The 288,358-nt window shown below is 37.1% G+C and overlaps 1 protein-coding gene and 1 non-coding gene across 4 annotated transcripts; both read left to right on the top strand.

Annotated features, from left to right (window-relative positions):
- The first annotated feature begins 6,018 nt into the window (after positions 1-6,018).
- OLFM3 (olfactomedin 3) lies at positions 6,019-209,589 on the top strand. Of its 3 annotated transcripts, XM_003784104.2 has the most exons (9): positions 6,019-6,512; positions 28,826-28,837; positions 36,018-36,062; positions 69,424-69,427; positions 174,895-175,041; positions 182,314-182,469; positions 186,855-187,074; positions 205,838-205,944; positions 207,229-209,589. In XM_003784104.2, the coding sequence occupies exons 2-9, from the start codon at positions 28,827-28,829 to the stop codon at positions 207,904-207,906; spliced, it is 1,368 nt and encodes a 455-aa protein (XP_003784152.1). In that variant the 5' UTR covers positions 6,019-6,512; position 28,826; the 3' UTR covers positions 207,907-209,589. The 3 variants fall into 3 exon arrangements, with proteins under 3 accessions (XP_003784152.1, XP_003784151.1, XP_003784150.1); XM_003784103.2 differs by lacking the exons at positions 28,826-28,837; positions 36,018-36,062; positions 69,424-69,427; XM_003784102.2 differs by lacking the exons at positions 6,019-6,512; positions 28,826-28,837; positions 36,018-36,062; positions 69,424-69,427 and adding an exon at positions 162,612-162,850.
- Positions 209,590-284,634: 75,045 nt separating this feature from the next.
- Positions 284,635-284,740, top strand: LOC111723377. Its single transcript, XR_002771937.1, has one exon. It is a non-coding gene; the product is annotated as a U6 spliceosomal RNA (small nuclear RNA).
- Positions 284,741-288,358: the final 3,618 nt, after the last annotated feature.

The raw sequence follows: 288,358 nt of genomic DNA on the forward strand, positions 1-288,358 counted from the left end.
ATGCTTTGAGCAGAAGCCAAGTCACAGTGTGACAATGTAAAGAAAGAGAAATGTGAAGGATCTAAAGTGGGAGAAATTATGACAGCAAAGGATGGTTTGATAATTTTTGAAAGAAGTTTGACTTAAAAATGTCAAGGCGATAGGAGAAGCAGCTTATGCCGACCAACAGGCAGAACACAGGTTCCCAGACAGCATTAAGAAAATCATTGAGAAGGGATAGCAACCAATTTTTAGTTCAAGTAAATGTCTGGTAGAGAAAAAAATGGCACATTTCTTAGTAGGCAGGGAAGTGAGTACCAGGATGTAAAGAGAGAAATAATAGGCTAAGTCCACTGTTTTGTGTCGATTCAGTTGGGTTTATGAACAGGATCGCCCTTATCCATCATGCTGCAAACTCTTGACTCTATAGCCTTGAAGAGAAAAGCTAAACCCAAGCTGCCAGTCTTCTGGTTATACAACATAAAGGCCCAGACAATGAGAATCTTTTTCTCAATAGGCTCCATCAATACTTTTCCCCTGAAGTCAGGAAGTATCTTGCCCATAAATGACTGTCTTTTAGAGAATTTTTTGATATATTGACTAATGCCCCTGGTTACATGAAACCTCATGAGTTTAAGATTGTAGGCTTGCCAGTGGTCTACTTGCCCCCAAACACACTGATTAGTTCAGTCCCTCGTTCAAGGGGTCATCCAGCCCTTTAAGGCTCATTATGCACAATACTTTATAGAAAGGATTGTCAACACCATGGAAGAGAATTCTGAAGGAAGAATTTCATGAGGATCTAGAAGGATTACACATTGGAGACGCCATCGTGGATAGAGAAAAATCTTTTAAAACTTCCACGTCCCAAACAATAAATTCCTGCTGGAGAAAACTGTTGGCAGACACTGTTCGTGACCTCACAGGGTTTACAACACAGCCAAGATAGAGGAGCATGAAAAAGATTGTGGGGGAAAGGTCAGTAAACCAGGTAGGAGAGGAAGCATTTAGGTTGTAAATCCTGGAGAAATTCAAGACCTAATGGGCATCACACAGAGAAAGATGCTGAAGATTAAAGCTTCCAAACCAGAAGATGAGGAAAGCAAACTGACATTAGACAAGTCCGGAAATGTATCCAATTATTCAAGATTGATTTTGATTTCTTCTATGACTGAGAACTTTCTATAACTCTAAAACTAAAGCAAACAATGTAAAAGGGTTAGCAGTACGTAGAAATATTTTTAGAGAAATGAAAAAGCAAAGCGTTGGGCATTGCAATGAATTGCAGCCAAGTTACACGGCCAGTTCGGTCGCCCTTTCCAGCTCCACCACTTCCACCTTTGCTACCCACGAGGCATCCTCTTCCTCTTCTTCTCAGCTGCTCAATCTGAAGATGACGAACATGAATACTTTTACAATGACCTGCTATCCCTTGACAAATAGTAAGTATATTTTATTCATTTTTACTTATTTATTTTTTTTGGCAGTTTTTGGCCAGGGCCAGGTTTGAACCCACCACCTCTGGTATATGGGGCCAGTGCCCTACTCCTTGAGCCACAGGCTCTACCCATATTTTATTTTCTTTATGATTTTCTTAATAACATTATCTTTCCTCTGCCTTACTATAAGACTCCAGTATATGGGCGGTGCCTGTGGCTCAAGGAGTGGGGCGCGGCTCCATGTACTGAGGGTGGCGGGTTCAAGCCCAGCCCCAGCCAAAAAAAAAAAAACAAAACTACAGTATATAATACATGTAACATACAAAATACATGCTTTTTTTATTAAATGATAGCTGTGTACATAAATGCAATCATGGGGTACAGTGTGGTGTTTTCATATACAATATGAAATATTTTCATCAAACTGTTAACATAGCCTTTATGTCATTTTCTTAATTATTTTGTTAAGACATTTATATTCTACATTTAGAAAGATTCACTTGTACCCTTGTAAGATAAACCATTGAGGTAATCCTACCAATCACCCTCCCTCCACCCATCCACTCCCCTGCCAAAATACATGTTAATGTACTGTTTATGTTATTTACCAGGCTTCCTGTCAACAGTAGTCTATTAATAGTTAAGTCGGGGGGAGGAAAGGAGTTAAAAGTAATATATGTTTCTTGATTTCTTTTTTGATCAAAAAAAAATGTGGATTTTCACACCCATGGGGCCCTTCACATTGTGTAAGGATCAACGGTATATCACACAATTGTTTATTAAAAGATGACTAAAACACATAAAACATTCAGTTAAGAGTATACTCCACTATATAATTATTTTTTTAAAACTTACTTTAGTAATATTGGAGATAAATGTTTAAATATATTACATTATTCTATGTATTGTACATGTACACAACTTCCCAAAGCTTATTTTTATGCATACTTCTGTAGTAAATATTGGCTGAAATTTTTATAATGCTTTATAAAATTCTGAGTAATAGTCTACCCACTGTAGACATAGAAGGTAACTTTGACAAGACATAACAATGTCACATATTTTTTCATGTATGCATGTAACAATGCAAGATTTCTAAATCTATGCTATGAACCACATTTCATAACTACAGTCAACAATTTGCAGATAGATATACTAAACAAAAGCAGATAGATATACTATTTCTCTCCTTTTTAGTAGAACTCTTTTGCCTAGCTAGTGTAAATGGAAGATACAGAGAACTTTGTGGAGGAATCTTCCTTTTGAGGAGAAATTCTCTCCAGCAGCGTTTTTCAGCACTTTTATTTTTAATCTCACGGCACACTTAAACCTATAGTTGAACTTCCATGCACAATTAAATTATGTTGATTGAAAAAACCAAGTAAAAAGAAAAGAATATACTGACTGTACTTTCAATGTCTTTCAAAAATAATTTAATTCATCATCTTTAAATATTTTCTTTGCACACCTAAGATCCTCTCACAGCACATTGTTTGAAAATCACTGTTCTGGCTCAGCTCCTGTAGCTCAGTGAGTAGAGCACCGGCCACATGCCCAGAAGCTGGCGGGTTCTGGCTCAGCTGGGCCTGCTAAATAATGACAACTACAACCAAAAAATAGCTGAGTGCTGTGGCGGGCACCTGTAGTCCCAGCTACTTGGGAGGCTGAGGCAAGAGAATCACTTAAGCCCAAGAGTTTGAGGTTGCTGTGAGCTGTGATGGCGTAGCACTCTACTGAGGATGACATAATGAGACTCTGTCTCAAAGAAAAAAAAAAAAAAAGAAAAACAATGTTCCATAGGTTGCCATGCACAGTAAGATAGAAGGTTGGACAATTAAGTTTGCAGTCTCGTCCTAGAAAAAGAACTACATCCTTCATTGCTGAATATCACTATGCTTACCTTCCAGGTGCCCTGATAGGGGAGCAATTTTGGAACTCTATCTTTGGAATGGCCATTGGTGCTGTCATTGTACAAGGTCTGACAATTAAGTCTGCAAACTCATTCTAGAAAAAGCGCTGTACACCTTGCTGCTGAATATCACTACGGTCACCAAATGGCCAGGGGGAGTACTCTGAAGGCGACTGTAGTGATACTCAGCAATGAAGTATGTAACACTTTTCTAGGACAAACTCATGAAATTATTTGCCCAATCTCATATAATATGACCCACAATTCTGTCAAAACTGATTGCTTGGAAATATATAAGAGGGCTTTACCACAAAATAAATGACTAACTATAAGCCATAGGCACAATAACATGTAAAAGAAACTATGTAGTTTATTGTTCTATTTTCAAAGAGACATAGAGGAAGCAGTTGAGTTTGGTGGATTTGTACTGTTTAATTTGCGCCTTTTGTTTTTCAGTGGCATGTTTAATACAGCTTTGATTTATTACAGAACTTGATCGTTCCCTACAAATGAGTAAGCTTTTCTTATGACAAGTATTTTGTAAGCATGCAAAGATCATCTATTTTCATTTGTAGCATAATTACCATATATTACTTACTTTGGATCTCTAAATATCATCATCTTCTTCCATCACATTTTTCTGGCAAGTTTTTGTCTTCTTATTAACTTCTTGTTATAAACAAGTGCCATAAAATATAGAAAAATGGAGTTAAAAACGTATGCCACATAGGCGTTTTATTACAATCACTTATACTGTGAAACATGTACAAGACCAGAATAATTCCATTTCCAAAGAAGCCACATAATTTCATTATAACAATATCTGTTGATTTTGAAGTGATAAAATTGATATGATTATGTTTTCATACTACTTTTTGTGTCTGTTAATACAGCTTCCTTCCACTTAAACAAGTATGATGTACAGCCTGCTGGGAGGTGGAGCTATAAACAGGCTGCTAGCAAACACCTTGAGAAGAGAAAAAAGCATATGGGAATACGGATAATAAAACAAGTTGCATTTAGAGAATGGAAAGTAAAATGTACTATTATAATCATTTAGCTGCCCCATCTGTGCAACTTCATTTTCAAACTGTGTAGTCATATGAAAGATTTAAAAATGGGAACTGAATAAAATTTTAAATAATTTTTATGTATGAATCATTGAAAAATTATGCTGATTTTATCCTACTGTGATAGATAAACAGATGTATGTAGAGAGATTTGAAAAGTTTAGGTTAAGGAACAAATGCAAAACAAGGACAAAGAAAGTTACAAATGTCCTCTAGGAAGTCATTGAAAGAGTATCAGGCGTGACTCTCTGGTTTTATCTATCTCTTCAAGAAGAATTTTTATTTTCTATGTCTGTTAGATAATAATGGAATTTCTAAAGGTAACTGTGGTTTCTAGGGAGGTCATTAAATTAACAACATGCTAAGTAACTCCACCTTCTTCCTGTCATCCTACAACCTTGCTTTTATGCATGATCTATCCTTTCAAAAAGAATTTTCAGGTTTAGTTTACTTCATGTCATTTATGTTTTGTAGTAAAAACAAAAAAGACCTGAAGTAGTCATATGCACAGGCATACACATTTATAATGTTAGGATAAAAACATATGCAGTGATATGCAAATTATTGGGAAATATAACTTTCACAAGTATTTAAATCCTAATTGATATTTTCTTAGGTTAAAACTCTGGAATATTTTCAGGGAAAGATTGGTGGAGATGTGATACAACAGTATGTATCTGGTATCTCAAACAAGTCATCATTTTGATGTGAAAATAAAAGAAAGCAATGTCCATAGCTCCGGTTAGTTCATCTTAATCCTTAAGAAACATTATTTCTAGAAAGATGAGTGTATTAAAGGCGCGATTGTATGGGAATGGTATTTTGGAGTTGTTGCCAACGTGTCCCCACCTTTTTGATATTTCAGTAATACCTAGCTTCAGAAAAACGAAGATGCTTAAGTCTAGTTAAACGATGCAGGTGAACCAGACAGTTTGTCTGTCCTTAACCCTTTCTACTTGTGAGGCAGCTGTTCTTTTTTCTGAGCTCTGGAATTCAGAATTTTTTGATAGCTTAGAAATAATCACTTTTTCCACTGGGCTGTCATCTCTCACTGGATTCTTCCTCTGATGTATACACAAGTCAGACTAATAGGAAAACTGCATTTCTGGGTATCGCTGTGTTTGTGAGGGGAGATATTTCATTTGGGGGAGCACTAATGGAATATACCAATTTATAACTAAGGGCAAAAATAAAAGTCTCCATTTACGTGAATTGATGCATTAGTATTTCCAGATGACCCACAGCCTTAGATGGACACATACCCATTAGTGCCTACCCTAAAAATATTATTTCAATAGGCGATTCATAAATGACAATGCACATCTATCAATTACCACGTACATCTATAATGGCTAAAAATCGTGTGTCTTGAATAGAAGCATACACTGATAACGTGTACGGCAAACTTTGTTTAAAACCCTAAATACGATGTCAAGTCCTCTGTCAATGACGGCAGAAGGTTCCAGCGCACTATTTGTTTCATAATCCTGGACCTATCTAGCTGACTCTCCACTTCTCTGCAGCTCAAGTTGCCAGCAAATGCCGAACTGGAGCACGAGCGTCAATCTTTGTTTGCTTAACAGATCCCCCCGCAAAATTTCCCCCGAAACCCCCAGGAGCTGTGGTGATGTCATATCCGTTGTCCAGGTCTCCACACCCCTCTCAGCAGTCTCTCCCTTTATCTTTTTCTTAGGTCAAAACTTTTGAGGTGGGCTGGTTATCTAGCAGCCGGGGAGAGGGCAGACCCGGGCGGCGGGTTGGAGGAACTTCAGCACCTTGGCCAGCGCCCACTGCAGCGCAGCCCTCGCTGCTGAACTCCGGGACTCCAGCTCCGAGGATGCCTGCGGAATGATCGCCCCCCAGGGCGGCTGCCGCTGCTGCCGCCGCTGCTGCTGTTACTGCTGCCGCCGCCGCCGCCGCCGCCTCAGCCTCCACTCTGCTCTGACTGGCAGGCAGAAAGTGCAACTGAGGAGGGAAAGGTCTCTGCAGTGAGAGTGGAGCGGCCACAGCCAAGAGAGTCAAGAGGGAGCGGAAACCCCGATCAGAATGCAGGCGACGTCCAGCCTTCTCAACCTCCTGCTGCTGTCTTTGCTCGCTGGATTAGATCCTTCCAAGGTATGGGCAATGTTTTGACTCTTGTTTGACATAAATGTGCAATATAGAAGAAAACAACCCCAAATGCAAATGCATATGCCCAAAACGGCACTGGAGACAGCTTCTTGGAGCTACCTTGCGGTGCCTGGCGTATCCCTACCGTTTAAAAAAGAACAAGGTGAACTACCGGAGGAACAGCGAGGTCCTCAAGGTAGAGCCCTGCTGTGTGGGGGGAGGGACCAGGAGAAAATGTAACGTGTTCGGGCAGCGGGCAATGCGGCTCCCCGGGGAATTTAGCTAATTCGGTGTCCGACTGCTTCATGCTCTATCCTGAAGTCGGACAAGTAATGCAAAGGAGTTTGCAGTTGAAAGCATGCAATTTAGAAACCTGTATTAGGAGATGGTGAAGCATTTCTTTGTTGAAAGCCGGGAGCGTTTTCCAGCTGATCCTGGTCAATAATACTCCCATCGCAGACGTGCTGCGGTTTGTGTCCAAAACATTTGGGATGCTGCTTGTAACACACGCAGCAGAGAAGCAGAGCTATACTTTCTGCCATGGCTGAGAGGCGTTGGTGAAAAGGGGCTTGTTTTCTTCTTTCTCTTGGTGAAGGAAATTAGGGGGCACTGAGGAAGTTCTCGTTATCAGTGTTAAGAAACAGGAAGTGAGAATCCTGTCAAACCAAACAGGGCATTGGGAAGGGATGAGTTGTCTCATAGCTGTTGAACTCGGAAAATTATCCAGTACTATCAGCTAAAGTGAATGCTAAGCTCCCTTAGTAAAAAGACAGAAAAATATGGAGAAGTGTTTTGAGCAATGTATGGGGAAAGTAGTGATGGCAAGGGGGTAATGTGACAGCTTCATCATTCTAAGAAAATAATAATTATAGGGAGTAAGAGATAAGGCATCGAGGTCAAAAAGATTAAGAGATGCAGTTCATTATTTTACTTATTTAACTTGACAACAGCAATTTGACACTATAGGAAAATGAGACCATGCTATCAAACCAATAAAAAACCATATTTAAAATATTGTGAAGTTATTTTTAAAGCTTATGTCATCTGTGTAGTGTAAAGAAATTAAGATTTTTTTCATAATTAAATAGAACGAAGATGTAACCAAGCATAGTATAATCCTGTGGTTATGGTATTTATGGGCCTAACATAGCATAATAGTGAAAACTTAAAATCATGTCATAGATACTGGTAATTATTTCAATATACTTTCATATGTAGGCAGACCGCAGAAAAATAAAATTATATTATTTTGAAAGCACGGTTGTACTGATGTTGTGATCGTGAGTGCCATTTTAATGATCTTAATAGCACATGTCTGTACTAAGTGGAAGCTTTAAAGCATTTTAAACTTCAGTAAAGGTGTTGATTTTATTTTTTATATCTTTTAAATCATCTTTTAATCTTTTGGCCTCTGCACCCTATAGTGACACATTCTACCTACCACCACTCTCTTTATATGATATTGTCTGAAAGTTTTTAAGCATATTCTATTATATATGTCATTTGAAATATTTTTAGTAAAATACCTTCTAAAAGTGAAGTTAATCATAGAGCTACTGCAGAAAAAGTCACTGACAGGGAGTTTTGTCATTTTTTAAAATGAATTCAGAAATGTAGAGTTTCAGTGACAATTGTGTATAATATGATTAGACTGATATATTTAATGCATGAACATTTTGACTGTTCATAGCCCCTTTTTTCTAAAATTAAACATATAGATGATCTTTTGAGATCAATTTCTCAAATAAACAACCTATGTTTCGCCAATACAAACTTTTTTAGTTGTGATGAGTTTATTTCTCCAAATTCAATGCTATAAAACTTTCAGCTTTCTTCAGAATAAACTGTGGATGGACAATTGAGCTGAAAAATCTAGAAAGGGACTATGTCAACTTTTCAAACTGTCCATGTCAGTTTCTAGATACTGTAGTACAGTATGCAGAGAATAAACGATATTTTGTTCAAAAGATGATACTTTGTTCTATACCACAGGTGATATTACAGAGAAGATTAAATGTTCAGAGTGAGTAGTTTTAACATTGTAAAAAGTTTTTGGACTTGTGGACCAAATATTAATGTATAAAGGTGAATAGAAGCTACTTTTGAATATTTTATCAAACTACTTTGATCACTTGCAGTATTATTATAAATGGCATCATTTTCCTCAAAATAACTGTCAATTAGGTTACCAACTACAAATTTCAGGATTTAAAGTTTGAAAATGAGAAAAAAAATCTGGTGATTTGAAATTAAAATCTTAGGAATATAATATCATTAAAGCCCTAGTTTTTGGAAAAATTAACAATAAAATAAGTGGTGACACTTAAATGAACAGAAATCCTAGCCAATTTTTGCACATGCTAATGTTGTGACCAGTATATGCTATACCGAATAAATTTATTCAAGTATTAAGTTATGTTGTTACTTTATATATATTGCAAATCTATTGTGTATATATGCATATAAATATATATAATCATACATGGATATATAGAAAGTGAGAAAATAGGAGAGCCCTTAAACTGATTGGTTTTCTTAATAGGGAATTTCACATATATTAAACATTGGCTATTTAAATCTTAGAGTGTACTTCTTCTATATTAATTTAACAGAAGACAAAAAGGTTTTTTAACAGTACCAATTCTATTTCATGGGAGACCATTAATGTTTACATTTATAATGGCTTTTTTTTTCTTTCATTGACTGAGGCTTATAGATCATATATGACATTTTATACAGTGTTACGTATCGCCATCTTATGGTAAGATAAGTTACTTGGAAGTCAATTTGGGTTTTAAATTCTTTTAAAAAGTGAAAGCTTCATTGCTCATAGGGGAAACTTACTTTCAGTGTACACTTGCTTTCTTTTCTCTCATTTGATATTTCAGAGAATTGGCAAAATTGGCATTTTCTTTCCACAAAGGAAGGCAATTTGCTGCTAATTAATTATACTTTTTATAGACAGATTGCCAATTTTTTCTCTCAGGAAAATTATTTGAATCATGTGGTCTTAATCAAAGGATAATTAATAAGTTCGAAGTTTCTTTTACAAAAACTCCAGGATGAATCACTTTGCCTATTTTAAGAGACATCAGTTAATTTCATTTGTAATAGAGTGTCTGAATTACAGTCACTATACCAAATAACATGCCATAAGTAAAATCTTAAAAACGGAAAGCTTGTGGGAATATTAGCATTGCTCAGTTTTATAGAGACAGGACTATACGTATGCAGGAAATTCCTGAGGGTGGCTGCTAGATGGCATCTCTGTGCTTTTATACTGAAGGCATTGAGTTCAGTAATGACCTTGATAGTATAAGAGTGGACTTTTTTCTTTTACAAGAAAATTTTTGGCAGATCGTTATTTGAATGTTATACCAGAACGGTAGACTCTGTGAGTCAGAAGCATGAATTTCTTGGCTCTGCAGTGCTGAACTATAAAGATATGAGGATGTAAACATCGCTGTGCAGGCTTCAGGCAGCGTGTTTACACGGGAGCCAGACGCTTGGGGAACAGTAAAAAGAGGTAACATGACCCTATCCACACATCCCACTGCCTAGTCAACTGTAAAGGGGTCACACAGGTAGGATAAATAGATCAACAAAATCTCTAGCAGGAGAGTCCTGCTTGGACTGAGGAAGCATTCACTGTCTTCTTACCTAGGAATATATTAACTTGTCACCATCCTAGCTCACACAACAGACATTAAATATAACAATGATTCAGCAATAATCTCCAACACCGTCCTGGCTTTTTCTGTCCCAAACAATCCAGCTAATTAGAGCTCTTGCTCTAAATGAGACAATTGCTTTAAAGCCAGGAAACCTGATGGGAACTAGGACTATTTCAATAATTATATTGTTGAAGGTTTTGTGATGGGACAGACTATGAGTGCCTTCATGTTTTAGCATTGTTAAAGAAAATAATCAAAGACCTATATTACCTACAATTACCTTTTGTACATAACTCTTGCTAAAGTTCTTGTTGTTACTGTTTTAAACAAGTTTGACAGAAAAGCAAAAACATCAAGCAAAATTGACTGAGGTTATTGTCGGTTTGCTTTAAAACTCACCTTAAAAAATATGTATCTCCTGGGTTGCCTGTGTGCTAGACACATCCTCTATAGCCTACTGAACAAGATCAGCTCAAATTAGAACAGAAAATATGGATCAATGACATTTGGCAAGGACCTGTAATTATGCACTAGTAAACCCCAATATGGTAAAATCTGAAGAGTTCAAGGCAACTTATCTCTGCTTTGAAAGAGCAAACAGCTTCCTGCTCTCAGCTTTTCTCATCCTCCTTAACCTAATTAACTTTTATTCTGGAAAAAGTACATATTCTCTCTCCTGGCAACTTGAAAAGGTTAAAATGACACTGCTTTCCTTCATTTTTTTTCTTTTACAATTCTTATTTCTCATAACTCTGTGAGCTATCTGGTTACTTTCTGTCTGGCTACTGTGATGATCAATACTCTGTTGTGAGGGAAAGCGGAATAGAGTGAGAAACACTGGGGCGAGAATTCAGGGTCCCCCAGTTCTAATTTCTACTTTGGCTACTGCTGATAGCTCTCTATACACCAGATGACTATGGAGAAGCTGTGATTTCAATCCCATACCTGTACAATGAGGGGCCTCAATGTTCTTAAAACTTCTTTGTTAAACCTACAGTGACTCTTTTTAATATATTTGATCACATATCAAAACTAATAAATTCTTTTGTAAGTTCTCATATATAATTTTTTAAACTTCATGAGATTCAAGAATGAGCCTCTCTAGATAATACTATGAAATTTTCATCTACAGCCGTCAGCACCTTTAATTTCCTACCTTCTCTCACACCACTCTTCTTCCTTCCTGTACCAAACACAAGACCCATGTGTGCAGGCATCTGTGCCTTTTCCTGTCAATACTTCGTTTCCCTGAAAAACTCAGATGTCAGCCTAGTAGGACGGAAAGCCAACAGATTTCCTACTTCTGTCATAATTTTATTTTTTGTGTAATGAAAAATTCTCTAGTGAAAAGTAAAAGTGAAAACTTACCTCCCATATAAAAAGAACTGCCAGGAGTACTGAAGAGGTGTGGGAGGCATTCGGAAGAGCTACTTATAAAAGATAGCATGTATTCTGTTGTTGACACTTAAGCAGGCACATCCTTAAAGATTTTATATTTGGCAATTATTTTTAAAACTTCAAATTTTATACTAAGGTGTGTAAAGAAAAAAGAGAGTTGCAACTTTGGAAAAAAAAGTTTGACGTCTGATTCACTTAAGTATTAATTAGCCATCATTTTAATGGAAAAAAAAGTTAATTGTCAGTAGTGAAACAGAGGACAGAGATACAAAATTAGATTGTTCTCTGGGTAGGTTAGGCAAGATTGCAGTGAGTTATTAGGATTATCTGTGCAATTGCGGGTATGTAATTGTGTCATTAAAGCGTTAGAGCAATATCAAAGCTATTTAAACACTGACTACTCTGGTTTAAATCTAAAATCTGATATGGAAATCATGATCCTTGAACATTTTAGTCTACCTAATACTGGTCATCAATCTACTCCATCTATATCACTTATGGATTCAAAATCTTGAATTTTTTGTGAAGCTAACATTATCATGACATTTTAAATACTATTTTTTAAAATTTTGCTTCCTAACTACTACAAAAGCAGAATCTGGACATGAACTTTTAAGAACTGGCTTCAAGTACTAACAGTACAACTTTTCAATAGTCAATTAATCTGCCTGAAGCTCAGTTTTTATAATTATTGAATAATATGACAACAATGGAAGATAAAAATTATTGATGATATTAACATATTTATTCTATTCATACATATTCTATTCTATTTATTCTATTCATATTTATTCTATTCTATACATATTCTATTTTGTTGCAAATTTTTTGTGTGTGTGTGTGTGTGAAAAGTAAATTTATTTCAGGTTAATGTGAACCAGTTCAAAATACTTGATTTTGTTAGGTAGAGTTCCTTTTGTGGTTATGTCCACCACACAAATGGTGTGCCAAACACTCTCACCCCATGCCCATTCAGTGAGAGCTCCCCAACCCCTGCCCCTTCCTCCTCCTGCACTTCCCCTCCCCCCTTTCCCCATCGCCCCCCTCGCCCTGCCCCAGGCTTGAATTGAAATGAGTATTTCTCCAATGTGTGCATGTCTTAGATTGTGCAGATGTGGAGCAAGAGGAACACTTTTATACTGTTTGTAGGACTGCAAACTAACACAACCTCTTTGGAAAAAAGTCTGGAGAATCCTCAAGAAACTCAAACGAGACCTCCCATTTGACCCCACAATCCCACTACTAGGCATCTAGCCAGAAAAAAAAAATCATTTTATCTTAAGGACATTTGCCCTGTATTTGTTTACAGCAGCTTAATTTACAATTGCAAAGACATGGAAATAACTTAAGTGCCTGTCAACTCAGGAATGGATAAACAAATTGTGGCACCTGCACACCATGGAATACTACGCATCCATAAACGTCTATTTTAAAACATAGAATCTATGCAAATATTCCACTGACATCAATCAACCTATAAACAAATCTAAAGTCTATTGTGCACCATATATAGTAAAGATGTATAACAATAAAATGGCCTTCCTCTACTCTTGCTTTTCCCTCTTGTTTGCTTCGCAAAAATGGAAGGTACTGTTTGAAGTTATTGTAGCGTCTGAGAACCAGCCTATCATTTTGGTCAAAACTCCACTTGTCACCTTACAAATTTACACCCTACTTACATTGGAAAAGACACTTCTCCTTAGGAAAAAAGTGTAAGACACAAAGATTGGGTCCATAATTTCAAAGTCAAACCACATCAAGAAAAGAGCTTTTCACTAATCATGAAGGAAAGATCAGAAGGGATGGATATATTTAAACACAGAGTCCACCAAAAAAGAAAACTGGTTTTTCATCCAGCATGCAAAATATGGATTTCTCATGTCTTTGCAAAAAATGCTAATGGGAGAGTAGTTTAAATGCTCTCAAAGATTCAGAAATACTAATAAAGAAGGTAAGAAAAGGTACTTTCTCAGGTTACTCAATCTAAAAATGTTCCAGTCAGAGGGTCATGGAGAAAAGACCACATTTAGGAGCAAAATGTCCCTCTGCCTTTGCTGGTCTTCCTGCTCTTCTCAACAGAAATTTCTACGAAGTCGGTGAAAAGACTCTGACTCTCAATTAGCCACTGTAGTATTTCCACTGGTGTTGCTCATCCAACAAGGTGTTGTCAAGCCTACACTATCTGAGTAACAAACAACTTGATTCTTTCTTTTCTCAATACAATCCGTGTGGGTCATGTAAAAGGTTAAAAAAAAAAGAGGAAAGCAAATGTATAGTATCTAGGATAGACTCTGTTCATGTTCACCTAATATTTAAGAAATGTATTAGTTCTAAAGAAATGCATTATTTCTAAAATGTATAAGTTCTAAGAAATGCATTAGTTCTAAAATATTTGTACACCATACCATAATGAGACCTAATCTATCTTTATTACTTACCACAAGAGGTGGTACATTTGTAGATTGGGGAAATTCAAGATAAAGGAATAGCCTAAGATCATTTCTATCTACAGTGCCAAGTACTGTGAATGACACTAATGCATATAGTAAAAAATGTTACAGTAATGAATAAAAGAGTTCTCTAAGAATATTTAGGTTTTCCGTTGTAAAAACAAGCTATCGTAAAGCGTGTATCACAGAGGGAGCTATGCCTTCTGTTGCTCTTAGACCAAACCTTCGAAGAACATAAATAAATTCAGAGAGAAGATTGTGGGTGCTGTTGAATTCATGGTTTTGCCTCTCCCTGAAAGGTCATTTCCTTTCGTCCATAAGCCAAAATTTTACCTCTATTTCCAGATGTAATTCAAGTATCACTCCTTCCATAAAGTCTTCCTGGAAATTTCTCACACTCTAAAAGGGGGTAATCTTGAAAAACTAAAAACATCTAGAAGAAAAGAATCACATTTTATCTATCTTTCTACATCTTCAGGTGAAGGTACCGTATCTGACACATAGTAGTTGCTCATGAGCCCAGGCTGAATTTGATGTCTTCCCCTCCAGCACACAAATTTGCAAAACACTTAATTTCTAATCGCTCTTTAAAAAAATTGTATTTTCTGTACATTTTCTACTTTCTTAGTTATTGGTGTTTATTTTATTGTATCTCCCTTACTAAATTGGAATGTATTTATTGTATTTGATCTCTTCTAATAAATTTTAGGGTTACATTCTTTGTTTTGGTCATTTTCTTGTTATTTCCTATGTAACAACTAGCACAGTGCCTTATTCAGATAAAATACTTAATAAGTTATTTAATAAGTATTTTTGTGGATTTTTTAAAATTTTCTTTTGTTTTTAAGAGAGCAAAGTTTGAGACTTTTTATCTCAATAGATTTACGGGGTGCAAAATGATGACGTTACATGTATGAATTATATAATGGTGAAGTCAGAGCTTTAGTGCGTCCATTATCCAAATGGTGTACATTGTACCCGATAGGCAAGTTTGGATCCTTCACCTTTCTCATACACTTTCTTCTGATTCTTAAATATCCTTAGTATCACTTTGTATGATCATGTATACCCACTGTTAACTCCCACTCCTAAGTGAGAACATGTCATATTTGTTTACCTGTTACTGAGCTACTTCACTTAGGATAATGGTCTCTAGTTTCATCCAAATTGCTGCAAAAGACGTTACTTCATTCTTTTTTGTGGCTGAGCAGTATTCCATGGTGTATGTGCACGTATATATGGATATATATACATAGATTTATTTATTTCAGTGTGTGTGTGTGTGTGCATGTATATGCAAATCACATTTTCTTTATCTGCACATCAGTTGATGGGCACTCAGGGTGATTCCATATTTTTGCAGCTGTCAGTTGTGCTGCAATAAATACACAAGTGTAGATTTTTTTTGAAGTAATAACTTCTTTTTTCGTTTGAGTAGATACCCAGGGGATTGGGATTGCTCAATTGAATGGTAGGTCTACTTTTAGTTTCTTGAAAAATCACCATATTGTTCACCATATTAGAGGTTGCACTAATTTCCATGCCCATCAACAATGTCTAATCCTTCCTTTTGACCACATCCATGCAACATCTATTGCTTTTTGGTTTTGTAATAATGGCAATTCTGAAAGGAGGAATGTGGTATCCAATTGTGGTTTTAATTTGCATTTCCTTGGTGACTAGCGATTTTGAGCATTTTTCATATGTTTCTTGGCCATTTGTATATTTTATTTTGAAAAAAATTTTATTCATAAATTTTGCTCACTTTTTAATGGATATTTTATTCTTGCTGATTTGTTTGTGTTCCTTACGCATTCTAGATATTAGTCCTTTGTTAGGTGTATGTGAAAAAGTGAGCATATGAAAAATAAGTCAGGACTCACCTATAAACTTTAAATCATTGTTTAAATGAAGTATAAATATAATCTTTGTTTTTGATCCTTTCTTCCGTTCAGGAGGGTCCAAACTTTTTTTCCTCTCTCCTGCACATTGGAAGAATAAGTATTGTCTTGGCCCAATATTAAACATGCAAACACTAACGTAGATGATTAGCAAAAAATGTCCACACATACTTTTCATGATATCTGACAGTATAGATAAACATAATTCCTCACAAAATCAGCTTGTGACCTGCAGACCAGAGTTTGGACACACCTGCTAGGCAATGCATTGGGGCAGGAGAGTAAGACTGATTCTGAAAGCCCTCAAGGGCTGACAATTCAGAAATCAGGTTATTTACCTTGACTAAAGCTGAAAAATTATGTTTCTTTCAATTCTGCAGTAATTCGCTGCCCCACACCACTATCTTTGGTGCTATTTTTGACTTGTCATAGATCTCTGGGATGCTACAACCTTAAGAATCCTGTGATTTACTATCTATGTTTCCTAATGCTTGGTGGCAATGTTAGTGTATCCTCAGATTCCTTATTCCTTACGTAGTTGGTTAATATAACCTCTTGTTCCAAAGTGCCCATTTCATTTGTCTGAACTTATAAGTCTAAACACTATTTATGTGTACATATTATTTTGATTAGTGTGCAATATTTAGTTTTATTTGATAAATTAGTATATCACCTCTATTTCTCCATCTCTTCTAAATGACTGCACTATATTTTAAGAACCAAAAGTATTCTGTTGGAATGGCACCTGTGGCTCAGGGGGTAGGGCACCGGCTCCATATACTGAGGGTGGCGGGTTCAAACCCAGCCCCCACCAAACTGCAACAAAAAAATAGCCAGGCGTTGTGGCCGGCACCTATAGTCCCAGCTACTCAGGAGGCTGAGGCAAGAAAATTGCCTAAGCTCCTGAGCTGGAGGCTGCTGTGAGCTGTGATGCCAGGGCACTTTACTGAGGGTGACAAAGTGAGACTCTGTCTCTTAAAAAAAAAAAGCATTCAGTTGAAATTCTTCTCCTATTAAAGCCATATTGCCTCCATATTTGTACTATGTTGCAATATGAGCATGGTGTCACCATAGAGAGTAATTTTTGATGAAAATATAAGTACAATAGAGTTAGATTTATTTGAATTTTAACCTCTAGATAGTATCAGAAAGAAAATATTTTCCTAATTAACTATTCAGGTTAAAATGATCTAGAAAACTGTCAATAACAAATTTGTTAAACACCACAAATAAATAGCTGTCTAGATAACCCCAAAGGGAGAACATAAATTGAATAGACAATCCTTTTTATTTTTCCAACTAAGTTGAAGGTGATTAAGAAGCATTATCCCATGATGATTTAAATAGCATTACTAGAGGGACCAATTCCAGATGGCAGGATTTCTTCAAACAGAGAATCAGTATTGGAAATGTTGATTCACTGGCACCAAAATGTCACTAGTGAAATATTGGCTTACAAAGATACCATCACTCCTGGTAATGATCTATGTCTACAGCTGCATAGGGAATTGTTTATCTGGAATTAGTACATAGATGAGTATTTTCACACCTACGTAAGTTTTGTGGCATCATGAATATATTTTAGTACATATCATCATAGTACAAAATGAACTGAAATATTATTTGGATCATGAATCACTAAAGACTTTTTATTATAATTTATATAAGGACTCTCTACCCTTTATAAATTGATTCGTACACATAGACAGAGAATAAAATAGATCTTGTTTGATTTCTATATACCTTACACCACTCAAGGAATAAGCAGAAAGAAATGTATAGAGAGTTATGAAGTTGATGCCAAACAGAGAGACAACTGTTGTAATATAATGACCCCAAACGGGGCAGAAGATATTTGAGGGCAAGGAATTAAGTAAATAGAATGAATGTATAATTCATTCATGGTGACCATCATTGGTATCAAAGCATCATGGCTCCCCTGTCAGTCAAAGCAAGAAAAGACTCCCAGTCTAAACAATTGTCCTAAAACAAAAATAGAAATAAAACATCAAGTGATAAAAATAGGACTAAGTTTATAAGTATAGTGGCATAGAGAGGAACACATTCAAATTTAGTTAAAAGAAAAAGAAGAGTTGAGAGGAGGTTTTTGTTTAATAGCAGGGATGGCTGGAAGTGCTTAATGATGATGTGTGCATTTGCCGACATATACTTAAACGGCAGTACAGTTTATCGTTCCCTGCCACTATGACACAACCCCCACATATACGCACACACGCAGAGATTCTATCAATTAATCTGAGACCTGGCTGCTCTTCTATCACTAACTAAAGGCATTCATTTGCAAGACAGGTCTCCTTAGTTGAAATGATTTTTAATATTTCTTAGTAATAAGAAATAGAAAAAAGGAAAAGACATGAAAACATAGTTAAATTTCTTTTCCTTTTCTTATTTACATCTTACCTCTGCAGAGAGAGAAGCAGCAGAATCCTGACTGTGTTTTGTACTTGTACGTAATCACATTGGAAAGGAATTTGTTTGCTTCTCAAGAGACTCAACCTAAGTGACGTTAATTTAGCATATAAGATGGAGATAGAAGCATAGAGAAAGCATACTAAATCAGAGAAAATTATACACTAAGTAAGAAACTGGAAAATTTATTGTGTTGTGGACAGCTTGCTACACTGGGAATTATCACAGAAAAGCTGGAGCCTGACATCAGCTCTGTGACTGTCTCCTTGTATGGACGTGGGCAACTGATTCACGTTTTGTGGTTTCCATTTCTTCATGTACAAGAAGAGCATGTTGAACCACCAGGTGCTCTTTTACTTTGGTAGGTCATCCAAAAATGGAGCACATTAATCTCTCAAAAACGTAGTTCATTATTTTTTTACTCACCTTCCTTCTGCTCTCAAGTTGTTCAAATTAAAATAAAAATCTAAGCTTCCTCTTTTTGATACAAATAAGAATCTATGTCATGGAGACAATCATCCTGATTGAGCTGTGTATGTGTGGTTACAAGCACACTAAACAAATGTGAAAATACATAAGCTGATATACATAAATACACATATAGCATGTGTCTATAGCATTCATTCTGTATCATTCTTTTCATTAGCTTTTATAAATGTAATTGAAATATAAATGAGCAAATGAGATTGGGTTTCTACTATCTTTATCACATGAAATTTAAAAGCAAAGAGACTCTTATAAGGAAATAGGCTTTGTATGAATCTGTATCAAATCTATATAAAAGTCAGGAATCTCCTCTAAAATCTAAAATATAACCAATGTATGTTTATCTAGCCTTTGTCTATTGTTTCTAATACTGAGGAGTTAGATTGTTTTCAAGGGAAAAAATACATATTGACTGTGGTAGACAGAATACTATTCTTCCAAAGATGATTACATTCTAATCCCCAGACCCTGCACATGTATTCCCTTATACAGAGGTTTGAGCTGTGACTGAGTTAAGGAGCTTGAGGTGGAAAGATGTTCCTGGATTTTCTGGGCCTGCCTAATGTAATCAAAATGGTTCTTACAAGGGGAAGACTAGAGGCTCAGAATCAGAAAAAGAGTAATAGATGATAGAAGTAGATATTAGAGAGATATGCCTTTAAGAAAAAAGAAAGAACCTCAGCCAACAGATGCAAGTTGCCTCTTGAAGCTGAAAAACCAAGAAAATTGATTATTTCATGAAGTCTTCAGAAAGGAAAGCAGCCTTGCTAACACTTGATATGCTCGCCAGATTATTTTCAAATCTTTGCCTGCCAGAACTGTAAGTTGATGCCCTTATGTGGTTTTAAATCAAGAGGTTTGTGGTAATTTATTACATAAAAAATAAGGAATTAATACATTGGCTTATATGTATTGATAATTAGTAATTACATCAATAATTGTTTAAAAACAAAAATCTAATTAGCCAAATAATGCTGTAGCCTACGCTTACAAGGATGAAGATTAGAGAGGCTATGGATACGGCATTACAATGTGGTCTAAAAATTATAAAGAAAGATAGAAAATGCGGAAATAAAAATTGCTTGTCAAAGAAAGCTAATTAGATTACACATAGCCCTAACTGAATTGTGTGCTAGTTTTTTGTTTTCCCAGTTGTTGTTTATAAGGTACAAAGTATTTTTGTTGTTCTTCAAATCTCACCCACACTCTAAAAATTTCATCTCTTTGCCATTATAAAACTTTTAAGAGCATTTGATGGCAAATTCTTTTTATTGGTTTGGTAATCTACCTTCTCTGGCAGTGAAAATATAAATAAATAGGCCACCTGGGATTCAGTAAAATGATGGCTCTGATTCTGTCTTCTCCTTCTCCTTGATTTTCGTCGGTCATAATGCTCATCTACCAAAGGTATGGTCGTGTCTTCAGATAAAAACAATTTTGTTTTGAAAACAAATGCATATTACAAAATAAAGAGCTTATGACGACTGCTTAGTGACACTCCATACAATGTAAACAGAATTTCTTCTTTTTAAGGAAAAAAAATTGGTGAGTTTGCTTATTTTATTTTAAATAATGAAGATTTACATTTAGTTTACGGAAAATTAGCAAAGTGAAGAAAATAATTTGTCCAGAAATGAAAGATTCTCAATGAACTGAATCATCACACAAGATAGAGAAGATCATTCATATCCACATTATAATCATTTTTCAACAAGTACTCATGACTGATACTACTCGAGTAGTTAGACATAAGATAATTCTTTTAAAGGCATAGCTGCTATGCTTAAACAGTCCTTGATAATTGCTCCTGGAAGATGCATAGGGGTTTACTAATCATTGCAGTACTGTATAATTTATCCCACAGCAGAGACTCACATAGAACACACGTAGATGGGAACGGGGTTGCCATCTACAGCAGAATTGAGCATGAGAGAAAATTCGCTGGGGTAGGGCATGCTTAAGGAATGATTAACTAGACAATGAAAGGAAGAAAAATATTTTATTAAATGAAGTCACAGAAATGTAAAATAGCAGACAAAGCACTGAAGAGCTTTTTCACGTGACTTGAGTTTTTTAATTCCTAATTATATGGTCATAGCAGGAGAAGCTGGCAGATGAAAAAGAAAGGCAGCAATGGTGGCATTAAAATTATTACCCAAAGGGTCCAAAACTTGACTTATACTAGATTAGAAATGGTTCTGGAATTTAGTTATCCTAACCCCAAACAAAAAAGAGTAAATTAAATAAACAAAACACAATTTAGTTTTATGATTCAATTTTGTCCACAGTAACAAAACCAACATATAAATTATGTATGTCTGTGTATATACACACGAACCCAAGAGAGAGAGAGTGAGTAAGAGAAAGACAGGGAGTGATATTTATTATAAAGAAGTGGCTTATGTGGTTATGGAGGCTGGCAAGTCTCAAGACTTGCACTTGGCCAGCTGGAGACCCAGGAGAGCCACCAGCGCTACTGACATAGGTCTAGTCACTCATGTCTGAACTTCTGCAGGATTGACCCAGAGGAAAAAAGTTTCAATTCAAGTATGAATGTGGAAAAAAACAATAGCCCAGCTCAAAAGCAGTCAGAAAGCAGCAAACTCTCTTTCCTTCAGCCTTTTTGTTCTACTCAGGCCTTCACCAGATTGGATGAGGCCCACCCTCATTAGGGAGGTCAGTTACAGAGATTGACCCACATCAGAGACATCAGTCTGGTTTATTCCCACAACTGACACAAATTTTAATCTCACCCACAAACACCCTCACAGATACCCAGGGTACTTTTTGTCCAAATATCTGGGAACTCCGTGGCCTACAGAAAGTCACACGTAAAATCAACATCACAGTAGCAGTATAAAAATTTTATATGATAGTTATATATCTCAGTATATTATCAGTCTCTCTTAGCTATCTGCATCTAGCTAGGTAGACAGGTTTGTGACCATGTATTTATTTTGATCATGAAAACAAAAATTAATGCAAAGAATCCCAGTATGTATCTTACCTTAAGATTCTATGAATTCATTGCAATTGTTTGTCCCTGTCTTGTTCATGGAGCTCATTGGTTTCAAATAAATGTTGTCTGCATTGTGGATTTTACTACCATCCCATACATAAAAGTTACCATTTTACTGAATTTTTACTGTAAATTCTTCTATAACAAGTCTGTTCCTGGAGTTGTTTCCTCCACCTAAAGAAAGTTCTGCTGTATTTTCATCAGAAAGATAAACATACAGCAAGATAATTCTGCCTGGATTATAATGGCTTTCAATTTGGTATCATTTTTATTATACCATCTCTTGCATAATTTCAGGTTCTATTGACCAGTGTTTCTCTTGATTGAAATTTTATTCATCTTGGGCTAAGAGCAATTTCTTTTTGTCTTTCCTGTTCTTCCATTTCCTCCTTTATTTCCTCTCTTCTTCCCTCCTTACCTCCCTCCCTCCCTTCCTTCTTCACTTTCTTTCTTTCTTCTATTCATTCAAAAAGGTGATAAAATCCCATCATAATGTTAAAATGGAGGTTCAAAGCTTAAATCCTGTAAAATGGATTGGCATGTTACAGAAAAAATTAAATGTCTAGGGTACACCTGCTATAGAAGTTTTTAGCCAATCATCAATTACATGACAAGTGTGTTGTCAGGGACTATGGTCAGAAATTTTTAACATGGTTTTAGAATATCTGCCATGTATAGGGCACTATCTTAAAATACAGTAGTGATAAACAAGGCACAAGTTTCTTCCCTTCTAAAGCTTACAGACTACTTGAAACCCAAACAATAAACAAACGAGCAATATATCATATTTTGCCATATATACTGTATACATTTCTGCCCAAGTTTTTGAGGGATAAATAAAGATAATAGTTCGATTTGTTTAATGGTACATAAAAATTCTTATACCCGCATCTGTTCTTGTGCTTTATAATTATTTGTTACATAAATTTCTTACATCATTATATGTTAAAAATAAATGGCAAAATTCCTTTATAATACAAGGAAACAAGTACCTAAATATAAACAAACCAAAATTTGAAGTAAAAAATTAAAACAAAAGATATTTTGCTGCAAGTGTGGGTCAAAACTGTGGTTGTGCACAATACACAGGAGGACATTATACACAGCAAAATACGACATATAGAAGACAGCCACATGTCACATGGGGGAAACAGGGCAGAGAAGATGGGAGACAGTGCCCTGTGGCAGGGTAGGGACAAAGGTCAGAATAGGCCTCATAGTAAGAATCATACTTGAGCAACGACAGGAAGAAGGTGAGGGAGTGTCACATGGCTATTTTGGAGAAGAAAGTTCCAAGCACAGAAAATTTTACGTATAAATCTAAACAAGAGCATATATGGCATTTTTTGAGAATAGGCAAGGCCACTAGTAACTTGCACTGGAATGCACAAGAAGGAGATTAGTACGACGTGAGATCAGTGACGTAACAGGAGACCGGGTCTTGTGTATTCTTGTCGGTAAGGATTCTGAGTGAGATGGGAGGACACTGCTGGGTTTTGAGCACGATGTGACCTACTCTGATTCATGTCTTAAAAATACCATTTTGCTTGCTGTGTGAAGTATTTATTTTTGGTGGTAAGGGAAGAAATAAAGAAACCAGGAAGTATAAAATAACTAGATGAATGTTGGTGTTAGTTCAAAGAAAGGAGTCATGGATGACTCCAAGATTTTTGGGTGGAGTAACTGAAAGGAAACATGTTTCCCCAGCTGGGAAGCCCTAGGAAAGGAGAGAGCATCAGAAGTTTGAGTTTCGACGTAAGTGTGGCATGTTTATGAGCCTTGCAAGCGTAAGTATAGAGTAGGCAGCTGTTATGTCGAGTTAGGGGGGAGGTCGGAACTGAACATGTTATTTTGGAAATCATCAATACACAGGCAGTCTTGAAGCCCAGGAAACTGGAAAATTCTGAGGAATTCTGCCAAAAAGAGGAAAAACATGGAATATACCCAGAGGAAAACAGGGCATTGGACAAGTTAGTTTTTGTTAACATTTAAAATGGAAGAAATAACACTGTGTCATGTTGCTGACGGGAACGATCTATGAGGGACTGGGTTTAAATGAGAACGCAGACTTCCTCCAGGAGAACAGGTGAAAAGACAAAGTACATGGTGAAAATGGTGTTGGCAGTTGAGAGAAGAGAGGGTAATTGCTCTCCTTCTCTCGGTGAGTGGGAAACCTGGTCAGCAGCGGAGAGGGAGTTTGAGTAACCAGTAGAGAGCAGAAGGGAATAACATCCTGAAAACGGCATCAAGAGCAGGGAGGCCAGGACTCACACTGCCAGGCTCTGTGTAGAGGAGTGTGGCAAAGGGCTGGAAAGGGCCTTAGGGGAAGCTGTGTGATCAGAAGAGAACCACAGCTCAAAGTAGAAAGGTGAGCAAATATGGTTCAGAGAGGTGAGTAGACATGAGGAAATGTCACTGCAAATTGATTGTGAGCTTCTCACATTGCCTTCTGCACTCAATCGATAATGAATCTTTCATATGCAGTAAAAGATACTTTTGCCAGGAACTATTAGTAGTTATTTTTTTATGGCCCCTATGAAAAGGTTTAGCTAGCTCCATTCTCCTTTGTTGTGGAAAGTGTACCAAGCCATAGACTAGCTGGAAGATATCCAACACAAATTATTATTCAAAGCGGGAAGACGTATTACTCTTCCCTCCTTCATCCCAGGGCAAAGACATTGTAGATGGTCGCATTGTACTCAATACCTCCGTCTATTAAGCCTTGTAGGTGAATATGCTATTACTAGGAAAGGATGGCAAAGCTGACATACTAACTACATTCAGTTAAAACTCTACCCCAATAATTCCCTTGAAATAGTAGTTTTTATTTTTTATTTTTAAGATAGAGACTCATTCTGTTGGCCAGGCTAGAGTACTATGACATCATAACTCACAGCAACCTCAGGGTTCCCGTGATCCTCCCACCTCAGCCTCCAGAGTAGCTAGGACTATAGATGCCTGATACAACCCCTGGCTACCTTTTATATTTTTAGTCTTGAGAAGGTCTCACTCTTGCTCAGGCTGGTCTCCAGGTCCTGACATCAAGTGATCCTCTTGGCTCAGCCTCCCAGACTGCTAGGATTATAGGTGTGAGCCACCACACCTAGCCCTTTCATAACATTTTTAAACAATATAAGAATGTTGCGTTGCTGAATGCTGTGGGGGCATCCACTCCAAGTAGCAATTATAGCAAACAGCAATGGAAAATATATTGTTCTAGCCTCAACAAACACATATAAGACAATGGAGTTCACTTTTGTTTCTTCCATAAATCTTGAAACCAAAAAGAAAAAGCCTAATTCCAACATACCATATTAATTCAACGTTTGTTACATTTCGCAATTTATTTCTGCTCTAGCATATGCTTAAGGAGACACGGCTCACATATGGCTCTTAATCTATTATACAATGTCTTTCTAATTATCCAACAAACATAAAAGAAGAAAAATGTTAAGGTTAGTTTTATGTGACTAAGAAAAAAAGAGAGATCTATGTGATGTTCTTTTTATCCTCCTTGCTATGAGATACCATTAGAACTTAGTAAAAGAAGAGCATTGCTAGTGTAATGTTACTGAACTAGGAATCTTGAAATAGGATTAAGGTATGTGCCTGTCTGTGGACTCACCTATATGTTTGGTTAAAAGAATCAGAGTTTGATTAGGAAAGTACTAGAGGGAAAAAACTCAACTATTAAAGTTAATTACATTACTTCTTGGAGTAAGCTAACAGCATGCATCATGAAATATTTTTAAACACAGCTTTATTATTTCCAAATCACATAATAACCTAAGTCAATCCCACAAATTTCATTTGCACTGCCACCTAATAGAGATGTATAGAGCTCATTGTAAAACTAAAAGCAATGGCTTTCAAGTTATCCTATCAATTAAACACAAGGGATTTAAAATTATTTTTTCATATGATTAAAAGTCCCAATGAAAACATTTTTGACACTCAGGCAGCTCAGACCTTTCCTTCTCTGCTTCCTTTTCTCCCTTTATGCAAAGAAAATGTAGCAGTTCTTATGTTTCAAAGAATGGGAAATTGCAGTCAATGACTGTCCTTGCATGAAGTGTGTCCCTTCTCTCCAAATCACACATATCTTAGTCATACAGTAGGGAACATATCAAGGGAGTATGTGACCATTAAAGAAGATGGTGTTTGAAAGCCCTGAGTTCACTGCCCGGCGTTTGGAAAGTGCTGTGTAATTAGCACCTTATTTTTCAGTAAACTAGTGTTCAAAAATGTCACTTTTGCTGTATGTTTTACTTCTTAACTAATGTGCTAAATCTGTAATCCAACATTGCTCGTTTGATCCCTCGTATCCAGATTTACAGATTTCTAGTATGTGTTGTGAGAAAAAAGACAAACACATATTTTCCTTCCAGAAACTCTCTACCTTTTCCTAGTCCCTCCTTCTAAAGTTTAATGTTTTCAGATTATCCCAAGACCAAAAGAGGAAAGAGAAACTATGAACGATTCATCTGAACAGAAAAGGCTGTAACTGCAGGAAGAAATAAATAAATAAAAAGAGGACAACCAATGATTTGCCGTGAGAGTCAACAAACGAGGGGTGGGAGGAAGTCCTATCACAATTTGCATAAAGTAGAAGAGATTTGGACTTAGAAAGGACCCTCCTGGGCCCCCTGATTCTGAAATGCGTTTCAATTCTGCGAATCTTTGTTGAACACATGTTCGATTCAGTTCCTCCAAATGCTACCATTTTAATTCTTCAGTTCTCTGTGCTCTTCTGGCACTCATGCCCATTTGGTATTTATTGAGAATAACAGCAAGTGTTCAAGGAAAAGAGAACTGCAAACAGATCTAAATTCCATTTGACTTGGTCCAGTTCTCTAGCAAAGTTAAACCTCTCAACGAATGCAAAAATTAACTAAAAAATGACCAGAATGGCATGATATCAGTTACTAGATCACCTGAGAATTTTTTCCAGCTGTGACAGTGTAAATATCGAGAATATGAAAAGAGTTGATTATAACCCCAAACTGAATATTATATAATTAGAAGTAGTTTTAGAATCTCCCTCTTTAGTAAAGAACAGTAATTCTACCACTTTACAAATAGTTAAAACTCGTATTTGTATAATTACCATTAAGATCTCCAAAAAGTAAAGTTTCCAGTTTACTATTACCCAATTTTTATTGATCGCACTGTCCAGAGCAAATTATTCAGGGAAGGTTTTGAATACACCAGTATTGCAAGCCAGATTGTCCATGAGCTAGGGGAATGAACAGTGTCACAGCTGTCCCTTCCATATTGTACTGTTCCTACGAAAGCGTACTGTAACTATCATGCCAAGGGAATCTACTAATGAATGTGTAAAAAAATTTTTCAGATCCTCGGTAAGACGGGAAGAATGGAAAAGTTATCTTTCTTAGAGTGCAGCACTCAGTAAAAGTTTCTTTAATGTTTTTTAACTTAGGGAATATTTTGTAGTGGTTAAAAACTAATGATATGCAATTCAGATATAGTTCCTTGTCTACTTATTAGCAGTAGAATCTTGAGAAATTGTTAACTTCTACAAGCCTATATGTAAATTTAGCAAAAAAGTGAAGCCTGCCTCATTATGTGGGAAGTATGCGAGATAATATTTTTCTGACAATTCCTCAAGCACAGCAAGAGGCAGACAACTAAAAACACAAACACTGATTATTACCTAATCGCTAATTCTGTTCTTGGTAGTAGCATTGTGAAATTGTCTCTTTTTAGGTTAACCATTATGTAAGCCCTCTCCATTTGGCAGAAAAGGCATGGGTGCAGCTAAAAATTAGCATTGGTCCGTCCAGGCCCAGGCATTTGTCCAGGGACCAGATGGTCAGTACAGTCCACCTGGATGCATACAATTCTTGTACAAATAATACCGGAAGGATCAAATTTCCTTCGGTGGGACCAAAACACAAAATAGCATAATTTGAAATTATCTAACCAAAATTTATTTTTAAAAATAATGAAAAAACACAAATCCCTAATTACAAACTGACTATAGTGTATCCTCGCCAACTGTATTTTCATCTCACGTTCTCTTCTGTCTTTCCTTGTTAATTTTTCAAAGAGTTCAAAATATCCCATTGTAATTTAATAATGTCCACTTGACTACAGGTAGCCTGTTGGTAGCTAATCCTTTAAAGTTGGCTTCTTCTGCTCCTGCCCTTCCTTTCTTACTTAGTTCTGCTTTTATGCTTTTTCACTCATTTTTACATATTCTTTGTTGTCTTGCTCTTTTCCAGTCTCTGTGCATGTGTATTCTATTGCCCCTGCTCCCCGTGTCTCCTGAGTATTCCTTCCTGAAGATAGTACCCTCTGTGCAAAGAGCCACATTCTGCTGTCTTTCTCTTAATTCCCGATGTCTTTCTGGTAACTTTGAGCTGCAAGAAAACAACAATTTCTTTTGAAACCATTGTGCCAGTTGTTACTTTGCAAAATTAATAATAAGCAATTGACATTTTGTGTGGCAGCGGTCACTTGCAGTTCCCCATGACATTTTGCTGACTGGTATAAGACTATTTTTATCCTCAAGATAACACTGATATTTTGGCAGAAAAAAACTGGCTGTAAGTCAGAAAGCCACCCAAAACCCTGTTGCCTTAGAAAACATAGCAAATTATTTCATCTGTTTTGCAGATTTCTTTACCTACAGCAAAAAAAATGACAGCAAAAAACTTCAAAAGCTGAAAACCTTTGTTTTAATGTTTTTACTGTTAATCCTTTAATGTATACAGGATGTGGCTTATATTTCCATAGAAGTAAAAGCATTAACACAGAGATAATAAGCTTAATTTTGTTTTTAAAACTAAAAGCATGTGTGTAATTTAGCCAGATAATGACTTTCTATCCATAGAATTATGTAGGTATGCTGCTGTGTCACTTTAAGTGTGTTAATCCAAATATTTTCTGACAGTATCCACACCACTGTCCCCAAATGCAATTATTTACTGGGGAGAAGCATGGATGTGAAGTAAATTTCAGATAATTGAAATAATTTGCTTCCTGTGGAGCCTGGAGAATTACATGATTTACTTTCATCTATAAAGTGCATGCCTCCACATGGCACACTTGGATGACTTTATCTTGGCCTCCCACTGATTGAGTTGAAGCCACAGTCAACTCACAAGACCAATTCCATGGAAAAGGAAGACTTTTTTGACATTATCGGCAGTAGCATCAACCATATAAATACAACAAAAAACCATGAAGTTCTGTTGAATCTTCCCTTTTCCGAAAGGTAGAATGAGGAACTCTGAAGAACAAAAGAGGATTTGTTTTACATTTTCTTTTTAACCTAAATTTTGTTCTAGAGAATATGGTTGAAAAGCATGTCAGAACTGTCCTCACTTCACAGATCTTATAATCGAGTTGTGTACTCCGGACCAAATAAAAAGTAGATAGAAAAATCACAAAACAGTATAGTATTTGCAAATTGTCAAAATACTGAGTTAGCATAAGCATCAGTAGGTTTTACGGTTATATACCCTAAGAAGGCCCTGTCAAAATTGGATGATAACATTGTCTTGCATGAAGAAACCCAACAGATTCACTATAACGAATTGGCAGAATATTAGAGGTCATTAGCATTTATATAAAAGGAAATTTGAATTTATAAAATCTTCACAATGACATAAAATTATGAAAGGACAGCCACTGTTGGAATTGCCAACACTAAAGACAGTAAGGGTCGGCTAGTACAATTGAGGTGTCTGAACCCTGGGGACCATATTATAAACTATGAAATTAAAGAGCTGGGGGATGATATCAAGATTTTTACAGTCTAGTTATGGCTAATACAATTAGTTAGCTGTAAGCAGGTTGATTTCCAAAAGAACCCTTTGTATGAAAATACTCAAAACCCTAGAAAAGCAATTTACCTACTCATTAAATCATGCTTTCCTGTGCTGCTTTCTCTCACAAATATGAATGAGTAAAACGCTAGTCATTGGCAAAGAAACATTAAACACAGACATAGCAGTGAGTGAAAATATCTGAGCAATAATTGTTGAATTTGTCAAGTATTCGTGGGGGAACCCACAATGTTCCAGACACTAAACTCTTTGTTAGTGGTAGAGAACCTCTATGAGTTACAGAAATGAGAAGAGCTTACTACTGAAGGATCAAGAGGAACACTGTATAGATGCGACATAAACCAGGTCTTAAAGTTGAGTAAAAAGAAATGTGGCAAGCGAATAAAAACCCTTGGACTATAGTGATCTTTTATTGTTTCCTACTTATTTTTTTAATTTTTTACTTGTAGGAAAGGTCTTTATTGGTGGGGAAGGGAGGCTGCAGAGCAGCACTAAGGAGGAGAGAAAAAGAGGAGAGCGAAGAGGAGAGAGAGGGAGAGAGAGGAGAGAAGAGAAGAGTATTGGTTCTTCCTTTTTAATGTGAAAGGACAGAATTTATTGAAAGATAAAAGCGATAGACAAGAGAAAGGGGGGAACAGAGCCTCTGGAATGGGGGAGGGGGATAGTGATCTTATATTAGGGTGGATAGGCCAAGCTATGTGATTTCAAAATGCCTACGAAAATAGTAAACCAAATAACGTTTATTTTCCATATCCTTAGCTTACCAAAAGAAAATATATGTATTTACATGTATTCATTCCATGTAAAATCCTTTACACGGTGACCTCATCTTTTTAGTCTTTCTTGACACTTTTTACTGTAGCTGTATAAAAAGATGTATTATTCCCACGTGTGTGACTTTGCAATCTCCATTTCTTTACTTTATGATTTTTTTTTTTGACCTGGAAGACTAATTTTTCCCCTCTTAAATTCTCAAAGCCTACTGACCTTTTATGGTTTCTCTCAGCTATTTCTTCCTCCTTCGAGCAGAATTAGCTTTTTCTTCCACAGTCCCTGAGACAGTTAATTTTAAGTGTCACCTTAACTAGACAGAGATACTTAAAATAGGTGGCAAAGCCTTATTTCTAGGTGTTCCTATGAGTGTTTCTGGAAGAGATTAACATTGGAATCAGTGGGACTGAGTAAAGACGATTGGGTGGACCACCAATGTGGGTGGTCCTCATCCAAACTGTTGAAGGTCTCAATGGCACAAAAAGTGGAGGAAGAGTAAATAAATATAGACTGTCTTCTTGAGCTGGGACATCCCTCCAGCCCTTGCACACGGCACATGGAACATCTGAGTTCTGCTTCTCAGGCCTTCAGCTTCAGATGGAATTACATCCCTGGCTTTCCTCGTTCCAATTGCAGATGGCATGTCATGAGGTATCTTTGCTTCCATAATCATGTAGCCAATTCTTATAATAAATCCCCTCTTGTATGTTTAAATACACCTACTGGTTCTGTTTTTCTAAGGAACTCTGATGAATGCAGTCACATAACACTTTATTTCAATTCCTCTTGTCACATTTCAACAACCTAATCTTTTTGAGTCATTTGCATAGACATTCAATTCCCTCCTGAACTCCTCAAGACCAGAAATTCAATCCTTTTTATTTTTGCAATTGCCCCAAGGGAGGCACTCTGTAGCACTCAATAATTGGTTGTTGAAAGGATTGAGATTGATAGATTTGTAAGCTCATATTCTGGGGTATGTACAACCTATATTTAATATGCTATGCGGCTTACTCTACAAATGGGAGGGGTCTAAGCTTTTGACCATACAGATGGTTATAAAAAATAATTGCATTTATAAAGCAGAATGGAGACCTGCCAAGAACAAATAAATAAAGCTTTGTTTCTTATACATGTAGTTGTAAATCTTTTATATGAAGGACTCCACATGAGAAAACTACTACATAGTGTTTCAAAGCACTGAAGTTCTAGCCCTGGGCCCACAATGTTTTCTAAGACATTTATTCTCTCTGAGCTCTCTGGACTTCCATGTCTTCATTTGAAAATTGCAAGAATTGAACATAATTATCTCTAAAATTCTTTCCAGACCAACATCTTAAGGTCTAATCTCAAGAATTAACCAATGAAATATATTAGGCCTTTCACCTTGACAAGATAATCCACTGGAAAATACTATTGATCAAATAGCAAAAACAGATGCACTTTTAATGTCACAATCGATGCACTAATTTTCAGTTTTTGTCACTGAAATGGATGAAGAATAGCAGAGCCCACAGCATTATCATGAAGGCATTCAAAAAATCACAATTACTAACATAAAGTGAGATTTTTCAATGTCCCTTTGGAAATCTCGCAAGGCTGTCCTCTAAAGGGATAGAAACCACCCACCTGCCAAGGAGCAGTAGGTGCCACATCATCATTACTTTCTCAGAGAAAGATGAAAGCACTAAAATCAAACATCAGAGATATGAAACGAATAATACACTTTAGAAACCACGGGTTATGTCACAGTTATGGATCTGCAGAGAGAGAAAAAAACAAATTCGAAAAAAAAATGACTGAAAACTTGTCTTTTAGAAAGTTATCTGAAATTCAAGTTTATATTTCTATAAGGCATATAGTTACATATGATATATATAAATATATAAACACACATATATATCCTACAATGTTGACAACAAAAACCCATGATGTTCTTAACCTATCGTTATATAAACTACACATACACAAAAAAGATACTGAAATTTCTTTTTCTTTGGAATACTTCTCATAATCCTAACAATGTGCTTGATAGCAAATGAATAAATATAAGTAAAAAATTATCTAAATATAAGCAAAAAAATTCTGTCAGTGCTGATGCTTGAACTGTTGTATCAGTTTGGATATGTTTAGGTCTCTCAAGGCTGCCCTGCTTGGGCCTCACAAAATAACTTTAATATTGAAAATAATCCTGTCTACTGCAATTAATTCACTCATTTCAATTCAGCATGCTTTCTGAACTTCATTTAGGGATTATTGAATCTTTATAAATCATTAAAACTTCAGTCTAGCCATCAGAGATCTGTCAACAGGTGGGGCTGTTCTTAAATTTGCAACTAGAAAATTATTTTAACAAAAGTGAAAAATGCAGAAGTCTTCACAAAATTTTCTGTGTAAATTGTAGTTTCACATTTGGCAGGAAAAGATGATGAAATGAGAAGCCGCAGGCCATCCTAAATCCTAATGCAGGCGTTATCCCAAATCCTTCTCTCTCCTTAAACCCACATCCAGGCAATCACCAATCCCTGTGTCTGCACCAGTAATCTCATTTAAATCTCCCCTTCCTGTTCCATTCTTTTCTCACTGCTCTGGCTCAGAACCTCATCTCTCAGAAGACCAGCACAATTGAAGTTTACTGGTGTTCTATTCTATATTTTCATAGTACGTCATCAACAGTGCTTGCTGTCAGCATAATCTTTCCAACGAGGAGTAAAAAATGTACTTATTTCAGAATCCCACTGAAAAGTCTTCAAACCCTTTTCATTACCTCATTACGGACTGTAAACGCCTTCGCATGGCATACGAAAGCCTTCACACACTGGCTGTATGTTGCTCACCCTTTCAGCACTCAGCTGCCCCATACCTCACGCATAGCAGAAATGTGCTTTGAAATTCAAAGCACGATTTTTGTGAGGTCACTTTACATTATGTGTGTGCTGTTCCTCAGGATGAGAATATCCTCCTCCCCATGTTAATCTACCTTGCAGACTCCCACTCATGCTTTAGCTCAAACTGTTCCTCTTTTGTGAAACTTCCTTCAGCAGTAAATGGAGGGGGGTGGTGTTCTTTTTCTCCCTCTGTCCTTGGGGAAATCATTATATAATCATTCGTTATTATTTTCATAATGCTGTTTGTGTTTATCTCTCTACTAGAATGAGAGAATCTTCAAGCCATGAATCAGAACCCAGTCTTTAATGTTTAGATTCCCAAAGCCTAACAGAATGCCTGACAAGCAGAAGGGACTCGGTAGATATTTGTTAAAGGAATAAGGAGGAAAGAGAGAAAAGGAGAGAAGATAAAGGAGAGAAAAGAGGAATAGACGAAAGGCAGAAAGAAAAGATGCAATTCTTTAACAGAGTAGTGTTAAGATAAATCCCTTTGTCTTCACCTTCTCCATACAGTTCCTCAGCTTCTACTCCAAATCTTTTTTTTTATAGATATCTACAGTAGATAAATACCAAGGATAATCTTAAAATAATAAAAAAAAAAGCAAAACACTCTCGTCACAAGATCATGAAAAGGCAACCTACAGCCTGTGGGGGACATGAGGGAACCCAGAGAAAAATTAAAACATACCCATCAGCTGGTTACTTCAGACCACATCTCCCTTTGACTTGTTGGAAGAGATAAATAAGAAGGTCCCACTTTTATTCGAATCTCCATCCAGAAATATCACTTCCCTCACTCGAGTCTGTACCTTCCCATACCTCTGACTCACTTTTTCTCACCAGCATTCTGAGACTGGCAACCCTTTCCTTCACATCTACACAAATACATCCTAGGGATGGTATGGAGAAAAAAAAAAAAAACAGCTCAAAGCAGAAACAAATCAGTAAGAAGGCAAATCCAGAAAAGATTTGTGCTCAAAGATGATATTAAGGATCACTAGACCTAGACCTAGAAATTGAAAGTTCCACTCAACATATGAGAATTGGCTGTAGATTGGTATAGACTGAATAACATGGAAAGGAAATGGATCCTTTTAAGTGAAGAAAAAAATCCTATATACTTTGACCGAGTATTCCCTAAACCTTTATTGAGTACAAATGTAAGATGTGGTTTTAGCTAGCTTGCAGTCCAGCTAAGATGGTAATGTATGTAGTCCTGCTATGCAAAGACTGTTCAATCTGGCTCACTGATGCCTTTGCCAGGAAAGCAATTGAAAAATTCAGTGAATCTGTAAACATTGAGGTAGAAACAGGAAAAGCAGTAAAAATGCCGGAAAAACTCAGTGGTGGCATCTCAAGCAAGAATATTCCCACTCTTAATGTCCGGTATCTTTGTTTCCTTTTTTCCCTTGACTTTTTTTGTCACCCGTCCTATAATTCTGGTCATCAAATTCATAATAAAATCATCACCCTTTAAAAACTATAGTTGTCTCTGAGAATGTTAAGGAGCTAGTGGTTTTTGTTCATCTATTAATGTAGATTATTCAATCACGTAACATTCTTCCTACCAAACTGAAGTCTTTGGGAGATGATGACAGTTTGATATGGTAGATGCAGCTAATTTGAGGGGAATGTGAAAACTCAGTACTGGGGTGGGAATTACTTTTCTTTTCCCTTTTCCATACAAGTGGCCTTGAAACAACAAATATATGGCATACCTCTGGGATATACCTGGAGAGGAAAAAGGGGGACTTCTTTCATCTCAAAGTTCCTTTTACTCAATGACACCCTATTCCTAAAATCCAGGATTGAAATGAGTGCTGGGAGTTATCTTATATTTGGACTAAATATGATTCTGTGGGTTTATGGAAAAACCCAGGCTCTCTATGGAAGATATTTCTATAAAAGCTATATTCCAAGCAACTAACTTGGAAATCTTTTGAAACATAATTCTTTATGATGCAGAGTTTTCCTCTAGATGAGGAAAGAGATTGTAAAAAGAATGTTATGAGACCATTAAAATGAGTGCCAGAGATGTGATGTAGACAGAGAACTCATAGGACTAGGTGGTTTTAAAAATATGTGGAATGACACAGTTATATGTCATCGTTTCCAGTAGGAATGCAGGCTCGAAGTGAGCAGGCAGGTTGGCCAGCCACTTGCTGTTGGCTCCGTCACTTTGTTGAAACCAAGGCACCAGGGAAGTATTGTAACAGGAACAAAAGGAATCAACTGACTTGTTGGCTTTCTGAAAGCTAAACTATGCAAAAGGAGAAGTGAAGGGCTTTATTGATGTGCCTGAACTAAAGGCAACAGACAACCAACCTTTAGTGGGAAGAAACTGTGGCAAAAGGGAAAAAAAAGGAGAGCAGACCCTGAAGACTGAGGAATACTCTGAAGAATGACTTCCACGCAGCCTACCCCCAGCTTTTCTAAAGGAAAAAGAAGTAGACTCTTGTTGTTTTTGTTTTTCAGAATCTATCAGAGTGAAGAAAGGCAGTCTGGGAGTGTGTCTGTACCTTCATTAGTATAACTGCATCCCACAATGCCCAAGCACATTCCTTACTTCTGTGAAGTTAACCCAGTCCCAAACCATTCCCTTAAAATGATTGATGTGCACTCCTCTTGTTCCCTTTCCTGTTTTTTTTTTTTTTTTTTAATTGACTAAGTTGCAGATGAGAAGGCAAGACCTTCCAAAGCCACTTGGGATCCCCAAATGGAAGTGGTGTATGAGGCATTAGCAAAGCCCTGCTGCCAGTCCTGACTAATTAATTTTTGATTGCTACATACTGGAGAAATAAACTCCTCTGTTGCCTAACACAGTGTTCATTTTATTTTATTTGTCTTTATGTTTTTGCTAGAGCCGCTTAGACTGCACCCCAACACGGAAAATCATGTAGTGCCAGCAAGATCATGGTATTTGAGGTTTTTGTTTTGTTTTGTTTGCGGAAATAAAATGAAGAGTTGTCAGAATTTTAAATAGGGAAGTTACTTAGAAGCAGACAACAGTATACAAATGTACTACAACTCAGAGATATCAAAAAGAAATTCAAATTACTGAGTGATTTGAATAGAGACAGTTCTTGAAATCTTGAGTATGAATTAGATCCTGTAAGAGGTTGGTAGGATAGAGGACAAGATGGTGCAGGACAGGGGACGGCCTGGAGGACCTTTGATATGAGTAGCAGGTGGTGGAGGTTAATGAGCAGACACGATGGAGAAGGAACAGCCAGGGAGGTAGAGAAATAAAACGCCATTGAAATAACCACATGTATGCTGATTTTCACAGTAGACACTCAAAATATATCCCTTTGGGGAACTTACGTTTTACTCAATTTTATATATGAATTTTATCCAATTATCCACCATAAGAAATATAGTAAACTGAAACTAAAGAAACATATTAGCCATATACATAGACACCTCAAATTTGAGAAATGGTAACCTCCAAAATTAAGCTTTTGTATGAGAACGTTAACTAGAAATACTAGAAAGTCAAGCCAATGTCTCAGTGAAACTTCTCCAGATGCTTCGGAAAGCATGAAGAAGAATGTCAGCACTTACCCTCCGCTCCCTTGCTCTGACTACTTGAGTTTTTGTCATTTTGTACATTTTCCTGACACAGATCAGCACAATCCATGAAAATATTTCCCCACAATACTAAGCCTTTTACCTTTCAATAAGTGGATCAATCAGTGGACCAAATGGCAAATTCAAACAGGGAACTTCAAGGAAGCATCCATTCCTGAAGTACAGGAAGGTTAAAGAAAATCAACGAGAAAGGGTACAGTACTGTGGAGCAAGTAAACAGATGAGAATTGCTCCTACCCCAAACCTCCAAGGAGGAGGGGAATTAGCAGAAACCTAACCTGGAGAGCCACAAGTCTGTAGGACAGGCTCACCCAAAATCAACTTGGACTTTTGGTGAAGGCAGCGAGTCAACGGAATGAACATACGGACTCACGTTCAGTGTCCTGCCAGGAACTCTCACTGGCCAAATCCAACCAAAGGCCAACCATGAGTCCCCTTCCTCCCAATCACAAAGCAGGAAGTAAAGGCTAAAGAAAGGCTATGGAGATGTATTAGTACATATTCACAAAGTATATAGCCTCTCTAGTTTGGTTATAGTGGAGCAAGTACTTTAAATAAATATATTGTGTTATTTGAATTAATAATAGAGAGTGAATTCAACCTAGGAACGGTATCTTAGCTTTTCCCCAGGATGAGATATTTATGGTTCTTGGTTTGCTATCCAGTGACTCTAAACGGCGCATAAAGACATAGGACATCTGGGCTTGTACGTGTCTGCCAGATGGTGTGGGATGCTCAAAGGTCTGGATAGCTAATTTTACACGATAACTGCTTCTAATAGGAGTTTTATATTGAAACCTCTGACATGCTTTTACCAGCAGTTGCACTGCCAAGACTGGCTATAATAAATGTGCATGATTTAATAGCTAATTCTCCAGAAATTTCTTTTTTTTTCCCTCCCTTCAAAATATTTGCCCTACTCAGCAGCTCACATTTTAATTCTACAACCTTCATGCTTCTTTTGATCCTTTTCTGCTCCCAAACGGTAGTCCCCACTAGCCTGGGTGTTCATGTACTATTGCACATTCATTCAGGGAATTTGAAGATAATTTTTGCCATAAATAACAAAACCACTGTTTCCTAAGTACTGAGGAAATTTCAATTACTACTACTATATTTTTCTAAGGTCCTTCAGTGGCCTTTAAACAATTGCTGCTCTCTCCTGAAGGAGTTACTGTTTGTGCACTTTTTGCAGCTTTTAAACTTCATCACAATTTAAAGGGCTTGGAATGATCATCCCTCTTTGAACCCAGAACAGAGATTTGATTTCCTTGCACTGACTAATTTGCTGTTCCTCTAAGAAATTCTGCTTTATAGCTAACCCACTTGACAGACATACCCTTATAGAAATAAAAGGGATTATGGCAGAATCCCTTGTAGTTTTATCTTTTATCTGACGTCATTCCTTGTAGTTTTATCTTTTATCTGATGCATATTTTACTTTCCTCTCTTGGTTTCCACTAACTTGTTTAAAATAAAAATGAATTTCTCTTTTATACTTGCATGCTGATGCTCCTGTATTGAGTTTCACTTTCTTTCGCTCCATGAGTGGAAAGAATCAGTTTGCAAATGGTAGAGAGAAAAATTCCCACCTCCCTCCCTTCACAGTAGCAAGGTAAAAACAGCAATAACTTCCATGGTTTACGCAATCATTTTTTTCTTCTAAAAATGGAGGTCAGAAAGTAACAACTACTTGATAATGACGTGGGTCCCCTCTGAGTTTTACTTATCTCAACAGAACACGCGGCTTTATTGGTGATTTTCAAAACACATTGTACTTTCAATTAATAAATTTTCTACTTTCAATTTTTTATTTCGGTTCATAAAAATCAAGTTATCTTCTCAGTGAATGTGTTTTCTACTTAGAATTCTTTCAAAGTCCTTCATTATCTGAAAGAGAAAATGCAAACTCTTTAATGTGGTAAATAAAATCCCTGTGCTGTTTCCTAATCTAAATCTCTTGCCTCTCTCCTTCCACCACAGGCTCCAGCCAAATTCAAGGTTTCCCAACATGCTCTTCCTCACACCCCCATGTTTTAGCACTTGCTGTTATTTTGGCCATGCTTCCCACAAACTTTCTTCCACATATATTTACAACCACCACTACCCCCTACAATCTGCTCCAGACTAATTTAGGAATCCCTCCTCTAAAGGCTTTGCTCAATGTTAACTGAACACAGAAGACAGACACTGATCAGACCTGTATTAATGAAAGTGAAAGCCAGGCAAAATCAACATAAATTTTGTCTTTACTACTGTTTATCGCCTCTCCACATGCCTCAGGCACTGTACTAGTTACTGGCAATATAAACATGAGTAAGAAGAGCCCAAACCCTTGAGGACATGGCTCATCTCAGGGAATAAATTCATTTGTAAATCAGTATGGACAACACATTTCATAATTGTTATCACTGATAGTATAAAAGCACATGCAAATGAAACTCTGTTTTCTCACTTTCAATGGCAAAACCAGCCAGACACGTGGCAGGGTGCACATCGAATCTCATATGCAGAATTAACAAAAGGGATGAATTCAAACTTGTTCCCATCTCTTTGGTCCTTATCAAAATCAAAGTAACAAAGGGGTATAGAAGAATTACCAAAGGAGTAAAAAAGCCTCGTCCACATCTCTTAGACCTATCTAAATTCAAGGTTAAAGAAAAGGTCTGAGAGAATTTTTAAAACAGACCAAAAAAAAAAAAAAATAGAAATGAAAATAGAAACTGGTAAAGACATTTTTCCTGAGAGGCAAGCCAGGCTATGAGCCTCTACCTCCCTCTGTCCCCAGATACATGTGGTACAACTTTCTATACTAATCTTAGCAAAGAGGGCTTCAAAAGGACCACTTGCAGAATTGCGAAATGGATTTTTTATATTCAGACACATAAGACGGACTGGACCATGTTGAAATTGACTATGGACTGGGGTTGGCCCTGAAAATAATTTAGAGTATAAGGAAAAAGCTAATTATCTGCTTGGGAAGTAGAATAAGGAGATTCATAACAGAATTTGCCTATACTCCTAAAATTTTTCAGGAAAAGTGACATGTGAGAATTTCCCACATACTATGCGTGGCACTGAGAAAGGCATGCATATGGGTTCTTGGGTCCTGCCCAGTCGGGTGTCCCAGAAACACTGAAGAGAACTCAGCAGAAAGAGTCTGGAAGTGTCCTGCCAGCTGCCTAAGGCTGACAAGCAGCTCCCCTCTCTTTACATGGTGGATCCATAATAGTAACTGAACTGCCAGAAGGAGAGCCACCCAGGCAACCTATGAAGATCCAACAAGTTACACAATGAAATGTCAGCTTCAGTCAATCACAGCTTCACATATAGGGGCCAAACCTAACCGGCTGCCCAACAGCATAATGATACTCAACTAATTAAGCACAGGCTTTTTCTCCTATCTCTGCTCCCCATGCACAAGCCTCAACCTTCCACTTTGGCAGTAAGTTAACTATTGAGGAAGAGTGGAGAGGAACAGTTTGAAAGGCTACCAACATGAACAAAGGCTGCCAACCATGCTACAGAATTCCAGTTGAATGCAGATTGAAATGGTAGACAAAAGAATATTTAACATAGAACAGCTTTTGTTCTTTTTTTATTATTAAATCATAGCTGTGTACATTAATACTATCATGGGGTACAGTGTGTTGTTTCTATATACAGTTTGAAATACTTTCATCCAACTGGTTAACATAGCCTTCATGTCATTTTCTTAGTTATTGTGTTAAGACATTTATATTTTACATTTAGAAAGACTCACATGTACCCCCATAGGATAAACCATAGACGTGATCCCACCAATTGCCCTCCCTCCACCCATTCCCCCCCCTTTTCCCATATTCTTGGGCTAAAATTGAGTTATAACTTTCCTATGAAAGCTATAAATTAGTTTCATAATAGGGTTGAGTACATTGGATATTTTTTCTTCCATTGCCATCAACCCATGAATGGATCATTAAATTATGGTATATGTACACCATGGAATACTATGCAGCCATAAAGAAAGATGGAGACTTTACCTCCTTCATGTTTACATGGGTGGAGCTGGAGAATATTCTTCTCAGCTTTTGTTCTTTGATCATTGCAAGGGTCATGATAATTTCTGAATCAAGACTATGTTACTCAAAGTAATTTAAGAGGTGTTTGTTACTTTTGTCAAAATGTAAAACACCCTGCAAACAGCTAGAGCTTTCATTTGAGGCCAGAGAAACTCACGTGCTGCATAAAGTATCATGGATCAGTAAGAGGCAAGTAGAACGTTGTATTTGGTTATAATGCATGCATCATTTATGCTTAGCAAACCAGTTAAGAGAATAAAACCCAATTTATTCTCAAAAATAATTATGGATGATTTATTTAAAATAATGAAGGAAACAAAAAGCCTACTATATTAATTAGGACTTAGATTAATTTTTCACTGGTCAAAGTCCCTGGGAGAAGGAAGATGTTTTGCTGTATTCCAGATCAAAAGGATTTGGGATATATAATATCCAGTCAAAATTCTATACAGGTTTATGGCACTGAATTAGAGATTCAAACTTCAACTGCACACCGCAACTTCAGCAAACTATAAACTTCATAACTTTGATTGTTCTGATCAGCATTCCTTCCCTTTAAAATACTGAGCCCTGCTAAGAAAAGAATATGCTGATAACTAATGAAACCTGAAGAATAAACTTTTTATTTAGCATCACTAAACATTGCTACACCTGTTACATAGAAAGCAAAAATAGCGCCTTATAAAAAGTTGAGTAATATGATGACCTTGGAGAATACAATGAAAAATATTGGGGGGGGGTTGCTAACCGATGAGGGTGAAGCTGTTGTGTCAGAAAAGAAGCTAAGAGTTGAAGTGTTGACCCACACCACTCAACGTACACATTGCGACCTAGTTCTTTTGTTAGATTTTTTTTTAAAACATGTTAACATTAGAAAACTGGCCTTTTACATGAAATGCATGCCCAGTGTCCAGGATTACTTTATATCTTTCAGTCATGAAAATATATTGGATGTCTTACAGACCATATGGGAATTTTCTTTTTACTAACACATGGTCTCCCCTCACTGTGTGCAGTAAATAATCTCTAGCTCCCCTATTGAGAAACACTGCAAGATTATAAATCACAGCAACAACGCTGACAACTTTTTATTACATTATGCCCTAGTCTGTCAGGGATCATTATCATTAAGAAAAGCATTTGTATACAGATTTTCTTCTATTTCTAATTTCATTTCCAGACTTAAATATTTTTAAAAGATTTCTTTTTCAGCAAAGCTGTTGTCTAATGTTAAGAAAAATGATTTCTTATGAGCTCTGTTCTTTTTGATTAACCAAGAGTGCATGATGCCTGGGTATATAATGAGTTCTAAAAATAAAGCATAATGAAAAAATTAAATAGATTACAAAATACAATATTTATCTTAAATATGTTGCTGGAATTTATAAAAGACTTAAAATGAAAAACTTAAATAGATTACGAAATACAATATTTATCTTAAATATGTTGCTGGAATTAATAAAAACCTTTATCATCAGGTTTAAATTCATCCATTTGCAAATAACTTGCAGAATTATATCTACTTGTAAGTCGCAGAAATGTCATGTGGGTTTACAAATGATTTCTTCTAGGTAAGTGAAGCTGGAATAGTGAGAGTGAAATGATAATCATTGACGTAGATCTCCCTCTCCAGTAAGACTTTCTCCTGGCCTGGCTCCCGGGCAGTGGCATGTTCTACTTACTTCTGTGTCCATCTAAAGAGCAGGCACAACAGCTTGGAGTTCTGTTTGCTTCTGTGTTGTCCCCGAGCCCAAAAGTCAGCATTTCCTCTCAGTTGCTTTCAGCATCTATAATATTCCATGATGCAAACTCCAGCTGTCTTCAGCTGACCCTCGGAATTATTCAAATAATCTCTTGAGATACCAATCATTGTTTTGGTGCTCTAGGGACACAATTACAGAGGTATTGAGCAGTATCCTCCAACCCCATTTCCCCCATAAACCCTATTGTTTTATTTTTAGTATACAGTTTTGCAGAATACAGGGTTTTTCAAAAATTCTGGTATTGTGCTTTCAATAGAAATACTTGTACACTTTGTAGGCAGATGTAAGGGAGAGACTTATATGACTTAGTCAAGACTTATGACTAAGTCCTCATACGCAGATTTTTCTTTCTGATAATTATGGGTTAGCCTAATGAAAATATCCAATCGATATGTCATATTTCTCAGGGGTAATTATACATTTGTATTTTTATTGTGTATGTCAATCTGTCCTGAGTTTGCTTGACACATATCAGCAAACCAGCAAATCAGTGAAGTCTAATCACTAAGAGACTCTGAACATGAAAGAACTAACTAACAGAGATTAATGTCACCCTGTTAGATCTTGACTCAGCAGCTATCTAGCCTCATTCCAGATTGGGCCATCTTTCTGTCTTGCTGTGTAACCTTCTTAAATGTCCAATTTCTGTATGCAACACAATGGGGACAGATGTTGATTCAAACTCCCACTCTGGATAAATCAGTTAACATCTCTAAGACTTATTGTCTGCCTTAAGAAATGTTAATATTGGCTCGGTGCTTGTGACTCAAGCGGCTAAGGCGCCAGCCACATACACCTGAGCTGGCGGGTTTGAATCCAGCCTGGGCCCACCAAAACAACAATGAGGGCTGCAACCAAAAAATAGCTGGGCGTTGTGGTGGGTGCCTGTAGTCCCAGCTGCTTGGGAAGCAAAGGCAGAAGACTCACTTGAGCCCAGGAGTTGGAGGTTGCTGTGAGCTATGATACCACTGTACTCTATCCAGAGCAACAGCTTGAGGCTCTGTCTCTGTCTCAAAAAGAAAAAAATAAAAGGAAAAAGTTAATATTCATGGGCATACTGCATCAGATTGTTAGAAAGTTTCATTAGCCTAGCGCAATGCATGGCATACATAAGTGCTGGATGAAGTACACCCGTTAATATTACTATTATTCATGATAAGCAATGCAGCCGGGTTGTGCCAGTCCTTTTCCACCCTATGCCTCCAGGTTCAAAAGTAAAAGAGGAAAAAAAGAGTAAGAGGAAAAGCACAGAGAGAAGGAAGAACTTCATAGGAGTCTGGAGAAATGTTTCCTTGAGGTCTGAGACCTATCTGGTTCAGCTCTATATTTCTCACGTTTAGAATATTTAACAACATCAACAACCACAGAAATATTCTGTAGTATTGCAAAAGAGGAAAGCAGTAGAAATGTCCTTCTCTGGTGGTGCAGAGCACCTACTGAGCCCATCTTATTGGTAGAAAGGTTCATAATTATTTTATCTCAAATTGCATTTTAACACCAGGGGCTGGGGCAGAGGGGTGGGGGAAATAGGGAGATGGACATCAAAGGGTACCAAGTTTCACTTAGGAGGAGGAATAAGTTTTGGAGACCTTCGGTGTAGTCTGGTGGCTGTAGTTAATCACATCTTATATCCATGAGAATTTCTAAGAAAGAGGATATTAAACGTTCTCACTGCAAAAATGTAATGAATATAGGAGGTGATGGATATGTCAATTACTTTGATTTAATCATGTGCATATATGTATATAGACACACATCACATTCACAGTGCACCCCATAAACACCTACAATTTTTATTTTTCAATTAAAAATAAATACATTTTTAAAAATAAAGTCATTTAAAAGACTATGCCACTTTATTCTACATGCAAAAAAAAAATCACTTTACCTCGTGAATCCACTCTCTTGTTCAGACACTTTTATCCAGGAAATCCTTTCTGTGCCTTCTCCAAATCCCGTCTTTATCACCCGCGTGGACCCTGCAAATAGCCACACTCTAAAATTATGATTTAGAGTGTTACCTGTCCTGAAGAAAACTTACAATGCAGCTTATCTGCATGTTCTGCTAGCCGCCATATCTGCAATGTAGTATTGTAGAAAGAGTTCTCAATTCATGAAAAAAATTGAACTTAAATAAACACTAATAAGTTGTGTGAACCATTAGACGTCTCTGAGCCTGTACTCCCCCAGCAAAATGGGGCCAATAACAACAGCCATGCCCACCACCTCATAGGGAGAAAAGAGCTACAAAGTGACTTAGTTGAAAGATTTAGGATGGCTGCATACATGAAAGGTCTATAATACTCCAAAATTGCAATTATTTTCAAAATGTGAAATTTAGTAAAAACTTCCTGGTTAATAAAAACAGTGAACACAATATATAATTCAAACTGTCTGTATTAAGTAAAACGTACAGGGTTTTGGGGTTTTTTAACCATACTATCATCTATTTATTTATTTATTTGTTTAGAATTAATATGAGGGTACAAATAATTAGGCTACATTGTTTGCACTTGTTAGGCAAAGTTCAAGTTGTAGATGAACCTTTCACCCAGGGAGTGTGCGGTGCACCCTTGCGTTGTGCCCATTGAGGGAGAGCTGACCAATCCCCCTCCCTGCTCCACTTCCCCTCTTCCCCACTTGAATTTAATTTTGTTTAAAATTCAACAACTCTCATGTGGGTGTGTGTTGTTTATCTATTAGCGTTCAGTATATTGGATTCTTATTTTTCCATTTCTATGATACTTTACTAAGAATATTATTCAACTCCATCCAGGTAAATACAAAAGATATAAAATCTCCATCTTTTATGGCTGCATAGAATTCCATGGTATACATATACCACAGTCTATTAATCCATTCATGAGTCAATGGGTACTTGGGTTGATTCCACATCTTGGCAATTGTAAATTAAGCTGAAATGAACATTCTAGTGCAAATGTCTTTATGGTAAAGTGATTTTTTTTCTTCTAGGTTGATGCCTAGTAATGGGATTGCAGGATCAAATGGAAGGTCTACTTTTAGCTCTTTGAGAATTCGCTATACTTTTTCCCATAGGGGTTGTATTAGTTTGTAGTCCCACCAGTAGTTTGAAAGTGTTCCCTTCTCTCCACACTCATGTCAGCATCTGTAGCTTATGTAGGCTGTTCTTACTGGGGTTAGATAATAGCTCTAGGTGGTTTTGATTTGCATTTTTCTGATGACTCAGGATGGTGAAAACTTCTTCATGTGCTTGCTAGCCATTCTTTTTTAATCATACTTTTAAAAACTGTATGTTTCATGGAAATTGGGTTATCTAAGAAAGTAGAAGCAGAATAGGTCATCTAAACCAGAAGTCTCCAAACTTTTTGGCAACTGATTTGATGGAAGATAATTTTTCCATAGAACAAGAGAAGAGGGATGAATTTTATATGAGTCTGCAAGCAGTTGATTTACTATGGTCTCTGTGCAGTCAGCCCTCTCAGTAAATAATAATCTGTATTTGCAGCTGTTCCGCAGCGCTAGCATCACCCCAGGATTACCACCTGAGGTCATCAGGCATTAGATTCTCCTAAGAAGGGCGCAATCTAGATCTCTCAAATGCCCAGTATACAGTAAGGTTTGTGCTCCTAGGAGAATCCAACTGCTATGTGGGGTTCTCATGGGCCACAGATGGATACCAGACCCCAGCTTTGGAATAGTGGACCTCAGATCTAAACCATTCATTTACCTGCCAATACCTTCTTCAGAATGTAACAGCTCCCCTATCATCCATTTAGCTACATAAATCATTGCACAGTCTCATATTGGCTGCATCTCTTCCTGCTGTAGATTTAGATTTTGTTCTAGTTGTCAGTTAAATGCAACGTATGTTACCACTCATCCTCCCCTTGGGATATTTTCTGAATTAAATACACTTAGGAAGAAAATGTAGTCTAAAGTTTCTCTAATTTCCATTCTCCCTTACTATTCCTTGATAAATGATGTTTGGAACTGGCAACTTCTCAATTTTAATAGTCTCTAACCTTTTAAAAATCCACAGTTTTATCCTTTTACTTCCTAATTATTCATTTTTTTCCCCAGAGACAGCTCACTGATGTAACATGTAGTTTTTATATGATCATTTCCCCAAATTTCAAGGAAGAAAAACAAAGTTCATGTAACTTATTGACAATTATTTAATTTCTATTACCATTCTTTGGTGCAATAACCAATCATAAGCATCATTATTTCAGCCATAATATTAGCAATAAAATGAGTTAATGATCAGATTTTGGGGTTACATTTAACAGAACGTTGTGTCGGGCATTTTTTTTTTCATCTGAATCTCTCCAGGTGATTTACTGTGGGAGGTGAAGATCTGTTTCATTTGTATTCAGAGTTTGCTGTGCAGCTTTCGGCCTGTCCCTGTGGTGTTTCTTCATCTACTTGTCTTTTGATCTTCATTGTCTCTGGCACTCTGCTGGAGTGCATTTCCTGAGCATTCAGCCTCAGGATTCTCTAAATATCTTTCATTTTTCCCCAACCAAGACACCACGTAAAAGGTTTTGCTCACTATACTCTGAGTAAAAAGTCGGAGAGAATCCCCAAGTCTGGCACAAAAGCAATAAAGTTACCATGTTCTTATCAGGCAGCAATTAGTCCAGGAACCATCCTTTGAGTGCACACCTACATATTTTATATTATTGGAAGTACGTGGATTCCCTACTGAATATCGTGCTCTATTATAGCAAGCTTCCCAAAGCACTACACGAGCATTTTGCATCGGATGCAATCAAGCTGCCTGAAACCACAGAATATTCAGAAAGAAATAGCGCAGGCATAAAAGGAATAATTGATTCTAGAAGTTTATCTACCTAATTTTGTTATCATGAGAGAATTGGTTGATTTACAAAATCTAAGGTTATGGGAAAAAGAATTTATGAGTAAATTGCTTTGAAAGATTTCTCCTCCCAGAAATAAGAGATGCAGAAAAAGCATCACTCACCGGACTATATTCCTCTCAGAAAGGACCATTTGCTGATCTCAAGTATGCTATGAAGTTTAATGCCTCGGAGAATTAACTCATTCTGTTCAATTATGAATGACATTTCTTAATACTTCTATAAGACCCAGCAAAAATTTCAAAATTTCTACTACAGTTTCTCATTCTTATACTCCAGACTAACTCACTCAAGAGAGTTATTTGCTTCCTTCTCTGTGTTCTCATGACATTTGGTTTATGCCTCTAGTATGGCACTTACGAGATGACAAAGACATGTGTTGTGTAGATAAATACATCATGTGTTACGTGTTTTGCAGATATATACCTATCTCTCTGAGTATACTGTAAGCTCTTTGAAGTAATTGTTTCAGCTATCTTTAAACCTTCAAAACTGGTAAAGTCTCATATATTATCAGTATAACTTATTTATCAATAAATAAATCCAAATGTCATAAGTCTATTTTTAATTAATTAGCTAATTGGTTTTATTTGCTGACCCTGCTCTGAGTTCTCAGCCACTATTTACAACTATTGGCATCTCCTTGTAGATGTCTCAACAGCAGCTCACGTTCATTATGTTCAAAACTGAATTCGTGGACATCCAATCTCTAACATTAATGTATACGTGGCCCAATATTCTCTGTTCAGTGAGTGTTACAATCTATCCAGTTATGCAAAACAAAAGCCTTGAAATCACTCTTGAAACCTTCTCTTGTACCATCTCCCTTTCCATTTCATTTCCATTTTTTCATTTTACCTGCTATATATCTTGAGTATTTCTAGTTTTTCCCCATTTTTACCTACTCATTCTAATCCACAGCACCACCACAAGTGGGTTTAGGGATAGCAAGCTAAAGGTAGTAATTAAAAGGTAAGTGAAACACAAATAGCTCAAGGAATTTTGCTGATGAAAAGAGAAAAAGAAACCTCAGAAAATAGGACAATGTGTTCAACAGTCATAGAGTTTCCATCCATCAGGGTTACCTGATAAGAGACTGGGCTCCAAAGCTGTATCTCTTATCATAGACAGTCCCAAATCATATCTTTAGAATGATAGTTTGCAATTGGTTTTATTTAGCTGCTCGAAGAACACTGGACACCAACTGTGGAATGGACTTTTGTTTAGAGAGGGAGAAAGATGCCTACTGGCTTACGGCAAAAGAAATTTTATGGAACTAAAAGAAAAGTTAAGACATTAGCATTCCTAAGATTTTTTTCTCTGATGATTCTCCTTTAGTATTATCAAGTTCTCTTGCCTGCAATTTGAGCTGTGGCCACATTTTCCACTGTTAGCCAGAGGAACTAGAATGGATTATCTCCATCCCGTGGGGAAGACAGAGATTTAAAGCATCCACTATTATGCCACTTCATAGGAATATGTTTGCACAGGAGCTGAGATAGTCAACAGCAGGCATATCCTTCTCTCTTCCCTCCATTCCTATAAATCATGTTTGGGGAAATCTGTCCATTTGCAGTTACATGTTATTTTCCCTAAGCTATCAAAACTGTCATTTGAAGAACTACTAAGGGCCATTCAGATATCGGGGCTGTGCATTGCATTAGCCAAAGTAGAATAAATAAGCTACTACTTGTTGACTCCAAAATTTCAAAGCCAACTTTGCCTTTAATGCTGAATGCCTTTAATGCTTCTAGTCCATAGAAGGTAGAGGTCTGGAGAAAGTATCCAAAAAATGATATTTAGATATCAAAAGGCAAATAAATGTTTCCTAACAGAGAAGGTAGAGGATTAGCAGCAACAAAACAGAATGGGAGAACTCACGGCTTTTTTAAACACCTGATGTTTGAGGGGCCGACAAAAAGTGTGGCATAGATGGGAATGTGGACAAACACCGTACGAACTGGACTAAATAATGACAGATGAGATTGGACTAACTCAGTAACTCTGGACCAGATGACAATAGAAAGGTCTTCATATTAGAAAGTTTCATTTCATCTTGTAGTCAAAGATCTAAAACAGGGCTTGAAGCAGATTTTGTTTTTAGTAAGATTGCATGGCAGTCCCGTAAACTTTAGACTGGAATGGAAAAAGATTTGTAACAGAAAAGGGAGAAATTTCTAAGAAAATCCTGAAAGGGTATTTTTAAAACTGTGATCATGTTGAATTGAGAGATGGCAGATGTAAGAAAGAAGCATGAAGTCAAATTGACAGACGTGGGTGACGGGTAGTGTGTAAACTGAGAAACAGAAAACAGTTACTAACTCTGCCTGGGAGCTGTAGCTTGATGGGAGGTGGTGAGGCCATTGGCTGTGATAAAAAAATACCAGAATGGGAGTAGACTTGGGAGGTGGCGGTTGTAGAAAATAATGAAATTTTACTTTGGTATGTGTAGTATTCGAGGAACCTGAGCTGCAGTTAAGAAAGCAACTGGATGTAAATATGTACAGAGTTCAAGCCTGGAGATGTAAGTTTGAAAAACAGTGACACATGGGTGGTAGTTGAAGATACCGGGTAAATGAGATTATCTCAAACTATGTATTATTAGAAGGAAAAAATAAAGAACCTGAAACTGTGGAAGGCCATGCCAGCAGGTAAGAAGAGGATTTCAGTAAAAGGGACTGAGTACAAAGAGCTAGAGAAAAAAGAAAAAAGTCAGACGAGAGAATTGTCTCAGAAAACACAAGAAAAAAACAACAACTTTAGGAATAAAGAATGAGCAACAGTAGAAGAAACAGCACATGGATGTTAAGTAGTGCTGAAGCAAGCTAATCCTGAGTTAGTTAGAAAATTTAGTTTTTCCATAAAGTACCAGAGAAAGGTTAAAAAATAGATCTCAAATGGGTACAATAACTTATTAAAATGTTACTTGCATAAGTACTAGAGATATAGTATCATACCTTTAAAAAGAAAGATCCCCGAGTGAAAGGGTTTGGGATATGGGAGGTTTTTTTTTTTTAATATAAATTAGTATCAATCTCATCATGGTATTTGGCAAACCCAGGGATACCTGAATCCTGCCTTAAATCCGACCTCTTCTTTCCCCCTTTGGATTCCTGCAGAGATATAAGTACCACAGCAGAATAACAATTTTACATTTTAATCTTACAAGGTCAGATTGCAATGTAGAATTGTTGCATGCCAAAATAAACCACATGGAGAACTTACTTTATATCATACTTGATCTACTGAAATAGTCTCCTAATGGAAACACTGATATGATCAGCTCTGCTTCCCCTACCCCAGCACTGAAACCATCAAAACTGAGTATTTTGACCCAAAGCACAGCTGGGAAGAAGGCAACTTGCATAAGAGAACAACCTTGAAAACAATAACACTTAGGTGTCTGAGATCCCCTGAACATGCCTGTCCAGAAAGTTCTCATACGTCACTTATCAGCCCAGTAGTGCTTTAAATTTGGTAAAACCATATCTTCTCCTTCATGCTTCACCTCCTCATTGAAAAGAGAATTTATTGATAAAAGTTCACATAACATTAAATAACATTATTATTTAACTTTTAATTCAGTTTATCTTCATGTTTAGGTGACCCATTTGCTTTGAAATCCTGAAAGCAGAGTTTATGCTTTTAGTTAAATTGCCGGTGACATTCAAGGTTAAGAACTCATCTTAGGAAAACCATAAAATTAACAAGGGATGTTTTAATCCTAAATTAAGTCACTTTAGGGTACACATTCATTACAAGTAAGAAATATTTTTAGAGGCATGTCTCTAAAAATAGAATGAAAAATAGAATGGAATTCACCTTGATTTCACAATAGTTATATATATCCATCTGTACTATCAAATTTTGCACATTTACTCATGATATTTCTAAAATAAAACTTAGAGGTAGAAGAAATTATACATTTCTAGATCTAAATTTGAAATAAGTTATTCTTCCAACGAAGCTGACAAGTTAATTTATTTAATTCTGTAATATAAGACAGAAGAGCAATTTGCTTTCAGGCTACAATTCTGTTCAAATGGACGGGCAATTTGGTTAATTTTTAATTATAAAAGAAATGGGGATATCATGAAGATAATTTTAAGTAGATAATATAAAAGGTCATTTTAAATTTATGTTAGAATGCATATTTTAATACCTATGCTCAAATATGGATGTATCCTAGGAATAAATCCCATTTTAAATAAAATATTACTACTATGATTTATGAAGATCGAAGTATGAAGATGTCAGAAAGCTGAGCAATTTCCCTTGCTTGATTTGTCAGCCAATCCTTTTCCTTCCCCCAAACATTTCTATTAAAGACTCCCCAGATTCTCAGCGAGCTGACTTCGGTTATGAGCATCTGTATTTGCCCCTCACTGATCTTTTTTACCCAGGAACTAACATGGGGAGAAATGTGCCAGACACATAAGTCACAGAACCAGCCAGGTGTGGCATTATGTTCTGCCTGCTCACAGATATCTGTAGAGGGTAAAAATAGCAGATTGATTATTATTTTATTATTATTATTATTTTGCTTGGGGATAGCCATATGTTGGAAGGAATTGAGTATTTTGTCTATTGGTTGGATAAAATGGCCTGGCCAAAATTACTCTGGCAAAATAGGATTAGTGGTTATTGGGTAACTCAAAAGATCTGTTCTAGAATGTATAAATCTAGAATTTAGAAGTTATATATTCATAGCAAGAAGAGGAAGAATGAGCACATAAGGGGAAGCAGGGACATCGTGAAAAACTGCCATCCAGAGCAAGGATCCACAAGGGGTGAAGGGGTGGATAGTAAAGATTTTAGGCTTTCTGGGCCACACAGAGTCTGTAGCAATGGCTCAAGCATGCCATTAAAAAAAAATAAATAAAAAGCAGGCATGAACAATAGGTTTAAAAAAATTAGTGTGGCTATATGCCATTAAAATTTTAATTGCAAAAACAAATGGCAGGCCAAATTTAGCTTACAAGCCATAGTTTGCCAATTGTTGTCCCCAGAGTACTATTGTCCAGTAGAAATCTGTGAGACACAGATATAATTTAATATTCTAGTAGCCACATTAAAAAGTTAAGATAAGCAAGTGAAAATGATTTTGTAAGTATATTTTACTTAAGACAACGTGTCCAAATTTCTATCCTTGCAATCTATCAAAATAAAAAAAAAATTATTGAGAAGATTTACATTTTTTTTATTTCAAAATATTACAGGGCTACAAATGTTTTTGGTTAGGTGGATCATTTCGTTATGGTTGAGTCAGGGTATAAGTAGGAACATCACCCAGATACTGTTCATTATAGCCGTTAGGAACAAGCGGCTCCAGTTCAACCCTCTTCAAGGCTGAGTAGTATTCTGCAGTATACATATACCACGTTTTGTTAATCCACTATATGAATTGATAGGCACTTGGGTTGATTCCATATCTATGCAATTGTGAATTCTGATACAGTAAACACTCCAGTGCAGGTGTCTTTTTGACAAAATGACTTCTTTTCCATTGGGAAAGTAACCCAGTAGTGGATTTTTCGGTTCTTTGAGAAAACTCTATACTGTTTTCCAGAGGGATTATACTAATTTGCAGTCCCACCGACAGGGTATGACTGTACTGTCTCTCTGCATCTGTACCAGTATTTGTTGTTTTTGCACTTTTTAATAAAAACCATTTTACCAAGGGCAAAGTGATGTCTCATTGTGGTTTTAATTTGCATTTCCTTGATGGTTAATGACTAGAGCATTTTTTCATATTTATTGGCCATTTGTTTATTTTCTTTTGAAGTTTCTATTTGTGTCTTTTTTCCACTTTTCAATGGGTTGTTTTTTTCTTCCTGTTTTATTTGATTTCTTCATAGATTCTGTTAGCCCTTTATCGGATGTAGTTTGCAAATGTTTTCTTCCATCCTGTCAGTTGTCTATTTGCTCTGTTCATTATTTCCTCAGCTTTGTAGAAGCTTTGTAATTTAATTCAATCAAGTCCCACTTACTTATTTTTGTTTTTGCTATGATTGCCATTGGGGTCTTCTTCATAAATTCTTTCCCTAGGTCAGTATCTAGAAAAGTTTTTCCAATATTTTGTTAGAGCATTCTTATGGTTTCATGGCTTACATTTAGGTCTTTTATCCACCTTGAATTAATTTTTGTGAGTGGTAAGAGAACTCTAGATTCTGTTTTATTCTTCTAAATGTGGCTATCCAATTCTTCTAGCATCATTTATTACATTTAGCTTCTTTTCCGTAGTATATATTGTTGTTTATTTTGTTGAAGATCAGTTGGTTGTATGTGGTTTATATCTATCTCTGTTCTATTTCATTGGTCTATGTCTCTATTTTTTGTGCCAATACCATCCTTTTTTGATTATTATAGTTGTAGTATACTTTCAAGTCTGGCAATGTGTTGCTCCATATTGTTATTTTTGCTTAAGATTGCTTTGATTATTCAGAATCTTTTGTCCTTCCAAACTGAAGTATAGAATTTTTTTTCCAGGTTTATGAAATATATCTAGATCACAGATCTAGAAAAAATAATTCTACATTCGCTTATAATAATAAGTCTTGGAAATCTGGTGTGTGTTTTGTACTTAATAGCACCACTCCATTAAGAGTAGACACATTTCAAATGCTGAAAGGTCACCATGATGAGTGGCTGTATATTGTTCTATGCAGCTCCAGAATATACACAAGATGATGAAAGTAGTATTCAATGTCCAACTTCCTTATGATTTTTAGTTACAATACTTTTTAATAGTACCCTGGGAAGATCTTGTTATTCGAAGCCACCAAGACTTAATCTAAAGTATGAATAAATCAATGAGTGAATTAACAATAAAATGAAAGCTAACTGATAAGCTATTATATCATCTCCTACTATATATTTTAATTTAGCTTAGTACTTTATTTATTGGGACTAATGTTTTTTTAAGAAAAGAGGCTTTGTCTTGCACGTTTGTATTTCTACTTCTCCTTTACACTCTTTCCTTACTTCATTCCATGGAGATATTCAAAAACTATTTATTGAATAGTATTGAATGTATTCTTCATTATATTTACCATATACTCACAAAAAAATGTTTGTGCTGCTTTAAAATAAATGATTCCACTCTAACATAGAACTATATTAAGTACTAGGTAACTAAGATGAGAGATGCAATAACTCAAGAATTCTATAAATTAGCCAAGAAGACCAAAATGTAAATAAGTCAGTCTAGTAATGAAGGAAAGGAGCAATCACATTTTCTTTAGAGAGATAAAGGCTGGATAGGTGTTGCTTAGGCAGATCAATTCCTCATGGTGGTAAGCAACAAAGCCATGGTATTATTGATCAACACTGACTTCTGATCAAAAGGATGAAGGAGAAAGTAAAAGAGACAAAAAAAAAAAAAACTAACTATAAACTAGCTACATACTGGGCATTTAAAGTCTTTTCAGGTCATTTGAAGAACTTCAAAATATTTACAAATTTCCATTTTATTCAAAACAAACAATTGTTCCAAACAATATCTCTCAAATTACAATCTGTTTTCTTTAAGATTGTAAAGGATAGGCAAAAAAAGGAAAATTACTATCTCCACCAAATCTCCGTATCCACTTTAGCAGTGACAACGCTTTTTCCATTTGAGACAAAGAAACTTGAGTTTGAATGGTTTTGCTGATTTGAGCTCAAAACGTGCCCTTATGTTAAAGATTCAAGATCTTATAATTTACAATCCCGAATGAAATCTTTATAGGTGTGAAGTATTTCAACATCTATCAAGAACAGAGCATGTTTGCTGAAGAAATGACACTTTTGAAATCTTGCATTTGGCTGACCTTTCTCTTTTTGTTGGCTTATTCAAGTTAAATGGCTACAGAGAATCACTAAGTGTTGGGAAAAAATAGTAAAGAACCTCAAAATCTTTAGAATTCAGAGGCACTTACAGACAGGAGATCATTTCCTTTTATTGCAGGAACACCTGCCAATGTCTGATCATTCTGATGATTAGTTCAAACTAATCATGAATGATTCATTAAGTCACTCTTTAGTTTATAATGAGGTCTAAGCGTCATATCCCTGGGAGATGGAGATACCAAAAAGACTATTATATTTTACTTAAAATATTTTGCCAAAAATGTAAGTTAATGCCTCATTTTATGTATCCCACAGTATAAACAAAGAAAGTTAAGTGACAGTAAGTTAGAAAGTCTCACAGAGACTTCATAATCACGAATTCAACAATTTTCTACGTGTCCCATTTAATCTGTCAAAATACATCTTTGTGTTGGTCATTATTAATGTTACTTGTGAAACTGATTCATAAGCAAATTAGAATAGGAAAACTCAGCTAAAAAGGTGCTAATCGAAAAAGTTCCTGGCCAGAGTATATATTTATATATAACAATATAAATGATTTGTTAAGACTTAATATATACTAAAGTATCTCCATAGAGTATAGTGTCATTTAACCTTAAATAGACTCTATAACTGGGTGGCACCTGTGGCTCAAAAGAGTAGGGCTCCAACCCCATATATCAGAGGGAGGTGGTGTGTTCAAACCCAGTTCTAGCCAAAAACTGCAAAAGACAAAAAAATAGACTCTATAATTTAGATTTTCTTTCTCTTAGCTAGACACCTACAGAAACCAGGACATGTGGAGTTTACATAACTTGCCCATGTTGACAGTAAGTGGCAGATCTGGAATTCATTTATTTGTTTAATCAATAAATGTTTATTGAGCTCCTTTTCTGAGTTGGCACCAATCTAAGGGATAAAGCAATGAACAAAACAGATGAAGTCCTTGTTCTTATGGCATATACTAGTAGACAAGATAGTAAATTATTGAAAAAATACAAATAAATATATAATTAGCAATATGGGTTTAGTAAGGTGAGAGTCTGTCTACAGGAAGGGAAATGGGGGGAAAGGTTTAGCTGATCTGTGATTTCGTACCTTGAATCATGCCTGGCCTCTCTGTTAAAATAGCATTTGAGCAGACATGTGAAGGAAGCAAGAGAGTGGTACAGAATGGACAGGGGTAAAAGGGTTGGTTTGTTTGTTTTTAAGTGACAGATATTTCTTTTTATTATTATTATCATTATTGCAGTTTGGGGCCAAGGCTGGGTTTGAACCAGCCACCTTCAGCCGGTGTCCTACTCCTTTGAGCCACAGGCACCACCCCAGGGTAAGAGTTTTAAACACGCAGTGTGACTTGACCTAAACTTTTGTTGTCAATTGATTACTCTTATTATGTCATAGAGAACAGAGCATGATGGAGATACAGGAGGTCAAAATGTAGAAATACACTGAGATATGAATGTAGATTTGTCTAAATGAATAGAAATCAATAGTGTAAAAAGGTCTAATTTTGAACGTGGCACCAATATTATGAGATGAGGTACATGAGATAATTTTGGGAAACCGCAGCATGTCCGTGGTATTTACAGGTAACATTGAATGAACTTCTGTAGGGAGCAAATATAGCCAAGTACAAAACATCTGTCTGTCTTTCCTGCCCTAAGGACTAAGAACTGCGATATTCAGAAATCAAGAAAATATGAAAGACACAGCAGTATACCCAGTGCCATAGTTCGGGACTTTGTCTCAAAAGAAATAAAAAGTGAAAAGAACCAGCAAAGAAGGCTGAGGAGGGGGGTCCGTGAAGTAAGCAGGGAACAAAAAGCTTGATGTCTTTGAAACAATGTACTGAAAGTATTCCAGGAAAACTAAATTCTGAGTGTTGGATGTAAAACTCATGATTCAGATGTGATTGCAATAGTGTTAGTACGTAGTATAAAATTAAAAACAGGAAAATATAAGCAACGCCAACTACAAAAACATAGAAAATAATTTTCTTTTGCTATATGTAACATTTAAAGGTGCAATAAGAAATCACATTTTTATATCCTGATTTCCTACATAATTTGTGTTATAAAACGGCAGGCATGCTTTTATTTGTTGTCTTGTTTTATTATATGTACATATTCGCAGAGCTGCTAAGAGAAAAGACTTCTTTTACTAAAGGTAACGAGGGATGAGGAATCACTGTTTATGCACAAGGGGAGAAAAGGAAAACTCTGAGTGTTTTGATGCAAGTTCCTTTAATCCCCAACTTGTCAAAGCAGAGAATAGAGGTGTATGTGTCCAAAGGTATTTCATGGAAACGTACTTAGATGAAACATTTAAATTCTAACGTGAAATGTGAACATTGAAAATTAAGAGGCATCATAAATAACATGAGGAATCAAATAATATGTTTATAGAAAAACTAAGCTGAGAAATAATGGACAAAATTCTACCCCCCAAAATCTGACTCAAGCCTTAACTTTAAAAAAAGAAAAAAAAATACAAAGAAACCTTATATAAGACCTAATACAAGTTTTCAGGATAAAAACAAAGTCACTTCATTCCTGAAGTCTTCCCTGATATTTGATTTAGTAAGAAAAAGAAAGAAGAGAGAATGGGAAGGGAGCTTACTTCATGAAAATCTTTACAGATCTTATCTCCATTTAAGCAGCATAACATAATGGCCTGAAATGATTTAAATCATTTACATCTGTCTCACAGACAATAAAGAGTATAAGTGACACTGCAATCCAGGATAATTTAATTCCAAATTTTTACTTTTTGTTTTTGCATATGCCATGTTTTTAAAATTTTGGTATAATTTTTGTTTTTATTTATTTATTTATTTATTGAGACAGAGTCTCACTATGTCACCCTCGGTAGAGTGCTGTAGCGTCACAGCTCACAGCAACCTCAAACTCTTGGGCTTAAGTGATGCTGTTGCCTCGGCCTCCCCAGTAGCTGTAACTGCGGGCGTCTGCCTCAATGCCCAGCTATTTTCTGTTGCAGTTGTCATTGTTGTTCAGCAAGTCGAGGCCAGGCTTGAACTCACCAGCCTTGGTGTACTTGGCCAGCGCCCTACTCCCTGAGCCACGGGCACCGAGCCTGGTTATAATTTTTAGATAGCAGTTATCATTGGGTTTGCATTTGAATTTTTAGATCCAGCGTGATATCTCCAGTACCTCTGCAATTCTCGAGACACACAGGTGGCAAACCCTGGCTCTGACAGCTTCCTTTCCATCAAATAATACTGAGAGCAGGAAGCACTTACTTGAGCCAGGTGCTGTTCTAAGTAACTTTCATACAGAAATCTATTTAATCCCCCAGACAATGCTATGAACTAGTGACTGTTACTCGACTGTTAAAGAGACATGGAGTGGTTAAATTACTCACCCATGATCACACAACTATTAAGTGACAGCACTGGGATTTGAAAACAGCTATTCACCATGGTGCCACAGCCTCACTTTGAGCAATTACTGGAAATCTCTAAGCAACTTTATACCTTTGCCACCGACATTGAAACTTAATTCTATACCAGATTTTATCTTTACTTTTAGAAACAATTTTATGTGTAAAATGTGACTTTTTATTTTTTAATAAATGTCTCCCCAAATAAATTATGAACTTTTACAAACTGGGCCATAATTCAAACTTTGCGTGCATATAACCTTTGATTGTCCACACAATGAATGTTGTGTTTATAGTGAGGACTTGATACCTACTACAAAACAATCATGGAATTATTGTTATATTTAATTTGGTTCTCTCATGGTAAAGTTGAAATCATGTAATAAAATGTTTAAAATTATATTTTTTGAACCAGTAAAAATGTCTAAGGCAGTGGGATAACTTAAACATTTTTTAACATTATTCATAAAAATTATAATTTTCCACCTTTGAGAATATGCTTATTACTGAACTAGAGATACTCTTAGGAATGTATACCCCAAATCAACAAATCATTTCAAGGAAAAATGAAACCATGCCATTGTGCTGAATATACAATCAGGCATTATTTTCTCACCTAAAATAAGTTATTTAAAATTAAGGAAACCACTTAATTTATCTTCCAGAAGTCATTTTTTTTTTATTTTTCGTTTCACTATGTGCAATAAATGGGGATTGCATTTTTAATTTCATTCTGTAATATGTGCTTATGTTTTACTCATTCAATTATTTTACATAAATGTATGCCACTATTATATGACATAGGAGAGCTTATTGGCTCATTTCCATACTATGGATTCCACTTGACCTACCAAATAAAGTTCATAAGGTTTAAGAAAACCTCTTGCAATCTCCGTTCTTCATAGCAATGCCTGGCACACGATGTAATAGTAAATATCCACTATAATGGTTGTTGAATCAATAAGTAAATGGCTGAAGGACTAAGAATATCTAATTAATTGAGTAAAGGATTGCCACTTATCTTTGTAATTTTGTTTTTCCAATTATAGCTACTATACAAATATAGGTTGGGTGACTCTATCAAGTAATTCTAAAAGAAGTTTTGAATAATGTATTTACTTGCTTGTTTATTTAAACATATGGAAATAGAAGTACTAACATTACTGGCTTGCTTAACAATTTAGCAAACTTCTGTTACGCAAGCTACATTTCTTTGTCCCTGGAGTTTTCAGAAAATGCATGTATTTTCCTATCTCCCTTCTGTTCATCACTTTCACCCAATTCCCTCTCTGTAATACATACGTTATGTGTTATAAAGAGTCACATGCTCATAGCCTCCTCTCCTCTCCTCTCCTCTCCTCACCAATCTCCCTTCCTTTTCCTATACTTTTCTGTTTTTTTTTTAAGACAATTACAACTGGATGCTCAAAGTAATAATACCAACTTGATTAACTTGAATGCACCAGAAAACAAAAACCTTGGTAATTAAGAATGATGAATATGGATGTGGAGTGTCTAAGACCCATCGTCAGTCCTTTGGGACTGGAGACAAGTTACCTAATTTCCGTCCCCCTCTGTTTTCTCATCTGCCAAATTCTATTGAAAGGGTAGTATGTTTTTCACAGTATCCTTGTGAGAATCAAAACATCATGTCCAACACAGAAGTATTATTTGTTTCATGAGCATCTTAACTTTTGCATAGAAAAGTGACTTTTCATGGTAGATATTTGAGAAGAGTTGAACCGAATTGGGTTATGTTTAATTAAAGGAACATCTAAGCAGACACTCAGGCCCTGCTTTTCTCTGTACCCTCCACAGAACTTAATCAGCGTTTAACAATGGTGCTCACCAAGGCATCACGTTGAGAGTTGATGATAGTTCCGGGAATACACTAGCCTCAATTGTTTCCTCAAAGAATAGTATCAGTAATGTCACTCCCATGAGGCAAGATTTTTGACACAGGATTCTATTTCAATAACATTCAGACTGTTGCCATGTCCTGCTTCCACGGTGTCACCAGAAAGTACCTTCCCTCCACTATATTCATGATTAATATTTCTTTGTGCTCTTTTTTTTTATTTGCTGATACTGTATTTATAATTCTTAAAATAACTTTATTAAGATATAATTGACATATAATAACATTTTAAGCATATAGTTTTTCTATTAAATCATAGCCATGTATATTAACGCCATCATGGGCTACGATGTCCTGGATTTATATACAATTTGAAATGTTTTCATCAAACTGGTTAACATAGCCTTCATGGCATTTTCTTAGTTATTGTGTTAAGACATTTATATTCTACACGTAGTAAATTTCACATGTACCTTTCTAAGATGCACTGTAAGTGTGGTCCCACCAGTTACTCTCCCTCCACCCATCCTCTCCCCTCCCCTCCCTCTCCCCTTTCCACTTTGAGATATCATCTAACTCCAGGAAGATTATCCCACATCACAAAATCCCCAAACCAGAGATATTGGCGTGGATGTGGAGGAAAGGGAACACTTCTACATTGCTGGCGGGAATGCGAACTAATTTGTTTCTTTTGGAAAGATGTTTGGAGAACATGTAGTTTTATTATTTGTATACATTTTGACACGCGTATCCATTCCCACAACTAGAAAGATAAAAAAAATACATCTATCATCCCCCCCATATTTTCCTAGAGCCTCTTTGTATGCATAATTCCTCCTTCCACACTTTCCTGACCCTCTATCCACAAAGAAAATGCTGGTCTGCTTCTTGTAAATCTAGATGAGTGTGAATTTTCTAGAATCTCATTTTCTAGTATAAATGGAATCACACTGCATGTACTTTTTTGTCTGCCTCTGTTTACTCCGCATTAGTATTTCGGTCTTCACCCATTGCTGTGTATATCCACGGGTCACTCCTTATTACTGACAGGCGCTCCCTTGCATGGACACACACCTGTTGATCCTTTCATCTCTGATGGGCATCTGTAACGTTTCCGACTGTCAGCCATTACAGAGAAAGCTGCTATGGACATCCATGGAGATACCTTTGTATTGGACTTATGCTTTCCTTTCTGTTAAATGAATACTTAGGAGTGTAAGGGCTAGATAATACCGTACATGTATTTTTCTTTTTTAAAGAAATTGCCACCCTGTTTCCAAAGTTGCACCATTGACACTTTCACCAGCTGTGCATAAAAGTTCCAATGTTTTCATGTTCTTTCAAACATTTTGTATGTCAATCTTTGATTCCATGCTTTCTGCTAGATGTGCAGTGGTATCTCATTGTGGGTTTTATTTTGTCTTCTAATGACAGCTGATACTGAGCATTTTATCTGGCCTCTGGTAATTTCCTCCCATACGTGAGCTGATCCACATCTGCTGAATCCTTCATGGGCACACGCTGCAGATGTCCAGATGTCTCTCTGTACAGCTCTCTCCTTTTTTTACTGTACCCTGTTAATTCTGGTCTTCCATGACTCTCAATTTCCTTTACTCAGCTCAAAAAATCAACTACACTTATCCTAAGTGCCCCTGGCTCTGCAGTGTAGAAACTTTGCAAGGAAATAAGTCTAAATAAGGAAATTTAGACTTCATCTGGATTATTTCTTTTCTCCCTCTGAGATTATGGTGTTTGGCTGCCTGGTGCACATCATCCTAAAACCATTGCCTCACGTATTTTCTTCAATTTTAAAATTCTTCACCAGGGAAAGTTAATCTGTTCTCTAGAACTCCAACTTGATCAGAAGCAGAAGTTTCCTTGCATGGTCCTTGTCTCTATTAGCTACTATATCACAATAGGCCTTGGCTTATTCTGTGTATTTATATCTTTTTGCTATGAGCCGTAGATTTAGATAAAGTTTCAAATTCCAGATAACCTGTCAGCAATATGAATTTAGGTAAGTAATTTATATGAATCTCTATTTTAATTGTGAATTTAAGCTAATAATATTTATCTCATGGTGGAAAGAACTTTAAATTTGATATGTATATACAGTGCTTGCATAGTGACCAGAACATAGTTAATAATTGACCAGCATGCATTTTTTTTTTTTGTCACTTTGTCACTCTTGGTAGCATACTATGGCATCATAGCTCACAGCAACCTCAAACTCCTCGGCTCAAGTGATTCTCTGACCTCAGTCTCCTGAGTAGCTGGGACTATAGGCACCCTTCACAATGCCCGGCTATTTTTGGAGATGAGGTCACACTCTGGCTCAGGCTTGTCTCGAACCTGTGAGCTCAGGCAATCCATCCAAGTAAGCCTTTCAGAGTGCTAGGATTGTAGGTGTGAGCCACCGTGCCCACCCTCAGCATGTATTTTAATACATGGTCATCAACAGTACTATTAATAGTAGGCTGGGAAGTTGCAGGATGAAAAAAAGAAGAAGATGGGCAGATATACATATGGAATCAAAATAAACAGACTTACATTCCTTCATATCTAGGTCAGAAATGATGTTCACATGAGCTAGACTCCTTTACATGGTGTCTGAGCAGACAGGGCTGGAATTTTTCTCAATGGTTTCTGCTATTTCTAAGCAAACCATCAGCACCACCACCTTTCATTTCCACAACTTCCCTTTGGATTTTTAATGCAACAAAAGTCTATTCAAATCTTGCAGGATTTAGAGCCTTTTGTGTGAATTTTTGAGTGTATGTTCTGACACTTGGGAAATTGACCTTAAAGCTACATTTTCATAGCACATTTTTCTAAGTATGGTAACAATTAAATATAATTCATATGCAATAATAAAATGTAAAATAAAAGTAGCCATAGATTACATAAAGGCATGGATATATCAGTAATCTAGTCACTGTCTTTTTTTCTTTTTTTTTTTTTTTTGGTTTATTTCAAAATATGATGCTGGAAAATGTTTTGGTTACATGGATCACTTTTGTTATGCTTACCATGGCACTATAAGCGCATCTCCCAGTCGTGTTCATTGTATGAGGTAGGTACTTGCCCATCTCCTCCTCCTTCCTTCTCCTGCTTGATGTTTAATGAATTTTACTGGCTTCTGTGCCCATGTATGCTCATCAGTTAGTTCCAAGTTAGTAGTGAGTACGTGTGATATTGTTTTCCCAATCTTAGAAACTTCACTTAGGGTAATGGTCTCCAGTTCCATCCAAACTGTTGCCAAAGTCATTCATCCAACTTCGCTGGCTGAATAATATTCCATAATATACTTATAGCACATTTTGTTAAGCCACTCACAAATGGATGAACACTTGGGTTGATTCCACATCATCTCTGTGATTGTGAATTGTGCAGCAATAAGCATTTAAATATTGGTTTTGATTTTCTTCTTTTATGAGAATAGCTACACCTTCTTTCTTTTGGTTTTGCTGAGATCCTGGCTCAATCATCCTCTCTCAGCAGCCACAAGCAGAGGAGAAGAGGATAAGAAGAGTCTGAATGGAGGGCAGCCAGCACCCTTGTCTCTGTTCCTCTCTACAGAAGCAGGATACCTGGAAAGTCCCGGCTCTGAGGTCATGCAGATGCCCCAGGACCCACTGGCCCCTTATGGCTCTGCAATCTGGGCCAGAGTTGAAAATGTTTGTGTGCAATAAATGGGGTGAAAACTAAGGGTCTGAAGCCCCCTGGGGAGGACAAAGGTACACAGTGGGTGGAGATGCAATATGGCATCTGACATCTCAGCTTGAGTCTGGGGTGGGGGGCCGGCAGCCTCGTGCTTTGTCCTCAAGAAGTTCCCAGTTCACTGGTGGCAACAACTTTTGGACTCATGAGAGTAGAAAGGCTGTCCAGGAGCTCCAGAGCCTGCTGACTGTCAGATACGTGAGGGAGGGAGAAACAAACACTTCATCTACCTTCTTCACTGGACTTCAAGCCTCCCAGAGGCTGATCTCCACTAATATGTTGTTCTGCTCTGCCTCTTCTTCCTATGGTAGGTTCTGGCATTTTTCCCTTGGAACTACAATGGGTCTATCTTTGTTTGTTTGTTTTCTTTTCAACTAAAATTTCTTCTTTCTGAAATGACCTGATAGCTGTTGTCTCTGGTTAGCCATCTTGTCCCTCTAGTCACTATCTCTCTTATTAATAAAAGTAGTGGAATCAGACCTTTAATAAGAATATTGTATTAATATTTAAGAAATTATTAAGCAATGTTGTAAGAGAAATATCATGTCAATCAGAAAACTCAGAATAGTAATATGAGGCAAATGAGTTTTATATCTGAGGTTTCATAATTTAACCAGATATGGTGTTATTAAATGCCAATATATGATAATATTAGTGATTATTCTTTGGATATCCCTATGCAAATACATGTTGAAAGCTATAGCAATATGATCAATGATATACAAGTTACAGATACATGCATCTATTTTATTTATTTATTTATTTGTGGTTTTTGGCTGGGGCTGGGTTTGAACCCACCACCTCTGGTATATGGGGCCGGCGCCCTACTCCTTTCAGCCACAGGCTCCGCCCATATCTATTTTATTTTTACTTAAGAAAACATGCCAAGCAAGGCAAAGAATAAGCTTGCAAATTAAATTAGGATAATAGAAGGCAATATGTCTTTTTGAGGATTAAAGAGGTATCTGAAAGTATTGTTTTGCTTCAATTGATATTTGCATATATGCATATGTCAGTGTGTGTTCAACCAGAGAGTGGGAACCAATCAGAAGTATATAAAAGATTGACTGCGAACACTTGCATTACAAAAACGGAAAGCTGGTAAGGCCTGTTTAAAATGTGTAAGACAGGCTGTTAGGAAGGGGAGGCCGAAGCCTACAGCTCAGGCTGAATGTGAGATCCACAGGGGGAATTTTCTCTTCTTTAGGAAACCTTCATCTCTGACTTTAAAGGTTTTCAACCAATTGTTTCAACTTATCCAGATTACCTAGGATAGGATGCCTTATTAAATGTCAATTGATGATGAGCTTTATCAGATCTACCAAATATTTTCATAGCAGCATCTAGATTCTTTGAATGGCTGACTAGGGAAAATGACCCAGTCGCATTGACACATTAAAAGATCAAGACCATCACAGGGCTCGTGTGTTCTCCTACTGGAACTAGAGACTAGAAGGCTGAAAGCCTATCAGTCCTGTGTGTCTGAGCTCAGTCCCACCAGTCATTAAACCCTGAGGCAATAGAAAAGAGTCAGAGTTATAAATAGCTTCTCTCTGCAGTCATATTTCTTCCAAAGAAGAAATTAGGATCTAATTTCTAAAAGGCTAAAGGTCATTCTTGATTATTTTTCCTGTTTTTGTAGGAAGAAAGCAAGAATGGAAATTTGGCTTCTCTGAATGCAATGCTCTTAGTCAAAGATCATTCTCCAGTAACTTATTCATGAACTGTGGGAGGAAAATAATTTAACTGTCCTCCTATTGTACCACATGCATCAAAGATCAGTTCACCCTGTGGCTACTGATTATGGCAGGCAATTGTCTAGTCGTAATTGGAAAACTCCATAGCGGGTACATGAAATAACGAGACTGTGAAGTACAGTTTCATAGAGCAAGGATGTGGATTACTGCCATAGACATAGAGAAATACAAAGAGATGTCTTAGGGACACATAAAATGGAAACGGCTATCATGTACATGTATATATGTATACGGAAAATGCTTTTCCTCAGTGTAAATATACAAATTACATTAGGAGAACATTTAGTAATATCACCGTGGAATTCAAGATATGAGCCTGCTATCACAAAATTAAATGTCTCGAGTTTGTTTTCCTTTTTCACATAACCTCTGACTGATTTAACCTAATTGTTCCAACATCCAAAAATACCACTAGCATTCACCTTGAGGTTTTTGCCATGGGGTCTTCAGGCACGTACGGTATCCCTGAATATGCTGTAAAAGTGTCTCGGAAGGAATATCCCAGTTTTGTATCCGTTCATATCTGTGAAGTTTTCTGTGGAGGTGGTTGTTTACTAATGTCTTTAAATCATCAAATATTCCCTTATCATAAAATGATTCAGGTGCGTTCTGGCTTATATACTCATAGCTAGGCAGTTATAATTGTAATCCAAATAATTAAGTTCAAAGTCTCAGTGTCCTGGGTGTGTTTTTATCTCTTTGAAACACACCTAGATTTTTCATCTACAAAATTGGAATGAAAATGTTTTCTGTAAGGGGCTACTATGAATAACAAATGAGATGATGAATGAAGCTTGTAGATGATGAAATGCTTTACATAAATTAGTTTTACTGGTATATTTTTAAGTGTAAAGGAGCATAGCACCAGTGTTCTATCTGAGAACTCTAACAGCTTGGAAATATTCCTCTGCTTCCTTAGAGAAGCAGTGATACCAACACTTCCTTGGTTGGGGCTGAGGCTGTGTTTCAGTTTTAGCAAATGTTACTTCTGTTGTAACTTCGGCATCTCCTTACTTCTTTGTAGATTATAACTTCTGAAAGTCCATATGTTTTTTAAGATGGCATTTCCTTTTATTGCCTCATCACAGCATAAAGGAGTAAGGGAACAGAAATATCTGAAAATTGTACTGGCCTCAGCAGCCCCTTTCATGGCCATGAATGAGGTCACATTTTTGAAGTTGTTATCATGAAAGGATATAACTACAATCTCTCGGCTCTGTCTTTAAAATTCTCTCCCTGCTGGCAACAGACAGGAATCCTCCCTGTGATTCTTACATTCAGCGTTTCCATTGGAAAAACCAACTGCTCTGTCCTTCCACACTGAGCCACCATCCTCTATTTAGCTGTATCCTGATCCCATGGATGTGAACACGCGTTTAGTGTCCCTGGGATAAAGCTGTGAATATGACCTAGTCTTGACTTCCACAGCCACCTTTCTGCCCACAACTCTGCTATTGCTCTGGCTGATCTTCACGGCTCTGCACTGAGGTAGATACCAGCCAAGCCCTTAGGGCCCTGGGACCTGGGCTCTCAATCTGCCGGTGGCTTTACCCTTCACAATTTTCTGTGAAGCGACATGGGAAACAGTATAATCCTTTCTATTATGATCGTCCACAGAAGGGCTCCGTGACCCTGATACTGCTACAAAATTTAATGAGGCAACTCTCTGCATTTGACTTATAGCCTTATGTTCTCACGGTCAGAAAGTGTCTGCCAGCACAGGTTCAGGAAACAGATACTGGGTTGTAACCCCAAGCACCACTTTTGACTGCCAGTTTCTTAAACTTGGATGGTTTAAGGGCCAGATTTAGATTAGAAAGCAGATTAGGTCTAAAAATGGATAAGGATATGGATACAGCTCTATCCGTATGCATATACATATCAGGGTAGATTCTGGAGTTCGGAGAATGTCAAGGGCTATGTGGCACCTGCTTCCTTCCACCTAACGAACCTGCATTTGTTTCCATTAGTTACGGCTTGCTGTAACAAAAAGTAGATAGAAAGAGTATAGTAGAAAATAGGTGAATGATAGATAAAATAGATTATATAGATAATAGATCGATAGAAATATGTCTACAAGTAGATAAGACATTTTTAAATATCAAGAATATTTTTGAACTTCAAGAAGAGAGGAGTGTGAGACAGACCTGGGTGTAGACACAGAAATTAATGTCCTCACACATATCTGCAGACCATAGAGCCTAAAAATAGTACAGCTCTACTGTTGTTCTGAAAAATGAGTCAAACCGAAGAAAAAAAAGAACATCACAAAGTGAGAAGTTTTGTTTTTCATATGGTCTTTTATTGACCCAGATCTCACTGCTCTATATTTCTGGCTATATCTCTATAACTTCCTTTTTCAGACCAGGAGAGAGAGTGCATGCAAATGTCACAAATGCACTCACACTCCTTTATCCTACTCCTGCGTGCCCATACGATTTCCCGCACCTTTGAGTAAATGCTTATTAAATTTCAATGAAATTAGAATGGAAATAGGAATCAGATTACATATTTTTCACTGATTTTGTTGCTGTTTATTAATGTCATAGACCATGAATGAATACCCTTTTCCTAACTCAATTATAAGCTAAATGAAAATGATGTAACAGAAAGTAAGCACTGTGTGAACAGAGGGTCAGATAACATCCCGTTACCATGAAGACCCATCATCCAGAATACCCTGAAAGAAGAAAGGGTCGATACAATTTAAATACAATCTCCCACCACTACTAAACAAAACACCAACAACCAAAGGCTTGTACTATGGACTTGTTTGACAGTTTCTACCATGGGGAGCTTTCTTCTTGTGGGAGCCCATCTTATTAGTCAGTCTACTTGATACACCACCTTCTTAAGGGTCTTAATCCTGCCTCCTTTTAGTTTTTCTCTGAAGCCACTCACATAGCTCTCACACTCTCTTGTCCACACCACAGCCTTTCAAGTGCATGAAGGCAGATGCCCTGTGCCCCAAGCTTCGTCTTCTGTCTTTCTTGTTCCTCACAGCCTCAGCAGTATCATCCCAGTCAAGAAGATACACTGATAACACTCTAGTTCATCAATAAGCCTCCTAACATGTGTGATTCAGATTTATAATACCAGTTAGGTGAGTTCTTAAGGCAAGGGATTGTGTATATTGGTCTCTGTAGACCCACCATGTCTGACCACTAAGGAACAGTGAACACATTTGTTGGGTCAACACACGAATGGAAAATGCTTCTCCCAAAATTTCCTTCTAATGTAAGTTATGTTTAGCCTTTTACTTCTCCATTTATTGCCATTTCTTTATCTAATTTTAGTTTCCCAAGAAATCTGTAAACCAACAAAGAAGTGACTTTAGTTTCTTGTGAACAGTAATTCGGAGAGGTAACACCCATGTAGATGGGCTGCAATCTATTTCTTTACCTGACTGTAGCCCTGCTCAGTGTTTGTAATAGTTATGAAATGGCATATGTTCTTTTACAAAAAGGACTTTTTGTGTTTATTTTTTAACCTTCTAGAGATTTTACAAAATAAAGCCTACCTTGGTGTTGTAATTTATAGGAGGGACTGAAATTAGGACTATGGAACAAAACAGGGACAGAAAGAGCCACCTTCTCTGTTCAGTACCAGTCTCTCAACACGGATTCCAGGTGGGTGAGAAATTTACCCTCGATAGAGAGAGACAGGCCATCTGGGATTTTTCTTGGCAAATATGTTGATTCCCAGCATGGGAGGATGATTTGGGTGAATACTTGATAAGGACACTCCAATTCTCTCAAGCCTCAGGGGAACTTGTTACAAATACCTTGAGACAGGCAGGTGTACGAAATGCGGAGACTGGGCTTTAAAGAGTGTTTCTCTAATACATGCCAGGGAACAAAGTACAAAATGGAAAGAATGGGAACACTCAGCAGGGAACCCCGTAACCTTTAACACAAATAGGGCAAAGCTTCCCTCAGTCTCTAGCAAAAGCACTCTGGACTGTGAAGCTTGTAAGATTAAGGAGCATTTGTTCTGATGATCTTAAAGGTAATAGCAAAAACTACGTCATCACCTAGTGGCCTGGTAGAGGCTGGGTCACAAGGCAGGCCATCAGAAAGCAACAGGGAGGATATGTTAATGGTCACCTAATGACTCACATTTCAGAGGAATAGGACACCTTGGGGGAGCGTCAATTACTCACCTGGGTAGAGAGTAAGAGGTAAAGGACCGTTCTCCTTTACACTGGTCCTCCTAGGCATGGATTATGCTGGAGGTGCCTCAGTATCAAAGGCTACACAAAAGCATTAGCTCATAGAAGATAGTTCAATGACTAGAAGGCATACTAGTAAGCCACATTTGTTTAATAACTATTTCTACGATAAAGGATGCTATACAAATTTGGGGGAGAGAAAGCATGATTCAGTGAAGTGTGTTGTAGTAATTGGTTAACAAGGTGCAATAAAAAAAATATTCAATTTGTATATTTAATTTTTTACATCTCACAAAGGAAAACCAGAAAAACACTGCAGCGTTCATTTATAGAATAGATATTTATTGATCAAGTACTAAGTACCAAGTAGTGTTCGGAAAGCTCAGGAGGCAGCAGTAAATAGCCCAGCCTTGAGGAGTTTACATTCTAATGGGGAGAAACAGCCAGTAAGGAAGTAAATAAACAAAATCTGTAATATGCAAGGCATTAATAAATGGGTATAAGGAAGGAGATGCAAACAAGAAGAACTAGATACTGTGTCTGTATAAGGGGGTCAGGAGACGCGTTTGATAAGGAAATAATTGAGATCTAAAGGAAGTGTGAAGGGAAGCCTGGCTATCCCTGGGATAGAGCATTTCAGAAAGGGACAACAGAAAAATAAAAACCACCCTACATAGGTGCAATTCTGGATTGTTTGAAGAACAGCAAAGAGGCCATCTCAGTTGGAATGGGTGGATGGATAGGAGGGTACCGCAGTAAAAAAATGTAGTTGACAAGATATGAGTGGGGGCAGTGGAAAGGACGTTGGCTGTCAAGCCCGGTAAGCATCCTGGTATTACACTGAGTGGTACAGGTAGGCACAGAAGTTGTATGACTGAGAAGGCACAGCCGATGAGGAAGAATGAAGGGACGGTGTTGTCTTATACATCAAATAAAGCAAATGCTTCAAGGAGAGACTTAAAGGTATGAAAATAATCAGAGGAAAAATGGACATAAGATAGAAGAAAGTGTTTCTCAACTCTGTGGGAGAAAAGGAGAACTTTCTTCCTTTGAAGTAATAGAATGAATCATATACTCAGTTTTGACCATACAACCATTTGAAACTTCTACAAAGGCCATTAAAATAAAATGTGATAAATGGTTACATTAAATGCAACGAAGGAGTCATAAATGGTAATATACACTTCACTAGTTCAAAATAAAAGAAAAAACACTGAGACCCAGCAACAGATGGGTAACATAGGTTATAAGAAGGTATGTGAACTGAGATAAAATGTGTTGGAAACCTACTCATGATTTCTAAATACTAAAGACTAAAAAGCATTGCATAAAAAGCTCTTGTTCTTGAGAAGGTCACTGTAGAATGATTTAGAGATTTCAGTTTAGGGAACATTTCCTAATGTCTACAATGTGCCATACATTATATTATACAATAGGGATAAGGAAACAAACAAGCAGAAAAGAAAAAGTGTGTGAGAACTACCAAGTGTCAATAACTGTTAAGAAAATATTTTAACTTGGTCAGACACAGTAGCTCACATCTGTAATCCTAGCACCCTGGCAGGCTGAGGCAGCAGGATTGCCAGAATTCAGGCGTTTGAGACTGGCATGAGCAAAAGTAAGACCCTCCCTTTCTCCCACCCCGATCTCTACTAAAAACAGAAAAATTAGCCAGCCCCGGCAGAGCTCACTTGTACTCTCAGCTACTCTGGAGATGAGGTACAAGAATCACTTAAGCCCAGGAGTTTGAGGTTGCTGTGAGCTATACTGCCACTGCAATCTACCCAGGGTGACACAGCAAGACTGGCTCAAAAATTTAAAAAAAAAAAAAAAAGATAAGGAAAAATAATATATTTTAATTAATTAATTAAAAACTATGCCAAATGTCATTTGTATTATAAAATTCATAATTTGAAAAATACTGACTTCTATTTCTGAAATTCAAATAGGTGTCTGAAATAGGTAGGTGGAATTATAAATATGCTTTCTGGAATCAGAATGCTAAGTTCAGATCATCTACTGTGTGCTAGCTAGGTTAACATTGGATACCTTACCATTGGAAAACTTACCTTCTCGTTTTTCATTTCCTTATGTGTAAATGGGGGATCATAGCACCTATTTGAACACATATAAGTCCATTTAACTTGTCTGCCTATAGTGGGCACTCAGTGACAATAATCTATTATTAATAGTACTATCGTAATATGCAATTAAAACCATCCAAATCTTTCGTTACAGACGGTATGTGGAGTAAAAATGGTAAAAAAGAGTATTACAATTCTACATATAATAGAAAATGAATAAATTTCCATGCATGAATTCACTCATCCATACATTCATTTTTTTAATATTTAAGTAGCTATTTTAAGGTTTCCTTAAATCAAAGAAATGTGGATTTTTCTCTTCATCTCTCCTACCTTTCTAGACCAGGCCATGATTTTGTATAGGATGAAAGTAAAACAAACAGAAATCTATTTCTCTATATGGAAACATGATATAAATTTGAATGCCATCACCAGAGTCCGACCAGCATGCGAGAAAGGTTTAAGCAGCAAGGAGGAGAATTACAGGGCTGGTTCACCAGAGAGAGGTCCAAGCAGAAAACAGCAAACTGAAATTAAAAGACCATGGCAAATAAGAATTTCCCTGTGTAGAGAATGAGGCTGATGAAAGTTTAGACAATGGCTAATTGTCTAATATCGTTGTTTAGCATTCTGCCAAGTGCATACTCTGTAACCTTCATGCCTGCCTTTAAACAACACAGAGCAGGGTTACTGTTGCTTCGGAGACAGGAATCATATCTGTGTTTGTGTCAGCGTGACACAGAGAGGAGAATGCAATAACAGAGACAAAGTAAAAAAGGCTTTAGGTTTGATATGAAGTGGGAAATTAGAGTAAATACTAAACGTGCTAGGTAATTTGCAGAACCTGAAGGAAGCTCCTGGAATTATTGTTCCTTGAGAAGTACACTTAAGCCATTTTATTAGTAATAAAAGCATAAGGTCGTCCCATCTGGCTGGAAAACTCAGGGAAAGGTGATCTCCACTGTAACCAAGGGATGTTTTCGTAAATTCCAGTATGAAAATGAGAGTATATGAGAGGAAATCTTCTTAACTTTAGAGGAGGAAATGATTCTCACAAAATGTGTCCAAAGGTACAGTGACATGTGAACTATTTTGGAAGACAGGTAGGTAGTTCTGTGAGGGAAAATGGTGCATTTGTGCCATGTAAATCATATAAACGAAGACCTGGAGCCTTTGAAAGCCAAAGGACTTCATAGGCTGTGCTTTATCTAACCTGCTCATGATAACATGATTCCTATTTTTTAATGGGAAAATTGGAATAAAGTATGTCATTGTAAGAATTTTTTGAATACAAGTTACATGTAAAAAAAGACTTGGAAAAAGTGTTTTGGGAAGCATTGGATTATATTATTTCTATATTGTTCTTATGCAAAGTTGAAAGGCTGTGTCTCTTACGCTGTACTCTCTGGTTTTTCTCAAAAATAAGAAGTAAATTTAAAGGTAAAAATCCCTGGTTTGGGTCTTGGTTTTTACAGTCGTATTTTCATATGCTTCGGGCTACCTCAGTTGTAAAGCAGTGGCGGGCAGCTCATCATTACTCCATGCATGTAAAGTAAATTCAAATTTTACAAGGAAAGATATTTTCAGGCAATCTCTGATTTATGAAATAAGAAGCACCAGGAATAGTAATGCAAGAGGAAAGGAAAGAGTGGGGGAAAAAAGCCTTGTTAAGTACCTTGGGCCCTCTCACTATCTTAGCGCACTGAATACGCATCCAAGTGTGTGTTATCATTTCCATTTCACGCAAGGAAGCAGAACACTTAAGTTTCAAAAATCTTGAGTAATTTTCTTAAGTAACTTTAGAAGCAGTTTTCTTCAGGTGATCTAAATGTACAGCATGGATTTTTTTTTTTTCTACTTTATCATCGTTTTCATCTGTTTAGCCATTATTTGCCATGCACGGTGAAAAACACAGATCCAGCACAGCTCACCAACTTTATAATCTATTCTTTCTAACAAAAAGAACACATAAAAAATACATACTCTATGAATCCACTTATATAGCAAAATCAGGCAAAATTAGTCTTCAGATTTAAGTCAAGATTGTGGTTACCAAGTGTGGTTACCCTTGTGTTATGGGCAATAAATACCACGCTGTTGACAGAAGCTTGGGGAAATTCCTCAAAGATGTACATCTATGAATTGTATATTTCTTCTGTATGTACATTAAACTTAATAAAAACATTTTTAGAATGTCCACAAGTGATGATGACAATTTTCTTCTTCGTACTTGGTTTAGTCTGTTTACTGTTACTATAACAGAATCCCATAGACTCAGTAACTTACAAAGAAAAGAGATTTATTTTGCTCACGGTTATAGATATGGGGAAGACCAAGCATGTGGGTGCTGGTATCTGGCAAGGGTCACGCCATGGCAGAAGGACAGGAGCAAACACACCAGACACGGAGAAAAAGGGGGCTGAACCTATAACTAACCTCCTATCTTGATGAAGGTATTAATCTATTCATGAGGATGAAGACCCTATGATCTAATTACTTGATAAAAGTCCCATCTCTTAATAGTGTTATACTGTCAATGAAATTTAACCATGAACTTTGGAAGGGACATTCAACCCTATAGTAAAACTCTTCTACATTTTTCACATTTTTATACTTCACTGTACTCCCACTTACTTATAACCTTGAAAAATGTTAGAAATGTATATTTTTAAATATTTAAAAACGTTCTTCTAAAATATTTTAAGATATTAACTTCCAAATATCGTTAGGAGCAAACTAGTAGCATACTAGTCTGGAAGGTAGGCTTATGTGATAGATTTCTCTGCTGTTCGTTGCTGAGTTCATCATTGTGGCCAAAACATGAGGTCTGAAGGGATTTGGGAAAGGAAGCATGAGTTTATATGGGTTTTCAATTCCAGAAAAAATTACTGGTTTTGTTCTGAGGCATCTCATTTTAAAGAAATAAATCATACATTTGTGTGTAATTTTACCTATTAACACGAAGAGTCATTTAAACATGAATATTGTGATAGATGTCATAGAATGTTATCTTTTATTACTTTGTTTTCCACCCAAACAAAGCAAATCCGTTTTATTTTTTTAAGTAGTAATCTACTAATAGAGAGTATAGTTGTAATAGCTGTTGTCTCCAAAGATGGCCAAATCAGTATCTTTCTCTTTCTCAGTCCTTTTTCAATCATAAACCCTTAACACTCCTCCACTGAGAGGTGGGGTCTTGAACCTGAGTGGGCATTTGTAATCGCCTTGACCAACAGTATGTTAGAAATACTCTCTGACGTCTAATGCTGAGTCAAAAAGCAAGATGACATCTATCTGGTGCTACCTGTCTTAGAATACGTGACTTCGTAATTTTGTCCCTGTGTTTTAAGGAAGCACAGACCACATGAAAAAACCACCTAAGATTTTTCCAACCAACAGTCCAATTTAATCCGTCCACCAAAAACTTATACCAACTTCCATGTGAATAAAGAAGCCTTCAGATGATTCTGTTACCCATCCTTTGAGCCTTTTAGCTGAGATCTCAGTGATCAGGGAGCAGAATCAATCCGTACAATCTGCCTCAATTCCTAACCATGAAAACTAGTGCATGATACGGTTGTTTAAGTCATTAAGTCCCAAGATACTTTATTAACCAGAGTAACCAGAACAATGTATTTAAATATTTATAATTAGGACTAGCCAACACATCTCGGTTCATGTGGTCACCATATTCACAAAATACATATCATTTTATTATGATATATAGAGCTTGCAGTAGTCACATGTGTTTTCTCATTTAAAGCCATATGTGACAGTAAATGCAAGCTCCAATTCTGGAGTCTGGCTTTGGACCCCAATTTGCCACGTGCGAACCTCCTGACCTGGGAAGAATTAATTAAGCCCTTTGCATTTGTTTCCTCATCTATATCATGGGGTAAATGATCATCCCAGCTTTGTGATGATGATAAGAGAGATGAACATGTACAGTGCTCACAACTTGACTGGAACACAGTCATCGTTTATTATCACACTAAATGTTGGCTGCTATTATGTAATTGTTTGAATTTTCCAGCAATACTGGGAAATTTTGTGTTAATATAATCTAACTTCATAGGTAAGGAACTGAAGCTCTTGGAGACTGCATCTTTTACTCAAGGACATGCAGCCAACAAATAGCAATGCTGGGAGTCAAACCTGAGCCTTCTGACTCAAGATCCCATGGTAAAATGCATACTTCTGGTCTCACCTCAATCTTCCTGAACTAGAATGTCTGGAGGTGAGCCCATCAATCTTCTAGCATGACTCTAGGAGGTTCTCATGCACCGTAAAATTTAACAACCTCTGCAACTAGTCAACAGAGAGAATGTAAGATTTCCACACCTATATACACACACACAAAAATTAAACTCAGGCTGTTTTTACACTACAATAGGTGAAAAAAAATGCTGTCTGTACCTTTCATACTCATCATAAATAAACTAATTCAGAGCCATGCTGATTCTATTCTATTTTAATACCTTCATGCCATATAAAAACAATTGTTCCATGAGGATAAGTCGCCAGTAGTTGACCACGTGAGAACAAGATGAACTTGTCCCAGATCACAGGCCTGCTCTGTTGCTTTTTGGCAAAAATAGATTGCTGTAAGTATTTTAATTCTATTTATCTGTCTGCCCACAAAGCTACAAAGAGATTCTTGTGCCTGCTTTCCAGACCCAGAAAACTCGGGTTATCCACAGCACTGCCAGGTATTACTGAGAGACGCTTCTGGTAAGTTTCCCAGAGCTATATTAGGGAAGTACCTGTGGATTCCAGTGAGCAGGAGCAGACTTCGATCGTTCCCCAGCTCTCATTAAGAAACAGGCAACTGTTCAATAGAGCTGTGGGCACCTTTATCTCATTTTCTCTGTGAACTCTTAGCTTGGAATCTATTGTGCATTCTACTTGTGATTGTTAGTGCAGTAATAGCATGAGCCATTATCGCATCGACAATGGAAGCAAAGGGAGGAAGACAACGACAAAGGCATTTATCAAGGGACGCTTACTGTAAGATCAATCCCAGCCATTCCTCAGCAGCTCTGTGATAGGCTAGGAGCTGCCTCCAGATGGCAGGGGAAAGCGTCACCAGCATTTTCAACACTGTGTGAAAACAATGAGAAAGGGGAGAGGGAGAAGAAGGCACAGGATACTGTCTCCCCACTCAGAGGACTGATTTGTATGAAATTTCTAAGCAATGAGGAAAAACAAAATAAACAACAATTTGTTTTTTGGATTTATGTACCTTTATAAAATCATAGCGTGTTGACATAACATAAAAATCTGAGTTTTATGAAAGCCATGACAGAATACTCTTGAAACACTAGAGAGAGTTTATTTCATTTTCACAGAGATGGTTTGAAGACATAAACTCTTTGAAAAACTAAGACCTTTTAAATACTTCCATATGTGACTTACAAGCTTGATCTGCATGGCAGTTATTTGAATGAGTATGGTTCAACATTAATTATGAAAAGTAATTGCAGAACAAATGATCAATATAGCTGAAATCCTCTGAGATATTACAGTACACACATTCCCATAGATATAAGTTATTCCTTCAGGTCCCATCATTTGAATAATCCTTGTCAAAGCTAACACAGAATTGATTGCTTCATGTAAAAATGCTAGAACCCTGGCTCCTGGCTTAGCCACTTACTAATTGTACACACGGGACAATGAATCAAATATTCTTATCTGTAAATATTGTAACGGCAGTTTTCTCCATAGAAGATTCTGGATCCCCTTGAGTGGTATTGATTATGTTCTTTTTTATAAAGGCCTGTTACAACCTGCACGTCCTTCTCATCAAGGCACCTGCCATAGTTGTGCTGCTCACTCACACTATACACTGTGCAGCTGCACGGCCAGGCACACAGTGGCCACTCAATATAGCCTTCTGTATGGAAGTACTGAATGAATAAATGGAGAATCTGGTGCAAATTTTATAAGAAATGAAGCTTAACCTCTAGCCGTTTAAATATTTTTTGTGAAATATTTTGTTAAATATTTGTGTGGCCTAGGACCCACAATGAAAAGACAGAAGAGCCAGGATTTAAACCCTAGCTGTACATCTTCTCAGTCCACCACAGAGTCCAACATGATGGAGTTTCCCTTCAGAAAATGCACCCGTTTTATGCTTTGCCTGTAGCCACTATTACATTCTTCCTTGAACTGTGAGATGCCAGGACCAGCCTTATATATTAACTAAATTGCTGATTCCTGAAGGACAGGACCACACATTACTGACCTTCATATTTGAATTCATAGTGCCTAGTTTAATAAATGTTTGTGGCAATAAAAATGTTAGCTTCCAAAGAGATTCTAGCAGTCCATCTGATTGATTTAAGTCTAACTCTATTTGTGGCAAAGGAAAGGATTAAATGGTTTCAGCAGAAAGGTTATTATGCCTCTTCTATAGCAAATTCAAGGTCCCTTCCATTCTCTTACAACCATCAGAGAGTTTGTGGTTGCTGCACAAATACCATTCTTTTTCCTATACCCTGCATTCTATATCAAATCATAATTTTCATGGAATTACTAGAAATTATAAAGTAATTTCACATAAGTTCATTATATAATAAAAGGTCTTTTCAACACATACTTTATAATATGTAAGCAATCTTAAGAAAGGTTGTGGAACGCTCAAAACATATCAAATAAGAAAATATGATTAGGATTAATTATTTTGTAAGACTTGAAAAAGATTCCATTGTCTCCACCTTTCTGCTAATTTTTGGACATTTCAAATAAATTTAATTTACTTTGTGTGGCAGAAAGTTTGACCTCTGCATGTAGTATTTTAAATTTGATTTTATAGAGCCCTAAATGGTTTTCTAAGTTATTTTTAATTCATGAGAATTACCTGGGTTGGAGGTCCATTAACTTTCATTACCCCGTCTCAGGAGCTGACTGGGTGGCCAAGTGCCAAACTCCGGAGCCTGAGGGGTGGAGATAGATAAGGGACTGGGGGAGAGGGAGGGGGAGGATATAAAGGTGTACTTCCACCAAGGGCTGAGTCCATTTACTCTTGTGCATTCAAATGAACAAGACTGCAATTCAATTAGCACTCTGGGCTTTAAATAATCAGGAGCCAAGAAAACTTAGTGTAACACACAAGGCGGGTTTCCCAAAACGCTGCTTCTGTGCTTGGCTTAGACTTTTGGTAGACTTGGCATTATTTTAACGCTTCCTGATTTTACTCATCCAAATGTAGCAAAGAAACGAAAAGATGATTACGTTGGGAGCACTTATGACATTTTATGGTGCCAGAATGATTGAATATCTGCTTAGTTAAGAAGTTTTACCTGTGCAGTGGCTGCTGTGAGGAATCCATCAGTAATGAGGCCAGGCCATACATCATAGCCAGAGAGCATGTGACAGTTTGAGTCCAATCCAACTCCTGGCATTTCAGGACTGTACTCCAATTTCCATCTGAATTTTTCAGGGTTTGCGTGTTCTTTCCATAGAGGAGAAAGCTGGCAAGTGAAACCATAAAAACAATGGCTTATAGTAAAGTTTTGAATTAAAACAGCAATACCAGCAGCCATGCATAGACGCTGCCTTTAGAATTTGAATCTCCAGTCACTCATTTCCATACAAGCCACATGTGAGTAAATTTAACATTTCTGAGCCTCAGTTTCACTATCTAAAAATGGCTGTCATGGTATCTACCTTGGGGGGGGGGGGTTAGAAGAATCCAATTAGAAAATGAAGACAGAGCCAAGCATGTAATAGGCCTCCAGAACACGGCAGCTGCTGCTGGGTCTGTGGTTGCTGTGGACACACCCCAGCAAGGTGTCACTGTCATCACCCATTGGAATCCCCGGCCCGGGTGAAACCACCAGGAATGATTGGGAAATTCTAGACTCAATGAATTTGCTCAGGTTCTCTTTGTTAGAAAGTGGAAAGTGCTCATGAATTTAGATAAAAAGAAACATGTGTCCTGCACAAGGGTTCCTGGGTAGAGTTGCCAGTAAAATATTCCCCCAGAGAAGGAAGATGTAAATAAAGGAGGAACCGGGATCCACTTCTGTCATTCAGTAGATCTTGCCAGAGTTAATGTATATTAAATCATGCACGATAAAGCTCTATAATCCTGCGAAAAGAGCCATTCTAGCCTACAGACAGAACATGCTTTTGTTTGTTTGTTTTCTCCCACACTCAATTACTCTAGTTCCAAAGGCATGAACCTGTAAGTATTTCAAAGACATTTATTTCCCATTAAAAATGCGTAATTTTAATCTAACAATGTAAATGTTCCCATATGTAGCAAAGCTTTCGTGTGGTCTCTAAAGACAGCTTCTAGATTAGTTGTAGCAGCTTCTTTAATGTTTTCGTGTATTCATGGGAGAAATATTTAGGAAGTGCCTCTGGCGAGGTGAGCACTGGGAAACACGAGCATGGACTAGACAGAAACAGAGCCCGTCTTTGTGGGGTTCATACCTACCCTTCACATTCCACTCGTTTCTTATGTACACCTACAGGTAATTTTTAGTGACATATTTTCTAAAACATTTATATCCTCACATAAAACTCAGAAGATACAGCACAGATAAAAAGACTTCCCTTGTCATGTCATCTATTTGCTGTGTAACCACCACCGTCACCATCTTTTGTGTGTTTTTCCACATTGATATGTATATAAAAATCATTGCTTTTGCCAAGGTTACATGTATAATGGCCAAGCCATAGAAATGACTCAATATATTTCTTTGTGATCAAGTTGTCAGCCTCTGAATTAACTTAAATTTAAAATAAAGCATGTTGAGAACAAGTCCTTAGGTTTTTAAAAGGCAATATAGCCCTTGTAGACTCATGAAAGAAAACTTACAGTGCTGCTAGCTTTAACCTGATTAACCTCTTACCAGATATTCATTATTCTCCAAATCTTAAAAGACTGACCGACTTTATCAGGCAGGGCTTCTTAAGGAAAATTTTGTGTGACATGACAAGTCTTCTTCCATACGGCCGAGAAGTGTTTGAATGGATTATTTTTCAAAGAAAGATAGAAAAAAATCTAGATTAATAGGAAGCTGGCTCTTTTCTGCTTCATTCAAAAAAAAATTGAAAGATAAGTCAGAATCATTTTAGGAAATAAATGTCATTTTATATCAATCGTTTCAGGAGGTTTTTGCTTCTTTTTTTTTTTTCCCACAATTCCCCTCTAGGCTTTTATAGCATAGGGTTATAGAAAATTGCCATTTTCTGTCCCTTCCATTTTTATAAAAAAAAAATGAAAGTGGTTATATGTAAAAAATAAAAAACTCTCTTCCTTAGAAATAAGGCCAAATAACTTTAAAAAGATTTCAAGCTAAGTGTGGCTCTCAAATCCTTTTCAATTCCAAGGAATGCTGTGTCATACATTTATCAATAGGCAAAAATGATTGCATTATCTTGCCAATTCTCTTATTCTCACTGTTCTTTCTCCGAAGGCAATGCTAAACCACTTCTTTTTAGAAATGCATTAAAAGGAGTAAGGCTTTTTTAAACCCAGAGTTAGAAAACATTTTTTAGTGTTTATAATTTTGGGGGAGACAATTGTCCACCATATCTGAAATGCAAACAAATAGTTTTCTTATCCACATTTGGAGAGATATACATGCATGACAGTGTTAAAAATGATCACACGTAACTCTCCTACTATAATAGGTGAAGAAATTCAGGGAGATGACCAGGGAGGAGCCCAACGACTCCACTGTGCCAGTTACTCTACCTGAGGCTTCATATTCTTTACCTCTTAAGTCAGATTACCAACTTGAAACAAGAGGCATTAGCTCCAGAGGATGAAGACTTGTTCAAATTCACAAGTCATTTTTAATCGCAAGACTGAAACTTTGGTGGGGATTTCCGTATCCGTGCAGGGCTCTTCCTGCTCTACAAGAAGTCTTTGTACCATACCACTGATCTATCAAAGTCTTACACGAATATAATGAGAGCCTGGATGAATAAAAATAACTTAGGCCACTGAGTCCTACAGTCAAATCAAAGGGATTTATGATAAGATACAATAAGCATGATTTCTCTCTGTTAGATAATAAATTTAATATCATGTACATGTTAGTGCCATCTTTGATGCTATAGAAAAAAAAAATTATGACCATGGGTGATGACTGTGGCTCAAAGGAGTAGGGTGCTGGCCCCATATACAGGAGGTGGTGGGTTCAAACCCAGCCCTGGTCCCAGCCCCGGCCAAAAACTGCAAAAAAAAAAAAAAAAAAAAAAATTATGACCAAATAACTGAATGTGGTTAAATATGGTTTAAATGGCTGCAGTCCTATAGGGAGAAAATTTTGTTATTTTAGTGATCTAGTTCTATTATTCACCTGGGGCTTTAAACATGGAGCTATTTATTATGAACAAGAGCAAAGCACATTGTACTTTAGAATTATCTCTCAAGTTTAAATCCAGACTCGGCCACTTTCCTTGACCACGATCTCACCTTACTTTTCTGCATTCTTCACATTGTGTCAGCGTTCTTGCTTTTAAAATGTAAGTAACATACTTACTAAATACAGTATTTGCTAAGCATCTACCATCAGCTGACCCAAGAGCTAGGTGTGGAAAGTGTAACAGAACATGAAGCATATCAAAGTTCTCCAGAAGCTCGTAGTTTAGCATAGACCATAGATATATATACAATTACAAAACTTTTTGACAAGTACCACAGGTAGAATTAAGTACATTATACTGTGGAACATATACATAATTAGCTAACTAATTTAGAGGTGAAGAATATGGTAAGGCTTCTTAAAGAAAGTGATACACATTTTAAAAGGAAATGATATTTAGTTTTAAGTCCTCTAATTTAATGTAGATTGATATCTATTCATTTCCTATAAGGTAAATACAAATATTTAAGAAAAAGTGGAAAGAAATATCTAGGCCCTTTGCAATCTGTCTATCTTCCACTATTCCCCCTCCTATATCCTGTAACTATACACCACTATTCTGCCCTCCTTCCCAAGTAGACTATATTCTGTGATAACCCTGTTTCCTCACCATCATTCATCAGAAATAAATCTATTTTCCCACTGAATCATGAATTGAATGTTTTGTATTCTCTCTAATATCTCTTAACCTACTATCCCAAGATGTTTGTCCGTTTTCCTGTGCTCCGTAGCACTCTGTATACAGTCACACTATGGCGCTTCTCACATTGCAGTATACAAATTGACTTCAAACTTCTCAAGCATCTTATTCATCTTTGAATTCTCAGACTTTTATCACATTCTTTAACCTATACCAGAAACTAAATAAATATTTATTGAATTTTTAATAATTGACTCCTGTTCTGGAAAAGTTTTGATTGGATTGGAGCTATTAGAATTATATTTATAGAGCTATAAAGTTGAAATGAATAAATATAAGAATTTAAAATCAACCGTCATGGGAATTAAATTTAGAGGTTCAACAAGTAGGCTTTGGAGAATAACTTAACAAGAGTGAATGGAAATTTTTTCACTAGACTTACTGTGAATGACAGTATTGCATAGAATTGTCAGATAAATGAGAATTAATAAGAAAAGCAAGTATCCTCTCTAATACGTACATAATATTGTAATATAAAAATAGGATCTGACACAATGTGGTTAATTTTCAAGAATCCAAGCTTCAGTAATGATACATTGAACATGCATAATACAGTGTAGGTTCATATTAAGTTCCGTGTCACTCTCAGCTCATCACGTCTTTGTTAGCGCTAAACAAAAGTCATGTCCTTGATTACTTAGAATCAAGAATCAAAACAAAAGCTATAAGAATTGTTCAATTTCTTTCTGACATTGTTAGTAGGCTTTTTGCTTCCATGAGTTTGTACTGAGAAGGCCACAAAGGTACTCTGTGTTCACTACTGTGAACACAGTAAAGACTTCTCTATACATGTTTTAATAATCAGTGCAAAATTGATAGAGACATGTCTGTCCATGTTTAAATTTAACAAAGCTGGTTGACTTGGCAGTACCTGTGGCTCAAAGTTGACTTGGCAGTACCTGTGGCTCAAAGTGGCCCCATATGCCAGAAGTGGCAGGTTCAAACCCAGCCCCAGCCAAAGACTATAAAAAAAAAAAAAAAAACCCAAAGCTGGTTGACTTTCTAAGCAAATTATACCCAATAAAAGCATTTTCACTGAGGATGTTGATAGAAGGTTTATGATTTACCTTTGGTAATATCTTTTAACTACCAGAAATAATATTTAGTTCTAAACAATGGTTTACTGCACTTAGGCCAATACTCGGGCCTCACACATTGTGTAAACATTAAAGTGACGAAGTGGCAAATTTGGATTTTCAGTATATTAAACACAATTTATTATTTTTTCAAAATTTCTATTATTATGGTTCTATCTCTAAGTGGAGAAAAGGAAAAAAATAAATTTGAGGATTTTAAAAAATATACATAAAAATGTTAAAAGAGAAAATTTTTCAGAACAAAACCATGAGGTACCATAATCCAGCCTACGTTAAAAGGAAACTACTGTAACTCCACCTGCCTAAATTCTGTATTTATGTACATGAATTCAGTTAGAAAAATCAAAGAAACTAACAAGAGAATTATAAGTCAAGAAGATACAGATAAGTAAAGAAATGTAAGAAATGAGTGGCGCCTGTGGTTCAAAGGGTTAGGGCGCTCGCCCCATATGCCAGAGGTGGCAGGTTCAGCCCCAGCCAAAAACTACAAAAAAAAAAAAAAAAAAAAGAGAGAGAGAAGAAAAGAAATGTAAGAAACTTAGATCTTTCTGATAATTGACTCAATTTTTCTTTTCTCTGTTCATAAGTAAAAATATATATATATATACATTTTTTTATTTGCTAGATTGAAATAGGACTTCTCCCCCAAGCTTTGCTAATTACATGAAACTTTAAACAGACTTTATCCATGCTTTAATTACTCCTCTGGCAAGATGAGGCTAAGAATATACTTGAGACATCCCTATTTCCAGGTTGTTCAGAATTCAGAAATGCTGAAGTGTTTTAAAATTTCCCTGTAGAATTTAATACAAAAAATATAAGTTAAAAAATAAGCAATTGGATGGGGATTATAAATATACAGATTTAAAAGGACGTGGCCACAGGAGAATCTTAAAATATTTATAAATTCTACCATATCTCCTGATATTATATTCAGGAGCAAATATTCAAAAGCAAAGGAATAGTCACACAGGAAGGAATATATCCTTGTGTAAATTTTAAAATTAGCATTCACTGGGGCAATGAAGTTTAAGTCAGTCATTCTACAGAAATATGCCTAAGAAATAAAGGGCACTGTCTGTAGCGTAAGACCACCCGGCATCCAAAAAATACATGCACAGAATCCTCAAGGTTCACGGTTAAGTCCTGGATCTCCATAGTAAGACTGACTGAATAATATTCAGACCCCATGAATTTGCTAGTTTGGGCTATATTCTTCACTGCAGTTTCATTCCCTGTAAATTGGGAGACATTACAGCAACTACTTTATGGTGTTTCCATGAAAACCAAATGAATTGTTGAATGCCATGTGCTTAGGCCAGTGCCTCCCTCATCATAAACTTCAAATATGTTAGCTGGTATTTTTATTAAATTTCACAAATTACTCTTCACATTTTTACAAGTATTGATTTGAAAGACTAGCTCACCTATGCATAGGCACCTTTGACACCTCTGAGGGAAAAATAGTCCAGGTAACAGCACATGTATAAGAATTTTAATAAATATGACTCCAGAGAAGACAAATAAGAAATTCAGAGGAACAATTGGTTCTAAATGGCTTTGTCCATAGGGAAAAAAATGAAGAAATGAGGAGGTAAGCCAAGCAGAGGAAAATCCTTCTGAAACAAAAGACTAACCTATGAGGTTCAACCTCAAGCACTCCTGCTTAGCTAGAATCAGGGAGATGCTGTTTCTGAAGGTCAGAAGAGATGGGGACACAGTTGATCTCCTTATTATAAGGATCAGAGAAGAATGAGATAACATTGACCTTCAGAAACAGCACCTCCCTGAGGTTCCTTTCTTTTCAGCCCAGTGAAGCTTAATATTGGGAGGACATGAAGACCCCTGTACCAGCCTCTGCTCTTCCAATGCTCTTGATGTTTCCTTGGCATCTAGTTGAACTTTGGATTTTTATCCCTTAAAATCAAGCATTTGACACTAGGTTCATCTGTAAGAATCTTGCTCTAATCAAAGGATACTGATGTGATAAAAGAAATGTTAGTATGTATGTATGTGTGTGTGTATATATATGTATAATTTTTCATCTTTTTATATACTCTCATATATATAATTCAAGTCAATATATATTGACTTGATCAAAATAGGTTAGCATCATGTGTCTGATAATCTAATGAAAATGTATTTAATTTAAAAGATTATGAGACATTTTACTATATTTCACTATCAACTCTTATTCTGTACTTTCCAGTCACCACTGAGTATCTATAAAATACTGAGTGACTTGGTGAGTGGGAGAAAAGCAGTCAAGACATTTCCATGTGGACACGTGGAGAACCCTTAATGGAGGCAGTAGAAAGTGAATAGTAGGAAATACTGAGCAATGGAGTATTGTACTGATCATCCTACAAGTAAAGAGAACGCAGAGAAGAAAACAAACTTCTGGGAAAAACTCACAAAGAAAATGCGATTGTTTTGAGATGTTTAAGAAATTAAATACATGCATAAAACAAACAAACAAACAAAAATCAGGAGCTGCCTGGCTGCTGTTAGCCAGGGTGTTGTAGTTTACTAAAGTACCAGAAGCACCTCTGAGGGTTGGCTGATGCAAGAGCTCCGGCAGCAGAGGAACACTTAACCTCCATCACTTGTCAAGTGGATTGTGATTGGAAAAATACAGGCAAGTCACTGGCTGCCTACATTGTCCACCTTATGAATTCCTTTGGAATCAGATACTGAACACATCAGGAAAAATAAACTCTCTGCATTTTTGCTGTTATTATATTTTCTAAGTAGAAAAGTGAGTAGTGAATACATTTTATTTGAACTAAGTTTGGGACTGGATATGTCCATTCATTGACCAGAGTCTATTTTTGAAACTGAAAATGTAAGATGGAAAAACCACCCAAGCCCTCATGGGGTGTACCTCCTAGAGATAGGAAGAGGACAATCAAAATATTAGATAATTGCTATAGATAGAATATTGTGTCATGTTAATTGCTTTGAAGAGAATTTTTTTTTTTGAGACAGAGCCTCAAGCTATCCCCCTGGGTAGAGTGCCATGGCATCATGCTCACAGCAACCTTCAACTCCTGGGCTCAAGCGAGTCTCCTGTCTCAGCCTCCCAAGTAGCTGGGACCACAGGCGCCCGCCACAATGCCTGGCCATTTTTTGGTTGCAGTCATCATTGTTGTTTGGCGGGCCCGGGCTGGGGATTCGAACCCACCACCTTAGGTGTATGTGGCTGGTGCCTTAGCCGCCTGAGCCACAGGTGCCGAGCCCTTTGAAGAGAATTAAAGCAAGAAAAATAGGAAATACTGGATTCATGGCAAAAGGTTACTATGATCAGAAAAGGTCTTATCTTGAGAATGAGATTTGGAAAAAGGGATTCAAAAATGTTAGAGATCGAGCCAGGAAAATATCTAGAAGAAAAACATCCCAGAAGAAGAGAAAGCAAGTGAAAAGCTGCAAAGCTGAGCTCAGGTCGGTAACAGAGAGACAAAGAATGGAGGTGTTTATAAGCCACTATAATGACCTTGGGTCTCACTCAGAATAAGTTAGGAACATTTTATAAGATCATGCACAGGCAAATTAAATTATTTGACTTCCTTTTTTTTTTTTTTTGCAGTTTTTGGCTGGGCCTGGGTTTGAAACCACCACCTCCGGCATATGGGGCCAGTGCCCTGCCTCTGAGCCACAGGCGCTGCCCTTGACTTCCATTTTTAAATGCTCCACTCTGCCTGTTGTGTTTGAAGACACACGATGGGGAAGGAATACGAATAGAACAGTTAGGAAGTCATGGAAATAATCAGAGAGAACAATGGGGTAGTGGATGTGGTGAGAAGTGCTCATATTCTGAAAGCAGGGCGAAAATACAGTTAGCAGGATTTGCTGATGAATTGGATGTGAAGTGTGAGGAAAAGGAAAGAGTCAAGATTGATTATGATGCTTTCAGCTCGAGCATCTGCAAGGACGGAGTTACTAGTCACCAAGTGGAGAATATACAAAAAAAAAGTTTGTTTTGGTTTGGAGAGAAAATAAGAAGTAAGGAAAGCAATTCAGTATATGTGGAGTGACAATGAGTGTCTGTTGAGTGTATGTTTAGTACATGTTGAGTGTATGATACCTGTAAAGATCCAACTGGAGGTAGTAAATAGGGTGTTTAGGTAAATGAATTAGAGATCAGGGAACAGGTCCAGACTGAGAATAAAATTTTAGGCATAGACAACCTATAGATAATATTAAAATACCTAAGACAGGATAATCTTACATAGGAATAAGATTAACATTTAAATATTGACAGGGGATAAAAAAAAAGTTAAAATGAAGACAGATTGGAGAGTGTGGTGAGCAATTGTAACTTTACGTAAAATAGTTTCTTTGAAGTAGCAGGGGATGGGTTAAAAATAGAATGGGCAGAGAAAAATTGGAAATACAAACTTCAGAAAATTTAGGGCATTTTTTTAAAAAAAGCAGAGAAATCAGGTAACAGATGTGTAAAATCAAAAGATCCCTATGAAGTTATTTAAAGATTTATCATTAAGTTAATTAAACATTAAAATTTCTTTCAAATCTAGCATTTGATTGTTGTACAAGTCATCACAAGGAATTTCTGAAGGGCCAAATTAAGTTGGCTTTTCTTTATGATGATAAAATTTTGCAAATAAACTTCAGATAAATTTCAGTAGCTGACATGTGACAGTGAACTGAGAATACATCTATAAGTCCATCAACAAACTTGCTCCCCTCTTCTGAAACCTGAGATGAATACCTAACTATGTTGAACTTTTCGACTTATAATCTTCCCTGTTAATATTTAAATATTTTTAATATGAATGCATTAAAACAACCTAAATGATGACTTTTAAAGTACATCAATCTCTGAAATTAAAATATAGGTATAGACGTTCATCTATTCACTACAGTCAAGTGTGATAGACAGAAGTAATGTCCTTTCTGCCCTCAAAAAAAGATTTCCACATCATAAATCTCAGAAACTGTAAATATATTACCTTACATGGGGAAAAAAAGAGTTTGCAGAAGTGATTAAGTGAAAGATTTTTAGATGGTGAGACTATTCTGGAATATCTAAGTTGGCTCAGTGTAATAACAAAGGTCCTTATAAATGAAACAAACAAACAAAAAACAAACCAAGTAATAAGGAAGGTAGAGTTAGAGTCAGGGATTATGTTATAAATGGAGGTTGGGAGGCTGAGGCAAGAGAATAGCTTAAACTCAAGAGTTTGAGGTCGCTGTGAGCTGTGATGCCACAGCACTCTACCCAGGGTGACATAATAAAGCTCTGTCTCAAAAAAAAAAAAAAAAAGGGAAATGGAGGTTGGAATCATGCAACTGCTGGTTTTGAAGGCTATAGGGAGCCACAGACTAAGAAATACAAGCAGCCTTTGGTAACTGGAAAAGATCAGGATTTTTTCCCCTAGAGTTTCTAAATAGAACACAGCCCTGTCAACAACCTTGATTGCAGCCTAAGTCCCATTTTCGACTTCTGACCTATAAACTCTTATAATAAATTTGTGTTGTTTTAAGTCACTAAATGTGTGGTAATTTGTTCCAGTAGCAACAGAAAACTAGCAGACAATAAATCCTTTCCAGTCCCAACATAATTAATAATGATTTTCCTGTTCCAGTCTGATGTCAGAAAATGCCTGACACTTTTTTGGTGCCTCTCATTTCATGACAAGATGTTAGTGACAGAACCTTCATTGGCCTCAAACACAGGTGATCACTGGTTATAGGAAGAAACAGCCTGTTCAAGTTGAAAATCTGACATTTTAGAACACACAAAGTTTATGGGAAGAGTGGCCAGAACTGGTATGGTGGACGTTATGGATTTGTAAGAAGGTCCTACAAGTGGTGGGAAAAATTTCTCCTCTGGCCGATAGAAGTTGCAGTTGTGAATAGCCACGTCCTTTACTCATTCGATAAGAAGGACAGTGTAGAAAAAGGACAGACAGACACAGCTTTCTTACAGAAGAAAGCTTATCAGTCAGCTTGTGAGCAAAGAGGAACAGAACAGAAAGAAGGGAAGACCATCATCTTCTGACACAGAGGAAAGGCTGGACAGGAAGACGCATTTTACAAAGCTAAATGAGAAAAAAAAGGAATCAATAAAAAGATGCATGTTTTGTAGCAGAAGTAATGGGAAGGGTGGAAGGAGAGGAACAATTTTCCATTGAGAAAGAGGAAGCCTGGAGATTGCTTCAAGAAGTATCACACTCAAGAAAATCATAAACAAAAATAAACAAAAACTATTTTATGTAACCTAAAATAGAAAATGAAATCATCAGGTGATTTTATATCTACGCTTTTCTCTCTTAAAACTATAGGATAATTACAAGTAATCCACCAACTTCTTTCCCATCCAAAATAAACAAGAGCTAGGGAATATGTGGGTGGCAGGAAAAAAATGGATTGGAAAGGTTTAAGAAAATTGCTATATTTGTCTAGATCCCTTAGTAAACTGAATTCCTTGAACACAAGTTTTGGTTTTGATCACCTCTTTATTTCCTATAGATCCCCATGGAATCTGCTTATATTAATTGTAAAAAAAATTGGTCATTGGTAAGTCTACTTTTAGTTCCATGAGCAAGCTTCATTTTGTTTGCCATGGAGGTTGCACGAATTTATTTTCCCACAACCAACAAGTAAGCATTCCCTTTTCACCACATCTGCACCAATATGTATTGGTTTGTGACTTTTTAATAATGTGCCTTCTGACAGGGCTAACCTAGGAACTCATTGTGGTTTTAATTTGTATTTCCAACCATTTGTGCCCTTATATCTACTGAAATAAAATTATAAGATGAATAGTTGTTGAATGTCTTTGGATAAATTAATATTTAAATATTATATAAAAACCAGAATAGAAATTATAAAAATATCTGTGCAGATGAAATTCTTTAAAGGAAGATTGATAAATGTGGTAATTATTATCAACATTCTTTCCAGAATAATTATTTTATCAATATAAATAAAAGATTCCTGAGTAATTAGAAAGTTTGTACTCTTTTCCACTCTGGAGAACACTACTGTGATGCTTGAACATTAGAAAAAAGGCATTATTTGATTTCCACAAGTTTGTAACATAATTACATTCTGGGGTTCCTATATTTTAAATCATGGGAGAAATAATGAGGTAATTCATTATATTTTTAAGTTTCAATAATAGTGATTATGACTTTAAAAGCTATTGTTTAGGCCGGTGCCTGTGGCTCAAAGGAGTAGGCCAGAAGTGGTGGTTTCAAACCCAGCCCTAGCCAAAAACCTTAAAAAAAAAGCTGTGGTTTATGTTTTTGTGCTTTATTTTTGGTATTATGTCTAAAACAATAATAATAATAATAATATATCTACTAAAAATAGTTTTTTTCCCTGAAAACAATGTTCTTATTCTGCAAAACAAAATTCATGACTATTTTCAGAAAGCATGCCGTATTCCATTTCAACATTCACTACAACAGATGATATTGCAATTTAGGAATCATATTAAAAATATTAATACTTGATTCAGCTATCCAACTACTAAATATTTACCCAAAGGCAGAGGAAAAAAAAAAGATATTTTATAAAAAAAAAAAACCCTTGCACTCAATTGTTTATTGAAGCATGATTCACAATCTCAAAGACGTGGAAACAACCCAAGTGCCCATCAATACATGAATGGATTAATAAAATGTGGTGTATGTATACCACAGTGTACTACTCAGCCATCAAAAAAAAGTGGTGATCTAGTATCTTCTGTGAACAATCTACAACCTGCATGGAAACAGAGATCATTCTTCTAAGGGAAGTAACACAAGAATGGAAAAACCAACACCATATGCATGCAATACTAAATTCTAACTAGATGAGCAACACTTAAGTGGCATCTGGAAGTAAAACTCAATGGAAATCCAGTAGGGAGGAGGGGGCCGAAAAGGATGAGAAATTCCCACCTAACAGGTACAAGGCATACTTTCTGGTGAAGGGACCACTTATTACTGTGACTTAAACTGTACAAAAGCAAATTGTGTAACCCAAACATGTACTCATGTGATAGTCTGAAATAAAAATTATATATTGACATCTTAACTTTTTATTCAATTCTCCAATACGCTAACTTCTTTACTCAGCACACAAAACAGAATATGATACTCTGAAAAAAATAAATAACACAAATAGCCTAAAATAAAATTGTCTAAATGATTATTTTATATTTAACGAAGAGTGTAAATCTACTGAATTGCTTTCCTTTTTGTGATTCCTTTACCCACATGATTGCATATTTAATTATTTTTAGCTTAGTGCAGCATTTTTCCTTATACTAAGCTTAAAATGAATTAAGGATCTAATTCAATCTTCTTCAGAATTCCAATGTGCCTAATCATAAAATCTAATGTATATATTTTGTTTTCTCATATACCTATGCCCTTTGCTATAGGTATACTCAATATACAGCTTAGTTTCTGGATAGTAAGAGGTGCATAATAATAAACCAAGTATCAACATCTCACAAACTATCATAAAAACTCTTCAACATCAATGATTTATTTTTAAAAGCACTATGCGATCATGTACAACAGTCAGTGCAGATTCAACCTGTTCTACTATCCTAAATATATACAGGCAAACATTTTGCCAAGTAAGCACAAAAATAATAGTCCTTAGGAATTGAGCAATAGCCATCTTCAACAAAAATTTTCATTGGTCTCAATATATTATAATAAGTAAGGCAAGAAATCCAAACATGTCTTTTTAAAATATTGTCAACAATCATGACAATTGAAAATTGAAGCAGCCAGAGTGCCAATTCTCCTGTGAGTCTCTTCTTGTACTATTAACTCTCTGTCATCATTTCCAAGACTATATACAAGGAGAGACATGATACTACCGTAAGGAAGGTGTGAAATGAAATGAAATGATGCATGCATATCTCAGAGGGAAAGCTTGATCTTGGAAGTCAGATAGACATGAATTTAAAATTCACTGTGTCACCTCCCTGAGCTTTGGCGTCCTCATCTAGAAGAGGATGATGATAATACCTGCCTTTGAAAGTTTATTTGGATATTTAAAAATAAATTATGATAAATTATCTGACACAAAGGAAATACACGGTATGCAATAACTATTATTAGAAAATGAGTGTGACTGCCCACAATAAATGTCGGATAAATACTTCCAGGACTTATTTTGATTAGAAAGATTTCCGATCCACAATTCACAGTTTCTGGTCGTGTAACTGGCCACGTCAGTCCAGTCTTACTGACTTAGTTTCCCACGTTTTCCATAAGGCTAATAAATATCAGTCCTCCATACTTTTCAGAGTTGCTAAAAGAATTAAATAAAGCAGAACAAATAAAAGCTCTTTGAAAATTACAAAGTGGTGTTATTAATAGCTGTGTTAATACTCATAATAATTTTAACAGCGCAGATAAATCTGGCATTAATTCAACAATAGGGCTTCTAACAGAGGATATTACAATGATCTATTTTCAGGATAGAAAGTTCCCAATGATTTGGCAAGTATATAGAAATAGACTTCTGAAAAGATGCCAGAGTTGGAATGCCCTCAACTCTGTGAGGTTTCCAGCAATAGAATGTGAAACCATTCTACCTTCCAAAGATTATGACTTTATTTTAACATTCATCAACTTCTCCATAGTTTGAATATTTGCCAAATTATTTTCTAGAAATATTGAACTATTTCAACCAAGAGAAGAAAGTTATTATATTTTTAGCTCTATCAAATGATTGCCATTATCTTCATGATCTTCAAGAGTAGAGAATCAAGCTTTTAAAAATAAGTGTGAATTTTAAGATAAGTGCTTCTTACTTTGATGGCGAGGTTTTCATTTACCTTAAAATAACAGAACCCTCTTCATCAAAGACTTTTACTTGTTTTACTTTTATTTTCATGAAACAAATACAGTCCTAAGAGAATTACAGTATAAATATTATTCATAAAAAATTTTCAAAAAAATGAAAATGACCTGATTTCAAAAATAAGAACTATTTTTAATTCTTATTTTAATTTAATTCCTATTATAAAAATAAGAAGTACAGTCAGTTAAATGAAAGACACCAAAAAAACAAGTATTTTTTGTACTTAGAGGGTTAAATTATACATATAATATTGATATTTGCCTACATATCTTGCCCCTTAATAATCAAACAGACTCTTTGTGTATTTAATGTACACAATGTTCAATGTATATAAACCTAGATTAATGTTAGTACCTGCATAATTTTTGAAGATCATAGAATTGGTAGGGTTTGCTGTCTTTACTTGAAATGTATATACTTTAGTAGGCCAAGTGAATAATGAAATCAAGATAAAAAGAAAAGTAGCCTCATTAAGTACCAAGATATGAATAATGCAAACCTTAGCCAAGCTGTCAAACATGTGAATTACTTTTCTAATGTAGAAATTGTCCAACTTGTTCTTTATGTCAAACATGTTTTCATCATGGATCCATTAAGTATACATGTAGATAACTTCAGTGATGTTGCTTCAAAACACTTAAAACTCTATAGTTTTGATTCCTGCAACAGATTAAAGAATAGAAAGACCTCCATATGGGGTTTTGCCTTGATATCAATACCAACATGTTATTAAATCCTGCCACTTGATCCCCACTTCCTTATGTTCTCACCCCTGAGTGATTTCCAAGATCATAGCGTGATGAGAAGGAAAATCTATGGTGGCATAAAACACTGGACTATTGCCCCAGTACAATGAGCTAATTTCATTCTATTGAAATGGTATTCTAAAAACTGAGTAATTGGGGTGGTGAATCAGTCAGGCTAAATTCTGAACTGTGACTCAGTCCATCTTAATCACTGTGGTTGGCTGCCAGGCACTGCCTTCCACAAAGCAGTACTAGAACGGCTAGTTGTGTACAACACGATCAACACTACCCTCACTTGTGCTCCCAATCTATGCAGGACATTTAAAAAGATGATTTCAAAACCAATGTGGTAAATCCTAAGAAACTGGGTATGAACTGCATGTTATGGCAGCAAAGAGATGAGAGCTCAATTCCAAGGCACCCAGAATGACTTCCAGACAACGTGTCAGCGAGGTTGACTACAGCATAGAAGCACTTTGAGCTTTATTTGATTAATTACGCATTATTCCAATGTATTCTGAAAAGGGAATGTGCACCCTATTTGGAAAATTATGATAAAAATAATTATTTTTTATGAGAGTCTCACTGTAAATATTTAGTTTTATATGTTTGATTTTCAGTTTTCTGCCTCAAGTGTAGCATTAATTAAGTCCAGGTACAGAGGGTAGATGTGGAGTTTCACAACGAGGTCTGTGCGCGAGGTCTAGATTTAGTAATATGTTAATCTTTCCCCGCCCCTTTTATTTCATATTTAGTTATCCAATTCTTCTCCTAAAGCATTTAAATCATCTTATTCTGTCAATTTTCAAGAGATTTCTAATCCTAATGGTAATGGGAGTTGTAGCTTTCTATTGCCACTTAATGGCCTTGGGATATCAGTATTTTTGACAATGGAATAGTGAATATTGCTGTTTTGTTCTATAGGACTTTTAAGGTAAAGAATTAACTTATCTTAATTCTCTTAACTTCTGGATGCCGATAGTTACTACATGATCATCCTGACAGTCTCTTCTTCATCAAATACCCAAATGTCAGTATCAGTGTCAGTGACTGAAAATAATGTCAGATACGAGGTGGCAACAGGGTCTTGTGTAGCCTATAACACAATCAACGAAAATGAATAACGGCAGAACATTCCCATTTATAAGCCAAGGTTATATGAAGTTCATGTCTTTTATTTCAGTCCAGGCTTTAAACATTTCCTGTTGATTTGTAATAGTAATATTCCCTTTCCAAGAACTGAAATATTTCTTATAAAATTCTTGGCCTCTTATCTCTTAAGGGAGTTTAAGTCCCAAATTATTTAATGCAGAATTAGTAACCTCCCAACTTCGCCGATCCAGCTTCCTCTTAACCTTTCAATTAAAATGTCTGATGTGGAAAATCAATAGCTACAGTTACATAATCTGTATGTAGCCTTTCATGAGAGGGAAGATGGTGCAATTATGACTAAGCCAGATATATAATTATTTCTTTATATCCTAACTAAAGTTAGAAAGCTAAACTTGGAGTGCTGCTTTAGAAATCGCTTTGCTCCTTAAACACTTCCAAAACTGCTCAAATAAGAAGGCTTTCCTATTAATTAATCATCTTTGCTTTGAAATTTCATTCTCTTTGTAGTCACTAGTAGACAAACCTTAAGAAAACTAAATAAAAGTGAAATTTGACATCTTAGTTCCATTACCTTTTTAGTTTCCATTTCTGGTAACCTGGTACTCTATTCTACACTTTCAAAGCTCTTGCTATCAGATAGTTGACAACTAAAATTTTAGAATTTAATTTATAATGATTTTCCAAAAGGTACTTGTATTTTAATAGATATTGAACCCTGATAAATATCTAATGGAGAAAATTTTGATTATTGCAGAAGGGGGTGGATGATTGTGGACAGAAAGGATTACACGGATGTTCTTCAAACCATAAGAAATTAGATTTGAAATACAAGCATATGATTCCCTCTCTCTTCTTCTATACATTCTTGAGGCTTACTTAACTTCTGTCTGATAGCCCTTAACCCAGCAAGACAGCCTTACTGCATTTCTGCCATAACTAAAAGTGTAATTCAAACCCCAAGTTCTCCACTAACAAAATGTGTCACTTTGAGTATTTTGTTTTATATCTATAAACTTCAGTTTTCTCATCTTTAGAGATAATAGAACTTATATCCAGGCTTGTCGTAAAGATTCAATGGATGGCAAGTGGGGCTCAATATTCCTAAAGACCATCTGAGAAAAAAATAAACAAAACATCTGAGGAGACACGTCAAGAGCACCTCAGACTGCTTACAGTGGAAATGAAAAGGGAGTATTTATCCTTTGGCTCAGGTCTTCTATTGTAACATTTGCAACATTAAACTCATTGCTGTTCCAGATTTGCAGGTACATGAGTCCCTATGTGTGAGAAGGTGCTCAGAGGCATTCCAAAAGACGGCCATAGAGCCCTGAAGGGAAAGTGAGACAGCTAAGAAAAGATGCCCTCAGGTCATACCTGCATGGATCATTGCAGAGAAATAACTAGAATAAATCCCTGCGCCTGGAGACTGCCAGGCAGAGGCAAGAGCTGCTCTATAAGTCCCCTTCTCCTCTTGGCTGAGGTTTTGTCCTATCACAGTGCCACGGCTTCTTCACTACTTGTGATATTTTTTGAGATGAGTAACTTATGCATGCAATATAAAAATAACACAACTTGAACTTTTAACTAAAACACCTTTTCAAATTATCTAGTTAAGTAAGGTTAGAGAAATGCAATATGGTGAGAGTTCAAAGAGGTAATTTGAAATCTTATTAAGTCTAAGGTAGTGAGAAGAAGGTTCAAATAAATGTCCAGATGCAAAGGAAAAATGATCCCTCTGCAATTCATAAACCAGAGGTTTGGTTTGTGCTTCTTAATCTAACTTAACTAAATCTCCTCTTCTTTAAGAACTGGGAGATTGCATTTTTTTGAGGGTATGCCAGCTCCTTGAAACAGTACCTATGACTGGGTAGCTCATCACTGAGTCTTTACTATAATGGTTCAATTGGCATTTGTTGTCTTGCTGACAACCTTGAAGAACTACTGGGGTTAAAACTGGGTAATTTACAAAAGTGGAAACAAGAGCATATTAGTTTCACCTATTTTTCTTCCACTGTATCCCAGTTGACTAGGTAGCCATATCTCAGAGTCCTTAAAGTAAATTCCCTTTTTATCTACCAAAACCATGTGGAGGGTCCATGCAGACCCTCATTTATCTGTTTTATTACAGAGCCTGAATTTGCCATGGGGCCTCAACTTAGAGTCTAGAGATGAACGATACGAATGTTGCTCTTCTGATATTGTCTTTCCTTTTTACATTCTTACTAATTTTCTCCGTTTAAATTAAAAATCTCATTTTAATATCCTACTATGGTTTCCTTTTCTCTCCTATTGTCCTTTTCTAAATATAACCATATTTATTTTATGTTGCGGGAGATTATGCCTTTGTCCTACCAGATATTTGCTTCCATTTTCTTCGAAGAATGCCCACTGAGTTTCCCAGTAAATCATTGACTAGATTTATGATGCCTTTAATCAGAGGGCAGCTAGGCATGAAATAATAGTGGGATTCATAAAATATCATGCTATGAGTCACTACTCCACTGTGCGGTTTTCCTTTCAAATATTTTAACACTACAATGTTAATGACTCTATTGAGTGACCCTCCTTTCTAGATTGTGACTAAAAAATGCTTGGAATTCTAAGTTTCCCAAAGGCATCACTAAATCTTAGTTTTTGCTAATTGCTCTATTTCAGAAGCTTTAAGTATAGCCATTATGTTATTTGAAAATAGTAGTTATTTCTATCAGGAATTTAGGCATAACTTCACTCCCTCATCAAATAGAATTTTAAAGTACTAATTCTACATTGTGCTATTTTAGGGTCTGTACAAAGAGAATTATTTAAATGTGATCCCAACCCCTCAGGACTTCACAATCTAAGAAAATATTGGCAAGTAAAAACATAAAAAGACATGCAAAAAAAAAAATAAAAAAGACATGCAAAATTCTAAACAGAGAAGAAAGCCAGGAAATTAACCCAGCTCATCATAATCTTAAGTTGATGTGTACATGTTTTATAGTTGATAAACTTTTGAGGACAGAAGACAGAATATATACATTTTGTAGTCCATACAGAATGCGCTTTTGATATATACTCAACAAACATCTGGTGATGATGATGGCCATTGAACTGTAGAGTTGAAGCTTCTTTGAGACAAGAGAGAAGAAGAAAAAAAGAGAAGGAAGTGAGGATGTCAGAGGAAGTGGGGGGGGAACTATCCTATCAAGGACTGTCAAGAAAGAACCTTGATACCACATATTACAAATCAAGGTGAGACGTGGTCTAGCTACACTTACATGGTGCAAAGAACATTACAGATGATTCTATAGTTTACTTGGATATCAAGTATGTTTTAAAAACACCCATCAACTCAGGAAATATTAATATTTTCCAAACCAGGGCAGCGCCTGTGGTTCAAGGAGCAGGGCACCAGCCCCATATGCCAGAGGTGTGGGTTCAAACCCAGCCCCGGCCAAAAAAATATATATATTTTCCAAACCAATACATATATGTAATACAACACACACACACGTGTACACACACACATGCACACACACACGGCCTTTTATTACGAACATATTTACCACCCCCCCAAAGCAATTCTTCAAAATGTAACCTATCAGCTTACACATAAAATAACTTGTCAACGTTAATATGTAAAAATTCAATGTAATTACTTAGCTGCACTGTAACTGAAATACACAAGGCAAGTAATTATGATAAAATAATATGCATTTAAATATTAAAAACACATAATTAAGTAATTAGGCAGGGTACCTATGTACAGAACATAAATGTAAGAGTTACAAATGAAGATTCATCAAGCATGTGGCATGGGCAATGCACATACTGTTGCCAACAAAATACACACGATTAGTTAGGTGGCAGTTCCAGACCAAACAACATACAATCTTCCCTTAATTTATATAGTAAATATATTCCTAGAAAACTAGGGTATATTATAAACATAACAAAATACTTCTCATTTATACAAAATAAATAGTGTTATTTCTTGAATCATTAATTACAAGTAGGACTCTTGCCTGTACGAATGCCTATTAAAGTATTAGAATGTTGTGAGGGATCTGGGAGATTTTAGGGTTTGTTGTTTGTTTCTTTGTTTTTTCTGGGTGTCAGATGTTCCTGTATTGAAATCTTTTCTGTTGTCCTTTGTAACTAGCTGGGCATTCCACTGCACCACTGTTGATGTCACCTGTGAGAGGGTGGTGGCCCTCAGCACTGCACCCCACAGACTAGGCTGTACCCAGGATGTCTTTAATGTTCCCAAAGAGTTCTCTGGGTGAACATCAGTACCACATCTGTCTGGCAATGTTGGCGATCTCATCAAAAGTGGTATTTCCATCATGTTTCATGTTTTTCTGTTTCTTTGTGTCTCTGGTGATTCCTTGAGGGGCAAATGTACCATTTCAATGTGGGGCAGAGGCCAGAAGGTACCATTTCAGTCTGGGCCGGTCTCTTCCTGACAGTTTCACTTTAATCCTCAGACCCTTCTCGCCACTGGTTGCCTTAGCTATGTCATTACCAACCTTTTTTGGAGACAAACCCAGGGGACCAATCTTGAGAGCCAGGGCACCTCAGGTCCAGGACTTTGACGTTGTTGGGGGTGGAACTTAGGCAGCTAGTGTCAGATGACTGAAGCAAGTTTGCACCTTGGCCTTCCCTTGAGCCAAAAGCGAGATTTTATTTTATTTAATTACTCGAGACTGCTCTTAGAGCTGTACGATGTGTGATCTAATAGCCACTCAGAGCTATCAGGGCGCTGGGGTAGTTTCTCCCAGATGTACAAGGGACAGCTGAGAAGCCCTGGAGCAAAGCCAGACAGGTGGGCTCCAGCTGAGGGAGGTGGCAGCCCAAGGCAATAATGGAGGAAAGAAGGGGAGCACGGTGGAAAGGGGGCTCACAGATGGCCTGATCCACTTCTGTGTCAATTTCCCATGGCTGCTGTAACAAATTACTTCAAACTCGGTGACTGAAAATGACGGAAATTTATCCTCTCACAGTTCTAGAGTTCAAACTGCAATCCAGGAGCAAGCAGGGCCTTCGAGGAAACTCCATTTCCTGGCTCTTCCCACTCTGCCTTCCTTAACTTGTGACAGAATCACTCCAGTCTCTACCTCCAATCGCATTGCCTTGTCTTCTCTGTGTGTCTCTCATAAAAACACTGTCATTGGCTTTAGAGAGAATCCCAATACTCCAGGACCCTCTCTTCCAGAAGTCTTTATGTTAATTGCTTCTCCAACTATCTTTTTTTCCAAAATGGTGGGATTAACAGGTTCTGGCATTTAGGGCAAAGACATAACTGTTAGGCTGGGGATCCCCATTCAACCCTCCACAGCTCATTTCCATTCTAGGCTATGGTTTTGTCATGCCTCACTGTGACAATCAAAAACACACCTACAAATATTAAAACTACATGGAGAGCTATATGGACAGTATTGCTGCATTGAGAACCACCTCCTCTGACTTGTTTTTCTGTCTACATCGCCTCCTTCCAACAAACGTGTGAAGCTATTAAACAGCTTTAGCACACATCACTTATTCTCTCTTCCTTTTTACTGATTTAGTCTGGACCATTCATCATAAGGCTTTGCCATCATTGTTTTAGTTCTAGACATTTTTATGGTATTGACACCTGGCATAATCAAAAACAATAAAGCAATTGAGAAAGAATTTAATTCTACCTAATTTTCTGGTCTAATCATTTAAACTTTCCATGATTCATGTCTCACATTTGTAAAATAAGAAGAAAAGTTTTCCCTACAGGCATGTGGTCTGATTAAATGAAATTATGGAGACAAATATATTCATAATATATAGAACATGATGTAAAAATAAATTGTGTGCAAATGTTAGATTTTGAACTTAGTATCTAAATATTTGGTAAAAAAAATAAATTCTAATTAGAATAATTTTTTGAATGTGAATCTCCAGCTCACATTGTTTCACAGTTAGGCATTTGGAGGTTGTATGTAGATAAAACAATAGTATTTGAGTAGAGGTTAATAGGAATATAGACAATTTAATCTGAACTGGGAAAAAAGGCATAAATATTTGAGTATTACTTCTAAAAGATGTATGTTTTTGTTTTTTTAAGGAAAATAGATTGCAAAAATCCTAAGCACCTTTTGCAAAAAGAACCTGTGATCTGAAAGTAGGGAACCACAAAATGATCCAGATGGATCAGGGGCTTTTGCCTCTTTTCATTATGAGTTAGCCTTAGAGCAACATACAAAGGAGCTTTGCACTGCAGTCATTTTCAAGATATGTGCTACAAAAATGCTTCAAAGTTGGCTCAGCACCTGTACCACAGTGGTTACAGCGCCAGCCACATACACCTAAACTAGTAGGTTCAAACACGGCCTGGACCAGCTGAAGAACAATGACAACGGCAACCCAAACCCAAAATAACCAGGTGTTGTGGCGGGCACCAATGCCCCCCCCCAACTACTTGGGAGGCTGAGGTAAGAGACTTGCTTGAGCCCAAGAGTTTGAGGTTGCTGTGAGCTGTGATGCCACAGCACTCTACCGAGGGCAACATAGTGAGACTGTCTCAAAAAAAAAAAAAAAAATGCTTCAGAGTGAACATTTAGAGAAGTGTCATTTGGAATTCATACTAAGTCCTTCCTTCTCTCTCTTTCGCTAACTCTACTCTGGTGCCATGGGTTGCTTCTGTAATTCTGCTAATTAAAACAGAAACAGCTGTCAAAGTCAGAGTGACCTGGGTAATTTTCCTCTCTAGTCTGCACAGATAAGTTCAAGTAAGGTCATCCAGTCAGCAGAGGACGGCAGATTTTTTGAAATGGGCATCCCATTGTCTGCACTAAATACTACCTACGCGGAGAATGGCACTGTTCTCAAGATGATTTCACAGTTAGGAAATATATAAATAGTCCTAATAATTTATAAGACATTCATGTTTGTCTATGTGGATGAGTATATTTTTAACTATGCTCTCTACAGAGATGAAAAACTTAAAATTCACTTTAAGGTATTTAAGTGGTGTTCAAATGTTCGATCAGCATGTGATTTTTTTCTAAATTCCCCAGCAAAATTTAAAAAAAAAAAAAGACATGATAAAGTCTTCAGTGTTAGTGGAATGGGAACCTGACCTAAGATCACATGTCAGATAGTAACATTTCTCACACAACACAATTTAAATCTTTTTTAATTGGTCACAGAAAACTGAACACTTTTATTTCAAAATTAAGGGCTTTAAAATATAAAGATAGGCAATTCTAATATTAAAAATATAAAAACATGAATGATAATGTATACTACTCAAACACTTCTAGTTAAATTGTAAAACACGGTTTTCATATGTACACGCATGTTTGTACACATATATATATGTGCCTGTATGGATACACATATGTCATATTCTAAGCATATGTATGCACATGATTCATACATGTGTATGTGTATTATATTCAAAATCTGATCACTGATGGAGCTTACTGAAGTCAAGGGAATAAGCTTAGCTGCCAGACTTTCAAATGATTGTGGCAGATTTCCATTTCATCTACCAAAATCTTAGCTTTGTCAAGAGGACTATGCAATCTCCACCTGCAAGCCATCATTGCTAAGGATAAGAGATCCCCTCTTGCTTTGTGGACCCTGGAAGTCTGATGTTTGCCCACAGTTCATGATTGTGTTTTTAAATATGACATGTCTCACTTATAATTATGACAAAATTTATTAAGATAGAATCAAAAGAACCTAAGTCTTTGATCCAGCTTTCCATTTACCTTTCTAACCACAGAAATCAGTGGAACTTCATGGGTCCTCAGTTTTCTTGCATGTGTAATGATAAAATTCAAATAAATTATCTTTAGGATGATCTCTTTGGTAATATGAAACACATGAGATTAAATAGGAGAATATTTATGAGACAATGCATAGTTGGAAATATTGAGGCATACCATTGGTATTTCACATAGTTGCATTTTATTGCTGTTGCTAGGCTTTGAATTAAACTTAGGCTCATATCATTTGTCAATAAATGCTTGTTTCTGTTCAATAATGAATGTAGCAATTATATAAGAAATCAGATGTATTTTATAAGTACATTTAACAGCAAGGAATTTAAGGAACTGTGGCCATAAAAGAAATTTTTTTAATAGAGACAAAACCCTGGAATTGATTTACTAGTCAAGGAAATACCTTCAATTTATGAGGAAACAGACAGTGGTTTCTCCCCTGGCTCTTCAAGAAGTTGTTCAAAATTCAGTCTTCTTCTCACTCTAAGAAAATGGAAGACCCTGATGCTCGCTCGTTCCTATGATTTAAGCAGATAAGGAAATGAAAAGATGCCCGTACAAAAAGTTCGTGTGATGAGAGCAGATCATTCTCTAGTTTCACTGCTGAGAATTGTGGTTCTCTGCTCTAAGTCAGAGGTAGGTTATTTCTAGTTCTGAATTATTCTTTCAACCTTCAGGGTAAATTTGGGCCAATCCTTATGTGTTCTCTTAGTTCCTTGCTGCTGCCAGTGACTCTGCCTGGAAAACACTGGCTGCAGCTGATTGTAATGGCCAATCACAATTCTGGAAGCCAGTGATCACAATTTTTATAGTGCCTTCTCCTGGTGATGCCGTCATCTCAGTTCCAGAGGCTTTATTTTACTCCCTGGAAACCGGCTGTTAACTTGATGATCACTCCCCACTGAGAAATTTACTTTACAACTTTCTCCAATCTGCAGGGGAACCTTTACAGAGTAAATTGTAGGCTTCCTCCAAGAAGTAAATAGATCTAAAGTGAAATAACTCTTTTGGCAATCTAACACCAGCATGAGTTAACAGTTTCTCACAACCGCTCTGGCTACAGAGTATTAAATTACATTTGGCCTGAGTCCATCCTTAAGTGTGTCTTAAGTGATATTCTCATTCAATGGCTGCTTTTAATGAGATTTTGATATTTCGGGAAGTTTCATTGAGTCAATTGCAATCCAATGAATGTTTCCTGGCCTTCAGATTACTTTCACTGTTTCCAAACTGGGGGAGGTGTTTTTTTGCACAGTCACATTTGAGTTTTTCTGTATGGAGGAGGAATGGTGTTGAGAGTAGAAGAATGTACACAGGAGTCAGAGTAATTGATTAAAGCCTTACTAGCCTTACGGAAAAACAAACCCTTGGAAATATGCTAAAAGTATCCTGACAAGTGGGTCATCAAATTCCCTATTACCAAAGGGGATGTCTTTGGAAATCTTTAATATGGTTCCTTTTATCTGAACCTACAACAAGAACAAATAATCTCCTCAGGATTTCTGTTGTACCCAAAGATCACAATTCTTCTCCGAAAAAGGGTGTTTGAGAGATTAGCTGGGTGGTGCTGTTGCGGTGGGATTGTGAGGAGTAGCGAGGTGAACAGGTGGGCGGAGAACTGATCTCAGCAAGTTCATTTCTCCTCGATGGCTGCTTTCCATAATTGTAACAGTTATTTTCAGCGATAGGAAGAAAGTTGCCTGCCTTGATTTGTTTCCCATCAATTTTCACCTTCCAGGAAGGAAATCTCTTTGGAAAACAGCCATTTTTCATCATTGAATTGTGTTGCTGGCCACCGGCTTTTTGCAATTCTGTTCACAGGTTGGTGTATCGGAGTTTTCATGTATTTATCAACTATTTATTCAAGCGCTAAAAGCAGATTTAGTTTTCCTCCACATATTAAAGGATAAACAATATATTCCAAGTTACTTAAAAGTGAGATATTGACAAACACATTCCCATCCACTCTTTAGATAGCATTACGGACCATGTGTCAGGCTGGCACCAGCAGCGGCATCATCAGAAATGAAAAATGGAACTTCCCTCTCTTCTTCCACCCTGCTAAATGTTACAGATAACTTCTGACTGGTTTCTAAAATAAAGTCAAGATATTTTTTTTCTCCTGCCTGCCTGACATGATTAGTTTTAAAGTTCTGTTCCAATTTTCTTTGACCATAACCTCTCCCATCTTCAAACCCTCAAGAGCATTTCCTTTTAAACATCTTCCATTTATTTTTTGATGATCTTAAATAGTTTCTTCAAGGAAGTGTGTGATGGTGGGCTATTCAATATAAAGAACTATAACTTGGCGAACTATAATGATGACTCAGTCAACAGAAAAAAAGATAGCCCCACAATTTCCCATGTTCTTCAGCAAATAATAGTTGTTATAGAAAGGGCAAGGCTTGACACAGTTAGATTCTGTTGCAATGAAGAGATACCTTCTTCCTGTATCTGGAGCCCTTTGCATAACAAAATAATTTAATCTGGAAAAATGAAGCAATTGCAGGGATGTCCAGCATCAAATTAATAAATAAAATACAATCATATTTCTTTATTGTAATTAAAGTCACTTCAAAGTAAGAAGTAAAAATAAGTTATTGTAACGAATAAGTATTACTATCATGAGAAAAGCTTTGTATGTGCATTAAAATATATTTTGTTTCAAAGAGTGTTTTGGATATCAAATTTCTTAAGAAGGACATCTATGGAAATATATGAATAAAAACTACACATGCACAATGATTTCAGAATTGTTATTCTTTGATAGCACATCCAAGAATTCATAGATTTCATCAGAACATGTAAGCAAAAATTTCTTATTATCACTAATAATAAAGTATAAAACAAAAACAAAATATATAGTGTATAATCTCTCCAAAGTCAATATTATTAGCCTTACCAACTTACGAGTTAACATTATGCACTAAAATTGTTGCCTCCCTTTGCCCTCACGATCCTTAATTCCATGACTTCATTAACCTCCACTTCCACTTACATATCACAACTTTTCTTTTAGGCAAAACTATGTCTAATTAAACTTGATATATCGGGGCTTACTACCTTGGCTCCTATTTGGCACATAAATATTTCTGAAGGAATGAAATTCCTATCTTCACACAGATTTCCATCTTGTCACATCTAATAACTCTGTCCCTTTTCTTCTTGTAATAGCCAGGTTCATATTTATTCCCTTTGTTTTCAGTTAGCCAGTCTTTGGGCTTCCCTCTTTTCCACCGAGACTGGACTCTAGTGTCAGTCATTTCAAACATGGATCAACTCTCACCTTTAAATTTTTTACCCCTTGTCCTTTTGAAATACTTGTTTGCAATTCCTGAAACTGTCTACTATCTCCTTGTCAAATTCTGCTGGAAGGAGTCAAAGACACACACAATACAGCATATTACAAAGCCATGCTCTCTAGCAGATTACTACTGCTACTACAAATCCCTGATTGCCAAGACATGGAAGCAACTCAAGTGCCCGTCAACCCACGAATGGATTAACAGGCTCTGGCATATCTATACCACAGAGTACTATTCAGCCATAAGAAAAGATGGGGACTTTACATCTTTTGTGTTTACCTAGATAGAGTTGAAACACATTCTTCTTATAAAGTATCACAGAATAGAGAAAAAAAGTATCCAGTATACTCAATACTGATTATGAAACCAATATATAAACAATTATATGATCGCACAGAATTAAAACACAAATATAGTCTAGTGCAGCAGGGGGGAGAGAAGGAGAGGGGAGGAAGGGTGAGTGGTGGGATCTCACCCACTGTGCACAATGTGAGGGTATTCAACATGCCTCCAGAGTGAGGGCTCAACTACAACTTGAATTTTCCCTTACAAATAAAAACCATGTAACCTAAACATTGGCACCCTCATGTTAATCTGAAATATTTTTAAATTCCTTTTTCCTCCATATAGTAGTGACCCCCTACCTCCACCATTCCCTTGTTCTCTACCTAGCAAGACGGTCAAAACTATGGACGTTAGAGTCCTGTGAGGTTTGATTCACTGACCTCCCTCCCACTGAGAGCCTTGAACAAGTTAGACTCTGTAAAGATTCCCTTTCTTGCAGTTAAGATGGGGATATTCACAGTACACACTCCAAAGAACTGTTGGAAAGATTAAATGAGTTAGGGCTTGTAAACAATTAAGCACTATTTCTAGCAAATAGTAACCCCTAAACAAATAGTAACTATTTTCTAATCAGTGACTGCAATTAGAACCAACCAACTGGTGTTTCCTTAGCACACCAATTATTTCTGGAACTTCTTTTTTTGTATACCTGATGACTAAGACCTCCTTTCCTGAAAACATTTCTCTGTAATCTGTACTTTTGGCCCCTACATATTCTAATTTTTGCAGTTCCTTTCAGTTTCATTTCTGTATTCAATCTAACCCTCTCTACTACATAGTTCCTTCTTTTTTGGGTGGAAAACATGTTCAATTTCCTCATTTCCTTTATGTGATGTTACTATTCCAAGCTTCCACACCATCTGTCCCCCTGCCTTGCTGCCAAACTTATAGAAATAGATCTATCTTGACGTCATCACTTTCTCAGAATTACTTACTTCTCAATTTTAATGCTTATAATCGGGATTCAGTGTAGACTTATTCTGTTGAACAGATCTAATTGAATATTGTATTGAAATTATTCTCCCCAGACCCCTGCTGAGCTCCTAATCACCGACCATGCCCTTCTTCTGCTCTTCACTCCTTTGGCTTTCAGGTTGCACCATTGGCCTTTGCCTCTCTTCTTTCCAAGTATACCTTGGCTATTTCCAGCTCTGATGCCCCTTCTTCCTGAATCCTTTCAAAAGAAATCTCACTTGTCAATGATGTCTTCTTCTTTAAGCCCTCTCTGTTCTCCACTAATTGATAGTTTCATTCATTCTGAAGGTTTGGGCTCTCATCTCTGTGCAGATGACTCCTGAATCTGAAATTCTAATCACAGACTCACTTCTGAATTCCTCACTCAATTGACTGTCTCCCACTCTGATTCACCTGTAGCATTTTAAAGTAAATCAGAACATATCAAATTCATATTGCCTGTTACTTGTCCACTGACTTTCCTACTTCTGTTAAAGCACCACTATTCTCCCAGATGAAACCTGGGAGTCACCTTTTTCATCCTTTTGTCCACTTGCTCCCACAGTCAAATCTATCAGCTCTACAAATCATATTTCTCACATCCACCCCCACTCGTGCTTTCATTATTCTTGTTAGTCTTTGCTGGGACTGTTGCAATGTTCCTACTGCTTCCTTACCCATTTTACAGTTTGCTGATAATGTCACTAGACATCTTGAAAACTTTCAGAAACTCCTTAAATCTAAATTTTTATTCCTGTAGCCTCATTCTTTACCTATCCCACCTTTTACCAGCTCTACACATCTATAGCCCATACATCAGGGAATCTAATGCTCCGCATAGACTTAATCTTTCCCACATTCCTGCCTCATTTGATTGTCTCTCCTTTTTCTTGGGTTTTTACGTCTTTCTGAAATTCTACTTCACCCTATGTGATTGGTGAAACACTATGTTTTCTTCAAGAACCCCCCAGATTTATCTTTTTCTGATATCTTCCCTCGTTCTTTCAACTATTGTGACGACTGTTTGTCTTGCATACCCCCAACAACGTATGATACATTTCTTATAATATTGCATGTCTGCCTTACCCAATATTAGTTGTCAGTTTATTAAAAAGGTTTCATCTTTTTATCTTTGTATTTCTTATATATAAAAAATAATGGGAGGCTATAAGGAATAATAATAAATTGGAATGTTGAAATGAACTTATGAATAGAAATATAATTAAGGGAAGTAGAAATAAAGTCATAGAAAATCCAAAACGTCATGACCAAACATTGCATTTCAGTCTTTTTTTTTTTTTTGGATACACCTTTATCAAATTGTTTAAATATAGGCATCGCTTCAGAAAGCGATTCCTGAATTTTCACTAAATTGATAAAATTAATATTTAAGAATGCTCCCAAAATAGATCCAGTTAACTTTATCCCCCAGCTCACTTTAGCCACCCATATTCATAACCCAGTGGCTTAGTCACTGTAAAATCCTCAACATCTCAATCATAATATCCAAAATTCAACACTCTTTGACCTATTTTTTTTTATTTTTTTGAGCTTTCTCATCTACTGACTCTACCATTTTCCTCCATGTTAGCAGCCTCTTCCTGGATTCACCTTTTCACCAGTTAGCTGTGACCCCCTGATTTGCCCGTGCTACTTCCTTGCCTTTGACTCAGTTAGTTTGCCTCATCATCTCTCTCTCTCCAACAGCAAAATCACAAGCCACTGAGTGCTTTCTACATGCCCCTCAGATGATAAGCTGCTACCCAACACCAACTGTATGTACAGAGTGAGATCTCTATACTATCAGGGAAGGCTTCCCTTTCTCTAACTTATTACCAGCTTATTTTAACTCCAGCTTATTTTAAGGCAATCATTACTTCCTTTGGGAAAACTTTCCTAATCAAACATGCCTAGGGCTTGCAGGCTGGTTTTCTACCTTTCCTCTGTGTTTCTTGAGGAACCTGCACATGCATTTCAGTCATTACTTCAGTATTTATGAGAGGTCTGTCCATATACTTGTCTGGGTGAGTGAGAATACACACATAAAGAAAGCAAACAAACTTTCTGCCATCCAAAAACTTATATACAACTGAGGGAAACAAAAAAATGTAAGTAATTCATGGATAGTATGAAGTCAGGCAAATAAGTGATAGAAAATATTAAGTAGAGTAAGAGAATATCCTAAAATTTCTTGCAACGATTCAATTTCTAAGACCTAACCTATGATTCTAGGGTTATGAGATGGTAGAAAAGCATTAAGTAGGCAACAATAGAACAACAATTGGAATAAAGTCAAATAAAATTCTATATTAAATGTTCTGTTTAATTTTATATATATATTACCAAGTTTAAACTGTTTATTTACATATTATAACTATCTACTTATAAATGTATTTATTCAATTCATTTTTATTAAAAATTCAAGTTTTTTGCATTGTTTTGCAATTCAAAATTATTCTTGATTAAGTATGTTTAATTTTTTTTTCATCTTTCTAGTTATTTCCTTTTGGGAGACTCACATAGATTAAATATTTGTAGGAGATTTAATTCATATGTAACATGTTTACCAGCAACTAAAGCGAGGGAATTGCTGTGGTAGACAGATTCTTCATTGAACCCCAAATCTCTACTGCCTGGTATTTATGCCCTAAACATCCTACTTGCTTGAGTATGAGGCCCCATCTAATGAGTCCTTTTTAATGAGTAGAATATGCAAAAGTAATAGGTTTACATTTTCACTATGAGTTACAAAGAGACTTTGACTGCACTCTTGCCCCTCCTGTCTCTCTTTCCCCTACCCTTGTTCTCTTCCTTGTGTGCCAGGAGGGGAACCATCTATTATGTTGTAAGCTGCCCAGGATAGGCCAACATAGCAAGAAACGGATGGCAAGTTTTGGCCAATAACCAGCAAAAAAACGACACCTTCAGTCCAACGACCTGTGAAGAGCTGATCTTGAATTTTTGTTGTTTTCTTTCAGTCTCACTCTGTCACCATGGGTAGAGTCCCAGGATGTCATCATAGCTCACAATAATGACCTCAAATTCCTAGGTTCAAACTCTTCCCATACTTCAGCCTCCCTAGTAGCTTGGACTACAGGTGCCCAGCAGGATGTCTGGCTAAATTATTCTATATTTAGTAGAATACTAAATACTATGCTGTTTAAAGAAAATAAATTTTAGGGTACTTTATTGCATAACAGTAAATAATATAACTAACTGCCTTTTTCAAAATCTGAACACTCTATGGCACTTTATAATGAAGGGATGAATTATTGAATGAGTGAATTAAATACAAGTTCAGGATTTTATACATGGTGACAGAGTGAGACTCGGTCTTAAAAATGATATTATTATTCAAGTCCAGCTTTAATATTTTATTGGAAATGCATATTTTCTGATATAATTAGCTCACTACATTTCTCAGTATTAAATAGAATCACCTAAACATGGACAGGTCAAGTCTGAACTCCACCTAGAGTTACATTTAATCACCCACTGTACTCTCAAATCTTCTAATCATTTTATAAATAATGATGCATGTGTTTGGAATTAGTGAAAAATCAAATCTTGGAGCTCACACCTTACTAGTTATATGATGTTGTTCAACCTACTTAAATTTCCTCTGTTTCTTTATCTGTCAGAAGGAGATTCTATTCCCAACCTCAAAATGTTTTTATGAAGATTCAATATAACAATATGGTTAAGCAACTAGCATCGGGTTTGACCAATAGTAAGTAAAAATGTAGCTATTGTAATTAGGCTCCAACAAGATATCCTGGGAAAAAAAAAAAAAAACCCTTTTTCAATAACCCTGAAAGTAAATTTTCTTATTTATTCTGCACTCTGAAGTGTATTTGAGCCAGGTCATATTAGCTGTATTTGGAAAAAAAAAAAAAAAAAATCACCATCTAAGAATCTGTAACTTAGATTGAACACAGAGGTTAAATTGTCATGAAAAATTTTGTTCTCATTAATTTTAAGTGTATTATTTGTTTGTTTGCTTATGGTTCTTGACGGTTTAAGAAATAGCAAAACAGATCTGTTTTTGTCTAACTTGCAGGAATGCCAAAACTCAGAGAATTGCTATTAATTTTCCCCAACTGGAATGTCCTTATCCATCAAGTTCTTTCTCTAAAAGGTCATTTTGAAATTGTGATACAGTTTGAAAATGCCCAGCAATGATTTTTTTTAAACTCTTCTGTGATTTTCCCAACATCCTGGCATAGTCTAAAAACATATCACATCGTTAAGAAACACTTTGCTCTTGGTATAGTATCCTTTATTTCTAAACTGTAGACCTAAAGGGATAATCCTACTTGTGAAGTAGGGTAGTCTTCAAGTAAAATTATACCAAGGAAGGAAGGAAATGAGATTTTTCACCCAATATGGTATTCTATATTACAGCTTCTCAAAAACGTGAAATATTTTAAAATTATCCTTCTTAAATTAAAAATATTAAACAACTTCTCCTAAACATCTTTTTTTTATTTTTTAGTAAGCTAAGAACATTTCTAATATAGGTAACTATTAGCAAGAGGGGAGGCTGGATTATTTCTTTTGAAAATTTGTTATCCCCAAACAAATAAATAAATGTATAGAGGAAAATGAAAGGAAATTTTACCTTTACAAATATAATAGCTTCTCAAGTTAAGATTCAATATTCAATGGAAACATATTAATTGTTAATATGACATACGAGATTTCAGAAAATCTCCTTAGAAATAAGAGGATTAAAAAAAATTTCCTGTTTTATGATGTTGCAAATTGTACTGTCAATCATAATCATAAAAGTTATATTTGCTTGTAGAAATAATGGCATCACACTTAACATCAGATGAATGGCTTGGATCATGTTAATTGATATCCTCAACTACATATTCCAGGTTTAATCAACAATAGACTAATATTTTAATATATAATAATCTTAGTTCTCTAAAGGCAGGCAGGTAAATATACAACTTTTTCTAATATCATTATATTAAAACTTTTAATGCTATGTTTCCTAATGTATAGTTCACCAACACATGGATTGCTGTGGATGCAAACTGATTTATTAAAAATATACACCCTTCTTCCATGAACTTTCTACTGGCTTTTACTTTCGTGTTCACTTAAGGGATATACTGGTAACTTACTAAAAGAGTAAATAGAGATTATTATAATTCGGCATTCACAAACTATAATTAGAGTTTACATAACATTGTAAGGTAGTGTTCTCCTGCCACTTAATACTTAAGCATTTTACAAAGATCATTATGTACATATGTAAATACAAATTACTGGTATTCCAATAAGCTTTAGAAAGTATGTTATAATTTCTATTTTGTATGAGTAAGGATATCTGCTTTTTAATATTTCATAGTCATTTTTAGGATAATTCATAGTATTAATTTTGAACATGTATCATTAGCATATAAACATTTTATTTATTTCAATATTTTTGTTATCACAGATTATTTTTCAGTAGTTGGTTGGGTGGGTCATGTGAAACACACACACATCTGCCTTAACAAAAGTTAGAGAAATTCTCTAGAGCAGGTTTTCCCCATTGAGGTCTATGGACTCCTGAGCTACATGAATGCATTCTGGAAAGTTCTATGACAGATTTTAAATTTTATATTCTTTCCTTCAAAGACAAGCCAAGAAGTATTAATCCAATCATTTTCTCAATCATTCTATGACTGTCTTTCATCCTAATATTGGCTCAGAATTTCATTTTTTGCATTGAGCTTTGTTACTGTTTTCAGCCACATTTGTTCTCAGCAAGGGCCAAATGAATTCCAGGAATTATATAGAAAAGAGTTTTGCATCATTTCAGTTACAAAAAAGTGACCAGAGAATGGAGACAGAGACGTTGTATGGATGTAGAGTGTGGAAGTGTGCTAAATCATACCCGCAGCTAAGTGGTTATGGCGCCAGCCACGTACACCAGGGCTGATGGGTTCAAGCCCCATCTGGGCCAGCTAAACAATGACAACTACAATTAAAAAAAAAAAATAGCTGGGAAGTGTGGCAGACACCTGTAGTCCCAGCTACTTGGGAAGCTGAGGCAAGAGAATCGCTTAAACCCAAGAGTTGGAGGTTACTGTGAGCTATGATGCCACAGCACTCTACCAAGGGTGTCACAGTGAGACTCTGTCTCAAAAAAAACAAAAAATCCTTGTTCAACTGCAGTATCACATGCAAGTTTTGAGTGCACAAAGTGTGCCCATTCTTACAACATAGCAGCAGTTCTTTAGTTATGAGTGTGATATTAAGTGTGCAAAATAACTACAGTGATTTTGATAGTGATTCAGAGGATGATACAGCATTCTCAACATTAAGAGATAAAATCAATAGCAACAGAACATTAAAAGATGCTAATGTATATTTATGTTATTATACCCAATCTGGTCAATTTAAATTCAGGAAAGCAGTCAAATTTTAAAATGTAACTTGTAATTTTTGGCTTTTTAGCTACACAAAAATGTAAATTTATGGAACTTAATCTGTTCTATTCTATTCCATTTCAATTTCAGAATTTGTTCATGACTCATTGAATTAATTTAAAGGTCTTATAATTGTGAAACCACAAGTTTTAAACCACTGCTTCAGGTACACTTGCCAAACTGTTCAATAGTCAAGATGTATCTTGATATGGATCATAGATCCAGAAATGGACCAAATAGGAGGGGACAAAGATTTCAAGAGAGGAAAAGGAAATCATTACATGCTGTTATTAATGTATGAGATTAATATAAGATTCTTAGAAAATGAAGTATGGAATTTAGGGGTACTTTAATATTATATAAGCTCGCCCCCAAATCTTCTTGAGGCCTATCAACTAACTGTAACACATAAGTCTAAGATCAAAATCCTAGCTGATAATGTAGTCAGAATGTACTTATATGCATAACTTATCTTTACCAACTTAATTGGAGGGTTAAGGCTCTAGAGATTCTAGTAAAATCCTAAAGAAACAAGAAAATAAATTATAAACAAATTAGCAGGGCTATCGGAAAACTGATGAAGAAATAAATTCCACTGAGGTTAAAAGTAAAGGTTATATAGCATGTTCAAGGGTATAATGTTTCTCAGATAAGGGTTTAAAAATAAAGATGTTAAAATCATGAGGACATTTGATCTCTCAATCCTGCTACTAAGTATCTACTCAGAAGAAAAAAAAAAAGATCATTTTATCATAAGGACATTTGTACTAGATATTTTATCACGGCTCAATTTACAATTGCCAAGATACAGAAACAATCTAAGCACCCATCAAACGTGTATGGATTAATAAACTGTGGTATATTGTATATAATGAAATACTATTCAGCCTTACAAGAGATGGAGACTTTGCATCTTTTATATTAACCTGGATGGAGTTGAAATACATTTTTCTCAGTAAAGTATCACAAAAATGGAAAAGCAAGCATCCAATGTGTTCACTACTGTTATGCAGCTAATAGAGTTTCATAACAGTACTGAGTACACACCCACACAAGAGAAGAACTCAGTTCAATTCAAGTTGGGGGAAGGAGGGAGGAGAATTGGTGTGCTCCCACCTGATGGACACAATGTAAGGGTCTATGTCACACCTCCTGGGTGCAAGACACAACTACAACAGGGACTTTACCTAACAAATGCAAATACTGTAACCTAATTGTTTGTACCCTCCTATTTATCTGAAATTTAAAAAAAAAAAAAATCTTGAGTCCATTCATCTTATTTAGTCTTTCCACCCCTCTCTGAACTGAAGGTAAACAGAGCATTTATATCTATTGGGATTAAATTTCTTCTCTCTGTACAAGGTAAACAGTTCAATACTGAGATCCTGACCTCTATCTTCTGATAAAGAATCTCTAAGGTGCTTCAACACTGTATACTGCATAATATTTTCAGCTCCATTCCTTCACAAATTCCAGTGGTATTCTAATGGCAAGACTACAGAAGGCACCTATCTTTTCAATACTTATGATTAGTTCTCTTAGTTAGGCTGGGCAAAGGTCTGTTCATTTTATTTACCCTTTCAAAAAAATATTTTTTCGATCTTCCATATTTTTCATTTCAATTTTATTTATTTCTGCTCTGGTCTTTATTATTTACTTTCTTCTACTAATACTAGGTTTAATTTGCTCTCGTTCTTCTAGTTCTTTAAGATGCACTATTAGTTGACTATTTAAAACTTTTTTATTTTTTTGATATGTGCCCTTAGTGTTATGAACTTTCCTCTTAGTACTATTTTTTACTGTATCCCGTAGTATGTTGTGTTTTCAGTTTCATTTATTCAGAGAGTGTTTTTTAAGTTTCTTTCTTAATCTCTTCCCTGGCAGGCTAGTCATTCAGAAGCGTATTATTAATTTCCATGTATCTTTATAACTGTTCCCAATGTTCCTCGTTATTGATTTTTAGGTTTTTTTTTTCCATCGTGATAAGAGAAAATACTTGCTGTGATTCACTTTTTTTTGAATTTTTTAAGATTTGTTTTATGGCCTAACATGTAGTTTATATTTGAGAATGATCCCTGAACTAAGGAAAAGAACATGTATTCTGCTACTGTTAGATGCAACATTCTGTAAATATCTATTATATACATTAAGACTACAGTATAGATTAAGTCCAATGTTTCCTTGTGAGCTTTATGTCTGGATTACCTGTACAATGCTGAAGATGAGGTATTGAGGTCTCCAACAATTATTGCATTAGGGTATTTCTCTCTCTTTAGCTCTGATAATATTTCCTTTATAGACACATATACACACACACTTATATATGTGTGTGATGTTTTGATACAGGAATGCAATGCGTATTAATGAAATCAGGGTAATTGGCATCATTTCAAGCAGTTATCATTTCTTTGTTTAGGAACATTTTAATTTCACTCTTTTATTTATTTGAAAGTATACCCGAACATATTGCTGATTAAACTCTTTGTTGTGTTACCAAATATTGTTCATTCTATCTAACTATAGTGTTTGCACCCATTAACCATCTCCATTTTATCTCCCATTGCTCCCTACCCTTTCTAGCCTCTGGAAACCATTAGCTAGTGTCTGTTTTCATGATTAATTGTTTTACTATTTAGCTCCTGCATATGAATAAGAAGATGAGAGATGTGTCTTTCTGTGCTTGGCTTATTTCACTTAACATAATGCTTTCCCATTCCATTCAAGTTTTTCAAAGGGCAAGATTTCATTCCTTCTTTTTTATGGCTATGTAATATTCCATTGTACATATGTATCACAATTTCTTTATCTGTTCATCTATTGATGGTAACTTAGGTCAATACCAAATCTTGGCTATTGGGAACAGTGTTATTTTCTTGAGAAGAGAGATATATTTTCACTATATTGAATTCTTTTCTTTTGGACATATGCACATGTACATATACCCAGCAGTTAGTATGGTAGTTCTATTTTTAGTTTTTTGGGGAAACTCCATACTCTTTTCCATAGTGATTTCATTAATTTACATTCCTGCAACAATGGGTGTACAAATTTCAGTGTATGTGCACTGTCAATGGCAATGTAAATTAGTGTGTTTGTGTTTGTGTGTGTGTTAATCTACCTGAAAATTTTTTCTTAAGGTTTAAATTATCTAAACTAAATATCATTAGTGAATTAATAAATGAAATAATTTGCAGGTCTACCACTTTATGGGTCCCAGTATATACTTCAAAAGACAGTATTTTACAAAATATTAAATAATTATTAGGAATAATCATTTCCCAGATGACAGCTCACTAGCAGAGCGCTGGGTTCTTATTGCTGGTTCTCCATGGTGTATCTTTTGTTCACAAGACTTTTATCTCCTCCCAGTCTTTTCTAGGCATTCTGGTACAGAACTGAGGCTAAAATTTGTATCACACATCTCTTGCTTGCCACATAGAGTTTAGGTGGGAAAAGTAAATTCCAGCATCATTTATTATCAGAACAAAGAGAGTCAAACAGAACAGCCTTTCATTTGAGTCCAGCATGGCCATCGAAAAGATAAGACTTGAGTAAACAAAGAACTGCAAACTTTACATGCTTAAAATTACACATTAAAATAATACAAAGTATTGTTTTAAGTATGCTTTATTCTCTGATCTGTAATTCACGTAAAGGCAAATTTAAGATTTCAGGAAAAAAAGTATTAGGTTAGACTATATCAAATTTGCCATATTCAACATTTGTATCTCTTAAAAATGGCAATTTCATATGGTTCTAATGAATAAGTAGTAAAATATAACTGCATTTCATGATTTTCATGGTAAATAATGTCCATGCCAAGCCTGAAATTTTAAACATTAGTAATGATATTAAATGTAGTGGCTTTGCATATATTTATTGGAAGTTTGGCCACTAACATCTATTCTCTTCAATAGCTAAGCACCATGCTTGGCTTTATAAAAATTAAATTGACATTTATCTAGATGATCTAAGGCATAAAACACTAGTTTTATTGTTTATCATATCATGAAACATTGAGTGTGCTTGTGAACCTTAGTGAAAAAGGGATGATTCCATCTAAAATGAAGATACTATACAAGAAACCGGTCCACATATTAAAAAAAAAACAAAAAAACAAAAAACTGCTTCTTATAAATACTAGTGATCAGGGACTCATCAATAATTTTGTTCTTTTCTGTTAGTCCTTACATTTTATTTTTATTGTTTTTATCGTAATATTCATCTAGAAATAAGTAACATTAGTCACATAACATCTCTACTCCTTATATGGAATGCTTGATAAATTATACTGCTATTTCTTTCAAAACTAATAACCCCTTGAAATTTCCTCTTCGAATCTCTGCAAGAGATTTAAATTGCTGTGCTTAAACCAACCCACTGCATATTTTTCATACTAAGTTAGGTCAATGGGGTGGATTAACTAGTATAAACTTAAAATCTCGAGCAAAATCCTTTGAAACTCTGAGGCCTGGGTAGAAGAAATATGGTCTCCCACCAAGAACTACCTGCAGGGTGCTGACATTAGTTCAACCAGAATAATTAGAAAGATAAATGTGTTAAATAAATCACTGGAGAAACTAATGTATTGCTAATAACTTATTGGAAGAGAAGATGATTCATTAAATCAAATTCCAAGATTATCCAAATATTTGGTCACGCTATGTGAGACAAATCCTGAAAGACTCATGAAATTGGCTGGAAAGTAGAAATATTTTCTGATTGAAGATTAATTCAAGGTTAACAAGTATAAACCTGTTATGTTGTCTTGAATCTGATGAACCACTGCCCCATTTCATTACATAGAAATTCAAATCTTCCTATATAATTCTATAATTTTTTGAATTACATTTTATAAAGATTTAAACAACCAAGAAGTACTTTCTTAAATTTTACAGCTCAGAATTTTTCCCATAGTTAGTAAAACATCATGGGATTATTTCTGTTTATTTTTGTTTTCTGCAATAACAAGCTTCACAGATAAATATGTGAAATAATTCAGTCTTTTATATAGATACCAAAACAAAGTGTTACCTTGGTTGTAAGGATAATGAACTACTCCTCATTTAAACAATTCACAAATTCCTGACTCATTCTGCTAGTTTCAGGTTGGCTATAATGTCGTCATTTAGGGAATTTTGAAATCACTAGATGCTTATTATAAAAATTCTAAAAATTATAGAAAATTTTAAAAATTAAAATAAAAATACTATAATTTATAATCATACCAAGATTTCATCATAGTAGGTTTTTTCTAAATTGCTTTTCCTTCTGTTTTCATGTGGGTGTGTCTATGAGCACAGTTGTATGAGGATGTGTAATTTTTTTTTTTGGTCAAGACAGAGTCTCACTTTATCACCCTTGGGTGCTGTCGAGTCACACAGCTCACAGCAACCTCCAACTCCCGGGCTGAGGTGATTCTCTCGCCTCAGCCTCCTGAGTAGCTGGGACCACAGGTGCCTGCCAGAACACCCAACTATTTCTTGTTGCAGTCTGGCCAGGGCTGGGTTTGAACCTGCCACCTTCGGTATATGGGGCCAGTGCCCTACTCACTGAGCCACAGGCACTGCCTTGGATGTGGATGTTTTAAGGTTGTTAAGTTTATTACCTGTGTGCAAGTGTAATCTTCCTTTTTCAACTTTATGCCACATCATAACTATTTCCCAAGATAATTAAAATATCTCTGAAAGATACAACTTTAATATCCCTATCAAATTTAGAACTGCAACACGATTTACTTAATCAGTTTCCCTGTGATCAAATTTTTAGGATGTTTTCAACTTAGTTCTTACATAATATAGATGACAACATTTGCTCTAAACTTTTAACCTGACTTTTCAATTATTTCCTTCAAAGGTTTTCTGAGAGGTGAAATTATAAGTTCAAGTGATATGAAAAAATAAGGTATTTTTTTTTAATTTTTAATGTTTTTTATTTTTTTGAAACAGGGTCTAGCTCACAGCAAATTCAAACTCCTGTGTTCAAGCCATGTCTGTGTCTCTGCCTAACTGCTAATAAGACTGCCATTGACCAAAAGCCTTAACAATAGCATAAAAAAACCATTAACACATATTGTATGCTATCTGTGTGTGTATCATATACTGTATTCCTACAATAACACAGTGACAGAAAAGAAAATATCATCAAGAAAGAAAATCATAAATGGCCAGAACCAGTGGCTCATGCCTGCAATCCTAGCACTCTGGGAGGCAGAGTCAGGTGGAGTGCCTAAGCTCAGGAGTTCGAGACCAGCCTGACCAAGAGTGAGACTCGATCTCTACTGAAAGTAGAGAAAGTGATGCAAGAGGATCCCTTGAGCCTGAGTCTGAGGTTGCTGTGAGCTGTGATGCCACTGCATTCTCCCCAAGATAACACATTGAGACTGTGTCTCAAATAAAAAAAAAAAGAAAGAAAAGAAATAATAAGGAAGAGTAATATATTTATTATTTACTAAGCTGAAATGGATCATCATAAAGTTCCTCACCCTCATCATCTTCGTGTTGAGTAGACTGAGCAGGAAGAGGAGGAAAGGTTGGTCTTGCCCTGTCGGGAGTGGCAGAGGCAGAGGAGGAGGAGGACCTGGAAGAGGTGACAGGAGGGCAACAGTCAGTTTCGCTTTATGGAAATACATTGGCAATTTCTGTCTTCTATTTACTATTTCCTTGCTCTAAAAATGTTTCCATGCAATACCAATCCTTCCTTTACCACTTGCCTAGTTTCATCTCTGGCATCATAGAAGGGCCCATGTCATAAAAAGAGGCAAAAGCAGCCTTGAAAAACCAAAGCCCTTCTCCCAGCTTGTCTAATGTGAATCTGTTTTCTGACTCTGCTTGTGCTACACCTTCTCCCTCATTGTCTGGCACTGGTTTGGAAGCTCTCATCTCCATCAAGTCATCTTCTGCTGATTCCTCTAATGAACTATCTATTAGTTCTTGATTTCTTCAACATCTGTATCTAGAAATTGCTTTCGTAACGTTCTTGATTGGCGCTGTCATAAATCCTGTGAAGTTATGCACAACATCTGGACACAGTTTATTCCAGCAGGAATTTCTTATTTCAGGCTTGATAGCTTTCATGGCTTTTTCCGTCATTATGATGGCATTTTTCAGTGGTGTAATTCATCCAGACTTTCATACTATTCTTCCATCGGGGTTCTCTTCCACGGCATTGACAGTTCTTTATGTAGAGTACTGTGTGTAATGAGCCTTATAGGTCCTTACGAGTTCTTAATCTAGAGATGTGTTTGGGGGCAAGTAGAGACCACTTGCACACCTTTGATGTTGAAATCCGGGGTTCTGGATGGCCAGAGGCATTACCAATATCAATAGGACTTTGAACCCAGCCTTTTACTGACAAGGTATTTCCTGAGTTCAGGGACAAAGCATCAATGGTAACAATCTGATTGAAGGTATCCTAATTGTGCAGGCTTTCTTGTTATGCAATCTGAAGACCAGCAGCTAGCATTTAGCTTTTTCCTTCAAGTCTTGAAGATTAGCAGCTTTATAGAAAGGACAAGTCCAGATGCTAAGCCAACTGCACAAAACAGTAGTTTTAGCCTATTTCTTTCTGCCTTAAATCTTGGTATTTGGTTCTCTTCCTTTCCAATAAATGTCTTCTGTGGCATGATTTTCTAGCAAATGACGCTTTTGTTTACATTAAAAACATTTGCAGGCAGAGATCTTTTCTTCTCAGTGACTTTCTTACTGGTTTCTGGGAACTTCCTTAATGGTGTTGCCTCTTGGTTAGCAGAAGATACTTCTATAATCTTGACATTTTTCAAGTCAAACCTTTCCAAAATTATCAAACTTTCCTTTGCTGGCATAAAGTCCCCAGCTTCAGATCTTTCACAGTCCCTTTCGCTTTGATCTGCCTGTCATAAAATGACTTTACTTTTTCTCAAATCGCATCAGACTCTATAAATCTGCCTTTCTTATAGCAATTGTTACACCCGTATAAAAGCTTCATTTTCAATATGATATATAAAAAGGTATTTCACAAAAAGCACAAGGTTTTCAATCCTGGTGTCATTGTTGCCGTGACAGGTTCACAATTTTTTTTTTTTTTTTACAGCGGTCTTTATACTGGATTCATTTAACTTGAAATGATGGGCAATCACAGCCCTGGACCTCAATCTGTGGTACATACCAAGGAATTCAATCTTCTCTCGTAATACATGATTTTCTCTGTTTCTCGAAACCATTTGCACTAGTGGCATTTCACATGTGTTCCCCGGTGTTATTCAAGGTTTGCGATAGGGCATCAAACGTGATGAAATGTACATGAGACTTGAAAGAGACCAGTTTTTACTGCCACACAAATTTTCTGGAGAGAAGAACTGTTCGCTCGTAGATGATTAGGGTCACGTGACATTTAGAGTGGCTACTCACAACCCTTCAGCTCACCACAGTAGCAACCGGAGGTGGGTATTAATAAAGTACTACAGTATGTACTACCATTACTTTTATGTAATTATGGTTTAACACTGCATTTTTCCATTCATTTACATTTCTCTCAACTGCAAATGGCACTATGCACAGTGTGTAAATGTGCGTGTAAGTTTTCATATAATTTTAATTTTTTTTTTTTTTGTAGTTCTTGGCTGGGACTAAGTTTGAACCCACCACCTCCAGCATATGGTGCTGGCGCCCTACTCCTTTGAGCCACAGGTGCTGCCCCTATAATTTTAACTTTTTGTAATAGATTTGTGTATACTTTACAATAGTAAATTATAAAATAGAATACTAGCTCCATATATTTTATGCATTCCTAACATGGCTAATATTTGTGTTTTTATTTTGATATTTCTAGGCTACATGTTTTGTCTATAAATTTTTTCAAATTTTCTTAAATACCCAAAAATATTTCCCCTACATTTATTTTTAAAAACTGCATATAAATTGACCTGCATGGTTTAAACCTACATTGTTTAACATTGAGACTGTATTGAAGGGCAATTATGTGCTTCAATATAAAGGCCAATTATATGCTTCAATTATGTGCCCAAGAAATAAAGAGCATCAAGAATGTCATTGATAGGGGCAGCACCTGTGGCTCAAAAGGGTGGGGTGCTGGCCCCATATGCAGAGCTGGTGGGTTCAAACCCAGCCCCAGCCAAAAAAAAAAACAGAATATCATTGATACACAAGCTGAAAAAACACAAAAAAGTTAAATAAATAAAAAGGAAAATCCCAAGGGCACCAGAAAAGAAGAAAGGATCTTGGAAGATGTTCAGGAGTCCAGAAAGTCCATGGATGGGTATAAAACCTAAGGCCTAGGAAGTCAAGGAAACTGCAGATTCTTCAAGATGACTGATGGCACCATGAGTTCGCATTGATAAGGAAACTTCAGCTTTCTGCTTCTTTGTGCTCCTAATGATAATGCTTCCAAAGATAGGAGAAGCAATGAGGACTAGGACATGTTAAAAAAAAAAAAAAAAAAAAGATTGCAATTTGGGGGAGGCCAAGTAGAACCTCCTCCCTTTCTCTTACCCTTCTGATGTTTCTTTTCTAAATAATTATTGTCATGGATGTATTTAATTCTGAAGATTTTTGTCTCTCACAGTTATAATCTGTAACTCTAAACGTGTGCATTCTTAAGAATGCAAATGTGCAATTATATATGTAAATGTATTGAAATATATAAGAATCATCATTATTAATTGCCCATCACTCATTCATAGTGCTCTGGCAAGGAAGAACTAAAAATAGAAAGGGTGAATGGTGGGACCACCCCTATGGAGCATATTGCAAGGGTACAAGTCAAATCTATCAAGTGTAGAACATAAATGTCTTCACACAATAATCAAGTAAATGAGGCGAAAGCTATATTCATTAGTTTGATGTAAGCACTCCAACTGTATAAAAAGAAACACATTGTACCCCACATACGCATTGATGTATTCATGATCTATGTGTATATGACTTAATAAAAAAAATTTAAAAAGAAAAAGAAGAAAAGAAGGGTCAACTGCTACACTAATGCTGGTATCATACCTAGGTGGAAAAGCAAAAGCACTAGAACATGCCTCAGAAAAGGGACACTGTGAAAGCACAGTCTGGCATTGTCAAGGATGTTAAGGGTATATCCCTGACACACTCCAGTGAGGGACAAAGAAATTCTAAAATATACGGTAGAAAGAGCACTTAGAAAAAGTACGGTGGAGTAAGGAATGGTTTGAAATGCTTTTGACCACAGTATTGTAACTGGCCATAGAAATCTGAAAGAATTCCTGCTATTCTTATGAAATGTATACAGACTATTTTTTTTCCTAAAGCAGATATAGCATGTAAACATTCAGATTTGATCCCAACTAGGGTCTTTTGGTGTTAAGGTAAAAACATTGATCAGTTTTTACAAACAAAAAATTAATGACAATGCAGTTTATGTCATCTCTTGTTCCACTGGAACGATGACAGCCACCTGGAACAGTTTCTGCAGAGTAGGCCCCGCTCCTAGGAGTAGCCTTCCATCCACCCGGTGGCCATACTTCTTGTCTTAGTTCCTTGGTATCTCCACTCCAGAAATTATTTGGTAAATAAACCACAACCAAAAGTCTTGAACTAAAGAACTAAACCCAGGGCCATTCTGACTGGATGCTTTGAGGAAAGGAGATATAAAAGATGAAGTTCTCAAAATGGGAGAGAATATGGATGAAAGCCTCTCCCGTCTGCCGCTACAGCTTGAGATTCTCACACATCCATGTAGTTAATTGTGATCTGAAAAGGGAGAGGCATGAAAGGATGGGGCAGAGGGTAAGGGAAAAATTTATCAGTGGTCTTCTGATCCCTTTGCTTTGTCCTGAGCACCTACAGCTTCCGTGGCTGTACCCAAAGTCCCTTGGTCCCCCCCCCAGGCAATGCACGGATTTGGTGGATTTCAAGCTTTTGTCCAATTTATGGACAATTGCTATCGCGCTGGGTAAGGTCAGCCCCATGGTGGTTTCTACAGGGAGACATCTAGTTAATTGAGTTTCTTAAAGACTTTTGTCATAGCCTACAATCAGTACCCAGTTCACCTTCTTCACGGTGAACTCTTTAGTCATTCTAAAAGGGTACCATCAGGCATTCGTGCTGTTTAATCATTCACAGAAGGACGGCTGATCTATTCCTCACTTCTGTTGCTATTGAAAGGATAATAGGACTCCTTTACAGAAGATTGAGCTCCACGAAATCACGTGGCCTCCCCATCCTGGCAGCCATCTCTGCCTTAAGGTTAGTCGCACCTTCATAGATCTGACCTCCACCACTCACTACTGGCAACTCTATTTGGTCAGTGTCATTAAACATTTCCCACAGCGTCTAGATTGCTCTCCTCTGTACCAAAACAAAGCACACAGCAAACTCAGGGCCAGCATTGTGCCCTTGGCCTCCTCTTGCCCTGCCGGGTTCACGCCGGTGTAGTGCGTCAGTGCTGTCCTGCAGGTGGCGCCGTTCTCCAGGTCCCAGGAGTTCTGATGGTGCAGCCCAGCTCCGTCTCATAGACAGTCATGGCTGCAGGATTGGGAACCTGCAGGTGGTGGGATTTTCATACACATGGAAGGTCTTCTGATCCCTTTACTTTGGGGGGTTGATTTAAGATTTTCTTGGTACTTTCCAGTTACCCTAATCCAATATATGTATGATTGCATAACAATATCAAAACTGGCTCCTCTGATCTTAAAAGTTCACCAATACTAAAGGTAGAAGTAATTGCTGTTTTTGTCGATTTTAGCAAACACGCATTCTTGGAGATGAAACTTCTGAAAATTGAATTATTATACACTCAGCATCCATGTTTAATAGTTTCCCTGAACATTACTGATCTTAATGTTGTATGCTGCATATTATATTCAATAGTACCTTAAAATAAGAAAAATCATACATTCATGGTATAGTATAAATCATAAATAAATGTTTATGCATTTGAGGTAAAGCTAATTAAACTATATTATGAGGCATCAATTTTGTTGGGTTTTATAACTAAAACTATAATCAGTTAAAAAAAAGAGTTAATTTTTACATGTTTTCTTCAGAAAGCTAGACAGGACATTAAATATTAAGTATAAAAAAATATGAGATTTGTGACAGTAAAAGTTCCGAATGCTCGGTGTATCAGCTGTTTGGGGGGGCAGGGCATTGGAGGAAGAACATTTTATGAGATCTGTTCATCTGCTACATACTAGTTTTGCTTACAATAAAAATATAACTTAGGAGAAACTTGACTTGTAGGAGTTGTTTGCTCCCATAAATTCGTGGAGGAGTGACTCCTGGCTCTAGATATTTAAGAAATTCAGAAAATGGCTTGGCGCCTGTGGCTCAAGTGGCTAAGGCGCCAGCCACATACACCTAAGGTGGTGGGTTTGAATCCAGCCCAGGCCCGCCAAACAACAATGATGGCTGCAACTGAAAAAAAAATAGCCAGGCGTTGTGGCAGGCGCCTGTGGTCCCAGCTACTTGGGAGGAGGAGGCAGGAGACTCGCTTAAGCCCAGGAGTTGGAGGTTGCTGTGAGCTGTGATGTCACAGCACTCTACCCAGGGGGACAGCCTGAGGCTATGTCTCAAAAAAAAAAAAAAAAAAAGAAAGAAAAGAAAAGAAATTCAGAAAATGCATTTGCCATGTAATCTTTATGTCACCCGTCTATAAATTAAAATTTTCTGAGTATAGAAAGATATTTGGCTATTTGCTATTCAGAATTGTATTTATTAAAGTCACATTCAATCAATCCATAACTAAAGTTAAGCTTCTACATAAACCCACTTTTATTATGTGATTCAGGCATAGACTAGCCATGATAAAAAAGGGGAAAATGAATTTTTGGCCCAGATCAATATATTGCATCAAAAAGCAAAACAACTCATTACATCCAAATGAGACATATAAAATAGCTAACAAATACCAAATGAAATCTTTTACAAAGAGAAAGTGAAATGATATAGAACACAGCATCCAATAATATGAGGTGCCACAAAACAGCTAAAATATTGCATTGAGAGAGGATTGTTATTTTAAGGCACAGCTTCTTGTTCATGTAAGATAAAGATATCAAGATAGGAAGAACTATGAGTAAATTGGGAAATTCAGCATTCAAACTATGTTATGTAGGCATAGCAAATTTAAATAATACTGTAAAAACTTATATGGAAAGAAAAACATAGTTATTAATAGACAAACCTCAAGCCGTACTTTCTGTGTTTTCTCATTAGTCCTTGACAAAAGGGTGGTATCACAATCCGCTGAGACCCCATCACATCCCCTGAAGAAGTTTCACAATTCTCCTTTAACTCAAGGCCGAGGTGATAATTTAGCTCATTTCAAATTATCCATGCTCCACACTGACCTCCCTTAGTGATGTTTCTCAGAACTTTCACAAGTGTTGGTGATCAATATGTCAACCAATGTGATTGAGTCGTACATATTTTGCAGCTCATATGATTTCTCTGAGGGACAGTGATTGATTATAGTCCATGATGAGGTCCACCTGAAAACCCTTCTGTTATGATCCAGAAGTACACAAACTAATCGGTGTCAAGGCTAATTTTCAATCAGTTTTAAGGGGCTCTGGTTTCCATTGTTTTCTAAAGCTCTACAGTATGATTTTCACCTCCTGTCATGAACTTGCTTTCTAGAACACTACTACCATAGCTCAAACAATTGACCCAGAAGATATATTGCTAGCAGGGATGCTGCCACCTCACAAGTAATGGCTTTTGGCAGGAGCCCAGGTTTATGCTGGAATCTTGCCCCCATTATTTCCACCTCTGTTGCTATCTATAACCACCAATCTCTACCCTGTGTTAGAAGCTCAGTGCTGTAGATGTCACTATTATTCATCCTTGTAGTTGATGCAGGATCCAAATTTATCAACTTTTTAAGTCTCCTTCTCTTGGTGTAGTTTAATAGATTGACCCAACATACATAAATGTCTATGTGCTTGTGGGTACTTACAAGTAAGCACTGCTGAGGTTCCTGAAGAACAGTTTGGAAAAGTTAGCTCAGGTGCTCTGCACCACCAGTCACACCACCCATATGCTTCACATCATCCCTTTAATTAAAAAATATTACCTTGACTTTCAAGAATGTCTCTTTCCAAAATATAAAGTTCACCTTTAAGTCTTTGCAAAGACTTTTCAACTTCCAGAGTCTCGTGGAATGAAATAAAATTTTTGGTGCCAGTTTCAGTTTCTCTGGGCCATGCAATGCAGCTGGAAGACATTAACTTCCCGCCATAGCTCAAGGGTGAGACCGTCAGTGAAGGCCCCAAGTTCGCCCACAGCACAATATATCAATGTAGCAGAATTGCACTTGTACTTGTATTTTATTTTACAAAAAATAAAAATAAGTGGGGACAATTCAATTCAAGTTTGGGGGACAGGGAAGGAGGGAAGAGGACTGGTGTGCTCCCATCTAATGGACACAAGGTAAGGGTATATGATACACCTCCCGGGTGGGGTCACAACTACTCCAGGACTTTACCTAACAAATGCAAACATTACAAACTAATTGTCTATACCCTCATATTAATCCAAAATTAAAAAATAATAAAAAGTAAAAAAATAAATGGGAAAAATGAGTATGCTCACGATGTCCTCCCACTTATGAGGTTCCTCCACGGTGAGGCCACCTGCTTTCATAACCCAAGCCAGTGTCATCATTCTCAAACAGAGAAAAGTTTTCAGCAAGCTTGTTCGGTAGGAATCGGAACGGCACTAAGATTATATTACAGTGATAGTAAAATTACAACCAATCTTTAATGAAAAATGTTATTGTATAAATAAAATCTGAAAAAAGATATATTCCATTGAAGTCTAGATATTTAAATGCCCAAGTCATCAACTAATTTATTTTAAAATACTTAAATAAACTAAGACTATGTATTAGTAAGATCATACAATTCAAAAATTATTCTTGGCATTTAATTCTTGTTAAGTTGGTATTGAAAGTAGCAACGAACACTAAAAACCTAGCATAGGTTTTAATCTATTTATCCTTCCCTCTTTCTCATAATACAAAACATTTATCAACATTTTTGCACAAACATTAAAATATACAAAGCAGCTTCTAGTGACACTGTTTATTTTATGCAGTACTATTGCTTCAGAAATAAAACTCCTTGAAAAGCTGGGGTTTGGGCCTGGGGACAGGGGGAATAGTTGTTATAATTTTGAGACAGACTCTCGCTCTGTTGCCCTGGGTTGAGTGCAGCTTCATTACAGCCCCCAGCAACCTCCTGGGTTCAAATGATTCTCTTGCCTCAGCCTCCCAGGTAGCTGGGACCACAGGCGCCTGCCACGACACCTGGCTAGTTTTTTTCTATATTTAGTAGAGGCAGGTTTCCAATATGTAATAATGGTATCAAACTTCAGGATGCTGATGTTTCCAAGGCAATATGAACAGAATTTTATAACATTTGTTATATCCTACACTGAAACCGTGGAACAAAACCTGTAGTCCCCTAAAAGATTTTAACATACACGGGTAAGGTAGGATGGTGATTATTAAAAAAATAAAAATTGAAAGATGAAAAAGTTCAATAAACTAGACAAACGATAATATTTAACTCGGAATTTTAAAATTAAGATGATCTTTTACTTTAGCCAGGCTTAAACTTATGTTCATCTTGAAATAAGCAGACAAAACAAGCAGCCCTAAAGCTATTTCATTGACTGCCTTAAACTTCTGCATGTAACATTTATTTTTGCAGCTGCTCTTCATTCCAAAGATATAGAAAATGTTTCAGTAAATGTATGTTTTTGAGGCCAGCAGTATGTAGTGGTCCAGCAGGCCTCGTTTCTCTCAGTGTCCCATTGTCCAGGTGCTCTGGGTCTTGCTATCCGTGGGCAGGAGCCTGAGAAGCCGTCCCACACTTGGCACCGTGGCCTCCTGGCACTTGCCAATTTCCTCTAATACACTTTTCCCTCTAAGGCCTCTCAGAGCAGGTGGCTCCTGCTGTAGGAAGAGAGTTGTGGGAAGATTTTCATGAAATGAATATTTATGAACAATCTCAATCTTCATTTTAAGTATAAGGGAAAAATAAATTTTAAACAGAGAGAGCGTTAGGAATTGCTGATCTAAGCCACCACCTTTTAAATATTTACAGCATCCTCGTGCTGTGAAATCCTTTAATCTGAAGTACAGTAAATAAATGAAGAGTGCAAAACTGAATCTGCCAGGGCATTCTGATAAATTCTCTTTTACCACGAGCAAACCGGTCGTTTATGTAAATAGTTCCTCAGTTTTGTGCAAATTGTTTTTCAAGCAGAGTTAAATCATTTCGTTATTTAACTGAAATCTTTTTTTGTGATGCTCACTTAAATTACGGCATTGAAGTCTTGCCTTTTAGTCGTTTGAAACCTGCCCTGGCCATTCTGGCTGGATACTATAAGATGTGACGTTTTCAAATTCAATTCTATTTCAACATTTTGGGGGAGCTTGTTATGGCGTCAAGATGGGGGAATAGTAGTCTGATGACAGACAAAACAGATTATTTTGAAAATATCATTTTATAAAATTCAGTATAGGGATTATAAATGGCTACTTCTGTGTATCCCCTTTATATTTATTCTTTTGACTTAACTCACCCTGTACCCTATAATAGGCATTTTAACTTTTTAAATCAAGAGACTTTACTTTTTACAGAAAAATTGAACAGAAATTGCAAAGGCCCCATCCACTCCTTCCGGCACCCCACATGCAGACAATTTCACATGTTAATTGGCACCTTGCATTAATGTGGTATATTTGTTGCAATTCATGAGCCAACACTGGTACATTATTATGGACTAACATCCATAGCTTACTTTAGAGTTCATTATTTGTGTTGTATATTCTATGCATTTTGAAAAATGTATAATGACATGTATCCATGATTACAGTATCATATAAAGTAATTTCACTACTCTAATAGAATGTGTATTTGAATTGCTTTTTCTGATTGGTCACTAATTGCCATCTCTGTATTTTTTCTCCCAGTCTAGAGGAGATTATCTATTTTAAAATTCTGGTGTATGCAGAGTCATTCCATTTTTCTTCATTAATGGTGAATTTAATTACTTTTTTCATAAACTAATATCCTTAAATGGATTTTACTCAGGCCTGTAAGGTCAGAAATAAATTTACTTAGTGAAATAGTCATGAGGGGATTTGCAAGCATTGTGCCTCAGAAAGTCTAATCCACAAATAAGATAAGGTGAGCTTTAGAGTTCTGCAACGATTTTCAGTACACATATCATGTCTGTCCGTTGTCCTAAGTCAGCACAGAAAAATTCCAACTGACCAGCTGGAAACTACTTAGGCATCTGGAGAAGATGAAACCACATCCCTATCCCTAATTCATAAAGTTACATTTGCAGAAAACCTGGGCTTTTCTATTCCACATCTCTATGATATAGAATATAATAAGATAACAAACCATTCTATTACTGAAGAAAAAATATTACCATTAAAACTGTGTGATCCTGGGTGAGATATTTAATATACCTCAGCCTCAACTTCCTTACTTGAAAATATCAAGTATCAATAACAAGCTGAGACTCACCTCACTTAATTTCTGCAATGATAAAATTACTTAGTATATGTTAAAATTTTTTAAAGAGTGCCTGGTCTTTGGCAGATGCCCAATAGATACTTGTCACTCTGGTTATTGTTATCTTTATATTATTAGAATTTTTATTATAGAATGTAGATACGAGAAAGAAATTGACCATAGCAAGAGCTGACTACAATTGAGACGAAAATGATCAAGAGACATATCAGATGTTCCACCATCCCAAACACGGATAAACCTAGCTATATAGCCAACGTGAATTAGCAAATTGATAGTGGGAATAGCATGCAATTCAACAAAAATTTAATGAAATTTCTTCTTGTTTCCCTCTGAGGGAAAGTTCCATATCCATTCCAAATAATGTACATGAATATAAAAAAAAACTTACATTGTCCTTTGCATACTTTTCCTTTACTGGCATATATTACTATCTAAGACTTTTTTATATATATAAATAAGGCCCAGGTGAGATTTGAAATTGCCATCCCTAGTGTTCAGGGCTGTAGCACTAACCACTGAACCTTGATGCCCTCTATTTACTATCTAATGGTGGAATCATTCAAAATACAATGTCTTAGGCTCAACACCTGTAGCTCAGTGGTTAGGATGCTACAGAGGCCCGCTCGAACGTGGCTGGGCCTGCTAAACAACAATGACAACTGCAACAAAAAAATAGCCAGACATTGTGGCAGGGACCTGTAATCCCAGTTACTTGGAAGATGGAGGCAAGAGAATCGTTTAAGCCCAAGTGTTTGAGGTTGCTGTGAGCTGTGATGCCACAGCACTCAACTGAGGGCAACATAGTGAGACTCTGTCTCACATTATGTGTAATATCTTAGAGCACCACAAGGTCAACAGGGAAAAAGTAAGACATTTTCAAAAGACGCTGTTAATAGTAAATGTATATTGGTAAAAGTTCCAAATCTATACTTCTAATTCATATAATTAGAGAGGCCTGCAAAGCTATGGTGATTACTCCTGCTCTTAAGCCAGCCTATGCATAATCAATGTAAGAAGAAATAAACTACATATTGGGGAAGGTACATTACATTTAATAGTCAAGATATTCTCTCTGCTACATCATGAAGTTGGAGACAATTTATTTTACCTCATAAAAGGTAAATTATTTGGGAATAATGGTATTTGTTCGTGTTTAATTGGTCTGGTAAAATTTAAATGCGGAACAAGTATTATATATCTTACAGTTCAGACAGTAGCTCTCTAAGTAGCATCATTTTCTTGATTTTACATTAGAGAAAAACTGAAAAACGATCTACTGTTAACCAGACCAGGATGGTAAATGGTGTGAACAATTGAACCCAGTCCATCTGGTTACAAAGATACTGTACTCAGCTATTCTGTCATAGTAGGGAAGGAAAATACACCTCAGGAATAAGAAGTGAATTAAAGACTCAGACCAATCACGGATTATTCATATTCATGGAAAAGTTGCATGCCTCACACCCCCAGCCACTTTTCTTTAAATTAAAATCGTATAGACCCCCTAGGGTTACTCTGAGGATTAAATGAGGGAGCTTGAAAGTTGTAAAAAAAAATGTAAGGTTAAAATTATTGTTTTTTAATCAAGGGATCCCATGTGGTACTATAGAACTTCTCGTTCTCTTCAGGGCTGGTCTTATATGTGTCTGTTTCCCAGCATACAACAGGTTATAAAATGATTGTAAGCAGCAATTGTTCATATGTGTGTTTATGTGTGTACGTACATCTGTGTACATACAATTGACTCCAGAAATTAATCCTTTTGAACATATAAATATATTAAAAGCTTGGAAATTTTCCAATTTCCCATCGATCATTGATCTTCCCATAGTGTAGAATACAAGTTCCCCAAATGATGTACATGATTATAAAAAATATTTACATTTTTCTTTGCATACTTTTCCTTATATACTTTCTTTTACTTATGTGTTTTTATTTGCCTGTTCTTTTATTAGCCTGAACTGCACATAGGAAAGATAGTTTCCCGTATGCAAATTAAATTGTGATGTATAAAGCAACAAAAATACCATGTGAAGTCTCTTGGAGAATTTTCCTGAGGCAACTATTTCCTGCTTGTGTCCTTACAAATTAATACACTTTTGCAAAAGGAAAACTAACTGAAGGGAAACTTTCATGATACATAAAGGGACACAGGGTACCCTTTTCTTTCTTTCTTTCTTTCTTTTTTTTTTTTTGAGACAGAGTGTTACTATGTTGCCCTCGTTTGACTGCCGTGGTATCACAGCTCACAGCAACCTCAAACCCTTGGGCTTAAGCGAGTCTCTTGGCTCAGCCTCCCAAGAAGCTGGGACTACAGCTGCCCACCACAACGCCTGGCTATTGTTTTGTTGCAGTTGTCATTGTTGCTTGGCAAGCCCAGGCCAGGCTCGAACCCACCAGCTTTGGTGTAGGTGGCCGGCCCCAACTCACTGAGCTACGGGCGCCAAGCCAGGGCCCCCTTTTCTTGATCATGTTTTTATTAACATTCTAGGAAGCTACTTCATATTACTCGTAATAAGATAATGACATCTTATAGCAACAGTTTGATAGACTTACTTTTATTTTGGAAAATTTTTTCAGTTATTGAAAATCTACATTTTATATTCTGAATTTTTAAAGTATTCACGGAAGCATAACTTTTCAACTATATCAGCTTAAAGAGTTCTCCAACCATGGAAATCATATGGTCATTTGGCTGAGAAATCGATGGCTCTGTTGTAATTAAAATAAGCCTAATTTTCAAAAAAAATTCTAAAACTCAATACCTTTTATCCTTTTTTCTGAAACATTTAATTTTTTCATTGTTCTCATTAGGATATAAAGTGAGAGAGTCTTCAACGGAGTTGCCACCAAAGCAAAACTGATAGAACAAGGCTTTTGGGTTCTAAAAAGTACAAAAATGTTCATCTTCATTACTCAAACGTAGTAATTAGAGACAACATTTTCATCTCATTCCAAGTTGCCCAGCTTGTTGCTGCCAAGTGGAGGCTTCATTACAGAATCATTATCATTCATCATCATTTGACTTGGAAAGTCCAACTTCTGAGGAAATGAGATTAAACTGGAACAACTGAGGCCTTTCCAGGGAAAAGAGATAAATAGCTTTTATAGACACTATTTTTAAAAGTTGAAAAATAAGCTATAATTTTTATTTAAAAAACCAAATTCCCTCCAAGGAAAAGTCTAACACTTACTTCAGGCAAACATATATGTTTGTGTATAAAAACTCCATGCATCACAGTGACCCACATGAAACCAACAATTTTGTTGAAGAATCTCTCATTTTGCAATCACTCAAAACCCTGCTGTTTATCAAAAGAATATCCCGTATAAAATTTAACATCATCTGACTTTTCCCATGAGTGCCTTCACGGTCAAACTTGGGCAAAAAGAACGTGATGCTATTGTTTTTATTCTAGTGCTCCCCATTAGCTTGTCAATCTGGACAAATTATTGATGACCGGACCAGCAAACCTTCCAAAGGAGATCGAACGAATGCGTGGACCCTGTGGTCTTTGACGGAATAATAATTTCTCTACTCCATTTCTCTCCAACATGTGACGCTGCTGATGCCTTGACACTCTCTCCTGGGAACACAGGATAAGACTTTTCTCTTTTCCTCTCCTAATCATTCCCAGCATTGCTTCTTTTTTGCATTTGTTCACCTATAGTCTCTCCTTATCCATGAAGGAATGCTTCTTCTCAGAGTTCTGTCTGTGATCGTTTTTTTGGTTTGTATTCTGTGTGTTCTTTCTCATCCACTCTCATGAGTGACAATGTTCCAATATGAATCTCCTGCTCTACCAGCTTTCCAGAACTGTGGCTCATGCTTCTGTGTATGAAAAATTCTACATGGAAGCCCCACTGTCAGTCATTTCGTTCAGTCTTTGCAAGTTCAAGACTGCCCTTGTTACTGTCTGCCCGAAGGTGTGCCTTGTATTGATTTTCCTATGTCCGTTAGGAAATCATCCTCAGTCCTTCCATTTTTCTCTTAGTTTTATCCAATCTAATAAGTCCTAAATACCTTTTTAGTATATTATTTCCCTCTAGCCTTTTTTTTCAAGCCTTTAAAAATACTTAAACTCTTGTCACGACCACCTAACTGGTCACTTTGCCAAATCCGCTCATGCATTTGAGTTTTCTGACTCAAACAAACAAAGATGGTTACATTTCTCCTTTGTTACGAATCTTTCTTTCTTTTTTTAATTAAATGATAGTTGAGTACATTGATGCAATCATGGGGTACAGTGTGGTGTTTTCATATACGATTTGAAATATTTTCATAAAATTGGTTAACATAGTTATTATGTCATTTTCTTAGTTATTGTGTTAAGACATTTATATTCTACTTTTAGAAAGATTCACTTGTACCCTTGTAAGATAAACCATAGAGGTGATTGATCCCACCAATCAGCCCCTCTCCACCCACCCATCCCCCCTCCCCTCCCCTCTCCCTATCCCCTCTCCAGATTCTTAGGCTATAATTAGGTTATAGCTTTCATATGAAAGCTATAAATTCGTTTCATAGTAGGTCTGTGTACACTGGATATTTTTTCTTCCATTCTTGTGATACTTTGCTAAGAAGAACATTTTCCAGCTCCATCCATGTAAACACGAAAGAGGTAAAGTCTCCATCTTTCTTTATGGCTGCATAGTATTCCATGGTGTACATATACAGTAACTGTGGTATATATGTACGAATCTTTCTAAATCCGTGTTGCCAATAGTGTCAACTCAGTTATCCTCAAAATGGCTTGTGAGTCTTTCTACCTCCTTTCAACATCTCCCAATTCATCTATAATCCTCACCTGCATGTGCTTCTGGGATACTGAACATCTAACCTTCCTCCAAAACGCTCCAAACTCTATTTATGAGCTTCTGTTTTCATCCTGTTAAACCACTACCCATTCTTTAAGATCCAACTTACTATCTCTCTAATGCATTTGATAAATCTCCAGCTCTAGGCACGTACCTCCCTGTGTGATCCCACAGTAATATTTCATTCTTCTATGGCATTTATCACCTTACGTCATTTCCCACAGGTTTACCTCACTTCTTGGTGTGCTATTCAACTTCTATCACAATGGAACCTGAAACGTAAATGTTTTAAATGATTTTCAACATGAATTCTATTTTCAATATATAGTCAATGCCTACCAATGCCTATGCATGTATTAATATATTCTATTATAATTTTTTAAAATCTTGTAAACAATTTAACCTTGGGATATAACTTAGCATGATTTTGAATATGCTCTTGTCTTTTTTTTGATGTGCCTGAGTGATAAATCTATGCAGATGTTTCCTGTCAAAATTAAAGAATCCTAACATTCTCAACTGTTTTAGGATTTATGACTATTTTAGGGTTGGTGTCTATTGTTAGCCTGTCAGTCTATCAGTTCTTCCTGAGGATTATACATCTTTCTGCATAAGAAGTCAAACCAAACAATGCAATTTGTTTTTACTCAATTTATTGTGAGGATACCAGAAAATTAACCTTATTGTGTACAGTAAAAGTGGATAATGACCTGGGAGCTTTCTCACAGACAAAAATATTTGAACTTTAATGCTTAGACTATACTTTCTCTATTTGGAACTAAAAATAATTAGTATGCATTTTATTATTCTATTTGAGGTTTCTTGTTAAGTGAAGAAAAAATAAGTAATATGGTCTTCAGATATTTTATTCATGTATCAGTATAAAGGAGCACTTGGTGATTTCTAGAAGGTATTTAGCACTGTACATTCTTGGGATTAAAGGGGTGAAGAGTTCCTACACTTGAGTTGTTTTGTGGTGGTGACAAATATAAAAATACACAATTAATTACAAAAAGTGTGACTGCACAGTAACCAGGTATGGGTAACAGGTCAAAAATCAAGAATCAGTGTTTCTCTACAGAGTCATAAGAAAAGAAAGTAGTAGATATTTTATTAAAGATACCTGGGGGGAAATTATATATTCTTGCACTCCTTCCCATAGCATTTGGAGGAAGGAAAGTCTAGAATATGGTTATTTTTTCAAAAATCTCTGTAGGTAATTCTGGACTTTTCTACCTGTACTCCCCAGGGAACCACTGTGGGAAAGAAAAAAAAAGACACACTTTCTCCCCTAAGTTTGCTTGAGACTAGAAGCTAGGGAAACCTTCAGAGAGGAAACAAACTCTGAGTTGAATCTTGATGGTTAGTAGTCTATTGACATTACATAAGGAGGAAATCACACATAAGAGCAGAGAGACATCAGGAGCTTCGTGATTCAAGCAAGCTTCACAGTGGATGTGTGAGGAAGAAATAGAACAAGCAGCTGTAGGTTAGACAGAGATTACAGCGCTTTGTGAAAAACAGGAATCTCACATTCGGTCTGACAATTAAGTTCACAAACTCATCCTAGAAAAGGTGCTCACTGCTGAATGCCTCACTGCTGAATATCACTACCGCCACCTTTGAGGTCATCCCCTTGAGAAGCTACATACTTCATTGGTGAAGACCACAAAGGTCTGCTTTGAAGTATTCCCCTTGACTAGGCACTGACGCCAGTGCCTAGTCCACCTTTCAAAGCAATTTTGAAACTCTTTTTCTGGAATGGCCATCAGAAATGTCCTCTTATAGAGGGGAGAGGGAGGAGAGGGGTGGTGGGAGGGTGATTGGTGGGATCACGCCTATGGTGCATCAGATAAGGGTACATGTGACTCTCTCTAAATATAGAATATAAATGTCTTAACACAATAACTAAGAAAAAGACGTGAAGGCTCTGTTAACCAGTTGGAGAAAGTATTTCAAATTGTATACAGAAACAGTACACTGTACCCCATGATAGTATTAATGTACACTGCTATAATTTAATAAAAATAAATAAAAATATAAAAAAGGAAATGTCCCTCTTATTATCCTTGATGTACTGAATGTCATCAAATTATCTTCCTTTCGATATTTCCCCTAGCTTTGCATAAATAAAAAGTCACTGGGAGGCAGATCAGGTGGGTAGGAAGGGTGTTCCAACCCAGTTATTTGTGGACTGGCTAAAAACTCCCTCACAGACAGTTCTCTGTGAGCTCTTTGCTTTTGTGTCTCAGTGAGCTCCTTCAGGACCATTTTCACACACACCTTTCTCATGCCAAGATTTTCACTTAATATTTTACTTCGTCTCTATTGATACTTACTTGATATTTACTTCTCACAGTGATTTTGACCCACCGTTTGACAAATTTTTGCTATGTTTTCATTAGTTCTGCTCCTTCCTGGCCACCCTGACCTTTCATCAGTGATGCTTTCTCTCCTTCAGAGAAACTTTGTAATCCATTTGTGCACTGCTGCTTTCCTTATGGCATTATCCACATACACTCATCTTAACATGTCCCTGATTTCACTTCCGCTCTTGCCAAGTTTATATAACAAGAAATTTCCTGTTCGTTCATTGCTGTGACTCCAGTTCTGACATTCTCGTGGTGGCACGCAAAACTAGGCGACAGCAATAATATGCACCCTTGCAAGACACTGCCACACCTCAACATGGACACAGCTCTGAGACACTGATACACCAAGATTCTGAAACCTTACTGAGGTGTTTATACAGTGTTGTCAACTTAAGAGCACAGTGGCAGGTTTGTGAACTTAATTGTCAGATCTTGTCTACCCACATGACAAAGCAATTGTGTCTTCTGTAGTTACTTAGAAGGTGAGTATTTTTCTATTCACTATTCTCAGTGATATCAGTGGGGGTAGGGAGAATGTGACACCAGAGTCATTGCCATGCATTGCGGCCAAAACCCTATGCTGAGGAGAATTTTGAGGGACAAAGGTAGGCGTGATGCTGTTGATGAATTGTAAGACTGAAGGAAATGAACAGCATTCCTGGAGCTACAGACGTCTCGGAGATCTTTCCAGATTCAAAGAGATAATATCCATATTACAAGGAAGGTAAAGAAATTATGTGGCAGTTACCAAGCAAATTTTTATTGTTACCCATTGATGACAGGTCATTTAGGGAGAATATTTATCAAAAAATATGATGGAGATGTTAATATTGGTAAAGCTAATATTTTTAAATACTGTATTAATATATTTTAGGCACTCCATTAAGTATTTAGCTGGTCAATTATTTCATAATAACTTTCACAATAACTTTATGAGGCAAGTTCTATTAAAAACATAATGTATCTGGGCAGTGCCTATGGCTCAAAGGAGTAGGGCGCCGGCCCCATATGCAGGAGGTGGCAGGTCCAAACCCAGCCCTGGCCAAGAACTGCAAAAAAAAAACCCCATAATTTATCTAAGATTATTATAGATTAAGTAACTTGCTCAGATTCAAACAGTTGTTAGGCAGTATGGGCGGAATTCACACCCAGGTCTGATAAGTTATACTGATGCGGTGGGTAAATAATTATGAACCTCACACAACTCGTCTCCATGTGGCTGCCACACGGGATAATGATCCTTTGGGAACATTCCCCTTTTTCAGAACATCAGAAACAATTAAGATACAGAGAACCCGACACCTTTATAATGTTGCAATGGTAGTCCATCATTTTGAGGTTCTTTTAGTGAAAACATCTCAGTCCTAGAAGATCACAAAGAATGACATGATCAGTCATGATAATCTCCAAATTTTGTAAATGAAGGACTAAGCTTTTTCTGATACTCTGCTCTGTGACAGTGGTAATTTTTTTTACCTTCATTGGTGATATGGTTTATATGTTTGGCCTCTCCAATCTCCTGCTGAAATTTGATCCCCAGTATTGAAAAGGGGGTGTGTTGGGAGGGGTTTGAGTCATAGGGGTAGACCTTTCATGAATGGCTTGGTGCCTTCCCTGTGATGCTGAGTGTGTTCTCACATTATTATTTTGCACCGGAGCTGGTTATTTAATGAAGCCTGACACCACCTCCTCCCTCTCTGGTTTCCTCTCTTACCACATGACACTCCTGGTCCCCTTCACCTTCCACTTGTACTGGAAGCTCACTCAAGTCCTCACCCAAAGCAGGTGCCAGTAGGATTTTCTTGTACAGTCTGCAGAACCATATGCCAGATAAAACCCTTTCCTTTGTAAGTTACCCAGTCTCGGGTATTCCTTTATAGCAATGCAAAACAGACTAAAACACATGGCCTTCAGTACAATCGTCAAAATAATACAAATAGGCCACAACTCTTGTTTAAAGTATAGGCAACATAACTGCTCATAAAAGATTGTAAAGTGCCATTTAAATGCAATGTCATAATGTCCCCACTAACTGGATGAAAGTACAGAACAATAAGTCACCATTGGGCATGCCAGTAATGAGCAGGATGCTTGAGTTTCAAAGAATAGCTTTATCCTCTGACTCCATTTAAATGTGATATTTCTGCTGTTTTCTCTCAGCACAGCATGTAGTAAAACCAAATAAATATTTTAAATCACATGCACACAAAGCTTGAAATTAGAGAAGCTGGATTCCATTACTGAGCCATGTTTATTATTTATTTAAAAAGTTCAAATATGTGAATGAAGGATAAGTGATCATTACAGATTTCATTTCTATTATTTCCTAACTGGCAAAAATCTTATGTAAAGATGTACACAAAAGCATCAATACAAATAGAGGGATGTTTATTGACATAATTTACTGAGTTTACATTAGTGCTGTTGAATGTTCTTTAATTTTCTATGTTCTTTTATAACCGGTTTTTAAATTATCATTAACTAGATTTTAAAATGTAGATTGCATTCCTAATATAATCTGACATTTAGCAAACCACTTACGATTTTATGAAGGCAAGCATTTAAATTAAGGTACTGATCACAGTGAGCTAAAAACGATACAGCATTATGTATTTTTTATTTTTATCATCTGTTGATTCAACATGTAAGTTACAGTATGTGAGTAATAATCTTGAAAATGTTTTATTTTGGTAAAATGTAAATAGAATGGATATATTTAAAGCAGTTTTATTTGACTCAATACTGGCACAAAAATAGGTTTCAATCAAAAATGATTCAACTAACTAAGATAAAAAGTAGGGCTTTTTCTAATTCCAACAGAGCATTTACATTTTTTTAAAGTGGAAATAATTATATCACATTTATTTAAATTTACCAAATATAGGGTTTCCTTACATACACTTGGCTGGAGAAACAGCTTTCTGGAAGTTAGAGACATTTTATTTCATCTGGCTATACTTTAAATATACAAAATGAATCATCGATCATTAATGCTCAACACTCGATAGATTCCTTCAGTTGATGACATACGATTGCTGTTTTCTCTTTTGTACGCATTTGGAAAGGCAAACAGCTTTGTTACTTATAATGGCAGATCGTTGGACTGACCTTCTCTTCAAGAAAGATTTTGGCCAAATGAAGTAAATATTCAACCAAATAGAAATGTTGTGTGAATTCTTAACGTTGTTAATAAAAACTATTTTATTTTTGTAAAACAAATCCTGTAGGGTTAAATGTTACACAATGTCATTGTTATGTTACTTCAACATAGTAGACCTTGAACTTGCCAACTCTGAGTCAATATGAACATAACCAGGCTGGGAGAATGCCCTGCCGCTGATCTAAAGGAATTAACATGCCTCTATTTACTATACAAATATCCTCTCACGTGCAAAGTAATACCACACACTTGGAAGAGCTACAGGAATATAAAATAACATTTAAAAATCATTACGAATGAAGAAGCAAAGGCCTAGGGTTCTGTAGTGTAGATCGAATTCCACTCTGGGCTTGTGCTAATAGATTGATCGTTTTTGCAGATATAAAGATTGAAAAGGCATAGCTTTATCGGGAGGCAAAGTGCCTTTGAAAGTAAGCCTGCAAAATCAAAAATGCCATTATGTGCTCCCGTGTCAGTCTTACTAAATCAGCTTCATCTGAGGGATTGGCGGGGCTGTTCCGATGAGAGATGCTGCTGAGAAATCAGCCTGGTAGATGGGACTCCACAGAGCTTAGAAGTGGAGCAAGGGAGATGGAGAAAGGAGAAACCACATGGAAATGCCCCGGCACAGATGCCCGGAGAGGGCCAAGTGAATTCCACGTAAAGAGGGGACAGAAAAACCAATCACCTTTGGGGGATCTGAGCCAAGAAATTAGAGACAAGGGGTTAATGGTAAAGCCAAATCATATGGGATGAAAGGGAATGGGTCATTGAAAGGCTACTGGTCATTGAAATAGGAGCAGAAAGGGGAATCCTGAGAAATTTGGGAGTGTGAACCAACCAACCAACCGCAGGTAGCTTAAAAGTCCTGAACTGGGAAATAAAAATGCCATCTATTAATTTTTCACACTGAGTGAGACATAGTAGCACTGATACTGAAGTTGACCACAAATGTTTGCAATAAAGGAGGAACAGGCACTGAGGGGAGCGAGGTTCAGAGGAGCCCAGCTCATGAAGCCTGTCAGTGAAACTGTCTATCAGTCTGTTTGGTTGGAGAGAATCCTGATCGCTCTGCAAATAAAATGCACGGTATACATAGCCTCCTGATGTTTTAGAGTCATGCACTAAAAACAAGAAGGGGCATGGTAGATCATTCAAACTTACAGAATGTGGTCAGAAAATAAACAAAAACAGTAACTGTTTGCTGGCAGAGATTTAGAAAATCTTAGATTTCTGATAAATAATAAAATCCCTCAGTAAATCCTAGGTAGAGCTTTAATTTCCAAGAAAATTTGAAGAGCACTGGATGGAAGGATACGTTGAAGTAGCTGAACTCCAGAGACAGAGCACAGGCCCCATCAGGGAGAACCACGAGCAAAGTAGACAAAGTGCAAACTCAGAACAGGTCAGGAAAAAAACACGGGTAAATCGTTATCATGTAGAGGTATAGACCTCTTCAGCTTGCTGTGTTCAGCTATGATAATGCACTTTGCATCTGCTGGTTTTGGTATAAAATATTAACAATTTGGAAAAAAACATGTGCGAATCAATGTAAATGTACATTATGCTGATGACATTTCCCCATGTATCAATGGCATATGAGCTGATTCAATAGACTTACTTCAAGTGGTTAGCAGAGTAAGAAGTGGGAGAGAGCTGAATTTAAAATTCAAAGCCTTAAGGCAGAAGAGAAGACACAGGTGGCCCTTAAGCTCTTTTGACCCACTTGTGAAGCAGCAAGTTACTCAGAGACCCTAAATCTAGAACACTGAAATTCTTTATGTGTCAACAACTATGAGGGAAACCCTGGCATAGCGACTCTTCAGTGAAATTTAAAATACTATGTACATACCTTAAATCGTCTTGCATAGTGAAGAGAAAATTTTAACCCAGTTTATAGAAATGAAAAATCACCACGTTTTCTGCAGCTAGATCACATTTTAACTGATAGGATCTGTTGGATTTGAGGAGAACTGCTCTCTCTGTGTCGATTAGAATCACAATTCTTTGTGGAAAGAATAATGTGTCCAAATTGTGATAATTAATCCTCTAAAGGAAAACGTATGTTGCCATTTTGATGAATACACCTCTTCACTTCTCTGAGCTTAGATTATCATACCAACTTGGAATGATGTTGGTATGTTTGTTTCAGGGTAATTTATTCTGTTCTGAGCAAAGTTATATTGACCCACAAGAGTGTGTTCGGAAGAGCAAACCAGGAAGGGAAGGCAGAGGCCCTGAAGACATCTCCTAAGGGACGTGGTCAACAGTCTGGACACACAGCAGACAAGTCTAAAGAGCTTAGTATTTGAAGGGCCATTGAGTAGCAGAGAGAAGTAGATTTCTCTGTTGGTACTTAAGGAAGCAGCACTAGAACAGTGGATGGGGCGTATGTGTAACAAAAACTTACTTATGATTAGAAATGTCCTAAATCAAAGCATCTGGTGGCATAGGATTGATGTTTATTAACACAAGAGGTATTTAAATTGAAAAATCAGTGTCTCAGGGATGTTGTAACGGGCGTTCCAACACTAAGTGACATCTTAAGCCACATTCCTCAATGCTCTAGTCTAAACCTTTACTCCTACCCATCTGAGAACAGTATATGTTCTGTGATGCTTCCCCATGCTCATTCTGTTGTATGAGTATCTCTAAAATGTGGTTGCACATCAAAAGAAGAAACTTTAGAAAAGTGCAAACGTGTGTTCCTCCAATCCTATTCATTAAATGGCATTTATGTGAGCAGGGTTTGTGAATGTGTATTATCAAAGACTGTGGGCGATTGTGCTACACCCAGACTACTGCTGTTCAAAGCGTGGGGTGCTTAGGGTCAAGACAATGGATGTCCTCCCTTTGCTGGCTGGTTCAGTTTTCAAAATTGTCCTTTTCAATGATTAATGATTGGGCATGCCAATTTTATTATGGGAGGTTTATTTGTGAAAGGGAAAGCTGAACGATAATGATAGTAACAACAATAACAGTAACTATTGCTTGTAAGACAGACGCTGTGCTCAGCAATTCACATACATTGCCTCATTTTACTTGTCCAAGCTTATAAGGTCAGTCTCTAAATACTGCTTTTGTTACTTTACCAAAGGATAGAACACTGAGACACTTTGTTCTCTAAAATCAGACTATTAGAAACTTTGGCATTTAAAATCAGATCAGTAAAAAAATGAAACAAGCTACTCTTCCCTGGAGGATTTCAGTCACCAAGAAGCAGCCTCAATTTTCAACTCAGGTGCAAAGCTTCAGATAAGGGTTTTTCAGACACAATATTCAATATCTATCTTAACTTTGTAGTTTCCAAGGAAACAGAATCCAGAGTCCACGGCTCACCTCCAGCCTGATGTTAACCTCTTTACACAGTACTTTGCTCTTTTTCTCAGTGCTATCAAGATCCTACTTTATTTAAATATTATCTAAACCGCATCCTTCTCCCATCCTATTTTCAACCTTGTTTCCTCTTTTGTTTGATAAGATGCTTGATGGCTTCCCTGCTATGCAATCTTGCTTGATACAAACTAATAAATCTAACTTTAACTATGAGTGTGTCCTTAGAGTTCCTTGCCAGATGGGCTTCATCAGTAGATCTTCTATTTCCATAATTTAAAGATCAGTAAAAGAAGGTTCAAAGAAATAATATTTAGCTTACTTAGGATCACAAATCTGGGCTTCCAACCCATGATTTCAAAACCCTTGCTCTTAACATTATGCACACAGGCAGAGAAGGTTGAAGTGTCAAAGGAAAATAAGTATGTCAACTGCTAACTTCAAAGGGAGAATTAGGACTAGAATCCCGGTATCCGGATGTCCTGGATCTCCTGCTACAAGGATATAGTTTTATGTTTGTTCAACTGTCAGTCCTGATTTTTCAGGCTTTCCCATTTTCCAGAAACTGCTATGGGTTCACTATGTTCATGAGGCTTTCTGAATATCTGGAGATTTCACTGAGACTCCAGCATTGATAACCTCTTGGCAACACCTGCTGATACAGATACGGATGTTTCCTGATCATCTTCTTCCTGACAGATGGGAGAGTAATTAAATCAAACTCTCTTAATGCATTTCAAATTTCTGCTGTGCTGAGAACATGATGCATTAACCCTTGTACGTACAGTTAATAGAATCCTTCCCTAAAATGAGTGAATTATGTGAAAGCTTCATGCTTGCCTCTCTTTACCATCTCAATGCAAAAATCAAAATATACAGGTTACTGTCTTTTCTGTCTGAACCTTCAGCCCACTCTGTATTAAAGTTATTCAAGTATGTGTTACCCAAGTTCTGCCTTTCTGTGGCTGTGTGAAGCAGCAAAAGCCATCAAAACACAGAAATATTCACTAATTATATGGCCACTTATTTAACTAATCGCTTTAAATTTCACTAAAATAGGTCTCGCTGTTTAACAGTGAAATCTATCTTCAGCCCCTCTTATTTGGATGTTGTAACTATGATATCCAATGATACTCGTTGCAAATATAATGGAAATTATTATGATGTAAAAGGCATGATGATTTTTATGATATTGATGTAAGTTCCATAAGAGAATTGGTCTGACAAAATGTAAGGAAATTACTAACGAGTAATTTATGTCCTTTACCAATTAGAGAACTTATGGAAAGAGCTCTTCAAAAGACAGTGATTTGGTTATCAAAGGAATAAAAGTGGTTCCAAAAAAAAAAAAAATAAGGAAGACTTTGAAGATTTTTGTAAAATTTTATTATTGCTGTGTGAAACAGAATGATTTTTAAAATAATAGTTACATAAACACATACATACAAACAAACACCTCCCTTGTTTATTCATGCTGAGTTAATGCATAGTTGCAAATATTTCCTCATAATTATAATTTATTTTTTCACTCATCTATGTTTCAAGATAAAATGTCAACTACAGTTTTTCTCTATGTCTAAGAAATTTTAGTACCCGTTTAAAATGGATTATTATTAAATGTCTGTTTTCTGTTAACAAATATTTCTGGATGGTAAGAACTCTAGAACCCTCTGCTTGGGAAGAAGCATGTGTGTGTTTAGGCAATACTCGCTCTCCGGTCTCTTTTAGAGCTGATCTCCCCAACCCCTCTACTATCCCTCACACCCCCTTTCACTTAGGTTGTGCCCCCCTCTGACTGTCCTCACATGTTAGCATGTCACTTGATTCACACTCAGCCGACTTCATGGCTCCTTCTACTCAAAGTGTCAACTATTTTCCAGTTCCTTTGATATCAACTTTGATTAAAAATGTTGCATATCAAATTCTATTCCAAAGTTTTCAAACAAACTCTATATATTTAAAATATACTTAGCTGGATCTTGAGGCTAACACCTGTAATCCTAACACTCTGGGAGACCAAGGCAGATGGATTGCTTGAGTTCAGTAATTCAAGACCAGCCTGAGCAAGAGCAAGACCTGGTCTCTACTAAAAATAGAACAACAAGCTAGGTATCATGGTAGGCACCTGTAGTCCCAATTACTTGGAAGGCTGAGTCAAGAAGATCATTTGAGACTAAAATTTTGAGGTTACTGTGAGCTTTGATGCCAGGGTACTCTATACTCTAGCCAGGGTAACAGAGTGAGATGCTGGCAAAAAAAAAGAAAGAAAGAAAAGAAAAGAAATACAATAAAATAAGTTTCAATGAAATAGCCCTCCAGATTGACCAATACAATTAGAACATTAGTAAAGCACACTTAGAACATTAGTAAGCCATAAGGGCTAAATTGATGGCTGTGACAATCAGGATTTGTTCTAACTTCCTGCCCAACTGGCACCACTATGGCAAAAAGCTGGTTGGTTTATGGGGGTGGAGTATGCTAGTGTTTTATCAGCTCTTGACAACAGTACACTGTTGTGTTAGAGGTGGAATTTGTGAATAATTACACTGCTCAATGGTATTTTTTAATTCTCTCTAATAGCCCATCACGTCAAAGAAGATCAAGAGAATGCTGAAGGAAGAAAGCAGATTTTATAATGAGGATTAGGAATTGCAATATTATCTTGTTTCTGCTAAAGATAAAATAATTTTCTTGCTTTAAGGTACTAAAATATCAACATTAAAGAAATTCAGTTTTCATCAGTATATAACACTCAAATATTTTAAGTTAGGAGGAAAGGTTGTATTGCAGAAATTAAAGGATGAAAAGCAAAAACAAAAAAAATTCTTTTAAGCAGCAATAAGACCTGGAAATAATGCCACTGAAGCAACTTATAAAGTAACTTATGCACTCAGGGAGTAAAGGGGAAGCCATTCAGTGATGTAGAAATTGTGAAAGAATGCACTGTAAACTTTGTAGGATGTTTGGACCCTGATAATGTTTCAAAGTACAAACAACTGCCTCTTCCAAGGACAACCATTAATTGATCAGCAGCATGAATTAGCCTTCAATTTAACAGAACTACTTCATGCAATACTTCAAAAAGGAAAATATACATCATTCAGTCACTTTGGGTGAATCAATTGATACTTCAGTGTAGGGTTTATACTTCATTCAGGTCATAACAGAATATTTTCATTCTAAAAGAGTTACTCACTTGGGGCACTTTTGTAAACAGAACATAGACAGTGGATATCTTTCAAAACTTACAAGATAAGTGTCATGAAATTGAAATGAATGTGGGAAATCTAGCGAGTACATGTATAGATGGTGTACCTTCCATGACAGGAAAGCATGAAGGGTTTATTCCACAGATAAAAAAGTATTAACAGATCCAGATGCTCTCATTTTGTTTTAATTTTGTCTATATCTTGCATCTGTGCTAAATCTACTATTTTCAGAGCCATCTTGCAACAAGGTGTAAGTATTTTTAACTGTATTTATACAAATGCAACACTGCATCATCGGCTTCATAACATACAAAAGTTTAATGGTGAGTTATTTGGTGGGCATTTGCCATATTATTCCAAAGTGGAATCTGCTAACACCTACTGCAAAATCTTGCCTATTGCAAGGATAGGTGTTAGCAAAATCTTATCTCTGTAAAAATAGATAGTTAAATTTTATGAAGAACAGAATCAGCAATGTGAAAAATTGAAAGAAGATTTCTATAGAAAAGCAGCATTTCTGTGTGATATCACATCAAATCAAAATGAATTGATATTGCAAAGTATTTCTTTGCAAGATAAACTGAATCTCTATACAATATGTGGCAAAAACCTTAGGCATTTCAAAGTTTGGGATAGACATTTTCCCCAGTTAATGCAGGTCATTGATGGGCAGGGTGATTTGAAGAATACTCAGCTATTGTACAGATCTGTTAATTGAAGAATACAATAACAGGTTCACTGACTTTGAGAATCAGGACACCACACTCCAATTAGCATTTCAGCCTCACCTAGTTGATATCCGCAGGCAACTAAAGAACTACAGGTGGAATTGATTGAGCTCTTAGTAGATGGCATTTTAAAAGTCATTTTTTATGCTAATGGTGATCCAACTGAAATGGGGCGGGGGGAAGCAGTAAAATACCCATACCTTTGGCAACATGCACCCAAAATGCTTTCTTGATTTTCAACCATTTATTGATGTAAATCTTCATTTTCTTACCTAACAACTGACTGACACTGTGGACCTCCATGCTGCAACCAAATATTTAAATACTTTCTAACAAAAAGCAGACACAATAAAGTCATTCAAATTTTAAAGTTAATAAATAAATAAAAATAAAAATAAATAAACAGTTTTCATTTTTGAAATTATTAAGTACGTAATAGTTATATTTTTACAAAATAATGTACATTTTTAGGTACATGTAATTGAAGTACTTGAATGAGGCTTTATTTGATTACAGCTTAATTAATGCGGCCTTCCAAGAAGGAAAATTTTCCCCACTTGTGGGGCAAGAGAAGACAGGGAGGAAGAGATAAGGGGAGGGAAGGGAAAGGAGAACTTGCAGAGGGATGTTTTGCAAAGTCAGTCCACTTTCAGTAATGGCAAATATCTCTACAGGCCTCATGTTGTAAAAACTGTCCCTATATCTTTTTGCAGAGAACCAACAAGAAGCTTCTATACTACAATTAAAGTTTTAGTATTTTACTTTATGACTCGTTATATGTAAATACTAGATTTTAAACTAATACTTGTTGATATCTGCATACAATTTTGAAAATATTTTTGTAGGAACCCAGGTCTCTCCAAGAGCTTCATATTCACATAGATGTCCCCCTGTGCTAGAGAACAGGGTTCTTGCAGGAAGGAATTCAAGCACAGGGGCATGAGTGAGAGAAAAGAGCTCAGACAGAGAGAGCAGCAAAAGCAGAGAGTATACTTTGTTGAAAACAGAGTATAGTCTTTAGAAAAAGAAAAAGAGTGGACTGATCCAGGAAGGAACAGTGCTATCCCAGGGTTAAGGCCTCTTTTCTTAATGCCAATTAATAATATGCTAAACTGGGAATGGAATATTCATGAGTTTTCTAAGAAAGGGGTGGAAAGCTCCTAGAACAGGGAACTCATCCTTGCTTAACCTTACAGGGTAACTTCCTGGAGCTGCTATGGCAATTGTAAACTGTCAGGGCACTGGTGAGTGAGATTTTTACTATGTTGATGAGGGCGGCATTTAGAAACATTGTCACCTCAGCTCAATTAAAGGAACTCCCCCCTTTTACCTTGGATAAAGATGTTATGGCTAAAGTAAAATAACGAAAGGGTCCGCGTGGATTACATTTGTCCTAGCTAAGAACATTCGCATTCCTGTGACTTCCCTATCCTGTTGCCTTTCTGCTTCAGACCCCGCCCTAAGTGCCTGCAGCGCATCTGACTCCTGTCTCCAGCTCAGATATCTCTATTTGCCTGCACACGTCTCAAGGAAAATACTGTTTTAACAGCAATGAACACTCCCTTTTCACAGTTTCTTTACATTCTGCTGTACTACATTATGCCTTTTATTTTATTAGTGAAAAGAGAGGTCAAAATATAAAGTAGTAAGGGTAAAAGATGTCTATTAACAAAAGAAGGAGTAACATACATAAATCTCCACTACTGGTAGCTTAGGACCAAATTCCATATGACTTAACATTTTCTCTTATCAAGGGCTCATAGTAAATTTGACTTTCAGTTTCCCTGAGTGAATTAGAAATTAAGAGCTGAACATTTAAAACTAGCATAAGTGGGCAGCGCCTGTGGCTCAAAGGAGTAGGGCACTGGCCCCATATCCCAGAGGTGGTGGGTTCAAATCCAGCCCTGGCCAAAAACTGCAAAAAAAAAAAAAAAAAAAAACCAAACTAGCATAAGCATTATCTGTTCCCCGGAAGTTTTTCCTTGCCCTGTCACCACATGGTGGTAAACTTCTACCCCCTTTCTCTTACTCCTCTGTTGTTTCCCTGTAGGTACTTAACACATTTGGAAATATTAAGCTCTAACGTGCATAATTCTTTGTTCTATTACATTCTCAGATTGAAAAATTACTCCCCCCCAAAAGAGCCTGTATCATGTAATTTTCAGTGCAGTACAGTTCCTGGCCCAAAGAATGCACTTAATAAATATTTAATGGATTGTAGCCTTGAAAGGTCAATAGCAGAGTAATAACATATTCCTGCTTATATTTGTCTGACAACAGAAAATAATACATAATTAACTTGGAAGACGTGAAAAGAATGGAAAAAATTAAGCAGAAAATAGTCAACTATTCGATTTCAAAAGCAAGAGGTAACGTTTGTCAACCTGTTTTCCTTTTGCTTATCCACTCTTCACTTTCGACTTTTGTATGTCCCTGGACGCCTCTTTTAAGAGATGAGCTGCCCGGGCTGGAGGGGGATGTGAACACCTTTTAGATGAGTGTTCACCAAGGGAGTTGTTTCTACTACAGTCCTCCTTAAACTGTTTTTATAAGGTTAATAGTTCTAATTCTTTTAAAACAAAGCAGGGCAGTTTAATGAGGTAAAAGCTTGGACAGCTTCCTCTGTGTGGTGGCTATTTTAATGCTCCAGTTTTAACTGCTTTTGTGAACCCCTTTTATTTAATAGAAAACTGTACAACTCTCAGGACCCTTTCAATGACAAAGTGTGTTTGACTTCTTGCAAGTCCAAGTCTTTTGATGTTTATATTGAACTGTTTGTCTGCCCAGAGCTTTCAAATCACAGAATGACCTTGACTACTTGATGAGGGGCAGTGATGACAACCAGGGTAGCTTGTGGCTGCTGCAGAAAACCCACTGTTCAGATGTGAATTTGTTAAAAAGCAGGCTACAAATGTAATCTTATTTCATACTTTGATGTTTGGGGTTGTTTACTACCACCACATTTTGGGGGACCTGCTAAACATACATTTCAAATTCTATGAAGGAGATAAGCCTTATGAAACCACTTATAACAACTTTTCAGAAAATTGCACATTTGAAGAGCCAATTTTATTCTTTCACGCTACCACTGAAAGTCTCCTCTCTGATAGCCAGGCAATTTCCCAACCTCCTCGAGATTCCTCTTCCTAAACAATTTCTTCCAGAAAAGCTTTTGGCAATAATTTAACACTTCAGTCTGCCCTGGCGAGTTGGGTGAATTAGAAAAAATCTGAAAATAGATTCCAATGAAAATGAAGCAGAGACCAAATCCTCACCTGAGGGTCAGTGTCTCCCTGATGAGAACTCTGCTCCATGACATTCAAAGATAAGCTCAGCAAGTGATGACATGTTGCTTCTGATTTGTCGTGCTGGGCTTTTAGTATTCATCTAATGAGACCATGTGAATGATTAAATGGTAAAACGTCACTCAAATAATTCCAGTTGTTTAAAAAGACAAAATTTGGGGTGGTGCCTGTGGCTCAGTGAGTAAGGCACCAGCCCCATATACCGAGGGTGTGGGTTCAAACCCGGCCCCGACCAAACTGCAACAAAAAAATACCTGGGTGTTGTGGTGGTGCCTGGAGTCCCAGCTACTCGGGAGGCTCAAGCAAGAGAATCTCCTAAGCCCAAGAGCTGGAGGTTGCTGTGAGCTGTGATGCTACGGCACTCTACAAAGGCTGACAGGGTGAGATTTTTCTCTTAAAAAATAAATAAATAAATAAATAAATAAGACAAAATTTGAAGCTGATATTGGTTGCAGTGCTGTTATTGTATAAGTACAAGTGGGAGTGTGAATGTGTGTGAGAGAGTGAACTAGCACAGCTAAGAACAAACTATCTAGAATGTGATGATGGGGGTTCCTATAGTCACCTCACCATTTGCTAACTGCCATTTCAGCTTGGGTATTTAACCCCTCAATGCCTCAGATCGTTGTCTATAAAGTAGTTTTAATACCAATACCTACCTCACCAGGTTTGTGTGAGGATTAGATAAGTTCATATACGTAAACTTCATAGAATAGTGCCTAGTTGACAGGCTTAAATAAGAAGCTCCAAGGGGAGCCAGTGGGATGAGGATGTTTTACACACTTTGTAGAATACTACCGGAGCTCAATCCTATGAACCATCCATATCAGAAAGATGAGTATGTTGCGCTTTTAAAGCACAAATGATGCAGCTTTATATTATCTCTTTACACCAAAGTTTGATGGCCTTCACGTCTTTATCACGAACAATATCTGTCCCTGGTCTTTGTTCCATGAACATGGGGATGAGATACATAAGTATCTTTGCGAGGACATAATGATGCCAAACACGGACTGAGAGCTCATCAGGGGCCAGAGCCTGTGATGAGTGCATTAGAGGGGGCAGTAGGTTTTATCCTCACAAATGCCAAACGACTGAGCTTCTCTTACCATGCTCGATTTATATATGAGAACACAGAAGCGCTAGGAGGTCACACAGTTAGTCACCTAGTAGTGTCAGACCTGGTGCCGGCTTGCACATGGGACTGCGGGGGTGGAGGCAGAGCTCTTAAGTGAGGCACTGTATCCTGGAAGGGGCATTTAGAATCTTCACGTCCCCCTTGAAGAATCTCAGCCCCAGAGTCAGGCAGCGGCTAAGCTTTGGGTGTCTGTCACACCTGCTCCCTCCTCCTGAATTTTATATTCTCCCACTTTTTCAACTCTGAGATGAAATTCAGGGAAAAGGAATGTTCTCCCTGAATATATTCCTCCCCCACAAATCCATTTTTTCCTCCTTTGAAGTAGCAGCAACAGCTGCCAACGGAGGATCCCCTGGGCTCACGGATCATCAGTCAGCTTCGCACAAGAGGCAAAGATGAGAGCACAGAAATCCCTTCTTTAAAGAACTTTGCTAATGCTTTTCATGCTAAATTCCTTCTTTCACTAGTGAACACTTTCAAGACAATGCTAAAGCCTCAGGCGAGAAGGGGAAACACTGAATTCTAGGAGCTGTGAGGGGTCCCCTGTGGACTGCCGAGGAAAATTGGGTGAGTGGATACCCAGATCTCTCCCTTCTCCAGTCCATTTTTTTAAATGTCCTATTGTACACACTGAATATATACAGCACTGTGTGCATACATATATCTACACATAACGATGTGTGTTGGTCTGTGTTTATATACAACAATGTTGGATATATTTAATGTGTACAATGTGACATTTGATATGCACATGAATAGTGAAATTTTAAAAAATACTTGTTCTTTTCATAACCTACATACAGTCTCTTCCACCTTCCCTATGCTATTAGAAGCAAACTTGATTAGCCAAAGGCAGGAGGAAGAGAAGATGGCTTGCACATTTATTTAGAGCCCTAATGATCCTTTGAAGCTTATCAAGAGAAGACAGAGTCGGAGTTGGAGCTTGCATTTCTCAGCTCGGACCAAGAGTGCTTGCATTCCACATCTGAAAATTAGAAAGGAAACCAATTGTAACCATGACATAAGGTTTCAGTACTTATTCTTTACCCACATGCACACATAAAAACACACATGCAAAATGCAACAGTTCATATTATACTAGCTTGTTTTGCAAGAATGAGATCTATTGTAAATTCACATCATAAGCAGTCTCCTTTTAAAATTAAGGCCAGAGACTCATTAATGAAGTATTCATTTATTCAATCATTTCATAAATGCTTACTGTGAAACTGTTACATTCTAAGCCCTCTTTGGGGCATTGAGAATACCCCGATACCCCAATGAACAGAACAGACAATATTCCATTCTCATGGAACCTGACTTCTGGTGGATAAAACAGGGGATGAATAAGATGAATAAATAAAATACATAACATGCTTACTAGTTTCAAGGAGAAAAAAAAAGTAAAATGGGAAAAGTCAAGATGAAGCCACCAGATGGATGATGTGGTCAGCAAAGACCTTTTTGGAATTCCACCAGAGAAGGGTCAGTGCAAGGCCTCGAGGTGGAAGTTTAGCTGTATCTTGGGGGGAACAACCAGGAGGACAGAAGGGTGAGCAAAGGGGAGAGCTGGAAGAAGGGAGCTCAGAGAGATGAGAGCAGAGAGCAGGTGCAGCCAGATAAAACAAGACTTTACTGAGTAAGCGCAATGACTTTTACCATGAGTGAGATGGGACTCTGAGCATTGAAATAACATTCTGATTTATGGTTTAACAGGATTTTTTTGGTTGGAGGCTTTAAAAAGGACTGAAATAGTTAAAGGTCATTACCTGTTTTGTATATAATAATAATGCAGAGGAGAGATGATGGTGGCTTGAATATAGTCTGGTGGCAATGAAGGTGGTGCAAAATAGATAAAGGCTGGAAGTATTTGAAAAGCAGAGACTAGATGAGTTGCTGATGAGACTGACAGGAGATGTGGAGGTGGGGGAGGAGGAGGGAGCTAAAGGTGAAACCTGCCCACAACGGTCAAGACGGCAGAAATGGCTGCATCTATGTGTGTGTTTTTGTTTATTTGTTTGAGTTTTTGTTTTGCTTCGTTTTCTTTGCTGGGGGTGGAGAAAACCATATCAGGAGCTCATTTTTTTTTTTTTTTTTGAGACAGAGCCTCAAGCTCTCCCCCTGGGTAGCGTGCCGTGGCATTACAGCTCACAGCAACCTCCAACTCCTGGGCTCAAGCGAGTCTCCTGCCTCTGCCTCCCAAGTAGCTGGGACCACAGGTGCCCGCCACAACGCCCGGCTATTTTTTGGTTGCAGCCGTCATTGTTGTTTGGCGGGTCCGGGCTGGGGATTCGACCCCGCCACCTTAGGTGTACGTGGCTGGTGCCTTAGCCGGTTGAGCTATAGGCGCCGAGCCAGGAGCTCATTTTTTAACATGTTCAATTTAGATGTCTATTAAACGTCGAAGTGGAGATGTCAAGTAGATAATTGGATATGTAGGTCTGAATTGATAGGAAGGGTCTGGCAGGAAGAAATGAATTTAGGAGTCATTAGCATATAGATGAAGAAGCATCAGGAGAAGAGACTGAGAAAGAGAGGTCAGAAAGTTGGGGGAAAACTAGATGAGTTTGGCATCCCGCAAGCCAAGTGAAGAAATTATGTCCAAGAGGAGAAAGTAAAACTGATGAATGCTGCTCCTAAGTCACCAAAGTTGAGCGCTGAGAATTGATTGCCAGACTTAGCAGTGCGGGGTCATCGGTAGCCTTGATAAAAGCAGTGTCGGGGACGGGGGGAAGTGTCGGCTAAAACCTAATTAGGAAGACAGAAACGGAAGACGGTGCGCACCAACAACTCGCTCAAGAAGCTGTACAGGGAAGGTGAGGAATAGGGGAGTGACTGGAGAAAAAGTAGGATAGGAAAGTTTTGTTGTTTTGTACTTAAAATGGAGATGTGACGTGATGTCTGTATGCCGCTGCAAACGATCCATGAAGGATAGAAATTTAACTCATAAAAAGAGGAATTAAGCAAAAGAGGTGTGTCTGATTAGATGAGAGAGCTGTGACCCAGGGCACTCTGCTCCCAGGGTGAGCCCAAAGTGACAGTGTCAGTATCATCTGGGAGTTCGTTAGAAATGCAAATTATTTTGTTCTTTTCCTGGAGCTAAATCTGATTCTTTGGTGAGACCTAGGAATCTGGATGGTGATTTTTCTTATATGTGATTCTTACATGAAATAATCTGAACGCTACTGATTTGTGATCTCATGCACAGAGGAGAGACCAGTCTTTCTAGAAAACAGTCGATTTATCTGGGATAATAGGATAAAAGGTCCAGGCACAGGTGAGGAAGTAGGGAGAGATGACAACAGGAAACTATGGACATCTTCATGTGATTGTTCCCGCTTCTCCGTGAACAAGGAAGCAGAGATATAACTCAGGTCCTTTACTCTATTTTGCATTGGACTGTTAGCCCCAGGGCCTCAGAGTGAGGGAGTCATACAGAAAAGCTGCATTATTCTTTTCACACATGGTGGGTGACTACATTGGACTGAATTGCAAACAGCACATACTCCAAGCTCTACCCAGCTACTCTTTTGCAAAGTTGCAAAACTTTCCGCCTCTTCTAGGCCTAATCGTTCTAGACCTAATTGTTCCTTGAGCCATTCTAGCCTGCCTCGATCATGGTATTTCTTACCAAAAATAGGCTTGCCAGTTATCTAATATCTGTTGTGCCATTGGTACTTTCAAATATATTGCTATTTCATTCAGTCTTGCAAATAATCATTCCCCATAGGTTCTTTTATCCCCATTTTACAGATGATAAATGGAGACCCAGGGAGACTAATGTAGTTGACATTACCCCAATAGTAAGTGGGAGACGCTGGAGAACCACCCTCTGACCTGCCTTTAAGGCGCCATAGCAGACGCAGAGGTGTTTATTCATATGAGCCTTCTCACACCACACCCCCATCCAGAGTACCCAGCATCCCAAAGTGATTTCCACACAAGCACTGAGTCTCTCATCTTCTATTTGATGCTATGCTTCCTATTTTTCCCACTTCACTTGCTCACAGGAATCCACTGTTTCTCAAGAGGTCACTCTGGTATGATGGGTTCCCTCACTAAATCGGAACAATTCATCTTTTGGTGTTCCACCCGATGCTAGCCTACCCCCTTCTCATTTTTCTTCTCTTCTTCCTCCTCCTTCTCGTCATCCAATAACTTCTCCCTCCCCTCTATTTGCATCTTTACGACCACGTCTAATAAGTCATTTTTCTCTCTGCCCAAAAGCATCCACAAAGTAAATTTTTTTAATTATAAAAATAAAGTACATGTCAACTGCCCTTCTATAAGTTTTCTGTTGTTTATCTAGTAATCTTAATCCTGACTCTCCTTTTGCCAGAAAGACTTTGAGGCCACAGTGACCTCATCGATTGTGTTATTGTTGTTGTTTTTTAAAGCTATATTTTATTTGACCGTCAGCTTTGTTCTTGCATTTGACTTTTCAAATCTGCCTTGGTTGTGTTCTACACAAACCCACACACATCGAACACAAATGGCCCTGGGAAGTGTATATTGAGCATCGAAGCAACATTTAGCTTTTCTATTTCTAAGTAAAAGAAAATAAAAATAAAATTCTAATGACGGAACATGCCAACATTATATAAAATTGCCTATAAGTCTTTCTCACTCAATATTTATTTGCTTATTAATTATTTATGGTGTGAGTCTATCATGAAATACTCTGGGCAAAAAAAAAAAAAAAAGACAGGCCACCATAAAAAATCTAATGAATAATTATTTTAATCAATAGTTTTCAGCATTCTATGAGTAACAATGCACAATTGCAGATTTTAGACTTGCTGATCTACTATAAGATCCTAAAAAGAAACTGTGCAGTCAGGTCACAATTTCTATAAGATTACTTGATTTTTCTTTTGTATTCGCTGTTTACTAGAGAGGCTTTTGTTTGTTATTTTTACAAAAAAGACTGATAATTAAATCTAAAGATGATCTTGAATTAAAAACTAAATAACATTCTGGTAGTTTTAAGACTATAGTGCTGTTAACTGAGATTTTCTTACAGGGAAGTTACATTACTTTTACGGGGCATTAAGATTTTGTGACCCAGGGAATGTGACTCTTTTCTAAATTCCAGAGGTAGATACATTATCATCCAATGACCCTTTGTACATAGGCCACTTACGTCAAGTATGGGCCAGTAAACTTTCTTTTCTCCCTAAAGTTACACTCCTTATCTGTATTTCTTATCCTGACCAATGACACTTATCACTCAACCCAAGCCCAATCTCGAAGGTCCCCCAGGTAACTTTCTTTCTCTAACCTCTCAGATCTTTTTCGTCACCAAAGGCTGCCAATTCTCCTGCAAACTTTTAGGTGTCACCATTTGTAATCCCATTCACCATTTCTTAATTCAGGACCTGGTCACCTCTTGCCCAAACTATGAGAACATCCCTCTGTGTCACCTTCCTATCTCGGATAAGCTTTATTCTCCCTTCAATTCCCTCTCCCTCTCCTGTATCATAAAACTGCCAGAGGAATAATCCAGGACATAAACTACCTTGCTGCTTTGCTTTAAACCCTTGAACTACCTAAAAGATAAAGTTCAGACACTTCTCAGTGGCCCTGAAGCCCTTGGGCTGGTGGCAGCCAGTATGTCCAGCCTCATCTACTTGCCAGCGCTAATTCTCTTACCATTTACGCTATGCTTATGGAACTTCTGCAACCACTGGGTTTCTTACCCTAAACACAGCCTGCTCCTCTTGGATAGAATAATCCCTTCTCCCATGTGCAAACTAAAACTCAACTTTTTAACTGGAAAGCACTTTAGTAGATTGGGAGAGTATCACAAACTATGTAGCTCTTTGCAACATGTAGTTATTTTTATTTCTCATAACTAATAATCATAATTTGAGCTATTCACTGTTTACTAGTGATAGAGCTCTGTCATTTTAACCTGTTCTAAAGCCAACACATTGAGTTTACGTGTTTCGAAGCACCACCAAATCAAAAACTTTCACCACTATTCCACTCCATCTTCAGTGTAGTAATTTGAATCTCTGAGAAATTGCAAGAAGCATCCCATGTGTAATCTTTTTTTAAAAAAAAATGTTTTCCTTTCCTTTTAATTTGCAAATAAGAGCACTGTTTTCTCCTGACAAGCTCATACTCTTCTAAAGATGTTATTATTTTGTTGACTGATAGTTCATTAATAAATATAATTACCATCTGCCACACTGTTTCTCAAATTATCCAATAATTGCATGTATATTAATTTTTAATTTTGGAAAAGAAGCTCTTGAAAAGACACCACCACCCCCCCTTCTTTCTTAAAGCCAAGTAGGTTTCCAGATGCGTTTTTCAAACACTTAGGTTTGTAAATCCAGTTTTCTTTTTGTCATAACTACACTGCATTGCCAACATAAAATTTCACAGACCTCTCTATGAAAGCTGAGAAGCTCAAGAAATGAGACGTTGGGCTTTTATCCTTATCGTTTTCTTGTGTGACATGATTTCTAGAAACCAAAAACAGTAGTAATATTTGGTTTTCTGAGCACAGTGGTTAAAAAGGAAAGGCTAACTGAAATTCCTTAGATGTATCATCAAATAAAATAACCAGCCCGGATTCCAAGCTAATAGATAACAAAGATTTGAGGAGTCTGTTCTCTCCACTCCAGTTGAAAACTGTTTTTGAGAATGAAGTACACACAAACTGTAAATGTACAACTTTTTCAATTTTATTAAAGACATTTTCTTTATTTCTCCTATCAAAACTACTTAAGAAAAAATATATACCTTTGACTGAAAATTCCAGATACCAAGAATTCCGGAATTCTCCTCGGGAATCAAAACAATACTTTTTCCTTTGTCTCACTAATTCCTGTTCATTTCCTTTTCACTCAGCTCTATCGCTTTTTGTGCCTTCTCTCTGTATTTTTATCTTAAAATACAATATTGAACAAGACAATGTCCTCTGATTTCTTTCATTTGGAACCTGAGATTTGGATGTGGGCAGTTTGTAGTATTTGTAAAAAGAGGATAACAAAATTACCCATGAGCCCTGGGTTCTATATACCACATTGCTGATGGAGGTTTCATAACCAGATCACTGAATTTGAGAGCTGGGAGGGGCTTAGAGAGTATGAGATCCAGCTTCCATACATTATAGAAAAAAACTGAAGATAAGGAATATTCAGTCACTGGCCAGGCACATAGATAAAGAGAAGAGAATGAAGAAAAGACCCTTAAACTTCCTGAGTCCAAGTCCTGCCTGTGCCCTTTGTAATTCTCCTAAGGTACAGACTTTAAATATTCCATCAGTTCTCAGAAAGTGAAAATGGAGTTAACTGAGTTTCCTGTGTGATCAAACACCCACCAAGCAAAGCCTTCATTTTCAAAAGCAAAAGTAGAAAATATAAAATTTCTGTAACTGAAGTTTTTTTCTCCAGGGAATGTTAGCCACAGGCGGTAGTTGTTAATCTTCGACTGTATTTATAAAGCAGTGATGATCATTTTATGCTGCTATTTAAAAGAAATTGTTTCCTAGTCTCACTATCTGATCATCTTGGAAATTATTTGCAGACTTTGCTTTCATGCTTTTCCTGAAAGCACCCTGTGCTTGCCCAGAGAAGTCTGTAGATATTAAGTTTGGTGTATGAAATGTGCACTTTGGCAGACGTCCATTGAAAGGTGCATTTTTTTAATGAAAGCTAAAGAGCAGCTGATTAGACTTAGGCAAGCCCCACGGGAAATGGACTCTGTTGATGGTAACTGACGACAGTGGAGCTGGGAAAGCTCCCATTTCTCCCCTGCCTCCAACCTCTGCTCTGATAATTACCAACCGAGCTCTATCAGGAATATTTTGTTTGATGACCTAGCAAAGTATCTGGGAAAGGAGGAAAAGGAGGGGCCAGACACTTCCCACGGCAGTGGGGAAAGGAGGGTCTGTAAGCCTTCCCGGGTGATTAGAGCTGGGAAGTTGATTTCCTTTCATGCTGTAGATGTGGCGTGCTGCAGTCACGCCTCCCGCTGCCAGCCCGGCACCGGGATCCTAATCAGTCACTATGAAAACTCATTAGCTCCCCAGCAATGAGTCCTCCACTGCTGAGGCTTGGCGCTGTGCTGAGTACCATGGCGATGATCTCCAACTGGATGTCCCAAACTCTCCCATCCTTGGTAGGACTGAACACCACCACGAGGCTGTCCACGCCAGATACCTTAGTAAGTTACGTTCTCCTGTGGCTTTGTCCATCTTGGGAAGTAAGTGCGTTGAACCAGTGGGCTTTGTTTTGTAAATTGCAAAGGCTGAGATTTTGCTTCTTTATTTGCAGGTGGTCTTGAAAGATGTAATATGTATGTGGTAACTTTAGGCACGGTTATTTATTTATGAACACTTTAAAGTTACACAAAGAAAAAAAGACTGCTTGAGAAATTAGCTATGCAAGAGAATACTATACTCATTAAATTCTTAACAACAGAAAGCTTTCATTTACGTATATTAATTTGAGGTTTGGAAGGCTTCCTGAAGAAAGATGTTTTGTTTCTTATTATTTTCACTTCTTTCTATGTCTGTAAAATCACCATAATTTTTTCTCCAGAGTAAGCTACCAGGTATATGGTATCTAATCTAGTTTTACTACAGCAGGCTCTTCTTATGAATACAATGCCTATGACAGTTTGTGACGAATTCAGCCAGAGAAACTAACATCTTTTCAACATAAATGAATAGAAATTTCCCAGAAAATTAAAGGTTGCCAAAAAGACTTTTGAGAAAGCTAAGCCACGTGAACAATGGAAAACTTATTTGATGACAATACCTTCCTGTACTACTTAATATTTCATAAAGAGTATCCTAAATTGGTCTCTTCTAGTCTTCATTAGCCTGAAATTAATGACTTTTTAATTCTCCCTACGTTCTAGCAAAGTCTTTTATGATTTCATCAAAGTTCAGAGAGCAACATGTGACACATTTCATACAAGGAATAAAAATTATTGTTTACTTTAACTAAAAATGTGAACATTCAAATAAAAACAGTTCCCCTTCAATTAAATAAAAGGTGCTGAAACAATTACCTTTACGTGGATCACTCCAGGGGATCAAATGTGAAAAGCAGAGCTGCCTCCATTTTCAGGAGTTGTTTGTTGTTACTATTAATAATAGTAATCTATCAATCAATATGTAATTAACCGAATGGTCTAGCCAAGTTAATTACATAATTTGCCAGATTCTCCCAGTGCTTAAGGCACCAGCAGGGCATGAGGGCAGCACCTTTGACCTCCTTGGACATTGTCATCCCCTGTGGGTCGCTCCCGGTACCTTGGTGCCTCCATTACTGAGGAGATTCTCTTTCCTGTCTGCTTGATGAGGCCTGGCAGCAGGGAGGTAAAGGAGATTTGTAGTTATAAAGAAACCCACACGTGACATCGATAAACAATTACACAACAAGTAAATGGACAGTAGTTTTTATTTACTGAGCCAGTTTTTTCAGTGTTCAAGTACCTGATTGTTTTCAACAATACCGTGATTGAATCAACTCTTTCAAAAAAAATGAATCTAAAGTAAGTAACAAAACGAATGAGTCACATTTCAAGCTTAGTACCTCAGTGCTGAGATGCCTATTTTGGGGGAATGTTTGGTTCTTTTCTACTATGGCTAGAATTTCCAAAATTATGCATTATTCTTTTAAGGCTTCCAGTATGTTTAAAGTGAATCAATTCACTTCACCGTGTAAGTTGAAAGTGAATTAATTCTGTTTACTTTCTGATTGATAATTTGTCGATTGCGAAATGGAAAGCATTGCTATTTGTCTGCACATCTTCTGACTCAGTCAATTCTTACTTTGGAAAGAAGTCAGAATCTCCTTGAAAAAGGAAAACAGAAAATGTAGGAAAGTTTTCACTGTAGCTAATGACAGTAACTCAGTAAGTGATATTCTCTGGAATAAAGAAACCAAGTTGCAAAAGATTCTTTTTTTGGATGCTTTACAGAATAACAATGTCTATGACATTTCCCTAATTATTCAAGATAATTGTTCATGCCTTACCATCCCCATGGTGAAGAATGAATGAATCTCTAGATCCTAATAAGGATCACAAAGCATTAATGCTGGAGAGGTGGAAAAGCTCTTAGGATCTATCTAGCTAGTTATGTTCATGCTATTTTTAGCAGCAAAAACTTTTTTATATCAAGTTAAGACTTGTGTCATATGTGCTGAATAAATACTTTTTAATAAAGTTTGAAATGAAAATCCAGTGTGTGAACAGGCCATGGGTCAAATCATAAAAAGTGAGGGTCCACCCTCTGCTCCCTTCCCCTTCCCACACAATCAGTCTCTTGCCTCAGTCAAACTATCTGTATCCCCACAGAAACCTTCAAGCTCTGGAGGGTTTAGTTGGATCCCTCTTAATTCTGCAAGTGGGAAGACTGACCTGAAAAGTCTGAGTGGCAAAGAATCAGATTGCCCCTATCTGGTTAATTGCAAAGCCAGAACCAGGTAGAACCCAGTCATAGAACTGTAACCCACCTCTGTTCCTGGCCCCCACTCCCCTGGCACCCGGAATCCTAACAGGTTCTGTTCCTTATTCAGACTGCTTCCCTTGTCTCTGGCTGTCTCTCTCCCCTTTCCCTCCTATACACCAACACCTCCGTTCTTGAAGGTATCTTTCCTCCTCTGAACTACATATAATGGTCAGGAACATTCCTAAGGCTTTTGCATTTATAAAGAAGAAAAAAAAACCCTCTGTTGGCATTTCAGGTATTATGGCAAAGCAGTGCAGGAGGCTTTCCTGGCTAGGGGATTCTTAATTCAGAGGAGCCCTTTCTTCTGCCTCCAAGTAGAGGGCTGGCAGGACTGTCCTCAGATGAAAGAGTTAACAGTTCCGGCCCAGGGGATATAGCTGTAAAGTAGGAAGCCAGCTCTTGTCAGTTTTAGTACTCTAGGTTTCACTTTACACAGGATGAATGTCTGTGATTGTGTATGCACACACACAGGTCTTAAAATTTATCTCATGAGTATTCATAGAACGTGCAGATGGCAAAAAAAAAAAAAAAAAAATTACACTAACTGAGCATAATCTTCTTTAGAATGGTAGTTTCCAGTGACCTGAAAAGCCAAGAGTAAAAACAAGAAAGCTAAGACTTAAATCATTAAAAGTCAATTAAATCTGTTTACAGAAGAAGGTGCCTCTGAAATAGGCAGTGTCCATTTTATTGTCTCAAGACCTGAAAGAGGCTTAATAAATTCCCAGGATATTTTCATCAGTGACTAAATACAGCTCCTGATTAGAGGAATAAGCTCTCTCGTCTGTCTTCCAACGTTCCGTTATCCTTGCTGGCCCTGTGTTCTTTCTTTCCTTTTCTTTTCTTCCCCCTCCTAATCTATCCACGGGGCTCAGCTTTGGAAGAAACCGGTGTGTGAGGAGCGGCAGCCTCAACTCTCAGGAGGCTCGGGCTCCCTCCAGCACTTCTCTCAGGATGCGGTGTAACTTCCCCTGGAGGCTGAGCTTCTGAGAAATCCCTCATGCTGTGGACTTCACACTGGCAAGAACCTGGAAAAGAGCAATTAAAAAAAAAGCGGAGGACATTCAGCAGACCCCAGCTGTTCTCAAATAGTCAGCCCACTGCTGTGGTGGGAAGAGCCTCTAAGGGACCCGTGGGCACAAGTCATTTGTCTTGCTACATTTTCAAACTACAAGCTGGCTTCTCCTCATAAATAACTACTTTGATGAGTTAGTCAATTTAAAGTTCTGTAGAATGAAGAGAATACCCTGAAAAGAACTGACAACAACCTCTCAGTTTCTTTTCTTCAACTAACCAATCTGTTGTTAATAGTGGATGAACATACTCAACTTCACTTTGTTATATCTAATGTTTTCTCCCCCAAATCCTTAGGCAAAGTCCATTCTGTGATAGGGCCACTGAACCAATGAAGGAGGGTAGATGAATGAGAATATTGAATGGCAAATCTTGAGAATGACAACGAATATGATATTGAGACAGAGACTCACCCTGTTGCCCAGGCTAGAGTGCCATGGCATCAGCCTAGCTCAGAGGGACTTCAAATTCCTGGGTTCAAAGGACCTTCCTGCCTTAGCCTCCCTAGTAGCTGGGTCTACAGGCACTCACCCCAATGCCAAGCCAGTTCTTCTAGTTTGAGTAGAATCAGGGTCTTGTTCTTGCTCCCTGATCTCAAACTCCTTAGCGTAAGTGATCCTCCCGGCTTGTCCTCCCTGAGTGTTAGGGTTTCAAGTGTGACCTGCACCCCGCCAATATTGCCCTTTTATAAAAGAGCCATCACATGGATAAGAAGTAGATTTATTCTTGCTTAAGTGCCTCAGGCAAAAATAGGGCCAAAGGGGGAAAAGTACAAAGAAAGAAATTCAGAGGATGCCCCAACACTTTTTCTCTAGGGAAGGACCTGCCTACGAAGCGGTGAAATCCCTTCCATCCAAAGGTCAGTGGCAGCCCAAGATAGAGAGAGTATCACTGAATGGAAAGACATGGGACGGCTCGGCACCATGGCTCAAGCGGCTAAGGCGCCAGCCACATACACCTAAGGTGGCGGGTTCAAATCCCCAGCCCGGCCCGCCAAACAACAATGACGGCTGCAACTAAAAAATGGCCGGGTGTTGTGGCGGGCACCTGTGGTCCCAGCTACTTGGGAGGCTGAGGCAGGAGACTCGCTTGAGCCCAGGAGTTGGAGGTTGCTATGAGCTGTGATGCCATGGCACTCTACCCAGGGGGATAGCTTGAGGCTCTGTCTCAAAAAAAAAAAAAAAAAAAAGAAAGAAAGAAAGAAAGAAAGACATGGGACTGAGTGTATGACTTCTAAGGTCCCGCCCAACTTTAAGTCATTGCATTTTCCAAAGGGGATGAGCAGAGGTAACCAACCTAAATTCGATGATGTCTTTGGTCTTCTGTTGGTTGTTTGATTTTGTTTTTACAGTGGTGTTACCTTAAAGCAGTGGTTCTCAACTTTCCTAATGCCACGACCCTTTAATACAGTTCCTTATGTTGTGGTGACCCCCAACCATAAAATGATTTTCATTGCTACTTCATAACTGTAATTTTGCTACTGTTATGAATCAGAATGTAAATATCTGATATTAGGTGACCCCTGTGAAAGGGTCGTTTGACTCCCAAAGGGGACATGACTCAAAGGTTGAGAAACGCTGCCTTAAATAAAGCCCAGTGAGTTCCTTGGATGAAAAATACACATTTCTTATTTCAGTCCCAAAATATTCTTACAAGTAAGGACAAGAAAACGGCTACACAGTGACACTTTATTAACACATCTTCCAGAACACAGATTCTTTAAATGTGGTCTGTCAACATCTCACTAATTCTTGTCCTCACATTTCTCTTCTCTCTACAAAGCCATTAGCATGCTAGAGCATATTTTATTTCCTAGGACCAAACCCAGCCTCAGACAGAAAATTTATAAGGAGTTTTCATCACTTAGGTATCTCCCTTTGAAATCCAATAGGTTTTAATAAATAGATTTCTTTCTGCTTGTGTACCCCATCTTTACACCCCTTTTAGGAGCTACGTTCCTTTGTGCCTCAGTCTGTACTTTTATGAAATATCCAGAACATCAGCATAATACATAAAATCGGATTATGCTCAGCTGGTTGATTTCTTCTACGTATAAGATCAGAATGCTCTTCCTTGACCTGGCCCTGCACCTAGGCCAGTGTTTTCAAAATTTTTTTTAATCTCGCAGTACACTTGAACTTCTGTGGAACACTTACATTATGTTTCTCAAAAAAAAAGAGCGAGAAATATATATATTTACTGCAGTTTTAACTTCTTTTGAAACAATTTAATTAAGGATCTTAAAAATTTTCAGGGCACACCTAAGATTCTCTCACAACACACCAGTGTGTAGTAGGACACTGGTTAAAAATTGCTGATCTTGCCCGATGCAGTGAATCTTAGCACTCTGGGAGACCGAGGCAGGTGGATCACCTGAGGTCACAGATTCGAGACCAGCCTGAGCCAGAGCAAGACCCCATCTCTAAAAATAGCAGGGCTTTGTGATGGGTGCCTTTACTTAGGAGGCTGAGGCAAGAGAATTGCTTGAGCCCAAGAGTTTGAGATTGCTGTGAGTTGTGATGGCACAGAACTCTACCGGGTGACAAAGTGAGATTCTGTCTCAAAAAAACAAAACCATGGGCAACACCTGTGGCTCAAAGAAATAGGGCGCCAGCCCCATATGCCAGAATTGGCGGGTTTAAACCCAGCCCTGGCCAAAAACTGCAAAAAAAAATAAAAAATAAAAAAATAAACCCACTGCTCCAGGCCCTAGTTTAGGCATACTCAAACTTGGGCCCACGGGCCACATGCGGCCCACCTAGGACATGTATCTGGCCTGCCGAGCGTTTTTGCCACCGCTGCCTGTCTTGCTTAGTAGCTGACTTGTCCCAGGGCCCATAGTCCGGCCCTCCAACGGTCTGAGGGACAGTGAACTGGCCCCCTGTTTTAAAAGTTTGAGGACCCCTGCCCTAGTTAATGGCCACAATGCCTTTCATAGGAATATTGGTTGTACATTGCTCAGCTCTCACTGCTAACTGCTCCTCAGGGTGCCGGTGGCTGCTTTCCTCCATGCTGTTTGGATAAGGCTGTCTGCCTCCCTGGTTGCATCCTCCCATCAGCTGCAGCTGGGTCTGCCACCTCTAAAGCACTGTGGCTGGCTACTGTGGAGTGGATGTGAATGATCTATCTCATATTTACCTGAAGACGAACAAAAAGAGCTCTGGGATAAATGTTTGTGGAAAACTAGTATAAGTTCCATATATGACATTAACCAGATATGTGACTTAGAAAAAATTGCTTAAATTCTTTACGTTTCCATTTCTTCCTAAATAGAATGAGATATTGTCAATTTCTAAGGGTACTGGTCAAAAGGAACGACTAATACAAAGGAAGGGATTTGATAAGCAGCACACTTATGGAAATGCACGGTATTCTGATTAATTTTTACTTTTGCTTCTCCGACCCCAGGATCCTTCCTTTTCTGCTAGGAAGCCACAAAGTTTTTAGGAAAGCTCTCTTGCAGCAGCTTTATGTTTATAAAGCATGGCCTGGTAGTTAAATTATAAGCAAAGAACCCAGACTTGAAATGTAATTGTTAAAATTATCACTTTGACTCTCCTATTTAGAACATGCTTAAATATTTCATGAGTTTTGTAATATTAAAAACTGCTAAATACTTCATTTAGTTCCTCTAATTAACACCAAAGGTTCAAAGAGAACTGAATCAGTAATCACTGTGATTAGCAATGCTTCGGATAGTAATAAACTATATACACACTCCAGGTCCCAGCACCAGCCCTCATGGTAGTTCAGAAAATACTATCAGGTCAGCATGTATGGAAGGGCATTAAAATAATTTGCAGTGTAGTGTGGTGGTTAAACTTTGGGCTGTGAAGCCAGACTGTGTGAGTATGAATCCCAAGTCTGCTCACTCCTCGGTGCATGTACCTAAGCCTCAGTTTCCTCGTCTGTATACTGGGCAGAATAACATCACCTAGTCCACCGGGATATTGCAATATTCAAAGGCAACAGCTAGCACGTATGAACTGCCCAATCATAGTCAGAGCTTCATAAATGATTGCTGATACTGTTACGTGACTTTCGTTGACACCTCAATAATCGCTCCTATTAGTAAAAATTGGAGCAGCTCTTTTCTCGTGCATATCCAATAAAGGTCTGTGCCCTTCCCCGTGAGGTCTTCGTTGGTTTTATTTTGATCCTCTTTTCAATGCCAGCATGGGTGCTCTAACAGAGAATGCTGGAATGCTCAGAAATTTCCCTCTGTTTTTCACTGACCCCAAAACAGAGGTCTCTTTCAAAACACCACAGGCCTGTCAGGCGCTCATCTTTTATATTAGATTTTTCCTCTTTCGAGTTACCTTTATTCTTGTCAAAAAGGAGGTGGTGACTTTTCATAGCTTAGATCATTCAAACTAGCTGTGTAGTAAAGAAGGTCATGGCTCTTTTCAATGATTCTTACAAGAAGACGATTGGAAGTACAAACAAGGTGGGAGTCTTTACTTTTATTAACCTGTCACTTCAGGGGGAATGTTAAATGAATGTTAAAAACCCTCCTCACCTTTCCTACTTCTCTCCTTCTGGAGAGCAGCTGACACTTAGCCCTTTACAATAAACCACATATGAGTTAACCAAATACTTGGCAAGGGCACTTCAAGATTAACGCTGTCAGATGTAACAATCCATGTTTGGGCTGCTGTAAAAATATTCTAGTATTATAATTGGGTGACCCCTTGATCTTTATTCAAAAGCTAGATTTATCCTAGTGACAAGCTTTCATTTTCTGACATATCTGAGGTTTCTGTCCAATGTTAGGAGAAGCCTCGCTAAAACCACAGGGCCTATGTCCGGATAAATCAGTCACGTACTGTTACTGAGCTTAGACCTTTAATTATGGCATTGAAACTACTCTTCCCAGCTGCTTCCGTCTCCGTGCTGTAGGTAGTCTCTGCGTTTTTCTCTCTAGTACAGAAAGGATAACTCTACAACCCTCAAAATCTTACCCTGATTTTAATTCGGTATCATTCGAAGTACATCTTTCTATCCTCACTGGATATTCAGGTATAAATGGAAGAAAAGAAGGAGGATGGGGAATAATAATCATTCCAATTCCTCAGAAATAAAAGGCACCCTAGGAGAATTCTATAGACTCTTAAAAAGAAGTTAGAAAAGTGGAAACTCAAAAGATAGGTCTGGCACCATTTGTTTTTTGTAATAGAGCAAGGACAATAGGTATGATATCTTTACCAGTTTCCTGAGTTTATAATATTTAGTTTCCCCAGTGTTTATTCATAATTGTTACTGGAATACTTGTCAGTCCTCCATAGTGATTATCATCAAAGCTTCCAAAAAACAAAAAAAAGACCTGTGGGTTAGTTTGTGGTATGGTAAGAGCCGGGGCCTGGCACAAAACAAATAGGTTTTTGTTTCTGTTCTGCTGTGGATTCTGGAGACAGAAGCATCCACAGACTATGGCAAATCTGTAGGGGGAAAGTTGGCCTGCTGCAGTTCCTTTAAGAATTTTCTCCCAATCTAGCAAAGCACTGCTGTCTACAGGGAAGCAGAGCAGCCAGTTTCACCGAGCGAGCGTTCTGCAAAGTAGCTCTCTGCAGCTTCCATTCACCAACCCGTTACTAGCCCCATCTCAGCTCCCGATGCTCAGACTTTTTCTCATCTCTTGACTTGGTCCCTCCAACCTGTTTGTTAAATGCATGTTAAGCATACCTAATCCAAAAGCTAACATCCAGCGCTTCAAAATCTGAAATTGTGTGAGCGCTGATGTGATGCCACAAGTAGAAAATTTCACACTCCATCTATGATGGGTCACGGTTAAAACACAGTCAAAACCCTGTTTCATGCACTATTTTTTTTTTTTTTTTTTTGAGACACAGTCTCACTCTGTCACCCAGGGAGAGTGTTGTGGCATCAACACAGCTCACAGCAACGTCAAACTCTTGGGCTTCAGCAATCTTCTTGCCTCAATCTCCTATGTAGCCAGGACAATATGCGTCTGCCACTACCTCTAGCTGGGTTTTTTGGTGTGTTTTTTGTTTGTTTGTTTGTTTTTTTGTTTTTTTGTTTTTTTTAGTTTTACTAGAGACAGGATCTCGTTCTTAGTCTAGCTGGTCTTGGAACTCTTGAGCTCAAGCGATCCACTTGTCTTGGCCTCCCTGAGTGTTAGAATTTCAGCCGTAAGCCACTGCCCCCATCCTCATGCACAAAATTATTAAAAATATTCTAATAAAAAATCACTTTCAGGCTATATGTATAAAGTGTATATGAAACAAAATGAATTTCATGTTTACTTGGGTTCCCTCTCCAAGATATCTCATTATATATATGCCAATATTTCAAAATCTGAAAAAAAAATCCAATATACAAAATACTTTTGGTTCCTAACATTTTGAATAAAGAAGACTCAATCTTTGCCTTCTTTTCTAGACTCTGAATGCACATCTCTCTTCTCTTGATCATACATGAATCACTGGAAATTATAGAAAGAAAGATAAGGAGAGACTGAGGAATTCAGATCCTGGCTGTGGAAGTAAGCTCAGAGGCAAGCCAGAGAGAGGCCCATGATTTAATCCTCATATATTTTCATAGGAACAGCAAATTCAGATGTAATATGAATAGTTTGTCTATGTAACATCTACTAGGTAGATTTTTTTAAATATCCATATGATATTTAAAATCATATATATCATATATATGTAATAGCATATATAAATCATATATAATATCATATGGAAATTGTTATGATAGTATGTCAGAAGTGCAAAATGCACACTCGATTTCAAAGATTTAGTACCCAAAAAGCAACCCTCAGAATGTAAAGTATCTCATGAATAATTACTGATTGCATCCTGAAACGACAGCATTTTGGATAAATTCTGTTAAATAAAATATAATATTAAAATTAACTCCACTTAAAATCTGGTTATTAGAAATCCAACATCTGAAACACTGGTGGTGTTTTATTTAATTTCTTAAAATTTAATTTTAAGAAATTAATATTAAAATTAAATTTAAATTAATTTAATTCTTAAAATCTGGTTACTAGAAAATTTAAAATCACACTTCTATTATATACAAGCTGCATCTTCTCAAGCAGGTTAACTAATTTTCTATTCTGGGAAATGGGAATAATAATAGTCATTGCTTCTCAGAGGGTTTTTTTCATACCCTTGAATCAGCAAGTCAATGGTGTGAGCTGTCCTCTGAAAGAGGACCTGACCTTGAACCAGGCAGCATTCTTCAGTAGCTAACAATCCCCAGAGAAACCCAACTGAGAACCAAGCCGCCAATATTTCCAACAGCTGGAGGAGCGATTGCCTAGGAGGCCCACTGTGCCACCCACAGTTTCTGTTTGCACAGTGGAAAAACCCTTTTCTGGAAAATTAAGGGAAGCTAGAAAAAGGAAAGCATTAAATTTCTTAATCCAGACACTTCTAGTTCACACAATTTCAAATATAGCCACGGTCACTTTCTTCCACGGTCATAGAATGAAAATAAGTTTCCCCTGTGTACATTATTGGGCAGTCTAGTGATATTCTTTCTTGAAAATACAGGTAATCAGACAAAACCTAAGGGTGCTTATCTTTGAACTTGATAAAGTGTGTGTGATAGGGCCATTAGGAAATATTCACATGTCTAATAGCTGTAAATAAGCTCACTGTTCAAATAAGACAACAGTGAAAGGCAAAGAACAATACTAGACAATATATATGAAGTACCCAATGCATAGTACAGAGAATTTTTCATATCAGGTAGAAATGACAAGGGCTGAATAAATTGACGGCTTATAAAAGAGGCATGCCAAGCAGAGGTAAAATGAGCAGGACAGAGATATGAATCAACATGGGTGTTTGCATGATGCACACAGACCAATTTGTCTGGAGTGAAGGTTCCTGCTGGTTAGCATGGGAGATAAATCTAGAAGCATGATTGGAGGCAGACTGCAGTGGAACAGGAATACCACCACTTCTAGGAAGGTAGGGTGATACGTGAACAGACGCTGCTTGAGAAGATCAATTTGACAACTCCCAAAAAACTCTAGCTCTTCTGAGATTCTTCATCCTGTGCAAAACGGTGCTGATCTCAAAATTCTTATCCTACATGGTCAGTGAGAGCTTTCTTACTTTACTAAAAATCAGGCCTTCAACATATGAGAGGAGGGTCTCAATGCCTCCTTGAGACAGAGATTTGTTTCATGATACATCACATAACATAATTTAAAAAAAAAAAAAAACATATTAGTATCTGCCATTTCCAGTTGAGGAGGCTGAGCTAACAGATCTCATATAGAAAGACTAGAAGACCAATCTTATGAGATTAAGTGGTTTTTAGATGCTTCTAAAGTTGAATTAAAATGTCAAATGATGACAAAATAATTAGGACATGGTGTGAGATCAACAAACAGTATCTTAGGATACTCAAAGATTCTTAGAAGTTCTTTCCTTGTTTTTATACAAATGGTGTTAGATCAATAATATGACATCTAAAATATAAAAATAATCTGCTTTTGGACACCGATAAAGAAAGTGTGACTGAAGGAAGCTGAGCTGCCTGTATAAGTGGATTAATCTCTTCTGACTTTAATGGAAACACAAACTTTATTTATCAAAACACATGTTTTGCTTAAAGTGCTACAAACCTACATTGTCTTTATCCTGTAATGAGGTCTGTGTCTTGTGTTTGCTGTTGGTTTTCTTAGACTCAGATCAGCCCCAAAGAGGGGTGGCAGGTGTACAGCTCAGCCCAGGACCCTGACGGGCGCTGCATTTGCACGGTGGTTGCTCCGGAACAAAACCTGTGCTCCAGGGATGCCAAAAGCAGGCAGCTTCGCCAGCTGCTGGAGAAGGTAAGTGCTCTGTGGCCCCCGTGCATATGTCTGCTGACATTGAGGAGGGGCCTTCTGATTTTGTGCTTGTTCTCAAATAAGCTTTCTCCTGCTCTGTGAAAAGGGGTACCTCAAGCTTCCAATGATATTTTCATATTTCTATGATTTTTTACTATTCCCAATGTTGCCTTCTTAAGACTGGTTCTCCACCATAGGTCCTTCTTTATATGCAAGTATTAAGGAAAAAAGCAAGTATTATTCCCATGCAAGAAAGCCAGCCTCAACTCTCAGGATCACGCCAGGCTCTTTGAGCTCATCCTTCCGAACCCATTAACAACCTTGCAAGGAAGTTAAAATAATGGCATACAACATGAAAGCAATCTGGACCTATAATGAATAATTTCAAGTATTTATCATCATTCTAAAAGTCATTCCTTTGAACATTAAGATCTTTGATTTCATTCAATAGCGTTCTCTACTTAATTTACATGAGCTGGATTCATAACAATCAAATGCAGAATGCTCTTAATTTATCCTCTTTTGCAGATAAAACTAAGCTCATGAAAGCTTATTTATGTTTCGTTGGGGGTGGTGTAAAGGGGTGGGGAAGAACCGATGGATTGTCCTTTCAATTATCCTCATTCAGACTTTCACTGTGCTGGGTTCTGAATGGAGGAGAACAGCTGGGATGGCCAGATTGATGGAAGGAGGACAGCAGGGTTGAATTTTAAATATCATCAAGGACAATGAGATAAATTAGGAAGTATTTGTTTTAGAAGGCATCATGCTCAACAATTCACTTTGTACAACGTCATTTCCACGATCACCTACACTTTCAGGTATCAAATAGGAAATTGTTAACAGAGAATAAAGAGAAGACAAAACATGGACCATCAAGCTTGTTAATGTAGACACTCCTAGTTTACACATTTCAACTCTGCCATGGTAACTTTCTTCTAGTGCCATATAATGAAAATAAGTTCCCTCCATGAACATTATTCGGAAGTCTTTTGATGCTCAAAGATTCTAAGAAGTTCTTTTCATGTTTTTACACAAAACTTACTCTATTTCTCTTTCCTCTCTCCTTGGAGCAATCATTACCTATGGATCACCTCTGTTCTTTAGTCTCCTTTTAAGATATGATTCCATCCTCCCTGCTCCCCTAATTATCGGTCCCCAGACAAGAGCCTGATATTTTCATTCAAATGCATGAATCAAGTTAATATGCCTCTTACCTACTAGAAATTGTGACATATTGAATGATAATTATTTTAGAGTACTGTTTTCCAATCTTAATTTCCTTTGTTCCCTCAAAAAATTAAATATATCATTTAATTTTATTTGATTACTAGGGAAATTAATTAGGTTAGTAAATGATTTAATATTTTACATCCAGGTAGGCACAGTGGCTCACACATGTAATCCTATCACTTTGGGAGGATCACTTGAGCCCAGAAGTTGAATACAAACCAGAGCAATATGGTGAGATCCCATCTTTACAGAAAATAGAAACATTATTTGGGCATGGTGGTAGAAGCCTGTAGTCCTTGGTGCTAGGAGGCTGAGGCAAGCAGATGGCTTCAGCCTAGGAGTTTGAGGTTGCTGTGATGGTGATGCCATATGCTTAACCCAGGCAACAGAGTGAGACTCTCTAAAAAAAAAAAAAAAAAAAAAAAATTACATCCAATTTTGCTTTTGTATTAAATTGTGTTTTCTCTCAGATTACTGACATTCTGCCTTGATATTCTCCACCCATAATTTTTTTTCTAAATCAGCTATGGTGAGAAACATTTTCTTAGATATCATAACTTTATCTTGTGTGTTACTGTTTTTCAATACAGTATTGCATACACACACACACACACTCCTACATTTTTCAAAAAGTCAGCTGAAAAATATCAAATAACATGTGAATGTCAACAAGGAGGTTAACGCCCTCTACAGTTTAAAAAGGAAATACATGTCATAGCTTTGCGTAAAGTAGGAAGTAGTAAGAGATGAATTAGACAAAAAAAAATATGAATAGATTTATTGAAAGCAATTCTGGAAATCAAGATGACCACTTCATCCACTATGTGATATATATTAATGTTATCTGCATTACTCCAAAAGAATCATACTTTTAAAGTACCTTAATACTTAAATGATGAAACCCAAAATTTGTGAACAAAATTGAGATCACCACAAGTTAGATATATTAAGCTTACCATATGGGAGTTTTGGGATAAGAGAAGAATAGTAAATTGGATACACTATCTCCTGGTGGCCTGAAGGATGTAAGTAGGGCTGATTTGCTACACTGATACAAAGAAAAGACACCTGGAACAAGCTTTCCATTTCAGACTGAGCCAAGCCCTTGCTGAATTCTCTATAGCTCCACATATATCCAAGGTACCTGAGGGCAAGCAGGGGTGTGACCTCTAAACAGGCCATCCACTGTAAACAGCCCATCATTTTTTTGTTAACCAAAAGAATTGATTGATTTATAAGGAAATATTATTAATAAGAATAACATTAATACTAATGAAAATTATTATATTTTCATAAGATATTTTTACCTACTTTATGTATTCCTTATAGAAGAAATAATTATCTGAGTTTACATCACCAGTTTGCATTGGTGCTTTTTGAGGTTAAAAACTTTTTAATGATGCCTAGCTAGTACATTGTGGAGTCTCTGTGTTTTCTTTTTCTTTTTTTTTTTGAGACAGAGCCTCAAGCTGTCCCCCTAGGCAGAGTGCCATGGCATTACAGCTCACAGCAACCTCCAACTCCTGGGCTCAAGCGAGTCTCCTGCCTCAGCCTCCCAAGTAGCTGGGACCACAGGCGCCCGCCACAACGCCCGGCTATTTTTTGGTTGCAGCCATCATTGTTGTTTGGCGGGTCCAGGCTGGGGATTCGAACCCACCACCTTAGGTGTAAGTGGCTGGCACCTTAGCCAGTTGAGCTATAGGTGCCGAGCCGAGTCTCTGTGTTTTCAATAACACACTCATATCATAGAGAATGCCTTTAGAGTTACCCACACTTACTTAAACAACGCTCTGTCCAAAAGTCTTGACAAGTAATGGGTATGATTTCACAGGATTTCACTTCTTAGTATGCTGAAACTAAAATTTTTCGCCTAAAAAGACAATATAGAGAGACACTTGTTAACTACGTACCTTCTCTGTATAGCTGAAGATGTTCTGTACTGTCTAGATGGGTCTTTCCTTAAATACATTTAAAAAACACTGTATATCTGCAGTCCCCAAACTCCAGGCAGCAGACCAGGGCCAGTCTGTGGCCAGGGAGGAACTAGGCTACATGGCGGGAGGTGAGCGGTGGTGAGGAAGAGAAGCTTCCTCTGTATTTACAGCTACTTCCCACTGTTCACGTCCCACCTAAGCTCCATCTCCTGCCAGATCAGCAGAGGCGTTAGATTCTCAGAGCAGCATGAACCTGCTATGAAGGGCGTACAGTGAGGGATCTAGGTTGCACGCTCCTTCTGAAAGTCTAAGGCCTGAGGATCGGGGGTTGGAGCTCAGGACAGAAGCAACACACTTGGGTGTCATTATTTCCGATCTCCCAGACGGGACTGTCTAGCTGCAAATAAACAAGCTCAGGGCTCCCACTGACTCTGCATTATGGTGAGTTGTATAATTATCTCATTCCACTACTAATAATAGAAAAAAAGTGCACGATCAGTGTGATGCACATGAATCATCCCCAAACCATCCCCCTCCTCACGCTGGGTTTAGAAACAAAATGTTCTCCCATGAAACTGATCTCTGGTGCCGAAGAGTTTGAGGACCACTATGGTACATGATACTTCACTCTTGAAAATTTTCAACACACAGTTTAATACTAAAGGTTCTGTGAACTCCCACAATCAAGAAATCTCTGTTTATTTTTGTTAAACCCAAGGCTATCAAAACATAGTGAACCATAGGACTTTTCTCAAGGGTCCCCCGCACTATGAGTGAAAGTGAAATCTAAGTTACTTTGTATTTAAGTTCAGAAAGGCCTCCGATATTTTATTTAAATAAAGAACAAGGATAAAGAGTTCAAAAGAATTACCAATGAAGGGGACAGCCTTGCTAAACCATGTAAAGCAGGTCTAACACAAGGACAGGGACAGAAAGACGAAACAAAGAACAACATCAGAGATGAGCAGACTAGAGAGGGAAGCACAGCCGCAGGTCTCCTACAAGTGTAGTTAGGGATGTCCAGTCTTATGTATCACCAGGAAACTGCTGCTTGGTGGGTCTCTAACCAATGAAGAGTAAACAACCTTGGATACAGCCAACAGGAAAAGCTTAAGAGAGTTTTTTAAAACTCAAGAGAGACTAGAGAGAGAAGCACAGCCGCAGGTCTCCTACAAGTGTAGTTAGGGATGTCCAGTCTTATGTATCACCAGGAAACTGCTGCTCAGTGGGTCTCTAACCAGTGGAGAATAAAGAACCTTGGGTACAGCCAACAGGAAAAGCTTAAGAAAACTCAGAGCCAGATCCTTTCCAATGAAACAGTTCTGTCTCTGGTTGTTACCCCAAATGTCGCTCTGACAGTTAAACCTGATTCTGTGATATGGAAGGTCACAAGCAAATCTCAGCAAAAATTCTCTCAGTGCATTTTCCCACAACACAAACGAATTTGAAAATTAACTTGATAAGGTGAATCAGAGGCAAAAACAAAAGAGGCCACTTTAACTTTATCTAGAATAACTTCTGTCACCCATCATTTTCTGATTCTATGAACTCTTTCTCAGTACATGGAGTTATGTATATTAAGAGGTGATCAGCCATGCCACTGATGGTGTCTTCACAGACAAAGGCCATATGTAAATGAGTAGACAGTTTTCTTTTTTTTTTTTTTTTTTTTTTTGAGACAGAGCCTCAAGCTGTCCCCCTGGGCAGAGTGCCGTGGCATTACAGCTCACAGCAACCTCTAACTCCTGGGCTCAAGCGAGTCTCCTGCCTCCGCCTCCCAAGCAGCTGGGACCACAGGCGCCCGCCACAACGCCTGGCTATTTTTTGGTTGCAGCCGTCATTGTTGTTTGGCGGGTCCAGGCTGGGGATTCGAACCCGCCACCTTAGGTGTATGTGGCTGGCGCCTTAGCCGGTTGAGCTATAGGCGCCGAGCCGACAGTTTTCTTAATGCAAATGGATTTTCTTTATTCATGCTTAACTGTAAATTAAGTTAGAAAATTATTTTGAAAGCACTGCATTTATCCACGATGGAGTTATCATGCTTTCAATGTTGTCTCAGTAATTTGGGTCTGCACTAAAGATTAAAGAAAATGAACCTTTCTCAATATCAGAATGATAGCAAGTTAAAACACATTTGATAGTCATACAATTCTGTAGCCTAACCCGTAACAGGAGGGAAAAATTCTTTGTAAAATATTAAAGTTCTAATTAACACATTGTACTATTAAAAACCCAAGATAATTTTACTCAACAAAAATATTTATTGAACCCTAATTCTGTGCCTGGTTATGTATAAGGTTTTGTAAATAAAAGACAGGAATGAGACACAGCTTCTAACCCCATGGAGCTTACCGCTTCCCTGCTCCTACCTTGAACCCTCATTACACAGTTAGCTTTAAGATAAGCTAGACAGTGACAACGTCCCAATAAGACAGAGTTCATGTAGGGCAGGACTGTGGATCAAAATAGCAGAAGAAAAAGAAAAAAGAAAATTGATTTTGTCTAGCATAAAAAGTAGAACTGAGACAGTCCCCGGCAGTATTTGCTGAATATCCCCGTTCTGAGAATGTTATCAACAACCTTGATCTCTTGACAGCTGCTGATCCACTAACTTCTATGACTTTACCTGGTAACAAAAATTTATGTCTAAGCAAATCGTCCCTTTGTAACTCACAAATTTTTTTCAATGAAAAGAACTTTGAAGTGATTATATGCCTGAGATCTGTTCATTAAAAAATAAATGGAATAATATTAAAATATATGAAACAAAATGAAATTCATCTGAAATTCCACCACTATGTTTTGTGTTCATGCTTTCACATTTTCATTTACGCAAATAAAACATGCAATCCTGCAAGTTGATTTATACATATACTATGTAGATGTACACATACCCAGGGATCTTTTTCTATGATATTTATTTCTTACCCTGGAACTAATATTAACAACTAAACAGACATTCTTCTGATCCTTCTATAGCTTTCTTCGTGATTTTTCGTTTGTACACTCTTTTTCCTTTTATTAGGTGTGTGTCTGTGTATGTATTTGATTGACATAGAGTGAAAGGATCATATTATATAAAAATCTTTACGTTGGCTTTTCTCATGGAAATCTTTCCACAATAAGCAGTGCTTCTCAAACTTTAATACACACGGGAATCACTTGGGGATCTGATAAAATGCAGATTTTGATTCAGTAACTCTGGGTGGGGCCTGAGATTCTGCATTTCTGATAAGCTCCTCTGAGCCAAAGTTGTTGCTTAGAGACCATCCTTTGAGTACCAATGGTCCACACATCCGTCGTCTTCTTTATAACGGTTGATTCACATTCCCTTCCTCAAGATTCAGCAGTTCCCCCATTATTAGAAGATTTCACTTTGTTTTCAGGCTTTTGCTCCTGCAAAATTTAAAGCAGCCTTTATTCACCCTCTCATTTCTGCATGTTTTGTAGGGTAACTAACCTCTTTTCTTCTTCTGAATTGCCCAGGGTTCAATGAACCTGGGATGGTGCCATCAGCTTAACCTGTGTGTATGGCCTGTCTTGGTACAGCTGCCATTCTGCAGGTGATCAGGATGCAGGCTAATTTAGGTGATGCACCACTGCCACCTTGGTCAATTCAGTCTCACCCCCAGGAATACTCAAGACCCATCATGAGGTAACTGTCCTGGAAGGGATTCAGGTCTGTGGGAACTTCACCACTGCCCACAACTGCTGATTATCCCATATCTCTAAGAGGTCAAGTTTAGTACATTAAAAAAAACTCATTTTTTACATTTCATAGCATGGGGTATTCTAAGCTTACAAAACCTTGAAATGAAGATTCTATTTATGAAATTTATTTTTCCAATGTATTAAACTCATCACTCATTTGTATTCGGTCCTTTGCAGAGCTAGAATGCCCATTTAAAAAAATGTCCTGTCTAGGTATAATTTTCTCTTCCTGAATTCATCATGAGGAATTGTTCTTCTGAAAACAGCCCATGTGTGGAAGACAATGACAAATTGGAACTTGCAGCTCTTTATGCGAATGCCATTTTTGCTACTTCTGCACTGATTGCGTGTAGCTGTGTCCAGGCAATAACGTGCAGCTCTGGTTCTTTTTCAACAGGTTCAGAACATGTCCCAGTCTATTGAAGTCTTAAACTTGAGAACGCAGAGAGATTTCCAATATGTTTTAAAAATGGAAACCCAAATGAAAGGGCTGAAGGCCAAGTTTCGACAGATTGAAGATGATCGGAAGACACTCATGACCAAACATTTTCAAGTAGGTTTGACTCCTGCAATCTTGTCAGTCCAGAGACACTGAGTAGGGTGGACAGCCAGCAGGGCACTCAGCTGGAAATAGCTGTGCCCCAGCCATATGTGCAAAGCTAAAGGCTCCGGGGGGTTTCCATCATCTCTCCACTGAAACTGACCATTAGCTGGTGGGAATGCACAGAAGCCGTCCTACAAAATGAAGCTCATTCTCCCATAAGTAGGTGGCATTGGGAGGTAGTTTTACAGATGCTTTAAGACAAAAGGAACTCCCAAGGAAAATTAATAATTAAATCATCAAAGTTTTTCTGATGGTTTTATGCCCTGCTAATATGAGGAGAAATGTAGAGGAGATAAATTTTTAAAAGAGGCAATAATACCATTAATAAGAGCGTATCAAGAGAGTTGCTTCATAATTTTATGCAAATAAAAACTTTTTCTAGAGTATAAGCATTTTATTGGCAATTATCTAGAAACACTGACAATGGAGGGGAAAGAAAGCATGCTACGTTGACTTTTACTAACTATAAATGAAAGAGTTATGAATTTTAAGGAAAAATTCTTGGGCTGATAATGCCATTTGAGTCTCTATTAAAATTTAATTAACTAGGTTTCAAAGGCACAGCACATAGGTTGATAAAACATGTTATGGTTTCCCACTTAGCCTCTGTTTTCCCTGCCAATTAGGGAGTGAGATTCACCGCCGAGGTTGAGGGAGTGGACCTGAATTCCAGGACTCGGTCAAAGGAAGAAGTGCTTTGTACATGTCGTGGTGACAGGGGGTGCAACCCAGGAACAGGCACAGAGTCTCTGCGTCACACATTTTAATGTGGCGGAAAGTTTCCCAGTTTCATAATTTCTTTTTTTTTTTGTGGTGCTCAGGAGAGGAAGAAGTGTAGAAGAAAGTCATGCACTTAACCAGTTTTTAAAGTTTTACTAGAAGGTCACAACAGAAGAGAAAAGGGGCAAGAAAATTGACAGCGTTGACAAGAAAAGGGACAGAAGTGAAGAATCGTGAGGTTTAAGGGGAGAGAGAGGTAACCAAAGCCAGAAGGTTAAAAAATCAGAAACAATTAGAATAAGACTAGAAGATACAATAAATTTAAAGATTATTGGAAATGAGAGAATGAGTGAACAGAATAGGTACAGGGACATGCTAAGCAGAAAAGAATATAAGGCTGAGGAGCAAAAGAATTCATTGTAACCAGTATTCATTGAGCACCTACCGTGCACAGGGAGCGGTGGGTGCATCTCACCTAATCTCCCTCCTGTGAAAGACGACTCACAGGCCAGTGGAATTGATTAATAGAGTCGTAAACTTTAGTTAAGAGCACAAAGGGAAGAGTGATTAATTTTGTTGAAAAAAGACCAAGGGTAGGGTTATGAGATTTGGCAGTACACGTATTTAAGAAAGCAGTTTTGGTTCTACCTGGTACTAATTACGGGGGGGTGGGGGTAGGGGTCGAGATAACCAGAGATTTTCAATGTCAGTTTTCAGTGGGTTGGGTAGACAGTAAAGCAGTAATGTGAACTCGGTGCTGAGTTCATCAGCAAATTAGGATGTGGTAAGCTGGCACTTTCAGAAGGAAGAAGCAGAGGAGGAGAGGACCACAGGCTGCCTGGTGCGGGTGGGCCACACAGGAGAATTCCTGGAAACCAAGGAACAGCTTGAGAGCGCCAGGGTTGGTGGCGGAGGGGACGGGGGGTGTTTGGTGAAGCCTATGCATCTTGGGGAACTCTTGAGAATAGCTCAGGAAACAAACACTCCACAAAGCTCAGAGAAACCCAAAGAAATAATTTGCCTACACTGCAAATTGCCTAGTAGCAACCAAACCACCAATAAGAAAATTTAAATTCTCAGGCCATATCATGCGACATAATAATTTGATTTAGCTAGTTTATGTAATCCAAGTATGTGCTGAGGTTGTAGGTCAACATTCAAATAACAGTAATGATAATAAAAATATTTTTTCTGACCAATCACACATCTATTTCCTAATATCATCCATAAAATAGTGTTGAGGTAGACACTACTTTTCTCCCCATTTGGGGATAAGAAATCTGATGCACACAGTGGGTGAGGAATTTGTCCAGGATTTTGTCTCTAACACATATTAGAACCAACCTTCCAACAAAGTCCAGCTCCGGGCTGACGCCTCCCATTGCCAATGCTACATTGCCCCTCCAAGAAGACATCAGGCCTTTGGATTAAAAATAACAATAATAATTAGAGGCTTAACAAATATTTGGTGAATTCATTTATTTGTTGAGTCCTATGATGAGTCAGATTTTGCTGTAGGTGCTGAGGTTCCACATTTGAGAAGAAAAAAAATCCAACATTCCAAGAGTAAGTTTAACATTGAAGAACACTTCAAAACCTTCTCCTGACACACAATTTTTATCTTATCAGAAACACTAGTTAGGTTTTCTGTTCCATTCTCTTCCAGATAGAAAATTTATGCTAGATATCATATTTGAGGTTATCATGCTTGTAGGAAGAGATTATTCTTGGACAAGATATTCTAGCCACAACTTTTGCTGTAAGAGCAACATAGGAGCAGGCAGAATTACAGAGGGACAACTAACAAATACAGATCTACGCCCTTCTCCTTTAACCTTTCAAGAATTTGATCCGTGCATTGGTTGTCCTTTCTAGGGCTCTCTGACAATTTTTTAAGAGTTTCAAAATTGATTGTCTAATAAATTATGAATTAGAGAACAGATAAAAAATACAGGTACCTAATTTTCAATGGGGGGGACAAATCTATCAACAGACAGTACCTTTTACAATAGTAGAATGTAAAACCTTGCACTGTTACAGTGATTATAAAATGTGGCCAATGATACCCACAGAATGCTTCTCATTAAAACCTTACTGAAACAGTTGTGCCTTTCTTTAGGGAAGCTACAGATGCCCATGTTAATAAATTTATTTCAGAATGAGCCAAAAAGGAGACAAGCTCTGAAATTCTGCCTTTTGAGGGTGATGTTTGTGATGGTTTCTCATTATGAAGACTGTCTTTAGCCTCCCACATGACGTGCGCATGTGGACAAATTCAAAGATGTCTGAACTAACAGAGCAAGTGGAAATTTTCCTGCAAGAAACACAAGCCCATTAATAAGAATAGCAATGGGAGCTCCTGCTATTTTAAGGCATTCATGCTAACAACATTCTCGGAGTATAATTTAAAAATGCAGCTTTTTAGCTTCTTAAATTAGTTAGTGTATAGAATAGTTCTACCAGCACCTATGGACTATTCTCCAATAATCATGAGTGGAACAGTTCTTTCCCCAATTAATATCATCTGCAATAAATAAGCAGTTGAATCAAACTCCTGAAATACTTTTGCTGACCACTATCCCAAGGAAGGGGAAAGAATTAAAAGGGCTGTGTCTCAAAACTGCAGGTGAAACCGCCAGCCTGGCTCAGTGCCATGGTGACTGGGAGGAATACGGACCACTGCTGGACAACATCCACTTCTTGTTCTCTTGACTAAAATGAGCATTTCAGGTTTCAGACCACTGTGCCAGTGTCTCATCTACCTGTTACATAAGCTATGCCCGCTGGCTCCTTAAAGAGTTAACTCACTGCACGAATAAACAATTCTGCCTTCCATAATGACCTCTAAATTATGTGTGCTAAGATAAATGGAGTCAGAGAATAGGTAATAGTTCACAATGGTAAACATCAACATACATTTCTGGGAGCTTTGGGAAGCTTTGCATGATTTATTATGCTTACTGGAGTTACTTCCCTAATGAAGTTGTGCTGAGATGGATATGAAAAAGAGCCGGGTATACCTGAGCACAATGAGAAAACCGGGTAGTGGATGGCCACGATGGGGAGCATTTCGAGTGTTAGGAAAAGGCTGAACCAGACTCCAGAATTTCCCATATGCGCCCCCAAAACATGGATATTTACGAGGTGGGTAACTGGACTTAACTAAATAGTCTTTGGCTATTTAACCTGTTCTCCATCACTTTATTGAAATTATTTAATTCATAATGAGAAGATGAACGCTCTTTATGTATCAAACTAGATAATTTCACTTGATGAAATGCTACCAGAAATGAATTGTGTTGGTTTGTAACCATTATCAACCCATAATTACTAGCATAGAACTTTTTCCTAATTATGATAAAGACCAAATTTGTTTTATTTAAAAAGCCCGTAACCACTTAGAGAGAGTCTGTGTGGAAACGCTGAAATGAGTGGTTTTCCTACTAATGATCATGTGGCCACTTGCATTTTCACAAAACACCTAATTTCAACCAAAAATCAATAGGGAATTCCGAAGCCGTTTTAATAATCTCCTTGAAAATCATAATAAAAAAGAACGTAGCTGCTTAATTTGTGTTAAATGACTCTCAGGAACAATGGGCTGATCTTCACAGGAACTGAGAGGGAAGATGGATGAGCTGCTGCCCCTGATCCCGGTGCTGGAACAGTACAAAACCGACGCCAAGCTAATCACCCAGTTCAAGGAGGAGATCCGGAACCTGTCGGCCGTCCTCACCGGCATTCAGGAGGAGATCGGCGCCTATGACTACGAGGAGCTGCACCAGAGGGTGCTGAGCTTGGAAACCAGACTTCGTGACTGCATGAAAAAGCTCAGTGAGTAGAAAATGTCCATTTGTCCAGGTCGTGTTTTTAAGTAGTTTCAGTGAAAACTCTATTCTTAGGTTTTGCAAACTCGTAAGATGCCTAATTATCAGGAAACCAATGCCTGTTTTCTAAGTGTAGAGCGTTCTTTTAAATGACTTAAGCTCGTCTGAGCACTGAACATTTGATTAACAGTTTCCTGGTTTTGAGAGATCTGTGTTACCATTTGGTGGCTTCAAATAAGTAGTCTGGCAAATATAACCAACCCTACTGCCTATGCTTATGGAAATAAATTTTAATTTTTAAGTATGTGGGGGTCTATTGTGGCTTGGCTTGGGACAAGGGGTGCATTGTGGGTAGTGGAGAAAGTTAAAGGTTTGGAAAAAGGAGGTTACTCTGGGACCAAAGGTGAAACCAACACAATTCATCTGCTATGTAGAATTGCCATCAACTGCTCTGATTTACTCAAGAAAAAAAACGGGTGGTGCTTACTTAGTCCCCACTATGCAAAGGGTCAAGCATGTGATGTGAGTGTGGACTCTAGTTCCTACCTGCTAACACATGTGGTCAAGCTGGTCTGGGTTTACAAACTCTTTCATCGCATCCATGAGCTAATTATTCAATTGAAGGCTATTTCTTACACTCGTGGGGCTACTATGCAACTTACATGCAAAGTAAAGAAGTGGCCGTACATCGGGTAAGGAGGGGTCCTGTGTCCATTCAGAAGTAATCTTTTAGTTGTTGGCAGACATGAATGGGAGGTCAACTCAATACCCATTGACAAATGTGCTCCCAAGGTAAAGAAATGCTTTCCTGGAATGAGAATAAATGGGGAGGAGGGGTCACAGCATTTGAAAGAAAATGATTCACCAATTTCTAGTAAAGAAAACTTCAGTGAATAAATGTAAACATTTAAAATAGACATTTAACGGCTTATGAAAACATCATAAAGGCTATTTTCCAAATGTGCTTCCAATGTTAAAAAGAGACACGTCGCATTCAGTTATCGCAGCCTCAAAACAATGTGAGAAATTGGTCCAGCTGAGGCTCCACTGCCTTGGCCCAGGATTTCCAAGAGAATCCAATGAAATGAAGCAGAAGGGAATCAGCAACCCTGAAGGCAGTGCGTGTGCAGGAATCTCTGCCCCTGACTCCTTCAGGCCAGGTCCACGCCCCTCCGTGGTGACTGGCCTCCTGACCATCAGCCATGTGGAGTCCACGACTTCAGCTTTTGCTTCTCCAGCATCTGGCCCATATTATAGCCAAAGGGACTTTCTGAAATATAAGTCAAATTAGTAGTATTTGAACTGCTTAAAATCCGTGAATTCTGTGTCATAAAATACAGTCCCCAGCTGTTCAGGCCCTCCATGTGTCACCCTCCCTATTCCTCCACTCTTAGATTTTGGCCACTTCTTCCCACACTAAGTCCCTGCCGCCTCTGCTTTGTACTCTCTTACCCTGGAGCTGTTCTGAGAGGCTGTTTGTTCCTGCTCCTGAAACACCCTTTCCCCTAAGATACTTTCTCTTAGACATTTTCAGCTGCCACCTGTGACTGACTCCTATTCACGCTTCAGGTCTCAGCTTAAATGTCGTAACTTGCCGGAATCCTCATGGTCCTCCCAGACTAGCCCATGTGCCCTGCTAGGTACTCCCAACCCCTGACATTTCACTAAGCATTGGATTTTTCATGTTTCATTATCATTGCTTGTGTGAGTGATTGTCTCTTGCTGGGCTTTTCTTCCATGAGGACAAAAATAATGTTTATTGTGTTCACTCTACATTCTGTCTCTCCCAGTGCCTAAAAAAACCACCTGGCAAAGAAAAATTACTCTATAAATATTTGCTGAATGAATTAATTCTGTAAGGACTCATAGACATAATTTCTAAACTTCTCGATAGAATATTAGCTATGTCGAGTGACGTAGAATAATCTGTTGTACTTGTAGAAAAGAAAGATACATCCTTTTAGCCACATACTCTAAGTCAAAAATAACACAGGTACGATTAAGGCTAGACAAGCTAAAAGTAAATGATTTGACATGGCAATAAAATACCTCTTTACAAATCAGGTTTAGGAGTTTATGGTTGGTGTACAAGATAAATATTACTGAGCAAGAAATCCTACTAGTCTATTTTATTCTTTTTGAATCAAGAAATAGCTTTAGTTCAATGCTCATATTAGTTGCATGGCTTGCCAGATGATGTCTCCACCAGTAAGATAAGAAGAACCAAGAATTTCACATTCAAAACAAGAATTACCTCCGGTGCTTCATGTCCAGATTACTTTGGAGGTTACAAAGATGTGTCCAGATGCATATTTTATTAACTAATAAAAATATCCAGTTAAAGGTTTTCTATTGATGAAGCATACAGCACTGGTCTGTATAAAGCTTTGAATTCCTTGGCAGATGTCCATTTGTCATAGAAGAGCCATTCCAGACCTTGAGACTTAACTCTCTTTTATTCCTAGCATGTCCCAATAAACCTGCGCACGTAGGCACTGGAGGCTGAGAGTGGCATCTGCTAAGAATGAGTGAGCTGTATTGAAGCGAGGACAGGATAGTTCTCCCTAGTAAACTTCTTGAACTTTACAGTGTGGGAGTTATGTTCTTGAATGATTAACAGGAAAGCTCTTGGGATTTGCTCAGTTTTAGAAATGAACTTTACTTCTGTCCTGTTCATAACTCTGGTTGTTTATTTCTCTAATCCACCTATAACTCCCCACATATAACCACCTCCAATACAAGAAGTTGAAATGCTATTTTGGATAGTATTTGTCCAAAATACTATTTCAGACAAAGAGGGATAGTTGAAGTAGACACAAATTCATCCTTTTCATTCTTCTTACTGAGCCTTGGGTAATATTTTTAAATGTTAGGCCATGATTCATTGTGTGTGTGTGTGTTTTAAACATCACAGACCCTTTTTATTAACTTTTCCTCATGGACCACAAAGTTTGAAAAAAATGCACCTGTCAAATAAACTGCATTGAAAGGCATTCATTTTTTCTTTTAACTAATCTAAAATACAAATATCTGACCAGAAATATGTACAATCACTATTTGACTTTCTGATTTAATTACCTGGCTGCTCCATGAGCTAACTGAGATGACTGTGTAAACTATGAAAAATTGTCCTCACATTGAACCATCCCTAGATGATTAGCAGTCCTTGGTTCCCAGTTCATTTAGTAGAGAGCCCAGTCCCACAAATAATGAATCAAACTCTTTTATACTGTTTGTCTCAAGAAGTGGGTGGTTTTGTTCATCTCACTAGTTGACATCAATCATCTACTTACCAAGCACCTCCACAGCAGAGAGAATATTTATCAGCTGAACCATTACCCTGAATTATAATTTAAACTGATGTTTGGGCAGAGATATACAATTGTAATTATGTGACATGTAAAGCCACATGGTCCCTTAAATATAAGTAAATAAATCTTCACATTTTCCACTATAAAATAAAACAATATAATTGAAGGAGGGTGTCTGGAACACACTCCAGTTGCAGAACTCACACATAATTCTGACAGCAGCACTAGGGTATAGTACTACACCTAATATTTACATTTCCCAGCAATTGGCACAGGTATTAATCTATACATATTTATTGGCAATTGGTACAGGTTGGATCAATTAATTTCTGAGAATCTTTTAACTCCAAGCCTAACATTTTCTCATAACTAAGCACTTGAATATCAAAATACCAGAACACATGGTCTCGGGGGAGAAAACAGATGTCAGTGAGCATCAGGACCATTAAGGGAAGGAGAGAAAACCACTTCAGAGGTTCAGCGTTCCATGAGGGTCTAGACTCTAGTTGTTATGCCGCTCAGATCTAGAGCGGAACACTGGATAATTACAGGACCAGCAATGCAGAAATGAAAGCAAGAGGACTGCTTCACCAACGGCACGTGCACTCCTCACAAGCTCCTCTCAACCCAACAGCCAAGTAGCAGAGGGTAGAAATGGATTGGGGAGAGACAATGAAACTTCATCCACGACGAATGCATTTCCCCCTCACTTTTTCAGTGGATTTGCTTTTAAGTAAATGGTATAGAATACATCCCATGAATTCTAAAATACTAAAACATAAAGTCGTCTCATTGCCTGTAATGTTTAAGTTACTCCTAAATCATAAGACAGACCCTGAGGGAATCACAAGTCATTGAGACTTCTAGGGTACCACTTAGCATCCTTTTACCAGAGAATTAAGGTTTAGGGAAAATAGAAATTAGGAAAATGCTTCAACAGCAATGCATCTTATTGGCCTGCATGGGGTATGGTAATGCCCTTTCCGAAGTGCTTAATTTTCTCCTATGAGAGATTGAACAGAATAAAATCCCTTATGCCTAATTAAGTCATATCACATTTGTAGTCATGTGGAATATAATGATAAGTGTGTGAGAATTTGACTGTAAAAGCCCGGTTAAAGCTCACACACACCCCTCCCCTGAGATCCCCAACAGATATTTAATGTCGATTGTAATCAGGCTTCCAGCTTTCTAGCTCTCTGCCCCCTACTCCCTCTTGTGACTTCTATTTTAGGGCAATGGCTTTCACCATCTAGTGAAGCAAAGAGCTGGCTGCATCTTTCTGTTAGCATGGATGCTTTTGAGACTTCATTTTTAACAAAAGTACCAGTAGCATTAAAAACAAGGTCAAAAGTGGTTAAGACTTGGGTTACTGTCTTTGCTATATTTATGCCATGTTAATTTTTAAAGTTATCTGTGTACTAAATAATCTTACTTGTAGGTTCAACAAATATTTATTAACTCCCTAATACCTGCTGGCACTGAGCTAGGTATTAGCAGATGCAGAGATGGGTAGGAGACCTTCTCCCCCTGCTGTCCAGGTGCTTACACTGTAGTGAGTACAGCAAGCACACAGGTGGATAACTACAGCAACACTGAGTGCCTGTCACTAGGTGGACACTGTGATGGCTGTTTTACATGTGCTAATTTAAATCTACGCAGAACTCTGCGTTAGGCATTCGTATCAGCAATTTGATTAAAATATGCTCAGAAATGTAAAATTAACTTGCCAAAGATACATGTTAGAGTCAATAACTTGAAATCCATGTCCTGAGTTCAAAGGCTGAGATTTGTTGTGCAGTACATATAATAATAGAGAAATACCGTAAAAGCTCAATAAGTTGAATTTAATGAACAGAACCATCATCTGTCTAATTGTTGTAGAAAGGAAAGTTCCTTCTTGGAGCTCCCCCCCCGCCCCGCGATCCCTGCGTCTTCTCTCTCCCCTTCACAGATCTCTCAGAGCGACCCTCTTCTGCTTCCTGCTTCCACCACCCGAATCCAGAGCATCGTTCATCTTTTTTCAAACGGATTCTGCAACGTCTTCCTAACCATTCATTTTAGATGAAGTCATTCCCTCCCCATCACACTAAATATTGGTTGTTATCCTTCCCAAATGCCAATGTTACCAGGTTAACCCTGCATTTAAGTGGTTTATCTTTAAAATTGAATTCTAACAACTTTGCATGTACCATCCTGATGAAATGGATGAAATGGACTGTCTGATTCTCCAGGTCTTGAGTTCTTCTCTCACGTTCTCCTGATGCACTCACTCTAAGCTTTAGCCGTTTTAATCTTTCAGTTCCTCGACTGTACATGCTTCTCTAAGTCCGGAACATTGTACTTGCTCCCACTTTTCCTGGGACACTTTTTTTGCCCAGCTTACCTGTTTCCTGAATGTCCATTAATGTGGTTGCACCCCTCTAGCATGGTCCCCCACAGCCTTCTCCCCACTCCCACAAGACAGTACATTAACACATGTTACAGATAATTTCCATTTTCCTTTTTTAAAAACAATCCTGGCCCCCTTTTAGATGAGTTGTCGCTGAACCGAGGAGTCAGGAACCATTCATGACCTTCCCAGTTGAATCCCCAGAGACTCTCACGATACACTTGAAAAGGAATGGACAAAAATTAGCATCTGAAGAATGTTTAAGATATTTTTAAAATAAAAATCTTTAAGTTGTTTTCAAGAAATAAATCAGGCTCAGTGCCTGTAGCTCAGCAGCTAGGGCGCCAGCCTCATACACCAGAGCTGGCGGGTTCGAATCCAGCCATGGCCTGCCAAACAACGACAGCTACAACCCAAAAATCGCCAGGTGTTGTGGTGGGCACCTGTAGTCCCAGCTACGTGGGAGGCTGAGGCAAGAGAATTGCTTAAGCCCAAGAGTGGAAGGTTGCTGTGAGCTGTGATGCTACAGCACTCTACCAAGGGCAACATAGTGAGACTGTGTCTCAAAAATAATAATAATATCTATATTTTTTACAAAACTAAAACTTTGGAAGAAGAAAAAAGCATGACCCTTTTCACCCTTGTCTTCGTTGCTGTCTTTGGTGGCAAGGCAGCACTCCATTCCACATCAGTCTGGTATTTTGCTCCACTTAGCTAAGGTGCTAAGTAAGCTTTACGTAAGCAAAAGACACTGACCATCTCAGTGAGCACAGGAATTAACAGAAAAGTCAAACTGTGTGCCTGAGAGAGATTTAACTTAGAACTATAATGGGGAAATTTAGAAGAATATTCCCTCAAATTAAATTCAGATCTTCAAATAAGTCATTACCAAACAGAGTCCTGCTCTCCCCCAAATTCCGGGTGGTAAATAGAACGGCAATTTCTCCCTGGTCTATACACTTGATGATTCATTCTTCCAGCCCCCTGGAACCCTTGTTATATTTCAACTACATTTTGGTGTGATTGGTAAATTTTGTCATAAATGTATTATTATTAATTTTCCTCTTTATGGTCTCCATTTTCAACTAAATTATAAACCTTTTAAAGATATAAAACACGCATTTCCAGAGGCAAGCATGAATTCTCAAATTAATAGGAATTTTGTAACACAGCTCACCATTAAATTTAGATGCTAAGTAGCCTTCTCCTGAAACATACGTTCCAAATACAGCTTTCAGCTGGGTGAGGTGGTGTTCAAGCCTGTAATCCTAGCTCTCTGCAAGGCCGAGGTGAGTGGATGGCTTGAGCTCAGTTGAAACTGGCCTGAGCAAGAGCAAAACAGAAAAGCTAGCTGGAGGTGGTAGGCACCTGTAGTCCCAACCACCAGCAAAGCTGAGGCAAGAGGATTGCTCAAGCCCCACAGTTTGAGGTTGCTGTGAGGTGTGACGCCACGGCACGCTACCCAGGGGGACAGAGTGAGACTCTGTCTCAAAAAAAAAGCACAAGCTTTCTCCCAGAACAGGCAAAAAGCAGAACTGAGGCATTTTAAAAAATAATTAAAAGAGTAAAATTACACTAATTTTGGAAAAGTTGGGTGATTTAGGCAGGATACTATTATTCTTGATCCCATTGGCCAGGTAGCCACTCGAAACTCATTCAGCTGAGGGCCCTTGTCCAGTATGTCCATTTTTATCCTCCCTTCCCCACAGAAGCACAACTGGTAAGACCAGACAGGCAAATACAAGTTTAAATGATATAAATATATTTTACTACCAAATGTGTAATAGAGAAAACCTTCAGTATCTTTAATAGACTCTAAAGTTCAAATCATATGTACTTTTTACTACATGAGTTCTCTGATGCCCTTAAGTAAAAAGAAATAACATTCTTCCCATAAATATATTCTCCACTCCATTTAATTTGCTCATATGGGCATGGCCTCAGGATTAAAATACAGAAGCCGTTAGTCCAGGATGGAACAAATTATGATTATATATTAAAGAAATAAACAAAACAGAGAACAGATGGTTTTTATGCTTCGTTGATTCAAACAACTGATCTTCCTGCTGAATCCCAAATGATTATCTTTTCCTGAGCCACTGATTGATAAATATGAATTGTAACAGATTATGAAAATTGGATCTCTGAAAGTCACTGGGGAAATGAAATGGTCACTTTTTTCAATTACTAGTGATTCAGTGTATTATCTGAATATGAGCAATGTAGATGCACAAAGTTTTATAAATGCTAATATCTTCACGTGTATCACCGTAGACAGAGGGCATAGCAGGAGAAAATCAATGAAGCGAAGCTCTTGACTTCCACTTTCCAGCAATATTTGACTTCCAAGCATTTGGGAAAATTATCCTGTCTGTCTGGCTTCCTTTGTCCTGATAGAAAGTGAGAGTAAAGTGAGGAGGATAGTGATCTATTGGAAGGAGGAAGAGCTAGTTTTGAGAAGTGCAGAAATGAAAAAGTGACTTTTATTATTTGCTTTATTTTACTTCATTTTTAAAACTTCTGTGCTTCATTAGAATCTGAGGGTTACCCATGCTCACTTAACATTACGTCCACGGAATCATAACCAGAAATGCAGCCCGTTTTACAAATTCCTATAATGTTAATTTTGCTAATTGAATTTGGCAAGATGAAATTTGGATTAGAAAGTCAATAACCACTTGTAATGGAAGCTTCTATTGGGAAGAAATCACAATGAGAGCCCTGTGCTTGGCTTCCCAGGAATGAAGGTAGACAAGGATGATGATGCCCATGGTCACACTGACGGTGTCTGTGTGTGTGTCTGTTTAACCACAGCCACAGATACCACCCTCTCCCCATCAGCCTATGAAAGTTTGTTCGCCCACCCATCTATTCTGTGTGCCCTGAGTTAAAAGGACAAAACGTCAGCCTTCAGAACTTTCCTTCTATGGGAGAGAAAACTTCATGCCAGAGAATAAACGTGTTGGCCAACATTATATGATGATTTAAAGCTGTGATCAAGATTGAAACCAGAGTTCCTAACTAACTCCCACCTCGGTGGGAGTATAAAGTATACTACACAAAGAAAATTTCTTGGGAAATTAATGGAAGTTAGAACACACACATAGAGACACACATTATAAAAAGATAGAGGCATGATTACTCATGGTTACTGAATACATGAAACTACCATCTGCTCATGAGCTTCACTGATTTAATTATTGTCTTTCACACTGCCAGTTTCTTTCTCTCTGCTAGATTATTCCTTTGATAACTTTTCTTAATCAGCAGTAACTTCAGTACAACAATAAAAACTTTCCATGATCTCGTATTTTCCTATCTCCTAACTTTTCTCCTTTGAGAAAATCTTCTATAGCTGCTGCTTTGTTTTACAGTCTTTTCAGACCAACTACAGCCGATGTCTAGTCTGACCCCTCTCTTCCTTTGAGTCTTGTCATCACCAAGGACTTGTTGCCAAATTCCATAGACATCTCCTTGATCTTATCATGCAAGACATCTCGGGGATATGAGCCACCCGTCAGCATTGCAATCTTCTTAAAACACATTCTTCTTTTGGATTTCTTAACACCACACTACTTTTTCTATCCCACTTACATACAGCTTATTCTCACGTGCCTGTGTGGAGTCCCATCAGTGCTGTGGTTTGGAAAGCTCTGTTGTAGATGCCTTTCTCTTTTCTGTGTATGTCCTCTCTCTAAGGCAACATGCAGCCCCTGGCTTTCCCTATTATCCTTATACTGAAGAAATCAAAACTGCATAGTGAAGGAGTGTCTGCTCCCTAGATTTATATACTGTTGTCCCTGGTGTAAGAATGTAAAATAACCCATACTGGATTCTTGGATTTTGCCTCCCAAACCCATTCTTCTTTCAGTCCCTCCGTCTGAGAAAATGGCACTGCAACCTACGCAGCTAAACAAGCCAACAATATGCATATTATCCTAGATTACATTTTAATTTGCAATGTTTTTATTCCTTTTCATCCTTGCATCTAATCTAACACTTCATCCTATCAAATTTAGCCTCATACCCCAATTCCATCCACCTTCTTCATCTCCATCACGGTTGCCATCACCTCCCACCTGGACCAGTGTGAAAACCTCTTAATGGTATTTTCTGCCTACCTCTATCCTCTCTACGATTAACTTTCCACCTGGTAACTAGACTAATCTCTTAAAAATATAGCTCATATTCTGTTATCCTCCCCCCTACTTAAAATTGCCCAGTTCCTTTCAATCATACCTAGAAAAACCCCAAATACTGTATTCACTCTGATTTTATAAACTGCATGATTTGGACTATTCAACCCCCTCCCCCCCGCAACTTGATCTGCTTTCCCAAGTGTGTCCTGGACACACAGGTCTTCTTTCTATTTCTGCTTCTCTTAACTCACTAAGCATATTCAGATTTAAGGCCTTTGCAAGAACAATGGTAGCTAATACTTCTTAAGAATTTGACTATTACCAAATGCTATTCTAAACTCTTAGTATGTATTTCTTACTGAATCATTAACATTTGAGACCGATATTATCACTGTTGCTACTCACGAGACACTGAGAGGTGAGAATCCAGACCCAGGAAGACTCTCTAAGCCACACCCAAGTCCTTTAACTTTCTGCTTTCCCTTAAATTGACCCACAAAGTGGCTAAATCCACTAAATGACTGCACCCCCACATAAGCCAACTGCCTACCTGTGTTTTCCTTTAACTTTTGAGTCCTAACTGACCTTTACCAATTAGATCTCATATTAAACATCACAGTCTGAGGGGTCTTGCCTAGTCCCCTGATCTAAAGTAGCTTCCCAGTCACTCTTCATAAAGTGTCCCGACTTAAATATTTGCATTCAATTTATTCCTACCAGACTTACTTAACTGGTTTGCTTATTTGTTTATTTATTCTTTCTCTCTTCTTGACAAAATGTAAGCTTCACCAGAACAAGGTGTCTTGTCTTGTTCTTCATTGTAACTCTGGTGTCTAGAACAACAGTTGGTGCTCAATAATTATAAATGAGTCAGTGAGACACACCTGTTTGAAAGCCGCATCCAATAGCCCTTCTTGTAAGCACCTAAGGACTTGCGTTCTAAGTTCACCCACTATGGACCAACCGTCCACTACTCAGTGAAAAGTGAAGGACATCACCATATGTGATTATTATTTGACTTTTGGGGATTTTAAGCAAGTTTATTGCTAGGAATCAGAAATTTTTAATGTGCTCCCTCTCTCAGATTAAGAAACTGCAGACTCATTTAAGATGTGGGTATTTTTAAATTGTTAATACTTAGTCATTAGCTCTCCAGTTAAAGTATACGTCTCAATTAATACTATAAAAACGGTTTTATTCAAAAATGTGACTCCAGGATGAAAAGCTGTGGTGGGCTGAGATCAAGTACAAGGTGGTGCTAGGAAGACAAATCTGGCATTGCACATGGAGGGTCACGGGGCAGATGGGAGACGGCTAATGGATGATAGACAAGGAGGAGGATGACAGGGAGATGATTGCACACAGGAGAATCAATGAATGCAAAGCACAAACTTCATGCATGTTCATAGGGTCTTCCATGGCCAAGTACTAGGTATCTTTCTTTAGGACCAAAGCTCACATAGTATCACAGGCATATTTTGAAAATGATTTGCATCTGTCTTATTTGCATCTATCTTAAAAGCCATTCACTGAAAACTCACATTTTAAAAAGTTTGTAAAATTATATTAATTTACTAATTGTAGGGATAAATTTTCTTTATATGGACAAAACAATTACCATCGAGACACATGTGTAGGATCAAATCAGTAAGTCTTGATAAGAAATATAACTATTCAACTTGCTTTTTTATAGACCCTCACATTCATTTTTCATAGAAAACGGAACATGACAAATTAGTTGAATTTGCTTGTTTCTGCATTTAACAATTTATGGATATGCTTTTTCGAAGAAGAGAAGAGATAATGTGACTTAAAAAAAGGTATACTTAAATTACTAAAAGAGCTGTTTTCACAGATTCAGTCTTATTATATGTGATAGTCCTTAAGCTGAATTTGTATTTTTTATTTAATATAACAGATATGCAGGGAATTCCTTGCTACATCCTTTTCTTCTCAATACATATTTGTTCTGAAGTAACTTCTTCATTTAATTTTCCTTGCAAATTAATACAAAAAGAAAAAAAGAATAAAAAGGGACACAGAAAGGACAGGCATAGGCATTGGTATTTTGAGAAGCTATAAAATACAGCTTTCCTTCCTGTTTTCCTTTACATCTCCAGCACCTAAAAATAGTTCTGATACAAAATAAGTTCTCAGTAAATGGTTGTTAAATGAATAAATTGATCATTTAATCTTTAAATAGTAACAATTGTTTTTACCTTTTAACATATTTTAGAAAAATGGGGCTACAAGAAAACAGTAAAATCATTTTTAGTTTTATAGTCAGAAGATTTTAGCCCCAGGTATAAATTCTTATCCTAATTTCTGGTCTCAAAAACCTGAGGTCTAAAAACCCTCTGCCATGTAGATGCAATGCTGGATTAGATACAAACACCCTGTGCCTCTGCTATGCTGGGCGCTGGCTGCAAATGTTTAATAGATAAGATTCATAGGATGAATGAGTCCCACGTATAGTTCTTACTGAGGCTTCAACTAATCACATCTGACTGCATACCCTACCATCTAAAACATGAAACCTCTGAGACAGAGATAAGGTTTCTGTCTTCTTGCTTGGCCCATGTCATGCTTCAGTCTGGTGATAAAGGCTGCTTATGCCTAGGTAGTCAGTTTGGCTGGTAAGGCAGGTGAAAACTTCACTTTGGAGTCTAAGTCTATAGTTTGACCATTTGAAATGTTGTCAGACTCCATGACTGCTAGAACTATATTCACTTTCAGAATGGGAACAAAACGGTCTCCATAATTTCTTACTGGTTATGTTTCCATGCGGTTATTTCCTCTGGGTATTAAGTTTTGTGAGGATGAACATTCCTTTAAATTTACATTTCACACTTGGGACATTATATGGATCTATATCCAGAGCAAATGTTGACTCAACTGACTTCAGAAATTCTACATATGTTTTGCTCCAGTGATAATGAAAGATGGTTCATCTTTAAAAGTTACTGTCAAAGACTTGGGAGTAGTTTTCACCCTTTAATTAGTGAGTCTTCCACAGAAACATACTTTTCAAGGTCAATCACTTATCTACTTCGAAATAAAGAATATACAGTTTCTACTTGAATCGTATGTTTATATCTTTCTATATCTCTTAGTACAGCTCCTGCACATGCACTAACTGAGGAATCACTTATTAGCTCTTCTTAACATCTACGTAAAGGAAGTGATAAATGTTATCATTCATACTAAGGATTCTGCTTTTTAAGGTTGAAAGAATTAAAGACAGGGAAATTTCCATGTCAATTGGAAGACAGAGCTAGAAGTTTAAAGAACACAGTTTTTCATCTAGTCCTTACAGGATAAAAACCAAATTAAGATGCAGAATGCTCACAGCTTCCATATCTGCAGACTATTTACATTTTCCGTCTCTACCTCCTTCCACGCTTGAAGGCAGCATGGCACATAAACCTCCAGATGATTTTTCAATAGGAATTTATAAATGTGATTTTACCTTATACAATTAATGGCTACTGAATTTTTGCAGCTATTTTAACTTTTTACATTACAACTTAAATATTGTAGGCATGGGACTAGAAGGTTTTATATATGAATTATGAAAGTTTAGAATAAAAAGTAACATTCTCTCTCTTCAGCTCTGTTTTCCAGAGGCAAACACATTTCACAGTTTCATTTTAGGGCACTAGGTGGTTATATTTCTATTTCTTTTTTTTTTGAGACAGAGCCTCAAGCTGTCCCCCTGGGTAGAGTGCTGTGGCATCACTCACAGCAACCTCCAACTTCTGGGCTCAAGCGAGTCTCCTGCCTCTGCCTCCCAAGTAGCTGGGACCACAGGTGCCTGCTACAACACCTGGCTATTTTTTTGGTTGCCACTGTCATTGTTGTTTGGCGGGCTCAGACTGAATTCGAACCCGCCACCTTAGGTGTATGTGGCTGGCGCCTTAGCCACTTGAGCCACAAGCGCCGAGCCTTATATTTCTATTTCTAATAATATACTTTTTTCCCACTTTTTTGATTTTCAATTCTAGACATTGTTCCTTGAATTTCTAGTCTGCAAGATGAGGATTCAGTTCACCCAGCCTCTACCACTGACTCTCATATCTCCTCCTCATATGCTTTTATGACTACTCATAGTTTGACCCTTATCAATTTTGTAACTTCAAGTCTTAAATTTAAATTTTTATCATTTTTTTCGAGTGTAAGAAAAACCTCTTACCATCATATTTTTGAATATGAGGACAGTTATAGCCCCATCTTTCTATTTCTTCCCTCAACTTTTAATTCTTTAACAATGGGAACGTTATCTGTTCTTCTATATTATCATGGCTGGAAACATTTGTCTTTTCTTTAACAATGGGAATGTTACCTCTTCTTCCATATTATCACGGCTGGAAACTTTTGTCTTTTCTGTAATTATAGAGTGCATACAATGTGTGTCAAGTATTCTATAATTAGTTTATGGACTGATTTTACAATGTAGCCAAGTGTGTTTACATTATTATAACCATGCTTATATTGTTCCTAGAGAGCTAAGTGGTGAACTCAGATACGTTCCCTTCTTCTCCAAGCACAATATCATGTTCCATATAAAGCAGAATATTAGCGTGGCTAGGCACCAGGTTTCATGGTGTAATCGTAGCACTCTGGGAGGCCAACGCAGGTGGACTACCTGAGCTAACAAGTTTGAGACCAGCCTGAGCAAGAGTGAGTCCCAATCTGTACTAAAAATAGACCAAAAAAGGAAAAATAGCTGGACTTTGTGGCAGTTGCCTATAGCCCAGCTACTTGAGACCAAGGCAAGAGGATCTCAAGCCCAAGAGTTTGAGGTTGTTATGAGCTATGATGTCACAGCATTCCACCCAGGGCAACAGAGTGAGACTGTTAAAAAAAAAAAAAAAAGACTATTCTTAGAGTTAATTTTAAGTGAATACTTTCATATACATCAATAATCAATAATTGTCTTCACCAGGTGGCACCTGTGGCTCAGAGGGTAGGCACCGTCCTCATATACCAAGGGTGGCAGGTTCAAACTAGGCCCTGGCCAAACTGCAGCAACAACAAAAAATAGCCGGGCATTGGGGTGAGCACCTATAGTCCCAGCTACTTGGGAGTCTGAGGCAAGAGAATAGCCCAAGCCTAGGAGTTGGAGGTTGCTGTGAGCTGTGACACCATGGCACTCTACCGAGGGCGATCAAGTGAGACTCTATCTCTTAAAAAAATAATAATAATAATAATTGTCTTCACCATGCCCATTTTTTTCTAGAGGGTCTCATGCAATCTATCTCCATATCAATTCCACTTATTTCTGAGACCTCCCCTTTGGAGCTGGGTTTTCTTCCATTCTGGACTAACTGTACTTAGGCTTACTGCACCGCTGTCCTTCTGGAATTGGATGTCCTGCTGTTTTTCTTGTCTCATGTCTTTGCTTATCTTGGTTTACTCTCTTATTTTGCTGCCATAAATCCTTAAGTAACTTCTCAGGAAATAGTGCATTTTGTAGGTAAAGTTTCTGGCAAGTTTGCATATAGAAAAGTTTGCAAAAAAGTTTCCTTTGATTTTTCTTCCTAAATATAAAGCCTCTGATCGTTATCTTCTGATATCTAGTATTGGTGATGATAAGTCCGGTCATATTCTAATTCTTACCCTTTTTCATGTGATTAGCTCATGCTCTTTCTTAGAAAAGTTTCCATTTCAATTGATTCTTAATCTTCTAACATTTCACAGTAAGTTTTTTAGAAGTAGATCTTTTTCGTTAAAGATGGTGTGTGTGCCCTTTTCATCAGAATATTTAGGTTTTAGAAATGGGGAGAGGTCGTTTTCTTTGATAACTTTCTTCCACTTTTTTTCCTCTCTCCTCTCCTTCTAGAAACCTCTCTCTTTGGATGTTGGAGTTTCTGGATTGACCTTACGTGTCTCCATATATTTCCTTTTATTTTCATCTTTTTTGTTTGTTTGTTTGTTTTAACTTTAGGGATACCGCTCTTTAATTTCCAATTTACTTGGTTTTATTTAAATTATATGTTTAATTTCCAGTACTCCTGTCATGGTTTCCCTTCACAGTGCTCACTGCTCTCTGAATTATCTCTTTATTATTGGGGCCCTAGTTTTTAAGTATGTTTATCATTCTTATTGCAAACTTTAAAAAAAGTCTGATCATTCTTGGTTATCCGTTCATTTTTAAAGGTTTGAACCACAAATCTTCGTGGAAACTGTATCTTTAATTGGGGCTCAACACTTCTTTCTCTGGAGAGTAAGCAGGCAGACTACCAAGGTCATTAAGCAGAGGTCTTGTTCTGGACCTCCATGACCTAACTTAGTGTCCTAACACTTTTCAGGTAAGTTTTATGTTGTTTGGTTTAACCTGCCCTCTGGGGTCCTACATCGACAGACAAGATGGAATCAGTGGCTAGGAAGGCGTGCTTTAAGTGGTGTCCCTGTTTTCAGAGCCCTGTCTCACTCTCAATGTCCTTTCTCCCTACGTTTCTCAGTCCTTTGTGTCTCTTCTTCCAGGCAGATCATCTTCCTCCTTAGCTCTCATCTACTCTGCAAAGACACTGATGCATCTTTCTCCTTCCTTCCTCCATCTTTGACAGCCACTCTCCATCACCTCTGAGTTCCAGAAATTTGTTAAAACTTCTTCCTGTTTTAAAAAAATACAAGAATACCTCTCGTACCATTCTCTTTGCTTGGGGTTCTTGGTTTTGGTTTTTTTGTCCACACGTTTTACTCCTTTCTTATCATTTTAACAAGACCATGGAAAAGAAAGGAGATGAAATCATGTGTTAGTTCATTATCTAGAGTCACAATTACTTTCCTATGCTTAAGAAAATAATCACATATTTGTTTTGTGGTGTTTTTTCAGGGAGGAGGATGTCTCTCTTTCACTCTATGAACACTTGAAATTTTCATGACAATTGTCATCTATTTATTTTTAAATATTTGTGTGGGACTTCATTAAAGATCATATTACTTGGGTGGTGCCTGTGGCTCAAAGGAATAGGGGCCTGGCCCCATATACTGGAGGTGGCGGGTTCAAAGCCAGCCCTGACCAAAAACTGCAAAAAAAAAAAAAAAAAAAAAAAAAGATCATATTACTTTCACTTATTATATATTCAAAGGATATACTCAACTAGGTCCTATCAGAACACAATAAGCTTTTTATAGTTCAAATTGATACTACTTTACTTCTATATTGTTCATCTGTTTATAGCAAGTAGAGCTGATATATTCCAAACAGGTTTTAACCCAGGGTCTTGCTCTTCAATACAGATAAAGCCATAAAGTCTTCTGAATTATTGGCCTGGTTGTTCAGGTTGGAGGAAATCACAAAGGAATTCACTATACAGGTTTAACGATCCCATCACATTTTGCTTCCTTCACAAAAGAGCAAAAATATATTCAATTCAGGTTTAGTGAAATGCAAGAAGAGATTACTCAATTCATAGCTATCACTAAAGGAATAATGCAAAGTATAATGTTACCAGCCGCCTTCTTCCTAATGGCAATGCTAAGTATCTGCCAATTTCCATATACAAGGAAAAGAAGACCAAAAATAATCTGTAAACTAGAATTAGTTTTGTCCTTGGTTTGCTTTGCCTTTCCATTCTTTTCCTTCCAAATCCATAGGAACCAACAGGAACTAACTGGAAATGCATCAATTCTAAAGCTAAGCAGAGGAGGATAGAAGGGATGGGAAACAAATAGGACCATGAAAAAGTGAGAAAATAGCAGAAAGAAAAAGATGGTGCCAATGGATAGGAAAGAGGATTCCCTAAACCTCACCGTTTCTGGGCAGTTACAATGCTTTTCACAATGTGGATAGTAAATCACTTATAATCTTACTGTTTAAAACGTTCACAAAAAAAAATGCCTAGGTTTCTATTTGGTTTGGTTTAGGAATTTATGGAGTCCATACTATGCCTAAGCTCTTATTCACAGGTAGGTTAATAAAAAGAAGAGACAATTCTTTCATGAAGGCCATTGATTTTTCAGGATGTCTTCCATGTCTTCATCTTTCATAGCGTGTAAGTTCAGGGTTGGACAGCTTGTGTTTTGGACATCTTGTTCTTCTGTGGTCATGACTGCCCTGCCAGGCCCCATTGTCATCTGTTTAAGACATTTACTCATCAGGCTCAGCGCCTATAGCTCAGTAGCTAGGGCATCAGCCACATACACCAGAGCTAGTGGGTTCGAACCCAGCCCGAGCCTGCCAAACAACAATGACAACTACAACCAAAAAATAGCCAGGCATTGTGGCATGCACCTCTAGTCCCAGTTGGGAGGCTGAGACAAGATAATCACTTAAACCCAAGAGTTGGAGGTTGCTGTGAGCTGTGACACCAGGGCACTCTACTGAGGGCAACATAATGAGACTCTGTCTCAAAAAAAAAAAGAAAAAGACATTTACTCTTCAAGGTTCCACCTCTTTCAGGTACATGGTGATTGATTTTTTCTAATTGTCTATAAAGGTGTCTTACTCAGAACCTACTCATTCACCAATACAAAGTGAAAATTGGTGCAGTTCTTTCTGGGTGTTACAAGCTATAGTCCCAAAGCCTGGCTAGGAAGATGGGGAGGTTTGCTGTTGATCAGGTGTTCAGGTTCATGAGCAATTTGTTTAATTTGTCTGACTTCTTCACTCAGAAGAAGCAACCACTGAATCTGTATGACGATAATGACTTTCCTCATTTATTTATTTCCAAATGATACAAATAGTTTCCCACTTTAAAATTTTACACTTTAGATTTAGAACTTCAAAAAAGCGACTACTCAAGGTTCAAACTGTGGTTAAATCCATAGCACCTCATATGAACAATCATTTATTCAGCATATGTAACATTAAGCCCATGAACGTGCTTTGTTTTATGATTCCTTTCTTTGCTCTTGGTATGAACACGTGTGTAGGAATTACTGGCCAGGCTCACCTAACATGTTTATGTTGTTCTATTTCAGCATGTGGCAAACTGATGAAAATCACAGGCCCAATTACTGTCAAGACATCTGGAACCCGGTTTGGTGCTTGGATGACAGATCCGTTAGCATCTGAAAAAAATAACAGAGTATGTTGCTTCTACAAACAACTTTGTTTAGAATTATATTTTATTTACACACTTTCTCTACTGGGTCATTTATATTTTCTTCAGGGGTATTGGTATCAACTTGAAAAATGTTGCACTTGTTTGCAAATATTTTCTGTTTGCTAATATTAATATATGTAAATGTATGGAAAACCTATTTCAGTAAAATGTCCCATCCTATAATTCAGCCATTTAGTGCATCTAATCTTGATTGGTTTTAGTCTTGTTTTATGCTTGTAAAGGTCTAATTATAAGCTGACAAAGTTCTTTGTATGTAGTGTATTCTTTCTACTACCTGTTTTGCGTGGACAAAAAGTAGCACTAAATGAGTTAAAAACCTCAAGGACTGACTAAATTCATTAAATAAACTGAACTAACTATCCCTAGAGTCCAGAGATAATTTTAAAAGAAATAGCACTGAAACCTTTTTTGGGTGCATTTTTGTAAGTTTCCAATGACTATATTATGTAAATAAATATAGTGGAAATTTGTCACAGCTCTGATGATGGTCTATTACAGAACTCAATATAAATTAAGATGCTCAAAGTTTCCATCCAAACAGGATTAGTTATTAATTTAGTAAAATTGTTTCATTAAAAGGTGGTTGTACCTACAAGCTGATCCAATAAACAAGTGTTACTAGAAGATTTTATAGAATCTGTCAAGGAGAAATAATTTGAATACGCAAAATTAGACCTTTTTTTTTTTCAGAGAAAAAAACGAAATAAATATAACTTCCTGAAGGTTATAGTTTTTGCAGTTATTCGTGATTGTATTGATCTATCAGATGATGTAGTTTACATTAACATATGTTTGGTTCACTCAGTGATATGCCCCAAATGGTAAAAACTAAGAAACACATGTGTAGTCCCAGCTATTCAGGAGGCTGAGGCAAGGGGATTACTTGAGCGCAAGAGTTTGAGGTGCTGTGAGCCAGGATGCCATGGTACTCTACTCAGGTTGACAGAGTGAGACTTTGTCTAAACAAACAAACAAACAAACAAAGCCACTAAAAAACAGAGAAGGAAAAAGCAAATTAACATCAAATAAGGAAATATTCAGTGATTTCTTTTCCACATAGATGATGGCAATGTTTTTATAAAAGCCTGACAAGCTATCACCCTGCAGCAGGTCAACAGTTAAATAATGTGGCTTCTGGAGCCTGAGAATTGGGACATTGGTGTGTGTTGATGCTCGCTGTCTTTATTTTGGAATTCTCAGAAAAATACAGAACTCAGTCACTTCATTCTTTTTTCTCCTTCTCAGGTCTGGTACATGGACAGTTACACTAACAATAAAATTGTCCGTGAGTACAAGTCAATGGCAGACTTTGTCAGTGGGGCTGAATCAAGGACATACAATCTCCCTTTCAAGTGGGCAGGAACTAACCACGTTGTCTACAACGGCTCACTCTATTTTAATAAGTATCAAAGTAATATCATCATCAAATACAGCTTTGATCTGGGGAGAGTCCTTGCCCAGCGCAGCCTGGAGTACGCCGGCTTTCACAACGTCTACCCCTACACGTGGGGTGGATTCTCTGACATCGACCTGATGGCTGACGAAATCGGGCTGTGGGCTGTGTACGCCACTAACCAGAATGCAGGCAATATTGTCATCAGCCAACTTAACCAAGACACCTTGGAGGTGACGAAGAGCTGGAGCACTGGCTACCCCAAGAGAAGTGCAGGGGAATCTTTCATGATCTGTGGGACCCTGTATGTCACCAACTCCCACTTAACTGGAGCCAAGGTGTATTATTCCTATTCCACCAAAACGTCCACATATGAGTACACAGACATTCCCTTCCATAACCAATATTTTCACATCTCCATGCTTGACTACAATGCAAGAGATAGAGCTCTTTATGCCTGGAACAACGGCCACCAGGTCCTGTTCAATGTAACCCTCTTCCACATCATTAAGACTGAGGATGACACATAAGCAAATGGGGTTTGTTTTCATTGATTTCAACAGTGTCATTTGTAATAAACTCCGTAGGACCTCTTCTGTTTTTTTTTTTCTGTATTATTACTTTTCATCATTTCTCCAGAGCAAGCATTTTTTTTTTAATAGTAAAATTGGTGTTTCAAAGAACAGCTGAGCTTGTCTAGGTTAACGTGTTGGAAACACATCTTAACTCCTAAATTTACACGGCCTATCTCATCCTTGTCATGAAAAGCACTAAAAAGAGTTTAAGTGGCTAAAGTCATAGCTTTGCAAAAGATTAATGATCTGCCTTGTATTAGAGTCAGAGACTAATGGCGGCTTAAATGCATGAATGTCTTTTTTTTAAGACTCCATCATTTTTTACCGTCTTTTGCTCCACATCAGGAAATATTTTGGTAGGATTTAGAAGGAAATAAAAAAGCACTTTCCTCCCATTTATTTATCTAAAAAGACTTAAAGATTTTATTTATGTGTAAAAATAATAATTATTACTTTGCAGTTAACACAATTCTCTGATGCGGTGCTGTACAGTCATTTTTAAATCTCTTGCTAACATTTTATTGGCAATATGTATTTCTACCATTGTAACCACCATTGTGCAATTGTATCTCTTCACATCTGTGAAAGTAAGTCATATTTTTTATAAAACACCCTGAAAACTAATCTTAGTAATTACTCGAGTCAAATCTCAAGTGTGGTCAGGAAGAATCTTCTTGGCTTACCCCTCTGCATAGGCATTACAAATTAAATAGAAAATCAAACCAGATACACTACATAGAGTCTTTGTTTTACCCAAGTCTATTGGAACACTAACATTGAATATAATAATTGATTCAGTGCCCCTGAGTTACTCTGTTTACCCCACTGAATGCAACCCAACAGTTGCTTGCAAACGATTCTGCTGAGTCAACAAATTGGATTTGCATTGACTCCACCTATTCGTGATATGGCAAAGTTTGATCTTCATAATTAAATATATTCGTATTTTAACATAATATTTTACACACAACTTGCAATTGTGGAATTTCTTGTATCAGAACTCTAAAAGCATGTGAAGCACACAGGAGAATCTTAAAAAAAGAAAATTTTTGTAATGTCCTCTGTGTTAAGATTATGACCCCTGGAGAGTTTCTTGGTAAACTTTGTGCAAAAGAAAATGTTGGAACAACGTGAGAGTTATATGTGAGGTTTAAAAGTGTAAATAACCCATTCAGAAAACGAGATGGAAAAGTGATTCTTTGTTACTCTGATTTGATGTATGTGCAGAGATATTGTAACCAAAAAAAGAAGAGTTTTAATAATATTTATGTTAATAACTCCACAAAACATATAAACAATCTATATATCAAACACGTCCTTGAGTTTAAATGTAATTTCCATATATCAAAGGTAGTGCCCTAAAGCAACCTTACGGAAACTAATATGGGTTTATGGGTTTAAAATTTTAAAAATATATTGCATAATAAATACTGTATAACAAATTGTTGTAAATGTTTAGTTTCACAAATATATAGTGCCACAATTTTTTCTGAATGATGAAGATATAATAATTGAGATAATTCATTGTGTAGAGAAATGAGAAGATTTAAGGGTCATTCATTTTAAATGCCACAAGTAAAACGTCATCCTCACACATCTCACTGTCAAAATTGTTAAAGAATACAATCTTGAAACTGTTAAGATTTTAGAAAATTTTCTCTTGGTTGTTTTGTTTTGGTTTTTTGCCTACAAAAAGTTAGCATGACTAATGACCATTCTGGATCCTTTTGCGACAGTGTCTTGTCTTTTGGAAAGTTTACATAAGTTCTCCTCTGCTATTAAGAGTTGGAAAATTTAGGAGATTCACTAGTCATTGCACATATACCACAAAAATAATCAGTTACTATTTTGTATTTCAACAATCTGTATGAGGAAAGAAAGTCACATCAATTTCAGAAATGAATGAATTTTTAAATAGATGGCCTGTAATAGATATCTAGATCGTCATTACTTTTTCAAAATGATGTCATATGGTATCACATACATTCAAAATTTGGGTGATCACAGCTTCTTTGTGAGGTGCGCAGCTTGTAAAGCATTTTACTGTTTTCTGTGTCAGATTTCACCACCATATCCAATTTACAGTGTACTTGCTGCTCGAGCAAGCACAGATTTTATTACTGTCACTAGAAGTGGGGGTAACACAAGTTTAAAATGTGATTTGCATTAAAGATTCCAGTTGAAAAGCATTTTTCTTAATAAATCATCAGTTTTGTGCCTGAAATAAAGAAGAACTTACTCTAATCAATGTTTTTTTTTAATCTCTAACAAATAAATTTTGTGAGGGAAATGAACATTTTTAAATCATCTGCTTAATTCAAACAGTAAAGAATTCCAAGCTCAGAAAGTCTTTCTTCTCAGTGAACAATGGAACTGGTACTTTTTAAATCAGCCGGATTAACAAACTTTTACATCACACTTATAATAATAGGTTCACGTTCTCATTGTGTTTGTGTGTTATTTGTCTATGAGACGCTTGAATCACGATACTTAATACTTGCACCTAAACTTAACATTTGCACGTTTGGAAATGGTAGTATCGCACTGCAGATGAACTTATGAGCAATTCGTTTAGAGTTCTCATAAACTCAGAATCTCTGATTCCTCCCATCATTTACCCTCAGTACTATTCCCTCTGATACAGACTTATCTTCACAAAATAAGGTAAACTTATTATTTTTCCTAATAAGATTTTCATATCCGAAAATCACTAACGAACTTATAAGTACAAATTTTTCACCTAGAAGAACAGTTTTAAAAATATGACTATATAAAATCATGCTGATTTTCATTTCAAAATAAACCAGTTATATCCCTGCTAAGGTAAGTTTTATGTATAATAGTCTTTTAATACGAATATCCTTAAAAAATAATCTTTTTTCAAACCATACTTTATCTGGTGAGTTTAGCCAGTGCAGAGTTTCTAAAAGATAAACGTTTTCTAATAGTGTACTTTTGAAAACAGAATCAAAATTGTCATCTTGCTCACTTGATGGGATATATATGATCACATTCTTTATCATACTCCATGTGACGAAGGTCCTATGACATGATCGAAGACGGGACATTTAGAGACAAAGTGTACGTGCTTTCTCCACCAGCATAGGGTAAATGGTCTGTGGGAAAGCTGTAATCAAGTGGTCTACTTAATACTATAGGCAAGGGGCATGAATTAAAATCTGGATGCTATAGAATGAACCAAAAACCTTAATCACTGACTGCTTAGAGCTACAGTTATTTTTAGAAAATTCTAGAACTATGAACTATCATTCACTTCAGCAAGCTGTAGCCATACTAAAATCAAGATAATGGAATGGTTTTTGGTTTGAAACGTTAACTAACCTCAGCATAAAACTCCCAGCTAATAATTGGTCATTATCAGTAGCTTCATAGAAGGTCTAGGGCTTCATGAAATCTGTTCTTTCGAATTGTGGAATTTTTACTAGAAAATATGCAATGAAAACATTAGCCTGTGGGAAAAATCCAACTTCACTAAAATTATTTTTCGAAGAAATGATAAATATAATGCTTGAAAATCTCGTAAACAAAGAATAGAGAACTATTTGTCCTACTGTTTAGCCAATTGGAAAGAAAGGCTTTCCTAAAAATGACTTTACCAGACTGACTTATCTGATTCCCATCTTGAAGTTATGTTACACAGTTTATCCCTTTTGGCTGATGAATTTCATCAAGCTTAGAAGAATTTTAATCCTGTTTCGAGTCTGCCTTGTCTCCAAAATGCCAAATTGTTGGCAAAAAAACTCGTACCCTTTGATGCTCAGTTCGTGAAGTGCCAAATAGGTTTACAAATATAAATTGTCACCAAACGTGACTTGAAAATGTTATAAAATAGAGGCATAAGAGTGAACGATTACTTTCAAATCTATGAACATCTTAAAGCATTATTCTTACCTAGACACGTGAAGCAGGATGATGAATAGGAAAGAGTTCTCAGGAATATCCTGGCGCTGCAGGAAGTTTGCTGTTCAGCCATAAGGCCTGTTTGCAGCTCAGTATCAAGCTGCAGCCCGACCGAAGCTGCACGTGCCTGGCAGAGCTTGCACCCGGTAAGTGATTAAAATATTGCCATGATATTAATATGTATTGTTTTCTACCACAATTCAGACTTAGAAGTATTAAATATAAGCAGACATTTCCAGAAAATAAATATAATATTGACAAAAGTCTTGAAAATGGAGCAAGAAATGAAGGGAACACTGGCCATTTAAGTTGAAGTGTGCTGGGAACGTTTAGCATATCACAGCCATGCAAGCCAGGTGAGTTGTCTGTATCAGTCTAGACTCACGTGCACTCTTTTTCACAACCAGATAATGCTGTATTATTTATTAAAAAAAAAATAAACACTATGGGAGGCAGAGGCAGGAGGATCAATTGAGGTCAGGAGTTTGAGACCAGCCTGAACAAAAGGAGACCCTATCTCTACTGAAAATAGAAAAATTAGCCAGGTATGTTGGGGGATGCCTGTAGTCCCAGCTACTCAGGAAGCTGAGACTGGAGAATTGCTTGAGCCTAGGAGTTTGTGGTTGCCGTGAGCTAGGCTGAAACCATGGCACTCTAGCCCAGGCAATAGAGACCCTGTCTCAATAGGTGAATGACCGAATGAATAAATAAATAAATACAAAACCAAACTACCAACCCCATGACCTTTTAGATTCCAGGAATATGGAGGTCAACAGTTAAGGTCTTCATATGTTTATATTCTAATGGAAACAGGTTGCTTACATTCTAACAGAAACAGGCTGCAACAATAAAAACAAGAATGAGAAATCAGTTTTGATGATACAATGGTTGGGAAGGAAATAAAAAATATCTGTATAATAAAGAGAGATGGAATGTTTGCTAGGAGCAAGGTGGAGTGGGAGATGATGTTTAGAAGGGATAGTCAAGGGAGGTCTCACCCCAGCTGTTTCCGGGCATAGAACATTCATTCACAGAGTGAAATGTCACCACCCAATTCACGTAGAAACTTTGACCTCTTTCTTTCTGACTCTAGAAATCCATGAACCAAATGTTGCTAGTATTTATTGCAGAAGTTTTTGGGTTTCTTTTCTTAACTTACAGTTCAACAGTACAGTTTTTGGAATAGCTGAACCTCCAAAACATACATGCTAAATTTAATGTGTCTGTGTATATTCTTTCTGGTAGAAGATTTTCAGATTTTGAATAAAGTCACAACCAAAAATACCACTACTACATCAATTCAATCTAATTTAAACCCAAATTTATTAGTACCTTTATAACAAGCGGTGAATATTTGTTATCTTTCTTGCAATCCTCAAGAATTGTGGCTTGCATCAGAGAGAAAGGAAATAGACTACTATTATCAGTAAGGGTTTTTGTCCTTTTTTTTCTAGAAGAACTAAAACCTCAGAAGAGTATTTTTTTATATTTGGACTAAACCCATTTTTTTTTTGTGATCAAGCCTTTTGGGCACATTCTTGCCAGATTCAGTGACCCAAGAGTCTCTATTATGAGGCATGTCCTACATCCATTTGAGTCTGTAGAACATTCTCTTATAATTCTAACGCAGGCTCTTGGCAGCACGGTTAGAATCTGCCTGGAATTGAGCAGATGCAGTGCGCTCCATCAAATTTAACTGCAAACTCTTCTGAAATTAGCTTCTGTAGCAACACATAAACAGGGGAAGGAGAGGTTTTTTAACACTCGCCTTAGTTTAGAAACTACTGTAGCTGACATGCATATAATCCACAGCTTTGGAAAATTCTTTTTAAAAAAGTTTTTGTATTTGCAAAAAAAAAAAAAACAAAACTCCAGTCTCACCTCCAAAGATAAAATCCTGCTGAGCAGAGAACTGAGGCTGTTTCTGTCCATGATGTTTACTTTGATTTTTCCCCCTGAAGGACTTGAGAAGATTTACCCGTTATTTTCCAATCCAGTGTAAGCCCCCAAATAATAAAAATAAGTATGTTCACTCTCTCTCAAGTGTCTTTACTAAACTTCATTAGAAACTCTCATCGAGTCTGAAGTAAGCACTGAAAAAGAAATTGAACGGTATCTTACATTATCAGATTTATAAGACATGATAAAATCTAACTATGTAAATCCCTACCTAGTCCAGCTATTTTTTCCTAGCAATTATCTTCCAACTTGTTCAGTTAGCCTTCTGTTTTCCACTCTTATTCAATCAACGCTCCGATCTCCATCTCTGCACCCAGAACCTGGTGTCTAGTTTTGGAATGCTTCTTTTCTGTTACCTCTTCTGTGCAATCAGCTCTCCTTTTTAATTTGGTCAAGGACCAGGTCCATCAGCTATGACTTTATACAACACTCCCTGAGCAAGCCAGCCCTTATTTTCCAAGTCAGACCAAAGGGCAGGGTGTGTACTTTCTTTCCCTCATCATTTACTTTCAAGGTTGATTTCTAACTCCTTTCACTGCATCTCTATTCATCTTTCAGCATTCACTTAAAATATTGTCTTATTTCTCTGATGCATATGAAATAGTCATTCTTTCTCATTCCCATGGTATTGCTTTTTTTATTGTCAAAAGTATCATATCAATTTGCAATTACTTGTTTTCTTCACATTTGTGTGGACTTCTCAAGAGTGCAGTCAATGAGTTAATTTTTTTATGTGCCTGACACAGTGTTTGACATAGAATAATACCACATCGATAACTGAAGAAAAATAAGGCTGAGTGGTTAAGTAATCCCCTTACATATCTAAAAACATTAATATCTGTCTGTAATCCTACAACTATGGGAGGCCACGGAGGGTGGATCGCCTGAGCTCAGGAGTTTGAGACCAGCCTGAGCAAGAGCAAGACCCTGTCTCTATTAAAAATAGAAAAACTAGCCAGGCATTGTGGCGGGCACCTATTGTCCCAGGTAATTTGGAGGCTGAGGCAGGCAGCTGTCTTGAGGTTGCTTGAGCTATAATGCCATGGCACTCAACCCAGGGCTACTGATTGAGACTCTGTCTCAAAAAAAAAAAAAAAAAAAAAAAAAAATAGTTTTTCATGTAGTGCAAACAACTCTTCCAGAGGGTGGAATATTTATTCTGAAATAGCGTCTAATAATATACCTCTGAGCGAGTTTCTTGTTTTCTGCGAATGAAAAAGCACTGGGCACTACTGGTAGCTGTCAAAAGCTGCCGTGTAGGGCTTGAGTTTTGCCTGGGCCTTCCTCAGAATCTACCACAAGGGCTAGATGGACTTTATTCAGGGACGAGTGGTACAGTTAGTCACAAACTCTCACTACTTCTGATAAATGCAAACTTTTACCAACTTTTAGAAATGTTTCTATGTCAAGCCTTGATTGTCAGAAAACATTCTGGTTTTGTTTAAAGTACAAAACCTACTTAACTGGATTGAACACCTTCATTCCTTATGTCCGAACTCTCCCTGAAATAGAAACATATGCTATTTCTTCTTCTGAAATAGTTTCTCCACCATCTTCCTGACTCGCACAAATGCCACAAGTGATAGACGACAGCGCCCTGTTCTATCTGCAAAATGGACTACAAAATGCTGCTGGAAGTCCTCTCTTCCTCTGAACTCTCCACCAAAAGGCTCTAACCTGCACTCTTCCGTCAGATTTCATAATCCCAGAAAGCATTATGACCCAGTGCTGCCCATTAACAAACCATGGCTTTCTGTTGCCATTACATCCATTTCAAGCTGCTATGACTGAATCTCCCAACATAGACAACTTGTTTCAAGTATTCCCCAATGTACTGCCTCTAGTCCAGTCATCAAGTCCATGTCTTTGTCCACAAATGCATAACAGAAGCCTTTTTCCTCTAAGTTTATCTAATGTTGACAAGCTGACTATCCTTTCTCTTCTCTTGTTATCAAAATCTTTACTAATGCTTCTTGGCCCAAATAATTCCAGATAGAGCATCAACATTAAAAAGTAAGATAGAATGGTCAGACACATTTATTAAAAAAAAATATGAGTTTTTCATCTGTACAGAAGAATGTGGTGATTTGGGTGAAATGATTTTAAAGAAAGGATAAGTTCTCATGTTTAGGAAACAAACAGACAAAACTTGCCTTGGACCTTATAGTTCAATTAATTACTTTCTCAAATATGCATGAGATGTTTTGTTAGACCAAAACTCTGTCAGAAGCTAACTAATGATGCAATAAATTCTAATCAAATAAACCTTGTGTTTGAATCAACATTTTACCACATTTACTCATTTTATGCATATTACTCTGGAGAAATGATATAATTTCCGGTGGTTCCAAGAAATAGAGGGAAAGCTTCCTCTAATGAATCTCTAAAGGAAATTGGATTATGTATTATCATATAAACACGTTTAGACTATACTAAAATACCTCCCGGGGCACTTCCCCTATCTGGGGCTTACTGTAGACTGATTTTGAAACTTTTTCTATCTAGTGAAAACTTCCTGAAAGCTTCATATTTCCATTTCACCCAAACAAGGTAGATACCCTAAACCTGTTAATATCAGAATAGGTAATAAAGGAAGAAAAGAAACCAGCAAAGCAAGAAGACAAAAATTGCAGTAAGAAATGAAATATGGGCTCGGCGCCTATAGCTCAACCGGCTAAGGCGCCAGCCACGTACACCTAAGGTGGCGGGTTCGAATCCCCAGCCCGGACCCGCCAAGCAACAATGACGGCTGCAACCAAAAAATAGCCGGGCGTTGTGGCGGGCGCCTTTGGTCCCAGCTACTTGGGAGGCGGAGGCAGGAGACTCGCTTGAGCCCTGGAATTGGAGGTTGCTGTGAGCTGTAATGCCATGGCACTCTGCCCAGGGGGACAGCTTGAGGCTCTGTCTCAAAAAAAAAAAAAAAAAAAAAAAAAAAGAAATGAAATATGAAGTTTAGCTTATATGCACGCTGAGTCTGAATTGAGACAACCCATTCTTCATTTAGAAAAATATTTATGGTGTGTTTGGGAAAGTTGGATCTGTTAAATAAACCAGATGCTAATTACGGTGGACATAAATGCTGATTAAAGGCAGACTGAGGGGCTGCTTTTATGAACTTCGCATCCCACAGTATTTGACTAGGCATGTCTTGGACTTTGTGAGATCAGAAGCAGCCACTGAAAATAATGAAAAGCCCTGGGCAGCGCCTGTGGCTCAAAGGAGTAGGGCACTGACCCCATATGCCGTAGGTGGTGGGTTCAAGCCCAGCCCCACCAAAAACTGCAAAAAAAATAATAATAATAAATAATAATAACAATGAGAACACCTCTGCTTCTTACTATGAGCTTGGTACATTTATATTCCCAGTTGATCACTTTGTTAAATACTTTTTAGTCAGACACATTGGTGTGATTCAATTTCCCATCACTGAACTGACTTACTTTCTCTTATTTTCATACACTGCCAAACAGAAAGTTCTATCCTGATGGAGACCACTGATGTCTTACTCATGTTTTCAGTTTCAGTGCCTAAATTAGTGCCTGAAATATAGTAGTTTGCCAATAAATGTAAATTGAATGAATGAATGAATGAAATAAAGCAATCTATTAAAAAAAACCTTCTCAAATTAAGAATCCTAGATTGCATATCTCAATGTCTGGTATGGTTCGGTTATTTATTTCCATGCTTATTTTTGAATTTCTTTGGAGGTTATGTTTATATACCGAATAGGATTAAATATGTGTTTGTTTAAACACAATGATTAACTACTAGATTAAATAAAATGCCATCTTGAGTCTGTAGTAACACAAGCTAAATACCTGAGTTATTTTTACCTGTCAAGTAATCTTATCATAAGAATTTCTACAACTTCTGTTATGACTATTACTAATACCAATAATAATACTGCACTAATAACAATGGGTGGGGGAGATTAATTAGTAGTATCCGGTATCCTCCTACACCTGAGGGCAGCTTATTTTGTTTTAAATCAGATGTAAATAGACTTGAGTATTTTGGAATGTAGGGTTACATTTTTTGTTTGCCTCTTCCTTTAATCATCTCTGTGTAGCCGTAACCCAATAATGAACCATTAAGAGAGAAATTTTCTGTCTCTCTAATAACAACTGAGAAGATCTTCTCTGTTATTTTTTTCTTCCTTGTCAGAATTTTAGTGCTCTACTTTTATAGCTACACTCTTTGGCCCTTCTGTTCTTAAGCTAGCAGGCAATTGGAAATTCCTTATTTTCCCCTAAGAGAGGTACTGATTCACAATATGAAGTCAGCATTTCCCTAAAAATCATCAACATCTGTTGTAGTCATAAGTAACTTGCCTTTGGAGTCTCCCCAGAACATCCTGCAGAGCTTTGCCTACACCCACTGCTTCAGCCAGAAAAATATCATCAACGCCTCGGAAGAGTGATGTAATGGTCTAAGGAAACAGAACAGAGTTGAGAAAAGAAAGCATAAAGTTTGCAGAGCTGCCTAGGACATGGGCATTGATTCTGCTTCCTTTAGATGTATTAGGCCATTTGCCCACATTCCTATTCCACGTATGTTGTCTTCCTAAAAGCCACAGAAGTCCCCTAGTATGAAAAGAGAATATGAAACGTTAAGTCCAATGTCATCGTCTCCATCTGAAAACTACCTGCCCTTTATTGACTCGCCCAGTTATTAAATCAAATCCCATAGTCTTCCGTTCATGTTGACACTGTACATTTTTCTTTTCTGTAACTTAGGCCCTCAGAACTACAGGAGTTGTAAAGCGTCATTTCACCAGCAACTTTGAGATAGTCAAGTGGCCCAGCTATAGAATTTAATCCGCAGAAGAGTCACGTGAGGGTTGGCACCCCGCAGAGAGGCCTGCTTCTGCGGCCTGCTTCTACCCTTCCTACCATTACCAGGCAGGTCGCATTAAGACGATTTCTCTTTTATCGAGCGTCTTCACCAGCTAATACTGAACCCCTCGTTTGTAAAAGCCTGAGGCATACAGACTTACAGGAGGGACAGGTAGTATGAGAAACGATCCTGAAATAAGAATTCACAATTCTTTATGAGGTATATCAATCAGAGCTATTTTTAAAAAACAGAGAAACACATTATGGCTGGTATTCGGGGTATCTATCAAAAAAGTGAAAAATAGAGCAAACAGAAAAAGATATTCTGGATTGTGGTTTATACTTATCACGCTCCCTAATGTCAAGGGTCCAAAGAAGGCCCTGCTTGCTACAAATAAATTCCCTCCTCTCCTCTCCTCCTACGTCTCTTGGTAAAGAATAAAAGCAAAGCAAGGTAACTCTATGTATTCCTGGCAAGAACCTTCTGTCTCTTCATCTGCTGCCCCAGGTCCACAGCCTGAGGGAAGCAGGTCCTACTTCTTAATGTTCCAAGAAGCCTAAGACCAGAGTTCAATCTAGTTCCCAGTGGCATTTTATATCCACTTTCAGACTTTTGGCTTGCCACTGCAGTGCCCATTAGAACTCAAAAAGGGTCATAAACAATGTCTCCTATCTTGCTAACCTCTGTTCTCAATGTGCCCTTCCCCTCGAGATAACTGAAACCTACTTACAGTAGTTCTTAAACCTAGCTCAATCTCCTAGAGAGGAGTTATTTATTTATTTTATTGCTTGCTTTTAAAAAATAAACTTTATGTTTTAGAGACTTTTTGATTCAAAGCAAAATTGCACCAGTGGTGCAGAGCTTTCCTAGGCATCCCCTTCACACACACACACACACACACACACTCCACTTTATCAACCAGAGCAGTTTATTTTTTACAACTGATAAACCTACACTGATGTATCATTCTTGCCTGGAGTTCATACATACTTTATATTAGCATTCACGTTTGGGGTTGTACATTTTATAAGGTTGGAAGACAAATGTATACTGGCGTGTATCCCCCACTATAGCATCATACGCAGTAACTTTACTGCCCTTTAAATCTCTTCTCCCTCCCTCTCTCCTCACCCCTGGCAACCACAGGTCTTTTCCTGGTCTCCATTGTTTTGCCTTTTTCAGAAAGTCATATTGTGGACTCACACAGCGTGTGGCCTTCACAGATCGGCTTCTGTCACTTAGTGATATGCCTTTAAGTTGTCTACGTGTCTTTTTATAACTTCACAGTCAATTATTTTAGCAACAAGTAATATTCCTTTTTCTGGATCATCACAGCTTATTTATCCATTCACTTACTTAAGGACTTTGTGATTCGTCCTAAATTTTGACAATATCAACAGAGCTGTTACAAACATCTGGACGTAGGGTTTTGTGTTAACGTAAGTTTTCAGTCATGGGGTAAACACTAAGGAAGATTATTACTAGATCCTATTATATTTATAGGAGTATGTTTATATGTAGTGCGTGGGGAGAGTGTGTTTAGTTTTGTGAGAAACTGCCAGACTGTCTTCCTAAGTGGCAGTATTATTTTACATTCCCAGGGCAATGAATGGGAGTTCCTGTTTCTTCATATCCTTGCCAGCGTTTGATGTCGTCAGTGTTTTGGATTTTGGCCACTTTAACAGTGTAGTGATATTTCATTGTCACTTGAATTTGCACTTCTCTGATGACATACTGATGAGGGGCTTCTTTTCATATGCGTATTTACCATCTGTATATCTTCTTTGGTGATTAAGGTCTTTTTTATTCTTATCACCGAACTTTATACTTTGGATACTAGTCTTTGAAATGTCTTCTGCAGGTTATGTCTGAGTTAATTTCTGTGAATGATTCGTAACTGTCCCAGTGCTCCTTGTTGAAAAGAATATCTTTTCACCACTGCATTGCCTTTGCTTCTTTGCAAAAATCTTCTGGCTATATTTGCATGGGTTTTTTTTTTTTTTTTGCATTTTCATTCTTTTCTTTGGAATCTATTCCTACAATTCTGATTTAATTGGTTAGAAATGAAACCCAGCAGCAGTATTGCCTTTAAAGTTCCTGAGGAAGACCAGGAGTGGTGGCTCACATCTATAATCCCAGCAGTTTAGGAGGCTGAGATGGGAGGAGCTTGAGGCCCAGAGTTCAAGATCATCAAGGCAACATAATGAGACCCCATCTCTAGAAAAGATACAATAAAAATATATTAGCCTGAGTGTAGTGGCATGAATCTGTCGTCCCAGTTACTCAGGAGACTGAGGCAGGAAAATTGCTTCCCCCCAAAAGTTCTAGGCTGCAGTGAGCTATGATTGTGCCTGCACTCCAGCCTGGGTTAAAGAGCCAGACCCCGACTATGAAAACAAATAAGTCAATAAATCAAGTTTATGAAGAGATTCTGGAGCACAATCAGTGCTGAGTCTAACGAAAACCTGGCTCACATCAAAGGACACAACTTCCTCATTCAAAGGAGGATCGTTTCCCCTCCTTCTGGCTTCCACACACCTGGGTCTGGGAGACAGGTTGTGCTTCTCTTTACTTTCATTGCTGCTTATCATCCATTCATCCTGACAACACTACTGCTCACATTTCTTTGATTTTTTTTTTTTTTTTGATACAGAGTCTCACTCTATCTCTATCACCCTGGGTAGAGGGCTGTGGCATCATAGCTCACAGCAACCTCCATCTCCTGGCTCAAGACATATTCCTGCCTCAGCCTCCTGAGTAGGTGGGACTATTGGTGACTGCCATACCACTCAGATAGTTTTTCTATTTTTAGTAAAGAAAGTCTTGCTCTTGCTCAAGCTGGTCTCGAACTCCTGAACTCAAGCAATCCACCCACCTCAGCCTCCCAGAGTGCTAGGATTATAGTCATGAGCCACTGCACCCACTTACTGCTGAATCTCTTGTCAGGCTTCACCATTCCTTAAACTTCTCTGTTGAATCTTCCTAGAGCTTCACATCCTACTACTTGTGTTCAAAACCTTGCATCCTGGTTCCTCACCATGCTCTCCAACCAACATGACTGCTGTGAGTGATTTTCCCCTGGGGCCTTTTAACTCAGCCTCCCACTGGCCCAAGTCTAAGCCTCTTGATTACAGGGTCATGCCCCAGGTAAGGTTGCATATGTAGAAATTGCTTTCAGAAAGTTAGCATCCTTCTTATATAGCACTGCTTTTTAACCAGAAAGGAAAGGTAATCCATTCACCACAAAGGGATCTGGGAAACTGTATCGACACCAAAGATAATGGTGTGAAAGAAAACACATTTCAGGATAAGCTAAACTCTGTTGCTATTAATTAGCCCAAGATATTATAATTTTGATATATAAATGATTCTTGAAATATCTAAATCTTTTGCCATGGATTATATTTTTTTGTTGTTATGAAATGAAGAATTAGATTATGATCCAATTTACTGCAAAGAGATCTGACCTTTGTATCACACACTATAAGGAAGGGTTTCTTTAGACAATTAGTCACTTTTCCAATTAAAATAAATGGGTTTCAATCACCATGTTCCATACAGGAAAAGGAAAAATGACTTTAATAATTGCACTTTGCATTTCTATAGTCACTTTCATCTAAGAAGTTCAAAGGACTAATTTAATTAAACCTCCAAATACTCCCATGAAGTAGGTGTTATTATTTCCATTTGACAAAGGCACAAATGAAGTCACAGAACGATTAACTTCCTTGCCTGTGGTTACACAGCGAATTAGAAGGAGAGGTCAGAATAAATGGCAAAATCTCAGACAGATTGTCCTCTGTAGTCGAGACCAACAGTCTCTCGGCAACTGCACTTTTTCTTCAAAGCTTCACTAGCTTAACTTCTGCTGGTTTTTGGACTTTAATTCTTCATGATCTGGGGGAATTTGAAGCATAGATTATTTCAAAATGTTTTATATGTTTCTTCTTCTACCACACTTTCTGGAATGGTATTCATTTTGGATAAATTCTGGTGACAGTTTATTCACTTGTACTCAAACCCTTCATCAACATATTCTCGCTTTTTATTTTTTAATTTTTGTATAATTAGGTAGCCTAATCCCAAGAAGCCAGGCTGTTTGCTTTTAATTAAGGAATGAATTGTGCATCAAAGTTTCATGGGAAATTTTCAGAATCTCCACCTAATCTTTTCTTAATGAAATGGACCTCATGGCTGCTCCGTTTGCATGAGTCACAGTACATGCTGTACATGAATTTCAGGAGTATACTGAGCAAACTATGTTAAAATATACCAGGAAATATTCATTATCCAGGGGATGAATATTTAGACGTTTTCAAAGACATTTTCATTACATTAAATTACTAGATAGAGTCATCTTCTCTGTGCCATAACGAAGTTTCTCACCATTATTTTCTAGCTTTCAAAACAAAGACCTTATCAGCCCTTCAAAAATATAATATTTTCAGGAAAAAAAATCCAGTTTCAGCTAGCCATATAACACTCTATTAGATATTGAGACCAACGAGATCAAAAGATAAAATCAGGATATGCTGCTTCTTTCCATTAAGTAATATATTAGTCAGCCTGAGATGCCACAACGGAATAGCATGGACTGTGTGTCTTTAAAAAATAGGTATTTATTTTCTTGTAGCTCCAGAGGCTACAAGTCCAAGGTGAAGGGGTCAGCAAGGCTGATTTCTTCCTCGCTTGCTAATGGCCATCTTCCTGCCCTGTCTTCACGTGGCTTTGCCTCTATACTTGTGGAGCGAGTGAAATGTTTGTTGTCATTGCCTCATCTCATAAGGACACTAATCTCATTGGATTAAGGCCTCACTCTTAAGACCTCACCTTCCTAAAATCCCTATCTCTAAGTATAGCCATGCTGGGATTAGGGGGATTTTGAGAAGACACAATTCATTTCCTAATAAGAAATTTCTATCTTAGTCAATGAAAAAGGTTCACTACTATGCTCAGGAACATACATGCACAGGGATGATCCCACCCAGGAGGGACCTACCTTCCCATTCTGAATGCAGGCATGTATCAAAATGAAAAAAAAAAAATCTATTTCCTTAAAGGGAGACAAGTTTCATGGTTCAGCGCTAAATAATAATTTAAAAGTTCCACTTCTCAAACAATCTACTCTCCCACTCACACCCATTCACCCACACAACAGCCACGCCAGACCTAGGACCTTCCTCTGAAGCCTCCTCCTTCTGGACTATGTTCAAACACAGCACCATTAAAGAGAAGTAATATCATGGAAGAAATTTCATTTATATTATAAATCAAAAGATGTGAAATTTAGTATTAGCTTTGACATTCAAGAACCCTATGTAATCACAAGCACTACATTTAACCTCTTTTCCCTTCAGCTTCAACTTCTATTATTACTTACAAATTCAAAAATATCCATGATTAAAAGATTACGAGCACTTACATATACGTATTTGAGAAACGGTGGTAAAGTAAATGGATACATTATAGTCAGCATTATGATATCCTTCTTTTACTCATCAGCAAATGGCCATGTATTTCAAATAGAACCATTTAGAAGAATGGAAGGAGAGATGGAAAAAGATTCAGTAATCAGAGTACCAGGGCAATATTTAGGCCTGAATAATACGTAAAGCAAAAATTCCTTAGAAGTTACAGGCAGTTTTTCAAAGCTCTACCATTTATTCCCACCAAAACTAATGGTCTTTATGGCTTTGAATAGCCTAAATGATTTCATTGTGTTTTATTTTTATGTTCTAAAGCAGACATGAAGCAAAGTTTACTGAGGAAAGGAAAGATAGGTTTACAGAAAGAGCGAGATAGAGGTTTACAGAGCAAGATATGCTTACCACAAACAGCAAGTGGGCCTCCACTGCCAGGGAAAATAAGCAAAAACATCCCTAAATGATTTCAGAGGATCATTTAGTAATTCATAAAGTATTTTTTCCTAAAAGTTATTTCCTATGTATACTGTATTTTCTATTCTCTTTTATCTATGTTGTAGTATTTTGTAGACACCCTCATTGTAGCACATTTCAAACTGTATTGTGTGTTAGTTTTTTTGTAAGTTGTCTTCCTTACGTTTTGTACATTTCTTGAAAATTGCTGTCAATTCCTCAGTTAAATATTTCTGCAGCAGTTGGTATAATGCCAGGACATAGTATCACTTAACAGGCTACATTCAACACAAAATTGCAAATAATGATTTCATTTTCCTGGATGTCTAAAGTGTCTCTTCTTGTTTATGAAACTGTGTAGGAAAATAAAGAAAGAGTTATAAAGTATTCAAATTGTCACTATGTTTTTAATAACATTTTTGTCCTTTAGAACTCCATATCATTCGGGTCAGCCACTCTCTAAGCTAGAGATCGCTATTGGTTATTTGTAAAGTGTTTGAAGTGTTTGAATTTATAAATTTATATTCAAATATGAAACATCATAGTATACAAACAGGTAGTCCTGTTGTATAATATGTAGTATAATTGTTGATGGTCGGGAATTCTGAAAAGTGGGAAATGGATTATTAATGATCTAAGGAAGTGTTATTTCCAAAATCTGTCTAAGAGTGAATGCCTTCCATCTTCTTAACTAATGAAAGAATATCAGAAGGCAAAAGGAAAGCATTGCCTTAGCTGAGCTATCCCAAGAGGCAGCAGCCAGTATTCTGCCACCAAAAAATTTAAAAACAGAAAAATTCTGTTAATTTTCTAATAATATAAAAAAAATATATCCAGGAGGCCCCTAGAATGTTCCACTGACAGTCATTGTATGCTAAGATGAACTAACTATGTCTCTAGTAAAGTAGGCCAGACCAGTAGAGTAATCCCAGATTATAGCTAGATAAAATCCTTTTAAAAATATGTATACCTGGTAGAGCACAGTGGCTCAGGTCTGTCATCCTAGCACTCTGGGATACTGAGACAAGTGGATTGCCTAAGCTTAGAAGTTCGAGACCAGCCTGAGCAAGAGTGAGACCCCATCTCTGAAAAATAGCTGGCCATTGTGGCAGGCTCCTATAGTCCCAGACACCAGGGAGACTTCAAGTCCATGAGTTTGAGGTTGTTGTGAGCTATGATGCCACAACACTCTACTGAGGGTGACAAAATGGGACTGTAGCTCAAAATAAATACATAAATAAATAAATGTAAAAATATACATACCTATACTTTGTAAAGTCTTATTGTGTACTTTTAAACAGGTCTGCTCACACATAAATACTTTGGTGGTAAGTAGTCACACTCTGCAACTGTGAAAATAAGCCTCATATAGGTCCCAGTGATGGCCCAAACCCTGGACTGACAAGGGTGCCTTCTAGTCTAATAGAATAATCAGCTTTACATGGAAACTAATTCTAGAGGACAAGGTTTTCTGCACTCAACCCAGACCTACTGAATCAGAAAATTATGAAGACTAGTAGTCTGTGTTTTTCAAGATGATTCAACTTAGGCCAAAGTATAAGAACCACCGGTGCAAACTTGCAGTTAGTTGAAGGTAAAGTCCTGATTTCAGTACTTTGAATCCTCTCTTGGCTTCACATCCCTTGAGTTTGTTCTTCCTGCAATAAATGAATATTTTATTGATGGCATTAATAATATCCTTGGAAATAATGATAAATCTGTCAAACTCTTTTCTATCAACATCTACTTCTTAGCTAAAGTCTGTCTTGGGCGTCTTTATGTTTGCCATGATGCATATAAAGAGATTTGATTTACAGTGGACAGTTCTCATCTCTCTCTTTTTTACTGAATTCTACAAATAAATCATTTCCATGCATTCATTTGCATGCTGTCCTCTGACTCTCTCCAGCTCCCTCCATTCCATTTCTTTTGCTTTCATTTTCTTTCTTTCTCTCCGGCCTCTTCATATTAATCGTGATCATTGCCTACACCTGTGCTACCCAGCTTATCTTATTGAATGAATTTTAATGCCAAGTTGTTTAGACAGGCTTTGAAACTGCAAAGGAGATTTATAGTTCAGGGAGCATCATCTGGAAGAGGCCCTAATTTATTTTCACAGTTAGGTAAAATTTAGATCTCTCGTGTCTGTAAAACCTCCTGGAAGCAACAGCAGTTATATTTCAAGCCAGGAGCATGAATGCTTTGAACCGGGCTCTAGGCATCAGGTGCCCTTTTCCTTACCTTTCCCCCCAGAAAAATATTTGAATATTTTGTTCTCTAAGACAAAGGAAAAGCAATGAAATGAGGACATCATAAATATAAACAAAATCAAAATGTCCTTCTACATCATAAGCTGGGTCCATGAGGAAAACTTGACTAAGTGACTCTTTGCATCTCTCTAAATAAAGTAGACCCTTTGTTGCCCTCTAATGTAGGTAAACAGTGTGTTCCATGTGGGAGAATTACTAAGCCCCGGAAAATATAACTATGGTCTCCTCTTGCCCCTTCCAAAGATGGTGCAGTGAACAGAAATGTAGGTAAAGGACAGAAACATGTTCTAACCAGCCCAGCTGAGCAGTCAGGCTGTCCTTGTACACTGTGACACCATATAAGCTCTACCCACTTCAGTCACGTTGACCTTTATGCCACATACAGCCATATATATCAGAAAAAGGACACAAGATTCAGAGTCAGAGGGCCAGGCACAGTGGCTCATACCCATAATCCCAGCACTCCGGGAGGTCAAGATGGGTGGATTGCTTGAGCTCAGGAGTTCGAGACCAGCCGGAGCAAGAGCAAGAATCCAACTCCACTAAAAATAGAAAAATGAGCTGAGTGTAGTAGTGCACACCTGTAGTCCCAGCTACTTGGGAGGTTGAGATAAGAGGATCTCTTGAGACTAGGAGTTTGAGATTTCTGTGAGCTTTGATGCCATGGCACTCTTTCCCCCGGGCAACATAGTAAAACTCTGTCTCAAAAAAAAAAAAAAAAAAAATCCAGAATCAGAAGACCTATTGAGTTCAAGTCCCAGATCTACCAGTCACTAGCTAGGGGACACTGCCTAAGACACTTAACAGCTCGGAAATTTAGTTCAACTGTAAACTAGAAACATGATAGCATTATTCCCCTCACACAATGAAATTTAAGGATAAAATGAGAATCAGTGGCTCCTAAATAGAGTTAATTTTGACCTTCATGGCATTTACCAATCCTTGAAGACATTTTTGATAATCATAACTGGAGGGAGAGGAGGATTGAGGATCCAGTGATAGAGACCAAGGATTCTGCTAAGCATCCTATATGCACAGGACGGTCCTCAAAGCAAAGAACCAGCCAGCCAGAAATTGTCAGTAGATACAAGGTTGAGGAAGTCTGGATGAGATTATATATGTGAAAATGCTTTGTAAAGTGAAAGGACAGTTATTCAACAAATATTTTCTATGTGTCAAGTACTGTCTTGGGAACCAGATGGTATATGCATTTTAAACCGGCATGTATGGATGTGAGACACTAAACTTCAATAAGCTTCAGTCAACACAAAAGGACCCCTAATCTATTTCTTTGACTTTCCAATGTCTTGTCCAGTGTCTTCAATATAGCAGCAAGTGTTATACATATTTTGTTTGCTTACTTAACTGATTCAGTCAAAAAAAAAAATTGCTGAAGTTCCCTGAAAACTTCCAGTTTTTATTCTGTGTCAAACATAGTTCTATGGGGCTGGGTGCAATGGCTCATGCCTCTAGTCCTAGCACTCTGGGAGGCAAAGGCAGGAGAGTCCCTTGAGCTCAGTGGTTCAACACCAGCCTGAACGAGAGTGAGACCATGTCTCTACTAAAAATAGAAAAAAAATCATCCAGATATTGTGGCAGGCACCTGTTGTCCCACCTACTCTGCAGGCTGAGGCAGGAGTATCATTTGAGCCCAGGAATTTGAGGTTGCTGTGAGCTAGGCTGATGCTACAGCCCTGTAGCCTGAGCAGCAGAGGGAGACTCTGTCTCAAAAAAAGAAAAAGAAAAGTACTTCTATGTCAGACATCACCATAGTCATTCAAGAGCTAATAATCTATGTTTTTGTCTCTTCAACAGCACTTACGATAGTGATAAAAACATAATGTATATAGTCAATAAATATTCCAGAATGGATTATATGAGGATGTCAACAATTGTTCTGGATCAGGAAAAAAAAAAAAAGTTTGAGTAAAATCTCAAACTCAAAATCTCAAATCTCAAGTTCAATCATCATCATCATAATAACAACAAATAACAACAACTTACACGGACAAAGTACTAAAAATATGACAGGCACTTCCACTTATCTTAGGTGATGTAATCTCCATAACCAACCTTTGAGGTAATTACTCCCATTTTGTAGGAAAGGAAACTGAGGCACATCAAGAATAAGTAAATTTCCTAAATTCAGTCATCTCATTAGTGACAGAATTTGAACCTCAAAAGTCCAGCTCTAGAGCCCAAGTGCTTTAACTTCCACACTATTTGTCATTGATGCCTACGGGCAGCTAAATCCATTTGGTTTAGCAGAGTCACAGCTATGGAAGTCACAGGGCACGGGTAGAATTCATAGATCAGCTCAATTCAGGAAAATATTGAAATGAAACTAGCACAAAGCCTGTGGAGAGTTACCAGCCTGATAAAGGTGCTGACCCATTCGGGCCAAGCCACGGTGCCCCCAGTGAAGATGCAGCACTTTGAAAGCCCAGAGCCCTTGGTTTTGATCAAACTGTTTAAATGGCCAAGTACATGACCTTGTTGTTGCCAAACATATGCTCACGGCAGGTGACATTTCAGTAGCTTTGTGAAGGAGAAATTGCTGCTTTCACTCTGCTCCTGTAAATTGTGCAAAATGGCCCATTACCTCTGGTCCCTGCAACAGGAAACTTCAAAGGCAAACTGAAAAGAGAAGGAGACCCACTTGTGTGGATGGTGAGCGGCCAGCGAGCAGACAGTCTAAACCATTGCTGTGCGGGATCAGGGGGGACAGCCCGTCAGAGCCTCCAGAGCTGTCAGCAATAGCTGTGTCTGCATTCCTGGTTTTCCTCTTTTTCCTGCCAAATGTGACGGAATATGAAACAAATCCTCAACTCGGAAGCATTTTTTTTTTTTTTTTTAGCAGAAACACTCGCACTTCTCTTCTTTGGCCTCCCACCTCCCATTCCCAGAAGCTCTGCTGTATAACCAGAACTTCAAAAATAACAAAATCAAAAAGAACAGTGCCCTGGTAAGGAGGCTCTGGACTTCACCCATCAGACGTTTTGCCTATTAAGATGATTTAAAGTCAATTGTTTCATTCTGGGTACAAAATTCATTTAAAATCAAGTCTGCCTTTGAAAAAAGAAAACCTGCTGAGAGTATTGGAAAGAACTCAGATTTATTCATGCACAAGAATCCCATTTTCCCAGTGTTTATGATATGGCTCGTTGACCAATCCTTCAAAACAGAACTATGAACAAAAAACCCTTGCCACACATCACATAATCAGCCCATAAAACAGATGTTCATTTCCTCACACAATGTGAGCATTTTTGAAAAACATCTATTTCATTTAACTCTAAAATGCTCAATGGTGGTACACTTCGTAGCCTTGAAATAAAATTGCCCTCAAAATGTTAGCGAAGATTGAAACCGTATATGATAGTGACTCTTACAAATGTTTCAAGTTTTGAAAGATTCTGTACAAATGCAGAGACACAGCTCAGTTTTTCAAAGCCATTCTGAGATTAAATTAAAATGTCTCTGGGCCTGAAGTCCATAATCACAGGGAAGAAATTAATCAATGTGCACTGAGGTAACTTGAAATTTTGATCAATTTTATGTAAACCAGCCTGTACCTTTATCTACATTAACCAGCACCTGGGGTAGCCAGGTAAGAGTCATTTGTCCTAGTTCAAAACTAAGGGACCACAGATACAAGGATTGTGAAGTCACTTCCTAACACTTTATAATAATTCCTTGGAGAAGTGCAACTTAAACTCTTGTCTCTCGAGTAATCTGCTTGGTTCCTGTCCTTAGGGAACAGCCATTCCTTGGTGCCCTGTCATACGTTTTTCACCTGCCTGCTAAGAATAACAACATGAAGTGCAATGGTTTTATAAAAATAAATTAAGTTTCTTTCAAAAGATTATCTTTTGTTCTTCCTATCTTCTTTAAAATTAAGTAATGATGATAAAATTATGGTCCCTGTTTATATTTCTAAATGGTCTTCCTTCTTGACATATCAGTCTGACCTCCCTCGTTGGCTGATGTGATCTAAAAAGTCCATTGTCTTATTTTTAGATGAATCTATGATTCAATTGATGCTTTCAGGGTAAACATCATCTCTCTTCATCTCTTTTGACTGGTTTGTTTTTAAGAAGACTTTATTCTCAGATTTGACGTGGCCTTATATGATTCAGGGTTGTATCATCCTTACTTCTAACTGTACTAATAGAAAAAAACAAACAAACAACAATTTCTTTTTCCTAATCTTTCCACAAAAGTCTCACTGGATGTGAGCAGGTCACACAGCTAACATTGAGCCAGTCATTGCAAGCGGAGGATGCAATGATCTGATTTTCCATCCCTAAGACAAGAGAGAGAGTCAAACACACATGGGCAGGATGAAATTGAGGGAGGACCAGATGCCTTAAGAAAATCAGGGTGGTGTTACCAGAGAGAAAAATGAATAATTTTGAATTAAGTAAAAACATTGCCTCTCTACAAGTATTGCTAAAATAATACACTGACAATGTAATATGTTTCCTAACTTTCTAAAACAAAAAGTTGTAACTCCTTAAAATCTCAAAGGTTAGAAACCACTCTACCAGGACACAAGGTCTAACGATGAGATAACATTCAGGCCTCCTAAGCAGTCGTGTAAGAATCTTCAGAAGTCTAAGTAGCTAAGGAAACAATATCCTAAGCTACTACACTACTCGGCTGCTTAGATTTCTCCAAGTCCTACTTATCTTAGCTAATAGTTAAACACGTCTGTTAAACTGCCTCTCCCAGAATTTTGAAATACAACGGTTACCCAGGTATTAAAAGCACTGTTGCCTATCAGCTACATTTTAATCTATTCCTATCAAAGATGAAAGAATAAAGGAGAAACGTTTGGCCATCATTCTGGCACTGCTTTTTAAGTCATATTGTGCTTAAATTGAACAAAAAGGCTCCAATTAGACATCAGGCACCGTTTGAAACCTGCATGTTCTCTGTGTTTGGTAAGTAAAAAGAAGTGTTAAAGTTATCATGTTCTTTAAAAATGGAATAAGAACACCATTAAAAAAGAACAGCATTTTTAACTAAAATGTGGTCCAAAAAAGTGTCGGTTTTTAATGGTAGGAAAGAGAAGCAAAGTTATCATTCAAAACAACTCCACCATCGCTTCTGGGTTTTCCATGGGCTGCTGGGGGCTGAAGATAGCCGGCTTTGGACTATCAACCAGAGTGTCCAGCTGATTTGAAAGAGTCCAGCAGGATCCATTTGCTTACAAAATATCCTTTCTGTTGACCATATTATCTTAACAACATCAAGATAAGAAATTTGTAAAATACAAATGTCTTCTGTAGAAATGCTAATATACGCAGAGCTTGTGGACCTCTTCCTGTGGATAACATAGGTAATTGGCAAAGACTCTGCGAGCCTTGAGTTCCTAACCCTCTATTGCTTCTCAAGCTACTATTGGACTAATTACATTAAATGCAAATGACTACTGCCTAGGAGAGCCTACCACTCGTGTCCTGTGTAACTACTAGAAATTCTCCCTCTATTACTACCACAGTACCAAAAATTCTTTCGGGGGGACCTCTTTCTGTACCAATTATAGTACCTTTTCTCAGTCCTCATGTCATTGACCCTTTCCAATATGTCATTTTTTTGCACTGCATTTTTATTCTGTCATGCAAATAATCAACCTTGCTTTTCCCCTACATTTAGAAGAGCTTCTCTAAAGGTCTTACTTCTCCTTTTTCCTAAATGTGGGTGGATAAGCTTAAAGAAGCCAATCGTTCTCTAACATGTGTTCCTGAACACACCTGTAATAAACAGAATCTAATATTTGAATGGGAGGCTCCCAATCCATAATAAATGCAGTTGTGCTGATTAGTTAACTATCTGGGCTTTCAACAAAGGTCTTACTAACCTCTACTCGTTCCAGTTGCATGTATAGGGTCTGCATCGAGCTAAAAACTGTTTCCCTAGCTAGACAACAGCAGCCTCAAAACTGAAAAGGAAATCCTGTTTTTTGTATGCCTAGCACCTAGGCAGTGTCTGGCCCAGAGAAGATAATAAAAAGCTTTAAAAAATAGGCAAGCAGCACCAACTGTCCAGGGCATATGATATATGCAGGAGAATAATGAAAGTACTAAAAAGGTCCAGGGGAGAATATTGATCCACATGCTAAGAATTTGGGATTTATTCTGGAAATAATGGAGAGGTCTTAAGGGGGTTTGTACAGAACATAATGTAATATGAATTATTTAATACATGTGAAAGCACTTAGGACTTTGTCATATAGTAAGCTCTCTATAAATTTCTGGCCATTATTATCATCATCTTTATCAGAGCCATGTTTATTATTCCACTTATGAGAATTGCTACCTAACGTCGTACTGATTCATCTTCATTTATGTTCTTATTCAAATGCCCAAAACTTTGAATTTTCTCTTGATATTTTTAAAGCATTTTCTTTGCAAAAACAGATTGTAGGAAAGTTGTTCCCACTTTAGTCTCCTACTCTAAAGGAAGTCTAGTTCCACAGTCAACCACCTGCTTTAATCTCCAGAACTTCCTTCAATTTAAAAATCACTCCACTTCAGTCTATCACCAAACATGAAAAGTTTCAGCTTGAAAGAAGCTCCAGCATCTGCCTGGCACCAAGGACCTCAAAGCCCAAGTGAGTGTGATGAAGGCGCACTCGAATGAAAAGGATGAGTCTGTGCGTGTCTGCCCTGCAATCTTCGCAGAAATGAAAAGATGAACACAGAGGAGACCCAGCTCAGGAAACCATATAAATGAGCAGGCAGCTTCATGCAGACCACAAAAAAGCAATCTGGCTTTGAAACAATTGTATCCTAGTTTGTATTCTTTGGGGATAACTTCCTTAGCAGCAGCTAAGTGGGGATCCCTAAGACTTGCCAAATATCCCATTTGAATTAACATATATTTGCATGCATTGACAGGAAGATGCACTGTGGAACTACCAAAAGGGTGCCCTTCAACACTCGCAGATAGATCTGTTTCTTCTTGGTGACTATTTGGACCATCAGGGCAATGATGGTGCAGGAAGAATGGGCTGGGAGAAAAGGATTCTCCTCCTTTTTCTGTGACTTGAGTACCTGAGTTACTTTAGGCAATTTACTCTAATGTTTCTAAAATTCCTATTTTTATTTACCACATCTTTCCAGAAGGAAGGCTGTTGATCTAAGTTATGGATTGGCCAATTACAGCCCTGAGGCCAAATCCTCCCACCATCTATTTTTATAAGTTCACGTCCCTTCTACGGTTACCTCCTAGCACAGGGAGAATGATTATAACAGAGACCAATTATACCCTGAAACATAAACTTTGCTGGTACCTGATCTAAGTGACAGTCAACAGAAATTTTCATTTTCTCTTCTATTTCTTATGCTAATAACATCTCCTACATATTCTAAATTAAGAGGCATAATAAAAGTCATGCTTAAGGCAGCGTGTGCAATTATTTGTTCTGCTCTTAAACAATAGGAATTAGAGCAAACAAATGACAAATTTTCAACAGATCGTTCTGATGTCCAAGTCATCAGAGGGTGCCTGTGAAATGCTTGTCTTACCGAAACCAGTTTTCAGGGCACTCAAAGACATAGTCTGAATTGAAAAACCAAAGTATCATTGTATTCTAAATAATCTTGTGTAATCCACTCAAAATAAGTTTAATTTATAGGCCATTCTGGTGGACTTTACAAAATGAGAAATGATTCAACCCCAATATCTCCTCATTCTTCCTTGAGTCACTCCTTGATTAACAGTGGAAAGTAGTAGTTGTATGAGCTTCATAGTGAATCCTATTTAATTAAATAAAAAGAGGCAATGTTAAATCATGCAATGAATAGGAAAGGACTTAAAGAACATTCGCCAGGCAATATAGATAAAATAATTATAGGCTGATTCATGTTTGTCTGGACATTGCATGTTAAGTGTATCCTTTCTTAGGATGTTAAGTACAAAACGAAAGTAGCTATTCAGACTTTTTTGCATTTTTAAAATGGGGGTATGTCTTTTGTTGTTTAGAAAATACCCTTCCTTGGTATGAGCCTCAGAGCATCTCTGGTGACCTGCTTTGGCTTCTCTTCGTGGAAGTTATTCTTTTTAAATTCCTATCTTTTTTGTTCATCAGGTGACAACCCCTGTTCTTTTTCACTCATTAAAATGTATCACTTTGTTCCAAACAATCTCCAATGGAAGTTTGTTTGGCGCCACGCAGCCTTGTACCTGATTTCCAACATTGTGACTTTTGGGAAGTTATTCAACCTCAAGAAGCCAGCCAAAGTTTCCCCACCTGTCAAATTTGAATAATAATAGCTGCTACTTCATAAGGTTGCTGTGAAAGTCTTTTTGCTGAATGTATGTATATCCTCAGATGCATCATGTCCTTCCAAACATCATTAGTCAACTCATCTTCCACAGAAGAGTGATGAGACTCTTTTTTCTCCCTTCCTGCATCCCCTGGTTTTTCAAAACAGTGGTCTCATACCAATCATTCACTCCATGGAGTTCAGTCCCTTGTGCCTCTCTCTCAAGTGTTTAGCTGGTATCTGTCAATAAGATCTTCTTTTGTTGAAATTTGTTCCTATTAAGTTCAATTTACAAGAAAATCGTGTGTCCCTTCCATAAAGTAGAAGTAAGAGTCATCCTCAATGATACTGTATTGAAGTATTACTAATGAGATGGCAAAGATTTAAAATGTTGGGAGGCCAAGCAGTCCATGAAAGCCTAGTAGATCTCTGTTACTTCATCATTCTTGACAGTAACTTAAGTGGTGGTTAATTATTTTCTACTTTCCTGAATACATCAAGTGTAAATCCACAGAATATATTAACCAAAGTCAATAAGCAGAGAGGAACAAACACTTAAAAGCCTTCTATCTAGACAGGAAGGCCATTCTGACAATACGCATTTAATCATGTCTGTTATTTTAAAGGTCAGCATTACAGTTCAATTAGTAGTTTTATTTGTTAAATGCATTTTCCTTAAGAGAATTATGCATCTTGGCTTTTAAAACACGTTCAAGCCCCAATTAAAAATATCTCTTGGAAGGAATCCCCATAAGATTTCTTGATCTGACTTCAGGCTTCTCATTGAGGTTGTCACTTAATACCATTAAATCCTATTATCACTCAATCATCTCTAACTCTCTGAATAAATATGTAACACAAACAAAATCTTTGCATAAACAGGTAGATAAGGCCAGAGGAAATTATATTATGGAGGAGGTAAGTAACCTGTGTTCTCTGGTTTCTTCTACTCCAAAATAATTAAATAATTAAATAAATAAATAACTTGCTGACTCTCAAGAAGTTAATCCCAAATGAGTCTAAAGTGATATTGAGGTTCTTAACTCTAAAAATTCTCTTTCTGCTGGGTGCAGTGGCTCACACCTATGATCTAGACACTCTCAGAGGCCATGACAGAAGGATTCCTTGAGCTCGGGAGGCCAAGACTACCCTGAGCAAGATCAAGATTCATCTCATTAAGAATAGGAAAAAATTAGCTGGATGTTGTAGCATGTGCCTGTAGTCCCAGGGATTTGGGAGGTTCAGGGAGGAGGATCACTTGAGCCCAAGAGTTTGAGGTTGGTGTGAGCTACGATGATGCCAGGTCACTCTAGCCTGGGCAACAGAGTCTTACTCTGTCTCAAAATAAATAAATAAATAAAAATGAATAACAATTCTCTTTCTGATAAAAGTATTTCTGTAATGTAAAGTCATATAAGATTTAGTTTACTACTATTATTAAATCAGCCTATAGGGGTTTCCATAGTGTAGTGGTTACCACATTCACCTCACATGCATTCACCTTATGAAAGGTCCCCAGTTCATAACAGGGCACAAAAACACTTGACATCTTATTAGAATAGGATGAAACAATGTCTGTTGCAATAGATGGGCAGGTAAAAAGCAAAGACTATAAGAAGTAGCTTTATTGATTGATTGATTAATTAATTGATATGGAGTCTCATTCTGTCACCCTGGGTAGAGTGCCATGGCATCATCGTAGCTCACAGTAACCTCAAACTTCTAGGCTCAAGCTATCCTCTTGCCTCAGCCTCCTATGTAGCTGGGACTACAGGCTCCTACCATTACACTCAGCTATTTTTTTTAATTATTTTTAATAGAGACAGGGTCTCACTTTTGCTTAGGCTAGTATCAAATTCCTCAGTTTAAGCAATTCATCTGCCTCAATCTCCCAGAGGGCTAGTATTACAGGCATGAGCCACAGCACCTGGCCAAGAAACAACTTTAAAATAGTAATGAAATAATATAATTTAAGGAAAGTAAAGGAAATAAAGTAGAGCAGGAATAGGAAAAGGTGAGCAATAGCATTTGCCATCATTTTTACCTTTCATACATGTATGCTATAACAAAAGAAGCAGAGGAAGATGAGCATCAGGTAGGAACACTTGTTTTATCAAATTCCATGCAATGGAATCAAGATCTAAAATTCTGGCAGGGTGCTGTGGCTCACATCTATAATCCTAGCACTCGGGGAGGCTGAGGAGAGAGGACTGCTTGAGCTTACAAGCTGAAACCAGTCTGAGAAAGAGGAGACCCCATCTCTACTAAAAATAGAAAAATTAGCCAGGCATGATGGCCCATGCCTATAGTCCCAGATACTTGGGAGACTGAGGCAAGAAGATCTCTTGAGTCCAGAAATTTGAGCCTTCTGTGAGTTATAACACCACAGCACTCTATCCAGGGTGACAGAATGAAACTCTGTTTCAAAAAAAAGAAAAAAAAGAAAAAGAGAAAAAATCTACAATTGCATTCTGTATTTGTAAAACATCCAATAATATTAAAAGCTAATGCCAAAATCACAAAATAGCCCAATAACCTAATTCAACGCTCTCCTGCCAAACATAAATATTATAGCAATTTGGAATATCTATTTTCATAGAAAGAGAAATTAGAAATTAATTATCTAATTTGGTTTACTATAAGAACTGTACTTCTGTTATTTGCCATAGTTAATGATTCACCTTATTGAGTTTAGAACCATGTGATAAGAACTATTATGTGAATCATTGTTTTTGGAAGGATCTACAACCTGATTAAAACCAGTTACATACAGGACTATGTCTTTATTTTTATCTGGAATTAATTATAGGAATTTTTATTGATTTAAAATTGATAAGCTTTCTTCTGAAAAGTAAAGAGGAAATTATGAATAGTACCATAGTCAATTGGTGTGACACTCTTGCCTTTATTTTTCAATGACATAAAATTTAGTTTAATTTTAAATATGCCAATAAAAAAAAAATAACATGGTTGAAGTTTGGCTTTCCTAGACCAATGCACTCTTCCCAATATAGAAGACATTTTAAAATAGAAGTGAGCTTTTGAAGTGAATGTGTATGGGGTTAACAATCTATGGCCCTGAATACTTCTGTCAGCAGAAAAACTGAAAATGTTTGAAGAGAAGGATAATTAATTAAACCTCTGAAAATATTTTACTTTGTGATTTTTCAAAAACTAATCCAATACTTAGACCTATTTTTTAAACTATCCATGTCCATGCTTGCCCCTTGGAATTACCATTTTCTCCAAAATCTTTTCTAAACATACTCTCAGTTCTTAAACCAACTGTTTCAGAGTAACTGGTTTTCTGTGTCCAGTTATCTCATTGTTTGGCAGTGATTTTCCTCAGCTAATTGGAAATATTATCAGTACCACATTGAAAGATAATGAAACCAAACTACCTGCCTAATGACACAATTTGGATCTCGTTAATAGAATGTACAACTCAACGTAATGAAGGCTTTTACCAACGTATGAGGGCCAGATTTTCATCAGAGGCTTTCTCTTTCAGGTCAAAACCTTTTCCAGTCCAGAGACTCAGAAGTGCTCTCACCTTACTGAGTTGTACAGTTGATGCAGACATTGCATCAGGAGATACTGCCTAATTAATCATCAGCCAATATTAACAGAAATTTAACAGGCACTTCCTCCTTATAGCATTCAAATCTTGTATCACATTCTGACTGTATTTCTCCCTTTTAAAATTGTGTTTTCATGATTTTTTAGCATTATTAACCTCTCCCTTTGAGCACTAACAGGCCTCTCAAGAGCAGGGACTTTATTCAACTAGCCTTTAAATCCACTCCAAAAATGGAAGAATCCATCAAAAGTTAATTTAAAGAATGACTGGATGAATGAATGAAACATACTAATCCCTAAAAAGGAAAATGGAAGGGGGGAAATCCCGAAGAACTAGGATAGATTAATCAAGGTTAAATAGGTCTATAAATGAAAGAGACAGTTCTAAATTTTGCCCACCTTGGAAATGAGTGGTCTTTGAACCAAGCAGTTCTGAGATTTAGTGCCACTTGAGGCTATAGGGAGTAACAAGCTTCTAAGTCTACCTTGGTTATATAGGTAAAATGCTAAAAAACTGGACCCCAAATGACAACAGCTGAGATATAATAGAAGATTTTTTTTTGCTTGCATATATGCTCTTAACACAATAGAGGCTCTCCTCAACAATGAGACACAGGGATACAGCTCTGTCTCATGCCCTATTCCCTTGCAGGTTGCCTTGGTGGTAGAGTTGAAGTTACTTCAGGATGAGCCAGAGAAAGGGAGAAAACATGTGTAGGAGTGTTCTTTTAAAAGCTCTGAGCTTGGAGGCACCCATAGCTTCTATTACCCAACATTGCAAGAAATCAGCCATGAGGCCAAATCTAAATGTAAGAGCCTGAGAAACGTAATCCAGCTACATGCCAGCCTGTTACTGTAGAAGGAGGAAAAGGAATTGCAGGGTGGCTAGAACACTGGTCCATAATTAATTTCTTTATTTGTAAAAATAAGAAACATATAGCTCAGACTGGTATCTCTAGAAGTAAATGACAGAAATCAACAAATATATTAGGCACCAAGAGATAACAGAAAATTAAAAATACAAAAATTTAGATGGCTTATGTAGAAGAGTCCTTGATTTTGAGAGGAGATTGATAGGAGACAGTTTATATTCATCTAAGTTGTAAAACTGCATTTTATGTTATTTTATTCTAGATATAATTTTAGAGTCCTAGGTGATCCATAGAGAAACTTCACATATTCTCCCAGCAACCAAATGGTCACAGATACAGTCACACAACACAGCTGTGAACAAAAGAGAACAGATATTAAACAGATATTCAACAGACATGGCAGGAGGAATTTTAAAGCACAATTATTTATTATCTTTTTCCATTTCACTTTCTGAGGGAAATTGATAAAAATTTTTTTACAGTACTTAGCTTATAAGGATAAGGAGATAAGAAAAATAAAAATTCCACATTTTTAGTTACACAGATAATTTCTTCAATAATTAAAAAATACTGAAATATGTTCCAGCTCCATCCAGGTAAACATAAAAGATATAAAATCCCCATCTTCTTATGGCTGAATGGTATTCCATGGTATACACATACCACAATTTGTTAATCCATTCATGGGTCAGTGGGCACTTAGGCTGTTTCCACAACTTGGCAATTATGAATTGGACTGCAATAAACATTCTGGTGCAAATGTCTTTGTTGTAAAATGATTTTTGATCCTCTGGATATATACCTAACAGAGGAATTGCAGGATCAAACAGCAGTTCTACTTTTAGTTTCTTGAGTACTTTCCAAAATTCTTTCCAAAAGAAGAGATCATTCCCATCAGCAGTACAGAAGCGTTCCCTTCTCTCAACATCCATGCCAACATGTGTAGTTATGGGATTTTGTTGTGAGTTAATCTTACTGGAGTTAGATAATATCTCAAAGTGGTTTTGATTTGCATTTCTCTAATTATTAAAGATGATGAGCATTTTTTTCATATATCTATAGCCCATGTGCCTCTGTTATTCAGAGAAACTTCTGTTTAAATCTCTTATCCAATGTACTCAGTACTATTATGAAACCAATATATGAACACCTACACATTCATATGAATGATATAGGTGAAAGGCCTATATGCCTCTAGCCAATAAAGCTGTTTGAGAGAGAGCAGTGAAAACACTTTGTGCAGGCATACTAGTGAAAAACTGAGGCAGAATCCCATATGGTCCAGTTGGTTGCAGGCCTAAAAACCCCCTGACCTAAGGTCAGCCTGGTTAGTTGGGGGTGTAAAACCCCCCTGACTTAAGGCTCACATGGGAAGAGAGGTTGTAAACAAGTTTCTGTATACCCTAGAAATTTCTTTATGCCTTGTTTAAAGATTGAAGTAACTGCCTCCAAATGGCAGGTCAGTAGGACAGATTTTCACACCATCTCTTTTCTGCATAGCCTCAGGCTTCATCAGATAAGAACAAAGAAGTAATGGCTAACAACATGTTCTCCATTAAGTTATGTTAAACTGGGTTATGTTGAAAGGGTTATGTTAAAAGGGGTATGTTGGGTGGATTATCAGATTACTAGGGAGGAGCTACCTAGGAGGTAGTCACAAGATGTTTAAATGGATTAATGAAGTCATTGATGTCCAATGCACATGTGCAGAGGAAAGTCATTGATGTCCAGTGCCCATGTGCAAAGGGATTGTATTGAATATTAATGAGGTCATTGATGTATAGTACACATGTGCAAAATTGGCTATATAAACCAACAGTAAATAAAGAAGCTCACCATTTTCCCTGAGCGAGTGAGTGGTCATCTTTATTTAAAATACAATTTCAATAAGCATGCTTATTCTCCATGACATCACTTTTCCATGAGACCCTAACAGCAATAGAATGATAAAACAAACTATAGTCCAGAAAGAAGGAAGGAAGAGGAGAGAGAGGGGAGAGGAGGTGGGAGACCTCAGGAGGGAGGGAAAAGGAGGGTATTTGGTGCGACCTCACCTAATGTGCACAATGCAATGGTACATTTCAAAACTATTAAGAGTATAAATGTCTTACCACAACAAATAAGTGAGATGATGTTTATGTTAATCGTTTTGATGTAAGCATTCCACATTATATTTCAAATCAGCATATTGGACCCCATAAATTCATTAATGTACACAGTTACTATTTAATAAATAAAATAAAATAAAATAAAACATTCAATTGATAAATTAGTAAATCAAAAATCAAAAACAGAAATATTGGGATATAGATTATTGAGAAGAAAAACACAGCATATCCTAAGAGCAATTAACAGAGAATTAAACCTATTCTGGGGGTGAATAAGGAATGAGTCCCTGGGGTAGGGAACTGTAAAGTGAAGCGGGAAGAAGGAATCTGGTATCCAGGTGGCAATGTGAGGGAGACAAGCACTCCAGGCACAGGAATTGGCATGTACAGGCTTCCATGGCTGGGATAAACATGGCACTGCCCAAACTAACATCAAGCCAGTAGAGCTGACAAATACACAGTGAAAGGAGAATAGTTGGATATGAGATCAGGTAAATCAGATCATAGAGAGACTCAAAATCCACACCAGGCTTTTGGAACTTTATTTGAAAAAGAATGGAATCCATGGACCATTTTAAACAAATGTATAGAAAGATCAGATTTGCATTATAAAAGAGACTCTTCTAGCCATTGGAGAATAAATAAAAAGGAATGCAAAATAGTTCAATAGGACGAATTGAGAAATGTTTAATGAACTTTAGGCAAAAAAATAAAAATATTTGGGATTGGATCAGTGTGATGGAAAGGAAATGAAGGGAAGAAAACTGATTCAAAAATCTCTACAAGGTAGAAGAGACAGGACACGATGACTGAACAAAATGGGCATAAGAAAGAAAGGATAAGGGTGAAAGATTAAAGATTAAAGAAATATCCCTGTGGGTCTGGCTTCAGCAATTAAGTAGATAATTGACTGATACTCCTGCTTTGTGAAGCATAACAAAAGGAATGTCTGAGAGGAAGATGGATGTTTACAGGTAAAGTGTAACATCGCAAACAAATTCTTGCTAGTGGCTTTTTTTCTCTCCTGGTGTAATACCATAGGTTATTCTTAAGTAATTAGAAGACTTTTATTTATAATCCGATAAATGCAAACATACTAGGATTAACTTTATGTATTGTTCAGTTCCAAATAATACTTGGAACAGTACCGAAAAAGTAAATAACTCATTGACTACCTAGTGTATACTTGTGTTTGAGAGAGCTTTCTTTTTTTAATTAATTAATTTTTTTTTACATTCTTTATAGCAACCACTTTAAGAATTGGAGTAAAATTAGTTAGAATGCTAAAATTCTGCAACCGTACAGAATAAGCATATCACTTAATACCTTTAATCTTCATCTTCCTTGTCTATAAAGGGATGATTATAATCACTCCTACTTAATGGATTTGTAATTAGAATCGGATAAAATAATCTGAATTCTATTGCATTGCAAACATTCAATAAATTAGCTAGTATGACGATAATTATTGATAAAAATACTTTCAATCAAATTCAGAAATATTATCTATCTTTACACTAAAATGTTCACTTTTTAAATTTTATTATTCATAGCTAATATATTTTACCTAATCATAATACTTTATCTTTTCACAGCAATTTCATCTTTCAAAGTAATTTCTTATGCATTGGTTCATTTGTACCTCACCATAACTATGAAAGATAACCATGGCAGATATTAGCAGTCATATTAGTTAATAAGAAAATAGCCTGAACATGAACTTCATAGATTATACAGCTAGTGTGTAGAAAAGCCAGAACTATAAACCAAGCCTTCTGATCTTTAGACTAATAGCAAAAATAGGACCCTCTGTAGAGATTGCTGAGGGAAAAAAATTGCCTTGTGTGGAGAGAAAAATTATTTGTTCAGACAGATTACACATTTATTCCTCATCTTCCTATAGTTTACTGCTTACCTTTACATTTCAAAAGAAGAGTCTGCAGTGTAATTATGTGAACTATATTATGCCAATTTTGGAAAATGCCTTAAATTTTGCTTCAGAATTTATGATCTCATGTAAATACAGATCTTGTCAGAGAGCTGTTGACGAAAGCTCATTTGAGAAGGAAAGAAATGTTATCAATACTTGTATAATAATGGTCTCCACTGAGTAGTGGAACCAGACCACCTGGGGTTGGGGACCCAGGAAACCCAAACCCCAACAAAGCATCTTCAGTTAAAGGGAAGTAGGTGTGGAAATCTGACATTTTTTTCATGCATAGATTGTATTTCACAAAGTTTGTTTGCAAGACCTCAGAAAAAAGGCATTCATGTTGAGTTCATGCCAGAAAAAATGGAATAAAAATTGTGAAATGTTATTTGGAGTATTGTAGCCAGAGAAAACTCAGAATTCAGCCAGATAATTGTAGGCAAATAATAAAAACTCCTTGTCCAATGCGACAAAGATGAAACCTAATAAAAAGCCTTTTCTCTGTCTAGTTTGCCATTTGTACTAAAGACAAACCATAGTAGAACAAATTTATTTGCAAAATAAATTTTAATCTTATTGCACTTAGTCTGGTTATTTGCGTAAAATGAAGAATAATCAGGTTAGACTTAAAAGTCTCTTGAGTCAAACCAAGAATTTAACTGAACCTATATGAATTGGATAAATTCCTCTTTGTTTGAGGTCCCAGAGTTACTTATGGTTCCTGGACCTGTCAGAGTCCATGACATTTGTTACTTATCACAAATCAGGAAATGTTAGAGATGAGGCAAATACACATAGATCCCAATTTTTATCAGTATATCTGAATGTATTTAACTTTATATATCATATCAAAATAAGATGCCAAAATGTATAAACTTAAAATTTATATAATTAATGTTTTAGTATTTTACTTACAAATGACCCAGATATTTTAATATTTTTCTTTAATTTAACATAACATGACACAAGTTTTAAATTACTGAGAAGAATTTTGCAACTACTACATCCCCACTCCTCCCAGGTGTCAAGTAACCTTGTGACCTCCAAAATGGCTATGGAAGACAGAGCCTGTCCTCAATTTCCATACCAGTTGTAGAGCTCAGGACAGAAGACAGGATGCCAACTCCTCCCAGAAGTTCCAGGAGGCAAAGCTAGGGCAGGGATGAAGGGGCCATAGTAGTCTTGGCTGTGCCTGGTAGCAGCTAGTCTAAGCAATAAGACCATAACTCCAGACCTTGTCATGACCACCAATCCAGACCCCGGAATTCAGAGGCAACAAACCCAAAACACAAGCATACAGCCTAATCTAGCAAAATATTTAAAATATTACAGAAGGAGACTTGTAAGACCTTAAAACATCTAGACTTTAATAACAACTTTAAAATTAGTTTTATAATATTTACCAATGATTACTAATAGTCACATGAACTAAAAAGCTTATTTTAGCTTCTATTGTCATGATTAAAATATCTAAGTCCTTACTTTTAAGCCATTAATTAGAGACCCAGAGCAACTGCTACCCTGGGAGAGGATGGGATGCTTTATTGGTCTGGAAAATCTCCGGCCAGGCATCATAGGGTTTGGGAAGCGACCTGGAGTAACCCAAGGGTAATTATGTCATTAGCTTAAACCCAGACTGAGGTTCACCTCCCCACGTGGACTTGCAGAGAGTTAGCTTGTATATGCAGATGGAATTTTGGGGACACTTGCTGATCACTGGGTAATACCCAATGAGCAAGTCAGTGGGTCAGTTAGTTGGTTGGTCCATTGATCAGTCAGTGGGTCAATCAGTTGGTCAGTCAGTCAGTCAGTCAGTCAGTCAGTCAGTTGATCAGCTGGTCTATTAGTCGGTTAATCAGTTGGTTGATCAGTTGGTTGGTCAGTCAAATTGGTCAGTAGGTTGGTCAGTCAGTTCATTGGTTAGTCCATCAGACAGTTAGTTGGTTAGAGTTCATCAATCAGCTGGTCAGTCAGTAGATTAATCAGTTGGTCAATTGGTCGGTCAGTTGGTCAGTCAGTTGGCCAATTGGTCAGTTGGTCGGTTTGTTGGTCTGTCTCTCTCTGCTCACAGAGAGAGAACCATTTGAATGAATTTTGAATATTCATTCAGTATGAGGAAAGAAACAGAGTTTAGGGAAAGATAAGCAGTTTAAATTTAGACACATATTTCCAACTTCCAGATGATGACAGGTCATTGGCTGTACAGATCTGCAGTTCCAAAATTAAAGATTTGTAAAGCATTTGTGAATAAGTGGTAATCAATGTGAACTCCTAGGAAGAAGAAAATGGCTAGTGCTAGAGATGGGTCCCACATAAGAGAAAAAAACTCTCTTTTTTTATTTTTTTATTTTTTGACACCACCAATAATGTTGCTGATCCTTAAAAAAATCTTACAAATACCATGTCAGGAAATAGAAATTTTGAAGTGCTAAAATGAAAAAATAGATTTTCTGCATGTGCTGAAATTGAGAAAAAGAAGTGACATGTTTCATCTTTGCTGCAATGGTTAAAGGAGGAACATGAAGTTTAAAAGAGCTGGCCTTCATCTGAGAATGTCACTGCAAACACAATAAGTGAAAATGAGACTCCTTATATACTTTCATTGAAAATTTGAAAAAAAAAAAAAAAAGAAAAGAACAGAAAAATAAGTTATTATATGAATGAATGTACTCCTAGTTCTTTAGGGCTTCTAAAATTTTGATATGCCTTCTTTCCTGTCTTTATGATAATTCTCATCAGAAATGTATCTTACAATAAGTTAACATGATTCTTGAAGCTTCACTTAGAGGCATTCAGCTTGAGTAGCTTTTTTCATAATTGTTCATGGAGACAATTTCCCTGATTATTTTATGAGGGTTTTTAAACTATGCCAGAAGGACAGAAATAAAATAGAATCTATAATTCTCATTCTCATGTTATTTTAAAGCAAAGCAGTGAAAATGCCATTGTAAGGACAACAAACAAGAAGTAAAAATATTAGAATTTTTTAACTGGCCTAAATGTATCATGCTTCAAAATACACCTGTTTTACTAGGTTAATCTAGGAAGCATAATTCAATAAAACATGTCATATCTATATGAGCATAATCCCAAAGGATATTTAATCCTGGTCCCCACAGCATTAAAGCAAAAAAAGAATCTTAAATGAACCAACAGAAGCACTCGTGAACATACTATTTTTTTTGTTTGACCTTTTATAAGTACATGAGCCGCAGGCATACAGTCTCACTGGATCTAGAAACCATTCTGAACTGCTGCCAGAAAAGAAGTCCAAAGATAAATGAAAGAAACAACACATCATCTTGCATCAGCTCACTATTTTTTCTTCACTGAGCTCTCTGCTCCTTTCTCCCAAAGAATAATGTATCAGGGTCTGATGGTTAGCATAAGAAATCATGTTCTTTTTCTCTACAGATGGCTCATTACATTAGTGTACATATCATTTCCATGAAGCAGAGAAGGAAGAAAGGTGATAATGGATTATAAGAAAAAGAACTATAAACCAAATGTATTCCTTAAGTTCCACATCTCTGTGTGAATCAAGAGAAAGTGGATGGCAGTCTGTCCAATGTGGTTATAATGGGTTGAAATTAGGAATACATAATGTTATGGATTACTCCAGACTCTAAAGAAACTACTATTCAAGGAAAGTTGGCAGCATGAATTAAAGTTTGCATGAAAGATACGGCATATGAAAGCTAGAAATATTGATAATAATTTTAATAATTGAATGCCTGAAAATTAATCTCTTCAAAGGGCCATCATAGTAATAGTAGTGCTACCCGTAACTCTGAGAATTACTGACAACTTAATATGCATCAGGTACTATTGAAAACACTTTCCATGTATTATGCCATTTGACCCATAAAACATCATAACAAATACCTGGCTCCAGTGAGAATGACTCGTATCAAAAAGTCCCATGACAACAGGTGCTGGGAATGCAGGATGCAAAAAGAAAAGAGCTCTCATACCCTGTTGGTGGGTCTGCAAACAAGTCCATTCTGTATGGAAAGTAGTATGGACATATCTCGAAGACTAAAAGTAGACCTATCCTTTGACCCAGCAATCTCACTGCTAGGTATTTCCCCAGGGGAAAAAGGCATTTTCTACAAAAGACACTTGCACTTGAATGTCTATAGCAGTATAAGTCACAATCACAAAGATGTGGAAACAACCCAAGTGCCCATCAAAACATGAATGGATTAATACAACGTGGTATACAGATACTGTGGATTACTACTCAGCCATAAAAAGTAATCTAGTATCTTTTGTAACAACCGGGATGGAACAAGAAACCATTCTCCTGAGTGAAATATCACAAGAATAAAAAAACAACCACAACATGCGCTAAATACTAAATTGGAACTAGTTGATTACCACTTATGTGTACACAGGGAAACAAAACTCAGTGGAATTCATGTAGGTGGGAGCATGGAGGAGGGGATGCATAAATTCACACCTAATGGGTATAATCTACACTTTCTGAGGGAAGGGTACACTCCAAGTTTGACTTAAAACATACAAAGGCAAATTATGTAACCAAAATGTTTATACCCTTATAATATTCTGAAATAAAAGAAAAGAAATAGATAATTTAACCATCTTATTTTATAAATTAAAAAAGGCACAAAAATATTAAATAATTTTCCAAGATCATACAGTTAAATATTAAAGGAACTACTCAGTGAAATAGAATATTTTTGAGAAAATAAAGGAAATCCTCTATTTCAGATATAGGGCAGAAAACACTTAGAAATTACCTACAAACTGTAGCAAACATCATTTTGAAGACATAGCTAAATTCATAAGAAACCCCAGAGGAAAAATAAAGGAGGAACTGAAAACATGAATTGTGAATTTCCTCTAAAACCCTGGCACATTTAAGATGATTTACTGGTATTAGTAAAATAGTCTCTGGTTTTCATTCCATTTATGGGACAAGTAGTAAGACCTTGTAGAGTGTTAGAAATGAATTAATCATGGCTATTGGCTGTCTTAGAGGTCTATAGCCTTACTAAAGCCACAGGCAAGAAAAGTACTATCAGAAAAGGGTGAAAATGTGAAAATTTTAGCTTTTATATGGAATCTAGATGGAAAAAAAAAATCCCTGGAAGTATCTTCCAGTCACATCTAAGCTGAGAAGTCTAATTTATACTCTCTTTATTGTCCAAGAGAAAATTAACTTAAAGGGGAAGCCTACTGAAGAATCAACGACACAAAAAATCCAAAAACTCCCAGGATACTTAAAAGAAAAAGATATCCATGGTATAAAACTCATGAATTGCTTATTTCTGGAATTTCTCATTCAATATTTTTGGAACATAGTTTGATCTCAGGTAATTAAAACCATTAAAGGTGAAATTGCAGATAAGGAGTGACTTCTGCATATCATCTTTCTGTATATTCTTTAAAGTAAACATATACATTATAAATGTATATTATTCATACATAGTATATGTTATCTACATGAAAAACCTCACACACACACACACACACACACACAAAAGGTGATCTGAATACAATTTTCATACCAAAACAGATGTCAAATTTATTAATGCAAATGAGTTTACTGAAGGAGAAATAGGTAAATGCCAGATTAAAAAAAAATGAAATATATACTCATAAGATCAGTGTAATTAGTGGCAATTACTCCCCATATTTTTCTTTTCCTACACCTTTTAACGCTATGGAGACATTAACATATTTCCTCTTAGTATTTGTTCCTGCATCATGAGTGAGCAGTACAGTCTCTATTTAAGGTGATAAAGTTCTTCAGAAAAACTTTCATACTCACTGTCCATTACAGGGTGGCCAGGCCCCCTGTCATCTCGTTTGATGTTTCCTCATTACAGTTCTTTCTCTTTTCATGGGAATATCAACATGACCTTGCTCTGTTACCTGGTTGCTACATGTTGCCAGATTTCAATACTATTGTTTCACATAAAGACAATAGCTATTTATGATACTGGCTTCAATGGTTTACAAAGCAAATTCTTCAAGTCCACTCCTAATTCACATACTTTCAAATGCCTCTTAATTGTGTTGATTGCAGTTATAGAATATTCTCAGTGTTTTAAGTATATTATATTGGCAAAAAGTGACTATAATCAGTACGTATGGAAAAATAGAGAAATAATTGTTTGGGAGGGAATTACTTATAGTAAGGAGAAAATATAAGAGGTACCTGGAATTAAAAATTTGCTGGATCATAAGGATATGGAGCATCTTTCCATGTATGTCTGTGTAAATATGTGTATGTGGGTATATACACACCACAGTTTTAGAAACTGCCTAACCTAAAAGTTACCTACATTCTCATTTCTCAGGAGAATACTTTAACCTTTCTGAGAATGTCAGTTAAATATTACGGAGAGGAGAAGTTCCTTGAAGTGCACCATTATACTCTCCTAAGAAAGTACAGTGAGAGAATGTAACTTTGGTTCATAAATTCACAATAACTCCATACACAAAAATTATTGCCCAAATATAGATCATTAGAAGCCTTGGTTTCAATTGAGATTTCAAAAAATTTTACTCATTCCCTCCACTTTTCATTAATTTACTTAATCATGTATTTGTCCACTTTATAAACCACCATTAAGTATTCATTATAGTCCAGAAACTGTGCTAAATTTGCAAACTATTGAAAAAAAAAACATTTAAAACATGACTTCAATTTTTGAGAAAGTCACAAAGAGAACCTCTCTATGTAAGCAAAAGACAGTGAATAATAGAATCCTATTTCGCCACAGATTTCTTTCTTTGTAATCAGTAAGCATCTTTCTACTAGAATATTAGCTTCATTAGAAATGTTATCTGTCCCTAGCATCTAGAACAGTGCCTGGAACATACTACCATTCATTAAAATTTGCTTGTTTGAATGATGAATGATCAAATTGTATTCTAAATGATTTTTTAAACTAAATCATATCTGTTTACATTAATGCAATCATGGGGTACAATGTGCTGGTTTTATACACAATTTGAAATATTTTCATCAAACTGGTTAACATAGCCTTCACAGCATTTTCTTAGTTATTTATTGTGTTAAGACATTTATATTCTACACTTAGTAAATTTCACATGTACACTTGTAAGATGCACCATAGGTGTGGTCCCCTCAATTACTCTCCCTCCACTCATTCTCCCCCTCCCTTCCACTCCCTCTCCCCTTTCCCCTTCTTCTTGGGCTATAATTGGGTTATAGCTCTCATATGAATGCCCATCAACCCATGAATGGATTAATAAATAGTGGTATATGTACAGCATGGAATATTATGCAGCCTATTCTAAATTTTTTGCTGTATCATGATGAAACAAAATCTTCAACATAAGTTGAATTAGGACATAAGTCTTTCTGCTTCTTGGATGTACTTACTTAGAAAGTAAACTGAGTGTAATTTCATATGTTATTACATAGTCTAATACATTGGCTATTTGAGAATATAAGAATTTATCATAAAAATAAATTTTAACAAAGTTGGAAAAAATACCTGGAGTTAGCTCTTCAAGGTCTGGATTGACCAACACACATATGGTAAATATAGAACTCTTTTGAAGAAAGCTCTCTATACTTCTAACTTAAAGAAAAATAGATAGTGGGGTTCATGTAATAAATAAATTTTAACAATTTTCTTCAATTATTCTTATTCCCTGTAAGATGTTTTACAAAATGTCATTTAGTACACAATAAAAAATTTCAACAAAAGTGTGATATTATGTACAGTCTAAGAAAAGATGGCAGTGTTTAAATTATTTTTTACAAGAGTTGCAAATGACCTTAGGTCATTTGTCTCTTTTATCTCAAACAGTTTTTGTAAAATTCATGAGTAATTGCTTTCAATTTAACAAAATATCTCAAAAATGCATATAAGAAAAATCTGTTTATCATATGCTATAGTTCTGATGTTTAAGCCTATGAACATATTTAAAATATAATTTTCTAAGCCTGAAGGATATAAAAATAATTTATTGACTCTCTGCAGTTATCTCACACTATAAAAATGTAAAACAGTATTTTCCTCTGGCCATGCAGTGTTAGAGAGTTGAGAATACTAAATATGCAATGTCAAATATGCCAGAATTCCTGCAAGTGAAAAGTGAGTAACTGTGGATTACAGAAAAAGAGAGTATAAAGGATAAATAGTCCTAGCCAACAAACATTTCAGAATTTAAAACAAATTCTTCACGTTTAAATCAAAGGAAGTAAGTAGCATAATACTAGCCATAAAATAGCATAAATAATCTCCTGATTATATAGAAATGTGCTTTTATTTAGATTATATGTAGACACAATAAATATTTATCTGACACCTATATTCTGGTGTATACCATACAGTGCTCCTCATGAAAATGTTATATAATCCCCATAACAACCATATTAAATAATATTAAAGGAAATAATGCATATAAAATGCTTAAAGAATGCCAAGCACATAGTGTTGTATAAATTTTAGATGTTATTGTTTTTATTTTTATGTTAGCATGCATTTCATAAAGGATTCTAAGGATAAATTGAGGTAATCTCTTTATATCATTTAGCCAGGTGTCCAATGCATATAGTAAATTTTCATTAAGTTTAGCCTTATTATTGCAATTATTATTATTATCATTGTTATTTTCATTTTAAAGATGACATTGAGGCAGAGTCTTGCTGAAAGTGGCACAAGAATTAAACTGAAGATTCAACATCAAAACTTCTATCACCTGATGTCTAGTCTGGTTATCATTATTCTTTAACAATTTCTTCTAACACATCTATTATTTTATTTGCTTTGAACATAAAGGAAAATTTGGAGTTTACACTTACTCTTCTAGAAAGTGAAGTGTAAACCCTAAATGTCTATGCTTAATGCATTCAGGTCATCATTCAAAAAATATTTTGCTGTCTATTTGATTCCAGATACTGTGCTAGATGCAGAACTCAAATGGTGAGCAAAAACAGAACAAAGCAATAACCTGAACAGAGTCACTCCCCTATTGAACCTCACCAACTCACAGAGAGAAAGTGTTTCTCAAACATTTAAATGACATAAATGTTGATTTACAATAGCCATCAAAGTTATGACTGATGTGTGTATGGTAGTATAGAAATAGGAAAAATTAATCAATAGGAAAAATTAACCTAGTTAAACAAGTCTCTGAAGACGTGAATACTGGGTGAGGAATTGACGACAAGCAGTTCGCTGAGCTCAGCTGGGGTAGAGGAGGAGAAGTACAGTAGACAGAAGGAATGCCCTACAGAAGAAGGAAACTTGGACTTAAAAAATATTAAGATTTTAAAGGGCTAGTGTAGCTAAACAAAATAGAATGGAACAAAGTGTGATTCTAAAATATTTGGAGAAGTACTTAAATGACATACCATACAAGACAGAATAGAAAACGTCAAGTATTTTGTTCTTCACTCTAAAAGTTATGAAAAGTTCAACATACATAAATCCTTAAATGTAATTCACTACATAAATACAACCAAAAGCAGAAACCATATGATCTTCTCAGTAGATGCAGAAAATGCATTCAAAAATCAGCATCCTTTTCTGAGAAGAACACTTAAGAAAGCAGGCATAGATAGGACATTTCTCAAACTGCTAGAGGCCACCTACAAGAAACCCACAACCAATATTATACTAAATGAAGTAAAAGTGAACACATTTCCACTTAGAACTGGAACCAGACAAGGGTTCCCACTATCACCACTACTGTTCAACATAGTGCTGGAAGTATTAGTCAACACAATCAGGCAAGAGAAAGTTATCAAAGGTATTCAAATGGGAATAGAGGATGTCAAACTCTCACTATTTGCTGATGATATAATCTTATACTCAGAAAACCCTAGGGACTCAACCACAAACCTCCTGGAAGTGATCAAGGAATACGGTAATGTCTCAGATACACAAAATCAATGCCACAAGTCAGTAGCCTTCAAATACTCCAAAAAAGTCAAGCTGAGAATCAAATCAAATACCTTTCACAGTAGCTTCAAAGAAAATGAAATATCTTGGAATATATTTAAAAAGGGATGCAAAGGATATCTACAGATAGAACTATAAAACAGAAAAGAAATAACAGAAGACATTAACAAATGGTAGAGCATACCACTCATGGCTGGAAAGAATCAATACTGTAAAGATATCCATACTACCCAAAGCGATCTACAGATTTAATGCAATCCCCATCAAAGCACCAACATCATACTGTGAAGACTTGAAGAAATAGTACTTTGCTTTGTGTGGAAGCAGGAAAAAACCCAACTAGCCAATGCAATTCTAAGAAATGAAAAGAAAGCTGTAGTCATCATGTCACCAGACTTCAGGTTATACTACAAGTCTACAGTGATCAAAACAGCATGGTACTGGCACAAAAGTCGATATGTAGATCTATGGAATAGAATAGAGAACCTAGAGGTGAACCCAGCCATGTATCACCATCTGATCTTCAATAAACCAAGCAAAAGAATGCACTGGGGAAAAGCCTCCCTATTTAATAAATGATACTGAGAAAACTGGTTAGCCACATGTAGAAAACTATAACTGGACCCACACCTCTTGCTACTTACAAAAACTGACTCTCGCTGTATAAAAGATTTAAATTTAAGACACAAGTGCAGAAAAGGGAACCCTTGTGTACTGTTGGCAGAAATGTAAATTGGCATAGGAATTATGAAAAAAAATATTGGGGTTCCTCAAAAAATAAAAATATAGCCCCCAGTTGAGCACTGTGGCTCACTCCTATAGTCCTAACAATTTGGGAGCCATGGGTGGGAAAATTACTTGAGGCCACAAGATCACAAGGCCAGAGTGGGCAACATAGGGAGACCTCTTTGCCATAAAAAATAAAAATGTTAGTTGGGTGTGGTGATGTGCTCTTATAGTTCTACCTAGGTTAGGAAGATCACTTGTGGGTAAGAGTGTAAACTTACACTAAGCTATGATAAAGCCACTGAACTTCCAGCTTGAACAACAGAGAAAGACTATCTTAAAAAAAAAAATAAAGTAGAAAATAGAATTACCATATGATCCAGCAATTCCACTTCTGGGTATATAACAAACCAAAATAAATGAAATCAGTATGTCTGAAGGATATCTACACACATGTCACTATAGCATTTAGCCAAAGTATGGAATCAACTCAAGTGTTCAACATTAAATCAATGAATGAGGAAAATGTGGTGTATTTATATATATATATATATATAATATATATATAAAAAATGGAAATCTATTTAGCCTCCAAAAAGAAGGAAATCCTGTTGTTTGGGCAACATGGATAAACCTGGAGGATGTTATGCTAAATGAAATAAACCGGGCACAGAAGATAAATACAGTCTGATCTCATGTGTGGATTCTAAAAAAGTGGAACTAACAGAGAAGAAAGTAGGATGGTGCTTGCTAGGTGCTGGTGAGGGGAGTGGTGGGAAATGTGGAATGTTGGTCAGAGAATACAGATTTTCCTTTACAAGATAAATTCATCTTGGACCTAATGTATTGCATGGTGACACAACTATTCTGGATTGTTCACCTAAAATTTCCCCAAAGAGCAGAGCTGAAGTTTCCCCCACACCCCCATACACACACTTGTAATTAAGTTTGGTGATGGATATGTTTGATTGGATTGAAGTAATCATTTCATAAGGTTTATCAAATCATCACATGGTACAAATTGAATATGGACTATTTTTATTTGTCAATTATTCCTCCATAATACTAAGGGAAAATACCATTAGAGGGGGAAAAAGGTTAAAACAAATTAATTTAGGAAAGTAATTATAGATTGTTTTAAGATGATGTGACCCACACTTTTAACTTCCATTCTTTGTAGATTTGACTCCCACATTAAGTGAAAAGCTGGTTTAATGTACCTTTTATCCCATTTTAGTTTTCAATACTATTTCAATATTAGTAACTAATATTTTGAGTACCTATGATGGGCCAGACTCTAGCTAAACACACACACACACACACATGAAATATATAATTTCAATTCTCATACAGCATTGAGCTATAGAATTAATCTGTATCACAGATGACCAAACTGTGATAGTTAGGGGCTGAGAAAAATAAGGAAAATGGCCAAGGCCTTGTATTATGTAAATGGAATTTTCTACAGAGCTGAATTTAACCTCAACCTCTGTCTTATTTCAATGCTTCTTCTACAATGTCTGTTAGGACAATTAGACCTATACTATAATGCCCTAGTATATCTGATGAATTGTTATATACATAGCAACACTGCTTGCATGATTTCTGAGAACAATTTTTGATGTTATGTCATCTATATTGAAAATCTGCACCTGAAGGCCCACATTCGACTTGGCCCAAGGAAACATGCTCTGTGCCCCCCTTAGAACATCTTTCTTGGCCAATGTATGAAAAGCACAGCTCACTCCATCATCCTGCCAGCTCCCCCACCCCCTCGCCTACTCTGTTACCCTTAAAACCTGACCCCACATCTGTCATGGGGGCTGATGTCTTTTCCACACAGCCCTTCCCATATGAAAGCTTTACACTAATCAGGGCTACTGCTTGACTAAATTTAGCCTCCCTGGGATTCTTTGCAACCGACTCAAACACACTAATGGTGTACATCTAGTGCTCTGGCTTATGGTACAGGATTGAACTAAGATGGAGATGGGGGTAAAAGAGAAAAAGAGCAAAACAAAAAGAAAGATATAAAATGTAAGTAGAATGCACATTATTTACTCCACCCTCACCCCAGGATGCCTGCATTCATTTGAAGTTTTCACAAACTCGGCCCCAGGAGGTCATTGGATATGTATGAAAATAAAATATATTCCAAAAATATTTCTTCACTGGGTTTCCTGGTGGGCAAAGAATGAACTGCTACACCTGAATCTATGAATCAAAACCAGCCATAACTTTGCAACATTCATATATAACAAGACTTTCTGAGGAGGGTCAAGATGGCTGACTGGAGCCAGCTTTTGACAGAAGCTCCTGTCCAGAGGGAATGATAATGACCAGAAAGCACCCAATAAAGCTGGAGATTGGGAGCCAGAAGAGTGATAACTGCACGTCACATCTGCTGAGGCAAGCTGCAACTCTAAGAAAGCAAATTTCAGATACAAAACTCATCCCAAAGGAAAAGTGTCTGTCCCCTCCTTCAAGACAGTTTTTTTTTTTTTTCCTCACTGTACGTTTTCTACAGGCGAGCAATGAACTGAGGACCTCTTGTCTCACCCTACAGGAGAGAGTTGCAGGAAGTGGGGGCTACTTCTCCAGAGGGACCCTGCTATGACTCTGAGCACCCTTGTGCCAGGCATGAAAGTTGAACTAACATTTTCCCTGCCATTTTGAACTTCCAGTCCACCCTTCCCCACTTGCCTAACGATCAAGAAGCCTAAACTCTGCAGAGACCAGAATGTCTACAGTTCATTACCAGGTTCAGGCACTGCAAGGGCCATGGTAGAAAAGTTGGACTGTAACAGTCAGCCCAGCAGTAATGCAGACAAAGGAGGGGCTTGGCTCTGTAAAAGTGCAAACCAGCTGCAGGAGGCTTGTAAGCTGTGCACCCTACCCTACTGGAACCAAAGCCCCATGCCCTTCCCTGCCAGAATCGCTCACTGAACATTCTACACCACCAGAGCTACATCCCCACTATCCGCCCTTCTGAAGCTGCCACACCCTGCTTAACCCTGCAAAAGCTTTGCATTGCTGTCCCGCCTTGAAGAGCTGCTGGGCGCCCCTCCCCACCAGAACTACTGCAGCAGCATCCCACCCTGCTGCTGGAACTGTGAGCCCATGCTCCTAGAGCCACTGCTACAACCACCTCCCTGGCCATTGGAGCCACTTGGGAACTGTGCAAGGACACCTCCCACAAGACTCAGCAACAGTAGAGTGACCCTGCTAGGGTCTAATCTTGGAGAGACACCTCCCCAACTCTGAGGACTATCAGAAGAAGCCAGACCTCACCCTATAGGGATACTAGTGTTGCAGAGCAACTAGGGCAAAGGCACGGTGGCTGAGGGAGAAAATCATTTACTAACTTGTTATCTATCATCAGGTTTGGACCAAGCTCAGGTGGAACACTTCCCAGTTGTCATTGAATACCTGAGGCAGGCAGCCCTCAGCTCCCCCAGAATCTCTGCCATACTGCAAAGGCAGTCTTAAGAGGGAAATTTGTAGCACTGCAAGCCTTCCTCAAAAGAACAGAAAGAGAAAAAGTCAACAACTTAATGGGACATCTCAAACAACTGGAAAAGGAAGAACATTCCAACCCTAAACCCAACAGAAGAAAACAAATAACTAAAATTAGAGTAGAATTAAATGAATTGAAAATAAACAAAAAAAATAAACAACAGATCAATAAATCAAAAAGTTGTTTTTTTGAAAAGGTCAAAAAAATAGATAAACTTTTGGCTAACCTAGCCAGAAATAAAAGAGTAAAATTTCTAATTTCATCAGTGAGAAATGATAAAGGCCAAATAACAAAAGACTCCTCAGAAATTCAAAAAAAATCCTTAATGAATATTACAAAAAACTATATTCTCAAAAGTATGAAAATCTGAAGGAAATTGACCAATACTTAGAAACACGCCACCTTCCTAGACTTAGCCAGAAAGAAGTGGAAATGTTGAACAAGCCTATATTGAGTTCTGAAATAGCATCAACTGTAAAAAATCTCCCCAAAAAGAAAAGCCTGGGACCAGATAGCTTCACATCAGAATTCTACCAAACCTTCAAAGAGGAACTAGTACCTATAGTACTTAACGTTTTCCAAAACATATAAAAAGAAGGAATATTTCCCAACACATTCTATGAAGTAAATATCACCCTGATCCCCAAACCAGGAAAAGACCCAACAAGAAAAGAAAATTATAGACCAATATCTCTAATGAATACTGATGCAAAAATATTCAATAAGATCCTAGCAAACAGAATCTAGCAACAACTCAGACAAATTATACACCATGACCAGGTGGGTTTCATCCCCAAGAATGGTTCAATATACATAAATATATAAATATAATAAATCACATAAACAAAATAAAAACAAAGACCATATGATTCTCTCAACTGATGCAGAAAAACTTTTTGGTAATATCCAGCATCCTTTCTTGATCAGAATGCTTAAGAAAATAGGTATAGAAGGAACATTTCTTAAACTGATAGAGGCCATCAACAACAAACCCACAACCAATATCCTATTGAATAGAGTTAAATTGTAATAATTTCCACTCAGATCAGAAACCAGGCAAGGTTGCCATTGTTTCCACTGCTTTTTAACATTGTAATGGAAGTCTTAGCCACCACAATCAGGCAAGAGAAGGCAATCAAGGATATCCAAATAGGATCAGAGGAGATCAAACTGTCACTCTTGGCAGATGATGATTGTATATGTGGAAAATCCCAGAGACTCAACTACAAAACTTCTAGAAGTGATCAAGAAATACAGCAGCATCTCAGGATACAAAATCAATACTCACAAATCGGTTGCCTTTATATATACCAACAATAGTCAAGGTGAAAAAGCAATCAAGGACTCTATTCCTTTTACAATAGTGCCAGAGAAAATGAAATATCTGGGAGTGTACCTAACAAAAGATGTGAAAGATCTCTATAAAGAGAACTATGAAACTCTGAGAAAAGAAATAGCTGAAGATGTTAACAAATGGAAAAATATACCATGCTAATGACTGGGAAAAATGAACATTATTAAAATGTCTATACTACCCAAAGCAATCTACAGATTTAATGCAAACCCTATTAAAGCACCTCTGTCATACTTTAAAGATCTGAAAAATTAGTATTTCATTTTATATGGAAACAGAAAAAACCTCAAATAGCCAAGACATTATTCAGGAATAAAAACAAATCAGGAGGAATCACTCTACCAGATTTCAGACTATACTATAAATCTATAATGATCAAAACAGCATGGTACTGGCACAAAAATAGAGACATTGATGTATGGAACAGAATTTAAAACCAAGAGGTGAACCTAGACACTTGTCATCATTTGAGCTTTGATAAGCCTATCAAAAATATAAATTGGGGGAAAGATTCCCTATTTAACAAATGATGCTGGGTGAATTGGCTGGCGATTTGTAGAAGACTGAAACTGGACCCTCACCTTTGTCCTCTAACAGAAATTGACTCTCATTGGTTAAAGGACTTAAACTTAAGACATGAAACTATAAAAATTCTTTGAGAGAGTGCAGAGGAAACAGTTGAAAGAATTGGCCTGGGAGAATACTTTATGAGGAAGACCCTGTGGGCAATTGAAGCAATATCAAAAATACATTACTAGGATCTGATCAAACTAAAAATCTTCTGCACTGCCAAGAACACAGTAAGTAAAGCAAGTAAACAGCCCTCAAAATGGGGGAGGATTTTTTTCAGGTTATATTTCCAATAAAGGTCTAATAACCAGAATCCAAAAGAACTCAAACTTATTAATAAGAAAAGAACAAGTGATCCTATTTCATTGTGTGCAAGAGACTTGAAGCTCTGAAGAAGACAGGTGCACAGTCTATAGACACTTGAAAAAATGCTCATCATCTTTAATCATCAGAGAAATGCAAACCAAAACCACTTTGAAATATCATCTAACTCCAATAAAAGTAGCCCACATCACAAAATCCTAAAACTACAGATGTTGACATGGATGTGGAGAAAAGGGAACACTTCTGCACTGCTGGTGGGATTGCAAGCTAGTACATTCCTTTTGGAAAAAAGTTTGGAGAACACTCAGTGATCTAAATGTAGACCTGCCATTTGATCTACAATTCCTCTACTAGGTGTATATCCAAAAGACAAAAAAATCACTTGGTAACAAAGATATTTGTACCACACTGTTCGTTGTACCTCAATTCATAATAGCCAAGTCATGGAAGAAGCCCAAGTGCCCATTGACCCATGAATGGATTAATAAATTATGGTATATGTATACCATGGAATACTATGCAGCATTTTTAAATGATAAAGACTTTGCCTCATTTATGTATACATGGATGAAGCTGGAAAACATTCTTCTTAGTAAAGTATCTCAGGAATGGAAAAAAAAATATCCAATGTACTTGGTACTACTATGAAACCAATTTATAATCACTGACACTTTCATATGAAAGATAAATCACAACTGTAGCCCAGGATGAAGGAGGGAAGGAGAGGGGGAAAGGAGGAAAGGAAGGGAGGGCGGTGGTTCGATAGAGGGAGGGTGAAAGGTGGGACCACACCTATGGAGCATATTGCAAAAGTATATGTCAAATCTACCAAGTATAGAACACAAATGTCTTAACACTGTGATTAAGTAAATGAGGTGAAAGCTATGTTAATTAGTAGGATGTAAGCACTTCAACTTATACAAATAATCAACACATTGAATCCCACAAAGGCATAAATGTATTCATGATCTATGTATATATGACTTAATAAAAAAAAATACTTCCCAGTCTGAAGAAATTGTTTAGTACATATAATGAGAAATTTGATAGCAACTTATTCAGGAAACTTCAAAGTAACTTTATCTCAGGAGAACAAGTAACTGAAATCAGTTCTATCTTAACAAGACCTCATTTCTAATGGAAACAGAAATCTTCAGCTACCTGATCTAAATTCCATTATGTAGAACAAGTATAAGGACTTTTCAAGGATTAGAGATTAGGAAAATTACCACTGCAGAAACTGTCCAATAATATGAAAATGCAGTGCCACAGGGAAAACTTCATACTTTGCAGAAAGTGAATCATTCAAAATAAATTGATCAGTTATGAACTGAAGATAAATACTGCAGAAAAAGAAAAAAAGCCTATGTTCCCATGTGATTATTAATTTAGAAACATGACTTCCTCTGATTTTACTATATTTAATCATCATCATCCTGAATTTATAGTATAGAAAAAAATATTTTTGACAAATATAAATTGATTTTCAACTCTGTAGTAAGAATTAAAGTAAGAAATGAAAGAAAATGCTTTTAATTCCAGTATATGAATATTTAAAAATTTGTAATTAAGTTTGAGATAAGCTTTTATCATTTTAACATAAGCAAAATAGAACCAATTAATAAATTTGAAGAATTATCAACAAATCCCCCCATACATGTTAAAATAACTTTAATGATATAAATTTTCTATTTATTACGTGTCTAAAATAAGCCAGGCATTGTTTTAAGTTGAGAGCTAAGCTACTTAGAAGATATGAATGAAAAAAATAATCAAATGTTGCTACATTCATGGAGTTTATATTTCTAGTTAGGAGATAGACAATAAGCATAATAAGGGAAGAAATTTTATAGTCAATTAATATGTCTTAATTCTATGGACAAAAAAACAATGCAGAGCAGAGTAGAATATACAGCTCATCTTCCCCACTGCTATGCTGTCAACAGGAAACCCAGACTTATCATCAGATTCCTACCTGTGGACACTACAGGAAGTAGCCACATAAAGGCACCCACTCACATAGATCTTTCTGTGAACAACCCCACATGTTCCCTTCAGTGCTGAGGTGGGTCTGACTTCTTAGAGTTTCATGCAAATCTCTCATTTCAGATATTTGCATCCCTGGTTTTTCCACATTTCTGTAAGTCTCATTTCCTGTTGCAAATCCCTAATCCCATAAAATCATCATGGCTCTTCTTCTACAATTGAACTCTAAACAATATGCAAACATTCTTCGTAATTCAATCAGAATGTTCTGTCCGAAGACAAAATGTCTTACCTATTAAAAGTCATCAATGGTAGCCCATTTTCTTCAGGATAAAGTCCTGATTCTGAAAATCGGCTCATCAGACCTTCATGATCTCATCTCAACAGATGTAAATTGGTGTATCTCTCTTAGATCTACAGATAGAGATCTATCTTTTTCTCAAACTCATAGCCAGCTCATCAAGCATGTCTTTTCTTTCTCTCTCTCCCTCTCTGGAGTATTCCCCTAATTTTTCATCTGATAAATTTCTTACTCTTCAGGTCTCAAGTGAACAGTTTAGAGAAACCCTCTTAATACCAACATTACTAGTCAGGTTTTATGTGTGTTTGTCTGTTTGTTTGTTTTTGAAACAGAGTGCCATGGCATCATCATATCTCACAGCAACCTCAAACTCTTGGACTTAAGAGATCCTCTTACCCCAGCATCCTGAGTAGCTGTGAATACAGGCATGCATCACCATGTCTGGCTAGTTTTCCTATTTTAAGTAGAGATGGATCTCATATTGGTCTCAAACTCCTGAGCTCTGCCCCCCATGGCCCCTCAGAGTGCTAGGATTACAGGTGTGAACCACCTTGCTTGGCCGCTAGTCACATTTCTCTGTCTTCTAGACACACAATGCCCTGTGATCTGCATTCTCTTACCACCCTTTATTGAAATTTCTAAATTGATGATGTGTTCCCCACTAAACAATAAGCTCCAAAAAATGATTGCCATGCTTGCTTGATCACTATTATATCCCCAATGCCAACATTGTTCTTAGTATATAATAAATACTTCAGTAACATTTGTAGGATGAACAGATGGTTGATTAATAAATCAGAAACATGTCAGTTATCTATTCCTCTGTAAAACATTGCCACAAATTTAGGTGATTAAAATAACACATTTTGCTATATCTCATAGCTTCTATGGGTCTCACAGCTGTACCAGGTCCACAACTTCAGGGTCCCTCTAGATAGATAGATAGATAAATAGATAGATAGATAGACAGATACAATCCAGGTGTCAGCCAGGGATGCTAGCTCATCTGAAAACCTGATCAAGAAGGATTTGCTCCTAAGATCATACTATTGTTGCCAAGATTCCATTCCTCATGGATTGATGGACTGAGAGCCACAGTTCCTTTTGGCTGTTGTCCAGAGGCCAAACTCAGTTTGATGGGCTTCATCAAACCCAGCAAAGAAGGGACTACTCTTCTGTCAACATAGAGGTCAGAGTCTTTTGAAATCTAAAAACAGATGCAACATCCCCTCAACATTGAGGCGGTATGTTATAAGTGAGTTAATCAAGGGAAGGGAATTACACAAGGCCATGAATATTAATAGGCAAGGGCTTGAAGGACCAACTTAGAGTTTGCCTGCCATAAAAGGTATGTGCCAAGAGCTGTGCTGAACCTATATGATGAGTCCTATTGGTTTTCAAGTGCATGTTCCTGAGGTGGCTCAGGCTAACCTAAATGTTCACTGACAAACAGCTTAAGAGACATGCTAAGGAATTAAGATTGCCTCACAGAGTTCTTCAATTAGTCTCGTCTAAATGCATTTAAAATACATAGTAAAAATTGGTATTAGAAAAATTTCAGTAAATGCTAGCAATATATATATATATATATATACACATATATATAAAGAGCAGAACAGAAAATTTAAGGAGGGAATCAGTCCACTGGTTTACAACAATAATTGCTTAATTTTCACTCATTGTACATATAGGGGGCAGGTCAGCCATGGCTATAATGCAGGCTCTAATTCTGCACAAAACTGAAACACTATCACTTTGATTGGCATTCTGGAGGTGAGTGAAAGGTACATTTCATCTACAGGAAGCAACATGTGTTCCCTGGCACTGAGCGGGCATGTACAATCTGCTTCTGGGGGCACAGAAGAGGCATTATTGATTAGGTACAATACTAGGATAAATGACAAACATAATCTGTTCCAATGCCTTCATTATATACATAAAGAAGCAAAGGCTTAGGTAGGTTAATGACTTACCCAAGTTCACACAGTAAATTAATGGTCACACTAAATCTAAAAATTGTCTTTCATCTATTTGTTATTCTTCTGACAAAAGTTTATTTTATATTTATTTATTTATCCAAGGCAGGATCTTGCTCTGTTGCCCAGGCTAGCAATTATAGCTCACTGCAGCTTCTAACTCCTGGGCTCAAGAGATCCTCAGCCTCACTGGTAGCTGGGGCTAAAGGTGTGAACTGTTGTTGTTGTTGTTGTTTGTTTGTTTGTTTGTTTTTATAGAGAGATGAGGACTTCACTCTGTTACCCAATCTGCTCTCAAACTCCGGGTCTGAGGTGATCCTCCTACCTCAGCCACCCAAAGGGCTAGGATTACAGGAAGGAGTCACCAGGCCTGACCTTATTTCACTTTTTAAAATTATGTTACTAGAATTTAACACTAGAGGGATATAAGAATTAAGTGAAGCTATAATTAGAGATCACTGTTTATTGAGGAGATGGGCATGTGAACAGAAAGACACAACATTAATATTTCCTGGAGAAAGCTTTGCATTGAGCTAGAAATTGACCAAGGAATAGAAATGTGCAGTGTGATTTAGAAAGTATAATATGAGCATTCTATTAAGGGAGAGCAGTTGAAGTTCCAGAGTGATCAGAACATATGGAGCCAGTGGCACACATAGGGGTCCCCAGAATGGTTCTCCACATTACACACATTTTTCTTTTGCTGACTTGGAGTATTATAAATTAATACTTATTAATAAAAGTATTATTTCTGTTGACTTTTAAATAGGGAACATTGAATAGAATAACAAAAATATTTAAAGATTGACAAAATCCATTGATTTTCAGTGAAACAAGCCTGCTCTCCATTTTGTCTTCACAGCTTAAGATTGTGTATTATGTGCAAAAGTTGACTTGAAATCTATGAGCAAGAAAAGTGTGGGAGCAAATTCCGCAAGTTTCAGATATATAAATATGTGGCCAAATATTAAGACTCACAGAGTGAAAGTGTTTCTGTTTTCCACACAAGAAAGGCGCTATATTATTAGTTAGTGAGTCTAGTACAGTCCCAGAAAGTAAGGGAGGTTGAAGGAAGATAAAATGACATGTCTTTGCTGAAGGATGCCATACTTAATTCAGAGCCGCTCTTTAATTTATGAGTCGGTCTAAAGATATCAGATCTACCACTTTGACTAAAATTATAAGTTAAATGAGAAAAGCCATTAACTTATATATAAATTTAAGTAATAGTTGACATTTTCCTACTTAACTCACCAAATCAAAGTTATCTAATGCTATATAGATCTTACTAGAAAAGATGTTTACCCAATATATCACCAAACCTCAAAGGCCTTGAATCTTTATATATATTCAAGAACTATCAAATAAATTCTTTTTTTTTTTTTAAGACAGAGTCTCACTTTGTCATCCTTGGTAGAGTACCATGTCATCATAGCTCACAGCAACCTCAAACCTTGGGCTCAAGTTTTCTCTTGCCTCAGCCTCCCAAGTAGCTGGAACTACAGGCACCCACCACAACACCCAGCTATTTTTAGAGATGGGGGTCTTGCTCTTACTCAGGCTTGTCTTAAAACTATGAGCTCAGGCAATCCACTTGCTCAGGCCTCCCAGACAGCTAGGATTACAGGCATGAACCACCGTGCCCAGCCTTATAAAATAAATTCTTAAATACAGTGCTCCAGCCAGGCATGGTGGCTCATGCCTGTAATCCTAGAACTCTGGAAGGCTGAGGGAGGTAGATTGCCTGAGATTAGGCGTTCAAGACCAGCCTGAGAAAGAATGAGACCCTGTCTCTATTAAAAGTAGAAAAACTAGCCAGGCATTGTGGCTGGTGCCTGAAATCCCAGCTGCTGTATAGGCTGAGATAAAAGGATCACTTGAGCCTAGGAGTTTGATGTTACTGTGAGCTATGATCTCATAGCACTCTACCCTGGGGTGATAGAGAGAGATTTTGTCTCAAAATAATAATAATAATAATAATAATAATAATACAACTCTCCATCTAGGGGTTGCGGATGTCAGTTTAAAGTGGAAATTTAAACTAACTTGTCTTTTGTAGAAAGTAGTGGGTTATAGACTTCAAAGACTAAAACACCTGTGAAAGGAGGTTGGAGGAAGTTGACATTTACTTAGTTCTCTCTTTGTATCAAGGTTTTCCACATGTTGATTCCTTTAGTCATAGGAAATAAACTTACTTATCCTCTTTGTAAATGTAAAAACTGAGAGTGAAAAAATGTTTACTAGCTTTCCTAGTCACAAACAAGGTAAGTGATGACCTTTTCATTTTAAAAGCCATTCTCTTTCCATTCCTGTGAGATACCATAGCTACCACAGCTCTAAGTCATCCCGGCTTGCTCCAGACTGCATTGTTTTAGCACTGAAAATCTCTATGTCAATCTTGGGCAAACTGGTATTGTTAACACCTTTATACTTTCCTGTGAAACTTGCAAGTAGTAGAAATAGTCAGGGCAAGGAGTCCTGAAATCTCTGAAAGTGTAAGTGTAATCAGTGGGTGCCAGAAAGATGAGGGGATGATTACTGAAAAGTATAGTTGCTGTTTCTATTAGTTCTTTTCTGACCTAAAGTTAGTTACCTTTGCATTCCTTGGTTCTCATCTCCTTTCACAATTCACCTTCACTTCAGCTGGCAGGCCAGATAACATGACTCCTTGGAATGCATTCAGAACACCTTAGACAGTTTCATTAGTGTTTTAATCTAATAAGTGAATTAGCTGTCATTAGCACAATTGTAATTTCAACATTAAGGCTACTGGTAAAAAGGTGCATGCAGAGAGTGGTGTGTCCTTCCATTTAGAGTGGGTTAGCCAGCCTCTTATTCAGGCCCTCTCATGATAGACTGAATAGATGTTGGCTTATGCAGTGTGATATTAGGAGCACTGAGCACCCCTCCTACTCACAAGTACACCTGGCCCTATGCTATTACAGTGCCTGAAGTGCTATACCATTAGTAGGGATTTTAAAAGGATAAGACAGGGCAGGGGAAAGCAGAGACTCCAGGAGTTAGGATAGAAGAAACTCCAGTTGCATAGAGTCAGCCCCATCCTTGTAGATGCAGCAAATGTGCTTTTCCAGCATTTTCTGCAAAGGTGAACTATTGGCCAGCAAGTCAACAGGATTACAAGTTCACTTGTTTTATAAGAGTTTTGGTCTCAGCTCATTTAAAATTTTAAGGCAATATTTGGCAGAAAAGATCATTTCATAGAGAAAAATGTCTTTTTATGTAAAAGACAATTTTACTGAGTGGGTCGATTCTCTGAAGACATAGCTGATTTCAATTAAGTCAAAGGTGTCTGTTCTTACCGCATATATTTTATAAACTTCTAATGACCTCTTATAGAATTGTATAATACTACAAAGTAGTTATCTTGAGCCTTGGCAAGATTTATTGCTTGTTTGTACAACTTAATAGACTTTTGCTGTTCTGGCTATTACAATGCTGCTATTTGTCTTTTTGTTTAGATCTAGTAGGATTTGCTTTACAAATCTGGGTGCACCTGTGTTCATTGCATAAATATTAAGAATTGTTATGTCTTCTTGTTGAATTGTTCACTCTATCATCAAATAGTGACCACCTTTGTCTTTGTTTCTGTTGCTTTGAAATCTGTTATTTTATATTAGAATAGCTATACCATCTTTCTCTGGGTTTACACTTTCATAGAATATTGATTCCCATCCCTCACCTTCAGTCTGAATGAGTCCTTGTGGATTACATATGTATCCTGGAGACAGGAGATACTTGGATTGTATTTTTTTATCCATTCAGCCAGCCTATGTCCCTTGAGAGGGGAGTTTGATCCATTCACATTGATTGAAAGAACTAAGTGGGGTAGGTTTCTGTTCATCCTGTTGAGTAGTACTTCACCACTTTTTTCTTTTTTTTTAATCTCTTGAGTCACTGGGGTACCTAGCTCTGAACTTTAGTGCTTGGTTGGCCTCACACTGTTGGGTGTCCATTGTGCTGATCAGTGTATGATGCATATTTGACTACTTCCTGCAGGACAGGTCTGGTCTTGACAAATTCATTCAGCATTTGCTTATTTGATAAAGTCTCTATTTCTCCTTCATGTAAGAAACTTAGTCTTTCAGGATACAAAACTCTAGGCTGTCCATTATTTTGTTGAGAAGATTGAGAACTGGGCCCTAGTCCCTCTGGCTTGTAAGGTTTCAGCTGAGAAGTCTGCAGTCAGTCTACTGAATTTTCTTGATGATTTTTGCCTTATGTTTCACAGGAGTTCATCATTCATGCTAACTTTGGCCAGTGTGGTGACCTTATGTCATAGTAACGCACCTTTGAGATGAATCTCCCAGGAGTCTACTGTGCTTATCCTACCTGGATGCCCAGATTTCTAGCAAGACCTGGAAAATTTTTCCCAAGTATTCCATCAAATAGATTTTCCAGCCCGTGTGTATTTTCTTCTTCACCCTCAGGGATGCCTATGATCCTTACATTAGGACTGTTGACATAATCCCATAATTCTTGTAGACTTGTTCATTCCTCTTCTTTCTGTGGTTTCTAGTTGATTGACGTTTTAAATCAAAGGTATTGTGTTCTAGCTTTGAGATTTTTTTTTTGACTGATTAAGCCTATTTTTAAGGCTTTCCACTTTGTTTTATATAAGGTTGTACAATCAAGTTCACAACTTATCCTAGAAAAAGTGGTACATACCTCATGCTGAATATCACTATAGTCACCAGATGGTCCACGGGAGGACTTCGAAGATGACCACAGTGTTATTTGGCAATAAAGTAGGTACCACTTTTTCTAAGATGAGTTCACAAACTTAAGTCTATCTGATTTTGTCTATCTTTGAACAAATTTTTCATTTCTAGAAGCTCTGTTTAATTTTTTAATAATGCAATTTCTTTAGTAAATTTTTCTTTCATTTCCTGTATTCTTTTTGTGGTTTCTTTGTGTTGGGTTTCTAATTTGTCTTGTATTTCATTGAGCTTCCTTTTAATCCTCATTCAAAATTCTTTGTCAGTCCTCTTAATAGTCTCTTTTTAGTTTACTTCTATTGGTACAGAGTTACTTTCTTTGGGGAGTGTCTTTTCAATTATTTTTCATGTATCTGGAGATCTTTCACTGATTGTTTCTCATTTGGAGCAGCTTTTGATTCATACTTTTAGATATTCTTTTGTTTAGATAGTGGCACATTCAGCTGCTGAGTTTAATTTCTTAGCCCGTGGGTGGTGTGTGTGGGTGAGACTCAATTGCATCCTGTAGTACTGAGTTAGTAAATACTGTAAAAGGGCATGCAGATTGACCTCTTTGTCAGTAGGTGGCACCTGCCGGAGGAACAAGCTGCAGTGCTGTTTATGGGTCCTGTGATTGGCTCTCATCCCTCAGGATAAGAACTGAATTGCTTTAGGTGATATGGGGCTCTGGAACTTCAGGTGAGTCTTGTTCTCTGCTCCACCAGAGGTGGGTTGGGGAGCATAACTGGGTAGGGCTGGTTGGGTGAGCTTACTTTCAGGGTCTGTGTCTCTGAGCAATGCTATGGAGACCTGGGAATATAGGACCTGACCTGCAGGCCTGTGCCTGGGTCCCCAATGATCAATCTCTGACCATGTCAGGGAGAAAGCATGCTGGTCCTAATTAGCCCACTGGGTGCCCAATTGGGTTCAATGTCCATTTGCTTCAGGGCATGTCCCATCCTGATGGTGTCATGGGGCCAGCAGCACCAGGGAGGGCCTGTGGGCAGGGAGCTCACGGTCTGAACACCCTTCAGTTTGTTGCAGAGGAAAGGTTTGACCCCCTCTCTCTGTCAACACCTCCACAAGGTGATTTGCAGCCATGGGAGGGGAAGGAAAAGGAGAGGAAAAGAGCCTAGAAAGGTTTGAGTCCCTTTCTCTGTGAAAGCCCAGTGTGGTTGATGTACCAATAGAGAGAAAAGCAGTTCCTGCAAGGCCTGGTTTGATATCTCTCAGCAACTGTGGGCTTTGCTGTAGGAAAAGAGAGGAAAAGAGTCTGCATGAAGGAATGCTAGCACTCTATTCATCTCTATCCCTGTCTTCAGAAGGCAGCCTACCCAGAATCTCTAGACTCTGGAGTCAGGCAGATCCCCCAAACCTACCAGCCCCCTGTGGTTCCTGCAATCTGGGCAGAGTTAGGAAACGTTTACGTCAGAATGAGTGAGATGAAAACTGAGGGGATGGAGCCTCCTGGAGAGGACTAAGGAGCACAGTGGGTGGAGAAGCAGTATGGCACTTGTCATCTCCACTCGGGTCCACAGTGATAAGAAGTGACATCAAGGATGCTGGTAGCCTGGTGCTATGTCTTCAGGGAGCCTCCAGTTCACTAGTGGCAATAGCCACTGAGCTTGTGAGGGTGGAAGAGCTCCAGCAGCACAGGAGCCTGTGGACTACCAGGGATGTGGGGAAGGAGATATAAACCCCTCCACCTGGTCTTCTTGCTGGATTTCAAGCCTCACGTGGGTTGATTTATGCCAACATCTTGATCCTTTATAGTCACTCGAGGGCTTCCAAATTCCTCCCAGTCAGCCTTTTCTGAAGAGAAGATAACACTCTCTGGAGAGGGCTCCAGAGCTGCCAATCTGAGCATCCTACCAACAATTTTAAACTGGTTTTATCTACTAAAGATCATTAAAATCACATGAACTAAAAGGGGTTGGAGTTAGTTTGTGATCTAGTCTGAATAGGTGTTAATGTTCTCTGTTTCTGAGGCAGAACTATTTGAGGTCATTGCCCATTTGCTATCCCTAGGTTTCCAGTGTGGAAAAGGAAAAAAGTTTAAAGCCCTGTCGAGGGATGGAGAATAGCTTTCAGCTCCAAGAACAGTTGCATCCTAGCATAATGAGGACACTTCCCAAGTCTCAAGTTGAATGTTTGCCCTTAAGGAAAGAACGAAGCCAAATCTCCAAGAGAGAATTACAAAGACAGCTTTGGTGCAACATCCTGTACCAGGTAGTTCATTACAAGGACACTCTACTATGGAAAATCTATTGCTAACATTGTGGTTTATAATGCTTAAACCACATATGTACAAAAAGTTTGTTTTTGTCAGTATATGGGATCATGAATTCTTTCTTTATTTTAAGACAAGCATGGAACAAAGTTTATTGAAAAGAGAAAGGTTTACAGAGTAAGAGCAATATGTAGGCTTACAGAACAAAATACATTTACCATAGATAGCTAACTGGCCCCATTATCACAACAAGAAAATCTATAGTTGAAAAAATGTACTATGTTTACACAGCTACCCTATTGCCACATTAAAAGTAGAAAAGAGTATCATTTATAGACAAACTCCAAATAAGAGGATGATCTTAATTTTAAAAAATAAAATAAGATAAAAATAAAAATATATACGACCAAATAATGCTTAGAGGATCACAACGTGTGTGAGCATAATAAAATCTCTCAAATACCTCATAAAATATTTAAATAACCAACACAAAATTATTTGACCTCAGAATTCTATTACTACTATGGAACTCATTTAGAAAATCCTTATACAGATCAATTATTTGCAATCATGCTGGCATTACAAGATCAAAGACAGAGTCACTGTGGTTATTTACATAAACTTTTATCCATTCTATTAGTGTTCTAAGTATCCCTGGAAAGCTATCAAACTAATCAGAATATGATATTGTTATTTAATGTACTACATCAGAGTCTAAATCGGTGATCATAAAGGGTCAAAGCAATTATTCTGTTTCCTAAAATTGGCTTAGTTTGGGAAATATGGTGGATTGCCATGGAGCTTTATCAGTTGTTTTAGATAAATAACTCCACTTTATTAAAGTGTGTTAACGCAATGCCCTTGTGGAATTTTGAAAAATTATACCTCAAAGTAATTCACGACAGGCTAATTTGGGGCCCAAAGGCAAAGCAGCAGCATCTCAAAGTGCCAGGGCTCCAGTAGGACTCTCTGAAGGTCAGCAGATGTCCTTCCTGAGACCATGATGGGGGAATTACTACCAGCCATGCATCAATCTTTTCTTACCAAACCTCCCACCCCTGGAACACCTTGCTAAGATGGCTGCTGAGGAGGAAAAATTAATATTCACTTCATGGTCTACCTGTGATTTGTAAGGGTTTTTACTACATCTTGTTTTGTTTTAATGTTATGTTTTAGTGGATGTAATTCCATCTGCAATCCATCAGAAGATGTATAATAAGACTAACAAGAACAAGGTTCATCTCTATATACTTTAAGCCCTAAGAAATTCTGTGTTAGGAGAGAGGCATCTCAATAAAAATCACCGGGCAGGAAAAAACAGCTATATATAATACCACGTTTTACTCCTATTTATGTGTTAAACTCACTTGTCAAAAATGGTAGAATTCTTGTAGATGACTAAAAACCCTCTGAGGAAATAGCCTTCCATAAACTGCTTCATTAAAATTATGAAATTCTAAAGCTCACTCCAGCAGAATAATAGAAAAGGACTCAGAGGAGGTATTTTCTCATTACAAAGTGGTTCAGATTCCTTCAAAATATCCTTTTTGTTGGCACAGTTTGGAAAATAAGGTGCCAGTACATTAGCTTTAAATTCATCAGTTATAACGTTGCCCTATCTGTGAACTCCATTCAGAGAGAAATATTCTAATAATAGGGTCACAGGTACATAGCTTTTTTAAAATAAATATTTCAAAACATTAGAGAAAAAAATGGCAAATAATTATTTGTTGTGTGACTTTAATGTCTTCATAGTTCATAATTTCCTAATGAGTAACTTTGTTAAATTTTCAAATAACGTTTAAAAAAATTACCATGGTGCTAATTTTTTATTTAATAAATGAGTAGATGTCTAATGTCATACAGTTTTCAAATTTGTCCACTTAGTATGAATATACATAAGAATTAAGATCATTCTATATACACACCGCTAAGCTAGACGATGGGGAGACATTGTACCAAATTTCAGTTAGAAAGAATAAGTTCAAGAGATCTATTATGCAATTTGGTGATTATAGTTAATAAGAATGTGCTGTATACTTAAAAAGCCAAGAGAGTACATTTTAGATGTTCTTACCACACACAAAAGTTATAGGACTGTGTAATAATGCATGCTAATTTGCCTGATATAGCCATTTCAAAATGTATACATATACCAAAACATTATGCCATATACCATAGATTAAAAAAATACAAATGTTTATTTGTTAATTAAAAAAAAGTTAATTAGAAAGATAAAAAGAACTATACCAGAGAAGGGTTATTACAAAAATTAATAAATAAGATCCTTTTAGAAAATTATTTTCAAGTCATACAACAACAAATTATTTTGAATACAGGAAAATAGCTTTGGTGCATGAAGCATCTTTCAGATATTTAATTTATAAAGAGAAAATGGGTATGATAGTGATTGAAAATATGTTTACCTACTTCTACTAGTTTTCACCTTATGCATTATTCTACAATAATAAAATAGATAAAGGGATCATAAAATAGAACATTATGTTTTGAAATTCACAAAAGACAACTTTTAGACTTGTTTTGGATTTAATGTCAATTTTATGACTCTTTTTATAAGCTTTGTTATATTTCAATTCATTCAAACAACATAAAGAATGAAATGGACTGTTTATAGTTTTGAAGCCAATAACCTGCTCTTTCTTTCTTTGAGATCCTTCTTGCATACACCCCAATCTTATTTCAGCTTTCTTGAGCAGCCAGAAAAGCAATATGCAGGTGAGAACACTGCTGGGAACAGTAATTGAATGAATCAAGCCTGAATCCTCACCCAGTTCAGGTCCAGCAAATAGATGACATTTAAGAATAACTGTTTCTCCTCTGCAGCTGTATTTGCTGCAGCCCTCGCTTCCTTTCAGAAACACAAAAAGGTGTTCTGAAGACGGTCCCTGTATTTTTCAAGCAACATCACGCTAAGGAACAATTGCTCAGCATTTCTTGTTTCTGGTTCCTTCATTGATGTTATGATTGCTGTTTTCTCTCTCTTTTGTTTCTATTAGCAGCTTTCGTGTTTTAAGAATTTGACCACTTCAATCAAGTCCGTCTAAAATAACACTTCAGATAGATATGTTTGTTTCAGGTGTTGTTAAGAATAAGAATGGAATTGATTCTAGTTATATGTAACCAAGTTAATCTCATAAACTATGACCCAACCTATTTGCAGAGATCTTTGAGTTTATAAACCCAATCTGAATTCCCTAATAGGATCTGGGGACTCAATCCCCTGGTGAGAACAGGGAGATATTGAGAATTTAGATGATATGTACGACAGGAAATAGTGTTTTGTTGTCTTTTATGTGCTTTTCTAATTTACTGCTTTAATTAGCGTGCATCCAATAGCTCACAAAAAGGAAAACAAGTAAATGTATGCGAATAAAGGTCCAAGAAATTTTCCTTGCCATGAAAACCCAGCACCCTGCCTTACCTATGGAGCTGCCTCCTTAGACAGTTCAGATTAACAGACTAATCCCAAGATTTGGAGACCTAGGTAGAAAGAGGGAGATGCCCACTCCTGCAGGAGGAGAAATGGACAAACTAGACCCATGTAAGGTCTAAAGACAGGGTCCACAGCTGACTCTCTTCTGATTTATTCCTGCGAATGGGTCAGTTTGCTTGGGTGTCCGATGAGGTAGAGTAAAAATGCCTCTGCAACTCCTAAACGAAAACCTTTTTTTGAAAATTTCAAAAGCTATCAGATTGTAAGAGAATTTTTACCTATCAAGGACATTTCCTTGTTCATTTAATATACTCATATCAGTATTGGCTAATGAAGAAAAACTAGTCCTATGAGAGAAATGTTATTATCGTATAGGGACCTCTGTACATTAGAGATATAGATGATATTTCCTATGATCAAATGTTAATTACTTTTTTTATCCCCTACACATAATTCTCAGATAATACATACTGCAGTTTTTATTATTCAGATGCACAGTCCCCCGCACAACACGTGATAAGCAGCACACAGCATGGAGGACCAGCTAACCCAGCAGCATGGTGGACCAGCATGGAGGACCACCTAACCCAGAGTTAGTTTCACTTCCAATATTTCTTTGCTACTGTCTCTCACAGGTTTGGGAGAATATTGTAAAAGTTATGATCTTAACCAGCTGACAGAGGGTAGCTTCCGGGAGTAAGAAAGCAGATGCAGCCCAAGCAGAGATACCTCCCTTAGGGTCTGAATCTTCAGAACAAGACCCCATTCTGCCTGGCACAAGACGAATACCAGGTAGGCTCCTTTGCCTAGCTATTTCTTATTGATTTATATAGCAAGAAGTTTAGGTCTTTATCTGTCACTCGTATGTGGCTTTAATCTATTTTGCTGAATAGAATCTTTTTTAAAAAATATGAAGAAGTGAATAATTCTCAATTATTTACTTCTTTTTGTACTTGGCTTCTGTATTTTCTAGCCAGCTCAGAGAGTCTTCTTGACTGAAATATGAAATAGTATTAAATGTGATCATGCTTGCTGTCTCTGTCTTCCCCACCGCTGATCTCATGGAGGCCGTCACCTCAATGAGGAATGTGGCCTGGCCCACGCTTTCCGTCCCAGCAACACAGAAAGGCTAAGGAAGAGTTTTCTGCTTTTGCCAGGCCGTATCTCACCTGCTCGACTTGTGCTGTCTTCACCCAGCTAGAATATTTCCCCTCCTCTTCTTTTTTCTACCTGGTTCACCCTATAGATCCATCCAGATTCTGCTAAAGAGTCATTTCCTCCAGGAAGACTCTCTTCTCCACACAGTGGGAGGAAAGGCTACTGTGCGCTCCGGAATACCCTGTGCTTAATAATAATTCATCTTATGAGTATCTCTCCCATGGGTCTGTGAATAGCTTGTCATAGAGAAGTGTGCTTTACTCAGCCTTGTATCTGGGCTTGTAACACAGTACCTGGAATCTAAAGGCCATCAAGAGATATTTGACATCAATCATAGCAAATTCTCATGATTAATGTAGCAGGGCCTGGGTTTGAACCCAGACCTATCTGTGTCTGTATTTCATGCAATTCTGGTGATAACAGGCTAAAGAGCATAGGGTGGGAGAGATGAAGGGGAGCAACCATCGTAAAGAGCTTGGAGCTGGAGTGCCTGGGTTCATGTCCCACCCCTGTCAGTTTTAAACTGTGCAGCCTGAAGCAAGATATTTAAACAATGAATACATTTGCAAAATGAGGAGTTTATAAGATTGTTATAATATCAGCTTGGGAAGAAGTTTAGAATTTCTACATCAATTAAGCAGGTTGCCAGTTCCAAGCCCTGCATAAGATGATTTAGAAAACAAATCCCAGCCTCTCCTATCTACGGAGCTCACACTTTCCCTTTATCATAGTTTTCTTTTGAAATACTGTGCAAGAATTGGAGCTTAAATCCATCAGGACTGTGGCGGATCTCTGATTCTATTACTCGGAAAGAGATTGCTTTGTACTTTACCCTTACATATGAAAACTGCTTTTATTTCTTTCTCGCTAAAGTCCCCGAAGTATTTCTAGAAAAGCTAGATAAACTTAATTTATCAAAGACACCAAAGAGAGCTTTAACATATTAAAAGAAAATCACAGGTGAAGATTTCTGAAGTCTATACTTTGGAGGAATTATTATATTATAAATATAAGTTTTCTTTTATAAAAGAAAGCTCTTTTTCCAGAAAGATTTTCATACATGCAAAATAAATTTTAAAGCGAAAAAGATCATAATTTCCTTCTAGTTCAATGACTGTAATTATGACCTATTTCATAATACTCAATCTCTAGCTTTTTATTACCTCTGAACGTATATCTCCTACTCTAAGAGATAATTTCATAAGAAATGCAAATGTCATGGTATATTAGTAGTAACAATAGTAATAGTACTAATAATCATCACATTATTATCAGACACTAGGTGTTCATACATATCAAAAACTGGTTTTGAAGGATATATATATACACATATAATGTGTACTTATACAGACACATGATATATCCACGACACACACACATGCACACATAGCATTTAAATTTTAAACATCAATTTTATGAAGTAAATACACTGCTGTTTTCTCTTTTTTATCAAAGGAAAAAAAATGAGGCATAGAGTGTTTAAAGATTTGCTCAGGCCACACATTTTAAAGCCAGCAGGGGTGGGATATGACCACAGGCATTCCAGTTCCAGGGCCTTCGAGATAACTTCCTTCCACCTGTCCTCAACCCCATGCTCTTTTTTTTTTTTTTTTTTTAACCTCATGCTCTTTAGCTCATCATCAGTGGAGCAGGTGGAATATAGACATAGATCCAGGTTTAAATCTGAGCCCCTCTACACTAATCATGGGAAGTTGCTATTGTCAGCAAAAATTTTTCAACTTACTTAACTAGGCTTTACCTAAGAAGGCAGGACCATCTATAAAAAGAACCTACTTAATTTCATGGCATTGTCAGGATGGTAAAATGAAACAATATGTGCAGTTTGCAGCATGATGCCCAGTGCCTAGTAGATTAATGATAACTTCCTTCCTCCTGGTTATCCAGACACCTGAAATTTAAAAAATCACATGGTCAAGCCCCAGATACTTGTTGCCCTCCTTCCACATGTCTTAATGCAGTGAGAAATTAACATGTATTCAACAGTGCAATAATCCTATTAACACCTTGTATCCACCTATAATCCTTGGCTGTTCCTTTTCTCCTTTAACGGATTGGGTCCATCATCTATTTGTTCTATCAGCTAAATATTTCTCAAATCTCTCACCTCGTTGTTCTCCAACCTCCATACCATCGCTGTCTTAATATGGGCTCCAACCTCCATACCATCACTGTATTAATATGGAATTAATAATAATCCCTATGCTGATAACTCTGCCTGAAGTCCCTCTACTTCCCAGCTGATCAGTGGCTGCCTCCATTACTGAATCCCCAAAATGTTAATTTGGAAAAAAATCACTGTAGTGTTTATTTCTACACTGTAAACAGGGTGAAATCCAAACACTAGCTTAGTAAGTCTGGTTTCATCCTGCTGTAGCAAATTCAGCTCCTATTACTCTACTCCACACACTTAGAGAAACACAAAACATCAGGATGGAATGTGATATGACGATTGTCCTGTCTTTTACATATACTCTTCCTCTTGACTTAAAAGGCATTGAAACTTTTGATATCAGATGGTAGATACATTGATAAATATACAGACAGATTGAAGGATGAATTCCCAAGGGATTTGTTAACTCCATTAATCAAATTGTTTTCTAAACATACACTCTCACACTTCAGGGCTTAATCTTTCAGGAAGGAGGTGCTCTGAACATAGATAGAATCAGATTGAGGATAATGATGAGATGACAAGTCTACAGCTCAACAGGTTTTCAGAATGGAAGCAAAGCATTGACCTAACAATCCACAAAGAGATGTGAAAAGGCACAAACTCTCAATGCATTATAGATGCCATATTCTCCTATTTGAATAATGTTTTTACTAATGGTAACATTTAGTAAACATGAATTGGGAACCAAATGCTGGGAATATATTCTACAACCTCATCAAAATATAGAAAGAAGGATCTGAAACTGTTAGTTCTATTTTGACTAACTCCAGTCAAATGCCACTGATTCTGGGATGCAAGGACTATATTGCATTTGAACTATGAGACACCTAACCCACTATCTTGTCCTCCTCTCAGAGTCTCCATCATCAGATTCATTATTTTCAAAGTCAGAGACTAAGGCTTCCTGTATGAATGTGGCAGTAATTGGAACTGTATTTCTGTGTATACTGCAAGCAGGACTGTTGGGTAATATATACAGAAAAGTATTAAAAGCAGAAATAGAAGCACTAGTAAGATCACATGTATAGTCTTCCACATTCCTCGCTTATAATGCAGAATTGCTACTGGAATAGGATCCACTTACCAAGGAACAGATACCAGCAACTGAGGTTCAGACAAATCCTCCAGTGGGTCTGAGCATATGAATGGCCATGGTGCTTAATGAATAGAGCTAAAGGCTGAGAACACAGAAGAGCAGAGGCTAAGGAAACTAAATCCACTACTGATTCACCTGTTGGAAGATGAAAACTTCTTATTTAAGAGAGAGTGGTGGGGCTTCCAAAGTCATGTTTCTGAAAAGATATCTACAATTGAGGAAAGGAAGACTTTGTTTTGAAACCTTAGAAGGGAAACATATCACTGAAAACAGTTTTCTCCAAAAAATAGAAAAAAAAATATTGAAGATGTTTAAGAGAACATGCTCTGTATGTAACAAAAGGAACAAATGGCTTTCCATGATGGAAGAGACACAGAAAGATCTGACTACACTTAGAAAATGCCTCAGGTACCAATCAACATGCACAGTCAAAACCCACCAAGATAGCTAAGAAAGCTAAGGTCACTAGAAATCATCAACTGGGATGTGGGGAGGAAATCTTGGTGGCTATTCTGTTATAAAATACAGGCAAAACTCCAAAATATTCAAATGAGTTAAAGTAGCATACACATAATGCACTAAAAATACAGAGCTAGTCTAACAAATATAAAAGTTCCCAATGAGGGAAATAAAAAATAAGAAAAATCAAAACTGAATGAATAATCAAAGTGCAACAAAATAATCTTTAAAAATTTAAAAATACTTAAGATTATAAATCAAAATATCTCATCAATTCATAAGAAAATTAATGGAAAACTCATACACACTCTGGCAATTAAATATACTATTTTTAAAAAGAAAGGAAATGGATCAATATCTGGAATCACACCCTCTCCCTAGTCTTAGCCAGGAAGAAATAGATTTCCTGAACAGACCAATTTTAAGCACTGAGATCAAAGAAACAATAAAAAATCTACCAACAAAAAAATGCCCTGGTTCAAATGGCTTCACACCAGAATTCTATCAAACCCTCAGAGAAGAGCTTATTCCCATATTGCAGAAATTATTCCAAAAAATCGAGAAGGAAGGAATCTTCACCAACATGTTCTACAAAGCAAACATCACCCTGATATCAAAACCAGGAAAAGACTCAACTAAAAAAAAGGCAACCTCAGACCAATTTCACAAATGAATATAGATAAAAAAAAATCTTGGAACCAAGTCTTTTCCAAAAGACTTAGAAAAAATGATTCTTCACTTTGTAAGGAATCAGAAAAAAAGAACTGTATAGCTAAGGCAGTTCTTAGTAATATAAACAAAGCTGGGGGCATCAGCCTCCCAGACTTTAGGCTGTACTACAAGGCCATAGTGGTCAAAACAGCATGGTAATTGGCACAAAAATACAGACATAGACATCTGAATTAGAATTGAATAGAAAATGAGGAAATGAAATTAACATTTTACAACCACCTAATCTTCAATAAATCAAAGCAGAACATACACTGGGGGGAAAGAATCCCTATTCAATAAATGGTGCTGGGAGAACTGGATATCCACATGTAAAAGACTGAAACTGGACCTGTGCCTTTCTCCACTGACAAAAATTGATTCAAGATGGATAAAAGAACCAAATTTAAGGCATGGAACAATAAAAATCCTCAAAGAAAGCTTGGGGAAAATACTTGAAGATACTGGCCTGGGGAAAGACTTTAAGAAGAAGACTTCTGTGGCAATTGCAACATTGACAAAAATAAGCAAATGGGACCTATGAAACCGAAAAGCTTCTATACAGTTAAGGAGACAACAGCCAAGGATATTTGCATATTTGAATCAGACAAAATCTTGATAACTAGGATCTACAGAGAACTCAAATTAAATAAACATGAAAAAAGCCAACAATCCCTTTTATCACTGGGCAAGAGAGATGAACAAAACCTTTTCTAAAGAAGACAGATGAATGGCTAACAAAAGTGAAAAAATGCTCATAGTCCCTATGACTATTTGCATCATAGAGAAATGCAAATCAAAACCACCCGGAGACATCACCTAACCCCAGCAAGAATGGCCCACATCACAGAATCTCAAAACTGCAGATGCTGGAGTGGATGTGAAGAGAAGAGAACACTTTTACATTGCTGGTGGGACTGCAAACTAATGCAATCTTCTTGGAAAGAAGTATGAAGAACTCTCGAAGATCCAAACTAGATCTCCCATTTGATCCTGCAATCCCATTAGTGGCATCTACCCAGAAGGAAAAAAATCCTTTTACCACAAGAACACATGCACTAGAGTGTTTATCGCAGCTTAATTTACAATAGCCAAAATGTGGAAACAGCCTAAATGCCCAACAATACAGGAATAGATTAACAAGCTGTGGTATATGTATGCTGAGGAATACTATTCAGCCATTAAAAAGTATGGAGACTTTACATCTTTTGTATTAACCTGGATGGAAGTGGAACACATTATTCTTAGTATAAAGAATCAGAAGAATGGAGAAGCAAAAATCCTATGTACTCAATCCTGATATGAGGACAATTAATGACCTAGCACATGGTGGAGAGTGGGGTAAGGGGAGAGAGGAGAAGAGGGAAGGAGGGAGGAGGTGGGGGTCATTGTGTGTGACACATCTTTTAGGGGCAGGACACAATTATAAGAGGGATTTTACCTAACAGACGCAATCATTGTAACCTGGTTCTTTGTACCCTCAATGAATCCCCAACAGTAAAAAGAGAGACAGCATGACCTTTAAACAGAATAAAGTTATATGCTTCTTATAAGAAAATAACTAAATCAAACTGACAAAGAAAATTAAAGATTGGTCAAAATGCATCAGATAAAAGTAAATCCCCCCAGAAATGACCATATTAAAGTTAGGATAATAATATTTTACAAAATACTGTATTTTCCCTCATACATCAAGTCCCCTAGCAAAGGACGCTTATTACCTCAGGACAGCAGAAGAAAGATAAAACCTGGGTTAAAGAAGTCCCTTATTAGCTTTGAAATCACATTGCAGCACTGGCATGGGGGGAGCTGCCCCATCAGTACCCACACAGGCAGAAAAGGAAACCCTACAGAGAACTTTTTTCTAAACTCATTTCCAAGACAAGATTTTTACATTGGGAAAACACCCTTACACAGTTCAGATGCCACTTGGAGGAAGAATCGGGCAAGGGAAGAAAATGAAATCCCTAAGTAAAATATTAAATAAGAATAATTTTACTGGATTAGATTAATTTAGTAATTCATCGCTTTTTGCTGTGTGTGTATATGTGTGGGCTTGTGTGGGTGTGTTATAAAGAGGAAAAGAGAAAGAGAGATGGTAAGGATGCTGGTGTTGGTTCATAAGATCCTTCAGTGTGTAAATTCTGTCAAAGGAATCTACAGTCTTTGGACATTGAGAATTGGAGCACAGTCTAGGTGACTGGGGCGTGTCAACACAGCATAGCAATTAAAATTATGGATACAGAGCCTGACTACCTGGTTTAGAATAAAATGTCTTAACTTCTCCTCATCACAACACCCCCAGATGTTAACTGAAGATTATAATACCTACCACGTAGGGGCTTTGATAAAGATTAAGCAGATACATATGTATGATGCACTTAACATTTGTGGCAGAAATTTTATTTAATAAATATGGGTCCCTGTGACATTGATATCCAGAAAAATAAATGTATTCCTTGAGACTGTTTGGTTTGAGTATTTGAAAATACTGTATAAGCAAAAGGTGGGTGTGGCTCACCTAGCACAACTACAAGAACAATGTAAGATACAAGAGCACAAAAGGTGAAAAGGTATTAAGAATAACTAGAGGCAGAGTTTCAAGCACCACAAAACTCTCTCTTCCCTTCTGCTCATCAGTTTTATTCTCCGAAATCAGCATCCATCTTAAAGTTCCTGCCGTGATCCAGGGTTCATCCCTAAGCCAATCACTATGAACAGTTAAGCAAGATCCACATAAAGATAGTAGCTCTCATTTGCAATCACACAGGTAGAAGACATAAAAATGATTAACATTTACACAGTCTTTGCACCTAGCACTCTTCTAAGCATTTACATGTGTGAATTCAGCCAGTGAGTTATTACTATTCCTATTATACAGGAAAGGAATCAGAGGCCAGAATGATTAAGAAACTTGCCCAAGGCCCCACACCTAGTTATTGGTGAAGTTAACATTTTATACAAGTCAGTTTAAATGTCAACATATTCTCAGAATCTAATCTCAAGCTCACCCCGACACCTTGAAATATATACTATAGAGATACGAGAGAAATAACATAAATATTTACAATGGCTATCTCTAAGATACAAGATTGTGGTGGGATTTAAAAAAGTAATTTCTTCATAGTTCAAGTTACCAAAATAAACTTTATTACTTTTCAATCAGATAAAAATAATAAAGTTTATTGGCAATTAATCGCCTTCAAGATTAAAGACTAAGGCAATGTGCTTAGTTCTGCTAAAACAGAATTAATTACAAAAAAAGGAATCAATAAAGTATAATGAAGAAAAGAAAACAGAAAAATCAGGAGATAGGAATATATTGACAGATGACCCAGGTCAGAGGAAGGTATAACCCAGAATGTGGCAGGTAGGAACTGCTATGGAAGAGGAAGCCAGGCTGTCCGTCAGTGCCTAGAAAATCTGCCAGCTCCAACCCTCCACCAACAAGGGAAAAACAGCTGCAAACAAGAGAGATGCCTTCAAGGTTTCAACACGCAGAATGAGTAAGGGCCACAGTCAGCCACGACTCACTTCTGGGTTGGAGCAGAGGACAACTCAGCATTACCCAAACAGAAAAATAATCATGAAACCCCTCTCCAAAAATAATAAAGTGCATTTCCCTGGAATTAACATTTCTAATATGAGTAATTTTCAAATGATGATGCCTGATTCCATTTTATCTTCCCTGAATAAAAAATATACACAGTAAAGTATCTGGAATTATTGTAACCACTGCAAACAAAGAAATGGGCATCATCTGTAAATTGATCTAAGATAAAATATAAATAGGATACATGTTATAAATATTAGGTAAATTGAATCAATAGCTAAAATGCTTTCCACAGCTAGAAGGAAAAATGGAATAAAGAGAAGACAAAAGTTTCATCAATATAAATAAAGGTTAAAAGTGAAATAAACAGGCTCAGCACCTGTAGCTCAGTTGAGTAGGGTGCTGGTCACATACACCATGGTTGGCAGGTTCCAGCTCTGCCTGCTACACTGCAATGACAGCTGCCACCAAAAAATAGCCAGGCATTGTGGCAGATGCCTGTAGTCCCAGCTATTCAAGAGGCTGAGTCAAGAGAATCACTTAAGCCCAAGAGTTTGAGGTTGCTGTGAACTGTGACGCCACGGCAATATCCCAGGGTGACATAGTAAGACTCTGTCTCAAAAAAAAAAAAAAAAGTGAAAAAAATGAATAGATTGAAAGTGAGAAAAACAGCACAAAATAAGGGGGTAGAATCGAAGAAATTAATAATGATTTTATAGGGAAAATTTTTCAGTTAATGAACTGGGGGGTTTGGTGGATTTTTTCATATTGTTCTTTTTTAAATCCCTCCAAAGGTGTTTATTAAGAACACATTTAAAACAGTGTTCAGTTGGACAACACACATGCTTACAATGGAAGGACACAGGGAAATCTAGCATGACCCCTGCGTGAGGATGGCAGGAAATTAGTGAAGTATTCTATATTTTTGTACTGTACACGGAAAAGTGGGTAAATTTTACATTATATGCCCTTTACTATGCTAAAAAAATGGCATAGGGAGTTGAAGATAGAGAACACTGGCATATGCTGATCAAAAGAAAGCTCGTATAGCAGAATTGATATTCATATAATAAATTTTGGCTCAGCGCCTATGGCTCAAGCGGCTAAGGCGCCAGCCACATACACCTAAGGTGGCGGGTTTGAATCCCGCCCGGACCCGCCAAACAACAATGATGGCTGCAACCAAAAAATGGCCAGGCTTTGTGGCGGGCGCCTGTAGTCCCAGCTACTTGGGAGGCTGAGGCAGGAGACTCGCTTGAGCCCAGGAGTTGGAGGTTGCTGTGAGCTGTGATGCCATGGCACTCTACCCAGGGGGATAGCTTGAGGCTCTGTCTAAAAAAATAATAATAATAAAAAAATAAATAAATAAATTTTAAGGGAAATGGCATTATTAGAAATAAGAAGTCATTCCTTATTTATAAGGGGTTAAACTCCCTGGGAATAAGCAATAATTCTAAACTTACATGCACCTAAGAACAGTTTCAAATACAGACAATTCTCATCATTGATTGTATCAACATTAACAAATTCTCCCAGTCACTAAAATTCATTTGTAACCCCAACAGCACTCCTCGCAATACTCATAGCCTTTTATGGCCATTTGCAGATGTGAAACATTTCAGTTGCCCCGAGTGCACATTCCCAGCAGAGGTGGAAGGAGGAAGACAGTACACTGCCTTCTGCTTTCTGTTCTCATGCTGTAAACAGATGTCCTTTTCACGGTCTATTTAGTACTGGGTCTTTCATATTTGGGTGCTTTTTTTTTTTGGTGATTTCACCGTCTACAATGGCCCCCAAGTGTAAACTTGAATTTCTATTTAGTGTTCATAAGGACTGAAAGAGTATGATTTACCTGATAGAGAAAATGCACGTATTAGATAAGCTTCATTTAAGCATGAGTTACAGAGCTGTTGCCATGTAGTCAACATTAATGAATCATCAAAATATATGAAAGGAGATGTCTTGAAACAGAACCATACATAAAGCAAGGTCATGCACTGGTCAGTTGTTGAAAATGCTGTGACCAGAGGCACTTAGGAACTTAACCCCGTATTTCCCCGTAGAGTAACAGTTCAATGTGCTCTACATTAAGGCTCACAGAAACTTTATAGAACAGAACTGCTAAAGATATAGACTAGTGACTATTTATAAAGCAAAACTGATAGGACTATCAATAGAAACAAAGAAATCTATCAAAATGAAATTCAATCTTTCCTCTCTAACCAGTGATAGATCGAACAGACAAAAACAAATCAACAGGAACATGAAAATTTTGAGCAACACAATGAACATATGTATTCTGCAGGCAAATCAACCTCCAGCCGTTCTGATAGGATACAATGAAAAGAATGCAGTGTTCCTCTGTGTTACTCCTGCGTGCAGGTAGAATCTGAATCTAATCATGAGGCAACACTTGATAAACTCAAACTGAGATATTTCAAAATTGTCAAAGTCATGAAAGAAAGGTAGGACAATTCCGTATGAAAGAAAGTTAATAGACAATTAGCCAAAGGCAATGCGTGATACTGGATTGGATTCTGGAGCTACATGAAAATGTAGTTATAGCAGACAGATGGGGAGAAATGATGAAATTTGAATATAGACATTATTCAGTCATTTTATGATATTTGATTATGAACTATGAATTAGATAATAGTATAATATCAATATTCAATTTATAATTTTAATAACTATGGTTGTGGAAGAGAATGTTCTAGAGATTTATGAAATATGCACTGAAGTATTTCGGGGTCACAGGTATGAGATCTGCAACCTATTCTCAAATGGATCTAAGAAAATATGATAGGGTGAGAAGAGAGAGAAGAAAGGAAGAGAAGAGGAATCATAAAGCCAATGGGAATAAACATAAATAAACAATGGTTCTGGCTAAAAGTATATAAAAATTTTCTTCGCACTAGTCTTGAAACTTTCCTAAGGTTGAAATTTTGTCCTGTAAATTACCAAAATCCAAAACAAAAGCTTACATAAAGAAATGAGGATAAAAATAAGTGGAAAATAAAACATTCGACAGAGTATACGAATAGATGTTCATCCTCCTAGCAAGCCACTTGATTGGTGGAGGATCACCATAATGTACTACTGACACCAAAATAAAGCATATGGAGAACGAGAGCAACAAGGAGTACGGGACAGATAAAACTCGGGTTAAAAGCTGCCATTTGGGAGAATGATTGTCACTTACCAGGAATAGTCATAGGTTCTGTGAGCAACATTTATTCAGACAGCATTAATTTAAAAAAATTAATTAGACATCTACAATTCACTGGATATCATGGCAGGCACTACAGATACTAGAGTGTCTTGGTCTTGACATCAAATGAGTAGTTGTCCATCAATGAGTCCATCAAATGAGTAGCTGTCTCAATGAGTAGTTGTCCATCAAATGAGTCTTGGAAGGCAGACCGACCAAGGAGGTGTGCAGAGCTCCATTCAGAGCCAAGGTGCCAAACAAAAGCACGGTTGTCAAAATCAACACTTAAAACAGAAGTGTTAATGTGGAAAAGTGTAAGAATGAAGAGCAAGCCTCCAGCAGAAGATTAGAAACAACTGATAATGCTGTTTGGAAAAACAGGGTAGTGATACAGAGGGCGAGAATCAGATTTGTCCTGATATTCGAAAATAATCTTAACAGTATGGTCTGTGAGACTGGTCGAGTAGGTTAAATTAAACAAAATTTAGCAAAGAGCAGAGAGTGAGTTCAAGACTCAGCTCAGTGCTCAACATCACTAAGAGATTATTCCCGAGAATTACCTCCTCATCTAATCTGGTCCCGTTTCACCTGCCTGTGATCCTGAATACGTGGGAACAGGGAATTTCCTATGGAAACACCAATAGGTATATCTGCCTCCTCCCTAGACCAGGACTTCTCTCAAGCAAGAATTATTTCCTTTTCATCTATTCTTCCCAACATCTTGGGAAGTGCTGGGCCTGGAATAAGTTCTGCATGCATTTTTTAAGAAAAAATGAATAAATGAATATTAATTCAGTAGACATCAAAACTGTAGCTGATGTTACACAAAAACAAGAATAGGGGAAATAAAAAGCAACCATAACATTCTTAGCAAATGCATGGTGATGTGCATTTTTTTTTTGGTGGGGGCTGGGCTTGAACCCACCACCTCTGGCATACGGGACCGTTGCCCTACCCTTTTGAGCTATAGATGCCACCCGATGTGCATTATTTTTATACAATGATAAAAAGTTCAAAATGGTGAGAATCCAGAACAAAAATGCACTGGCTGTGGGAGGGCTGTTCTGTCTTTCTGACAAGATCCTTCATCCTTCTCCCTCGCCTTACAAGATTTCACAAAACAGTTGAGATCTAAGAAGCTATGTTTTGGGGAGAGAGAAGTAGTCCTCTAGCAAAGAAAATTTGCTCAGTGGGTTACAATTAAGCTCATAGTTACATATTTAAAATAATTCCCCTTGAGAGGTAGTCACAGATTGTTCCCCCATGTAATTTCTTCAATATGTAGAACTTCCAGCTGAAATAAAACTTGGATCTGAACAGTTAAAAACTCAGAA

The sequence above is a fragment of the Otolemur garnettii genome, unplaced genomic scaffold (assembly GCF_000181295.1).
Source record: "Otolemur garnettii isolate 467f Iridium unplaced genomic scaffold, OtoGar3 scaffold00010, whole genome shotgun sequence".
Taxonomy (NCBI): Eukaryota; Metazoa; Chordata; class Mammalia; order Primates; family Galagidae; genus Otolemur; species Otolemur garnettii.

Excerpts from the sequence above, each read along its gene's own strand:
- OLFM3 (XM_003784102.2), top strand. The coding sequence starts at position 162,719 with ATGAGTCCTCCACTGCTGAGGCTTGGCGCTGTGCTGAGTACCATGGCG. Across the intron at positions 162,851-174,894 it reads TGTCCACGCCAGATACCTTA|ACTCAGATCAGCCCCAAAGA; the intron begins GTAAGTTACGTT and ends TGGTTTTCTTAG. Across the intron at positions 187,075-205,837 it reads TGACTGCATGAAAAAGCTCA|CATGTGGCAAACTGATGAAA; the intron begins GTGAGTAGAAAA and ends GTTCTATTTCAG.